We start from the raw sequence: 256,635 nt of genomic DNA on the forward strand, positions 1-256,635 counted from the left end.
ACTTTTTGTGTACATGCTATAGACTTGATATATTCAGGATATATTCCAATCACTGTGGAAACATTACGGCCTTTATGCATATATGCCCTGGCCATTCATTATATATCTGGAAATCCAGTAGATCACAATCTAAATGGGCAAAGTTAAAGGTTAAAAACAGAAGTCTATTGCCAAAATTCTTATGACTGGCAGATTTTTTCCTTCTTTTGTATTTACTCTTCACGGACATGACTGGTTTTGTGTGCTTCTTTTCAAACATGCATCTGCGCATATTAGTTCTGTGAAGTGACTCTTAACATGAGCTTTCCCACCTGGATCACAGAATCACAGAATCACGGAATGTTAGGGATCGGAAGGGACCTCAAAAGATCATCCAGTCCAATCCCCCCACTGGAAGAGGAGGAACACCTAGATGACAGACGATTGTATCTCCAGCTTTAAGCTGTATCTTTCTGAATCATAACCACAATTTTATTAGCTGCTGTTTATCTTGCTATGTCTCCCATAGCAAAGCAATACCATTCATATTTAAAATGGACATTTAAAATGACCCAGGTGTTTTAAATGTATTTTACATAAAATTTATTTGCTTTACTGCTTAGCATACCATCCCTTTTATAACTATCTGGAAAGATGCGATGAAATATTTGATGAAGCAAGCTTTTATAAATAAGGCATTTTTACACAGCAAGGCTAAAGATTAGGTATATGAATTGACGATGAACATTTATGACTTCCACAGATTAAATAAAAATCTAAATGTCTTTTAAGATCTAAGCAATCATTTAGACGTCTTAATAAAATGTGTCATCAGGCTCAAATTAGATTACATATAATAGGAAGCTACAGTTATGGTATTTTCCTTATATATCCAAAGAAGATATGAACAGAAGTGAAACAGCTGGAGAGAAAAATGAAATGTGTATTTTCTCTCGAGTGAAGGAATATATAAGAGGGTTCCATTTATCTATCTGTATTTTTATCACATAGAAATATTAGTGCCTCCAGAGATACAGATGGAGCCTTTTTCCTGGGAGAAAGGAATATATTTTCAACCTCATAGACAGAATTTCCTTACAAATATACAGAAACATTCATAATAATTAAATTTTCAGAAAGTATGTAAAGACTTGGAATACAATATCCCATTTTCAGTAGATTTAAAAACCACAAAAAACACAGTAGTATTTTGGGTTTGGAACATTTTGAGACTAAAGGTAGAACTAATTGAGGCAGCAAAAGGTGCTTTTATTTCACATATATAGTTCAAGCTATTAGTCCAGCAAAATGCTCATAATAAATGTCTGAATAATCTCATTATGATCAGTTAAACTATTCATGTGCCTAAAATGAAGCATATACCAATGAGTCATGGAACTTGACCTGTAATCCAATGTATCCCCAAACATTTAAGAAACACAGCATTCATGAAAGAGCATCCATTCTGATGTCTGTTTTCAGTTCATTTTCAATAGCATCTATGGCCACAGGCAATTCAGTATTCTTTTTTATTTACAAGACAGAAAAACACACCAATTCTATATTAAGAAGCAATGTTGTTGATCTTAATGTGTACTTTTAAACAATTATAAATTTGTAGCACTAACAATTACACTGTTAAGAGAACCACAACGTATGTGTGTGTGTCTTCTCACTTGTTTCTGATAGGGTTCTGCTACGGTGTTACAATTGTTTGGTTTGTTCTTTTCTCCACAGTTGCAGGGAGACAAGCCTTTCTTCTCAGTACTAAGTACTAAGGAAAGAGAAATGGCATCCACAAATTTCTTAAGTCTTACATGATATCTTTTGCTAAATTTTTTGCATGTTTTTCCTTTTAAAATAATAAGGCAGGAACATCCTACTTGGTTGATCTGACTGTAAAAAGTAAGCAAACAAAATAAACTACTTAAAAGCCATAAAATCACGAAGTAGCATACAGTTAACAAATAAATGAGTACACAGAGAAATGTTACCAGATTGGCATACAAGATTGTTTTGTCTGTTTCAAGTGTTGCAGAGAGTCACTGAGGGAACAGATACTAACTTAGCATTAGACACATTAAGGTGTCATACTCCTTCAGAAATCAACCAGAAATAAAATTAAAATGCAGATCTTAGATGCCTTCACCATATTTTTAATGAGGATAAACTCCAGAAATTCTGTCATTCTCTCAGTGGCACAGATTTCTTGCTGTGCTGTCATGCCACCAAAGAAAGGAATGTGTAAGATCATATTTTGAATCACAAAAGCTCTAGTTGACTGGGAGACCAATGAGGTTGTCTGATTGTTGTCACATAGAAAATTGAATGTAATGTCAGTAATGTCCATTCTTGCTATCGTCTTGGATATTTCCTGACACACAGCTCTACCTAGAAATGCTTATAGAAATGAAAAAAATGCCCTAAACCCCTGTTAAATTAATACAGGAAGGAGAGCTACTGTTCAGACTCATTCTCATCACCTTCATCATCCTGACATAGTAAAGATGTCTTCCAAAAGCATTGGTCACCAGTAATTTGTCACGAAATGCCCTAGTAGGTGCCATTGCCAGGTACAAGGTTACAGAAAACCTTTAAACACCCAATTAATATTTTTCTAGCTGATTCTGCTCCCAAAGTCATGGCCCTAATGTTATATCTTATTCTACCAAAGACAAGATCCACCCAAGCTCATCTCTGATTTCAAATACATAAACTTGGGTACCGGGATTTTTTTTTTCCTTCTTCTGGAAGAGGAAGAATAAACTTCCTTTTATTAATGCACTTCTGATAGCCAGAAATACAGCTGAAAACTATCATATTTGCTAGTCACAAGCTTTCCTGCAAACAGGGACCTGTCAGGATCGTGAATTACCTGTGACTCCCAGCTTGCCATACTCAGCCTCATTCAGTTTTGTCCTATGGCAATGAAACATTGAGATGAAAATGGAAACAGATAACCTGATCAGAAAAGCATTGATCCATAAACCTGTAACTTAACACATTGAAACTGAAGGAATGAGCTGGCAGGAACAGGACTAAATGTGACACTTTGTAAGATACGTCCCAGATCTTGATCATGACCAAATCAAATTAATAATGTACCACAGCTGTGTGCTATTTGTATTGTTTAACAAATAGTAAATTACTGAGGGAACAAAAATGATAAATCGTCCTACATTCATCTGGCCCTTTTCAGCTGTGAAACTGATAGAGAAGACTCATGATTCTTGGGTTGATAACTTCTGAACACACCAAGAACTTTCCTGTGGTCCTAATCTTCTAGAATGGGGGAGAGTGTGTTAGGGGTCCTAACACCTTATGGGTTTATATATGGATTGAAGGTCCTGTCTGGTAGGACATTGCTTCCTACACAACCTGCTGGATACACCAACAGCCATCTATTGACAAGCATGCGGTAGACTGTAATAAGGTTAATCACAGGTTCATGTGTTTAATTTTCATGCTGGGTCTGCATTCCATGCATCTCAGATCTAGAGTTTTCTTTTAATATATTTTTACAAAAATTACATCATTTTTTCCGTTTTCCAACGAAATACATCATATGAATTAAAAAGACCAATAACTATTACATGACTGATAAAGAAGAATGATAACTAATTTATGGGAGGAGCTGGTGCCTACGTGCCCTGGGATGTGCCTGATTCTTACTCCTCTCCTTTCTTCTCTCACACAATTGCTACCTTTCCTTCTAATGATGTACTGGAGGTCCCAAACCAGAGCTAGGTTTAAGTATTTAAGACTTTCCTAGAACACCAGTTTGCCTCAAGAGGTTTCAGACTCTGCTTCTTTGACTAAAGTAGCAAAACAGCCCATTGATCTCTGCCTTCTATCTGCACATTCAGATAATGTCAACATGGCTGTTCCTCAGCCTCTGAAGCTGAAATAATCATAAAACATCTCTTCTAGTCCTTTAATAGTAGAAAGAGAAATCACTGTTCTTTCTGTTTCTCATCCTATCTCATAGCCTCAGATGTATAGTTTTATCTTTAGTGTTAGAGAACTAAAACACTGCTGAGAAGTCTTGAGCTGTCTCTGAATCACTTCTGCCAACCTCTCTGAATTCTGTTCAGTATGTCCCCACTGACAGTAAGCCTATTTTTTAGAAGCATTACCAACCCCAGAGTAGGAAGATGAAACTGTGATGATGATGTGATGCATTTAAAATAAAATTCCTTTGCTCCTTCAGTCTTCCTAACTTCTTTCCTAACTTTTCCTTTTATCACAGAGGCAAGAGGAAATGTCTGGAAGTCTGAATTGCTCATCAGCACCGCCTCCAGTCCCTGGGCTGCAGAAAGGTTGCTGCTGGGTTACAGCTGCTCCTACCTACAGTAAGCAAACCAGGGAACATAAAGAATTCAATCCTAGTCTCAAGGGACTAGTAGAAAACTGTTCTCACATTCTGGGTTGGTGCCACATCATGCGATGCTTGGTGCCACATCATGCGATGCTTGGTAACCAGCAAGTGAGCTCCTGCATCCCAAGAGAAAACCACACATCAGGCCTGCAGTTTCTACAAGGAGTTAACAATCTCTTTCAGCATGTCATCTGATCCACTCCTATGCTCCCTGGTGAGGTCCTACCCCAGCTTCTGTGTTGAGTCAGCTGAGTACCCTTCCTATGTGGTGACCTCCCATTTAGTGACACCACTTAATACCTGTCTTCTTGTTGACATGGTCACTCTTACCTGATCTAAATCTGGACTGAATTCTGGCTCAGAAACTTTACTGTTGACTTCTTTAAGACAAAAGATGGCCCAGGGTTATCAGGGAGGTAGAGCTGAGGTAGCACGTCTAGGACACTTCAAGCTTTATGTCTTTGCCTGTGTCCAGCCAAACCCTGTAACTAACTACAACGGGACACGGGAATTATCCATTGGTCATAAAGTTTTCAGGACAAGGAGAAGAGACAACTCCATAATTTTTCCATAAAGCATAGCTGAAAAAATAACTAGAAGAATAAAAAAGAAAAAAAAAATGCTCCTCTGATTTTCTTTATATCACATACAGCAGAATATACATATATGCTCTGAAATACAGAAAAGTTGAAACAAATAAAAGTACACAATTCTCTTTCCTTTAACTGGTCATCTATAAACTATCATTTTATTTTTAATCCTCCTCTGTTTAAACAGCAGACCTATTTTTATGTAGTACTTCTGTTGGCAATTTTCCTGCAAGTGCTTTGAATATGCTCATAATAAGAGTGTTGGTTTAGTGATTGCTGCACTAACGTGATGTAAGGAATGAAAAGAATGATTCATTTCTTATTCTAAAGCTTTAAATACAAATTAACACAAAAAAAGCCCCACTAATCTTCTTTTGGGGGGATTTAGATGTTACAGTATTACACAGACTACTTAAAAGCAATAAAAGAAATAACCTTAGAAAATTAAGCAAAAAGAATTTTCAATTAGTTTCAGAAACAGCGACAAATGCATTTTGAAAGGAAAGAGTAAAATGCAACTTTGTTCAGTATAAATTGAAATTGCCTTTTGTGCTTAATATAGTTCACTTATAATTAGCTGAAGATTTTGTTCTGGTTTGAAACAAAGTTCCATCTTGAGATTACTATGTACTGTGTACACAGAACTTTTATCAAGAAAGGCTGGTGCTGCAGGGTTTGCTTTGACAGCCTTTATCATAGCTTTATAGAAATGAAAAGTGAAAGAACACAGCTGGTTTGAACAATGGGGCATGTTCAACATTAGACCAAAACACATTAGATATTGAAAAATATTGCACATTGTATTTATAGCTACATAGAAGTTTTTGAAATTCATGCTGATACTGCTCTAATCCAGCTTCTTAGAACAATCTGTCTCCTAATGATGGAATTAGATTTCACTTTGAGAAAGTGCTTTTTGAATCAGTGGCAGAGGGTCGGATTCAGAGCACTGATAGCAAAATAATGAATTTAAGCATATTCTAAAAACACTTTGTGGTGCAATTTGAAGGTCTCTCTCAGACTCTGAAATGACATTTGCAGTGCTCTTTTTGTCATTGTGCTTTATTGTTTTGGAAAATGCCTTTATGAGAACTTCCTGGCATTCAGCCATGAGGTCCTTTGAATTATGCTTATAGTAAAAACATCTAGGATTAGATTCCCCAAATATATTGAAACAGTAGGTCCAACACCTAAGCATCACTGAAAGCTTCAGAAACCTCACTCATTGTTTCATCATCCTTGAATAATATAAATTTCATAAATTCTGCTGAACATACACAAGGTCATGTAAATCTTGAGGTCACCAACCAGTGTAACATCTAAACCTTTGTAAATAGATTAATCAGTCGGGCATTTTTGTTTTGTTTTGAAGCCCTTTTTTAGCTACTCAGAGCACACCACACAAAAGATAGGAGAAAAGAGATAGCATTCTTTTTTTTTGCTAGCAAACTGCTGGTTGCAGCCTTCACCAAATGTATGAGAAACTGAATCTCTAATTTCACCTCTCCCAGTTTAGGAGGCAATTTCAACACAGATGGAACCATTCTATGGAACCATTCTTAATATAATAAAAATCAGAGAATGGCTCATAAAAGAAAACGATTGTATGGCATTAAATGAGAAGCTTTGAAGTAGGTCAGTGCATGTACTGGTTTAGGAAATAGTCCATAAATCACTGAATTCAGTGAAAGACTCAAATTTAAAAGATTCCAATCTTTATTTTATAAACACCCTTGGTTTACGTATTTATAAGACTGTAAGGCTGAAGTAAAAACTAAAGACTACACCCTTGCCAGTGAGAAGGGCCATTTCCATTTTAGTATGATTTTGTCCCCTAAGCACTCTTGGACAATGGAAATGATGGAAGTGACAGATCTAGAAGATATTACAGCCTCAGAGAATAATACCATTTTATTTCTGTCCTCTGTGCTTCCCATCCTTTCAAAGAACTTTTGCAAAGCTGTTAACTCTAGTGTTTTGGGACTGCATTAGACCTGTGACAAGGAATTGCCACTATCATAACATTAATGGCAGTCTCAAAGGTTGGCATACCCCAATAGAAAAACTTTTCTCAGGCCCCTGGAGGAAATTTAAAATGATAAGGAACAGGCTTTCAGCTGGTCAGTCAGAGAAACATGCTACATTGTACTACCTTATGTGTAGATGTGTAGCATTCAGTACCGGAAAATCACAGATCAAGTTAAAGAGAAAAAGCCTTACAATATTTTATTTCTTATGTTCTAGATGAGTTAACTGCATGCAACATTAAAAAAAAATCCATTAGAAATGCCTCTGTTCTTGAAGGTGTGGTTCAGTTTGGTCATATATGCTCCTAATGATTCTCCATCATCTTCAGTGGCAAGATGCGTGTGGCTAATGTCTGCAGAGGCAGCAAAACTCTCCTCTCACTGCACAAGGAGAGCTGATCTCTCCTGATGCCCCTACAGAAGTCTCCTGAGAACAGGTCTGAGCCCATGACACCCCGTGCACTGCACCTGCTCCTGGCAAGGTGAATGCCAGCTGACCCAGGCCAGCAATACCCCAAACAGTTAAACAATGTGGATGATCGCACAACAGTGCGAGAACTGCAGCCCTGAATAGTTTAGTTAATTAGTATAGATTTGGCCATTGCTTACGTAAGAGATTATAGATAGGGCTGCTCCTGATTTACTATAGAATCAAAAGCATATTGATACCTAATGTGGAACAGGTTGCTCTTTATGATGTTTGGAAGAGATTGCAATCTGCTGCTGCAAAGTCAAACTCATTCCACATTGACTCTTTTGATCTCATTGTACGTGATAAAAAAAAATCAGTGAAAATAAGTTTCAGTAAAAAATTGAGATAATACTCCTTTTTTCAGTATTTTTGCTTATATTTGTAGTCAAGCTTTGAATCCATTATTGCAAGCTTGACAATAAACAACAGCTGAGACGGAAATAACAAGATTAATATTTATAAATGCTATCAAATATCTTTGTCTGCTCAGTGGTATACTGAATGTAATTTCAATATCAGAAGGCGATTCTATGTCATTAAGAATAAAATTATTGCTATTTGCTATAAGCAATGAATACATTCCATTGCTGGGCTGTGGAACACAATCTTCATGTGCTCTAGTTTGTTTCTCCTGATGTTAGCAACTGAGATGACCTGGCAGGCAGTCTGGTGATCCACTGTGTAAGTTCAGTCTCTTTACAAGTATGAGTATCAGAATTCTGCTGATACAATTGGCTTGACAAAGGATTTTTAATAATAAATTATTATATAAATATTTTAACCTATTTAACATTAGCACCAGTACTTGTACTCAAGAAGTACAAACGCTGGGCGTAAAGTTATCTGGTAGACTGTGAAGGCATAAATAATTGATATTTAAAACACTGCAGTTTTCAAATCAGAAATTGCTACTATTAAGATAGTCAGGATACAGCTTTGGTAACATGAAATTGTCAAGCATGTTTTTTTGGGTTTTTTTTAATTTCATGTTAGTGGAATTACTGCACTAATGGTGGCATATGAAAGCCTGGAAAGTGTAAATCTTGCACTTTCCATGACCATAATTACTAGATCAATTTTGTAAATTGTGGGCAGAAGTATGATTTTGGTGTACGCTAACTCAGATACGGGAAGTTGAGTGTCAATAATAAAAAACATGAACAGGCATGAAAGCTGCATAGTGAGTATAGCCAAGCTTCCCCGTTCATATCTACAATCAGTCTCCCTTCTATAATTTGTGGCTGATCTGTGTTTCTAGAACTGCCTGGTAAAAATGGTAATTTGCTTATTCCATGCACTGTGTGGAGTTCATTTACTCTGTAATATGTTATTTCTGCACAGAGTAATATCTAGCTGTATGAATGATATGATGCATCTTTCATTGCATTAGTTAATCATGTGTTATTAAAGTTCAGAAGGAGGAAATGTGTTTACATTTCTGTTGCTTTTTGTTTTCTAAAGACCTGTTTTGTCTTGGCAGAGACATGGTGAAGTCTATCTAATAATAACACTTCATTTAGGTGTAGCATTTATGGATGCAAAATCAGAGCTCTAGACATCTTCAGGATTGACTTGGCAGTAACAGTGTTGTTGTTCTGCATAAGAATAATCACCTACTCACTGGATATGGAAACAAAAGCATTTATTTTCTCCATTTTTTGTTGCATGTTTTTGTCTTAACTTGCTGAACAAAACATATAGTGTAGTAAACTAGGCTGATGATAAAACTCCAAATGAATGTATGTTGCAAATAAATTATTATATGACCATTTTCTGTCTTAGTCATACACATAAAACATTGCATTGCTAGTCATATTCCTTAACTATTTTTTCTAGGTTAAGCATTTATGAAGATGAAAGCAAACCATGATGTGAAAATACAGTTAATGGCTCTAATATCAAGGTTCTACTTAACAGAATACAAGAAATATAGATGCCACACATTGCCTGATACGGACAGACATAAATCTCATGAAGGCAAGTGTAGCATTTTTATAATAATCTTGGTTGGATTGGGATTTTACCCAAAGTTCTGTCCCCCTACTTTAGAGATAACAGTTCATCTGAAATGTTTGGTGTCTGGATAATGACATTCTATCCTAATCAAGAAAAAAAAAATGGTTTTTGAAGTGTGACTGTGGTAGAATACAGCAGCACAGTAACAGCAATTAAAAAGATTAACACGTGGAGAAATTGCAGCAACCTTTATCATACATGAGAAAGCATTCCTACATATTTCCTATCACAGAAAAAGAGGGGTATATGAGTTCTTCTGGTTTCCTAACAACTGTGTCTGCAAGTGTGGCTCATGATCCTGAATGTGAAGACGCGTCCACCAACAAAGGTTGCAAAACATTGTTTTGATTCAGCATACTTGTCAGGTGTATGATATTGTCATTTAATGATACAAGAGCATATGAACTTTGAAGTCAAAACATCAGAGAGTTACAAGTATACACAAAAGATCTGAAATGCTACTGCATACATAATCTAACTCTCAAAATAGCATTATTTTTATGCAAAGTGTTGCATTATACAATTCATATGGGATAATGTGAAATATCAATTTACTGCAAATATAAACACAGAAGCATTAAGATAGAACAAGCTCGTGATCTGAAGATTTTTTTAAATCAATGCTACAAACGAAACAAGAAATTTAAGAAGCTGACCCATGAATCATACTCCTTTATATTAAAATATTAGGTACACTAAGAACAATTTTACCGAAACAACTATTGTTATAGTTTTCTGGAGATTTTTGAAATATGTAATATTTCAAAACAGATAACCACGTATTGTTTGACAGTTACGGGTATATAGAATTTACCACTATGAGATGATGCCATTGATCCGTTTGCTGAAAGGACTGAATTATAATTTACATTACTGAATATTCAAGTCTATAAATGAAGTAAATAATGCATTGCAAATGCATACCTGAACTCAATAAGCCATGAACTTCTTGCTAATGTTCAATCTGTCAAACTTGAATGAATAAATAAATAAATAGACGAACTTTGAAGTGAGCTTTATTAAACTGAGACAGGAGGTCTACAATTCACTAAGCTACTGTGGTGGGTTGATGCTGTCTGGATGCCACCAAAGTTGCCCCATCACTCCTCTCCTGAGCTGGACATGGGAGAGAAAATATAACAAAAGGCTCGTAAGTTGAGATAATGGCCATGAGGGATCACTCAGCAATTACCATAACGAGCAAAACAGACTTGACCTGGGGAAATAAATTTAATACATTTCCAATCAAATCAGAGCAGTGTGATGAGAAATAAAACCAAATCTTAAAACACCTTTTCCCCCCCGGCCCTTCTTCCCAGGCTCAGCTTCACTCCCGATTTTCTCTACCTGCTCCTCCTGAGTGGCACAGGGGCTGGGGAATGGGTTTTGCAGTTGATTCATCACATGTTTTTTCTGCCACTCTTTCCTCCTCAGCTGGAGGACTCCTCACACTCTTACGTTGCTCCAGCATGAGGGTCACTCCCAGAGGAAACAGTTCTTCATTAACTTCTCCAACATGGGTCCTTCCTGTGGGCTGCAGTTCTTCACAAACTGCTCCAGCATGGGTCCCTTCCATGGGGTGCAGTCCTTCAGGAGCAAACTGCTCCAGTGTGGTTTCCCCACAGGGTCACAGGTCCTGCCAGGAGCTTGCTCCAGCACAGGCTTTCCATGGGGCCACAGCTTCCTTTTGGTATCCACCTGTTCCAGCATGGGGTTCTCTCTGGGCTGCAGGTGTCTCTCTGCTCCACTGTGGACCTCCACAGGCTGCAGGTGAGAGTCTGCCTCACCAAGGTCTTCATCATGGACTACAGGGGAATCTCTGCTCCAGCACCTGAAGCATTTCCTCCTTCTTCACCAACCTTGGTGTCTGCAGAGTTGTTTTTCTCGCGTATTCTCGCTCCTCTCTCTGGCTGGAGTCGCACAGGTTTTTTTCCCCATTGTTAACTATGTGATCCCAGAGGCACTACCACCATTGTTGATGGACTCGGTCTTGGCCAGTGGCAGGTCTGTCTTGGAGTCGGCTGGCATTGGCTCTGTTGGACATACGGGAAGCTTCTAGCAGCTTGTCACAAAAGCCAACCCTGTTACACCCCCAGCTACCAAAACATTGCCATGCAAACCCAGTACAGGTACACATCCAAGACATGTCCTGCTGGGGTTGGACTAGTAAGTCTGGCCATCTGGAGCAGTATTGTGTCTCCAACAACAGCAATAGGAGGTGATATTTAGTGAAAGTAAGTGAGCCTGGCCAATTTCTGCTGTCCATCCCCTTCCTGCCTCCCAGCATCCACAGTTGTTTTAGAAGTGCTAGGGGGTACATCCCTCCCTGCTTGCATTAGCATTTGTTTATGGACCTTTGTCTGTGAATTTACTTAATTCCTTTTTGGACTAGACTTCTGTGTTTAGAAAAGATCTAAGTTGTTCTCAAGGAGTCACTTCACATTTACACTAAGTTCCTCAGTTGACCTTAATTTCCGTCAGTAGAAAGAACAAAGAGAAAAGCAGTCACCTAACATAGCCAAGTCAAGACCAATTATTGAGTAACTTAGCAAATAAATTATTAGATCGTACCTGAAAACAAATAGAAAACGAGTGCACTTAACACATCAGCAAAGGTGTGTGTTGCCACATCAGTAGACACTAAATGTGTACCGATGCAGAAATGAGAGGATGCTAGACTGTTACACTTCGCGGTCTATGAAGGAAGTTGTATACAGACACTGAGGATTACATGCAACCTTATACTAAATACTCATTAAAAAACACTTAAGTGCTTATGCACAGAAATTAAAACAACAACAACAACAATGCTATTATCTCCTTGAGTGAATATACTGAATGTGAAAGTCAGTTTAATGAAAAACATTAGTATAGATGACAAAGTAGGTAGGTTAAAAATGCAGGCTAAATTTATTCCACATCCCACAGTTTCAGTTTTGAAAATTGTGCTGCTTAGCAAAACAAACTGGTATAATCAATAAATACCTTCCAGTTAGCTGTAGAAAAGTGCTGATGAATGTAGAGGTTGTTTAAATATGTTATTTTCTCTGTGGCATCTGTTAGATATGACTTTAAGGAAGAGCATACATGTGTGAAAGAGACTAAGATCCTTTTCTGCTGTTGGAACAGAACCTGTTTTTTCCACAATTTTGTGTCAACTGTCTTCAGGAAAGCAAAACTATTGAATTAACTCAAAATAGTAAAATTAATGTTGATTCTACCATCAGCACTTGATGTAGAACTAGTTATTTTCTACTTTGGGGTATGCTGGTATGCCTGTAATGCTAAGAGTTTTGAAGGTGGTTAGTTGTCATGTTTTTGTAAACATTGCATAAGTTGATGTCTTTGTTAATACTATATATTTATATTATCTGTATATCTATATAATCGTATATGTTATTTTGTTACAGTGTGTACTATATATTTATATATTGGTAATACTAAAACAAGACTTACTCATGAGAATTAGGAAAATGTTTCCTACATTTATAATCTTCCCATAAAACATATGAAATAGAAAAAACATGTTCAATTAATGAGTCAGGTCTGCACAGGAGCAATTTTGTATAAGTGATTTGGTGAAAGCAAGACATCTACTGTTTCACCATTAGAATACCAAATACAGTAAAGACTTATAACAGTAAATGATAAGAAAAGTTGTGATCCTAGTTCATTTTTTTTTGTTTGTTTCCTTTCATTATCTAAGAGATTAATCTTACAACAGCTTTGTGGGATAGGAAGACAAATTAGTATTAACATACAACCATAAATGTACATGTAGGTATGATGTAGGACAAAGCTGGATTCAGAAACGAAAACTCATTATGACTTTAGATAAAAATGATTAGGTACTTTCATAGCATATTTCATCCCATTACTTGAAAAGGATTGCTTCACCATCTTTAAAATATTGTGAGCTATTCATTTTCAGAGAATGCACTAAGAAAAAAAAATATTTTTAACCTTTTTGCTTATGTTTGTTATTCTCCTCCTAGAAACTGTAATCTTACAGTCTTGCATTTTCTATTCCTGTGATTTCTTTTCACTTTTGCAGCACAATCTTTATGTAGACAAAACCTCCCTAAAGTCTAGACTAAATCAGTCAATTACTAATTACAGAATAAGTTTTATGGTATTTCAAATATATCTCTTTGGTTCCATTCTGTGAGGCTCACTGGTGAAACACACATAATAAAACACTTTGTTAAGAACTGTATGACGTATTTCTTAATTTCTTTCTCTTCTGCCTTTTTTTCACTTTGCTGATAAAAATAATGAAATCCAACTTTGCAAATTGTAATAGCTTGTTTTCCAATCATAATTCATTCTTCCCAGTTCTAATGTATCTTGTACTATTTGTGAAAGCATCAGATGGATGGCCTTGAAATATGACCTTTTCCATGACCAGAAGATGGGCGGTAGTGGTAAGAGGGGGAATTTGAAATTATCCACCTTCTCTTACAAGTGTTAAATCGCAATGCATTGACAAACAGTGCTTTAAAGAACAAGCTCACAGCCTCTGATTCTTGGCAATCTGTTGTTTATAAGACCACTGAATTTTGCTTAAAGCCCTGAAACATGAAATAGAGAAACTGAACAATGTATTGCATAGCAGATTCTTGGTTAAGTAGTACTGCCCATATGTGCCTGAAAGTTCAGAACCTGTGGAAAAGATGCTGGAAGGAAACTGTACAGATTATTTCAGTGTTGGTTTTTCCATTCAAAATGTCTTGGCTATCTATCTGTCTCCAAAACTTCATAATTCATTAATGGCAAATTAGAGGACATACAGAACAGGAAATGTTTTTGTTTTGTTTTGTTTTTCTATTAAATATCAGAAAGTCTTCCCTGCAAACAACAGCATGTCTGTTATTAACTGTCCTTTGTACCACTGAAATTTATTGTATTAAAGGATTAAGCAGCATTTATGGCCTTGATTCACCTTTCTACAGTAGATTTTCAGACTAGTGTCAATTTACTCTAGCATGGAGTTCTGCGAAAAAGAGTTCTAAGGCTGTCCTTTTACATGTGTGTCCAGCCCTACAGAACATATTCATTCTCTGTACAGAAAGGCTGAGGTGTATGATTATTCTATATGCTAGAATGTATAGGCCATTTTTATTAGGTACTGTTAATAATAAACCATTAGTATAATGGAGAGATACTCAGTCTTCAAAAGTTCTCAAACTTTTTTAAGTCAGTTGGGAAAATTTGATGTTTGGGTATTTTGTTGTCTGTAGACAATTTTGTACCTATTGTCACAAAGGTTGTACGATATCGCTAACCCCATTAGTAGCCTGGATGGTGTCTATGGAGATACTTTTAACAAACCCAAATCAGTAAGCAAGGGATAGTGAATGCCAAGTCTGTGAATATTTTGGTTTAAGGAGAGTTGGGTAAATTGTCCTCACTTCTCACCCCAGGTTTCTCATTTGTTTGGGAGTTTTTGGTGTTTGCTTTTGTTGTTGTTGTTGTTTTCTGTTTGGTTTCTTTTGTTTGTTTGTTTTAACGTCTAGGTTCTTTTTCTAGTGTATGTACATTAAAGATAGGGTCGAGTGGGGAAGACTAGGGGAGGAAGTAATTGTCTGTATAATCCTTGTTATTATATTGAAAGTGATAGTTGAGGGCTAGGAGCTGAAACAATATTTTATGAAAGTATCATGTTGAAGTTTTTGCAGGTTTCAAAATATTTAAATATGTAAATTTCAATGAAGAGACTTCAGATTTTTTGATAGCCTAATGATTTTAAGCATCTCATTTCTAGTCAAACACTGACAAAAGATGTTCAGATTGCAGTGAGATGGTTTCTATGGTTACAGTTGTTTCCTAGCATTTTAGTGACATCTTTTGTGAGCATTGGCTGCTTCACTTATTTGTCACTAATGTATGTGTAGAACTATAGTTAATAGCCTTGGGCGGACAATTTTTTTTTTTCTCTGAATGGTGGTATTGTTTTTTAGCAGCATTTTTCAATAAGGTGACAATGCACTAGAATACTAATGGTATGTATGGTATTTTAAGATGTCAAGTTTTCAATAAAATGGTAATGAAAATTTTGCATTTCATTTAATAGCTAAATATTCATGAATTTTTTACAGTGTGATCAAGTGAGCAAAAAAATAAAGAAACTGTAAAAAGTGCAATACTAAACATAATAAATTTAACTTCTTTTTATAGAATCTATTTAAGGCTCTTTAATAAGTACCTCTTATTATACCAGTAATTGTAATAAACGTACATAAATCTGAGACTTTAAATTAATTTAAAATATCTTTATATCTCTTGTTTATATTGTAGTGTGAATGAAACATACGTTTTGAATAATATATTATATGTGCAGAACTGTTATAACCAAAGACTGAGCACTTATGTGTAATAAATGAGGGTAAACAATTATATATTCAGATGCAAAGACTACTCTAAGAGACTATTTTGTTAAAAATATTTGTATTTGAATTAATTTAATCACAGTGTTAAAGTGTGAATTGTGATCAGCTAAGAAGAAATGGGTGCAGCATTATAATTTGTAGAGGACAGTGCTATCAGTTCCTCAGCATATTAAGAGTTCTTTTTCTATGTTAGATGGTAGGAATTCTGCTGTTCTCTTTAACAGAAGCAGAATTAGGTTACCAGGTGAGTTAATTCCCTATATATTGCCAGTGCCAGTGACCATATGTACAGTGATTTATCATGATTTTCCCCTTTAGCCTGTACTTACAAACTGTGTTTTTGCTAAAAGGTAGCCATTATATACTGGGCATTTTTTTTCAGCCAAGTCAGTATTTTAAATGTAGATTTTTAAAATGCATTATTCAGCAGTAACCCAGTAAAGGAATATTGGACTAAAGGTTGTTTCTCCTCTTCATATGAGGGAGCTTCCTATGGATTCAGTTCCAAATCATGAGAACCTATAGCATCAACTCTGTCACTGTTGTATGATTGCAAGGCATATTTTTTCTATAATTTATTTATTTTATTTTTTTTTAAGGCTGGTGTGCTCTTTCAACTTATCCATTCTACATATCTTTCCCTGCAAAAACAATACAAGTAAGTATACATACAGCATCATATGTCTCAAAAGACATGCTTAGAATACAGGCATGCTCTAGAGCAGTGGAATGTGTAGTCAGTTTGCTCCATTACCAACCTGTTGTGTTGAATTCAAGACCTACAGCAAAATACATGAAGTAAACGGCTAGAACAACTTAAACAAAATAAAAGCAGGGCACAGATGAACTATAGCATAACATCTGAATGAAGCAGTCATTGGTGCCAGCCAGCACAGGTTCACAATGGGAAAGTCCTGCTTAATAAACTCAGTTTCTTTCTGTGACAAGGCTACCCATTTAGTTGACCAAGAGAAACCTGTCGATGTGATCTTTTTGGATTTCAGTAAAGCCTTCGATACTATCTCTCACAGTGTCCTCCTGGACAAGATGTCCAGCATACAGCTGGGTAAAAACACAGCTCAGCGGGTGAGCAATTGGCTGATGGGCCAGGCTCAAAGGGTTCTAGTAAATGGGGTTATGTCGGGCTGGCAATCAGTCACTAGCGGGGTTCCACAGGAATCCATCTTAGGGTCAACACTCTTCAATGTCTTTATAAATGACTCAGACACAGGACTTGAGGGAATACTAAGTTCATCAATGACACAAAATTGGGAGGAGCTGTCGACACTGTCGAGGGCAGAGAGGCCCTGCAGAGGGATCTGGACAAATTGGAGAACTGGGCAACCATCAACTGCATGAGGTTCAACAAGGGCACGTGCCGAATTTTGCACCTGGGACACGGCAAACCTGGCTGTACATACAGACTGGGGGATGAGATGCTGGAGAGCAGCCTCACGGAGAGGGACCTGGGCAAGTTGAACATGAGCCAACAGTGTGCCCTGGCAGCCAAGAGGGCCAACCGTGCCCTGGGGTGGGTCCAGCACAGCATTACCAGCCGGGAGAGGGAGGTGATTGTCCCGCTCTGCTCTGCACCGGTGTGGCCTCTTCTGGAGCACTGTGTGCAGTTCTGGGCACCGCAGGATAAAAAGAATATAAAGCTACTGGAGTGTCCAGAAGAGAGCTACAAAGTTGGTGAAGAATTTAGAGCAGAAGCTGTATGAGGCACAGCTAAAGTCACTTGGTTCATTCAGCCTGGAGGAGACTGAGGGGAGACCTCATCACAGCTACAGTTTCCTCAAAATGGGAGAAGGAAAGGTAGGCACCGATCTCTTCTCTTTGGTGACAAATGACAGAAACCGAGGGAATGTCAGGAAGATGTGCCAGGGGAGGTTTAGGTTGGGCATTAGGAAAAGGTTCTTCACCCAGAGGGTGACAGTATTGAAAAAGCGATTGGACAATGCCCTCAGACACACAGTATGAACTGTGGGGTTGGCACATGAAGGTACAGGAGTTGGACTCGAGGATCCTTAAGGGTCCCTTCCAACTCAGGACATTCTATGATTCTACAATTCTATGATTCTACATATGCATGTAGGTGATAGAGTACTGTGCATTCTCTGTGTAGGGAAGCACTAATGCCATGAAGAAGTCATCCATCCCCGTATAGGGCTTCCAATCTCATGCTCATAACATAGTTAAGGCAGCTAAAGGGCTACAAAAAGCCAAAAGCCTCTGGTTACCTGGCGATTACTTCTGACCAAACTGTTTGCTTTAAGCTACCCTCCAGCATCATCATTACACACAGCTGAACCGAATTCTTTACACAGATATGGTCTGTGAACACAATGAAAAAAACCAGCATTTTAACATTATTTTATTTTTGTTTTAATATGCCTGAATAAAGACATGGATAGAAAAATCAAACCTTTAATCTAATTTACATCCTGGCTTCCTTCCTGACCTTTATGAAATTGTTAAATTTTTAATCTTACAGGTTTTTCTGCATATTTGTTTAGTCTCTTTTTCCTGTCTCTTTTTAGGGAACTGTTATTTATTGAGATAGCTAATTGACTGAGACCTTGATTTGAGTGGTAGAATTATCCAAAGGTCTCTTGCTAATTTGCTCCTAATAGCAACTATTTCATATTTAGCAGTAAGACAATTAGATCACATTCCTATCAAATATGTCTACTTGAGTGACTCAGAAATTCTAAACAGAGGAATCAAATTCAGTACTCAAGATAGGACTGGCTATATATGTCTTCTTCCTTATGATTTATGCATCAGTATGCCAGCTTAAGTCACAGCAGTGGCTTATGCCAATTTAAAAGGAGGGCTAATGTATTGAGGTTTTGTTATGTAATCCTCATCTGATACCTACACCTTCTAATTTCTAACAAAAATGGAGTAAGAATGTCTCTTAATGATTATACATGCAAGAGAAGAAAGCTCACTTCCTGCATGCTGTAAGATCTTAATGATTTATAATCTAATACTGCATGTATGCATGCCATTTTGATTTTCTGTTTTGCATACCAAAGGAATTGACTAAACACCATAGAATAAATACCAAAAAAAACCCTGGACTTCACAGTATTATTGGATGACTGATTTTGGATTTGATACACATTTCTCATTAACCTCTTCATTCAAAGATCATTTTGTTTTTCAACAAGCTCTCTTCTTAAGTTTTGTCTTGGACTGGAAGTATGATGCTCCATTATTCTTAAAACAGGTCAGTTCACTTTTAACTAGTCAGTACCTTGGATAATGAGAGCCATAGGAGGAAACTTAAAATCTAGGAATGAATGTAACGTAACTGGAAGGGTAGTACATTGTGCTTGCATATGAAATTTATGCACTATCACTGGTAGAAGCTTAACTATAATCTGTCAACTGTGTCACTAAAGTTATTTTAAAAGAAAAAGGTTTGACTTTTAAGAGTAATTTTAAAAGTGTATAAACCTAAAATGAAAAATCTACCTTCCAGCAGAGGCAGCACTGTTGGCTTTTTCACATGTAACACAGCAAGTGCTGTAATGAGATCTAAGTTTCTACCTGCAGTTCAAAGCATCTTAGAAAACAAGATATAATGGCCCATTATTGTATTGAGCATACTGCATTGTATCACTGAGCACAAAAGTAGTATTAGGTTTTTGAATGTGTAATCATTCATCAAGAGCCATGTTGTCAAAATGTCCCTGCAAGAATATCCTCTGTAGGAGGATATGCATATTGATGAAGTCTATGCTGACAATATATTATTTGTGGACCTGAGAATAAATTTAAACAAGTATATAACCTTTTATTTTCTACAGTGCCGGAAGTTATCTCAGCTATTTATCTATTGCAACAGTAGTTCATAGGATATCCAGGTTGCCACTCCCAACTTAAAAAATGTTGAGTATGAGCAGAGATACACTGTTAAGTCTTGAAATTATTTTTTTTTTTTTTAATGTCTTGAAGCACAGCCTGATCCTAAGCTGGTGCACTTTGTATGTTCTGTAGACATAGCCTGCCACATGCCACAACACAACTCTTTCTTTAAGGTGTTTTTCTTCAAGGTATTCTTCCTGGGAATACAGTAAAAGTTTAAGTGTAATTAAACTGAAGACAAGCTTCTGTTAAAACTTAAGAACATTGCCTCCTGCAAGCTGGTCTTTGGAGAGAGAGAAATTGTTCTTGAGAATTTATATTAAAGCTTCACATGAGACGAAGTTTTTGTCTCTGGGAAGATCAGCCAGCTGCTGCCAGTGGTGTGTGGTGGTTCCCAAAGATCAGCGAATCCTGGAACTGCTGAAGCTGCATTTTTTAAGGACTTTAAAAAACAGGGCTTCTTTGCTGTCCATTTTCTATGTCTTCAGAGGTGTATCTTAGGTGTCACCACAAGAGAGGCTGTCAGGGAGCAGCAAGGGCTCCCTGTGGGACAGGCAGCAGAGCAGAGGCACATGGAGGCAAGGCCAGTGCCTCACCAGCCAATGCCCAGCCCCATGGTACTGGGGCGGGGAAAATAGGGCAGAACCACAAGGGCAGACAGAGTCCAGATTATCAGATGAACACGGACTGGCAAAGCAGGCCAAAGGTCAAGCCAGAAAACCAAGCCATGCGTCAGGATCAAGGCTGGTGAGGGCACCTTCATGCAGACACAACCCAGCACTACCAGGGCAGGCCCAGCAGCCCACAACACAAAGCAAGGAGGCAGGACACAGGCCTGAGCTTCAGCAGAGGTGCTGGGCTCATGGACAGAGGCCCCAGGTGAGTCTGGTCAGGGCCATTAGGGCCTGCCACAGGGCACTTGGGCCCTGTCAGAGGCTTCTCCTCTTACCTGTACTGGGTGAGCATACAGAAGGGTGTGGTGTCACATGCTGGTCCCTATGTACAATGAGAATTCAGACAGCTGTTTTTAGGATACTCTAAATAACCCTCAAATTACACATGCCCTCAGTAGAAAAAAGGAAATGTGATGCACTCAGTGTGAGATTGAACATTTGGGTGGTCTACATAGTTGAATTCCCACATGCTCCATGTCACGAAATGCCTTGCAACCCCAGCAATATAATACCAGTCACAGCAGTGTCAAGCATAAATGCTAAGCTATAAAAAATAAAGTAAAAAGTATATTTAAAATGTCTTCCAAAATATTTTTGTTCTACACTTTTACTCACAGTACCTGAACTTTTGTCCTAGAATAAGTTTACAAATCTGTATTTCTTTATATATACTGGCTTTTATAAGAACAACACTAGCTCTTTTTATCTGAAGCAGTGCCCTTTCTTAATCAGCGATACTATATTGTATTTTATAAATGTTTAATGACAATAGCTATTGTACTACTGAAGCCGCTGGTAGACAGCCTCTAAAATTTTTTAAGATGCAAGTGATAACTGACATCATGGTCAGTGCTTAAAAAAGATTGGAGATTAGTAAAAAAATATTGGAATAAACTATAGAAAATCATGAAACCTTTCTAGAAAGTTGCCTTTCTCAAATGTGCTGCAAGTCTTGCTTCTGCCAAGGATTATTTTTACAAGACAGCTCTCTACTAATGGAGAGGCCCTCCATGATGCTGTGTCTGCCACTGACTGCTAAAGAGCTTGTTTTTTTTTTTTCCTATTCACTATTCATACTAGATTTTGAGCTGGTTTTGTGCCCATGAAACTGAAGACTAACAGTCTCTGGAGCCAAGCATAGTCTCTTTGTTGGGTAGAAATAAAGCCTACAGGAGAGGATGGATGTGCTCAGTGTCCCAGCAAGTGGCTTGAGACGAAGTGATATTGGCAGGATTCAGACTGAAATTATTACAAAACATGAATGCCACGTGTGCAACTGCTGCCTGGCTGTTTCTGTGCTTCTCTCCTTTTGTTAAAAAGTGCTATCTTAAAAAAAAAAAAAAAAAAAAACAACAAACAAAAAGTAATAACCTTGATCTTGTGCCATTGCTATCTGAAAATTGCAGGGTCTTATAGATCCTAGAATGAAGGATCAAGGGGGAAAATGATTGTTCTGCCAAACATGGAGCTTTTGTAATGACAGTATTGTGTATTACTTCCACAGAATAAGCCTCCCATTTAGCTTAGCTTGTAAACTAGCCTTACCTAGAAGTTTGGTGACATGCTGTCTCCTTCCCAAAACAATCTGAGAGAACTATTAGCAATGGTTATTATCCAGGTCTGGCAGTTATTAATAGTAGATTGGCATATATTCAGTTTTATTCATTTGGGTTGCACTAAAACCAAGCTATATGGGATTTCCTTTAGGTTAGATAATCACATTAGATTTTGAGGTATTAAACTGAAGAACAGCAGTATCTCGAGCCAATTGCAGGCAAGCTCCCTCAATGCTGCCAATACTTCACAATCCCAGTTGTGCTATCCCCTTTAGTCAGTCCTGCATTTGTCAACAAGAAATCATGCCAGCTGAGTAGTGGTTTTGCCATACGAACAGTTGTACATTAGTATGAGATAATTTTCAGCTTAGAAAGAGTTTGAATCTAGTTTCAAAAATGAAAACCTGGTACTTACATGATTGTCTCTTGTTCCCCTTTTGTGAAATAATGTTGGGGTCTTCTACCTCAATCTTCATTATTCTCAGTGTCATATGCCACTATTTTTGTTAATATAAGAATAAGACCATTACAAGCACGTTAATCTCAGAGCTATGAAATCTAAATTAAATTCTTGACTTTGCTGGAAGTGTTGTAGTAGTGGTACAGATGAGACATGAAAATATCTTGGTAAACATCCTATGATCTGAAATTAGAAGCAAGAACATTACTGAAGCCAAGTTTTGTTCCTTGATCCAATGAACTGGCTTAATTACTGAACTGTCATCACCACTTGCATTCCTTAATCCTTGATTTCCTTAATCCAGATTTCTCTACAGGAGAAATATTAGCTACAATTATTTCTTTGGTAATGTCTTCATTTTGGAATTACTGTCCATGCATCCTTACAAAATCTCAACTATGATCACACACTCAGGCATGACCCTCTAATAAATCACTGTTCTAGGACAAATTCAGTAACTCTTCTAGAAAATGAATTTTCTTGACATTGCTCCAGAAAACCAGGCATTTGGAACCTGGCCTCTCAGCCCAACCTCTTTAATGTCCTACTCCTTCTAAGTCTTCAATATCATTCAACAAATCATGACAAACATAAGCACTGAAACTCTTCTATTACTGAATTAGATTTTAGGTTCAGTTTCTCCACTATATTGTGTTCTTAATCTTGCTTAGTCTTTTATCTCTGAAGATGGCTTCTCTCCTAGCATACCCTTTTTTAAGTTGTGCCTTCCTCATAAGTACAGATGGAATCATTTTGGTAGCCAGATTCCCTTTAATATTTCTTTCCATTTCTTGTCTTATGTGAAATATAGTTAGTCTCAGTCTTTAGTGTAATCCCACACAGGTTCTGTACTCAGCTACTGTCTAGCAATTATTAACAGAATCTGAAGAAGCTAAATTTCTGTAGTTTTGTCCCTTCATATATTTGCTTAACCAATATAACTGTATATTGCCTCGATACTGAAGCACCACAATTCAGGATTAATTGTGGTATGTTAATTTTCAAATGCTACAAAATCTTCAAGCGAATGCAAAATGCTTGGGTTTTTAGCCTGTCATTTAGGGGGAAAGCTAAGGACAGGATTACTGACATTACCACCTGAAAATCTAGGGTAGCATTTTTCACCTTTATTCTTGTGTAGTACTGAGAATATATTTTCAGATTTTTAAAATTCTGTCCTTAGACCAATGTGTAATCATACTGGCACATGAATAGGGTACTTACTAAATGAATTAATTTAACTTTTATGCAGTATAAAGAACTAAGAATAATGTTTTATCTTTTTTTCTCTGAAACTTACTGGGGCTTTAGAAGCACATACTGGAAACAAAAGTAATAACACTGTTGGCTTTCCAGCTACTGTTTCATGATCATCTTAATTTTTCTTCATCTTTGAAGACTGTGGTCAATCTAAAGAAGTTTACATAGGTTTGTTGGAGGTTTATAGTCTTCTTCATGCTTTAGTCCTGTTTTGGATTAATCTTGTTTGCTTATTTCTAAAAGCTATTTTTAAAGGAAAATTTTATTCATAGTTTTCTATTATGGATTTTTTTTTTTTTAGTAAGAACTTTTTTATCTTTCTTTTCCTCTAACACATTAATTTAAAATCACTTTTTTATGATTTTACTGTTTTAAGAATCATAATATGGAAGATACTGGATTCTGTTACTGCTTTGGATTCTAATGGTAACCATGCATCCAGGCTTCGAGTTGTTTCCACCTGATTCTAAGTTTTGGCCATAGTTATAAACTTAGAGTTTCATCTGACTCATTTACCTGTGCTATAATAGGATATTTTACTTCTAATATTGCAGTATTTCTAGGAGTAGCTCCTATTTCTTTATAGCTCCTGCTAGATTTTATGTTCATGACTTTGCTTCATTTGCCTCAATTTTACCTCTACTGATGATACAGAAATGACTCGGGGTCCATCACCAACATATTTTAAATTGAAACCAAAAATAATTTACATAATTGCCAGTACTAGCATAATGCATTTTTAAATTGTTCTGTGTTTTGTATATAGTGTAAGTGCAGGCATGCTATAGAAAATCACGTGCTAAGGCAGAAATTTTAAATTTATTTTCTTAGAGTTTCTGATTTACGTATACAATATACAGCATTACTGGAACAGGGTTGTGATCTGAAAGGCCACTTTGGTATTTCTCCTGCAGCACTGGAGCAATGCAGATGCATAGTTTTGGGGCTGAAGAGGAAAATCTCTACATCTATTTAGTACATGAAAGAATTTGCAGTTGTAATTTTAAGTGAGAAGGACGGCTACAGGGACATTTGTAGCAAATACAAAGAAAACAATAAATACTGACTTTCATTTCTGTAGCCTTTTCAAAGTATTTGTATTGAGTAGCATTCAAATTTTTTTTGCAAGTTATAAGAAGAAATGTTTATTACAGTAGCACGTATTTTAGATTGGTTTTTTCTAGGGGGAGGAGCTTATATAGTTCATTTTACAAAGGGCCTCTTTGATGATTATATGATGTTGATTTCCATATAGTAGAGAAATTCTCTGTAGAATAGAGAATACAGAATTTTAAAAGACAGAATTTGAAATATTGAATTCTGTGCATTTCTAAGAGCCTCTAATTTCATTTCAAATGCCCCACACAGACAATTTACTAAAGGACAGTTATTGCTGATATGATGTAGCTTAAAAGGTACATATTCAATCTTAATTTCTATTTTGGGTTTGCAAAACTATTTTTTTAGTATATTTTACGTATCATGATAGATTTCTAACATAATAACTTGTGAGAAAATTAATTTTAAGTCCACAGAGAGCTGCCCATCATCAGAGCACTCTTTCTTTTTTCTCTCTGCTCAATGAGCTGAGAAGGTGAACATACTTCAGATTGCTAAACACTACTTTTCATGCAAGCAGCTGCTAGCTGCCACATCAGGATTATGGGAATGTGGATGCAGAGTTGCCAGAGATATTGTGGCATGTCCATGCTTGCATATGTTAAAACTGGATATATAGCTTAGAAGTTAGATCTGACTTCTGAGGTGTTCCTCCTTTTAACAGAGGATTGGAATAGATGACCTCCAGAGACCCCTTCTAACCTGGATTATTTTATGATTCTGATAAATGCATGATTACTATGGAATGTGATATCTTCTCAAAAAAGTAATCTCAAAGTAGTCTCAAATTTCTTGTTCAAATTTTCTAATTCTACAAATTCCAGTTCTGTGCTAAGAATTTGGGTGATACTTAATAACCGTACAAACCATAATGCTCAGTAGTACACATAAACTTCTTATGATTAATGTGTCAGGTCTGCATTACAATGCACTTAATTTCAGAAACCTTTTTTTCTTATCTTCTGACCAAGTTTAAGATTTTATAATCTTGTAATCCTATAAGGGGAAGATCAAAGTTTTTGCTGGTTTCTGTCTTGTGTAATTGATTATATAGTGGCTTTATGATGAGGTTCCTTTCAGACATAAGCTTTGCCAAGAAGGTTTTATCTGGAGAACCTTGAATATCTATGTATATGCAGAAAATACGTCCAATAAGAAAGCAAATGTAGATAAACCAAATTCATGTCTAAATGTGGGTAAATATTCCCAGGCACATATCTTCTGCTTATTCCATTTGTGTAAAAGAAGAGTTGCCTTAATATTCCCAGCAAGATGTCAATTCTAGGTCTTGATAGTAGAAGTAATGTAGATGAGTGGTTATCATAAGGATAGTGTTTTATCAGATGTAGGGGTAAAACCAGCTCAATTATACTGGACCATTTATTTCTTTTTAGCTAACACTTCCCTATAGGACACATTGCTGAATTCTATAGTAAGGCAACTGACTGATAGTTTGACTTAAAAAAAATACACAAATTGTACAAAGTATTTTTTTGTTTGTTTTCTTTAAGAAGTTCTTATGGTTTTGCCCTAACAGCATTCAAATTCAAGAGATGTTACTGACATCTTTTCAAACAGTGAGCATGGATTTTATTTTTTTGAGGAATATGATTCATTTTCTGACAGCCTCAGATTACAAGTCCATATTTTCTCAGAAACTGCAGTCTATTTGTATATTGTACACAGTGGCCATGGTTCTTCAAAACAGTTAGAAATCCAGAATTAGTCCATGGTGGAGTTCAGTACAGTTCCCTCCAAATTTAGGCTAGAGGTTGAACTGGTATCTGTAAAGCTTTTCTTACAGGGACGAAAGGTCTGTGAAAGCTAATGCCTACATTACCGCACATTTTTCTTGGCAGAGAAAGATCTGTTGTCTTTTACTCCATAACAGCCCCTCTGGAATTTATCAAAATTTTGAGTTTAACTTTCTTCTCTATCTTCATAGAATGAATTTTTTCAGCAAAATTTCGTGGTTTGAATATATAGCTCACTTAGTTGAGCAACCTCCAGCCTAGGTTATTGAAACAGTTCTTCAACTTGGATAGTGTGTCCATGTGTTCTACCAATCAACTTTCAAAAAGGACAAAGTTTGTTTTGTGTTTGTTTTCTTTTTAAACCAAATCATAGCAGGTCTCAGAACCTGATAGTCCCGGGGATGGGAACTGTGGTAAGAACTGTGCCACTATGTATTGTAGAAAATCCTCTTCTGATTTCATTTAATTTTTGCCATTGTATTTCAGTGCAGCATCTTCAGGTGGCGTTGTCATAGGAATGTCTTTAGGAAGCAACTAGTCTCCTTTTTAAAAATCTGATTTGCTGAAATAGCTGAGTATATGAAAGCTCTGTAATTGTAATATTTTTGTCCACTTAGTGGAAGTCTCTAAAAAGTCTGACATTTTCTGTAGTATATTATTATTCTTCGTCATGTAGATTCAGTAAATTTGTTTTTACAAGACTAGTCCAGAATTCATTGATAATGCTGGTAATGCTTCTTTCTCTGAAGAGAGAAAAGAGCAGTTAACCATGTATTTAAAGAAACCCTTCAATAAATAATTTCATGGTCTGTAAAAGCACCTTATTAAGGGGACAAAAAAAAAAAAATAATAAAAATCAACCAATTTGAAAGTTTTTCCATGAAAGTTGGCACCTGTTTCTGGGAGTGTTCGGTAATTCTGATTGTTAATATTGCAGAGAGTTGTGCCTAGAAAATCAGGATGAGTTACCATTTTTCATATTAAAAAGTAATAGTTTTTTGTATGCATAAGTAATTCTTTATCATATGTTTATGCAGATCAGTTTATTCTTGCAATTTTTATTATCCTCCACCATCAGAAGGTGAAAATGCTTTTGCCAAGTGGTGATCAGTTTACTTCATGGGATCTTTTTCTTCAGTCATTTCCAAATATCACACAGAAGAATAGGTTCTTAAAGTATTGATGGTTGATTAAAGTATTTTTGCATATCCTTTTTATTTTTTGACTCATCAATATAATTTTTTTCAGTTCTCCACAGTGATGTCACACAATCAATGTCACAATTTTTCAGCAATAATGTTAAAAGTAAAAGATGGTTGAAGTCACCCACTCCAGGCCAGTCAGTAAGAAGAAACAAGGTAAACTCTATTACCTCCACTTACTGTCTACTATATGGATGTTACTTACTCAAAGGTTAACCTAATCTGTTATACCTCACAATCATTCAAATAAAAATATTGCAAAATACAGAAATCTGTAAATGAAATAGTTAACAGACTGTAACACTACTAGTTTTATTCTGAATACTTTCTGATTCTTCACTGATTTCTCCTTCCACTATCATTAACTATTTTTCTGTTCATTCTTTAAAAACAAAGTACTTCACAGAAGACTTTATTGATGTCATTTTACCCATGTTTACACAGCATTGTTCTCAGAGAAATGAAAATTACATAGCAATCTGAGTGTTACAGATGCTTAGGCAGTTTTGTTACTGTTTCCCAACTTGAACAGCAGTAACTCCTGCAGATCCAGTTATAAGATCTGGTCACAAAACATGATGCTAATAATGTAGGAGAAGTATCCTGACATAATTTTTCCCGTTCAATATCTATGCTTTTTCTTTTTGCATTGAGTTAAAAAATCGTTGAGATAAAGCTCTGTAATTTTATCTTTTGCTTTCATTTTTCCCGCTGATCAAGAAAACCATTTATTTAAAATCCTTTATAATAAATATGTTTTGAAAAGTAAATATATATTTTAGTCCTCAATGGGCAGTTTTGCAAAGTCTGAAATAGATGTGAATAAGCAACTTGGCTGTTTCAAAGATTAAATATGTTCAGAAAATGCTTGAGGCTTCAGTGATGAGTTTAACTGCAGAAAAAAAAAAACAAACTTTGGAAGCAAAGAGCTTCAGATGAAGATGATTATGTATATAAGATTATACCAGAGACTAGCACCAAATAAGAAACATCACATTTTCAGCCCTGCAACTCAGCCCAGCAGGCTTCCTAGAAAGTGATATTGCTATTACGGACTGGCAGAAATGCATTAAATACTTTTTTCAAAGTTCAAGTAGCATGGATATTGCACTTTTGAGTCTGTTTTCGCATAAAGAGGTGTCTGGAAGAAAGGATAGTGTTTCAAGGGTACTCTGTCTTGCACTGTGAAAATAGTACTGGAAGTATTTCCTTTATTGTGTCATTATAACAGATGAGCCTTATTGCAGTCTGAAGACACACATGGTCACATAAAACTGTTCTTTGTATTTTTGTTTGAGAAAACTATTCATGATTTGTGTATTGATGGTCATAAACTGTATGTTTTTAATTGATACATTTGAAAGATTTTTAGAAATGTGGATCTGAAATTGGATTTTTCAGGTATTTAGTTTTGAAGACTTTTTGCATTATATTTTGCATATTTAGCTGATAATGTAAAAACTAACAATACTTACTAGTTCATTTTTATTTTAAAAACATTTTGAAATGCCACAATGTTCCATAGTAGGAAATATGTAAAAATGTAATAAGTAAGACCAGAGATACTGGTAGGAATTATATGACTGGTTCCCAATAGGGGAAGAAGCAGCCCTAACATGAATGGAAAAGGAAGGGGTAAAAGAACTCATGGTTTGTGGAAGAAGTGCGCCAACCACGGTACACTGTGACTGACAAAGGGATGGATTACAGCTCTTTTAGTTCTTCTATCTGTCCTAGTATAAGAAATATCGACTTCCATTTGTAAAAAGATGTTGAAAATTTGTATCTTGGCTTTTTTGAGACTAAAACCAAAGTTAAGATGAAATATCAATTCATTTTAAGAGGAGATTATTTGTGATCTCAATAGTGAATCTCCATTATTTCTTGGCTACTAATTTGCATGTTTCAAGTCATATTGGCTGTGTAAACTAGTGATATAAGGAAGACTAAAGTAATGTCTCCAGAGTTGCCACAGACAAATCTGTTTTCTGAAGGCTCACTTGAAAGTCACGTGGCCATCTACCAGCTTTGGCATCAATTGATGAAAAGGGCTGCTGTCCTTTTTCAAATGCTTGTGAAAGCAATGCAGTCAAGTGACAAAGTATGAAAAATTAATTATTTGAAAATTCTAATTTAAGGTCTAGAAATATCTGCAAAGACACTATTACAAACTTTAAGTCTTTCTAGTAGCATACTAAGAAACATGGGAAAATCTGTGCCTTGATTTGGTTTGCAATGGCAAATACTGTAATGCCATAATGATAGTTATTTGGGCCAAGCTGCTTGCTGTCAGAGTCCCTAAATGCAATTTGGAAGTACATCTTTGTAATAATTTCACACATGACTGAGACTTACAAACTCCTAAACTTAACTTAGATTGAAGATAAAGACAAACTGTGGTATATAAGAGGAGTGGCCAACATAAAAGAGATAGTATTTAGGACAATCATGTAAATATTTGTAAGAGTCTGATTTATTAAGAAATTTGAGAATAGCCTATTGAGTATTATTACAAAAATTTGAAGTATGATTCTTTCTTTCATTTAAGGTCTTTTACCTGAGCAAACTGTATTTTTTCTTAATCATCATACAGTCTTGTTCTCTTTGGTACTGATAATCTGAAATACCAAGAAATCAGTATGTTTCCAGTACAGTTATCATGAATGCTTGAATAGGAAAAATGGGGAGGACACAGTATTTAAAAAAATATATATATATTTGTTTTGGCTGCAACTTGAATAAACTTGGAAATATTTTAACCTTGCATCAGCAAAATATACTAATAAAATTACTTATTTATTAGGCTATATGTATTTAACATTGATAATATGGGTTTCACATCTACATTAGATTCACTAGTCTACTAATTTTATGGTTCTATTTTATCTGAACTTCATCTCTCTATCGCTCTCTAATGAACAGAATAGCCTTTTGGATTCTTGATGCTGTTTTACAGCAGTGTCAAGTCCTAGACTGAGGTTGCACGGTTTTCCTCTGTGTCTGAAGTCCTTTGATTTTAAGGATTTACAGTATTCAAAAAGCAAATTAATTTGAACATAAGTGAAATGGGGTTTAATAAAAAGCCTGACTTTTGCAAAATGTTGAACGTATTTTTCTTTCTATGACAGTCAGCACAGACAGTGGGACTAAACGTTGGTGAATAGGATCCTGTTACAACCATAAACTTCAGTTTTGCTATTTTTAAGTGCCATGGGCTATACTACATCAGATAAATCTAATGCTAACTGCATCAGATAAAACTAAAGTAGTCCAACTTTGTGGTATTAGCTATGTTTCATATTTAATAGCACAGTAGATCTAGTTAATCAAAAAGCATCACTTATTTAAAAAAATAAACATGACATGAGAATATGTAACTTAAATAAATCCTAGAGGTCATGTATTCAGAATAATTAAATGTATATTTGTATATAGCATGGTGACTGTGTAAGCACCATATTTCCATACAAATGGAATTATGGCTGTTTTTCTGAAGATGTCTTTTTTTTTTTTTTTGGTTCCTACAGATGAATTTATTTCTTAGACTTCCTCTTTACTTGAGAAGTGAGAAAACTTAGCAGAAATTCTAAAGCAGCTGAAACTTTTAACAATATATCGTCAGAGTCTAAGAATCAGAAATTACAGGAAAAGACTGTTTTCTAACACCTGCTTTTGCAGCATGTGAATAATTCTCACAACGGCTCCTAAATTCACTGTCTGGGGGGTTGGCCTGGGATTTTACATGCCCTTCATTCAATCTGTATGCACAATATCATATAGTGGGCCTTGAAATTTTTGGAGTCTTATCATATAATAAATGAGGTTAGCTGAGGCTCTGTCCCCTAGCTGTTTTCATTAAACAGTTTCAAATATGGCCATTCTTGAATAGCAATACAGAATGTAGTAGCAATTGCCTCATTTTGATTTTAAGTCATGAGGAGTCAGAATGCTTTGACCTATTTATATTAGAAAAGAGAAATTACTTGATAGAGTGGGTTCATTTACAAAGAATTTACAAAATCTTCTTTCTATGAACACAGCAGGAATCGAGTAACTGCAGACAATTTGTCTTCTCACATTTCTCAGCATTTTCCAAGGATTCCTCTCCTCAGAGACGTTTCTACTCTTTCTTTTGCCTCAAGGGCATTTTACTTTTATGTCTCTATGGCATTTTGACTGTTTCTGTGACTTTGTCTTTTCCTAGGTGATTTGTACACAGATACACCCACCTCCACTTACTAGCACCAAAGCAGCTCCTTATTCTTCAGTGTCTAAGCAGCCTTACATTTCAGTGAGGTATCAATGTTTTTGTTTCTTGTTCAAAAAAGTAGTAACAGCTTGCTACATCTATCCTGAATAAAGAATGACTGTCAGCTTTATCATACTAATTTTCTACCCAAATACAGCCTTATGTGTTGTCTGGGGATGAACTGTTTACACATTTATTTTAGAAACTGTTGAGACGATAAAACACATTTCACATAGAATTCCTAGCCAAAATGAAACATGTACCCAAAGGTCTTAAAGAAGTACAGTGCTTACGTCATTTTGATCCTCCACTGATGAGCTGTGCGAAGAATTTTAACCCATAGTCAAGGTCTATATCAGCTTTTGAAGGAGTTTTATTCATGTTCCACCTCCTCCTTTTTTGTTTCTTGGGCTGGCAGGAAGGGTCTAACAGAAAAGGATCACCAATAATGCATTGTAGTTGCCAACAGGTCCCAGAAGAGTCTGTTTAACAAACATCACAGTAAGAAGGACAAGGGAGAATGGACATAACAAAGTGCCTTCCATTTACAGGGATCATAACCTGTAATATACGCTGAGAAGGACTTCAGAATTTCTGATGCTTTAGCAAATACTTTGAATTATTCCAAGGGTTTGAGATCTCTTTGAACCATTAATCACTGATTAACAAGGAAAATTTATTATTTTCCCAGAAATATTCCTGCAAATTGGTATGTTATCTGTCAGCGTCTTGTTTAGAACAGTGAAATTCACAACTGTTAAGATCCCTTAACAGAGTAGATAACAAAGGGCAGAAAAAAAAACATTTTTCATTCACTCTTTGTGTCCTAACTAAATTTCAGACATAATCCAGTGAATACCAGTTATTTACAAGAAATTTTGTTCGGAGAAATTGAATCAGAGAGAAAGAAAACAAAGTTAATTAGCAGAAATAAAGATGAAGGAAATTATTTGTATAATTTGTGAGTCACTATGCTGTACCAGCCATTGTGAAAACCATATCACATACCATATAATTAACAATCTTCTCTGTCTAGCCACCAAGACAGGCCGACATGTAACAGGCTGACCAATTTATTATAACGGGTCTTTTAGACTAGACTGATTGCAGAAAAGACTGATTGCAGTAAAAATTATGGAGAATGTTCCAGATGACGTTAAAATATAGATGCTACATACGCTAGCATTTTTCCAAATCTTTATTCATTCTGAATATTACATATCTCTCAGTACAGAGGACCCCACATGCAGCCACAGAAGAGGACTGAACAGGCTGTCAGAGTTTTTCAGATAACACATGGATAGACCATGGCAGTTAATTTTGCCCAGTTCTGCATGTGTCATTTTCAGGCTGCCAAAGGCATGTGTAAACTGGCTTGCAGTGCCATTATTCATCCTCTTGCTGATCAAGAAAGAACCCACATTTTATTATTATGCTATACATGGACTCATTCCTCAATAGACTAGTTTTGATGTGTTCCCAGCAGATCATTCCTGCTTGCTCACTGAAGTAGCTGTAACTCTCCCTGTTTGATACTGTATCTGAGAGTATTACAGTCATGAACTGAGCCTCGTTTCTTGTGTTGCTGAGAAATAGAGATGCCGAACAGTATCTGTTGGAGCAGGAACTAGACCTACTGAGTCATACATAGTTCAGAACAGTATCAGTCAGAACTTTCCTCTTTCTGTACATGTTGAAGCTTTTTTCTCTCAGTTAGTGATCCACAAAATCTGCCTAAACATGAATGCAGAGGTTTTACAGATCTGTGAAGAGAATTCACAATCTTATATGGTATTTATTATACAATATATGGTACTCTTTCTTTTGGTTGCTTATAGGTGTACATTCTTGCTTTGGTGTCAGTTACTGAAATACTAGACATGCCAAATCGTGAATGATATTTAGAAAACTCTTAAGTCATTAAGTGTCCCATGATTTTTTTACAAGAGCATCAATTTTGGATGAAGGTCAGCTGGAATTTTGCCTGCCTCACACTTCTTTTGTATTTTAAATTATTGTCGTAATGTTCAGTCTTAAATTGTCATGTAGTTTATTCAGCACTTCTTGAAACTGCTATATTTCACACTGGTATGTGTAACATAACAGGTGAACTGATCCCTGTTATGTTTTATGAGAATGCTACCTTTCTCAGCTTTTCAAAATTATAAATTCCTTCATTTCTAAAATAATGGCTGTGGGGTTCTTCTGCTAAAATATTACTGTATGGTTTTAAGTCTATTTTGAATTATACTCTAGATCATTTAATCTGCATTCTGATCTTGTTTATATGAGTTCATATGCTCATGCCCTTTAGAAAGGGGACATTGTGCACACTTTTAAATGTGTGACGTGTGTGAGAAGGGACAGAAGCCAAGTAACAATGAGGTAAAATGAAGAGAATAGGCTTCTTAGCATTGCAAGTACCATCTGTTCTGTAGAAACGCATCCTCTGTGTTGGCATTGCCACAGTGGTATGACATGTGTTATTACTTTTAATCATACTTTGTGCTGAAGAAAAGTCTGGTAACATGACAGATTCAGAGGTTGCAGACTCCCTCAGAGTTAGTGCCTAGAAATCTAAGATTGCTTAGAATGTTCAATATTTTTGTTTCTGAAATACAATGGCCTGTGTAAAATTATGCCACTGGGAATCAAGCTACTAGGGCACATATAATTACTTTTGTATATGAGATGAGGAAAGCAGATAGTATTTAGATTAAAAGATGACAATTTCATAAGATTCTGGAAAATTGTATGCTGAAGAGTTTGTCATTTTCATAGGGTATAATGGTGGGGTATTACAGGATAATACTAGATAGAAGAAATGACAGAAGGTTTTCTGTCCTGACTCAGACCTTTTTTCCAGATTTACTAATAATAACAATTCTTTGTTTATCAAAACAAGGAAACAGTTCAAAGCCATTACGTAAACCAGTCCTTACTGAGACACCTATTGTGAGGTCCTTGCACATGTCAAAACGAAAAACTTACTGACCTAAACAATGTTCTTTATGCATCGTATAATACACAAAAACAAGGGCCTAATTCTTGTCTTATTGCTAGCCACTGTCAGCTAAAGTAGATGCAAGACATTGTCCTTATGTTTTAATAGAGACACAATCCATAAGTGATACGGATTGTCTTTTTTACAGTTACTGAAATATTAATAACCACCAATTCTGGAATCACACGTCATAGTTTTGTTCTCAATGACAACCAAATGATGTCATATTTCTCTCAATTAGACCTCACTTGTCTGTCATCAGTGACAGTGACCTTTCAAACACAGACAGGCAGAGGTATGTAACTTCTGGCTGTGTGTTGTCAGGAGGCTCTTACTAATATCTGGACCCCAAGGTTTTCTGAAACAGGAGGAATAGCCTTTTGGTCTTATGTTAGATTCAAACAGCATGGCATCTAACTCATGTCATATGGCTATGATGGCCAAAACTACAGAAGCTTGGCAATTCATTTAGGAACTTGAGTACTTTTTGAATTAAAATTGAATAATAGAGAACTAATTTATTGAATAAAACATTTAAATAATCATTGCTGGTTTGAATATGTTCCCAAAATATCTTTTCCATGTCTATTTTTCTACATAATATTGTTTGATGAAAATCTGTGCAATATTTCAGCTTATTTTTTTATTTGTTTTTAGTGGGGTTTGTTGTTGTTTTTTATTAAACATTCTAATTTGACTTGTCAAAAATCTTCTCAGTAGATGCCTTCAGTGTATTCTTTGAAATTCTTCAGTGTCCTTTAATATTCTAAACCATGTAGAGTTAATCATTACATACAATTGTAGTTTTATAATGTTGATTTCACATGATCAATAAAAGAAAATTAGATTTTCAGTTTTGGTAATAATTTTCAATTGTTACTAGGGTAACCTAATAAAACTGCTCAGAATACATACTTTCATAGTCTTCACGAGTCACCTGGGAAAGGACATTGTTGGTTAACATTTGCATTTAGGATATTGTCTTGCATTTTATTAAATCTGTAAAAAATTGGTTTGTAATATATTCTGTTGTAGCTCAGTCTTTTAAGGGGTGGATATTAGAAATGCTGTAGTTTCCATGCATATTGGAGCAGATGTCAATGAACTTGTACCACTAAAAAGGCTACATGAAATGTGCAAATCAAAATGTATTTGTCACAATCAATCAGTATAACTGCAGATATAGCATATGCCAAGACCCATTAAACATGCATGGGGGGGGGCGGAATTCTGCATTATTTTAATACTGTTTTCATCATTCCCTTTGAAATCCCTGAAAGTTTTACCCTGAAGGATACAATAACATAAGTGATAACACACTATTATCCACATGACTAGTCACATCATTCTAGTCTTTGGGAGACATAAGAGGCAAGCATTCAAATCTACTGATTGTTAAACATCAAATAGATTTATTTCTCTCACTTAGGATTCTCAAAAAGTAACAACTAATACAGCAGTATTAAACATCTATTAATAGATAAATAAATAAATAAAATGTAATTTTCTATCATTGTATTTCCCAAACTATCTTTAACACATCCACTGAGTTTTTAGTCCTATACAAATATCAGAAAATGGTAACAGAGAGAATGGTATGTCACAATTTTGAGAAAAACATGGACCAAGTCTTCTGTCACAATACTAGCTTTAATTCTGAACTGAACAGGAGATGTAAAGTTCAACTTAGGATTATCCTTTCTAAACACAGAGATCTTCAACTGGTTCAGGACCCTCTCATTTTTATTGTCTTTCAAATAAATTCTTACAAAGCTTAGTAGCTGCAGTTGAAATTTACTGGAAAATAAGTTAAATATTGCAAGCTATGGACATATATGAACACATCTTAACCTTTTTGATGGTGGTTAAATCACTGGACTTCAATAAGTGATTTTGATTTTGAAGAAATTGTCTTTTATCTAGTTGTAGAGATTCATGCTTTTGGAGGGTGCAGAAGCAGGTTCTAGACTTTCTTAGTTATGTACAATTTAAGTCCTACTTAACTCCAAAGTGTGAAATTTGATATTGGAGTGGCAAAAAAAAATTATTTCTGAATGCTTATGGAGTTCCCTCACCAGTTTAGTCTACCATAACAATCTACTGATTAAGAAAAACATACAGTCCATGAAACTCTGATGGACATTCATAGGAAAAAGATTCCTAGGCTTTTATTCCTACACAAAATGAATGGCTGCTCATCTTGGTATTGGAAGCTCCAGATACTGGCAATGGGAAACAGGACATCTCATTCCTCATGGTAGCTTAATAGTACATCAGAAAGGAAACACCTGGTTAAACAGTCCATACCTCTGCACTTCTGCTTGCTCTTTTAGCTGAAAGCTTTGCACAGAGTTCAAATATGAGATGCCCGGCTTGGCCTGCAACCTTCTCTGAAGTCAAGCCACTGCATTATGCCCTAGCTTTAGCTTTGGTGTGCTCCTCATAGGCTTTCCCAAAATGCATGTATTACAATTATTCAGTCCAGAGGCTGCACATCTCCCTGTGCTGTCTGTTTCCTCCAGCAGTGCCTGAAAATGTGCTATTATTGAAAGAGTTAAAAAAAATCCCCTTGGAAAAGCTAATTATTGCATGCAGATACTTCTTTGTGTGATCAAGGAGGGGACAATTTAATAGGCTCTGTAATACAACCAAGAACAAAATTGCTTTAAAGGAAGTCTCTTGTTGAGTGACAACTCTGTTGCCTGAGCCAATTAGGTCCCAATAAAGAGTGTTGAATTGGCTCCTGCTTTCTCATTAATTATGTTCTGTCACAGACATGGGGCTTGATTTAGCAATTTTGTATTACATTAAGATACTGAAAGGAATGGAACAAATGGCTCACTCTGATAATAGGCATTCTATACACGGTGTGACATTTACTATCCAGCTGTCCATAAGGCAGCCTAGCACTTCAGTTCAGGGGTTTATTTGTCATTGCTTCAAAGGGACACTCAGCTTTTCACAAAAAAGAAACAGAGAGGCTAATAGATAGGACAAAATGTACTGCTGATATGCTTTATTAGAGATAGGATGCTAGGGTTTTGCTAACAAGCTCATCCGTTGGGACTAAGCCGAGTTTGCTGTCAATCATCCTACACACAAAAGCACACTAGTTAACAAGGAGAAATGAATTACAGACACTTATTCCTGCCTGTGGGATCACAAATACACCAATCTGTGAAAGAGGCACAAACTCAGAAGACAAACTACATATTTGTCAATAACCTCCTAGAAAGAACCCTAGTAATTCTTTGAAGACCTTTGATTTAGCTTCTCTCTAAAATACATGTATAGGAAATGTTTTAGTTACCATGACATTTTTCCTTTGTTACTTGTACAATTTTTCATCACATTAAAAACACAAAACTGAGGAGGTCTGCAAATGTTGTGCTAGGTATATACACTGCTTTTTATACCAAACCACAGGGGGCAGCTGCTGTTGTAATATTCATTAATAGCAACAGAAAATTAAATCTTACAAAGTTTAGGTTCAGGCTATCTTGCACCAATGTGTAGAGCATAATCTAAATCCCAATTTATGTCTTATATAATAATCAAAGTAGCAGGATTTTTTTTTTTAGGCTCTGCTTAGTTTTTTGCCTTCCATTGTATATTTTCATTAGGAGTTTTGATCTATTGCTTGCATTGCATTTGTAAGTTCAGATGCAATGTGTATAAGTAAATATGTTTATATATGTAAGTAATTATTATTAATATATACATACAAGTGCAAGTGTAAATTTAGATATAACTCTTTGGCCCTGATTTCATCTTCTTGTCAAAGCACTGCCATTTGTAATGTAACACATCCAGTGAAACTGACATTTATATAGAAAAAAGAATCCTTAGGAAGTTGGGGATTTATTTTGCAAAAGGTTAGTTTTATTTGGGAAAAAAGAAAAAAATTAAAAAATTAAAAATCCAGGAACAAACTCTAGATACAAAAGAGCAAAGAGGAAAACAAAATGAATGTGTGTTATTGCAAAAAGAAAGTAAAGGTTCGTTTTCCAGATGGAAGGATGTAGTCAATAAAGGCTTCACTGGTGTGTGTGTATAATCCTTGCCATCAAAGTTTTGTCTAAAGTTAAGCAATGATTTCCGTAGTTTTCCATGTTTGGAGGATTTTCTGCTATAAGATCTGTTGTTTCAGATGTAGGGAATAGTATTCTTGAGACTCCTACTAGCCAGTGACATTATCTATTTGGAAATACCCTATTTTACCCTATTTTGATATAGGTACCCTGCAGATAAGTGCTTCACCACCTCTTCTGATGCACATTTATCACCCCTAGAGATGAAAAGGGGTGAAGTAGGTGGGGATGTTCATTCCAGGACATTGAGTACAGTCCCAGACACTGCAGATCTGCAACCACAGGGAAAAGCCAACAACATCTTCTCAGAACTGTCAGGGTTTAGTGCTCTTCCACCAAAATAAAAAAAGCTCCATTGAGCTTCCTTCTTCCTTTGTACTTGCTAACTCTTCAGGCTGGCAGCTTCTCTAAGAAGCTGCCAGAAGTGAAACTAAGGTGGGCTGTTTGTTCTTGAACAGTTGAGGAAAGACTATATGGACTTTTCCCAGTGACCCACTCAGGCCTGGGTTACTGTAAATGAACCGGTTTGCTGACAATGCTGGCAGAAGAACACAGGGAGGCTTTTCCACCTGAAAAACCTGGATAACAGCCTTGTTAATTGAAGAAGAACAGTTCATAACCCTTAACAGAAGTATTAGTGTACTAGATAGAGGAAGGAGGGTTTCGTAGTTAGACAGGTAAGACAATATGCATGTCATGAGTTAGGTAGAAAGTTCTCAAGTGAGCTAAACTACGAGTTAATTAAACCACTTTTTCTGAAGTGTAACTTCTGAATGTTGAAGGCTGTGAGTCCCTGCACTGCAGCCCCCCAACAAGCATCTCCCAAGGAACTCCCAATATTTTTTTTACATTTTGCTTCTCCTCTACAGCCTTTCAAAATAATCTGGGAAGTTAATATGATAATTACCTACTGCAATAAATAAATACAAGCTAAAGAAACAAACTCCTAATCAGTTAGTTGCCTAATGCTACTTCTTACCCAAAAAGGGAAATCTGAACCTTGTTATTGTTTTGTAGCTTTGTTATCCTTCTGTCTTACTTTCACACTCATTAATTAAGTACTTTGCTATTTCTGTGATGATTTTACAAACTTAGAAAGGAAAGTAAACATGGTACAAAACATGCATCAGTATTACTGTTATCAACCTCACCATCCATATCTCCTGTATAGTTGGTAAGAATCATCTATTCCCATTATCTTGTCAGGTCTCGTGCTTGCCTTAATTTCAAAATGACTGCATCTCTTCCAGGTTATAGATATTTTTAGTAAAAAATTCCATTTATTCCTTTTATTGCCATAATTGTCTCCAATTTCCTTTTCTAAATAAAAATGAAGCATTAGAAATGCGTAACTTGGAAAAAGAACAGATCCAGAGCCATAGTCAATTGAGATGCAGTAGCTTCAAAGGCAACTGTATTCAAAAAGGCTTAGCCATGTACAACTAGAGAGCTTCTGTGCAAAATAACTTGACCCAGACAGTAATTTAGGTCATACTGAATTATTTTTTAAACATTAACAAAAAATGAAGAGTTCTTACCTTTGTTTCCTAGATCTTGAATAAGTTTTCCCTCTACAAATACAGATTCATTTTGACATAAAAGTCCTAATTCTCCAGTCCAGTGAACACGGGCTGTGAAGTGTTAGAGGGATCACATAGAAATTGACTTTTTTCTGAAAAAGAGTAACAGCTCCGGGTCCAGACAACACTACTCTGGCATGGGTCACAAATTAGGCTTGAGATTGCTTTTCCTTGCACCTGGAGGTAATAAGCCCCTGAAGAGCAGTTACAGCAGTAGTGGTGTCCCATCTATGCTCTCCAAGTGAAATATAAGTGTGAGACAAACACCCTCTTCCAAGACGTGGCTTCAGATAAGAGTGAAAGAAGCCAATTATTAGAAATCATCACTTGCCTGAGATTTCCCCACAACATACCGCTAAGGGACTTACTTATCTAGAGGAGGGCAAGTGGGCTATATAATCTAATGTCCTCCTACTTTAGGAGGATAGTTTCCATATGTTCTATACATAGTGAACATAGGAGAGATTCTTTCAGAAGATAACTCAGAGGACCGTTAGGAATTCTCAAAGGGGCCAAGCTCTCTCCATTGACTGTGCCAGGAAACTGATAAACACTGGCTTCTTGGTTTAGATGATTTGAGGTACAAATTGTGGCCATCTATTCATCTTCCAGTGTAGATTTAATAATTTCAATTATTTTCCAGGATACAGTATCAGAATCGTGGATTCTGATTTGAAGAAAAAGCAGTGATTCTTTGAGGTTTGATGGAAATTGCTGAAAGAATCTATGTTTCCAGTCATCTGTAAAACATAGGGTCACTGACAAAATTATTTAAAATCTGTTCCTCAAAAAGAGACTATGAAAAAGTTACATTATTGGGCTAGGGTGGCAGACAAAACCTAAAAGGTGTTGCTGTGTGATGCCATATGTAAAACTGACAGAATGTCCAAGCTGAAACTGTGAAATATCCAAGAAATACTAGGATTATGTTTTACCATGGACTACTTGTATATCATTTGGGGAGGTTTATTGTAACTGGTACTAATGAGATAATTTACATACTGCCATTCTTGGATAAAATCTTTTTTGTCTCGGAGGAAGATTGCTTTTTGGATGACAATAAGTTCAAGGATGATTTTGATGATTCTAGTATTTTGTCACTGGACAAAAGCAGGATAAGCTTTCGAGATTCTTTTTGGAACTGATGAACCACTTCTTCTAACATGAAGATGTTGAATCAGCTTCAGCCAGGATAGCTCAAAGCCATGCTATTTAAATATATAACTAGCCACCAGTTTAGAACATATTCCTGATTGATTAATTACACTTCTGGTCAACTTTTTTTTTACATTTGTGGCTCTGCTTCACTGTCCTGTACCATAGCTCAAATAAAAAGTTACATTACCCCGGAGCTTTCTACTTGGTCTTTCATATCAGGAAACAAAAATCCTGTGCAGTGTGCAACTTCTGTGCAATGACAAGTGAAATCTTCCTTCTTGCATATGAACCTAATTTATTTCAGTATTGCACAAGGAAACAAATTTGTAATGAGGATGAGCATTAAACACCAAGCTTTGAGTTTACCTTAATATTTCCTTAATCCTTTTCTCTCAAGTCAGCTTACAGTTTTGAGTCCTCCTCAGCAGCTGTTGGCATTTTCCTTTGCCCATTTCCCTCATTGGTTATAAGTAATTTAATAAGATTTCTTTTTTAATTAAATGTATTTTTTATTTTAATTGGATGCAGATTCAGCATTTTTCTTCTTGTCTGTAATGTCCATTTCTACTAATATCTAAGCTTGCAAAATGTCATCTTAAAACCTTATTGGAAAAAAAATAAGAAAAAGAGTCTCCAATTTTACTTTTATTGCAATCAACCTGATGCATGATGTTGTCTTTCATCTGGGAAATACTGAAAGGCACTCATAAGAAACAATTAGCATGCATCTTGGGAGTCTGAAGGATCAGAGTAAGATCTCAGAAGTTTGTCTGTGAGGTTACCAAGACCATCTGCAGTACTGTCATTGAGCACAGGCACAAGACCAGGAAATCCAGATATTTGCAAGATGAAATACTTAGGCACTTAGGATAAAAAACCTAATTATTTTCTGTCTTCATAAGCCATAGTCACAAAAGATGACATGTCGGGAACAGTTTAATATCCACAGATGCCCAGTGACAGGTAGTATTCTAATCTGAAATAGCTTTCCAATTATACTACATTTTTTGACAAATACTGGTTTTTGCTTTACAGAAGTTCAAACAAATCTTGTTCAATGTTCCTGATGCTTCTGTGGTCTAAAAGCAGTTGAACTTTGGCCTCAGCAGTAGCATAGTAAGTCTCACTGACACATCAGTGTTCCCATGACATTTTTTAAATAAAAATTTTTCCTTTTCCTTGGAAATAAATGTGATATTCAGCTTGATTTCAGATGGTATCACTTTTGTACACTGTTATGAACCTTCTTTTCAAAATCCAAATTATTTTACATGTAACTGCCTTTTATTTTTTTTTTTCCCTATGCTGGTTCCTGTGCTGATTCTTTTGTGACTATTTCAAAACTCTTCTTAGATCAGGAAATTTTAGATGAGGGCTGAAAGCCTTTCATAGTTTTTCTCTAAAGGTCTGGAAAACTTAATGTAATTATGATATAATCTATGAATGTTAATAAATTATCCCTGAAATCTCCCAAGCCTTACTGCTTTCCTATTGAACTTAGGGATTCTAGAGGAAAGGAAATATCTTGCAGTCTCCACTGACTTCAAGGAGGATGTGGCCAAGCATTGTAAGGTGTGCTAAAACTAATACATTAATGTAAATGTCTGAAAACAGTCAGGCTGGAATTATTTACCATCATCTGCTGTTAATTCACATGGAATCCAATTATGAACAAATGCTTACAGTTAACCTACTTTAGAGCAGTATTCTAATGACTAATTAAAGTATCCACAAAAAGTAAGTTGATTTTCTTTTTTTCTTTTTTTTTTTTTTATTCTTCAATACAAGCATTGAGTCTGGGAAAATCAAATGGTTCTGTCTTGCTTAGTTTCACTATTTTCAGGTTCTAAACTCAGGCAATTTATTTTAAGTGGAACTAGCAAGAATAAGCTAGAAAAGGTATCTTTTCTTATACATCCAAGTAATTACAAATCTATTAAGACACGAAACCTACATTTTGTGCAAATGTTTAAGTAGACAGTGTTGGAATGAAATACATGGAAAATGAAAGGTGTGCCCCAACTGCAGCATAGCATTTCAGATCTGATATCTGTTTGGCAGCATTCTTAGGCTGGCTTGGCTATATTATAGAGTCTCAAGGAAAATAATAATGATGCATAGGAAATAGTAGATAATTACAGCCTTTGTTTATGAACCAATTCAGTGAAACACATTAGATTTTATACCTTCTTTACAACTATATTATGCTAATTAGCTAATAACACATCTTTCAAATTATTTTTAAATAGCTCTGTTTAGATTCTGACTCATACAAGTAGCAAGCTGTTACTTTTTTTTTGCATGGGCTACAGCGAGTGATTAAAAATTACGTGCATGACTCAAAAAGAAAAGTTCAGGTTTTATATAATCATAAAAACTGCTTAGGCAGTCCACTTGAAATAGAAAATGTGAAAGGGTAGTCTTTATTGAAGAAGTGGACAAAATCAGGTTTATATTCTTCCTGTTTAAGTATGTGAAAACAGTTTTAGCTTGATGCATACTCGAGAAAAAATAATACACATAATAAAATACATATTATTGTTTTATAGTTAGTATAATCTATAAAAGGGCAAAAAAATAAGGATGCATTTCTGTAACTGTTTTAAGTCAGAATTATCACTTGGAATTTTCTGGTTTACACCCCACCCATGCATATGATACAAGTTACCCAAGAACTGTCTGAATGTGTTCAGATTGCTAGTGTAAGACCATGAAAAAACTTCAATAAGTAGAGATGAAAGCAAAACATCTTGGGAAAAACAAAACAAAAAAAAACAAACCAAAACAAAACAAACAAAAAAATAATATTACATGTCATAGAACTTATAGAGCTTTAGCCTCTTCAAACAGTTTGTTAGAAAATAGCCCAGTTGTTTAAATCAGTTAAGAAGATATCAGAAGGAAACCAATGAAGAGTTTTGTATATTAATTTTTTGTTTAAAAGCATTCTTGTCACTATAGGTTATAAAATAAAAAAGATTCAGCTTTTTCCAAACGTTGCCTGAGAATGTGAGACATAGTAGGAACAGAGATCTAGAAGAACTCAAAGTACTCAAAGAACTAGAAATAATGCCAATATATTATGCATTAGAATTAGTGCTTTAAATACTCAATATTGAATTCCAGTCATTAATACACAAATCACTTTTAGTGTGACAATGTGCTTATGAACGTTTCTCAAAATCAGCCTACATAGAAATGGAAACATTCTAACCTGTAATGAATTTCACATTATACCCTCATTTTGCAAATTTGTTACTGAAGGAAGGCAAAGGGATCACAAGTGCTTGCACAGTTAACAAGGAGGTTCACTTTCATTTTCTTCAGTCATCTAGGAGTTTTTTGAATCAATATTCTTTTGGCATCCTTCTGAGGTCATAATTTTCATGTCTTCAACATTTCACCTCTACGGTAATACCCATATCAGAAAAAAAAAAAAATCAATATTGTGTCTTCTAAATAAATCTACATTTAGAGATATTTCTGATAAATTTATGATTAGAAATTCTAATTTCTCAGTCTTAAGTATTTACGTGATTTTATGGGCACACATGCAGCACACTTATTGTACTACCCTTCTCCACATAGAATTCTCCTTTAGAGCAGACTTAGCTGAGGAACTCTTTCTAAATCTCATATGGCTGGGTTAAGCTCAGAAATTCTCTTGGTTTACTTTTACTATCTGGATTGAGCAAATACAGGCAATAAACAGTTTGGATGCGATACTACAGTATTATTTAGTAAAATTATCTCATCTTCATTCTGTGTTTTCTTTCTGTCTACATGGAAAGAGTGAGACAGAAAAAGATAACAATAGATGACCCCCTCTATGAAGTGTCCTTCCAAGCCTCTTGGAAGTGCTTCATTTTTTTCAAGAATTATTAAGAGTATTCTAAAACTCCAAGCAAAAATTCCGTCAAAGAACTGACCATTTTATGGCTTTATATTTCCGTAGTCGACATTGAATTTCAAATTCCAAGACAGTAGAAAATATGTGGATATGCTTTTAGTAAATGCTAAAATATATAACTTTTTTGAATTCTGTTGATACCCAATACTAAATTAATCTTTTTCATGGTGAGCACACTAATGTTGAAACTTCAGTTCACATTTAACAACTAATTTAAGTAGTCTGCTAACTTCCCATTCCTCCATACATTTCACTTAATGACAGATTCATAGAAATACATGGAGCTAACTGTAGTTGCCAGAATCCAAAATTCCTTCTTCCCACACAAGCACATCACTGTCCACACTTCTATTTCCATGCTCTTCTAGATCCATTTAATCTTGTATTATTTCCTGTATGGCAGCACAACTTTAGGAATGTTGGAAAATATTTGCTAATAGGTCTGATCAAAAGCTAAGCTATCGTGGACTTCTGTTGCAGAGCTTTTAACATTGGTGTCCTTTCATATTTAGGAGCCAGTGGTACACTGTTTCCACATTAGCTGTACAACTTCAGCTCATGTTCTGACATTCTGCTCTACGTAGACAAATCTGCTCTGAGCATCTTAGCAGAACTTGTGGAAGCATATTTCTGGGGGAGTGCCAAAGACTTTCTGGCAGCTCAAGGAAGTTATGGATAGAAAGAGGAACTTTCCATAATTCTTTGGAAAACCTCTTCAGAAATGAACATACTGACAACACATGCTAGGCCTTTTCTCAAGAAGGAAACTACAGAAATGCTCTGATGTGAGCTCTTGCTCCAAACTCAGAGTCTGAAAAGCAGCAGTAACAACACAACTGCAGTATGTCAGCAGAGGCAACCCTGGCAATGAGCATGAGGAAGCAGAGATGAAAGCTGGAGCTGGTAGGAACTATTGCCATTGCAGTTCCCCATCTGTGGTAGGCGCTATGTGGTACTTCACAATGGTGTCACCTAAATGGAACATCTTTTTTAGACCTAAACATTGCTCACAGACTGGTGGATCAGAGTCAGATTTGCATTCTGGCATGTGTCTCTTCTAGATACATAAATTCAAACTGAAGGAAAAAAAGCTTGAATACCTTTTGGCTCAGTGACCTGTAATACTTCAGTGTATTGTAATCACAGGAATAATACTGTCGCCTGCAAGTGTGACTGTCGAGCTGTAAAATATAGATATTTCTGGAAATGTGAGAGCTACTGTTGATCATTCTGACATGTTTCACCTTCAATAAGCCTAAGTGAGCTTCTGCCTTCCAGAATGTGTAATAGCAGGAAGAGGTAGTTGTTGGTATTTATCCATCTTTCTTTTGTCTAAGTCTGGCAAACCTGCAGTCTACATTTATTTTCTTTCCAGGCAAATGGTGTAATGCCAGAACCTTAAAGGCCACACATAATAGGAATTATTTTCTTGGTTTACTAATGCTCAGGTTCCCAAGGGATTGCTGTTATCAACCACTGTAAAATGAGCAAGTGGAATCATCATCCTAAGACGCTCTCCTTATCAATAATAATAACTACAATTATTGGTTAAACAAATTTTCCCTATTTCAGCTGATCACAGTGAATATATTTGGTTTAAACTCACATCAATGGTTAATTTTCATGAGTACAGCAGTGTCAATTGAGCTAAAAATACATCTTGCACTGGATATCAAAAGATAATCATGATTGGGGTGTCTGAAAATATGAAACATTGAAAACCAAGTAATTCTGTATGTCAGGAGGTGTGATTATTGCATGAGAACCATACTGTTAGGTTGTCCTTTTTAAAAAACATGACATACCAAATTGCTGAAAACTGGTGTTTACCACTGTAGCATTTCATTCTTACTAGTCATGTTAAATCTTGTCACTTTTTGTTATGTTGTTTCTCATCATATCACAGTTGGATGTGACACATTCAGTTACATGACATGACTCATTGCAACCTGAGAAATCATAGACTGGTTGGAAAAATATGTTACTATAGAGGAAGAAGCTTTTAAGAAGCCTCCTTGGTGGAATATATGTTAGTAATGTTCCTTTTCTTCTCTCATAAATGAATAACCTTTTAAGTACCTTATACTTCATTCTGAACCCCTACACTTGCCTATCCATTGTCAGAAGTTATTTGTGTTTTGTGCCTTTAAAAAATCTACACAGAAGTCATATATAGTTATACTTTACACCTCTAGAATACATATAAAGTGAACATTATCTTTTGACTAGGTCACAACATCGTGTTACTCCAGTACCTTTCTGACATGGATCTAGGTTGACCTAGTTTTGCAAAAACGTAATCTTAAATTCTTGGAAGCAGAAGTTAGGTATACTTGAGTTCTTGCTAGCAAATGTTTGTTGAAGCTGTTTCTGAAGTAAATTGAATGTATACTCAGACAACATAGTAGGCAGATTGTAGCAATTAAGCTGACAGGTCACAGAATCACAGAATCACATAATGGTTGAGGTTGGAATGGACCTCTGGAGGTCATCTGGTCTAACTGCCCCGCTCAAGCAGGGCCACCTAGAGCAGGATGCCCAGGACCATGTCCAAACAGCTTTTGAATATCTCCACAAACAGAGAATCCTCAACATCAATGGGCAACCTGTGCCAGTGCTCAGTCACCCTCCCAGTAAAAAAAAAAAAAAAGTATTTTGTTGTGTTCATATGGAAACTCCTGTGTTTCAGTTTGCACCCATTGCCCTGTCACTGAGCATGGTTGAAAAGAGCATTGCTCCATCCTCTTTACATATGCCCTTCAGGTGTTTACTAAGTTCTACATCAGTAAGATTCCCCCAAGCCTTCTCTTCTCTAGGCATAACTGTTCCAGCGCTCTCAGTCACTCCTCGTGGGAGATATGCTCCAGTCTCTTAATCTTCTTAGTGGCTCCTAACTGGACTCCCTCCAGTAGCTCCATGTGTGCCTTGTGTTGGGGAGCCCAGAACTGGACACAGTACTCCAGAGGAGGCCTCAACAGTGTCGAATAAAGTGGGAGGATCACCTCCTCGACCTACTGGCAACACTCCTCCTTATGCAGTTCAGGACATCACTAATGATCTTTGCCGCAAGGGCACATTCCTGGCTCATGTTCAACTTGTCCACTGGGACCCCCAAGTCTTGTTCTGCAAAGCTGTTTTCCAGTTGTTTGGCCCCCAGCATAATACTGGCGCATGGGGTTGTTCTTTCCCAGGTGCAGGACTTTGCACTGTGCACTTCCCTTTGTTGAACAGCATAAAGTTTGTGACTTCCTGTCAGCCCAGCCCATTTCTCCAGCCTGTCAAGGTCCTTCTGAATGGTAGTATGACCCTCTGGTACATCAGTCACTCCTCCCAGTTTTGTGTAATCAGCAAACTTGCTGAGTGTACACCCTGCCCCGTCATCCAGCTCATTAATGAAGATGTTGGAAAGAATCAGACCCAGTATTGACCCCTGAGGTAAACCACTAGTTGCTGGCCTTCAGCTGGACTCTGTACCCCTGACTGCCACACTCTGGGCCCATCTGTTTAGAGACAGTTTTCAATCCACCTCACTGTCTGCTCATCCAACCCATACGTCATCAGCTTCTGTATGAGGATCTTACGGGAGACAGTGTCAAAAGCCTTAATGAAGCCCATTGCTTTCACCTCATCTACCAAGCTAGTCATATGCAACTTCTTGAGTGCATGGAACTTGAAAGTTGCAAAAAATTAAAAGTGATAAGACTTACGGCATTGTTTCCTCATCAGCAAGAGCCTATATGAGTTCACTAGAGCTTCTCCTGTGAAGGAAGCTGTATAGTAACTTCCTATGATCGAAGCTAGTCACGTAGAAGGCATTACTTATTTCCAAAATCTAAGGTCTCTGCTCCCAATCAGAACTTCCGAGGTTTTTATGTTACCACCATACCATTGGCAGAAAAGACATGACATGGCTATGTTGAGCCCACAAAAGTACACGTGCTAGCATCTGAATCTTTTTATGAGTCAGAAGAGCTCCCTATTTTTTTCGTGGATCTCCTGACACAGCACTCAAAATACAGCCTAAAAATCTGAGCTAGAACTAAAACACTGAAAGTTTCTGCTAAAATTATTAAATACATTTTACTTGCATTTTGCTTGCCAAGAATATTGTAGAGAAAATTGTTTTCTGGTTTCAATGGGAACACTCTTGTAGATGTACAGGGATTCAAAATGTAAAGAAGTTGGTGAAAAACTTCTGAAAATAAAATGCGTTTGCAGTTTTTCTTCCTTGATAAATGTATGAAGAATGAAAACCTTTGACAAGAAAGGAGTGAGAGCATATGATTTTCTAGACATATGGGAAACGTGTGCAAACTCAAGAGGCATGAATTATTCCTCTTGAGCAAAAAGAGGCTTAGCAGATGTTAGTGTGCAAGGACCATGTAAACATTCTGGGGGCTTAAAGGAGGGTAATTTTAAAAATTCATCAATAGGAAGAAAGACACATGAAACTGAAAAACAAATACTTTTATAAAATTCACAGGTAATAAGTGTTTCACTACTTTTCTCTGTTTTGTTTGGGCACGTGCCAGTAGTTTCCCATGAGAGGTACTGGTCAGCAGGAATATGGGATATACTCTAGAAAATGTTGTCATTCTTGATCCTTACAACTTACAAAGATTTTACTGTTTTAAGTACATTAATCTGAGGATCAGCCCCAGATGTTCAGGGGACAGGACAGGCTGTCAGCTGTAATAGCGTCACATGATGAGAAGCATATATGCCCCATTGAGCACTCTGGGTGGAGAGATGGAGAATTAACCCTTCCAGCACATCCTCACCTGCCTTACCTAGTTGGCTAAAATTTGTCTAAGTAGTGAAGTAACTAGGAGGCATTTTGCTCAAAAAGAACAATATGCACATGATAAATTAGACTATACAGGAGGGAGTAAAGATGTCATTAATCTAAATGGAGATAAAATCCAAATACTACTTGTGACATATACATTTTCACTTATATTTAAGATGTTTCAGCTTCTCTCAAGTATTTTGAAGAAAATTTAGATTTTAAGAATGAGAAACAGATCTCTGACAGAGCTAAAAAACGTTAATAAATGTTTTATCTGCAGTTTATAAAGAAATATTCTGTTGAATAGAATATTTTCCAGAACTTTTAGTTTGTCCAATTAGCTTCCTGCTTTACTGACCTTTCAATTTGAGGCACGTCTGTTTCAAAATAAATAAAAGGCTCTCATTGGGTTCACAAGTTCATCAGTGGTTGGAACATGGCATGAAGTTATCGTAGTAACATTATGGGTGTTCCATTTCAGCACCTTCTTCACCTGTTAATTGCTTGAGCTTTTTTTCTCTAGATAAGTTATATATTGACAAAAGCTTGCCTCTGATGTAATACCAATACAGTATGATAACTCAAAAATATGAGGACTCTGTCAATTAAAGCAATATGAGAACCCACTCATGCATGAATTAATGGAGTAAGAATGAGAAAAAGTAATTAACTGACAGTTTTCAGGCTTCCCATAAACAACACATCTCAGAAGCAGACATTACAGACAGACATTACATTACCCTTAAAAGTGAAGTGTATGTTGCATGTATGAATAATAGTATTCTGCTCAATGTAATACAAAAATTCAACCTGGTATATCAGCATTAGATTGAGTGCTGTGCACAACACTGACATGACTGGAAAGACTCCCTAAGGTTAAATTGGGCTCCTGCACTGAAATCCTAATTAGAAATATGAGTGCTCCAACTCTGTGTAAGTGCATGTGTGTTTAATTATTTTTCCTTTTTACCTTACATCTTTCATTATTCTGTAGTCCTTTTCTTCCTCCTTTCTTGCTGTTTTCAAGCAACCCAATCTCCTCACTTAATCTAAGTGTAGGACCTTTCTTTAAGTTGGCATTAATTGACAAGCAGTGTTTAATTATTATTTTTCATCTCTGAAGAGACCTGATATTAACTCACCAAGGGCCCTAGACAGCATCTCAGCCCTTTGACTCATGTGGCACAGCTCTGCCATCTTCTGACATACCTATTCTCTTGTCAGCAAGGCAATCATTTCCCTTGGTGTAATGTCAACAATATTTTGTCTATATTTTGTCTTTAGGAATTTCCTCCCTATCTAATAGAAGACACAGCAACATTATTAATGGAGGATAGTGTGAGTTAGTCTGTATCTGGGAGATGTGTTTAAACTGTGTAGGATGGTTTGTTTCTTCGTCACACTAAATTACACTTAAGAAACCATAGTTTCACAAATACGAGTACACTACCTAAGCTATCACAAGAACATTCTGTGTGGCATTATTTTCTACCACTATATCTCACTCTTTAAAGACTATATTCATTTCTTAAATTAGTCATGTCTAGTATTAGTTTGTTTCATTTAATAAATAAATGTAATGAACTAAATATGATTTTGTGTTGAGTAAGGCCAGTGTAAATTCACTGTCTGTAATAAAATGTTTTCTACCCTAAAAGTTGTGAATTGTGATGGAGGAGACACAGTGTATAAATTCTATTCTTGATAGATCAAAATTGCTTATGAGAACTGCTGGAAATTTACAATTTTCCTCACATAATATCAAATTAGTTCATTTTAAATCAGGAATCTCCCCAATATTCTTAATGAACTTAGAAAAGTTTTCAAACAGTTCTCAGTAGGTACGGATTTGTTAGTGAAAATTAAATTACCAATGTGAGTCAATTGGTATCAGAATGAAATACTAAAAATTGGATTAGTTTTTAAATAGTATTGAGGTTAATTTTAACGTGCATTGAAAACATATTGAAGTGCAAATATATTGAAGTGGAACAGACAAAAACATGTACATGAGTCCTGGAGTAACTAATTTCCTTTCCTGTGCAAAGATAAATTATAAGTTTTAAAAACTCCATTTAATTGCTGAATGGTACTTTTGTCAAACCTTTGCTTTCTTCATCATTGATGCACCCTAAGCTTATTCAAAAGTTTACCTATAGGGTAATTTTTAGGGCTACCATTTCTTAGGACAGAGCTCCAAATGGAACACAGGCACAGCCTTTCTCTATTTCTCTGTTTCTTGTCAGTCCCAATAAAAGAGGAGAAAGACAAGAGAATGTCTCCAGCCGCAGGAAAGTCATAACCCCAATGATCCTTTGGTAAAAGGTCCCTCATTGCTTTCTCTTAACCTATTCCTGGTCTATTCTGTAAGGGGAACCATGACATGGGTAAACAAGAATTTGAAAATATTCTGCAAACCTGTTTGAAAATATGTGAATACTAGACAGTGCCGTGATCAATGCATACTCTACTCTTAAACATTTTTAGAATATAACGCTATGCCGCTAAAAAAAAAAAAAAAAAGAACAAAAACAAACACACAGCTCCCATACCATATTTAGCTCAAGGAGTTTAATTAAAACAGCATAGGTCCCAACTAAACAGTGTCCTGGAGAAGTCCACAAGTACACAAGTATTTCATCTCAAAAACTGCAGATGGAATACCAAATAAAACCACAATTTTCCTTCAGCCTAGAGATGTGGAAGCTGGGTAGTTCATAGTGCCTGGAAGTAAATCCAAAAGCATCCTTCACAAATATAATTTCTGTTAAAATACTGTGGTGCATCAGCTAGATTTAAACCAGTTTGCAACAGATCTATTCTTTTTTTTTGTTTTTTTCCCCAAGTGTGACCATGAACTCCATATTCAGTGGCCTTACATGCAAGTTTATTGCTGAAATCAGAAAATTGCTTAGGTGTGGGTAATCCACATACAAGTTCTCTGTGATGTAAGTGGTTATTTTTAGAAGTTATAGAGCAGACTGGTGGTTGATGATAATTATTGAAACCTGACTCTGGTTACATTACCATTTACTTTTAGAGTTTGTGAACTTTTGGAATAATATTTTTGTAAGTGCAATAAGATCTTCTAGTGTGTGAATAATGTTGTGCTGATGGAGTTGATTGCACTCAGCCCTTGGCTTCATTCACAGCAACACATTAGTTGTGAATTAGTGTGCAATAATTCATACCCTGTTGTGTCTTAGACCTAAATATAACATTTATTCAGGTTTAGAGATACAACCTTATGGCACTAATATTTTCAAATCAAGAAGCCACCCTTAGTATTTTCATTTCAAGTATGTTGTTCTAGCTGCCATATGTTACAATAATAACACATACACATTCCTTCTGTACAAATGCTTTTTATACCCAAGACATCAGGATCCAGTGACATGAAAGGGGATCTAAGAGTCTCTGAATTGAAACAGTCATAGTGTATTTTCAGTCTACCTTTTTTGCTTTATTTTTGCTGTAATTATGTTTCAAGGGGTACTTCATAAAAAGAAAACAAAATTATTTGGAAAAAAATATCTGCATTATTTTTCAGATGGAAAACACAATGAACAGGGAGAGCTAAATATTAGTTGCCAGGAGTCTTTAGGCATCTAAACCTTACATATAGGTTCCTAGGATTCTTACATCATCCTCAAAGTCTTCATCATTAAAGTCTCTTATAAGCAAGCACGGCAAGAAGAAACTCGGGATTTTCTCACAGGTTTGGCTAAAATTCAAGAGAAGGCTGAAGTTTTTCACATCTTTGTAGCACTAGCTTCTGTCCTAATAAAGATTTCATCACTCACATGGAATTAATTAGAACTGGCAACACTGAATTCTGCAGAGTGGCACAGTGCCTAAGGCTGGTCTGAAAGCCTCTATTGAATTTAGGTCTGACACACAGGCAGTCTCTAGCAGTGTAGAACATTGAATCCCGGTGTGTCAGAGGCTGACAGATGTACTGCCCGTTGGACTATTTTGTGTGGGTTTTTTAGTAGAGTACAATTGATTAAAAAGCTTAAGAAAGTAGGAGCAGCTAAAGAACCTATGTAGACAGTGAAGTCAGAAAATCAAAGAGAATTCATGCACAGCATCTGAACAGCAGAGTTACAGATCAAGCCTTGCAGGAATACACGTGGAGTGAGCTATCTAATTTCATTTCTGAAGCTACCCAACAAGTTGGCTTAACAGACAACAGGAGCTCATCTGGTAAGCAGTACAGTAACTCTGATGACTCAGTGGAAGCATTTCCTAAAGTTTCCTATACTCAACATGCCAGTGCTCGGTCCTTTTGGAAATGTTCGAAAATGAAAATATTACACCATTCTACTTCCAGCACCTGTTCAGTTCCAATTCTAAGAATGCTCTCACATATACACTGAGCAACAGAATAGATGTAACAGACTAATCTGCCCTTACAGTAAAACCTGTGTAGGTACTTAGTCCAAAATCCTGTGATGCCTCTTTGCACTGTTTGGTTGTATGAATTTTCTCTTTGCATGTTTCATAACTATGAGGTCTGAATGGCTGTCACAGTTCATTTTTTCTGAATATCACTCTCCTATAAGATGAGCAAAACTGACTCAATAGAAAAACATGGTTGCACTTGCTCTAGTAGTAGCAGCAAGTATTCTGGATTGGACTGCACTACTAAAAAGCCATAGACTTACTACTTACAAATACACAAAAAAGTGAACATAGTGCCATCATACAGGTGATCGTAATTTGTGCTAGTTTCATCTAATTGGCATAGACAACAAAGAGGAAAGAGGGTATTCTAGCATGCACTATAGATTTCCAGAGACTTCTTGTATGGCAGCCAGATTGTGATAAGGGCCTCCCTGGTGTACCTGGCACTCCCTACTGTTATTATCCATCCTAGCTTAGAGTAAAGTGACTGTAGTTGGGCCCATCTGTGCTACTTTACCATTGCATTTTGTTCTGTAACTATTCTGTCCAAAGCAAGGTTTGGTGCTTTACTAATGTGACTGATCATAGTGTGTATCTCAACAAATTTCACTGTTATCAGTTTAATTGACAGTAAAAACAAAACAAAACCCACACTTGCTAGAATTCTGAAGCCTGTGTTTCTCTTCCCTCCACTTCCTTTCCATGTCATATTCTTCTCCCTTCCCTTCTCCCTTCTCCTTTATCCTTCCTTTTCCCCCTTCCACTTCCCCCTTCCCTCTTCCTTTCCTCACTCCCTTCCCTTTTCAGTTTTTCATTTAGAGGTACTGTCCAAAGCGGAATCTGAATCATGCAGCTTGCTTAATTTCTGTGAATATCTGCTGAACTTTATTATATAAATAATGAAACTTGTCAACAGAGTTCTGCAACCAAAATGCATGAAAATAATTTTGGCTTAGGTCTCATATTATCTACTGATGCTTGTGAAAGCATTTACAGCATGTCATTGTGTGTACAGAAGACATTATGATTGCCAAGAGCATGGAAATTTTATAAATATAATAGGAAACAAAAAAAGAACAATTGAGTATATATAAAGCAATTTATTCATCTGGAGAGATTATTTCAAAAATATTGAACATGGAGATCAAATGGTTTTAACAGAAAGTCTAGTGTGAATTTTCAGTCAATGCTATTTTATCTGGTGCATGCAAAACCTAGGAGGCGATAGCGCTAATTAAGGAGCTAAATTCAGTAATGACACAAGGCAGATTATAGAGTACATTGTGTGCAGGTATCAATTCTATATTTAGAGCAGAGGTAGTTGGGTGATAGGTGCACTCTAAATGCTAATAAGAAAGGAAAGATTAGATAGGAGGAACATACTTATTTAATTGGTTGCAATTATGGCAGATAACAGAAGGGCATTTATCTTGATGGTTTTTCCCATCTAACTCATATTATTCATGGAAATGCTTTTCACATGTGAACTGAGAAATTGGGTGTTGTTTGCCTCATTGAACAATGTGTTAAGGACACAATCTTCTTTGCCTTATACAACAGGAATAGACCCACCCCAATTGTCTTTAGGCCAGTTATAAATTCCAAAAGTGGTGCATGGCTTTTCTCTAGTTTGCAGTGTCTGGGTGGGATTGAGTCAAGATTCCAAGAGAAGCTGTAGTAGGGCTGGAATAAGATTATCTGTTTTGAAACTGATTTGGGGACTCCTATCCTATAAATAATAGTTACAGGCTTTGAAGAACAAGGTAGGGTTGGCTATTATATGGCGTGGGAGGGAAAACAGAAGGATGGAGTTTAGAGGAGCAAGTTAATTCTGTAGGAATACTCATGCTTTACTACCCTTGAATTTTAAAAACAATTCAACTATTCTAGTAACTTCAGGTTCAGAGTATTTGCTTTAATACTTTGCCTTGACTTTGACTTAGAAGTCTACATCTAAGGAAGCTGGCAGGCTTGTGTGTCTTAATGAGTTTCATCTACTATCAAAAGAGCAAAAAGCTCTTTAAAATATAAGAGTTTTTTCTTGGCTCCTAGATAATCTATTGCTATATTAGTTGCTCTGCAAGCACTAGGCCCAAAGAATGCTATCCTCAGCATCAGCACTATTCAAAAATGTGTGCGCTTCCATATAGAGCAGCACACAGTTTTATCCTGTGTTACTTGTGTGGAAACAAAGAGGGAAGTCATGATCTCCCTGAGATAATTGAAGGAGTCTGTGATTAGAACTGAGATGCAATTCCTTGCTTCAAGGCCTATATCCAGACCATGAGACCATTTATTTTACATCTTTCCCTTTAACCTGTCAAACTGAGATAATTCTCATGGTAGTTGTTTTGATACTAAGCTGACACATTCAGATATCACTTTCTATGTGTGAAATCTTACTCAGTGTTTTGCAGTAATAGTGACAACATCAATATTTAAAAATAAACAACTTGTTTAGTTTTATGTTTGTTAAATAAAAGCTTGTCCTAGAAAAAACAGCTCTTAAAATTCATTACATTCCATGAATGAATGTCTCATTAAGTACAAAATGTGATTTAAATTGGAAAACAATTACCTCCCACATTGTTAGTTACTGCTACAAACCAAGCAATTTCAACAAATCCTTTCTCAGTGCACTAATCCTGCAAAAATATTTTTTTTTCTCTCACTGCTCTCACTGCCTTGCTCATCACTGACAACTTCTTGCCCCATTCTGGCATGCATTGTGGCAGTCGAGGAATATTGAAGGTCAGAATATAGCCTGGAGCTTAAAGTTGAAGTGCGCCTTTTTATGTGAGGGATGTCTAATTAAAAAAAGTATAAAAATTTTAAAAAGCTAAATTTTAACTCCCAGCTGTAGTGAGTCTGGTTGGGATTGAGTTAACTTTCTTCAGAGTAGACCTTTTGGTGCTGTGTTTTGGATTTGTGGCTAAAGTAATGTTCATAACACACCAACATTTTGGCTATTGCTGGACAGTGCTGCACTCTGCTTCCCTCAGTGAGGAGGGTGAGCATGAACAAGAAGTTGGCAGGAGACACAGCTGAGACAGCTGACCCAGATTGGCCAAAGGGATATATTCCATACCGTATAACTACAGGCTCAGCAATAAAAACTGGAGATCGAGGAAGAAGGAGAGGCATTTTGTCTCCTAAGGGGGCCATTGCTCAGACACCAGCTGGGCATTAGTCTGATTGTGGGAGGTGCTGAGTAACTGCTTTTGCATCAATTGATTTTTCTTTTCCATTTATTAAGCTGTCTTTATCTCAACCCACGGGTTTTCTCAGTTTTGCTCTTTCTATTCTCACCCCCATCCTGCTGAGGGTTGTAGTGAGTGAGCGGCTGTGTGGGTGCTTGGCTGCTGGCTGGGCCAACCCTCCACAACTGCTGACATTTCCTTGGGTTCATGCAGCACGGACTCTGTCAACCCATCAGGATATCTTGGATGAGAGCAGGCAGAATAGCCTTAAATCTCTCTCATTAGAAACAAACACATTGTTAAGCATGAGAGTCCTTAGGCTTTCCAGTATATGGGTAACCAATGACAAACTTGGAAGTACTGTATGAAGATTTAGTGGATTTATAAAAATAACACCTGATTTTTTCTGATGTATCATTTTTCTCTGATGTATAATTTTGCTTTTCCTCCAAAGACTAAGGAGGATGTTCTTTAAACAAGAAATATAATTAGTATACTTAAGATCTTCTACTTCATATGCAGCAAACTCCACAGGATTATGTCTCGCTGAAAAAAAAAAATAGTACTGTATGAAGAAAAGAAGGCCATATTGGTCAAGACCACTGTTAACCCCCTAATTTCATAAAAATATTACAGTAGCTTTAGAAATAGAATTGCAAATATATGGAAAAAATTGGTAAGTTGCTCAAACAAAGCTAGTTATGCCCACAGCCATGGTAATTACATGCCTAATTTGAGACTTCCGTATCTTGGATTAAGTGCAATCTTGAAGCCCTCAGGAGTATTTTCAAGATAGAAGGGCTTTGAGTAACATCAGAGATGTTGGTTAAGCACAGCTGGCGACCCCGAAGTCAGTTAAGTGACAACAGCATAAAGGGAAAATAATGAAAGCACTAAGTAGGTTTGAGTAGCCTTAAGGAGCACATATAAACATTTCAAATTCAATAAAAATAATCTACACCATTTATTATTACGCCAATTCATTAATGTATAGTCTTAAAAATGTTTGTTTTTTAGTATTTTCTTAGAGAATATTGCACTTTTTTAGCTCCTATTTTACTGATGATAATGCTGAACCCTCTATAGGAAATACCAGGTATATATTAATACTAGATAAATTTAATGCTATATCTGTACATAGCAAATTCAACGTACAGGTCGTTACTGTACACAAATTATCAATGTGTTCCCTGAATTGCATCTCCTCTGGCTATTATGGCTCTACTTCTATTGTTCTTTATCTTTAATTTCAAATGTAGAACACCACTTCTAGTTTTTATTAATGGAGATTTCATGTATACCTCAGTATTTAGCTGTTATTTTTCCTAAGGTAGTTGGTAATCTGCAGGCATATGATTCTTGCTCCAATAAAGTTTTATCTATTTTTTATCTCAGAAATATATTGTGTTTTCCCTGAGCTTTTCCAACCATCATGATTTTGGTTGGTTTTTGATTTGGGGTTGGTTGGGTTTTTTTGCTTGTTTGTTTGTTTTTCTTCCTGAAAGTCTTTTCTTTTTAATACAGGTCATCACTTCTTCTCTGTTGTGCTGATTTCTACTGGGTGGGTATGAGACCTGAAAGGCTCACATTCATATCCATTACCATTCACTTACTTAACATCTAAGTGTTGCTACCAGAGCATAATATTACCAAGATTTGGGGATTTTTGTTTCTTTGAGGACTGGGAATAAGAATATAGTATGGCAAAAAATAAACAGAAGAAAGAAATTCCTTCACCATAGAAAGTAGTACATAGCTCGGTAAACATTTGCAAGCAAAAGTATTTCTCAAGGCTCAGTGCATGCCAGTGAACAGTTCAGTCATTTCTGCTGTGCTGGTTTTTTACACGAGTAACCACAGTCCAAAGCAATTTCCGTATGACTTAGGATCTGAGGTCACAGTTCTTTGCAGCATTGCCAGCTTTATTCAATGAGTGGGATGATTTCTGGCAGTTAAATTTAAACTCAAATGTCAATTAAAGGACACCAGAGGAAGTCTGCACATGAACTAAATCCATATTTTATTGAGGATAAGAGGAGTAGACCCACTTATATTGTGACTATGCAGTCTTGTACAACACAGGAAGTGTTTATCGCTGTTATATATCACTTTACTTGACAGGAAGTGACAATACACAAAAAATGTTATTTTTTTCAAAATATCTTCAAGTTCACTTTTTCATCATTATAATCCATGATCAGACAGGGTGTGATGCAATTACCAGTTATCAAAAAACCTGTCAAATAGAATATTCAGAGCGATCAATCCAAAATGCTGTGCAAAATGTAGATGTCACCATTTCCATGGAATATAACTATACCTAACGTATTTCTTTTCATTATGACGAGCCTACCATTTTTACTCTCAAAAAACAAACAAACAAAAAAATTCTTTTGACTGCTTCTAAAATTTGAGTGAAATTGTATTATAAAAAGAGCATCTGTTTCTTTAAGAAATAGTAAGGTAAAGCTGTTAGAAATTCTTTTTATTGATATCATAAATCTGTAATGATTGTTTTAATCTAATTAGCCTGAATTATTTTCAGAGATTGGCTTCTGGGATAGGTCTTTTTAAAGTAAAGAATAACACTCATTCAGCTAGTTCTACTTGAAATACGCTTCATAGTATTAAGCTGCTGAAATACCATGGTTTAAAAACTAAACCCAGCCTTTAATTCTCAAGTATGTCTATATTTTCTGTCTCAGAAGTTCAAACAGTTTGTTTCTCTACCTTTGAACTTTTCTTAACATCCAGAATTTTCTCATTCTTCATGCCTAATGGCTATGATGGGGAGAGAGAAAGAAAAATGGGCATGATAAGGCCCCCAGTATCACAGTGGTTCTTCTTTCCTGCTTGTCGTACGATCAAAGAATTGACTGGGACTAGGGCAGTATCAGGAGATTGACTGGGAAAGAAAGCTACCCAAACAGCTGAGCAGTGTTCAGAGAACTGGTGAGACAAAAGGGTAAGGCAGCCATTTCCTGTGTGCAACACAAGACTCTGCAGTCTCTTCCCCTTGTCTCTCTTGAGCTCAGAGGTTTAATTGTCTGTGTTCAAGGTCATCTTTGATTCAGTGCTGCTGTATCATCTTGGATCAGGCTGCAAGAAAAAGAGCAGTAAGAGAAAGAGCTGTGAGAAGCCTCATCCTGCCACTTTACCTGAGAGCTTCATTTAAGCTGAGGCCTTCACCCTTGCACCCTTGCATGGTGCAGGTATGCCTGTTCCCAACTGGTTTGAGTTTTTGGCTTGACATCATACCCACCTCATCATTATTGGCTTGTTTGACAGTGACTCAACTCTTGGCAGATCCTGGTTAACATCACCAGACCTGCTCTGCTCTTTTTGTTCAGGTCCTGAAGGAACCACAGTCCTTGTGGGTGAAGTCACAGCTCCGTATCTGCCTTGCTGCCAACCTCAGCTCACTGTCCTTGCAGAGCAGCTTCCTCTTGCTGCTTCCTGACCTGAAAAAAAAAAAAAAAAAAAGTCAATTTATATAGTGTCCATACAGTGTCCAGGCAGTTATACATGTAAAAAAGTATTAAGTTTTGGAGGAAAAATTAATATAAGACCCTGTCTTATTTTCAGGAAATGAGTATAGAATAAAAACTGTGAACTGTTGTGGATACTTAGAACTGATTTTATCATGGAAAGTTTATTTCATCTTGAAAATTGAGGTCTTACTTTGTATTAGTGCTGCACTGATGCAATAATGTCTTACAGTAAATGCCATGAGGTATAATTTATACTGAGAAAATGGTAAATCTCAGGCAAATGAACTTAATCATAACTTGCATTTCTAGGGAAACATACCATTGCAAGATTTCTGTCTGTAAACATTAACTTAATTCCAATAATCATTTAAGTGTATTAGACACATTGAAGAATATAGTGATATCCACAAAAGATGGGTAAAACGTGCATTATCAGGTTTATATTAACTTAGTTGAATCCTTTAAAGATGCCAGGATGACTGCCACAATAAGAAAAAGGAATGTTTGCAGAAATACGTGCTTATACACCAGTATCTGCCAGACTCATTTAAACTATTGTTTTTCTTAATATCGTTTTGAAATTCAAGTTAATAGGATAAAATAGTTAGTTAGGAGGTATGGAGAACTGGCGTTCAAGCAGACGTTAACAGTGTTCATCAGCAGAAACTTGCTAATGGCAAGTTTCATTGTGGTTTTCATATCAAGCTTAGGGTTCCCTTGACTGAAATTTGCAGGTATAAAAGCGTTGCTTTTACTTGTCAGAAGTGCTGGACATTGACTTCACACCTTTCATATTTGGGTCACTAACATTCTTGTTTCACCAAATTTTCTGCAGTTATGTGAATTTTATCTCAATGTTGAGGCCTTTTGCTGTCAAGTCTCACTGGGATCAAGTCTTTCACCAGTCCTGCCAACACCCTGGTGTAGGCAGGAGGTATGAGACTGACATGAAAATAACATACAGCTCTACTTGCCCACCACCACATCATGCATACACCTTGACCCCACTGTGATCCAGCGTTCAAACAAAACAGAACACATAGCTGAAGCTGAACACAAGCAAGTCAAGGCTAATACTATGGTCAGATTAAAAAGTCTCTGTTGAATTTGTAACTACATTTTTGTCTGCTTCATCAGATTTAAGCCTACAGTTCAAGACTGTTTTTTTATTAATGTGTTTAGATATGTTTTGCAGATAGATCAAAGTTTACTGTGCTCTGAGCCTGGATGACTCAGCATAGGACAGTGCTGAAGAAAATACACTTTGCTTTCAATCTGAGTTTATTGTGTTAAAAATAAGCTGGAGCCAATGTGGGTGAATGATTTTTGCTAGCAACAGGCTCACATCTGGCTAGAGCTCTGTGGATGGAGTAACCTCTGGCATGACTGCAAAAGATGGCCCATCTGTAAATACATAGATATTGGTTATAGATTAGACTTTCTTCTGTGTCCGGTTGTCAAGGAGATTCTGTCCATTCCAGGAAAATGCTGATTAGCCTTCAGTTGTATTTAGCATGAGTCTCGTTTCTCTGGATTCCACTTACACTTTGCATTACATTTTCAGTAGCCAGGAAAGTCCATATCAGGGAGCAGCAAGAGCATGCTGCCCTGCAAGGGCAGAGGATCCAGAAGCTGAGCATGACAACAAGGCAAGCAGAGGTCTCACTGACAAGGGTCCCACAGCACCTAAGCAAGGTGAGCAGAGCAGGTCTGGTGAGAGTAATCAGTTGCAGCCAAGGGTCAAAAGCACTAGTCAAGTTCTTGGCGATGAGACAGGTCCAGCTGAATCAGCAATTCAGGGGTGTGATCAGAACCAAAGACAGGACCTGGGTCAGATGCAGGGTCAGTGTCTCCAGCTAAGTCCACAGAGTGCAGAGGTCAAGTCAGGAAGTCAGACCACAGGTCACGGTTAGATTTTGGATTAATGGGGTACCTGGCCAGGTATAGGCATAGGCATGGCTGCAGCCCCAAAGCAGCATAGGATAAGCACAAACCAACAGTGAGCGCCTCAGCAAAAAAGCAGAGGGCCTTGCTGAGGCTTCTTAGAAGTCTTTTAGGGAGACCCTCAGCAGAGGCTCTTTCCAGCTGCTTCTTCATAACATCAAGCTGGCCTTGAATGCAGAAAGATGAACTCCTCAAAGAGAAGGCATGCAGTTAGGATCCTAACAGTCCAATTTGTATGAGACACCACAATTCATCTTCAAAGTAATATGCACGTTTATACTTTTTCTTTTAATGAATCTCATATTTTAAGATCACTCTTGCTCAGTAATTTGGGCCTCAAATGAGCCAGATCTCACTTCAAGATATATATGGAGTAAAGCTCACTTCTGCAGAAGTTTCCTCAAAAACATTTCAAGACTGTGGAAACAAAAGTTACATTTTAATCTAGGTTGTTATTTCTTTAGAACAGGCATTTTTAAGAAATTTTTTTTTTTTACTTCCTTTTGTGATAGAGGTATAATTAATCTGCCAACCAGCAGAGTACTAAAAAAAAAAAAAAGCTACTCCACATTTTTTATTCATTTAATTATTTTTATTCTGGTTGTCTTTAGAATTGTCCCTCTGCCTTCTTTCTCTTCTTGATGGGTATATACTTATGTATTTAAATAAGATTTAATTATTTTTTGCTATATACATTTGGTTTTTCTGAGCAAATTTGTGCTGCTGTACTTACTTTAAGTGTTGGTATTGCATCAGATACCAAATCCCTCAAAACAGACTGATGGTCCATCTGGTTTAGTATCCGGTTTCCTGTAATGGCTAGTAACAGATGCTTGACAGGAGATTGCAAGAAATGCCATACAGCCCAATTTTGGTACATTTATTCATTAGGGTTTATTTTCTGAGTTACAGGTGGACTTTGTAGTGTTAATATGCTTTTATTTTTAAAAAGGTATCTTACCATATAGCAGTGTTTGTTCTTTATTCACATATATCTTCAATCCTTTCAAATATGTGATTAGTCCTTTTACAAATCATACTAAGTGATCAGAGTCATCACATAACTCACAAAACATAACTGTCTTGTCCAGTCAAAATTAAAATTGTAATTATTCAATCTCCTGGATTTCAAATTATTTATTCAGGTCGTTAGTGGATCAAATATCTGTTTGTGGCATAATTTTTATAAAGAATAATGGTACGAACAGTTAGAGTATACATTCAAGATTAAGCAAGCATATTTGCACAAATTAAAACATAACTAACATCTGGAGCACCTGGAATTTATTTAAATCAAAGACCTGTTATTCAGAAAGTATTTGAAATCTTTTTCTTCTGTGTACAACCAGTAATAGCACCAATATCACTGGAATATGTAAATGAGTAATTTTCTCCATTATAATTTTAAACACTGCTAAATTATCACATTCTAGTCATTGTGTTAACAATAAAAGTAAGCAGCTAATACTGCATGTAATATTCCAGTTGCGTTATAATTGCATCTAGGTAGAGGGTTTTCATTCTTTTCACATCCCTGTGCTATGGTCAGGTGCAGTGCATCTGCAGTAGTGTACACCTTATAAGTGCCAAGTAACGTGAATGCTGAACAGATGGTTTTGTGCAGACCATTGCTATTTCCTGCCCTACTCTACAGCTCTGTTTCAAAGCAAGACCTGAGACTAATTTCTTTTCTTGACATTTCTTTTGTGTTTGTGATTATATTAGAGTTAGAGCTTTTAATTATTTTGTGGGACTTGAAGAGTTGCAAGTCATGGAAAGTTCCCAAAAGTAGGTCAGGTATCACATGTGTTGGCAGTTTAAAAGAGAGCACAAAGATGAGTTGCAATAGATGCTCAAGAAATTAAGCTGAAAGTAGCCACAGAGTGTGTGATTTTCTTGGCACTCTAAAGCTCCCTAAAGCACAGAAACTTTAGAAAAAACGATCTTTTAGTTCTGATGCTTGCCAATCTTACTTAACCTAACAGTATACAAACAACAGACTATGTTTACAATTATACAAAAAAATGTATTCTATGTTGAAATAGAAGCCTGCTATTTAAGGCAACTTTCCATTGTATATTGTCTTGTAAATGAATACCCCTTTACGTTAAGCTATAAAAAATATTTTAAAATAATGAAGATTCAAACTTGGGCAGTCCAAACTTTCAATATGGCTGATTTAAAGGGGCCTGCAGAAACTTAATTCTTCGGCATCATTCCCCTCACATGCCATTGTAATACTTTGCTCAATTAAAGTATCACAAACACTGGTTTTCACAGGACCCTTGTCACATTCCCTGCAGAGGATGGACAATACTTTCTTAACAAGCATTTATTCAGAGTTTTGTTTTCTGCTCATTGTTCAGTGTGTGGTCCCATGCCTTTTTCACTGTGTGTTATTCAAACTTTACTTAGAAGACAGAATTCTTTAACATCTTTTCTGTGGCATTCATTACTATGCTATTTCATTGCAACATTTAATTTATATTCATTTGGTCCTTAAGACAATGAGGATGAACTCCTCATTTCACAGATAGGAAATTGAAACAGAGAATAAAGGGAAATGTATATCTGAAATTAAGAATCTGAGATTCAAAACCCATCTTCAGTTCTCATATATAGAATAATTTATAGCACAACTACTTCTATTGCAAATGTGAGTAATTACTGTTCAAGCAAAACAGACCTCCAGGAATCAAGCTGAATCTCTAATTTGAGATCCCCTGCAAAGTTCTTGGTTACCTAAACTGCTGGAGTAACTGAAATACTTACATACTCTGTAGGGAGTGATGGTATGCAAGGCACAGCCAACTTGTGAATTTCATCAGTGCTTCATAGGAGAGTAATACTGGATTTCATTGAACACACTGAAAAGGGTATTTGCTTTACATTTCTGGCCAAATCCTCCAGACCTTACTCCTTCCCTGCTCCACAGTTACTAGACCATTACATAATGCTGTTAGAATGATATTCTATGGCGTACTCTACTTTGTTATATTATTCTTTTTTCTCAGTTTTTGTTCACTGTCAAATAGTACAATTCTTAGACGTCTTTATAGTCTCTAACCTCAGTCTCCTTATTTACTTACTTTCACTTCCCCTAGCTGATTTAAGCCACTTCAGCATCAGCTCCCAGGTTTCTTGTCAAGTACTTTGTCTGACCTTTATCTCTACATCTTTCTTATCCATGTAGTTTGGGAAATTCACTGAAGCACAAATGAAATAATGTCTATATTGTACCAGAGCTTAATCCCATTCCTCCATTAAGCAATTAGTAACAGCAATTGCAGCAAAAGCTCAACAGCATACTCCCAATATGGTGCATGTTCAGTGAATATCAATTGTAAACTATTACAAATTTAGTTCTAATAACATTCCAGTCAACATGCAAGTTTATTTAGGTCTTATACAACAGTGTCACATTTGGGCAGATTTTTGAAGGAGCAGCAGAAGGAGCATTACTCAACAAATGCCATCGCCTAAATGAGGAGCTCTAAAATACAACAGCTACATATAATAGATGTGGATTTTTCTTTAACCTTTTTCTTACAAGAAGCTCTATTGTTCTGGCTGAAACTTTAAAATAAAACAAACTAAAATATCCCAAGACAAATAACATTCATGTAAAATTTTGGCTCAAATAAATAAACAGTTTCAGAGTGATTAGGCATGGAGAAATGGTATTATAATGTGAAGTTTCAGCTACTTTGGTCAATAGGCAAGCCTGCCACTTAGAATTCAATCTTACAGGAATTCATAAAAATATACCTGACATCCTGACAATAAATTGAAAAATCTATAAACTACTGAAAATGAAACAAATAAATGAAATTATAAAGACAACTGATATGATCATAAATAAAGACTAAGAATAAAAGAAATAAGTTACCGTTTTGTGTTTAGAAGACAGAATACACCAGAACAATGAATTCTACACAGATCCACTGGGATGTAGAGAGCCAGAAAAGCCATTGTTCTCTGAAAAGAAAAACAGAATAATTAAATTATTAAATTATTTTTCTTGGAAGTGACATCTGAAGGTCAATCCTATGTTCCAGGTATGGTCTGCTTTGGGTAACTTTTCCAATGTTTGACCACCTCTCTAAACTGGACACCAGATTTCTCTCAGCCTCTACTCATCCATCAAGCACTTCATATCCCCTGTTACCTTGTTGGCCATCCACTGGATTCATTTCAGTATGCCACTGTATTTCTTGTACTGGAGAACCCTAAACTGGACACAGTATTCCAGATGCAGTTGCATGAGGGCTGAATAGAGAAGAATAATTATTTCCCTCTACCTGCTTGGTACACTCCTGCTGATGCAGCCTAATCCATAGTTGACTTTCTTTGCTTCAAGGCACACTGATGGATTGCATTCAATTTGTTGTCTACCATGACCCTCAGCTCTTTTTCTATTAAGCTGCCTTTTATCCATTCAGCCCCAGTCTGTATAGTTGCATGGACCTATTTCATCTCAGACACCAGACTCTGTATTTGCCTGTATTAAACTTTAAGAGTTTCCTGCCAGACCATTTCTCCAGCTGATCAAGGGCTCTCTGAATACTGGTCTTCTTTCCAAAATATCAATCGCTTCTCCCCAGCTTGCTGAGCCTCTGTTCTATCTTCTTACCCATTCCATTAATAAAGACATAAAACAGTATTTTTCCTGACACTGATCCTTGAGGGATACCACTGTTAACCAGCCATATGCTGGGCTTCTTTCTGACAATCACAGCCTTTAACCGTGAAGAGTCTGAAACATCCTATTTCAATCTGTGGCTGACATATGAGGTAATGAAGAAAAGAAGCAGAAATATGAGTGATTAGAGGTTAAAACCTGGGCTGAGATTAGCTAGTGAGCCAATCTCTTATGGCCAAGGAGCCTGAAAGAAAGAAAAAAAAAAAAAAGAAAAAAAAAAAACACAAAAAACACAACACGTTAGTTTAAAGGAGAATTTAAAAGAAATTAGGTACTCCACTGTGTCTATTAGCCATCAGACTGGCATTTGCTGTTGTATTTGTATCAATAATTAGCAATCCTCTTATCGAGGATTCATTAAGTCTGACCATGTCTGTGTTTCCCTTGGACTTGGCATTTGACAGACATCTTCACTTATTTTTGAAGAGCCACACAGTTGAGGAATCTCCAGTTTCTTCATCTCTTGTTAAAGACTTTTATCTTTTTCCCACTGGACATCCTTGCACAACATAAGACTGGGATTAGTTATTTGGACACCCAGTTTATGAACAAATATGCTACACAGTCCACACTCTTGGTAATACAGGAGACTTCATTGATCCAAAGCAGAACAAATCATCTCAACCGTTGATTGCACTTCCTGCTGGTTCATGCTGGATAAACCAGTGAGAGTCCTGGACATCGGTGTTGCTAGAGAAGTACTCTATCCCCGGACGTTATGCATTATGTGACATTATGCCCACATGGTAATTGTCAGATACATGATATCATAACTCTGGTTGGAGCTAGCTCATACGGCTATTCTTGCACCCAGCAGGTGATATAACTGCTTTCACACGGAAGACTCCACCTATCATCAGAGCAAGGACTGATCATTTTCAACCCAGTTCTTGTAGTATGGTGTGCAAGTAAATTAAAGTGCTTGTAGGTGTTGTATATGTAAGGAATTACCTCTTAGTAGAGAAGATTACTGTCTACACTGTGTAGGATCCACACCTTGATCTCTCTCTTATTTAAAAAAAAATAATCTGTTAATTAGGTTTAACAGAGATGTCATAAATATCAGAGGTTGAATAATAACTACCATTAATTCACTTTAAATTTTAGAAAATATTACACATATCTCTGGGAAAAAAATTCTCAGCAACTTTTTATCCATGTGTTGATTTAGCTTTTGCAGGCTCATGGAAAGGCCATGTACTTCTCTGTCAGTAAATGCACGCTAGACTGAACCATCAGAACATTTCTGGAAAAGATGTGATTATGGGATCACAAAGTGAATGTAGAATCCCAAAACTCTGAGCTAATATCTTTGTTCCACTATGGATTCATTCTGTGATCTTGGAGAGACAGGGGTTTTTTGAAGATTAATAGACTTGTCCTAAAGTGAATTTAGGAACTTATGACACAATAGAACCTCTTCTTTTATCAGTTAGTCCTACTATACACATTGCTATTGTTTCATACTGCGTATTCATGAAAAATATGCACTGTTTATGCACTGTAAATCAGCAGGTAGGCTGTTGGTTCTTTTTTATCAGCTGTTACAGCATAAAAGCATACATATAAACAGTCATTTCTTCTCTGTTTACTATATTATATGTATTTATAGGCACTTGTTCATTATGGCTGTCAAGAATTTTAAAACATTAGAAAGTCCTTGCATACCTACATGATAAAATACTGCAATCTTCCTATTTCTCTCCAAATTTGATGTGTGCTTTGTCTTACTAACCACAACCTCTATTTAAAACATAGATTCTAATGTGAGATTATGCAAACAAAGTAAATATTCTTTCTAACTGTATCTTGCAACATGAAAAGTGAAAGATGCTCTTCTAATACTGTGAATTGATTCCACTTTTAGATTTGATACTGGTTTTATAGAGCAAAAATGAAATTCGTTATTTGAAAAGTAATTACAGTCTGCCACCCACTGACCCAACTACAAGAACATTGGTAGACAGATATCGAGGTCATGGCACTACTCATTCTGAGCAATATTTCAAAGAAAGCCATTTTTCTGGCTGCTAAAATCTACAACTTACCAGGTGGGTGGCATGCAGTCAGTGTGACAGCATTGAGTGTCATTTTATTTTCCATCATTAATTTAGTTGGAATAAAAATATTTTCTTAACAGTTTGTCTACCAGAAAATATTTTGGAGTCTGCATCTAAACTCGGTGTTAAAATAGATTCGTATACTCTCATTTACACAGTTCTGAAAATAATCACTTACTTTCTTCAACCTGTATTTAACTCCACTGTCAAACTGTACTGCCATTAATGGTCACTAGTCTGTAGTTCCAAATAGAAATTTTTAAGATCTTTTCAGGATATTTAAAGTTTCTCATCTCTCTTTATGAGGATGGCAAGTTGTTGGGTTTTTTTTCCTGTTGATCTGATTTTTTTTATTCCTGTGTTAGATTCTTCTGTATGGTGACTGACCAGCACATTAAGATATCGTGTTGTTTGTCTACATTCTTACTCAAGAAGGAAAACAGTCCTTTGGTCATGTTAGGTTGAGCATCAAAGCCCTACAGTACAAATTCATTTTAAAGAGGAGCTGAAAAGTTAATAGATTTGTGTAGATTCAAAGAATATAATAAATAAAACAGAAAAAAAATATTTCTGCTGAAAACAGGAACAAAAACCATGACCAACAGAAGAAAGACTCAGCTACCACATGGAGGAACATGAAACCCAGAAATAGCTACCTAGGCACAGCAACATTTCCATAAGTTAGTACAGAACATTTTCAGAAAATTTTACATCAACTATTCCTCTACTGTGAAAAATTTTAAGCACATTGAACATAAAATGTCCAAATTTACTCAGGCAGAAAATGAGAGAAGAGAGTGAAACATTTGGCACACACAAAACAGATTTATTGTTGTTGAAAGATAAAGACATGAAAAGCAGCATGAAGATCTCATTGGGCTGACTGAATAAGGGTCAGTCCTAAATACTAATATAGAGAAGATATCTTGTGAAAATATGTTTTGTCAACAAAGTTAAAAACCCTAAACAAACAGGATAAGAAATACATACTCACCCATTAAGAAACATTTTTCCAACATAAAATATTTTAAAATACAAAAAATAGTAAAAAGGATGTGTAGAAGTATGTATTGAGCTCTGCAAATACAATAATTTTATGTTCTTTTTAAGAATATGCATACCACATAAAGTTCCTGTGGGAAATTCCTACTCAGAAAATCTAAATTACATATATGAGACTCTTAAAATACATAATTTTATTTGGTTACTTTCAGCAAATCATCAAACTATTTCTGTTACAGCCATCATGTCACCTGTGAGTTTTATTTTACCACCCCCATTCTTTCTTGCTGACGTTCTTGACAGAGAGCAAAGTATTCTGAAATTCTATCTAGCATCCTGCCAAGCTCATTTGTTTGACAAATCCTGGGAGTAACATCACCTTGTGTGCATCAGGACACATGTCATCAGACCTGCAACACCTATGAATTGTTGCACAGTTATATTGAATTAACTTGAAATTAAGCTCAACGGGTCAGTTTCAAGAACCTGATTCTCTACTTTTCTTTTTTCTTATATTTCTGTAACAAAGCTGTTTGGATTTTATATAAAATGCTCCAACAGAAAATCCTGATATTTCCAACTAAATAATTTTCACAATTTGTGGTCCTTGACATATCACAAAATCTGGTTCTTCAAGCTTATATGCATGTGAGAGGGAGATATAATCTATATTATAGTCCACTGGTTAGAAAATATAATTCAAAACAATACGAATTCTGAAAATTTCAGAAGTATAAATACATGATGGATTTACTTGGTAATGAAACCAAGTCTGTGTTTTTTCAATAGTAATTACTTACTTCATAATACCGAGGTTGCTGTGATAAAAATAATGAAGTAAGAGTTGGGCTTTAGTGGTCAGTCTTCTTGGACTTGTGTAGCAAATTACCAGATATATTTTACCTACAACAGGTTCAATGACACCATTATGCATGGTGTATCCGTGCTTTCCTGGAGATGGCTGAATACCTGCCTGCCGATGGGAAGTAGTGAATGAATTCCTTGTTTTCCTTTGCTTGCATACTTGACTTTTGCTTTACTTATTAAACTGTCTTTATCTCAACCCCCGAGTTTTTGCACTTTTATTCTTCTGATTCTTTCCCCCATCCCACTGTGAGGGGACTGAGCAAGCAGCTGCGTGGGGCTTAGTTCCTGGCTGGGCTGAAATCATGACCGACATACAGACAACCCTAAAAGCATCTAAAACCAAGGGGGTTTGTATACGTAACAATGAAAGCAGAAGAAATATCAGTATAGGCCTTGGCATACCCCTGGATGACCCAAATTTAAAGAGTCTGAGACAGTTACATCCTTTTCCATACCAGTTTATTTCGTAGCATTTAATGAAACATTCAAGAAAAACTGGATTTTTTTAAGAAAACATGAGATCTAATTGATAATCTGTGTGACCATTCTTTTCCAGCAAACTGCATGGAAAAGATCTTCACTAGATAGCAGTATTTCTCTTTGTTATCTTCTGACACAGGCTGGATTTCAACCTGAGATTGGTAGTTTCTAGTCCTGGAAGAAGCAATCCATGCCTAGGTTTCCTGTATTTTGCTACCTTAAAAGTGGTTAGCTATCTTTTGGTTTTGGGTTGACTATGGGAGGAGGTTCTGCTCTGCTTTTTGTTTTGTTGATTTTCGGGTTTTTTTTTCTAAAAGCAAATGGAAGATAAAACTGGATTATTTGCTATACGTGGAGGAAGGTTTGACCTTTACAGTTTAGATAACATTTCTATAATGTTGAAGTTTTTTACTTAAAAAAACTTTGTATTTTTACTTTTTCTGTTGCTAAAGCACTAATATTTTGGGAGGAAGTCTACAACCTTCATGCAAATTCAACAGCACTTGCTTCAGCGAGTGTTCTTGGTGATGCTCTCCATGTGGGTGAATGGTATGCACTGTTGCAATCTGCACAGAATTATATGCATTGTGAAAGGACCTTTTTAGAGTTCTTACTTTTTGGTTATGCAAAAGGAAACCTGAAACAAAAGAGGAAACACAGATAGCAAATTGAATTAAACAACAATTTCGAGATCTGAAGCTGTGAACACTTCTTAAACACAGAACAAGTCATCTACATATATATTTGGTTTCGTTTTGTTTTGTTTTAATTGAATATCAGGCCAAAATAGGGAATACTTTATGGCATAGCTTACTTTAACATATTTGACTATGATTGTACCGACATAGTTGACTGTTAAATCTAATTTTTGGTGTATACAAGTAGTTACCATAGAGATGTTATTTACAATGAGATTCACTGTGAGACATTCACAAATAGTTTTAATTTTCCAGCATATTTGAGGTCACATTAATATTTAATCAATGAACAGTCTGCACAGTGGAGAGTCATGGCTTAACTGGTCGTCAGTGATGAAGTGATAATATTTTCTTCATAATCTGAGAAAGTACTATTGAAAAGATAGCATCACTTGTTAAAGACTGGGACTATTTCAGTCAAAAATAAAAGTGTTTTCTTGCTTGCATTTTCTTCATCCCCTGGAGGAAGAAGAAAGCTTTTGTATCAGTAGAAGTGGATAATACTTATTCAACAGTGTAATTATTTAATATGGACTTCCTACACAGAGCTCAGCCAAAGAATTTCAGTTCAGATTCAGATTATTTAATTAACACTCAGTGATAGCGGGGTATGGTTGTGATATCCTATGTGTAGCCTTACTATCTTACATATTTTTGAATAATGAATGTACAATGATCACATGCAAATTTTGTTTTTTAATAACTGCTATAATCATGTCACATAATTTGGACCACTTTTGTGTACCAAATTCTAGGAATGAAAAATTGCACTTTGGTTCCACCTCTAGTCTTATCAAAAGATAAGGTAAAAGGCCAGTGGTACAATAGTCTGAACTTCATAGACTTTATAGCTGAGATTCTTACGCATGACTGCCTGGAAATGAACCATAAATACCCATGGCTTGGTGAGCTAAAAACAGCACTATACAATATCAAGCAAAATCCTATATCTGAATCCCTTGTCTCATCTCTCATTAATAGTATAGACAAAGAATTGGACATGCAAAGGAGAGGGAGATACTAATTTTTCTGTATGCCAAAGTAATTTTACATTGGGTAATTTACTGCTGGTCAAGAGGTGATTTTGAGATATTAACTCAAAACTTGCTTGGAAGATAAGGTACAGAGCCCAGCAGTCTTAAATATCACAGAAGAAATAATGAAATCTAATAATAAGTATGTTTAGCATTTCATGCTAAAGTCTTTATTTTATGGATTTACTATACTAGGGTTGTAGCTAATCCTAACAAAAATAGATTGAGAGGCTGTAATAAATTATTTGTGTACAATTCAATTAAGCACTTGTGATTATATGAATTTGTAATGTTGTGTAATGTTTTGAATATTTATTGCATGTCTATTTTATGTTGAGCAGATTTTTATACGCTGTAGGACATTTTGCAGAAGGCATTTTGTTTGAAGTGTTATTTCCTGAAGGAACAAGCAGAAGTATAATTCTTCTCTATTACTTCAACATGCAATAGTACTCTCTCTGCTACAAAGATGTTATCTAGCTAACCTTTTGTCCAATTAAAATCAAACTGATATCAGGCGTGAGTGTAGCAACTCGAGACAGTGATGGTCTAACCACGTACTTCCTTCATACTTAAATTGTTTCCTTAAACTTGCAGTCATTATTGCGCAACCTTAAAATTGCATCCCAGAATATGATTTTATGTTGATTAAATCTGAATCTGAACCCAAAAGAATAGACTTGTAGGTCACATTTGCCTCATAGAGACTGTAAAACAGAGCTATTTATATTCATTTAGCTTACCATATACAAAATATTCTACACTATGCGGGAATATTTAACCTTCAACTTCTTGGGCAAACTGCAGTCTAGTGACTATCCATCAATGAATCTTCATCAAATCTAACAAAATATCCTAAAGGATATCTGTCATGGCATGATCACACAGAAAAAAAAAAAAATAATCAATGACATATTTCTTCTTCTCTAACCTAAATGCACAGCACCCTGGAAATTTGTACAAGAAAGCAAATATATCCAACCAAAAAATCCATCCAAAAATATCTTAGCACAACAATACCAAAAAGTAACCAATCAATCTTACAAAAATGAGGTGCCAACTGTATGTCCTTTCTTTCAGGTGAACAAAAATCCATTTATCTGTAACAGATGTTATTCCTGTCACTTAGTGCACTCCTGTGAGCTGTTCAGATGTGATTATGATAAGTACAGGGTGCAAATACATATAGTGCAGAATAAAAATATTTATGAAATGAGATATATCAGCCAGTAAGATGAACAGTACTGACACTCCAAGAAAATCAAGTGTCTGTTACAACACTTTCTATTATTTTTGTACATGAAAAGAATTGGCTTTGTCATTTCTAGAATAACTCACAAAAACATAACATAAAATACAAAAAAGTAAGTCTCTAATACAACATTATAAATGCTTTTTTACTTTTTGGGGGATGTAGGAGCAGTTACAGTAAGCACCACAAAAAAAAAAAAAAAAAAAAAAAAACTTTCTCAAAAAAAACAGAAATCACGTAACTCGTTTTAATCTTGAATTTGTTTGAATAAATACCTGCCTTCCCTTCTGTATTCAAATAAATAAATAAATAAATAAATAAATAAAATTCCTTCATTATCTTGAGTTTCCTTTTGGTGTGAGAAGTACCTGTGAAGTTATCTGTCATCTTCCAGTCTCTCATCATGGGTCTTCCACAGGGTACTCAGTGCCTTCTGAGGTATCGGATTGCTTCTGACTAAATCTTGCATGCCCCTGAGTAAGGCAAGCTGAAAAGCATTTGCTTCTGGCAGCTACTATCAGCAGTTTTGCTTTTTTATTCTACAAACATAGAATAATGGTTAAAGCAATTGTTTAACCCAGCTTTCGGCTCCCTCCTAACTCCATAATTGGCATGCTGCCAAGCACATGAAAGATCTAGAAAGGCAGCCATAGACACCATCAATGGTCGTTGGCCACTGAGGCCCAGCAGCATATTTAGAATCAGTGAGGGGTTTTTTATTTCCCAGATGAAGACACTAGTCTTAGGCTAAAGATTGGTTTGGTCTTTGTAATGGCTATTAAAAAGGTTCCAACCTGTTTGCTGACAAAGATTTCAATTATCCTAATAAAATTGGTTCTGCATCACAGACATGTGCTAAGATGTTGAACTGCCCTTTCTTTGCTATGAAGTTGTTCTTTAGTACTAGTATCATTTCCACACCAGACTCACACCCACACTCCTAGATTAACTCCTAAATATTGACAACAGCTGTAACGACTATGAAAACTTATATTCATTTGCATGACCAAAAATGTGTATGTCCTCCTGTAAGGACAGGTGAGGTGGCTTCCTCCTTTAATTACCATTACTTTGGTCTACCACTTTCACAGCATCACTCCTTCAAACCTTTCTCCTTAAACTCACTCAGTTACACTCAAGTTTTTGCAATAAAGTTATTCAGAGTTATTTTTTTGGTGCTTAGCTCTTGCTAACTTCAACAAGGTTGAATATTCTTGAAATTATGTGTCTTCCTAAGCATCAGGAGAGAAACTTCTCTTTTGAAGACACATTAATTAAATAAAAACACTGCCTTCTTTTTCATATTTTACTCTAACAAACATACCATTTTCTCTTTCTTCCCTAAAGTGTACCAGTTGTCTCATTAGAAATACTAACCAGTGGGGAATGGCTGGTAGCAATATTATGGGATATAGCAAGTTAAGAAATCAGTGCATGTCATTTTCCCAGGCAGTAAAAACACATTAGAGGTTTTCTCTGAAAAGTCAAAGATTGTAGCTTTTAAATTATAATTTTAGCAAATTTCACTATGCAAAAATGGTAATTTATCTACCCTTTTAATGCCTATTTTGAGTAGAAGTGTTTGCATATCAGATGTTTAAAGTGAAATAAGTCTGTTCTTAAGGTTGGTGCAAGGACCACTAAGAGTCATGGGAGCTACAAATTGACTACACAAAAGCCACAAAATGGAAAGGAACTTTTTCAACTCACACAATGCAATTCTCCAGTAAGGAGTTGTCTACTCACCATCTTGACCTACACAACCTTGCATTAAAAGTACATGCTATATTCATTCATCAATAGGAAATGGCCTGGGGAGGGCAAGGAGATAAGAAAAAGGAATATTTTTCCAGTTTTGAATTCATCCTGGTCTTCCTTTTACCATTACTCAAAGCCAACGTTACCTTTTGATGTATCAAACATGTCATTTTACATATGGAGGGAGGAATCTGGGATTCGGCAGGCAAGTAGCTGCAGCATTGTTCAAACCCTTCTCCTCTTGACTCAATAACCCATACAATTTGTATTTCACACCCATAGTACAAACACTATGATGGCTGACTTTATGTCACTCTGGATGACTGTAGAATACACATGGGTGTACATCACAGAGAACAGGAATGATGCTATCACGTTAAAATTGTGCAGTCAAAATCTAGCCCAGTGATTCTTTAGTTCAGTGATATATTTATTGTTGGGGTTTCTTTATCCTGTCACACCCAGGTATAATTTACTGAAAGAAAATGCTAATACTGTGGCTTGCATAGGTAGCATTTTATGCCTTTAACCTTTAAAGTTTACATGAATTTGTAACCGAGTGGGTCTTTCCTAATATTTTTTCTTGTTTGTAAGAGTTTGCGTGCTGTTTTTATAATGTTTTCATTGATGTCAAGACCTTAGTATAAAAACAAGACTAGCACAGTACTAATTTACCCCATGGTCTCCTGTGTCTTCCATTGCCTCTCTCCTTGAGCAACGGGCATAGCTGCAGGACTGTTTACTCCACGGCTTATTTCCCCTTTATCTTTGATGTCCCAGTATGTCAAAGGCTGTGAATTTAATATTGATTTCATAAAGTACTTTTACTGTAACATGTCAGTTAGCATTAGCCTCAACCTCGAGGAAGCTCAGGCACTGAGCTGGATTTGCACGCAATGTGGCTCTCCAGTTCTCAGACTCTTTTCCCGAACGAATGCTTTATTTATAAGAGTGACAGTGTGCTGTGAAAGCAGGGACAGCACACAGCCCCCAGCTATCTCCGTGTCTTGTATACACAACGTCAGTGCCCTGTGTATACATTAGGCTTGAAAATGTAAGTGGATCAGAGAGACGTATCATTTGCTGGTATGTAAACAGACAGATGAGTTTATAGATCGCATTAAACCCCAGTGGCTGGAACTAGTGGAAGAGTCTTCCTGGAGTCCCATCCCCCATCTCACTCCTCCTGTTCCTCCCTATACCATCAACACCAACACCATGAGCTGGACTCACCTCCTTTAGAGAGCAAACAGAGGCATCTTTCCAAAGGAGGAATCATAGAAGAATATTCTTGCCTTGATCTTGTCACCTTAACCTTTTATTGCTCCTTTGAAATTGCAGATGCTGCTGACAGGATGTATTAATCCACAGATTAATCTGCAAAGTCCTTTCATAACTCAGTATTGATCCTTCACTCAGTCCAAACAAAGGTGAAAAGTTTGCCTTGATCTCTCTTTTTTCCCCTCTCTTTTTTCCTCCTTCTTTTACTTCATAATTTTGGGAAATTTTAAAAAATCGCAGTTGCAGTATTTTGTGTCTAAAACAGTGAGGTAAGGTTCCTCCAAAGACTGAAGCTTGGAATTACACTCTCAGGGGGGCAGTCACCAGTTTTCCTGTGTGTTGAGCAAATCGTGCCAACTGATTACACACTGTTAATGAAAGATTAACTATTTAATGCATTAGCTTTTTGTGGGCACATAGAACAGCTGTGCACTTGGGCTATGTCTGCCCCATTCATAGCATGTTTGATTTCTCATAGCTCCCCAGTTGCTCTGAACTTGTCTTCCTCCTCAGCTGGGACTTGAGCTAGCTTAGGTCTTCTGAGCATGTTGAAAATATTTCTTGTTTGGTTCATTAATTATTCCATAAGCTTTTACTTTTAAGCCTATGTACACTTATGGTCATGCATTAATAATAAAGAAGTAATTATTATTTATATACAACATATATTGCTGGTTATAAAACATCATTCATGCAGCTGCATTATCATTCTTTTTAACGTATTATGTTGCTCTGCCTAGGCATATATGACAATTCGAGTTTTGTTTTAAGGCATTTCCATAAAATATAAGACATTCCGGTGTAAAACCTGCAGGAGCTCATAAAGAATTTTGCTGAGCTTCAGTAATTGAAGAAGGAATGACAAAATTTATCTTATTTCCCTGTTTCATATAGCATGACAAAAAAAAAGAAACTACAGAGCAACATTTATTATTTCAGTTGTTGCAGGGAACAAATCCAAAGCATAAAACTGAAGACGACTTTCACACGCATACAGATAGGTACACATATATGCTTAGTGCTTCCTATTTATGCTGGAAATGAGACAGCATTTTTGGTGAAATCTGGCAAACATGACTTCAGGTGATAAAGACAAGGTCACAAAAATTTTTGCATAAATCTGCATAAACTGGTAACAGACTCAAAATCTGCAAATCAATCTCCAAAAATAGTATTTCAAAACTTAATGTCAGTAAGATTTTCCTCCCATGTCCACTCTCCCACTTCTGACCCATGAGACAGACACTGAGTGGAAATAGCCCCAGACAATCTTTTATGTATTTCTCTCCAGGATAAAAGACAAGAGTATTCCTAATGTTATGTTAAAGTGAAAATTTCCACTCTGGATATTAGTGCATAGAATTTTGGACATACGTCAACTAAATAACCAAATGAAGTCTCTAAAGCATTTTGAGTGCAGACTGTCAATACTGTTAATGTTACAATAAACCCATAAATATTTGATATGACTAAGAACACCACCTCTTCTGTTTCCTTTGCATTAGTACACAATGTATCAACTCTGTTTTTTGTGGAACTCAAATGTTATTTTCTGTCTGTCTGCATAATATGACGTGCTAATTTTTCAGACAATATATTTAGTAAGAAAATTACCTTCAGAGATTTCTGGCTATATTTAATAGATTATGTCCTGAAGAAACAAGGATTACATGTCAATCTCTTGGGGAAAAAAAAAAAAAAAAAAAAAAAAAAAAAAACACAGTTGGCTAAATTTTTATTCCATTTTTATAGAATTCATGCATACAAGCTACGTTGAAATATCAGTGAGGATTTGCTTTAAAACTCAATAAAAACAACAACATTCCAAACTTTGCAATTAATTTCTGTATTACTAAAACTAAAGCAAATGTTTAGTATACAGTATACAAATTCAATATGCTTTGACTGACAGTTCTGTAACCAAATAAACGTCCAAATGAAAAAACTGTTCAAATTATACAATTACATTTTTCAGACTTTGCACACATTTCATAATATTAAAGTTCTGTGACATCCAAGTTTTCCCTGAGCAGTGTGTTAACTGCTACAGATCAGAAAACTGGACTTTGGAGAATGCCTCACCCAATGCATTTGTGCAAATTATCCATGCAGAAGTGCAAAGACTGACAAAACTGTTAGTGGACTTCTGAGACTTTATGCACAAAGTTTCATAAAAATCATTAAATTCATTTCATAGCACATTTATGAAGTATAGAAATGTTACTGCTGCTTCTTCATACAGCGTCAGGAGGCACATAAAGTTTAATACTTCCTAATATCATTCAAAGACTCTGTGGTGCAGTCAAGAATTGAATGAAGGTCTCCTCAGTCCCTGTTCACAGCAAACTGCTTTGCTTTCATCCAGTAATCCCTGACTATCAAAGGCTATGGCAGGGCAGCCTAAACTAAAGGAACCCTGAAGTAGTGTTAATTTGTGCCATAAGGTCAAAGCAGTCTCTATTAACCCAAGAGCTTTGTTAGTACAATGGTGTTGGAGTCACTTTTGCTGTTTTTTTCCTGTTGCTCAGCTGAGCACAGCCTAGCCATTGTATGATACATTTGTTCTCAGTGGGAATTTGCCTTTCTTGCTAGAAAGACAATACAATATTTCAATGTATTTTAACTTCACGTCCATTTAAGGTTTTGCACAAAACATCTCACTAGGACTGATGCTTTAGTCAGGATGGAACTTGCACTCGTCTCAGGCCACAGTGGAGCAAACAGCTGTGTTGTTCACTATAATGATTGTTGGTGGAAGGCAATCTCATACAGATACGTCAAAAGTGAGGACACTTATTTTAATAAAGCAAGGAACGTTTTGGGAAACTGGGTTACATTTGAAGTTCAAACATATAAACTGTGCATCCTGTGTTGGTGGAGAGACAACTGTACTGAACTGCAACCACAGTCAACAGAATTCAACTGGCCAACAACTTTAGGGAATTCCCTTTCAGCACAAAGTCAGATATCAAAATACTGTTTATGTGTGCCCCTTACTGCCTAAGATTCTGAATTAGTTTATAACACGATTTTGTTAACACTGTTTATACAAAAGCAGAGGACAGAGGATGCTTTTTGCTCTTTTCAATGTTTATTCCCCCATTTCTTGATCCTTCCATCCCTTGCTACTACCACATCTTATTTTGCCCCATAGACGTTCCTTTTTCCTAAATGCAGTAGCAGTGAGATGCTTTAAATTTGCATGTTCCCACTGGGGTCCACTTCAGGGGGATTCTCAGAATGTCCTGCCTTCCCAAGGACAGGAAAAAAACACATTTTCATAGAAGACAAAAATTCAGGCTAAAATCTGTATAAGTAGGAAGACAGGAATGATATCAAAACACCCCTGAAAATGTTGATAGGGCATTATTTTCAGATCCCATTGATTTCTCAAGTGTTTTCTAGCCAAGTCTTGTTTGGCTATTCCACTCTTCTTGGCTTTGTATACCATGCTAAAATTAGCTACATCCTTGAAAGTCATAGTAAATGTCATTGGATATATTCAAGCATTTACATGTTTTTGGTGTTTTGCTTTGTTTTGAGTAGTGTAACTTAATCAGCAGTCACATAGCAACATTCAAGACAAGTACAATAATAGCCTTGTGTTCTATTTTTCATTAATTGAGATGGAGCTTGCACTGCCTTCCATTGCACTTGTATAAATTTCTCTCTTTTTTTTTTCTATAAACAAGCACAGAAGTGTATTTTTTAATTAGCAATGAAATAACGTGTGGAGGGGTTGCTGTTAGATGGGGATTTGTTACTGAACCAGCCAGGAATTTCAAGGCTGGGAACAGGACCTGCCATGGGAGAGAAGCATCTCCGAAATAACAAGGCCCCAATGTGGTATAAATCAATGGACCTATCAGCAGTGAGACTTCAGTGCGTGGACAGCTCATGAACATAGATGATATCCAATTAGCGAATGCATGCTTGGAGCGTGGACGCATGATCAGAGAATAGTTGCATATATAAGGAGGCTTGTTTCTGTAATAAGTGGCTTTGTGTGATTCACATTGAATCGGAATGCTGAGTCCTTTATCGTTCCAACAATACTGTGTATAATAATATCAAGCCGCTTTCAGCAAACCCCACCTGATGATGACAACCATTGATATTATACTGTTTGGAGTCACAGAATCACAGAATGCTAGGAATTGGAAGGGACCTCAAAAGATCATTTAGTCCAATCCCCCTGCAGGAGCAGGATCACCTAGATGAGGCTACACAGGAAGCTGTCCAAGCGGGTTTTGAATGTCTCCAGAGAAGGAGACTCCACAACGCCCTTGGGCAGCCTGCTCCAGTGTTCTGATACCCTCACTGAGAAGAAGTTTCTTCTCAAATTTAAGTGGAACCTCTGGTGTTCCAGTTTGAACCCATTACCCCTTGTCCTACCATTGGTTGTCAATGAGAAGAGCCTGCCTCCATCCTCATGACACTCACTCTTTATATAATTGTAAACATTAATAAGGTCACCCATCAGTCTCCACTTCTCCAAGCTAAAGAGACCCAGCCCCCTCGGCCTTTCCTCATAAGGAAGATGCTCCACTCCCATGATCATCTTTGTTGCCCTGTCCTTATTGAACTGAGGGGCCCAGAACTGGACACAATATTCCAGATGTGGTCTCACCAGGGCAGAGTAGAGGGGGAGGAGAACCTCCCTCGACCTACTAACCACCCCCTTCTAATACACCCCAGGATGCCATTGGCCTTCTTGGCCACAAGGGCACAGTGCTGGTTCATGGTCATCCTGCTGTCCACCAGGATCCCCAGGTCCCTTCCCCCTACACTGCTCTCTAATTGGTCATTCCCCAGTTTATATTGGAACTACCAGACCTACCAACAAAGTGCTGACAGATAAATCTATGGCACAGTTTCTTCAAGTACTTACAGTCCAGTGCTTAAACACGCTTATATGAAACTTTTTGCACTACTTTTTAAATACCAGATAACTATGTAATTTATAAACCACTTTACCTAAGTGTTCATGCTCTAAAGAAAGACAAACTTTGTCTTTCCAAACTATCTGGTTTTGTTTGTCAGGCTGGAATTTCTTCTAATCCTCAATAAAAATGGTTCTCAATTTCAGCCACGGAGGTATTTTAAACCATTTTAATGAAAAAAATTGTAATCCTACATAATAAGACTGTAAATGTTCTCTCTCTCTTCATAGGTAAAACAGTATAAAATTTTCATGCAATCTTCTGCCTGGTTATATTAAAAATATTTGGCCAGGTTTAGATCTGATTAGTGTAACTGTTACAGATAACAGCGAAATCACTTATGATTGTAGATAGTCATAGCAACACGATATTAATATTAATAGTCCACACTGAAGTAACTGTGATTCTTAAGTGGACAGACACAACAATTCATTGGAATAAAGAAATTAAAATAGGCTTATCAATTCTCTGCTGTTAATTATACTTCATGTTGAGAAGATCATACACAAATATACTTTCAAGCAACGCATTGTAAATATACCAAGCTACAGTTCCATTTAGAGATGCACAACATGCCAAAAGTATCTGTCATCAGTATTTCCAGAAATGGACAATGGGCACAGAAGTAAAAAAAAAGAAAGAAAAAGAAAAAAATTCTGTGAAGAACACAGCTGTCATCAAAGAGGAAAAATCTCTCTATATGACAGTGTTTAGTAATAATTGGAAGAGGCTTGTTTTGTTGAGGGGGTTTTTTGTGTTGTTTTTTGGGTTTTTGGTTTGTTTTTTTTTAGATAATAGTAGTTCTCAGAGTGCCGAAGTATTTCATCTAATGATTAGAAGAAGGATAATAATACTGATGTACCAAGAAGTAGCTGGGCTTACAGAAGTTGTGCAGGCTTTTGTTGAAGTATCAATTCATTATTCCTCTTCTTCCTGACACAAGTCCCTTTTGATATGCAGCAGAGCAAATAAAAATTCTCTGTTGTGCCAGTTCACTCCTTCAAATCTCTGCTGTTAATCACACTTTACAAAAAAATGGCTAGATATTTTTATGTATTAGAATAATTTAGAGAGGTAGCAAATATGGGGGTTTTTTTCCAAAAGCATAAACAGAATACTTTCAGATGAAATGCAGAGAGCTGACTTGAAGCTCATTCCTGTGTCCCCACTTCAGGAAAGCTGACTAGTCTGTTTACTTGGCTGAAGGACTAAATATGAGCAGGAAACGTGCAGGAAGGAAGAGTTGGAACAAATTGATTCATGTAGGGAATTAAAGCAAATGTGTAATGTAATTATCAATACTAGACTCATATTAATTTCATGCATGTTTTAACTTTTGAGTAATTTCTTCTCTCAACATTTATTTATATATTACACATAAAATGTGGATACTAACCAAAGCCTAATGACTGCACTTTATCTTAATTTTTCTGAGTATTAAAGCTTTACATTTGAAAGGACAGACTAATAATTTATCCTAAAGAAAAAGTTTTATAATATAAGTGAAAATGAAGCAGGAGGACAAATATGAGCTGAAGTAACTGGTATTTTGTACTGTAACTGCAAGAGATGAAACAGTTTTGCTGTTTTGTAATACTCTTGTAACTATCAATTTTAAATATTATCCTAAATTCAGGTATAGCTATGAGAAAGCCTCATACCTATATAGTTAAATTTCATTAAAATATAGTTAAGCAGCTCATCGACTGTAAAATACTATGATTATGCAAATAAACAACATGGATGAAATATGAATTTGCAAAATGCTAGTGCGTACAAGATCTGCAAGTTGTAGATGTAAATAAAACATTTAGTACAACACTGGTAATTAGTGCAATTCCGTGAGCAGAAATGATAGCACTGGAATAGAAATGGAACAGAATAGAAAATGATATTATGCTTCACAGCAGTATCTTTCTTAGCCTTATGAGCACCATAACTGTAGGACAAAACTAGAACCACCACTTTCCTCTGTACAAAGCAGAGGCAGAAGCTGGGCTGACATCCAGCCTCCAGAGTGCACGACAGCACAGAGGAGTGAGTGGTGGCAGAAAGCCTGGCTAGAACTAAAACTCAAGTCCAAGTTAGATTTGTGAAAAACTCAGTCAGGGTTCCAAATCAGCTGATCTGTGTTTTAGCAGTGGATCTGAAATATGGGATTACAGAGTTGGAATTCAGTTAAATTTCAATAAAGTACAAATATGAATGATCCACATCTTTTTTACCAGGTAGGTAACGAGTTATTACATAACCCTGAGTTTTTAGAAGATCATGGGATATTCACTTTTGGCGGTGATTTCTGAGCCTCACAATGGAGGGATGGCTGAGATACAGTCTTTAATTTATCCTATGATAATATGTAAACGGATAGTGAGCATAGGGTTAACCAGTCTCCCGTGAGTCAAACAGGTAAAGCAGCTGCCTGCCCTCAGTGTGAGGCCTGCCAGGGATGCCAGCCCTGCAAGAAGAAAGAAATACAGCTTGGCTCAGATGGTGAGTTACTTGCTCTGAAAGGGATCATAACAGGAGTGATCTCTAAAAAGCCTTTCAGGATGGCACACAGTCAGACTTGGTTTATGACTACAAGAAATCTTAAGCGCAAGAGGCACTTCTGCTGTTTACCATGTGTCTCTTGATATATAGACCCTCTCTTCACCTGCAACGCCTAAAAAAAACCTGCTGAAAACACCACGTCTACAGACAAGTTTTTGTGTTAATTTATCACAGCTACAGACAGGAATTATTTTTCATGAAGGATCCTAGCATCTTAAATCCCTTCATGTAATCGCTACCTATATATTTTATTGTAGAAAAAAAGCTACACTTTCAACATCAGTATTTGATCAGGGATCAATCACAAATGCATCTAAAATAACATAGATGGATTATGTTCCATTAACCATGAGCATTATCCTACTATTTTTTATTATTTCCACTCATTGGATACTATGTGTATTCTTGCAAACATTTTGAGAAGGCAAAAACACATTCAGTGTGTTCTTGGAAAGTTATAAGGTGGCAATGTGCATAGTATTAAACCTAGAAAGTGATACTTTTCAAGTATCACTTTCTGTTCTTTGCAGTGAATTCCTAGAAGGCTCTGTTTTACATTCCTTAATTACCATCTCAGGGAGATATATTGAGGTCAGTACAGTTTCTATGGCATATCAGCTAGCTGGTTTCAAGAATTTGCTAAGTTCACAGTCTGAAGTTGGGGGTGAATTCTGCCCTTGGGCAAGTGCATGCAATTCTCTTTGAATTCAATGGGAATCCTATGTGGATGACTCAGGGTGGGAAACAGCCTTTAAAAGGGACTGGCTCGCCTTTCGATAATTCACTGACGGCAAACAGAGGCTGTAATTAGTCTCCAGAATGATTTGCTGTTCAAGCATAATAGCAAACCTCTGAAATTAAGTTGGGAGAGAAGATGATTCATCTTCAATATAAACTGGAAGAGACACTGTAAGGGCAAACTGAAGCTCTTTCCTGTGCCATGTCCCCTGCTGGAGACAATCATCGCCTGAAGAGGTTCAGGCAATGAGGCCGCGCTCCATGTACAGCAGTAGGATGGGAGCAGCCTGGGCTGGCAAAGGCCTCAACACATACTCCAGCTGCTGCGTAACTGCCTTGGGATTCTTTTCCAGGGAGGCTGGAAATGGAGACAAACAGCTAATGGACTCCCCATCTCAAAACTTCCACTGTAAATTCATGCTTAAAACAAGACAACAAAAATGTCCTATGAAGAGGAGAGTCCACCAGTATCACTGGTCCAGTTTTTCAACCATAGCACTTTCTTGTTTCCCTGAAGTGTCCTCCTGTGATTAGAGCTGCTCCAGACATTATTTTGTCACTTAGAAATGAAGACTGAAAGACATAACCCTATTTGTATATCTCATAAAATTCTTTCCTTAGCTTATTTTTCTACTTTATGTTTTCCAACTTCCTGTTTTCGTTATGTTAGATGGTCCAAAACTGGTGTAAGGTGAAAATTAAACCATCCTCCTCCTACCTGTTTATTGCCTTGGTGTCAGAGGTTGTATAAAGTATTTGTAAGGGGAAAAAAAAAAAAAAGACACTCACTTCTCCAGGGTCTGCTGGTTCCTTTGTGATATTCTGGTATTACTCGGAATGACAAAAACTAAGGTGAGAAAAATATCTAAGAGGAAAGGAGGTGGTAGATCTTTATCCTTTATTCTTTATTCTATGTAACTGCTAAGCACAACCTGTTAAAAATAAAAGTTACTTCAGTCCAGAACATTCTGGTGTCTTAAGAGGGATCATTCATTCTCAAACCAAGAAGTAAAGGGAGACCTAAATTCCAACTATGTTCTCAGCAGCCTCAAGTGATATTGCAGGTATTCAGAACTAGTATAGTAGAAAACCAAAGGAGATTACAACTTAGATGGGGTTTTTGTTTATTAACAACAGAGAAAAATTTAGTCTTTCTTCATAATCTTTTATTACATCACAAACAAAATATTTTGAAAAAGCACTGTAAAAACAAAATATCTGTTATCAATCAGAGATGGATGTAGTTTATTTTCAATATCAGTTTTAGACTTCCAGCTCCAAACAAAACTCCAGTTCTTTTATTTTAAAGGTCTCATCAAAAGTTCACAATTAAAATACTTGATATGTAGCTTGGAAGCTTTTAGTTTCATTATGAGATGAAAAACATAAGCTGCCTAGTCATCTGGTTTCCATTATATTGACAAATAAAGTGGTAGTTATTAATAATTTTGTGTATCTTTGTGGTTACATGTCATTCTTTTGCTTCTGAGGGAAGGTGCAGAGCTGCCTCAAAAAGGAGAAACTCCGGGAATGAATTTTTATATCAGACACACTTCTTTCAGGATTAGTGACAGATTTTCTAAAGGACTATGCTCCAAAAATCTATAATCAAACAATGTGGACTGCAAGCAGGCTGGATTTCTTTGGGATACAGAGTATATCACAGAATCACAGAATAACAGAATGTTAGGGAATGGAAGGAACCTTGAAAGATCATGTAGTCCAATCCCCCTGCCAGAGCAGGAACACCTAGATGAGGTTACACAGGAAGGCGTCCAGGCGGGTTTTGGATGTCTCCAGAGTAGGAGACTCCACAACCTCCCTGGGCAGCCTGTTCCGGTGTTCTGTCACTCTCACTGAGAAGCAGTTTCTTCTCAAATTTAAGCGGAACCTCTGGTGTTCCAGTTTGTACCCATTGCCCCTTGTCCTATCGTAGGTTGTCACCAAGAAGAGCCTGGCTCCATCCTCCTGACACTCACCCTTTACATATTTATAAACACGATGTGGTGCTTAAAAATTTCTAAATCCTCAAAAATCAGCAGCTAACATGATACATAATCTTCTACATACTATGTGATTTGGTTGTGATCATTCAGAGCTCCATCCCTTTCTGTCAACTCTCCTAGTTAACATTTGGGGCCAAAGAGGCCAGAAACATGGCATTACCTTATCCACACTTTTTGCACTCATTCAGTCCAGGGGGAAGCCAATGAACCTCTGTGCTGCCTTGTTTTCTTAAATATGTAGACAAATTGCAAAACCCTATTCTGGTAAGACGACTATCAGGCAATAGCTAATGAATCATGAACACAGCAGCTGGAGACAATTAGTAAAAAAAATTCATTAAAATTTGTTTTAATGGCAAAGAAAGAAATTCTGTATCCAAAAACTTTGTAACTGAACATTCATTTGCTTCTTACTTACTTACCTGAACTTCACATTTCATGCAAGTTGTCTGTGGTGAGAACTGTATTTTTATATTTGTTTTTAAAGTACATGACAGTAAGATACCTGGTGCATTGGTTTAATAAATACTTAATGATGTTAGTACTAAAAATTGTAATGGAAGTTCAGCCATTAAAAATTTATCTTTGAATGATGTTTTGGGGAAGCATATAATGCTTTCCCCTGTCCTGTATTAGTTCACATAAAGACTTATTCAATTAATTGACTAAAACAAGTTTTAGATGGATCAATTTGTAAAAGCATGCTTTTTAGATTTTTTTTAAAATTCAATTTACTGGTTGTTCCAAGAGAATGGTCTTCCATTTCTTCCATCACTCATGTCACTCTCCATAGCTTAGTAAAATATCCTTCTTATTTTTATCCCTTTCTAGCCTGTTACTCCTCTCTGTAACACACTAAACACTCCTCAAACCATTTTTATAACCACTTTTTGTAAAATGAACTGCCCACTGTTAATCACCTCCTAGCTTTTTAATGTCTTATTGTAGGCCAAGTTCTACAACATTCCAGTGTTCTAATTCCTCATATCCTTCCAGTTTCTTGTGCCTGTCATGGCGTTGAGTCTGCAAAACACAAAGGTGTCAAGGTTTTCTACAGAAAAACCCTGGAAAAATAGAGAAAATTCATATTTTTATTATTATGTAAGGACTCTCAGTTTCATCCATTTCCTGATGTCAGTTTGTACGTGTGCTCTCTCACTGCAAGAAAGGTTTTGTTACATTTAGCATAAAAAGGATTATCTACATTCTAAAAAGAGAAGTGCATTCAGTAGCTTTAAGATAAAATCCTTATGCGTGATTTACACAGTACAACACTGTGGTAATTCTAAGTCACATATAAAACTTTGCTTATGAATGTCATTTCTGAAGCTGTTTTATGGTCTTGTGCTTTAAGTTCCTGAAAAGTTCTCAGAAAAAAGTGAAAGAGAAGATTTTAGTCAAAAGGAAATATTACACATTATAACTCTAAGTAAGTGAAAAGGCAACAAGTAAATTAGCGTTTTGCTTTTGCATCTATTCTATAGAAAATTCCCATGACAAGAATATATCAAAAAGAGGCTTTTACCCCCTTACTGGAAGTTGCTTTTGGAGTGAGATGAGTATACTGAATGGGTTAAGAAGGAAAAAAAGAACTGCCTTATAATACCTGCCATCTATGATTATTATAATCTTGCAGACAAATATAATTACAGTGTGTGATGTCTGTTTATGTCTGTGAAAGCTTTGATTGTGTAGTCTTGTCTGTATTACACTGCAAAACAGCATAAACAATTATATTGTATAGTAACTTTAATCCAGTGCTAATGCCCTGAGCTATGGGTGTCACTTCAAATTGCAAGGATTTATGTGATACTTATATCTGCCTTTTTCAGTTAAACTTCACCACAATGCACTTAGTGTTATACTGATTTGTAGAGTTTGGAAGCTGATTAATAGACTGCAGAGAGGACTGGAATTGCTTAAACAAGAATACATATAATAAAATCATAATTACTCTAGAGTTTCATTATCTGATACAGAAATGAAAAGAGGCTGTAGTAACTTTGTAATGATTAAAATATTGAGATAGGACCTCTCAAATTTTAGAGGCAGAGTTGTTTTTACAGAGTAGGTTATATTCAAATTCATCATAACATGCTACCAATGTGCATGTTTCATTCAAAATAAAAGCTCTTAGGTTGCACAGAGCACACCTTTAGTTGATTCTTGAAAAATTCTGAGCCCTGGAAGGCAACAACCAGAAACAAATAAATCACACTGTGTTTTATTATTTTTTGTAATACTTTTTATTTATATGAGCATTAGGAAAGAAATAGACTGACAGAACAGAACACAGATTTTGTGTGCAATTAATGCCATCTCTCGAGAAGAAATCAAACCTCTGATCTAGTGGTAGCCTGTTGAGTAGCCAAAGGTTTCCAGACAGATGATAAGAAGATTTTAGAATATGTTCTTGCATTATGTGATACACATGTACAGCCCATATAAAGTGTTGGATTCTATTTGATACATATGTTGGGTCACTATGGGAAATAACAATACAGCATGAATGCTCACTCTTGTGAGGGTGACAAGTCACTGTCTTAGTAGTGCCCAAATCGTAAGAGATCTTTGGTTTCCCACTTCCCAGCTGCAATCAGGGTATGAGAAAGGATTAAGCAGAGGATGTTGGTGTCAGAATCCCCTCTCAGGGTTTTGGCTGCCTGGGCTCAGGGCCAGCACTGACAGTGTGGCTATGCGGCCTTGAGTCAGAGAGCTGTTGGAGGAAGGGCTGTAAGAAGCCTTAGCATCGTCTGTTCCCTTTTGTCCACTTTCACTTAGGAGCTGCATAAAGCTGGGCAATCACTGTTGGTCCCTGCCTGGGCTGTGCTGCAGCTATGCAGGTGCCTGGCCATGTACCTCACTGGTCTGGACCTACCCCACTGATCTGGACCTCCTGGCTTGGTCTTGGACCTGCCTTACTGCTTATGGACTTGGCTGCTGGTTGACATATTGGCCATATGTCCCTGGACCTGCTCTGCTCTTCTTGCTCAGGGACTGTGGGACGTCACTGCTGGTCAGTGGGGCCATTGCCCCCGCTGCCTTGCTGCTGACCTCACCACCCCAGCAAAGCAGCCTGCTCTTGCTGCTGCTTCTCTGGGGGAGCCCAATGTGACCCCAGTTTCACCACTGCTAGGAGGAAGAAAGCATCCAAAGAGGATAATTTCTATGTTTTAGTTCACCTTGTTTAGGCTTACCTTTCAACCTCTGTGGAATACAGGGAATTTTTTTTATGTACCTTTCTTTCATGTCATTAAGATTTTGCAGGTCTATGGATGGTAATTGGTACTTTTAATGAGAATAAGATAAAACACTAACCATTTTGACATCACAGTCATGCATAATGTTTTTACTTTCATTTAAGTGTATTTATTTGGAAGTAAGTACGTAAGATCAAGCCTCTGAGTGCCCATAATACAATAATGTTTCTAGAACACTGTAGTAGCAGTAAAGATGCATTCTTTACATCATCATAAATGTAAATCAGAGCAGGTAATATTGACATAGCATGCACAGTGTCTTGATTCTTTCTATATAAACTTGGTGTACAGTCACAGAACTACAGTAAGGCAAAATGAACATCCTCATTCATACGGTTTGTGCTCCAGTTTGCTCCATGTGTGTAGAAATAAATGGAGACATTTAAATTAAAGCAAGATTTGGCACAAATATTCAAGCACACTCTATAAGTGTATGATTTTTTTGCTTCTCATGATTTAGAATCCAATAGCTATGAATGTTTTAAGACAGAGGAAATTCCTTATATAAAAGTGAGAATATCATTTTGCCAAGACTGGTGCTTAATTTATCTGTGCAGTATTTATGTGTTTGCAATTTGTTAATTTCCTCTTTGTCTAAAATTAAACTGAAGTTTCATGAATGGCCTGTCCATTTTTGTATGCCTATCATAATAAAAAGCTGAAAACAAAACTCAGACACGGACACTACAACTAGTATAATGAAACACAATTCAAAAAAAAAAAAAAAAAAAATTCCTCTTTACCTGTTATGGGACCGACTGTCATTCTCCAGGACCCTGCAAATTTCTGACAAATACAGTAGATAGTATTTATACTCATATTGGTTTGTTCATTTGTGGGCTTTGGAAATCAGTTGTATTTATCAGTTAGATACCATATAAACTTTCTAAGTGAGATGCTGAAACATGAAAGACTCATTGAGAACTGTCTCATACTGAAAAAAGCCCAGTTTGCATTTTACCTGCAGAAGTTCAATCAGTCAGTGAAACTGAAGTGCAAAAAAACCTTTTTTTTTTTTAAAGTGAGGATTACCGAATTCAGGATGATACATTGTTATAATGTGGTTTTTTTAAATGTTGTCATGTTTTAACCCCAGCTGGCAACTAAGCACTGCACAGCTGCTCGCTCGCTCACTCACCGCTCCCCTTGCCCACCGCTGATGGGATTGGGGAGAGAGAGAATCAGAAGAGTGAAAGTGAGGAAACTCATGGTTTGAGATAAAGACAGTTCAATAAGTAAAGTAAAAGCTTGGTTTAGCTTGTAGCCATAAGAGTGTAATTTTCTACAAAACCTAGAAACACATTCTAGTATGTGAGTGCTCACTTTATCCATAATGCTTGTTAAAAAGTTTTGCTGTGACTCTTCTGCCTAACATAAGTAGGTCAGGTTTGAGTAAGATCCAATTAGTAACGGGTATCAGTATAAGTTCCATTTAAACATTTACCAACAATATTTCATTTTTAAATCATATGCAGTAGTGTGAACCTTTGACCACGAAAAAACATGTAGGGCTGCTTCTTGACTGTAAAGATATGTAGCAACATAGGTAATACTTTCTCCATAACTGGAATTATAAATTCTTTTCTACTGTTACCTTATGATACTTATAAAAAGATACACATTGATATTAAAGTTACCGCCATTGGTGCTTGACCATGAAATCATACAAAAGCTCACCACTCTACAAATCTTAAAGAGAAGCTGTCTCCGCCTGAATGTCAAAGGTGAAATATTTTATTTTAATTAAAAGAAAAGAAGGTTGATTTTCCTTTATTATTATGTTAAAGTCACCAACAGAACAACAAATAAATGAAGATAGATCAATAAGCAGTACACAAAATTAAAACTTCATTCATGATGAAGAAAAAAACCCACATTTCAAATAAAAGTTCTGGCTTTTTAATATGAAGCTGATCTAGCACTTTTATTCCTGAGTCACACACAGAAATGTTGTTGTGCAGTGGACCATAGCAGCATGGAAGTCTGACCATTTTACAGATTTATGGAATCCCAGAGGGATTTTCTTTCTAAATATAAACTGTGTGCTATACTCACAGGTAGTCTTAAAACAACATTAATGCTCTGATATCAGTGTTGCCAGGAAAACATTGATACTTTGAACCACTGCTGTTACTAGGCAAATCTGTCATTTCAAACTTGATTGAAATCCAAGACTCTCAACACAGATGTGTTTCAAACATTTTGAAAATAACCCACAAAAAATGTTGTAAATGAATATGTAATTTTTAAAGTTATTCAAAACAGTCTGACTTCTTAACAAGTCTTTTAATCACCCTAATTACGCTCACCCTAAGAATGACTGAATATGCAAAGTGCATAAAGGGAAAGCTATTTGCTTGCAGACAACCTTGAACATAAAGGCGATACTGTAACTGGCTACAGGCTTAGCTTTTCCATCATCACCCTCACACATGGAGGTCTTCAATGTCTGTCAAAACAACAACCACTCTACTGACAGTTCACTGGATCTTCAGGTTACTGTAACTTTGCAGTAACTGTTGTGAAGAAAAAATACATTAACTGAAGTATGAGCAAACTATAGATTATATATAGGATATAGTTGATAACATGTCTGTAAAGTCCTTTTATTTATTATATGTTAAATTTTGGCAGAACTGCATCTGGCTTCCATTTGTGAGGTAAGGGCACTAACCTGAGATTTGAAATTAGACTCATGCAGAACACTTTATTTTGTCAGCTTTGTAGTGGAGAGACATAAAATTACTTTTTAAGTGAAATTTTCATTGTCTATGACTGGGGTGGTGGAGCCAGAAGAGGGCACAGTGGAACACTTTAGGAGAAGAGCCTCCACCAGTGATGACACTTCACACCAAAAGATTTGTACGTTCTGAGAGGGAAAATGTGGCTGAATCCAAATGCCTGAAAGCAGTGAAGCCCTCAGTAGCCAACCCCCCATGAGACACACAAACACCAGCAGCTCTCACCTCTAGAGACCCTCCCCAAGACCCCATGATCTTTCAGCTCTTTCTCTAGAGCTGGCTGGGCCTCCCTGGGTCCCTCCAGCAGTCATCTCCTCCCATGTTCTCACCCTTAGACATACACACAGAGACATGAACACACGGCTCCCTGGCCACTTCATCCACTCACTAACGCATCTGGTTTGATCTTTGTTAGTGTTTACACACTCACGTGTCTGCATATGCTCCAGTCCCTGGCACCACAGACACACAGACCCTCCAACCCACTGTCTGACTCCAGCTGATGAACTCAGACCCCCATACACACACATGCACAGAGAGTAGAGAGACCCTCACCCAAGAAAGAGCTGGGAAGGAATTTAATAAGAAGACAGAACAGACTGCACTGATCAGGCACAAGGTGTGGCCACACAAGCATACCCATCAACAAACTATTTACATGTGACAGGCCCTTTTTATCCGCTTATTTCTCTATTTTTCCCACACTTGTTCACACCAAATCACCTAAATTCCTCCCTTTTCCATCCTTTAGTTCTTCCACTAAACCTTCCACAGTAATTCCTGTGCAATCCCAAAATCTTCTCCTGCATCTCATAATGTCCCACACCACTAGGCAGCAACCCCCATCAGTCCAAAAAGGCTCCAGCATTGATTCATCTCAATGGGTTTCACACCTGGACAGTGGGGCTCAGATTCTCCTGGAACAGGTCTGATAGGCTGTCCTGTCTTTTCAGTCCTTAATTTGCATTTCTTGACTGCTTTTGTGCTCCAGTGCCCTCTGGTCACCTTGAGATGGGCCTTTTATGGGCTGATGGCTCCTGTGATGGGCCTGAAAGAAAGCTGCCCCCCTGCCATTGTATCTCTTTGCTCCTTTGTGGATGTGCAGATGAGCATAACATAACACATTCTGCAGGTATGCTGTATTAGAAAGGATTCAGCAGACAAAACCTCTTCAAAACACATCATGCTCAAAACAACACAAGTTGCTGGACCTCCACTATGGGTTTGTGTAGTAACATATGTTATTACAGATATCACAGAATCACAGAATGTCCTGATTTGGAGCAGACCCACAATGAACATCAAGTCCACAGAATCACAGAATGTTAGGGATTGGAAGGAACCTCAAAATATCATTTAGTCCAATCCCCCTGCCGGAGGAGGAGCATGTAGATGAGGTTACACAGGAATGTGTCTAGGTGGGTTTTGAATGTCTTCAAAGAAGGAGACTCCACAACCCCCTGGGCAGCCTGTTTTAGTGTTCTGATACCCTCACAGAGAAGAAGTTTCTTCTCAAATTTAAGTGGAACCTCTGGTGTTCCAGTTTGCACAAATTACCCCTTGTTTTACCATTAGCTGTCACTGAGAAGAGCCTGGCTCCATCCTCGTGACACTCATCCTTTACATATTTGTAAACATTAATAAGGTCACCCCTCAGTCTCCTCCAAACTAAAGAGACCCAGCTCCCTCAGCCTTTCCTCATAAGGAAGATGCTCCACTCCCTTGAGCATCTTTGTTGCTATGTGCTGGACTCTCTCAAGCAGTTCCCTGTCCTTCTTGAACTGAGGGCCCCAGAACTGGACACAATATTCCAGACGTGGTCTCACCAGGGCAGAGTAGAGGGGGAGGAGAACCTCCCTCGACCTACCAACCACCCTCTTCTAATACACCCCAGAATGCCATTGGCCTTCCTGGCCACAAGGGCACAGTGCTGGCTCATGGGCATCCTGCTGTCCACCAGGATCCCCAGGTCCCTTTCCCCTACACTGCTCTCTAATTGGTCATTCCCCAGTTTATACTGGAACCTGGGGTTGTTCCTACCCAGATGCAACACTCTACACTTTCCCTTGTTATATTTCATTAAATTTTTCCCTGCCCAACTCTCCAGCCTGTCCAGGTCCCGCTGGATGGCAGCACAGCCTTCTGGCGTGTCAGCCACTCCTCCCATCTTGGTGTCATCAGCAAACTTGCTGATAGTACACTCTATTCCCTCATCCAAATCATTGATGAATATATTGAATAAAACTGGCCCCAGTACTGACCCTTGAGGCACTCCACTAGATACAGGCCTCCAGCTAGACTCTGCCCCACTGACCATGACTCTCTGGCTTCTTTCCTTCAGCCAATTCACAGTCCACCTCACTACCCAATCACCCAGACTGCACTCCCTCAGTTTAGCTGTAAGGATGCTCTGGGAGACTGTGTCAAATGCTTTACTGAAGTCAAGGTAGACCACATCCATCGGTCTGCCATCATCCATCCACCTCATTATGTCCTTATAAAAGGTTATGAGGTTGCTCAAGCACGACTTCCCCTTGGCGAAGCCATGTTAACTGCCCCTAATACCCTCTTATCCTTGATATGCCTTGAGATGGCACCAATGTTAAGTTGTTCCATCACTTTCCCAGGGATGGAGGTGAGGCTGACCAGTCTATAGTTACCCACATCCTCCTTCTTGCCCTTTTTGAAGATTGGAGGGACACTTGCTTTCCTCCAGTCCTCAGGCACCTCTCCCATTTCCTAAGACTTGGCAAAGATGATGGAGAGTGTTCTAGCAATGACTTCAGCCAGCTCCCTAAGCACCCGTGCATGCATCCCATCTGGACATATGGATTTATGGACGTCCAGATTGCCTAATTGCTCCCTAACCCAGTCCTCATCAGCCCAGGCAGACTCCTCCATTGTCCTGTCTTCCTCTGGGGCCTCAGCGGTACGGGGCTCCTCAGGACGGCTTCTGGCAGAGTAGACAGATACAAAGAAGGCATTCAGTAACTTTGCCTTCTCTCTATCTTCTGTCACCAGGGCACCCACCTTATTAATCAGTGGACCTACATTGCATCTGGTGTTAGTTTTATCTGCCACATATTTGAAAAAGCTCCTTCTGTTGTCCTTTACCCCTCTCGACAGGTTTAATTCTAAGGAGGCCTTAGCTTTCCTAGTTGCCTCTCTACACCCTCTGACAACAGCTTTATATTCTTCCCAAGTGGTCAGCCCCTCCTTCCATGATCTGTAAACTCTCCTCTTCCACTTGAGATTACCCAGCAGTTCCCTATTTAACCACACAGGTCTCCTGGCTCCCTTCCTTGACTATGTGTCTAGGATCCTATGTGTCAGGATGCTCTGGTCTCGTGCCCAGTAGAAACAGTCCCTGAACACTAACCAACTATCTTGGGCCCCTCTACCTCCAAGCAGCCTTGCCCACGGGATTTTCCCTAGCAATTGTTTGAAAATGCCAAAGTTCGGCCTGCTGAAGTCCAGGGTTGCAATTCTGCTTGCTGTTCTGTTCCTGCCACACAAGATCCTGAGCTCCACCATTTCATGGTCGCTGCAACCAAGGCAGCCCTCCACCTCTACTGCTTCAGCCAGATCCTCCATGTTAGTGAGGAAGAGATCCAGCAGTGCTCCTCTCCTAGTCAGCTTCTCCACCATTTGTATCAGCAAGTTATCAGCAATGCACTGGAGGAACCTCCTGGACCATGGCTGGCTGGCTGAGTAGTCCTTCCAGCAGACATCAGGGAAGTTAAAATCACCCATGACAACCAGGGCCTGTGACTGTGAGGCTGCTCTCAGCTGTCTGTAGAAGGCCTCATCAACTTCCTCACCCTGATCTGGTGACCTGTAATAGACACCCAAAACAGTATCACCCCTACCAGCCTGCCCCTTAATTCTCACCCACAGACTCTCAACTCTTTCCTCATCTGCCTCTGGACAGTACTCAATACATTGTAGTTGCTCTCTCACTTAAAGAGCAACTCCACCACTACGCCTGGCTGGCCTGTCTTTTCTGAAAAGGACATAGCCATCCATGACCACATTCCAGTCATGTGAGCTGTCCCACCATGTCTCTGCAATTGCCACCAGGTCATAATCACCTGACCAAACACAAGTTTCTAACTCCTCCTGCTTATTCCCCATGCTGCACACATTGGTGTACAGGCATTTCAGAGAGCAAGCTGAGCACACCCTGGGGGCATGGGAGGCCTCCCAGTCTTTATCAGTTCTAGAGTGCTGCTCCACTGGTGCAAGCCCAGCTACAACCCAAGCCCAACGCCAGTCCCTGCATAGGACAACCCCAAAATTCTGGTAATGCCTATGATTAGAACAGCATCAGCTACAGTAAATGATTCCTAAAACTGTTACCCACTGTCACAAATAGGAGCAGAAGTTTTCTCACATTTACCTGTGTAGTGCATATTGAGCCTAAGGAAGCAGGAGAGAACACTGTCGTCCCAGGTAATTTGCCTGCGAAGTGAAAGTTTTGTTGGCCATTACGCACTATGACTGAGTTGGGAACCAGAGGCATGTTGGTTTCTGTGGAGTTCCAGCTGGCAGGGTATAGACCTTCCAGGCCTAGTGAACACTTAGGACAGAGGTGTCCAAAGTATGCCTTGCCATCGCTGATAATTTTACAACAATTATATCAAATCTATTGTTCATGTTCATGTGGTTTCCATGTTTCTGTACTGTTGAAATTTCAATCTGCTGTTGTTTATTTTCGTACCAGTTTGGAACTTTTGTATCAATAGGCAGGGTTCTCATTTTTCATCTTTGGTAGCAGAATGAGAGCAAATGAACTTTTCAGATTAAATTTTTAGTGATTTTGTGGATGGTAAAACCATATGTTTGAAAAAGAATGCAAGAGAGTATTGTGGAAGAGAACCCTCAACCAAGGGCAATGCTATTCCTGAAGGGGACTTTCATATGTAACACATACCAAGTATTAGAAAGGACTCAGAATTCCCCATTTCAATTACTTTTATGGAATGTCTGGAAGGATTTTAGAAAACAATTTTGTATATAGTTTAAGACAAGACACAGATCCCACCTGAATGAATATAACATTTAATAAGGTAAGCTAAAGAATATCACAACTCCCTATTAGTCTAACAAATGAATTTACATCCACTGCTGCTGAGATAAAATCTACAAGCTTCTAGATTTCCACAGATATTACACATTCAATAACTGGCACAGGGAAGTATTTTAATATCGTCCCATTAAATCAATAGAAAACACAGATTTTACATTAAAATGGTGTTAGACATCTGCTAGCATGAGTGAAGCAAGTATTTGGCATAGGGGGTTAAAATGAGATGACCTGGGAAAATAAAAAAAAAAGAATTTAGAAATCCTGGATCGAATTAATTTCTGTAATACTTCCATTAAAATTGAACTACATGTTTGGAGTAGGTTTCATTTTATGTAAATCAACTATGAAAATACAGAGTTCATTGTAAATAAAGAGGAATAAATAATATTGAATGTATATAAATTAGTAATATGCTCTCCCGTTAAATTGATTTCAGTCCTGGTCATCTTATCTCAAAAAAGGTTACATCAATAATAGAAAGCATTTCAAAAAACATTACCAGAGAAATGTAAATGGCTTGGCATATTGAGTAATGTGAAAGATCAGCAGTTTCATAAAGTGAAGAAGGAAAGAGGAAAATACACAGAACAAGCTGAATGACTACGTCATAGATATTCCACCTAGGGAACACATTGCTGTGGGATACTACTAATGTCTAATAGATTTCAGATTTGGAAGTTGTATAAATTTTCATGTTAACGAACATAAATCAGCACAGAGAAAGTTAAGAAAAAGTACTTTTCCTCTAGGTAGATTGTTTCAGGTGTGTTTACTGTGGAGCCCTTTGTGACTTCCCTTGATAATATGCATGACTGTGTTTTATTAAGTAAAGCTCAGAATATTCTTCTGAAGTATAGCTAAGTACAAGCTTGATTTTTGCACCAGTATATTTCTTCCTTTCCATTTGTGATCTCTCTGCCTTTGGAATCATGAAAGCAAGAAATTTGCTGGGTTTTCCTGCTTGTTTTTTGGTTTTGCTTTTGTTTTGTTTTTTTCCTGTTTAGGTATTCCTTTTGTGTGTTCATTGTAACACACAGAGTAATAATAATATCTTCTTATTGAAAAACAGGAGGAAATGCATTGCAAAATACTCTAATATTTCTCTTAAGGTCCTTCATATTGGGCTTCCACCACTCTCAACCCTTCCATATTTACCATGTCTTAAATAGAGAAGTAATTTATTGTCACCAGAAACAGTATTCTTAGTAAGGCACCATGAACAATTGCTGTCACCATTCAGAGATGTATCTCATATTCTGAGAACTAGTTCTAACAAAAACATCCTTTGTTCTCAAGAAAGCACACATAAGATCAAAGTATTAGCAAGGCTACCGTAGCTCATCTCAGCTATAACATATTCTGTATGTCTAAAATGATTATGATATTTTATTTATGTAAACACCATTTTAAAACTTCCAGATGAGTGTTAATCAGTTATTATAGTGTTTCACAAGATCTTCTTAGCAGAGAAACCTCTCTCTGCTGTTAGATAAAGCAAGATTTTTCAAATATATTTATTCCTCAGTGATAGTGGTGCGTTCCAAAGGAGCAGTTATCCCAAAAATCACTGACAAATCACAATCTTGGGGTAAGTTGTATGGTACTATTGGGATATTTGAAATTCATCACACTCCCTTTTAGGTTTACTAACGTTGATGTTAATCCATGAGTAGGATGTCCTTCAGTGAATGAAATCTATTTTTACAGCTGTTTTAAAATTGATTGGATTGCAGGCACGCCTACTGAAATCACTCAACCAACTGAAGAAACAGAATGAGATTTGGATTATAGGGTTTCAGATAATACCAAGTCCCTTCTGAAAGGTATGTTATTTCTTCTCTTTGTTCTGCTTTTGGAAAAGTATAGCTGTGGGTTGGTGTTTTTTCTCAACTGTATAGGTCACAGGAATTACAAAGATTTCCAAAGCAAAATCACAGTCTGTGTTCCAAATAAAGCTAATCCAAGGCAGACTGTTTTGCAAAGGTATTTAGTATGTTATGTTATGTTATGTTATGTTATGTTATGTTATGTTATGTTATGTTATGTTATGTTATGTTATGTTATGTTATGTTATGTTATGTTATATATGATCATCATTAGTGTTCTTTCATGGACACAGGAAGGTGTCCTCTAGTTATCTGTTTAAAACAATTCAAATATTTCAATTTTGATTATTATTTAACCATACGATTGGTTAGCAAAGTTCTTACAATGTATCTCACTACACAATATATTACACAACCATTAAGGGTAGAAACCATTTTTGTCAAAGCGACAACCAAACCTGGTTCCTTACAGCAGGTATTGAAAGGCTGCTGCCCTGCTAACCAAATTCTTTTAAGTCAGTCAGTCCTAGGAAAAGCCACTAATTCAAAGGATTTCAGCATGCACATCTTCATAAGCTGAAGGTGTAGAAAATAGCGATGCCATAGAGAAAACTAGCTGTCTACAGCTGTGAAGTCTACTTAAAAACCTGTCATTTTTCTTTTAGAAACCTTGAGATCTACTCCTTGGTTACCTATGAACTGTTAAGATACTTATGTTGATTTCATTGAAGATTTTCATACACTCACCTTTCCAGGGAAGCCTTTTTTTTTTGCAGGAAAAGCTGCATGAACAAGCTGAAAAGAGTACATTTCTAGTATCAACAAATATATGACTTTAACTGCATTTTTCTACTAAAATAATGCTCATTCATTTGAAATAATTGCATTCATTTACATTCTGTAACTTTTGTATGTTAAAATATATTGACTGAATATATCCATAGTAATGCTGAAAAAAAAATGTAAACTTTTTGTATGTAAATATAATAAGAGAGGTAATTTATCTTGACCTCATCAGGCTCTTAGCACTGTCCACCATAAAAAGAAAATAAAGGTACAGTGACAGAGTTACAACAAGCAAACTCAAAACCCTTCCACATTATCTAACTAGAATGATACTTCAGTACAGGTTTCACAATGATCTCTCCTGTGTTTGGTTCAGTGTTCTTATTATTGATTTGTATCATGGAATAGAAAACAAACATGACATTTGAAGATGACACAACTTAGGAGAAATTGCAAGTATATTGAAAACTGCATTAAACTGTATTAAAAAGTTCTTAATAAACTGGAAAGGTGATGCTGAAAAGAGACTACTGCTCAGTAGGGACAAGTGTCAAAGTTCAGCTATACAGACACAGCATGGGCAGTAACAGGTGAGGGGGGAGTTCTGCAGCACACAATCTGAAACAACAAGTCTCACACCTTGTTGTTCAAGGCATGTTGAATTTTCTTTTGGTCCACTTGATGTCAGCTGGACAACTTCATCCAGTCTTGGAAAATGCTACTTACAAAAAGTTGTGCACATCTGGACAGAGTCCAGAAAAAGGAACTAAAACAGACAAAGATCTGGAAAACATGACATATTATTACAGGTTGGAAGAAAGTAGCTAAAAAAAGCTGAGAGAAGGCAGCAAGGAAGGGAATATGCTATTAACCTGCCCTGTGCTGGATATGACGAGAAATAATAGCCTAAAATTGCAGGAAACAAGTTTTAAACTATACATTACAAGCGACCATGTAAATAGAATGCATAATAACATACAGGCATAGATAAATTCAGCAGATTGTAGAATTGCCACTAGATACATGAACCTTAAAGACAGGTTGGGTGGCTTTGTGCACCCTAAGCTCAGCGTCTCCCTGAAGTCAGTTTGTTATCACCCAGTCTTAATTGGAAAACAATGAAGAGACAAAATCTTAATCAAAAGCAAGCATTAATCCTATTTGAATATGTTTGATTGTCAATTTACACATTTACATGAAATGTAACGTACAATTTATCTTGATAAATATGAAGATATCAATGACTAAGCATGGCTTTAGTATGTAGGAAAGAGAATTTTCCTTTTTGGTTTGTCAATGATTCACCTCTGACCAGCACAGAGTATTTCAGCAGGTTATAAAGGCATCTAAACATGCCCAGAAGACCTTGGCATTTTCAAAGCTGGGAAGATAAGGCAATGGAGTGATGAAAGGAAACTTTTCACCACTGAATTAATATTAACAAAAACAGAAAGAGTGGGAGGGAGGGGGATTTTGAATATGAATAGCTCTCAAAGATAGCCTTCTATAAAAATAAGTATGACTCCACGCTGACAGATTCCTTTCCACTAGTACAACTTGAAGATGCAGGGTTGTACATCAGCCAGAAACCATGAAGTATGTCTTAGCTTGACAGCAAGATACAAATAGGGTGAGAAAAACTTTTGGAACTTATTAATTACCAGATAGAGTTATAGTCAGCTTTCCATTTCTGTACTATTGTCTTAATACTTGTATTATAGTAGTTGTTTATTTTTATTTTGTAAATGAATACATTCATTTCACCATCGTCTCAAGCCAGGTGAATTTAGTTATTCTATGACAAAAGATTTATTCCATTCTGAAGTATGCACTGAACCTGCAGACAGGCATATCAAGCACTCTAGAATTTCCCAGCCCATTATTAGAAGCTGACATTGTCTCTGCTCAAACTTGAGAACCTATAATGTGGGGATTTACAATTAAAAGATTTTCGATGTCAACGAAACAAATTGTTTGGAATGTGTTGGACCATCTTTAAATCCAATTCTAAAGCCTTTTGGGACCAGATTTCATAAGATACATCAGGAATAACTGAGATACAGTTCATTCTGTTTTGCAAGGGAGGGTAGATTACATGATTTCTCATGGTCCATTATTTTCCACAAAAGGGACATGGACCTGTTGGAATAAGTCCACAGGAGGCCATGAAGACAATCAGAGGACTGGGGCACCTCTTCTATGAAGATCAGCTGAGAGAGTCCAGGTTTTTTCATCCTGGAGAAGAGAAGGCTCAAGGGAGACCTTATAGTAGCCTTCTAGTACCTAAGAGGGCCTACAAGAATGCTGGAGACTTTTTACAAAGCCGTGTAGTCAAATGACAAGGGGTAATGGCTTTAAACTGAAAGAGGGTAGATTTAGATTAGATATAAGGGAGAAATCCTTCACCCATGAGGATGGTGAGGTGTTATAAGAGTTTGCCCAGGGAAGTTTTGGATGCCTTATCCCTGGAAGTGTTCAAGACCAGGTTAGATTGGGCTTTGAGCAACCTGGTCTAGTGGAAAGTGTCCCTGCCCATGGCAGGAGGGTTGGAACCAGAGCTTTAAGGTCCCTTCCACCCAAAGCATTCTATGATTCTATGACAGAGATTACCTTTAATCCAGTTAACATAGGCAGTAAGAGCAATGAAGACCTCACAGTCTTTTTAGAGATGTACAGGGTTTCTGGCATGCAGGATGCATGATCTCAGGCTCCATTATTTTAATGTGCCATTTCCTGATCTTCTGCCTCTATCATGCTTTTTTTTCTCTGAAGTCCACAACATTTAACACATGAACCTCAATGGAAACCTTTCTACTATTTTCCATCACATATATTTGAAGATCCTTACTATGTGCCTGATACAGCCCAAATTCAACCGAATTATCGCATATTAGTAAATTTGCATGATTAGCTGAACTGTGATTGCTGTCTCTGTGGATGTCCCTAATCTGCAGAAAGTGAAAGAAAATATGACATAGCTTAAGTTGAAATGAGAAATGAGAAAAAGTAACAAAACATTTCCAGGAGAACAAAAAAAAAAAAAAAAAAAAGAAAAGAAAAAAAGAAAAAAAAAAGAGAAAAAGATTGCTGGGAAAATAATGGGTATTGCACTTTATAACCACTCTTTGTATGTTTTGGTCTTTGTTTTTATTTTCTGAACTATTTCATAAAGATAACTGAGAAACTAATTGATATCCTTGTAAAAGATTTAGAAATCTGTGTAAGAAAATACAGACATTGAAAAGAATTTAAGTAGAGTCTTTTTATTAATAGCACACTCAGTTACCATAGCTCAGCTGGCATACTTTTACTTCTACTGTGGTCTCTTTATTTTTAGTCCAAGGCTTTAGTATCTTAAGCCAGACCTTGCAGTACTGAACGAAACAACTCAATAAAACTAATTTGGATACAATACCCAGAACTGTACAATACCCAGAACTGGTACTTAGTGCAATATCCAGTGTTGGTGACAGGCTGTCTGGAGCCCTGCCAATGCTGATTTAGCAGTAAATGCCAACTCAGTGAGTCAGAAACAGTTTTTAGATGTGCTATCTCAATTGTGCAAGGTTGCTCAGAAAACCCTTTCAATTTCCAGGCAAAATAATTGCTGTGTTTCCAATCTACTTTCCTTAGAAGAAAGGAACAAAGGAAAAGAGAAGCATCAATAGAATGGCTTTTACTATCAAATTTGTGACCTGCTTTGGAAGGTCACCACTTTGAAAATATTCCACTCTAAGTGAATATTTAGGTCATGTGATAGTGGGTGCAGCTTTCTGTCATTCAAGTATGCAAGAGAAAAATAGTAATGGAAAAGAATAAGTGCTATGAAACAGAAGGAATAAAGGTTAAAAAAAGTCACTTGCTTAGGAAAAAAATAGTTTAGCAAAGATTCAGGAATGCACGTGTGTGGTTCTATATAAATTTAGCCCACATAACATATGTGAAAGCAAAAGAGAAAGACAGAACACAGGTATGATCTTTTTAAACATGTCTTTAATGAAATTATCTGGTACCAGTTTAGTTGTTGGGATAATACTTTCCCTCGAGTATAGAACGGGTTTGTAGAAAATGCCAGTTTCAGACCAATTCCTGTAGAGTTTCTCTGTTCAGCTCACTATGAAAAATGAAAATGGCATTTTTATAAAAACAAGCCAAAATAGTTATTTGTCATTTGCCTAGAACAGCATCATTATTGACTGGCTGAATAAACAGCAAATGGAAACCAGAAACCAACTGGAATAGGCTTATCTTACTTGATTTTTTAAAAAATGTAATAAAACTGGATAAGATAAAATGTATGTTATAACAGTTACTGAAATCAGTAATCATCACTTACTGAGTACCTGTGACAAGACTGGTACAGCATAAAAGAAAGAAAACTTGCCATCTATTCAGATGTCAATATGAGGAAATTACAAGCCCAGTAAGACAAACAACAACACTCAAACTCATGTTCCCTACCCCAAAATCTAGTCACAATAGCTGCAATAAGTGATTGGAAAAATAAATTCTCCATTCCTAGGCATTGAATGAATGACCATCCTGCTTAGCAACACTATTTATTCCCAATGGGTGAAGGACCTCCTTGTATTGCCACCTGTTCTTCTCATGTGACAAATGACCCTTTGTTCCAACGGCTTTAAGAGTCATGTAACTTTCTGCTAATTTTAACCTCTGTAAAATCCCTCTCTGAATTTTTGGACCAGTCTTTTTCTTTCCTACTTCCCCCACAAAGCTGGCTGACCTTCCCATCAGAATTCCTTCTTGATGAGTTTACTTTTGCTGTTTTCTTTTATTTTGTGTCTCACCTTTGGATAATAACAAGCAGGCCTCTGTAGCTAAAGCCTAACTTATGCCATTCTAATCACTTGAAACACTGAAGAACAGTTTCCTTTATTTGCTTCGAGACACTATTTGCCTTCCATGCTACTCCAAAAGGAAATACTCAAGAGTTCTTAAAAGCTGATGAGGTGCTTATGATAAACACTTACATGATAAAATTAAAAGGAAAAAAATAAAGAGGTTTGGTTTTTATTTCGGTTTTTTTTAATACTGACCTCACTTCCTCCTTAAATATGGTGCACTATAAAAACTGAAGTAAACAAATGCAAGGGGAACTTTTTTTTTAGGTTTAAAATTATTTCATCACTGTTAATGGAAACAAGCCATTTTAACAAAATCATAGATTTAAATTAAATTTCAATATATTTTAAATCCAAAGCAATGTCAATGCAAGTAGGCACTGTTAAAGGCTTAAGCCTCTCCTTTAAAATACCTGTATTGAAAGACACATGCAAAAACTGTAAGTCCAAAAAATGTTAAAAATCATGAAATTAAATATATCTTCAAGTTGAAAAACTTGACTTAAAAGCTGAATTTGCAAGTGTCCATGTAATCTGTTGACTACAGGCTTGATGTTTGTAAACCACAATCCCATGTTGAAAAAATTAGCTCATGATAGACCCTAAACTCCTCTGAGAGAAATGTAGCCATCTGAGAAATGTGGCAGGTGTCATTGCAAAACGTTGCATCATAGAATTAAATTGTAAGTGTCACAGTGACAGATTTGTGGTCTGGCGTTCTGTACAGATCATCTACTGAGCTGTGGAAATATATAATGGGACAGAGAGTACTATGACCTCTCTGCAGGATGGAAAGCAGTTTCCTCTTGGCAGGGCAAAAACTTTGGAACAAAAGAGATGAACAATTGAGACTTCATTTCAGAATTATATGTGTCTTCACCCAAGGATATATCTGGTCAGTTGGTCAGTTGGGGGCAGCTGTCCTGGCTGTGTCCCCTCCCAGCTTCTTGTGTACCCGCAGCCTCCTTGCTGGTGACGTGGCGTGAGAAGCTGAAAAGTCCTTGACTTAATGTAAGAACTGCTCAGCAATAACAACAAAAACCTTGTGTTATCAACACACTGTCCATCACAAAACAAAAAAAACAGCATTATACCAACTACTGGGAAGAAAATTAACTCTATCCTTGTCAAAACCTGGGCAACAATTAAAAAAAAAAAAAAAAGAGAACATGGGATTTTGATAGTGATGGATCACTGAATTCCCAAGAGATAGTATAGCTGGTATTCTCAAGAAATCCCGACATAAACATGCAACATTCATATAGCTATTGCCATGCCTTAATCTCTTCCTGCAGTAAAACTAGTGAAGAGTGGAGTAAGTTCAGTAAATTAACTTGGAGGACATAAAACCGTTATCCAGCAAATTTAATATTATTCAAAAAACTAAGGGGTGTAAGGCAAGGTGGCCATTGGCTTGTAGAAAGAACAGATATAGATAGAATAAGTGAGTTAATGTGCAATTATTAGAGTGTGGGGGACAGTCCAGTCCGGTCATTTTCCCTGCACATCTTAAACTGTTTCTAGATGCAGTGCTGATTTTTGTTCTTTAGAGGACAATAAACTGGAGTATATTGGAAATCAGAGAGGGAGAGAAGCTTTTCTTCTCTTGTTGAGAAGAACTGGAGATGGAACCTAGCCGTGATAGGACAAATAAAATCAGATTCCAGAATCTGGCTGGGAAAGAGCACCGTGTTCAAGGGATCTGATAGCACTGTATCTGTAAAGCTTTTGCTGTTTCTCCTCTGTATGATATCTTCTGACTGATACATGTTGTATCACACTTCAAAGAGAAGAGCACTGAGTTTGTGAGAGACCAACTTCTTGGGGCAACTCTCAGTATATATTTTGGGGTATACTAATTCAGGTATATATTTATTTTCTCTTTTTCTCATAATTATGCATTATACCTACCTGACACTCTAATATCTAATAACCAGTGTTCAGACAAAATTTACTAGAAAAGACAAAAATGTGTAAATTGCCGTATGTAGGATTGTTAGTATTTGGATACAGAAATGCTCTCAGAAGACTTTTACTTCAGTCTTGATTCTGCCTCTGTTTTGCTATAAAATGCCAAACACAAGGTTCTTCCCAAATTTTCCAGTAAGAGCACTTTGGTTCTTTTCTTTCTGTTGAGTCTGTTTTAAGATGCTGGAGCATGTTCTCTGCCTTTTCCCCTACTACTCAGAAGGCAAGATCTTGTTTCTACTGATTACACTAATATAGTATATTCCCACAGACCAGAACAGAACAAGATCTGCTTGAGAGCTTTTGCTGTCAACAAAAGATGAGGCTTCCAGCTGTTTGTAGGCTTGCCCTGTCAGTTTGAGCAACAGTGAAACTTCAGCACTGAATATCATTATTCAGTAGCGACAGCCAAAAAATGGGCAGATTACTTAGCATTTATAAATATACAACATCCCTCAGAAGTTTCTTAGATTTTCTGTAGAGTAGTTTCATGCTTTCAGTTCAGCAGTTCATCCTTTTTACTTCATACCAGCCTTATGAAGCTCCATGGAAACCATTCATTCCCCTCATTCCACAATATTTTACAAGATACCTCCTATTAATAATTTGCTCTGCAGTGAATCCAGAGGAATAAACCAGATTCTCATCTACAGATCAATTAATTATAGGATTATATGACAGGAAACAACACTTGAAGGCTAATGTTTTCTTATTGCTCAGATGTCATGAGATTAGTGCACCAGGGCATCCCTGTTGCTACTTAGGTGAAGTAAATTTCAGTACAGTAAGTTAATTACATCTGGAAGTTCTTGGCTGGAAAAATATGCAATAGATTGAGTGTATGAATGGTAAGATACCTTTGAGCTGGTTTATGACAGTAGCAAATAAGCACTCATTTATTTATGCATAGCGAAATCTGTTTATGCTGATACACTTATCTACAGATCTAGAGAGCAATGCTCCTGACAAATCTAAACTTCATGGTTTAATTTTACAGTTTAAATTTGAAACTATTGAAATTAATATGTTTGAAGGAGTTATTAGAATGGAGAAAAACGACACTGAATACAAGGAATCATCAAGCAGGATACCATCTTAATTATTTAAATGAAGAATATATAGAGTTATATCATAATCAGAGTTTTATATGTTCAACGGAAATGTGTCGACCTACATGGGCAAAAATGTATAAGTTTTTCATTAAATTGATAAAAACTTTCCAAATTTGCCCTCTATATATTTTCTTTTATAGATGCATATCTGTCAAGCTCATGATTACTAACTGGAGTTCTGTCACATTAAAAAAATGTATCTGTGACAAAGGTGAGATGACAAGGCCAGTGACACTGAGCTACAGCAGGACAGAATAAAGCAGAAGGTTTGATAATGAGAGATTGCACTTTCCAACTATTCTTGGGGACCAGAGGGAGGGAATTATTTGGTTTATGCTGGCAGCAATTTCCCTAAGCCATGTGAGATGGCATACCTCAAGCTGTTGCAAATGTAGGCAGAACAACCACAGGCCATGGCTCTTGGTTAGATCTAGATTCCCTGGGGTATAAAATATATTGAAAAGGCTCCTAAATAGGGGCTGATCACTTAATTTGACTGTTTGAATGGAAGTCCCACATATTCTTCAATCACTAACACTTGTTCACAGCTCCCTTGAAGCTTAATAATCACTTCTGCTTTTTTTTTAAATTAGATTAGCTGCTTGTGGTTACAGTTTTACAACTGTAACATATCAAATGTGTTAACCAGTACTTAGGCACTGTCCCCTTTTCTAGGTTCTGTAAAGCTGCAATGAACAAAGGTTATTAAGATCCTGCTGTGTTTAAGTTTCCTAAGGATCAGTTTTAATAAACTGTTTGTTTCTTCAGAAATGTACAGTGGTCACATTAATCCCCAGTTCTTGAAAACTTAAAACTTAAACCAAGCTTTCCCAAAGAATATTTGAAAAGAAAAATATATCAGTCTTCATTTGTGGATATTTAAATATCTCACGATTTATCCTTTTTCTGTAAGGAAATTGTGGTTAACTGCAATGGTTAAAGATCATATTTTGCATTTTTCTGAAGTGACAATACTTGTAGCCTTTTGTCCTTTCTAAGGTCACTGCAAGAAAAAAATCATTAAAGGTTTTCCATTTTAGCAAACAAGAAACACCTTTATCAAAACACACCAAAAAATCTATTCTTATGCAAATTCTTTGTCAGACATATAAATGACCCTTTTGGTCACTCCTCTACAGGAGGTGACTTATTCATGCTACAAGTCTAAAATATATATACTAACCAAAACACTAAGAAAAATTTATTTTCATAATGTCAGGTAATGTAAACTTTATTATAAAATACTTCACAATTGCATATATTGTATTTTAATTTAAATCCAGTCAGGTGTTCTTTAAGGATAATATGCCTTAGGCTGAAGCAAGACACACTAAAAATGTACTTTATCCACCTAATTATGCTTAGATAGGTGAGAACAAAAATGTGTGTATGTGTGTCTGCTTGTGTGTATATTGTACAGACCATTTGTAAATTGCCATAAAGATTAGTCACCTAATTAGTTGCTACTGTATATAATTTTTAAAAGATCCAGATAGAGGATACATTGGCAAATGTTCAGACCATCTTTATGTTATTACATCTAATTGTAAACATCAACACATTTAATTATCATGCAAGTATGAACAATTATGTCATTACTTCATAAACATACATGAAAGGTTATGCATCACTGCCATATATTATAAAATATTAGTAATATCATGAATACAACTGTACCAAACTTCTTCCCTAGCCTTTGGTTTACACATCCTTTGAGAAAGTCACAATAACAAGGTTATTAAAACAGAAGATTGTTTTTCTGAGGGAGAACATGTATCTGTTCTATCTGAAACACTGAGAGGTATCTGCATTGTCTTTCCTTTAATATCTTGTTGGAGTTACTAAAACAAGTTTATACATCCCTGGCGATATTTAGTCACATACATTCCGCAAAAAAACCAGAAGCAAACATCCATTTACCTTCTGAAGAGGCCTAATGAAAACTAATTTACAGATCTTTAAAGAGGAAATAATCTAGGACCATGGAAGCTGTATTGTGCTTTTTAATTTGTTTGAAAGCAGATAACGAGTAGGCTAACAAAAAAGTAGTAATTTTATATTATCATTTTTACACATGGTCCTTTGCACAAAAGACACTCATTTTAGAAAATGTCTAGACTTATTGTTGTCTAACACTTTAGCATTTTAATATTCAATTTTGACTTACACTTAAATTTGCTAAATTTTCAAGCTCTGGACTCAAATTCTCATGTCAGGTGTTGGATTCTGAATATTTTTCAAATATTTGCTATATATTATAAAAGCCTTTCATAAGGAATTCTTAGCCCATGCATGCTTTGGAGCAGAAACCTCGATGTTGTCCAGCCATATACAGCCAAGTTAGGAACTTTTAGATATTACAGTTCATCTTGCGCTAAGGAATATCACATATTAGATCTTAGTAAGAAACTTTGAGAATTGCACAACATACTTTCCCGAACACCAAGCATGCTTAACTCAACAGTGCATGACAGTATGTGCACTAGGCATCCTTCAACTCTACCCAGCAGTCAACAGGTCCATACAGTCCAATGTACTCCTGTGCAAAGAGACTATATAAGTCCAAAAGTGGATTAGGTATTTCAGCATCAAACTGCATCCATTCTAACAAACCTACAAAGACCCCAGGCTCTTTAGCTACAGGGAAGCAATCTGCCAACACAACTATACTATTTTCCAATTAATTGCTCCAGGATTTTTCTGCTGTAAGAAAAATACCTGTGAAGCATGCTGGGAAAATGATGTAACATCAGCTAAAAGACAGTAGCCTACTACTTAACAGCTATTTACCAAGATATACTACTAAAGTTCTGTGCTGGTGATTATATACAAGATGCAATATGGTTACTATGCTGCTAATTTTTTCTATTTGTTTAGTGGAAAAAAATAAAAAATTGTATCTGTTGCTGTGCAAGAATGCTCATTTTCTAAGTTAGAAACTCAAAACAGGAAGCCCAGAAACTGAGGTTAAGTCGGTAATATCAGTTCAGCCTTCACAAGTATGTTTGAGGCTGTAGTCCTTATTTATCTGTTCTTGCAATATTTTTTTCACATTTTGCCTAATTGAATAGACTACACTGTGTTCTGGAAGCGAATCAAGGATAAATTGTGAGGGAGAATAATGACCAAAAAAACCCTGATTCATCTATCATGTAACTAGGAAAGTCTGTAGGAGCAGAGTATGTCTGGAAATGGTAAGCAAAGGATGAGGGATTTGAATTGTGACAGTAAGAACTGAAACTATCACAAAGTTCTAATGTGATGGTAATCAAGACACTTAAACCAAAATTTTCACATATGGTTGCTAATGGTTGCTAAAGATGGCCACATTTTCTGGGTACCTATTTGAGTCATCCTTGGCAGATACATAGAAGTGCCAAGTGATCACAGCTGTGACTAAAATGAGCTGGATCTGTGCTTGTTATTTAAAGTGCTCTGAAAAATCAGGCCCAAACTCTTTCAAATTAGCTAAATATTAGTGAAAACTTGATTATTTGAATTTGTTTCAAAACTTGGATTTCTTGTACAGACTTCCTTAATACTGACGGAGTAATTTTGCAAGTTCTTGAGCTTCTAATCATCTTACAGTTTTAATACAGAATTTGTAGTTATTTTGATGTAGCTTACACAGGTAGACCTAAAGGCCCAGACTCAAATGACCTATATTCCACCAAAGTATTTATGGCTAAGTCAAATTTAGAAATTACATTAATGCTTGCAATACTGTTTTCACTTGCAATAAGCCAATTTAGCCTCTGAATGAATTTAGCACTGTAATGTTAGACTGACTGTTATCCTTAGCTGGTTGAATGAAGTTTCAGATGGGCATAGAGATGCTGTTTCCATCGCATTATCCAGGAAGTTTACTTCTTTGCTTGTTTTCACTGTTCCCACACCCACTGGAAATGCGGAGCGCCTTCATCATTTTCAGAAACTTGTAGACAGCATCATGCAAGGACGTGTTGAAAACTGAAATAATCAAGCATACCTCAAAGATTTCAGTTTCTGACCTCTGGGCTACTTCCAGAGTAGCTTTCATCTGAGAGGTAATTTTATTTTTTTTTATTAATTAAATTAACTGACAGCTTATTTCCTGATGGTAACAAGATCACTTCTATAAACAGGATATATCTTGTATAGCCTATTCTACAAGAGAATTCTAGTATGAAAACTTGGCTTTTTCTAGCTAGTAGAAGAATTTAGCCTAGGAGGATCATAAAATGACAGATGATTGAGGTTGGAAGGGACCTCTGGAGATCATTAATCCCATGCCTCACTCAGGCAGGGTGAGCTAAAGCAGGTGGCTCAGGACCATGTCCAGTCAGGTGTTGATCACCTCCACAGACAGAGACTCCACAGCCTCACCATACTAACACGCCTGTATTCAAGTTAGCTTATGTTTATTTCTACATTTTATTTCCTTCTTGAATTGCCTAAAAGTCCTCTCCGCTAAATGGTTATACCATTATAACATAGCAGGGATGAATATTCATCAGTTTTCAACAACCTCTAACCTATTTCTAGGACAACTTCTTTCTTAAATCAAACGTAAATTAAACACAGTACCTTCCCAATCTGAGAGCCCTATCAAATAATAGAAGAATTATAGAATTGTCCTGGTTTTGTTAGAAACAAGACCAGTTCTCTTTTAGTGATTTTTCTTTCAGCTAAGGTGGCTGTACTTTTCTGAGTTTTAGCCTGCATATTTTTCTTGGATGCTGTACTCGGTGCTGATAAGGAGACCAACGGAATGCTGAAGAAGCTCATGTTTAGATTGATTACTGTGGTAGCCAAGAAAGATTGATAAGTTTTCCCACGTTCCATTGTGAGAGGGGCATGTTTGAGGAGGGGTGGATGGAACAGGTGACTAAAACTGAACAACTGAAGTATTCCATCCCATAATCGTCATACCCCCTATATAAGAGGGTGATCACAAGGGTCAAGCTTGTTTCGACCATGGCCGGCATCTAGAGAGAACCCTGTCTATCTGCCTCTGGTCTACAGGCCTCAGGCCCTGCATCCCTGCAACCAGGTTCAGGTTTGCTGTGAAGTCCCGCCCATGACTTCTGGGTGCCTGCCCTACAGCTACTGGAGCCACGCCAGCTCCGCCCACCCAGCTCCTGCTGCTGGAGTGACACCAACTCCACATCAAGCACTCAAGATTGGTTTTGTATATTTTGTATATATTCTCTATTTATTAATAGCGTTAGTAAAACTCTTTAAAACTCTCCAACTTGAAGTCTAAGTCTCTCCTCCTTCTCTTTTATCTTCCCTACCAACTTTCCGATCTAAAGGAAAAAGGGTGGTGGGAGGTAAGAGGATGACAGGGAGTGTCTGTCACGGTTTATTGCCACCTTGCCTTAAACCCTGACAAGAATAAAAGTCACAATGATTTTGACCTAATACAGTCCCTGTTTTTACAGTGTTTCATCTACTCTAGAGATTTAAACTGCATAGTGTGCCTTTTCTACTCAGGCCTTGAGCCTGTAAATATGTAACACATACCTAAATTTAGTGGATTTTATCCCCATTGAATTCCAAAGCATTAAAGTTTTCCATGTTATAAAGTTTCCATGTTTCACATGGTTGCTCTGCCATTGTAGCAGAGCTGGTGTTTGTGGTCTGAGAATTAACATTTTCTCCAGTTTTGTTTAATATCATCTCTTCTTTTTGAAAATCAAACTTTTGAACTCTTATAATGTATGACCACTTATAAAGTGATAGTATTCTTGTTACTGTGATTTGTTGCCAGTTACTTTCTTTCTAAAGTCTAATATATTTTCCAGGTTATTATCAGGGAAGCTGTTTGGCATTTGCCTTCCATTATTGCTCTAGGCAGGTTTCCTGGAGGATTATCCTTTTGTTAATGCTTACTGTCTTCTGCTCAAGAACACACTGAAATTTAGTAATAAAGTGTATGTCCTTCTTCGTATAAATCTGAGAATTTTTAATTCTGATGAAATATTGTGAAAGATATTAAATAGTTCGGCAGAGGGCTGGGAAGCATAGAGAGCTAGCAAAGTCTGTTTGTAAGTAACATGGGTAACCTCTGTGCATACAAAAGTCATTATTGCCTTTATAGGTATATACTTAGATTTTTCGGTCAGTAAGAGGTAGTGCAGGATAGGTGGTACACGTGTGAGGTGTAGGTGTATGGTCAGGTATGGATTTGATAATAAAGGAAGGTGAGTTTCCAATCAAATGAAAAGCTTTTGAAGGGAGTGTAGAAAAGGAAAAGAGTAGTACCCTGAGCCTCAAAGTGGAAGTTGATGGAAGTTTCTGAAGTGTTGTTTGTGAATGTAAAATGATCAAACAGGAGGAACAGGAAATAACACTAAATGGGTGGGTATTTCTGAAGAGAGAGTTTAAGTTCTCTTAGAGATCTTAAGTTAATGACTGGAAAACTATGGGAGGCACTGAGCTTAGAATGGTTGAGTTACATTGTCAAAACTGACTGTAGAAGAAGCAAAATAAGTAATGTATAGAATTGGTGGTGTACATGTTGACATTAGAGAGAAGGCTCAAGCTAGATTTGAATGAATGAAATTGAGAGTGGAGATAGGCAAGAGGTGACACAGTGATAAAAATTTATTCCAAACTGTCCTTACTACAAAGTGTCCCAGTTTTCTATTTTAGTACTGAAAGCAAGAGGAAGAGTGCCCCCTTTTTATTTTTTTTTCCTGAATTCCTGGCCAGCTTCCCTTTCCCTGTCCCAGAATGTTTCCTTGAGAACCCTTGAACACAACACCCCAGTTTTTCACTTTAAAAATATGATCGGTCTGCAAGGAGTTAGAAAGAATCTGCAGATTGCTACTGACTTACCAGTTATTTTGGCATCTTTTTCCACATGACCTATCTTGGGAGATATTTTAACTCACATTGTGAGGGATGTTTCTAAATGCAAACCTCAATCTTTAATGGTTGATTCTGTAGCATGAGCCAGCCTCATAATTTTGATCTGGATTGTACAAGTAAGATCTTGGTCCGATGCTTTTCATATTTGCTCTCTTTGCTTTCAGCTACACGAATGTAAATACACTAGTATTCAAGTTAAGTGTCTCAGTCTACTGAAGTACAATTTATTCTGAATTTTGGTCTGTTTTCATTCTGAAATTTGGTCTACCATATCATGAGGGACAACAGAGGTTCAAAAATACACACCAACTTTCTAGAATGTGGTTAGCCTTTTGGTAACCATGTGTCTTCATTAGTTGAATGAATATTTAGTATACCTACCTGACAATTAATTACTGATCTTCAGGCAAAGTGATTCTGTGATGATATCTGTCATCACAGCTGCACATCTAGAATCGAGCCAAAAGTCTCTGGATGTAAATATGGATTTGATGTTTTAAGGTTAGATGAGTTTGGTCAGAAAGGGAAATCAAACCATCAAGTTTTGACAGAAAATACAAAATAAATTCTGACTTCCTCATCCCTACTTATCTGGGATGACTTGGGAATTCCCTTTCAGCTAAAGTCCAGTCTGAATGCTCCTAGATTCTCAAACATTTGCCATCCTACTGGCATGGCAGTGCTTCTCTCTCTTTTTGGCAGCAGTGGAAAAGGGAAAGAACTTTCCTCATCCATTTATGTCAGAGAATACTTTCCACTACCATTTAAAAGGCAGTTTTCCCCCATCATGATTAAGCCGTAGTATTTAGCTTCTGAATACAGCCTCTGGATGGAAGTGCAATGTGTTCCAATACAGTTTGCTTTCACATGTGCAATTTGTTTGTGACTCATGAATCCCCATCAATATGCCTTCTGTAGAAGACATTAAAATGCCATCAATCCTTTATTTGTATTTGAATCACATGTATAAGGCACTGAGATTTCATAAGATACCAAGCAGATTTTAAGAGGTCAGCAGTTTTCAGCTCCAGAACAAAAAAAATACCATCTATGTGCAAGATTTTAGTGAAAAGTCAATGTGAAAGAGCAACAGAAATTTCTGACAAAGCCTCCCCCCCCTTCAATCCCTCCCACTGCCTCTCTGTTGTCATCCTTCTTAAGTATCACCTCTCCTTTCCATCAGGACTGGCACTCAAAGATACCAGATGGCAGCCTCAAGATTGTAGCACCCTTTAATGTCTGCCCTTTACTGTCTGGCAAAAGTGTTGACATTTCTGCCTTGAATGAGAACTGAAAACATTTAAAAATACATTCAACATGAACAGTCAGTGTCTAAGATGTTGTTTACACACTGCTAATGGGCTTTGACTTTAATAGAATGATCCTTAGGTTTGCAGAACCCACAGTCAGGTGTGAACTGGATATTTTCTTCTGTTATATCCATTACACTAGAGAAATAACCAGCTTTTCTGCCCATGGACTTTAGAGCTGCACATACTATTTCTGTCAGCAAATATGAAGGCACTGTTGCAGCTTTTCTTGCAAGCATCAGCCAAGCTATGAGAGTACAGTCTCCTAGAACAGCCCCCAGGAAGCTCTTCCTCCTCCTCTGGGAGGAGTTCTTACATGGGTAGCATCAGGAAGACATCAGGTTCCTAATTTTAAGGGCCAGAAATAAGAAGTTCCTGTGCTATTAAATGTTTGATTCTCGAGCCGTTACTGAATTTTAATACTCCCCATCACAGGTTTTTGTCTTTAGTCATGCACTGATGTCCAGGAGGTAAATTGTACAAATGCCTCTTTGTTGCTGAAAGTAAAATTAATTTATTTGGTTGGATGGACTGAGTGCAGAAATAATGGAGTGAAGTCTCCATTTCTGAGAGTAAGCTTCAGGGAAATCACTGGAATTCTTTCTTTTCTGAAGGACTCAAAATAGGTGCCTGAATCCGTAAGAAGACAGGTGTTTTCTATAAAATGATAAACAGTTTCAACGTGCAGTAGAGCAGGGTTACAAGCAGTTCTTAGTATGTCACGTTATTGGGCGCTGACTGAATGCACTCCTGATGCTTGTGAAGTGAGCACTGGTAGCTGCTCTCTACTCCTGGGACTCATTCATAGCACAGTGTTATTTCTGATGGACATTTAAAAACCCTGTTTTTCTCCTCTTCATCATAAACTATTAGACAGCTCTTACTATAAAGGTTTTGAGACCACATTTTATGTTTTACATGTTTGCAGAGTTTTCTTTTTTGTTGTTACTAATTTGTCTCTAAATATCCCCAGTTGTTAACAGGCAGAAATTTCCCATTAACAATATATGCAGCCCTTTAATCCTCAAATATGTGGAACAATTCAAGACATATGGGTGACAAAATATAGGACATAATTTACCAACAAATCCCGCAGATTAATGTATACTGCTTAAAGATTTAGTGCAGAAGGCCTACATGTCTGGGAAATTAATGCTACTTTCTGCTTGCAAACCCTGTATTTTGACAGGCCATATTGTCTTGAGAGAGAACATCAGAAAAAGAATGAATAATTAAATCAGAAATAGATGAGACAAATAGTATAAGGGACAGTACATGGATTTCCTTCTTAAAAGCTGAATTCTACCCACACTTCACATGATCAGCCAACCATTCCACACTAAATGGTGACTTGACTGGACACAGGTTTCTTCTTGTTAGTTTCTAAACTAAATAGATAAAACATTCAGATTGTTAGCAGATGCAGTGAGTTGTTCTATGGATTTACGAAGGCATGTAGCCTTCAGTGCCTTTATTAAAAGTCTGTGAGGTCATCTTAAGATTAAGCCTGCTACCTTGTTCATCTAAATTTAATCAGTGTTTTATTCAACAAAACATTGAAAACAGCAAGGTTAATTTTTCTAAAACTAGTACATAGATTTACTTTTTGGATCCAAGCTTTTATTTGGAATAATATTCCATATGATTCATCTGAAAAAAAAAATTGGATATCATTGTACTTTATTAGATACCTCCCTTCTCCTCCTCAGCTGCATGAAGACTGTAGGACAGAGTTATTTTTAGATGGAGTGAGCAGAATGAGAAACTCCATGTCCTGTATTAAGAACTAAATATGAGTGGTCTCTTTTGTTCAAAAGAGGTGGAATAAGAATGTGGGACACAAATGGCTTATGTCAAGGCATGCTGTTCCTGCACTACCTTATTATTCTTTCATATTTTAAATGCTGTTTTATATCTTCACATTAGAACACCCTGAGTGATAGGGTTAGAAAGATCTAGTGTTTTTTAATTTGCATGTCTAAACCCTCTTTATTGGTATTTTGATGACATCTAGTGGTGACAAAGCTGTTAGCCAATTTTATGTGCTATGCTGATGTAGCAGGACCATCACATGCAGAATGCTTCTAACTGTGGGTGCGAGGCTGGCATTTCATAAACTGAAGAAGAAAAGGCTCAGCAATAGTTTTCTTCTTTCACTGCCTAATAATTTCTGCTACTTTCAGATACAAAGAAACTGATATTCTTGTAGGTTATTTTGAGATTTCAAAGTCAGGTCCCACTGATATTATCAGGAGTGATAGCAAAATAGATCGGTACCTGGGTCAGATGATGCAATAGTGAGACTTCAATAGCCAGCCTGTTCTTCAGCCTCCACCCACTGCTAACAAGATAAAAACATTGTGTACAAATTGTAAGTGCTTACATGTGATAAAGCAATACCTGGTGGTGACAGAAAGCCGCAGAAAACATGGCAGTTTACATGTTTCTTAATGAAAGAGAACGAATCTCAGCTGCTCTGGTTGTGAATATCAAACCAGTTTTACATATGTTAGACAGTTGCCTTTGTTAAAATTCACATCCATATCTGTGAAATCAGTCTCAGGCCCAGTGTATGCAATAAAGCAAAAAGAGAAATCAAGCTGTGAGAATTCTCTTTTCTCTCCCTCAGAGAATTAGCGTTGAATAGAGATACTGTGGTTGAACACCACTATTTTCTACAACACAAATATTTTATTTTTAATAAATATTTATGAGGAGTTGGCAAAGGAGGAAGAGGTTATATTTTGTTGATTAGAAAAAACAGTGATTCAATAAATGACATTAAGCTACTGGCTTTTCTGCTTTTGTTTCAATAGCATGAATATGTAGTGAGAGAGTGTGAGAGAGAGTCTGTGTGTGTGTGTGTGTGTGTTTGAAAGAGAGAAATAGTGTGTGTGAGACAGGTGGCAGTGGGGTTGCTATAGCAATTACTTGTCACTAATGATAGGAGGGTAATTACTGCAGCAAATTCCCACATAGCTATTCAGCACACAAGTTAGACTATTTCCCATCCTAAAATATTCTTTCTGTATTTACAAGATTACCTTTTTCACCAGATGGCTACAGGCTACATTTCTAAAATTTACAATAGTGTAAAAGGAGAAGTTCATTAATTATGGTGTCCCCGGAATCAGAATTTAGTCACCCTATCAGTTTTGAACAAGACAGTGAAGTTCTGTCTTTTGGGGTCTACTTTTTTCGAGACACAATACAAAATTTTATTTTTCAGAATGCTTTTGGTAAGTTCAATGTCAAAAAACATATTGAGGTCACCTTCAGTGTTGCATTCAAGTAATCGAGATTAGTACGTGATTGAGTCTGACTCATCACTTAATTGCACGAGATGTAAATCAGGTTTTTCTGCAGTGAACTAATAAAATTAAACTATTAATAACTGTGCAAACAACTACAGATCAGGCTATGTTGGAAGGAAAATAGACTCAGGCATTGAGAGAGTCATTGAGAGAGTTTCATTGCAACATGTTCATTAGTATATTTTTCGCTCCCTCTCTTTCCATTATTTGTAGCTTAACACCGGCTTAGCCTCTCATACCAATCAGAAAAAAAATATACACTGCACTTCATCTTTAGGCTGGTTCATTCTGCAGGGCTTAAAAATTTCTAAAGGAATAAATGTAGATACAACTTCTTTGCTAATATATATAATGAACATTTGTGTTTTGTGTAGAGCAATCACCACTAATAAAATGATCTCAAAAGGTGTGTATCTCATTTCCACAAAAACATGATGTTACCTTGGCTACAGTATCTCTTAATGATTCCCTTTTCCTTAATGATTCTCTTTATCCTTTTACCTGCCTTTTAGTAATGAAAATATGGATTACGGACATTACCTTTTAATTAACTGGTGGCAAATATGTGGAATTACAAGATGCTTTAGAGAGTTCATTTTTTCACCCCAGCTGGCTGGACTGTGATGATTTGAGGAACTACACAATAATTTCTGTCTTTTCAAGAAGATGAAGTAATGGATTTCATAACTACAGGCTGGAAAGACAGCACCTAGGCTTCCTAGGTGTATGAGATTGTCTCTTGTGCCATAACTAAAAAATGTTTGATGCACTCCAACTTCAGTGTATTTCTTTCTGACTTGTTATAAAATTCAAAACTGTGCACCTGTCTGGTTACTGCTATTAAAAATAGCGCAAAACTGCTTACCTAGTCTTATTTCACTTTCCATTCTTCAGACTGTTTACTGATAAATTAATTTTTCCCACTTTTGTTTCTCCAACATTGCATTTTATTAATGAAAAAAAAAAAAAGATAGTTGTTATTTGGTGTACTAATACTACTAAAAGAAACTCTTACAAAATGCAACTGTTCAGAGTTATTTTTTTAGTACAATTGAGTTATTTCAATTTATAGATAATAACAGGTTAATACACTGGAAATTAAAATCCACTTGCCAGCTGGTGACCTTGTATAGTAATTAAAATAATACTTGCTATAACAACATGAATAATTGTATGTTTAAATAAGGATTTTCACGATTTCCTTTCCTTTGTTTATGCCTCAGGTAAACATTTCATAAATGGGAAGGCTGATTTATAATCTGATTCTGATGTGTGAATCAGTAAATCTTATGAATCAGTTTCTCTTCAAAGGCAGCACTTGAATTCCCAAGGATTTCATGAAAAGCACTTCCCATTTTTCTCACTAAAAATATATAGCTTGATGCCAATTAAAATTCAGTGCACAGTGTATCCAGTAACCCTGATAATCAGTAAAAACATGTCAGAGAGCAAGATGGTTTCTGCAACTGAATGGAAATTTCAACAAGCAGTTAACCTACAATAGGAAGAAACTCATTACTGGGATAGCTTGCTGCCTTACAGTACTTGAAAAGCTGATTAAAGAAATAATGATGTGAAACTATACAAAATCCCAGCAAAAGCAGTAGGAATGGTAATGACAGATGTTTCACTTTGCACCAATACTTATTTTGGCTCAGAACAACAGAAAAAAAAAAAAATCTATTGGACATTTACATGTCACATTAACATACAAGAACGACAATTTCTTCCCCAAAATCCCACATTGTTTTTATTGTTTCAGCTCTTTGACTCTTGATGACTTGAGCTCAAGTCCCAAACGGACTTCTGATCAGCAGGATAGCTGACTGCAGAATAAAGAGCGAGAAAATGTGTAAACTTGGTGAAGTGTTCCACAAGCTCCAGCTTGCAAACCTCACAGAGACTGCAGCCCATCCAGCTCACAAACTCTCACCTAATACAGCATGCTGTAAGTTGTGAAGAAATGTGTTTAAGTATAAATAGACTGCACTGGCTTCAGGAAGTAAAACTGTTCCCTTAGTTTAGTCAACACATTGCTTGCTGGGGAAGCTGAGAGGCCAATGTCCCAGACTCACCAGTGATTTCTCCCAGTAAAATGAAAGTTAGCAATAATTGTGTGTATAATATTGTCTATTAGGTGGTGCATAAAGGCTTGCATTGTATGTACATACTGTAGTTGTATAGAAAACATTACCGAGTGAACCTGCTTTTAGCTTGATGCCTCATACAGTGGTAATTAAGGAGAACAGTCTTTTGATTTGCTACTATTTGCAGTTCTGCAGGAAAAACTGAGTTTAGGCTATCTTGTGCTGTGCATTGTTGCCATGTTTAATCTTCTGATTCGCTAGGAACAATTACAGACGACACCTATGGGGAATTTAATTGCTTAGCTCCTGCCTCTACAGCAATTGTAATTATGGTGCAGCACTATTTGGAAGGAAAAAAAAAAAAAAAAGGAGAGAGAAGGAAAAAAAAGCGTGGTGTTTTTTAGAACATAGCACTGAATAATACCAAAGTTAGACTTATACAACAGCATAGCTCCAAGAATTACCTTCCAGAATTAACCCTGTGTTTCTTTTGATGAGAGGCCAGACAAAATAAAGCATTGGTTATTGTAAATATCCTCATGTAAAGCTTTTCATTTAAGCCTATCGAATGCATTTATCCTCCCAATATATGTGGGAGTTGGCACAGCTTCTTTTTTTTCCCTCTTTCTCCAGCTGAGGAAACTAAGGCACAGAAATGTGCTGCCTGGTTTGTCTTTATGAAAAATCCAAAGGAGAGAAAATTAGTATGTGAGAAATTTTGAATTTCTAGCATTTCCAAGCTCCCTTTACCTCTCATGGATGAAGCTTTGAAAGAAACATAATGGGCAAAAGATGTGCCTTTTTAAGCTATAAGACCTTAAAAAAAATCTGTAAAATGGAACACAATAAATAAATGAATAAATGTTGCTGTGCACTATTCTGCTGATAATTCCTGTTGAGCAGAACTGAAGATGTCATTGTCTGAATCATTCTGAACAATCCCAAGCAAAGGAAGCTGTAGACAGGATTATCCTATTGCGTTCTGAAAGGAAATTTAAAGAGAATCCAAAAAGCACTACTGTATTAGAATGTATTTTATTTCTTATAGAAAAAGAATGATCACTGCTTCGTTTGCAGTAAGGAATTCTTATTTCTTTCATCATGTGGATGATTTTCAGAACTGATCTTGATGGCAATTCAGTTAGAAATTAAACTCTCATCAGGAAGTCCTCCAGTGACTTCATGAGTTAACGTTCTTTTAGATGTTCTATACAGATCCAAATCAGGACCAATACTCCACAGAACAGAGCCTGTTCTGGCTAAAGAACTCAAGACATTTAATAATAATGCTGAGGTTTATTTGTCTCAAATAAACACTAATCATACAGAAGTGAAATTCACTCACAATCTTCTGTAAGTTACCTGTTCACCTTCAACATCCACTGTTGTCCCCTTTAAATGATATACAACATGGCCAAACATGTGACCTATAGATAGCAAAAAGGCAACCCACTCCTTTAGTATAATTATACTGTACAAGAAATATATGTTGAAGATAACTACTAGGTTTTTGTCTTTGCAGCCTATCAAACATAAGTTTAGTCATGCCAGAGAAGGTAAAATGCTATAATTGCCTGTATGAATCTTGGTAGCATTTAGACAATGTGCTGCAAAAGTGAAGGTGCACAGTACATGCCCCTGCAGATCTGCTGCTGTGATTAACCTGAGAAATTATGTATGAGAAAGAGAGTAACCAAGAGAAACGTGTTTTCTTCAGGTAATTATTAACTTCTTTTGATACTGACATCAACAGAACTGACAAGATCTCTTTGAAAGTCAAGATTACCTTTCTGTAAGTTTTGCATCCTTTGTCATTAAAAGAAAAAATACCTACATTGACATTTTAAGCTTTTCCCAAGTTTCATATTAAAAAAAGCGAGGGAATTACTGAACGATTCTATGAAGGCCAAAGGGCCTCTCATACAAGGGCCACTATAATTTTTTCCACACAGTATATCCTTTTTTTTTTTTCTTCCAGTGAGTGATGACAATAGCTGGTCATTTCACTAAATAAGCAGTTCCATGTGAGAACTATCCATATGTGTTCTCCTCACCTTTTATTCTGTTGCAAAAGACTTCTTCTGGACTGGTACAAGACTGGTCAGGTCTTCTACTCATAACATAATCTCTTTGTTCAAAGCCAATGTGATGATTTCCCTGAGAAGTCAGCACACAGGAACTGTCATTTGAAGACCTGTATTTTTCCACCATCTGGCCAAACAATGTTGGAAAAGTCACTTGAAGACTTTGTTCTTCAAATTTCTCACTTGTAAAGTAAAGATATAAACCAACATTTGCAAATTTCTTTGTGCTTCTGTTGTAGGTTTAAAGTGATTTTTGTCTTTAATGTACCTTAAAACCACGTTCTGACTTTGTCTTCTCCAAATTTACATATCTAACCCTCAAACAAACTCAAACTGTGTCCCCTGTTTTGTAATACGAACGGTGCAGGCATAGAACAGATGAGAACAGACTCCAAACAGTGAATCTGAATGCACTTCTAAACATGCTTTTCCATTGCAGATATTTGCAAATGAAACCCTGTGATGTAGCATTCAATTCCCACGAGAAGTGCTATTCTCATTATATCTTCTGTCTGTATACAAGCTTCTGCTCTGTTACTTGTATTGCCATTTTCAGCAGGGACTCAGAAGAGAGAAAAGATAGAAACTCAGACTGAATTACTAAACTGTAACACAAAGATAATGAACTTGAGTGCAAGAGGACAGCAAATTAAAAGACTGGGAAGTTGTTAACCCATGTAAAAATAGGAAGAAAAAGAGCTTTATTCCATACTTTTGAAGCATTCTTCAAAGCTCAGAGAGCCTACTAAACGAAGCAGTCCAGTTAATCTGCCTAGAGCTCCTCAGTTCAGCTCTCTTTACAAAAGAAATCAAACCAGACATTTTTAAGAGCAATTATTTTTTTATGAAAAGGAAATAACCAAGACCTAGAAAGGCACATTAGGGGCTAGAAGACACACCAATCAGGAAATGGTTTAAGATCCCCATTCAGCTCAATTTGTTTTAAAGTATTTCAAACCCCCTGAATACAGCAAATTCTACAAATAGCCAAGTGGCTGGGAGACACAGTGCATATTGCCAAACAGATTTAAATGCAAAACCAAGACTCTTGTTTCCCAAAGCTGTGGAGGGTGATTATAACACTGTCTAGTCTTAAGGCAAAGATACTCTCTGCTGGTTTTATGTATTTTCTACCAGAGCCCTAATGTTCGCCCTCTGTGCAAATACACCCACAGAAGAATAAACCCATTCAGAAATTTTGTAGTTCCAAAAATGGCAAGGATTTGGCCAAATCATGCCGTGGTTCACAACATTATCAGCCACAAATACTCCAGCATCATAAAATACTCCCTGTCCTTTGCTTTGAGACCAAAATTACAGTAATTTACAAATATGTATTTATTAATACATTTTCGAATTTTATTACTTTTCATTTTGAAAACTCTTGTGAAAGTGTATATCATATGTTAATTTTTTTGAGAAACATAAATTCTAGGAATTTCTATTTTTTATTCAAATTGAATCCTCAGATTCCACTCTATCCAAATAATTTTAGCAGCTGAAACATACAGAAATGCACCACGCATCACAAGACCATGATAAAATCTGAAAGATTGCAATGTTCGATCCAAGGGTTGCAGCTTAGTTTTATTGCTTCAGAAGTTTATGGGTACTGTCACATGAAAGGGTACAAACCTATTGTAATTCTGACCTTTTCAAGTAACTGGCATTCTGCAAATGTTCTGACACTACTAATTTATGGGATTGGGTGAATTTTCCTTTTTTTCCTTGAAAAAATAAGCCATCTGAATCTCTTAGTCTCGATAGGAACCTGAGAATTGAAAGAAATGAAAGCAATATTTCCAGGTTTTTTTTTTTTAAAAAAAAGCATTACCACTCAGGAAATCAGATATTCAGCTGTGTCTGCAGGTTATAGAAAGCTATGACATAATCTTTCAGCAGAATGAGGGAGATTTGCAAAGTCCTTTGCAAGGCTTGCAAGACAGAATAATTCAGAATATTTCTAACAAGACTATTGATTGCAAAAGCACATTTTCTCTCCACTTACCCACAGTTCTGATTTTAAAGGCCTGCACAATAATGGCGAGGGATATGGAGCTGAAAACCTGGTAAAAGCTGCACACAGAATCCCTGATAGCTGATCAAAGACAAACTATTTGAGACATTTCATAAGCAACTGCAACTATTTGAAGGATAAATTAAATCCATCTACTGAGAAATAATATGTGAAATAATGCCTATTAAATAAAAATTAATAAATAGGCATTAAAACAGAATATTAATATAGTCCAATAAGAAAGACCAGATTTCTTCCCAAGACACATGGAAACAATTCCACAGATTTTCAGCAAAGCAGCACTGGGTCAGACATGCGTTGAAAGCAGTCACTTTCCGCACAAGTTGCACCCCAAAACGCAAAGAAAAGCAGAAGTGGATTAGTATACTCTTGACTTGAAGACAAAGCTGTAGTGTTGCCCACGATCACGCAGAAAAAGATTCTTTCTTGGATCTCATAAAAATGCACAAAAGTTTTTTCAGATTACATATTTGTGATATCGGAAAAAAATTAATGTTAAAGAAGGATTAGGAACTATGACGATCTGAAGGAAAAAGTATGAATTCTGCCTCTTTTATGTGTAGGTGCATGTTGCAAATTCACGATGGCATATTTCTAGAATAATTGCCATTCTTCAGATTGTGAGACAAAAGTTTCCAAATGCAAAATCCAAAGGTGGGTTTTCATTATCTGAAGAAAACGGTCTCCTTAACTAACAATGGCATCCAAAAGTTATTATATGTCATAGATAAAACAGTGAAAATGCTGCAAAACACCTGTATTACACGTAAGATCTCATAACCATGCAGACTAAGTAAAAGCTGACCATGCTTGAATACTCCACCGTGTGACTGCAATATCAGTGTTTACCACAATAAAGCAAAACTATGTAAGAAGTATTATAGAATAAGAGCTTTAAGTAGGTGAACATGATTCCTCTCACCAAAAGTGTTGCTATTAAAGATAACAGAATAAATCCCCAGTTGCAAGACACTGGTGTGAAAACAAAACTACAGCAAGAATGACAACTGCATGTAGAAGAAATGTGACTTCAACCTTTCAAAGTAATGGTTAAGTGATTCGCTCCATGGTCATGATAGCTATTCTTGCAAATCAATCTGGTCACACTCATTCCTGAGGATCAGTCCTGCAAAAAGCACCAAAGCTAAAGAAAACTAAAGCTATTAGAGTTTCCCAGTTCTTTCAGGATACTCAAAATAATACCACCTGTATTTCTTCACCAACAAATTCTTACCTAATCACTAATAGTGAAAGTCATTGAATGCACAGCAAAAAAGGGCTATGATAGAGGCCTAGCTGGATGAATTGTTCGGATAATAAAGGCCTGAGATTCGGTATTTAAACCCTATGAACAAATGTCCTGTAATTTCCCTGTCTCACAGAGTGCCCCTAAGTGAATTTATTTGGTATTTGTTGCTATTTTTATTTAGCATTATGTTTTGTTTTCATTTGCATTAAATGGCTATCAAAATGAAGTTTAATCTTCAATGTTGAATTAGTTTTAAGCATTAAAATAATCGATGGTTTCTTGAGCCAGATTTTGTATTCTTTTAGTCATTATCTTTTCCTACCCTTCAAAGAATGTTTCAAGAAAAATGTTTATAAAAACCTCCTTTTTGTTCTGCTAACCCTGCAAACTAAACATGTTCCATTTATTTTTAAATAAAGTGAAAATTAGCCAGGTGTGATAGATAAGCTTTCTATACACAGGTCTAAATATTGACAAAAGGAGACGTGTCACTGGAAAAATCATCAGTCTAGCAATTATCACGTTAGCATGTTAAGTGGAAAAAGATGTGAAACTTCCAAATGTGTCAATACAGATTATTTCATTTCCACCAGCTATCAGCTATACTGTGAACATCAGTGCCTTAATGTATATGCAGCAGCAGGTTGGCTTTTGCAAGCAAATACCTTCATTGTGGCATCCAGAATTGCCAGACCTATGGCAAAATCCTGTCTATCCCTGTGCTGCCAAGCAAATATTAGACATTTTGAGAAGGCCAGACAACACGGAGATAGAGCCAGAGGACAGGGCAGAAACACTCAGTCAGCAAGAAGTGTCTTTCTACCAGATATGGCAGCAACTTTCAGGTCTTCACCCAGGTGGGAAGAGAAGAGAGGACAAGGAGCTGGTCACCATTTCCCCAGGGAGAAAGTAGCAGCAGAGAACAAAATGTGCTAAAACCCTTTTTAATAGTAGATCCAGGAACCAGTTGTGATTTTTAACAGCTGGTTCTGCCAGACTAAATCCAATGTCCTTCAGTACAGTCCTAATCCTTTTACAATTCCCTGCCGAAAACTTAAAAATGGGATTGGTAGCTGAAAAAGAAAGCCTTTTCATCACTTCCTTCCAACCTCTGCTACTCATTTCACATCCCTACATATTAATAATTTCTCAGATAAGGAATGTACTTGCCATTTTCATAATCTAGCCAATAGCACATTACTTGCAAGTCAGCTTAACCATTTCTATTGTTGCTGCCCATCAAAGAGTTTTTGAAGAAGTTAGATTAAGTTACCTTCATTAATGAGCAGACAAAGGGAGGAAGACAGAATAATGATCCATGTAGTTGAACAGGGAGCATTTAAAACATACTTTTCTTTATAATGTAAATAATTTAATGTATTCCAAGAGCCCTGAGTGGATCGGTGCCTACACTAGGTTTGAAGTTGAACCTCTTTCTCAGGTGAATAATAGCACCGGCAATTTTGAGGCAGCTTGTGAGAGCTGGAATCACAGGATAATAGCTCTCAGGATACATTATTTTGGTGAGAGAACTTAAAGAAAGTTCTCACCTCTGTGCGACCAAACAGCATGAGATAAATACTCTTGAGACCAGTTAAACTTTCTCTCGAGAATCTCATATAATCTAAGAATTTTTAATATAATTTTAAAAAATACTTTTTAAAAGTCAGTGTTTTATGATGTGTGCTCAAAACATGAGATATTTTTGGTAATGATTACTTTGATGTATATCAGTATAAAGTAAGCAGCATGGACAGTGCCTCAAACAAAGCCTGGGGATCTCTATAGAAAGAATCCCACCAATTTCAGTGACTTTGGATCAGACCATTACTGAATGACTCCAGGCCGCATTGTGCGATTTGTATGGCTAGTTTTATTAAGAGCTACAGTACAGTACACAATTACCATATCCTGGCTAAATTAGGCCCCACCTTTGCAGACTCCTCTAGGAGGCACTGGCCAAGGCATGAGGGCAAGTTAGAATTTATGATACAGCTTCATCACAGAAATCCAGGTACTGAGGTGCCAAATTTCTTTATAACAGTATTCATTGTGCCATGGTCTAACAGACCTTTTTAGTTAAGATGAACAAAATCCTCCTAATTTTACTTGCACTGATATTTCCTTAGAAGCATCCTTATTTGATATTTTAAGCCTCTTTTGCCTCAGAAGTGCATTACACAGGCTGTTGGTGGGATACCGCAAACATTATTTGAAGTTTGAAACTACTTTTCCATAGAAACAAATCTGCATATGCTAATTTTTAATAAGTACTGGCAACTGTTAAGGTGTATTACCTTCCTATCTATTTCCTTCAAGTATTTTAGTATTCTTTGACTTCCAGGCAAGAACTCTCAAGCACATAAAACAGTGACAAAAAGATGACATTCAGAAAAATATCACAAGACAAAATTCCAAAAGTTAACAAGAAAGATATTTTAAGATCTCCTTTATGTCTTTTTTTACTCTCCCTTGGTGCTCAGCATCGTGCAAGATTTGGCCCCAAGTCATGGAGATTTTAGGCAATAGTTTCCCTATGCTTAAATTTTAAAAGTAGTTGCCATGACAACTGCCAGACACGGCATATGGTGTGTCTGTTACCTCCAAGATAACAGAGCAATTTTTAAAGAATTTTCTTTACAATATGTTATGAACCTTTGTACTTTTCACAATTTTTCAGAGTGCAGTCTAAGGTACTGTTGTTCCCTGACATTCTTTTCAAGTTGAATGCTCATTTTGTAACTCTCTCATATTAGGCAAATATTTCCCTTTCTTTCTTGTCTTTTTATTCTCCCAATATTCAGCAAAACATGAAAGAATAAAGCAGGGGAAAAGAGATGTCTATTAAGATTTGTGTACAGATTTTGCTTAGTTTTGCTACAGTATTACCTTTCCTTCACAGTGACAATTCAAATGCCAAAAATACAGAAAAAGACAGAATACAGAAGAAGAAATCTTATTAAGACATCTTTAATATATTGCTGCTGGGCAGACATGATGCAGAACTATATTCAGCCTTCAACCCTTTGACTCCCATATTTGCCCAGCTTCTGATCTCCAATGAAGAGTTAATGTCTGTGTGAAGTGGCCTCAAAAAAGAGGGGCTCAGAAACATGCCAGTCACCTCATGTTTGGGAGGCAGTATATTCTTCTTGCACAGCAAAGACCTGTGTTGCAGACCCTCGTCCAAAATAGCTTGGCTCCTGAAAAGAAATCCGACAGGACAGCTTGCCGGTGGGATGACACTACCGACCTCCCTCCACACACCCCAGAAGATCCCACAGTCCAACAGAGCTCCCATCAGTTACACATTTCAGTGCTTGCCTGGCTTTGCAGAACCATACGCAGCAGCCTTTATTCCCCCTTCTGCCCCTGAGATAGGATTGAAAGAATAGTTACTAGGATACATAATAATGTTCTGCTCTGTAATTCTCTGTCCCCCGAGCCCTTCATTCTGACAACTTTCTGCAGTTAAGGCACCTTCTGCATAAATCTTCTAAAAAATGAAAAAATAAAACTCCACCGAAACAGGATGTATGAGTGCACATTTAATTCTCCCCCTGAGGAGAAGCTAAGCAAGAGAATGAACCACTCATTAAACACTTAGCTTAATGCACAACTACAAGGTGCTGACACCACCCTGATGAAGACAGAAGAAAGTGTGACAACAGAATAAAATATTTTAAAGGGGACTTTGCATGTTTGATTTTTTTTCCTTTATTTACTCTTCGTTTACCACAGTTACTTCTCAGGTAGTCATTCTGTAATTGGAATTGCATGTGATTACCTTCAAGAAATACTTGGCCAAATGTTTTGCAAATAAATGCTTATATTTAATTAACAAGTTGCATGGTTCATGGTAGCAATTTATAGTGTAGTTCGGTGGGGTTTTTTTTAAATCCTCTATTGCTGTCTGGCCAAGGTGAGAAAAAGACCAAAAAGCATAGCAGCAGGTACTATTTCTGGGCAAGTGCAGCTTTCAGCAAAGGGTGAATGACGGTGCTGTGGGAAAAACAGGAGAAATTTTTGCTGCTAAAAAGAGACCAGTGACAGCATTTTTTTCCTAGTAATAGCAGTTGAAGTTAGCTAATAACCATAGTTACAGGAAAAGCAATGGCAGTAACTTCAGGTTTTAGCTGCTAAGTGCCATGTAATAGGAAAAGAAGGAGGGTGATGTGTGAGTTTCACCTTAGTCATGCATTATCAATTTATTAGCCTGGAGCATTTAGGAGAAAAAAATTACTTATGGTACCCTGACTGATTGAAGGATGATGAGAAAATAGGATAACTATGCTAAATTAATAAAAAAATATTATATTTATTGTATATAATATATAAGTTGAGAAAAAATGAGAATTCTAAAATGTAGGAAGATACAGTTGTCATACACCATGCCTCACTTTCATTTATGCTGCAGATAATATCATAGTACACAGGTAGATGATGAGTTAAGGCCACTTCAGTACCCATGAATGTAATGTTTCTCTGAAATTGTAACTGCATAGGTTCTTATGGCTTAATTTTCCTTGCCAGCTCACGGATGGCACTGTCTGTCGCATTAGACTACGCTCGATGTTAAGGTCTTTGCAAGTCCCTAAAGGAACGCTTGATCTCTCTCCTACTTAGTCATTTCCTTTTTCTGAAACAACCTCTTTCCACTTAATCCTGATATTTCTAGTTCTGCTCTTAGCAATCAACCACAATCTCCATGGACACTGGCTGGCTGTTCCAGGCCAAGAAGGTGCTGAAAGAAGTGGGTTTGTTAGTCTTAAGAAGAATGAGGAAAGGAGAGATCTTATTGCTGCCATCAACTGCCTACTAGGAGGGTGTGGAAGAGCAGAGCAAAACTCCTTCTAGGGTGCACAATGATGAGAGGTGATGGACACAAATTGCAAAATGGGAAATTCCAATCAGATGTTAGGAAAAATATTTTCACCAAACAGTGGAACACGTTTCCCAGAGAAGTTGTGGCATTGCCACCACTCAAAACTCAATCACAAAAGGTACTGAGCAACCTATTTAAGTTGGTGTTGCTGTAAGTGTGGCCAGATGTCCTCAAAGGTCTCTTCAAACCTAAATTATGTGGTTATTCTGTCATCTAGTCAATGCCAGTTCAGGAGAGCTCAGCAGGCAGTGTTTGTCGCTGAAGAAACCACTCTAATTGAAAATCTGAGTATGCCTGAGAGAAGAGGTCCCTCTTATAATTGAAAGGGTGTGATTTATCCAAAAGTAGTTTGTGCCACAGAGAGAGAGGTTGGTGTTGTTTTCTTTTGCATGTATTTTTTCTGTGCTGGCATAGGTGTTCCTGATGAAAATATAAATAGCACAGAATCAACTCCTAAACATGAATGCACCAAAAATAAAATATCTGATAAGTTTCCTTTCAGTATGGCTTATTCTATTTCAGGAAATGTAGAACCTAATAAGTTATATTCAAAGCCCCCCTATAATTAAGTGTAAGTGAAGTATATTGCTATGGTGTATTAGTGACTCCATGTAAACATATTTTCCTCCTGAATGGTTATAAACAAGCACACCATAACCTCATTTTTAGCTTTTTTCCACATTATAAATTCATTTTTCTCTTTGCAAAATGTCACTTTCTTTCCAGCAGGTTAATCCCAGGAGGTCTGGTAACTACAATTACTCCATTTAAATATTCCACATATCTGTCAAGACTCAAAAGAATTCTGTAGTGTCAGTTTAAATATAAATATATATAATTCTAGTTAATAATCATCACTTCATGTCTGTTATGAAAACTGTATTACTCATTCTGAGTGTGCGTGATGCTGTGTACATATGCAGTGTTTGTTGCAGCATTTTCATTGATTTATTGGTTAAAAAAATGACAATACTAGCTGCAACACATAAATGATCTCATGCAGAAAACAATGCTCTTTAAAGGTAAACTTGTCTATAAATTTTAATTCTAATTACTTAAGGAAAAAGCATCAGAAATTTCCTAGCTTTTACACAGAGAAATCTGAAAATGTATATAATACTGTAAAAGCAAATTGTAGCAAAACATATTTGATGCTTTTCATTTCTACGTCATTTCCATGCGAAGCAAAGCTTTCCATTTACCAGTGACCAGAACTTTCTTCTTGGTAGGGGGTTGGAAGGTTTGGGAGAGTTGACAACTTTCTGCCATCTTATAAATAGCCTGAAATACGACACAGTGAAAAGACAAACATCTTAATGGCTTTGAAACTAAAATTGTAATTTTGATCAAAAATCGATCACAGTTTATTTTCCTTAAGTTGAATGTTCTCATCAGATCTTTATTTATAACTTAGCCTGCTAGAATAGCCTTTGTGACCCAGGTAGAAGTGTAACTGTTTTTACAATGAAAGTTTCAAAGCAGCAGAATGAATATCCTCATGCCCAATAAACACAACTAATACCAATGAATAGCATTTCAAAGCTTTTAATCTCCATGACAACCCACCTCAGATTCTTCAATAAAATGCCACTTGACATGCACATAAACATACTCATTTATGCACACCTACCATGTGCTCAGAAATATCACCAGTCCTGTACATCTTAAAATCATATATAATACCATTGATGTCTTTCTCTTGGAAAACTAATTAGTCAGCACTCTGGCTAAAAACTTTGTATCCTTCTGCTTGTATTAACTGTTGAATAAACAGTAGGCAAGGAGACACATACAAAATATGGTTGAAGCATACAAGGACATACCTTGCGTTTTGGCAAGCATCAGGAGAAATAACTGATACATAAACAAATCTAAATAATTACTTCAAAGACCTACACAACAGAAATTGCATAGCAGAATTATTCACATGATTTTTTCTGTCTCAGAAAGAAAACAGTTGACAAATATTGTAAGCAGAGGGCTCACTAAGCAATGTGAGTAAGTATCTAATTATTGATATGAGTCATGTACTGATGTAAACGTGGCTCACACCTTATACTGGAAAAATCACGACAAATGTTTAAAAAACTGTCCCAAGACCAAAGTTCAACTTAAGCCACTCCAGGAAATTGAACGTAACAGAGATCTGTCCGCATAAAGGAAACAGATACCCATTGCCACTTGCCAGCTTGTAAGATTGCATCCACAAAATTCACTAATTACAGTCATTTTTCTTGCCTGGTTGGTGTTTTTAGGACTGGTTCCCTGGACTACCTGCCCTGCCACAGCTGTAACACACCTTGCCAACATTGCTAAATAACCTGTTTTAACCATCTCTCATATCTAACACCCCTACCCAATCACAACACCCTTTATTAGTCAGGGTTAATTGCACATGTTTCAAGTACACTTTGTACCTATTAAGCTACTCTGCAAGGTAAGAGCTGATGAACCGAGCAGATCTTTTTCCTGCCTTCTCCCATGGTGTATCAAAGGGTAGCCTGGCCATCAGCATCAATTTTGGGAAAAGCACTTTTCTCTGCACACACACAGAAAGAGAAGAAAAAGTCAGAAGCGGATTTCAGCTGTGGCAACAGCCTTCTCTGTGGCATTCCAGGCCATCCCTCACTTTCTTGTGAGTCTGCTCATCACAAGACCTTTTATGCCAATTAGTATGGTCAGTGCACAGCAGATGACATAAAATTCCTGTGAATCTCACTGGCAGCCTGGAAGCACAAGTGAGAACCTTGGCAGAGAGAACTCTGAAATACCACCAGGTATCTTTTGTGACATACAGAAACAGAAATTCTCAGCATTCTCCTTCTTGTCCATTCCTTTCCACCATCCCTACGTTGACCTCTACTATAGAACAACACTACACACATGAGTTTAGAGAAGAACAAAGGCCACTTCAGCATCCCTGAAGGTATGCAAGGTATGTCACAGGACCTTAAAGGTTTAGGAAGGGCTCCAGGGCATGCTGAAGACCTTTAGTGTGCATGTGAAGGGCTTGGCCCTTAACAGAGTCTCAGAAGGTATCATGGATGCAGGCCAGTTGGCTCATATGCATTGCTAAAATACACATAACAGAACCTGTTTCAGAAAATGTGAGGGGGCAGGGCAGGGGGGCATTTTGCAGTCTTGGAGCAACCAGTGCTGCACAACCTGGCCACTCTGCAGACATCATTGACCAGTAATCTATCAGATATATTAACTCTGCCTATTCACTTAAGATTAGCTGTGAACTCTGTAATAAATGTGCCATTTTAAATATCAGAACTAACTTTTGCTGTTGCCTTAGGTGTCCAGACAAAAAGAAAAAGCTTCCTGCAATCCAAGTACACCTCCCATAATGTATCAATACTAATAAAGCTGTCTGTCCCAAAAGCCTCCAGTGTGGCCACTCCCCTTCCTATGACTCTATCCATAGTGAAGACAGACCATGCATTCTAAAATGGCATTGCATATACTATAAAATAAAGGTAACTTGTGTAAGTTTTGTGGTTAAATGCAAAATTGAGTTTATTTTCAAACTGCAGTACATAAGGTCTGCAGTTAACTTCACTGCAAGTCAATAGAATGAGCCTGTCAAGATGTATTCCTAAAAATGTCCTGTTCTGCCCTGTAATGTCTTCATGTAATACTTTTCCCACTTGAGAAACTTCAATATGAATCATTATCGAGACAGAAACTCATCTGCCTTTTCTTAGATGTTTATATTCCTTCTAAATCTGGCAAAAGGGCAGGAAGTCTGAAAGACCAAAATTGAATTATTTCCTTCAAGAAGACTTAATATATTTTCTCATAGTAAAAAAGTGGAGTTCCAGGGTGACAGAGGCATATACAGGATTTTACAAGGCAAAATTAAACTTTCCTGAAAAAAATGCCTTGAGGTGCTTCATCTTGCAGCATTTTTTCATTGATGGCCAGTTGCATCACTTCTAAGTTTTCATTATCCTCCCTCCATTAAAAAGACCACCTAAGTTAACAAAAGGCAATTTAGAATTTGCATAATCTCCTTTCATGCATGTTGAATGCCACATGCATCTTCAATATACTAATGCTTGATTGTACTGTCTAGACTGAACATCAAAATTGCATACCTAGAGCTTCCCTGAAATGTTTTGTTTCATAGGCTGGTGGTGCCAAAAAGATCTTCGCTACATTATTTAGCTACTTCTTACTCAAACACAACAAAAGGTCAGAGTAACCTTCTATCTGCATTTCTAAGATGCAGAAAGCCCAAGGTTGGCCTGTGCACCTCTACAGTACAAATCATTGTAGAACATAAAACTGTAGAGATTCAGCTTATTGTTTCTGCTTCTTTAACGCACGGTTGAAATAAAATTAAAAAGATAGTGAACCAGACTTTTTATGGAGCCCAGATATACTTCAGAGTAGATTGAGAAAGTCACAAGTTCAGAGATACTGATTGTTATTAATCACAGTGATATTTTTACACTATAGCTACCACAATGGTAACAACTTAATTTTAGATAAAGAACCCCGTGAACAGGTAGCAAAAATCTTTCATTGCCACTTGGGTTTCTAATAGAAATCTTACATAGAAACCACAGGTTTTACATGAGTTAGCAGAGCTTTTGAGCTGTCAAGACCCAGCGCAAGTTATTAGAAGATCTAGCCATGCAACTCATGGTAAGGATAAGCACTTTCTTCCTACTGAATGAGTTTAGGTGTTAAACCAATGCTCCACTTTAAAAAAAAATGTTTTATATGTTCATTTTATAAATACTGCATCATGCAGTTAATTCTCAAGTCAAAATACTGTTTGTCTAGAATCCTAATGACATTTACAGGGCTTACAATTAAATAAGCGATACTTTACCACGTCTCAGTGTCTTGTCCCCATACAAATTACATACTGTACTTCTACAGAAATGTATCTTTTCTTCTGTTTGGCTTATTATCTATGGAGAAAAAGTTTTAGGTATCTTTTTATGTCGTGTAGCTGTAGTTTCTAAACTATATGTAATTACTTTCAATGCAAAAAGAAAACTATAATGGGAATAGCTTTATTGTCATACTTTTACAAGTGGGTGTGAGAAGTGATTTAACTTACAGGTACTGATTATTTAATTGTATTGATATAGAGCATACAGCCTACCATGACTAGTGAATCATTCAGACTGACAAGAGGAGGTGTAAGAACACTTCTTGCTTCTATTCTGCCACATCCTTCCAGTTTTACAAAGGAAAAAGCTTTATTCATAGGTGGGGGTTAGTAAGCCATTAAAGTTCTTGATAACAGCTATGAATGCATAAAGTGAACACGTCAAATCCATACAGTATAATTCTGAAATTAATTGGATAGTGAAACAAACTATTCCAAGAGATGACTATATCATCAGATACACAATATAGCTGACTCTGAGCCTACATATGGTTTAAAAATAATCTTTGTAAACTTTACAAAATCAAGCTTATACATAAATGGCTTGTACTAATGTGTTCCATTTCATTTGTTAGTGTGTGACCTTTATTCAACACAATTGTTGCATAAACCCATTTACTTGTTTAGATGTGAAAAGACACCACAAACTATTAAAGTCTTAGCTACATCATTATGCATGAAAGTAATTGTACTGTGTATTTTTAAACCTATGGCCCGGTAGCAGTAGTTGATAAAAAGAACATTAATCTAGCCTGTAACATAATTGTGCTCTGGACAATACCTGACCAAAAATAATTAGTAGAATTTAGATAAATTCTCACTCTGGCTTTCAGCAACCTGTATAGAAAAAGTTAGGCTTGAATATGACTATTTGAGTTCTACAGCAATGTTATACAGAAATAATAGGGCTCAGATTTTAGATATACAACGAAGCAAAGGCTCTTGGCTCAACAAAGTCTGTTTCTCTTTTCTTCCTCATCAGTTTTGTTTGTTTTTCACTAAGCACAACATGATGAGAAGCAAGCAAGTAAGGGATTCACATAAATCTCTTAATTTCTTTTCAGTATCACTTTTTGATGAGGATAATTAAAAATAAGATGCAAGTCATCTGCTTTCTTTAAATAGTTATAATTTTGTATAGTTACAGTTAACAGTAAATTTTAAAGTTATATTTTTCTCACTGTTTTTCCTACAGTATATAAATAATATATATGTTTCTGTTTGTGTGATTTTTTTCACAGTATACATAACCAAAATGGTTATCTTCTATTTTCAATATCATTAATAATTCCTTTGTTAGTGTAAACAAATATTCTAAGAATCTGGGTAAAAGTAGTATCCTCAAAGCATTAACTAATTTGCCTAGTTACAAAAACATTAAATGTGATATGAGATTTTTCTTTTTATTACTTTTTTCCTCATTATTAACAGAAGGAACAAAATAAGAGCTGTGTTAGAAGAGATCCAGCACTGGTAAAAGAGTTCTGAACTAGTGATTATATTCACTAAATCGTGACAGAGTTCCTTTTAAGTACTGCCACGTGCTTGTTTTGCCAGAAATGAAGTGGTTTTCTTCAACAAATTACTAAAAGTCTGCCTGGTACTTGTAGCCCAAGAAGAGCAATGTTGTTGAAGGGAAATCTTTTCTCCCTTTTTTGTTTGGTACAAAAGACAACCCCAACGGGCCTACCCGCAGGGCAAAAATCTCAGAAAACGAGTGGCTGAATATCCTGCACAACTTCACAACTGACATGTTAGTAATGGCCCATGGGAAGAAAGCTGGCACTTCTGGACTACTCTTTGGTGAAAACAAGTTACATTTTATGGAATACAAACAAATGAAATCTCTGGCTGGCTAGCTATCTTCAGATGAGGAAGCTAGACTATTCTAAGTAATGCATCACGAAAAAAAAAAATTACAGATTCACTTGGAAGACACCTGAAATGAAAATAATCCTGGTCTAAGGCGAAGCTTGCGGATCCTGACAGAAGAATCTTTGTGCTGGTATATTTAGCACAGCTTATTTCTAACACCTGGGATTTCATGATTGGTGATGGTTTCCAAGTTGCTTTTCCAAACAGTGCATAATGGGGTTTTTATTTAAACATGAGCTAAAAGTTATAAGTATGGCAATTCACCCTATTTATCCGTTTATAATTAATAAAATGATGAAACCACTACAATTGAACTTACCCTTTGAAACGATAGGATTTAAGAGACTCATAACAACAACTTAGAGACCTAAATGTGGAATGTGAGCATTGATACAAAATGTTATAAGTCTACTAAAGAATTCTATTAAAATATTGTTGTTCAGCATTAAATTGTAAAAAATGTTTTCAGATGAGGTGAAAAATCATAGAATTGTGAAGTTTAAAGAACAGGTAGTGTAATTATAACAAGATACAGGTGAGCTACTTAAATTATCATATTCCACTTAACAACTCAGTGATCATAATCATTTTGCAACTCTATTATATCCAAAGTAATGAAGAATAATTTAGAAAATCATTGACTCCATCTAGTGGTGATTTTCTGTAATTTTCACATGCAACTCCGCTTCAGTAGGGAGCTCTATTCCAAGGTTTGATTCTAAAACAAGAGATAACAACAGCGATCCACTTGATTGATATATTAAATGCTTTTAGACTTTTTATAGTATTGAAGTAAATCTGTTTCAAAACCTACGCTGAAGTGTTTCAATTTTAATCTTAGGAAAATCAGGTGGTAGTAACTCCCATATCTCTTCAAAGAACGGTGCTCAAAATGTCTTGCAAAGAAAGCCAACATCATTTTTCATATACTTGTGATAGGGTATGTATCTCCGCTTGGGGAGCTGAGACAGGGAGAAATGAGACAATTCCCACCAGTGCCAGAAGGTAGGAAAGAACCTGAGTCTCCCCAGCCACGTGGCTCAGGGCTCCCCCACAGAGAACCAGGATGAGGGAGGCAGAGTCCTTCCCCTTGGAGGTTTCTGGCTTAGATCAAGGACAAACTGGTGCTGACTGGCACTCCATGTTGACATATGAAATGAATTTTTTTTTTCACTTTATAGCTTAAAGGAGGGAGCCATTTCACTGCAGCCGCGACATTAACTATACAATGAAGTACGTTTGCAGCCTGCTGAGATGATATAAACTCATTAGACTTCACAACCTGATCTACTTACACAGTTCCCACTAGTGTACAATGGAATCAAAGTGGCAGCATGGTAGGAAGGAATTTACACTGCCACTCCCCAATGATCTACTCCATTCTATAGAAAAAAACCAATGCCAAGTCCCCAGGGCAGCAACTGACATTTTTCAAAAGCATTTAATCCAGATGAAGTCATTTTGGATATTCTTGTTAATATAACAAGTACAATGCAAGTCTGCTTGCAAAGTCTGAAAGGCTTAGAAAGCAGTTTACACCAGGCTGCCACATTTATTCAGAGTTGATGAAGTCCATAGTGATCAGAATCAAAGGAAGTAGAGACAAAAGTGATTTTAACATTGTGAAGATTTGGGGCTTTGGGGAAGTGTGGACATCAAACAAGGTTAATTTTTATTTCTATTTTTACAACAGTACTGTTCAAGCAATATGGTGGACCTCAGGAAGGAGGCCCAGTATTCATCTCCCGTTACCATGACAGGGCAACATAAATGTCCAAAGTACTGTTCTGTAAAGTCAAATACATAACACTTCCCAATTAATAATTTGCAAAGCTCTCAATAAACTGTGAACTGGTCCAGAGCTATTAGAAAAATATCAATTACTGATATAAATAAACATAATTCCATAAGCAGGATGACTGGGGTTCAACTCTAGCTTGATCTGACTAGAACCACTTTGTCAAACATGGCTTACAATAACACCTTGGACACCAAGCAAAGGATTTGCAATACAGTGAACTGTACTTTCAGAGCTAAAAAAAAAAAAGCATACACTGGTGAAATTATCCAAAGATTATTTTGAGCACATAAACTTGGGAAACAAGGCGCTCTTCCAGCAGCAATATAAACAGACCATGTCAATGAAGAAGCTCACTTGCCCTCTGCTCGTTTTAAGCAACCACAGTTGATTCACAGCATTTGTCCAGCCAAGGCCTCTCCCACTCAAACCTCTCTTCCCTTGACAAGAGTACTAATGAAAATTCACTGGTTCTTAGCTACTAGCATGCATTTTCACAAGACATCACTTGCGTTCAGTATGCTGCTTCCAGGACAAAGTTGTATTTTACAGCTGTCCTTGTCAACACCTGTGTATGAATAGAGGATCTTTAAGTAATTCTCTAGACAACTGAGAGTGGCCTGGTAGCTAAACAGTTTAAAATGCTGGAATTTCATAGGACTCTTATCTCTCAGGCATGATCAACTAAATAAAAAACAAAAAACAAACAACAGAGGAAAAGCCCTTTTCCAGTTTTCAAGTGATGGAGATTCAGGATGACTTCAGGTCTTCATCTATGAGCCAACTGCAGCCTGGTGTGAGACCTGTCATTTAGGATGTATTACATCTTCTACAGCATCTAACTAATAATTTAGTATGAGTGGTTGGATGTGAGTAACAGTTCTCTTCTGACTATTCATAAATAAGATGCAGATCAACACAATAAATGGAGGACTTGAAACAAATACAGTACTATATTTTTCATGGTAAGTGATGCAGCAAACAGTTGTAAGAAACACAGCTTTATTAATGTATTAAAAAGACCGACATCAGATACTAGCCCTTTTCTATTTGTCTTCTAATTTACACCCCACAGCTGGTCCCCAGTGCACAGTTCTAATACTATGGTCTTATAGCTGTATGCGCCTCCTCCTATTACACTCATACCTTAGAAAAAGCAAAAATGCCTAAACAGAAGAACAGACTTTTAAATAAGAATAACTTTCAGATCTTGGCCAATTTGCAGACTGTGAAAATTCTGAATAATCATGGATTGTGGTAGTTAGTTTCAGCTCTAAATTTCTGCAGTGAGATAACACTCATGAGATAACATCTCAACCAAACTTGTGTTCTTCAAAGAAGATCTCCTTTGTAGAATGGAAATTAAACACAGAATGCTTATGTAAGGGTAGCACAGCTGAATTCAGGTGCAGAGTATCTCATAATCATTAAAACAATCAAGACTTCAGGTTGCCATTTTGGAGCTGAGAATTTAACCTGATCTCAGCACTTGAGAAGAAATAATGAAGAGGTTTAGGATCAAATTTCCTATCTTTGAAAATACAAAAGAAATCATCAGTAACAAATACAAAAATTAAGACTCATACTCATTTGTCACCAGTGAATAATGCTTCCTTGTCTGGTGCTGGCTCATCTGGTATTTTCACTCCACCTGCCCATGAACTTCATGAGAGTACTTGCATAGGCCCTTCCTCCCAGACTTTTCATTGAAGCAAAAAAATGTAGATATTGTAACCCACTGAAACCTTCCTGCCTTTTACTGACGTGAAGTATGGTCAGCAGAGAGTTAACTGAGTCCATCACCATTTTTCTTCTGCTTTTGTCAGACTCCAGCACTACTCTTTCACAGTGAAATTCCTATATTAGCATCTCAATCTTCTGAAAAGAGATTTAGTGTTACAAAGCAACAAAATTGAAACAGTGTTCTGGATCTCAAAGCTGGAATCTTCATTCATATGTAATTCAGAGGCATTGGTGCAGCACAGGGCCATTACGTGCTCCCTCAGGGTACATCACGGGTTTCACATGGGAGTGGAGCTGTGTTTCTGTCTTGTCTGGGTCTGATGAAAACAAAGGGTCTGCAGGGTGCAATGAAGGATGATCTACCATTGTCTGAGAAGTCAAAATTAGCATCTTAATTATCACTGTTAAATCCAAAGTTCTTTCAAAAACGTGCATTTAACTTTTTTTTTTTTTTTTTTTTTTTTTTGTCAGGGCAGTTTGCTTTTCCGTGTGTGAAGTTGTGTCTCTGTATCGGTAAAAACTATAAGGGTCTTATCCATCTTAGTTGTAAATTATATTCAGAATACCAATACTGAAGGAAAAGAAAATATGATTGTGTATTAGGTGAAAGGAATGTAAAGTCAACTCTAAATGATGGTCAACTCTCATTGACAACTCACATTGACAATGTGTTTCCCTTGCTTCCAAAATCTGAGGTTCTTCCTGGCATCCTCATTAAAGATCAGGAAAACAATAAGTCCTGTTTTATTAAGAAGAACTAGGACTCATCACCTCTCCAGCAGGGTTCTCCATGAGCTTTTAGCAGAAGTAACATGCTAAGCAGGGAAGAGACAGAAACCTTCTTCAAGTAAAAAGTCATAATCTGATGTACGCTTTTGGTTCATTTCGAGATGCTTGAGAAATTCCTGTTTAGGCATCCATTGACTGCTTCCTCATCTGAGTCTTCTCCATAACCTGTTTCACTGTGTGTGGACTCGGTTATTACTCGATGAGTAAGCTGACTGCAGTCTATCTGACTGAAGCACTTTGGTTTAAATTATTTCAGTTAGGTTTGCCTACTTCTGCTTATTTATAAAAGCATTAAGATTTCCACAGTAAACTAAACAGAAAACGGCAGCCCTTAAAGGAACAACTCCTGCTCACCTTTAAAATAAGATAGAAAAAAAATACAGAAAGGCTTCGACCTTCAAAGAACTAAGTAGCAGTAGAATACCAAAACATTTTCCCAGCTACCCATTTTCCTTAAAGCTACATACTGTACAAAAATCATACCATTTTCTTTTGGAATGTTTAGAAGACTCTAAAACAAAAGTATTTTTCTTTGCAAAAATGAATTCAGGGTACTAAAGAAGCCGTATAAGACCTGGCAGTGTTCTCCTGACCTTTAGAAAACAGGATGTACCTTACCCTTTAAAGATATTATGACTGGTTGTTTGCATCTTAATCAAATACCTCACGAAGTATCATCAGCATCACCCACAATCTGCAATTAACGACTCTACAAAATGCTTTCTGCAAGGCAAGTATTAACTGACATTTAAATATAACTTTCAAACATAAAACAAAACATAAACTATTCAAGCAAAACATCACATTTACACCTACAGGCTAGAGTTTGTTCATTGGGACTGGGAGATGATAAGTGGAAGTTTTCCTGCCTCGCATTTACAGGATGAAAAAGAAAAAAATTTTTTAAGTTTTTTAATGAATCTAAAAATCTTTATAAACAAACAAGTAAATAAAACATAGATACATGAACTACAACTGGTCATCACATGCAGAAAGGTAATTTTAAGTGCTTTCTCAACTTCAGAAAGGGCAACAGACACAATGTGTGTAATCACTTTCACCTCAAATATCTGGGTTGTTCCCCCAGGGTTCATCTACCCAAGGCAATTGCCTTGCCCTCAGCAGAGAGCTGATCGTAGATCACAGTGTTCACATACAGCAAAAGAGAAGCACCGTTTAAACTTTTAGCTCGGGAGGGAAGAATTATAAGCAATTTAGAGTATGTCCTGTCTGAAAGGACAAGGAGTGGAACAGAGTGGTACTGCACTTTAATATAGACGCATTAAGCTCCTGACCCAGAATGAGCACAGCAACGGTGGCAGCACACTAGCTCGGCAGGGTGAAGCCGCTGCGTCTCGCAGCAGGAGAAATATCACCCCTAACCGCTGCTCCTCACGTACCTGCTTATTATCTGAGCAACCCGGTACCAGGAGACCTGAAATTGCTGTTTTGTGAGGAAATTCCTGCTGCCAAGAGGTGGTATGTTTGAGTTCAAAAGACACTGAGAACAGTCAGAAGTGGTTTCAGATCAAAACATTCAAACAAAGACCAGCAAAGACAACATGGGAGAACCGGGGGGGGGGGGGGGGGGCACGGGACGACAAAAAACAAACATTTGTTTTGTACTAAACAGTGAACTAGTACTTTTCAAGGGGTTATGTGAAAACAAAAGAACTGGGAGAGCCCATGATTTAAAAAAAAAGTTTTAAAAGGTAAGCTAGCCACCTTTCTCCTGATAGAGACTAAGAACCAATTAGTTGGTCTTTACATTTTATTAATATTAACCATGCAAACTGAGTATAAAATGCTGCCATCATGGTTAGGTCCTAAAACCTTAACAAGCTATGCCATGACTGCACATCTCCGGAAGTGATCTGGAGTTCTAGGCAGCTCACTGTACGTCAGATGTTTAGAGGAGGATGCTATTGATTGTCAGAGTTTACCTAAATATAGAAAAATGTTTGGGGATATACCATTAAAAAAAAAAAAATCATAAAGAACAGCAGGACACACAGATGTTTTCAAATATTAATTCTTCCTTTAGAACTTTTTCTTCCTTCTGAGTAGGGCTACCTGAATGACAAAGACTGAAAGAAAACTAAAATGTTTAGGCTTTTTCTGACTGATAATAACATTAAAAAAAAAATATATATACTGTTTTTAGAAATTATCAGCATATGTAGATTATTACTTGGGACACTTATCAAGAATGTGTCAGACTGGGTTTTAACCCCTGGCTCTCAAAAGACAACATTAAAGCATCTCATTCCCATTGGCAGTGTGACAGCTCCTTTTACATATTAGAATAGTCAGCAAACCATAGAGGGTATAGTCAGGAATTACATGCTACACTTATTGAAAATACAGAGTGAAACCCACATAGAAGGATGGAAATCCACATAGGAGATGGAATCTATTCTGGGTTTTTCATATAGCAGGTAAGTGCTCAGTTATTGGATAAAAGGGGACATCCATCATACTGAGGCACATTTAGGAAAACCAATGTAATTTCTTAAAAATCACTTATTTTAGCAAAACAATAATTACCTATCATTGTCTATCTCTGCCTTTTGCCCTGTTTCAAATCTGGAGACATCCTTCTTCTTTTTCAAAAGTACACACTGTAAGGATATGGGGAATAGTAATTTTTTTTCTGAGGATATCTGATTAACAGCTGCTTAAGTAAGTAAGTCCCAGATACACGAACCCTGGAGATAATGGACACAATACCAAAGACCGGAAATCTCAGGCCACTGATGGGCCATTGAAGGAACGGCTCAAAAGTCTTCAGGAGATTCAACTGGAACTGTCTAAATGGTGAGGGGGATGGCAGATTATCACAAGTCCCTCAGGAATGAACAAATTAATCATGGGATATTTTAGGGTGCCTGTATGACTGTGCAAAATGCGTTATGGGACTTTTAGGGGAAAGGCAGAAGATGGGGAGAGAGTGCGGTGAAGGTATCTTGAGGACAGAGCTCACTGACAGCCCCAAACCCACCGGACTGAGCCTCCTTTTGAGTCAGCAGTGTCCAGATGGCAAAACATTGCGTGAACATCAAATACACAGCTTTAGTGGAGAAACTATACTGCAGTAAATATCATTTTCCCATGCCCATCAGCCATGGGAAAAACAGGTCAGCGCCTGGCAGCAGAATCGCTTAGGGCCCTAAGGGCCCTTCAGAGTAAGCTGCAAAAGATAGTAATTTAAAAACAAACAAAGCGGATTTCTCAGGAAAGGAAAAAAAAAAAAGTCTTGTTTCCTTAGGTAAGTGCTCAAAAAACAGGCTTTCTGGAACGGACCGCCCGGTATTACAAAGTTTGCAAGGGCTGAGAGTCGACAGTTTGTGCAGACGCGGTACTTCGTGAGGGCAGAGATGCCGAAGGCAGCCCAGGCTGCCGCAGCCCCTGTTGCGGGGCTTTGCTTCTGCGCGGCAGCGGCGCCAGGAGACGGGCGGCCCATGAAACCCCAGTGGCGGGAGCGCTGCCCGCGGCGGGAGGGAAGAGAAGGCGAGTGGCGGCCCCGGGCGCTCCCGCCCGCTGAGCCGGGCCACACAGCGCGGGCAGCGGCCCCTCCTGTCAATCACCGAGCTCCGCTACTGCCCGTCTCCCCGCGCCGATGCAATGCACGGCGGAGCGGGGTGAGGGCGCTGGCTCTCCGCTTCCGGAGCGGCGGCGGATGTTGGGGTTTGAATCGTCTGTCAGTTAGCACGGGCTGGTGGCGGGGCTGCCTTCGGTGAGTAACGCCTCAAGGGGGCTGAGGCTTTTTTCCCGGCCACCTCTGGCCTTGGGGTTGGCTGAGCCTGGGGATGAAGGGGCGAGCACAGCCTTGCTGCGGGCGAGGAGAGGCGGGTGGGGCGCTGGGCTGTGGAAGGGGCACTTTGAGCTGCCGTGGCGAGGGGAGCGGGAGGCCCGTGGTTCTTCTGAGGGAAGCCGGGCGGGGCAGTAATCTGCAACAGTTTCCCGGCCTGTTACGGGCAGGAGATCGCGGAATAACAAATTACGAGGAAATCTTCCCTCTTCCTGTCGCGCTTCTGGGAGAAAAGTTGCGGGAGGTCGGGGAGCGTCTCCGGGAGACTCGCCCGGTCCGGCCGCGGGAGGGAGGCGGGACGGGCTCTCTGGGTGGCGCTTCCCACGAAAGCTGTTACGGCCGCCGTGTCCTTTTAAAAGACGGCGGTCGGGTTTCGTGGCTGAACCCGTGTAAAACTCGGACAGTAAGTGGCCACCTGAACCTTAATCGGTTGGGGTTCCTCGGAACGTGGCGGGAGTTTTCCCGCTCCCGCCGGGGGGGCTGCTGAGGAGGGGTTTTCTCTCAGGACACGGCGACCTGTTATAACCCGTGAGGTGAACCGGAGACTTTGTCAAACGTAAGCTCAGGACACGCAGCACTAACGGGTGGGATCTGGAAAGGTTCCGCGAAGCCTTTGTTGGTGTGCTAGAGAAAACGTGCACCTGAAACCTTGCCTTTTAGGGTTGTTTGGTGGGGTTTTTTTGTTTGGTTGGTTTTGGGGTGTTTTTTGGGTATGTGTTTTTTTCCCCATCCTATAATTAAAAAACTCTTAAAAAGCACCTTATGTTCTAGAGCAGTAAAGAGTGATAGAACTTATAAAACTAAATATTCACTCCGAGCGTCTTTTTAGCTTCTTTAGGCAAAGTAGATAGATTTTATTTACACTTCGTTTTTTATAAACACTGCGGGATAATGTGTTCCTGTCCTGCAAATAGAGGGATCCAGAATCGCTTTGTTCCTGTAGAAAGCCCAGTAGGACTTACGCATGGAGCCTCAGTGGTTGTTCTCTATATCTTTTAACTTGAAAATTTGAGCTCCGGGCCATTTTCATGAAAGAGTTTGAGGAAAAATAGAAGGACTTGGGGAGGCAGTGTGTTTTTCCGGAGCCAGGGAAAGGTAGGAAGATGCTTTTCCTGTTTCTGTTCTTTCTCCACCTGGTAGGTGGTTATATGTATAGATTGTTTCTTTGTTGTGATACCCTGGTAGATCCAGAACTGTGAAGCTGACTGTGACCATTCTCGGGAGATCTCGAAGAGAAGGGAACATATGTGACCTGTGCACTTGTCTTGCTCCCCCTGTACCTGATTAAGCATATTTACTTTTTTGTAATTTTGAAAGAGGGAAGTGTATTTCTCGGCAAACTGAGATCTGGTACTAATTATTTCATCTGACTGTCGGTGCAGTGTGTGTTCTTAAGAGCCTCTTGACCTAGTTTGGTTGTGGCATTGTTTATTATTTGTTTGTTTTCCCTTTAGACCCTTTACTGGCAAAGGTCTTTTGCGTCCAGCTACTCTGGTTCTGAAACAAGGTGCAATGGCGTACAGCAGTTGCCTTATGCCTGAGACTTCTGCCTCCGTTTTGTTTTCTTTCTCTGTGCAACTCCTTTCCTAAAACTCCAGTAAAAGGGACTGCAGAACATAATTTGCAATAGTTTGCATTAGCCTGAGGTTTGTTCTTGAAGCCTGAACCTGGTAGCCATCTAAACTGTAAATACCAAAACTCCAGTAGCTTGGAGTCTGTCAGGCTTCTGGTTTAGATGTTGGATTTGTTACTGGCTGCCTCCCTACTCACTTTGGCCTGTGTGAGAGAAGTTGTCCACCTGCCTGTGAGGTCAAGCATGGATCTGCAAGCAACCACCCGTGATTCTTGTCTTGCGAAATTTCTCTAATGCTTTCCTCTGCCTCCTAGGAGAAGGCAAGTCAAATGTCTACAGATAGATTCCTAAAAGCATCCTACCTTGCACTGGAGGAAGAATAATCATCTGCTGCAGTGAAGAAACATGTCTTTTTAAATTTTTTTCCAAGGTGGGCTAGATTGCGTGGTTTGGCACAAAGTAAAGACTAGCTCCCAGTATATCCATGTTAATGTATCTTGGGGATCTAATTTTTAGGGGCATGTGGTGTTTAAAAGAAGTGTGGTTTAGATAAGTGTTTCTAAATTAATTCCCCTGTATGCATGTCCCATGTCCTTGCTTTGGATTCCTCACTGTTGTTTGGGGTTTTTTTGGTGGGTGGTTGATTGGTGGGGTTTTTTTGTTCTGTTTTTGTGTGTCTTAGATCAGGATTTCTTGGACTAGGCCAGGATCGTGCATTTTCTCCAAACAGTAGAGACTGTCTTCATAGTTATGTCACTAATCCTACCCAGTTAATTTTTTTCTTCCAGGTCCCTCATGCTGATACAATCTTTCTATGAGCAGGAGTAACTGCCACTTCCTTGGTTGTCCTTGGATCAGTATTTTTGATGCTTAAAATAACTACAAACTCTTCTGTACAATTAAGTCTATACATAACTAGCTGTTGCATTGGACTTCTTTATTTTCTCTTTCAAAAATCAAACATCTTGTTTGATAATTTGGGGAAATAGTTATAAGTTGCTACATGTTTCATTGGTCTGAAATTATTTTTTCTGAACACTTGGATCCTGCTTTTTGAACCCCTGTCTCTCAAAATAACAGTTTGATTATAATATTCTTTTGTTCTTGATCCCATTCTTACTGAATTTGGGTGGGTTTTTTCCGATTTAAAATAAAATGTAAAAGCAGAATATAATGGTCATTGTTAATGCACTATGTGTATTTAACACCTCATTTCTTTTTCATGACAGACAGCCAGAGGAACTCAGGATGAGTAAAACCAATAATTTTGGCATTCCAAGTCCATGTAAGTAAGGTTTTTATTAAATAGTTATAGAAATCTTTAGTCTGCATATACAATGCCAATTACAACTAGCTGTATTTGGACTCAAAGAACAGGTGAACTTTCAGTAATCAAGTTGTGTTGGAACCACTCCCTCAGGGAATGAAAAAGAAATAAAGTCTAAACTTCCTTGAATTTGCAAACTGGCTTAAAGAGAGAAGCCAGAGAGTGGTGGTCAATGGTACAGAATCTAGTTGGAGGCCAGTATCTAGTGGAGTGCCTCAGGGGTCAGTACTGGGGCCAATATTATTCAATATATTCATTAATGATTTGGACAAGGGAATTGAGTGTACTATCAGCAAGTTTGCTGATGACACTAAGCTGGGAGGAGTGGCTGACACGCCAGAAGGCTGTGCTGCCATCCAGTGGGACCTGGACAGGCTGGAGAGTTGGGCGGGGAATAACCTGATGAAATTTAACAAGGGAAAGTGTAGAGTCCTGCATCTGGGCAGGAACAACCCCAGGTTCCAGTATAGGTTGGGAAATTACATATTAGAGAGCAGTGTAGGGGAAAGGGACCTGGGGGTCCTGGTGGACAACAGGGTGACCATAAGCCAGCACTGTGCCCTTGTGGCTGGCCAGGAAGGCCAATGGCATCCTCAGGTGTATTACAAGGGGGGTGGTCAGTAGATTGAGAGGTCCTCCTTCCCCTCTACTCCGCCCTGGTGAGACCCCGTCTGGAATATTGTATCCAGTTCTGGGCCCCTCAGTTCAAGAAGGACAGGAAACTGCTGGAGAGGGTCCAGCGTAAGGCAACAAAGATGATTAAGGGAGTGGAGCACCTCCCTTCTGAAGAAAGGCTGAGGGAGCTGGGTCTCTTTAGTTTGGAGAAGAGGAGACTGAGGGGTGACCTTATTAATGTTTATAAATATATAAAGGGTGAGTGTCATGAGGATGGAGCCAGGCTCTTCTCAGTGGCAAACAATGATAGGACAAGGAGTAATGGGATCAAGCTGGAACACAAGAGGTTCCACTTAAATTTGAGAAAAAACTTCTTCTCAGGGAGGGTGACAGAGCACTGGAACAGGCTGCCCAGGGAGGTTGTGGAGTCTCCTTCCCTGGAGACATTCAAGGCCCGCCTGGACATGTTCCTGTGCGACCTCACCTAGCTGTTCCTGCTCCAGCAGGGGGATTGGACTAGATGATCTTTTGAGGTCCCTTCCAATCCCAAACATACTGTGATACTGTGAATTTGTTTGCTGTAATTTGAATATTTAAAAGTAGTCTTTTCTGCAGATGTTTTAAGAACGTAACCTTGGGAATTCAGCTGCTACGATCACACACAGCTGCGTCATTCAATACTTACATGTACGTTAGTGGACTAATAACTGCGAAAATGGGGAAATCCTCAAGGTTTTAGTTGACTCCAGTGTTGTCTCAAATCCTTGAATGTTTTGAAACTAGCATATGTTTTAAAAGCCCTGGTAGCTTATGGCTTGATGCAGTCAGGATACCATACATATACTTTTCACAAAGGTTATCACACCGGTGTACAAAGAAACAGTTGTTTCAAGGATTCTAATATAGCAATGTCTTAATGTACAATACTAAAAATTAGATTACATTTCACATGCATCTGGACATTGCTGGCCATTTGATAATTACCTGTGGGTGACTTGGGAAGAACATTTCAGCTGGGAGCACAAGCTGCTTGTGAATTTAGCTTGGGTGGTAGCCCTCTCCTGAATTAGCAGGCAGGTTAGGAACTAGACAAGGAACAAGTAGTACCCTCTTCTGTATTTACTATGGAATGCATTAAGCGGAGAGAGGTCTCTACTGTCCTTTAGCCAGCAATCTACTTCAAGATACATGTGATTAAAATATATGAAAGTTACTGCTTTACAGCTGATCCATAGTAATTCAGTACATTTGCTGTGATTATAAATATGATTCTATATTTTAGTCTGTGTTCTCTGTGGACGGACAGACGACTGCCCTGAAAAGTATGGAGAAAAAAAGACCTATGTGGAACACAATCTCACTGTTCACTATTACTGTTTGGTAAGTATATAGTATTGATCTTGGAGTTTGTCTGTTTTAACTGGGGAAAAAAAAAAAAAAGCACCAATTATTAAATAGGAATTACATGTCCAAACAGTTGTTGTAATAGTTTTGTTGTTGTAAAACTTGAACTGTCAGCTTTAACTTGTAGCCTTGAAGGCTTGTACTTGTCAGGTGCAGCAGATGAAATAAATAAATTCCAACAAGCCTTTATTCAAAGCTAAATTCTGCTCATGACCCATTTAAATGAATGAGTTAGTTCTCCCAACCTATCATAGCAATGAAAGTACATTCTAAGAGAAAGATAACAGATTGCACCTACATATTCACTTCTATAAGAAAGTGTAGTTTCAAAATTTGGAATGTAAAAATTCCACCCCTTGTGGAAAAAGTTGAGAAAAGTTGTCTTTTTTTTTTTTTTTTTTTTTTTTTTCCCTAATTTCTCACTAGTTCTTGCTTGGATATGAGTTATTATGTAGGACATTCTAACACTGAAGAAATAGTCCTACTTTTCAGTTCAGTAATATGTACCCTACTGATCATATAAAGCTACAGTAATCACTGTTTAGTAAAAGCTTGTAATTTGAACAAAGCTATGGACATAAACTACAGTTGAGTATCTTGTTATCACACTTGATATTTTACTAGATTCATATTCTTAAAGGTATACTTAAACTACCTTTCAAACTCTAAATTTTTGCAGGTCTTTACAGTAATATGAATACTTCAAAACATTGTTTGTTAATGAATACAGTTTGAACTTTTTTTTGCCAAGTTTAAAAAAAAAACAGTCTCAAGAACAATTGGGAATGTTTGTTTTCTCAACCAGTTATTAAAAGATTGTGTTGATTGCAGATGGCTTAATAGGTTGGATATTGAATCCTTTGAAGACTAGGCAGAGTGGCGATTTCCTGAACTTATATAAAGATAGAATTTTTTTTTTCTTAAATAACTTCTAAGCAGCTGAAAGGAAATTTAAGTGTGTTCATGATAATTTTATCTCAAACAGAAGGCTAAATGAAATGATAGAAAAAAGACCTTTCCTGATGGAGCAGAACAGCTAGGAAAGGGCATGCTTGCAAAACTGCGCCTTGTGATTTATAAGATGTTTTACTGTGATGAGCTTCCTGCAGTTGTCTTCTAGGTTTTGGTTTCTGCTTCTTTTTAAAAACAAACAAACAAAATGCTGTGGTTTTGCTTAATTATAGTGAATATTATATAAGAAAATAGTTCAGCTATAAAGAGGCCAGTTAGTGGTGCAGTTTCATTTTTCTTTACTAAATGTCTTATATTTTGGAAAAAAATATATATTTGGTTTTAGTATAAAATTTTACATTTATTCTACCAAAATATTGATCCAGCGCTATAGTTAGAAAATGGTGCGGTGTTGAAACTGTAAAATGAGTTTATAAAGAATATAGGAGGCATGAAGTTGTGAAACTAGTTATTTCAAGTCTGTGATGTACCTGCCTTACTAAGTAACTTTAATCTAAATTATCATCAGGCTCTTCTGACTTGCCTGGTTGATTCTGTTTTTATTTAATTTTCCTCTAAAGTGGTTGCACTTCAGTACAGATACTTCCTACTGTGTGTCATTATCTTCACAGCACAATTGTTACCTAAACTAATGTAATTTTACTTCCTCTGAAGCTTTATACGCTGAAAATAATTGCTTGACAATTATCTGAATAGTCTGTATACTCCAAAAAGAAGGTAAAATATACCATCTAGGACTCTACAACATTACATAAGACTGATGTTATGAAATATTTATTTTCATGTTACGGGTTACTATTCCCTATTGTGTCATATCAGATGAAAACATATAGATGTTTTGGATCAGTGTTTTTAATCATCAAAATGTTTGTGCACAAGCTTTGTTAGACTAAACTTCTCTCTTGCTTGACAAACGCAATGTAAGTAATTTTAAATCTTTAGGTGATTTTTTTTTTTTAAATGCTTAATTTGTTTTCATAGTTGATGTCAAGTGGCATTTGGCAGAGAGGGGAAGAAGATGAAGGTGTAGATGGATTCTTAATCACAGATATTAGAAAAGAAGTAAATAGAGCTGCAAAACTGGTAAGAATGAAGTCTTTGGTATTTACAAGGGGAAAACAAAGTAAATTTAAATATACTTAGTATTGGCTGTGGGGTTTGTTTTCTTTTCCTTCTGCAATAGGCAGTGTTCTGAACCCATTCAAGCATCTGAATTTTACATTTAAGTAGCAATTATAATGGATGATAAAACCTGCAGAATTTTGCTAACGTTTTTATTTCCTGGGTGTGTTGCAAATAAATTAAAAAGAGCAAATTACATGTGCATAATATCTCATGACATTATGCCAAACCTCAAGCTGACATTATATAATTTTACAAATGCAACTAAACTGTAGGTACTGTTAGTTTAATTCCTGTAATTTGACTTGGACTTTAGATGTTAATATTCTGTTATTTCTAAAACAAATTATTCCTAGACATGTAACATCTGTAAGAAAAAGGGTGCTTCAATTGGATGTGTAGCTCCCAAATGCAAACGAAGTTACCATTTTCCTTGTGGGATACAAAAAGAATGTATTTTCCAGTTCATGGAAGACTTCAGGTAAGTTCTGGGACTTTTGTTGCTTTTAGATTTTCAATTAACTTTATACAGGAGGTGATTTGTTTTTTTCCATGGCTTGTCATTTATAATTAACAGTCTATTCAGTTACACCTGGGTATCTAAGAAAAAATATCTGAGATGGACTACTGGAGAAATTGGTTTAATATCAAATGTCTAAAAAATGTTTTATTTTCTTTTACTATCACCTGTCCAGCATCTTGGCTGTAGGCAAAAACTCTTGAGTACATTTGATAATGGCTTTTTTCTGCCTACTACAAGCTGAGTTTGCAGGGTGGATAGACTTGCAGGCACTTTTACTTCTTAAATAAATTAATCATATTAAGTCAAGCACATGTAAAAATAATGCATTTTCATAAAGGTTTCTTGTAGAGCTGCATTTCTTGAGCTGCATTCCTTTGAGTTTGTACTAAATTAGAAAATTTATCACGCTACCTAGACTCTGCATAATCAATGTGCAAACTCAAAATTACTCCTTTAACATCACGGTGACATTGAAATATAGGAACATCTTGAGGTGCTGAGTAGACAGGAAACCCATTATTTGGACCAAAGGAAGTTTTGAGAGAAAGGAAGTATCTGCAATTTACAGAGCATCAGTTGGCAACACACTTCTTCCTTTCTGTTGTTCTATTGACTTGCTCTGTTGGGTACCTAATTTGTTAACATGTGTGTTGTGGTTTAACCCTGATAGGCAGCAGAGTACCACACAGCTGCTTGCTCACTACCCCTAGTGGGATGGCGGAGAAAATCAGAAGGGTAAAAGTGAGGAAACTCATGGGTTGAGATAAAGACAATTTAATAGGGAAAGCAACAACTGCATACCCAAGCAAAGCAAAATAAGGAGTTAATTCACTGCTTCTCGTTGGCAGGCAGATTCTTAGGTATTTCCGGGGAAGCAGGGTTCCATCATGTGTAGCAGTCACTTGGGAAGACAAATACCATAACTCCAAATATCTCCCTATCCTCCTCCTTTCCCTCAGCTTTATTGCTGAGCATGATGTCATATGGTGTGAAATGTCCCTTTGGTCAGCTGGGGTCATCTGTCCAAGCTGTGTCCCCCTCCCAGCTCCTTGTGCACCCCCAGCCTATTTGCTGGTGGGGTGATGTGAGGAGCAGAAAAGGCCTTGACACTGTGCAAGTACTGCTTAGCAATAAGTAAGACATCCTTGTGTTACCAACGCGGTTTTCATCAGAGATCCAAAACACAGCCCCATGCAAGCTTCTGTGAAGAAAATAACGTCTGTCCCAGCTAAAACCAGTACTTGTCTGCCTTTCTAGCTTGCTGTACAGCATTTATTAATGAAAAACAGCTATAATACGGAATTCATTTTGGTATCTTCAAATTTTATGAGGAAGCTTCTTAAAACCTTGTTTTGATAAGGGAACCTCAAATTACTTTTTCTAGATCTTACTGTTGGGAACATAAACCAGTCCAAAAGATTTCAGATGAAGAATCTAGAGGAACTTCACAGTGTACAATATGTCTGGATTTGGTTGAACAGGTTCCAATGTACACTGTATTGAAAAGTCCTTGCTGTAAAAATGCTTGGTTTCATCGAGAATGCTTGCAGGTAACACAGGTTCTTTTTCCCTTTGCCTTTTCCTCTTCTGGGGAGATCACATTTCTTTTGTGTTTAAAAATAATGGAAGAGTTGCTTAAAATTGTATAAAATTGTTTAGGATTAATGTAGGCAGTAGGTATGGAAATATACTAGGTTATATACTAGGTTTGAAGGACAATATGCAATTTGTGTTTTGGAGACCAGTGTCTTACAAGAAGACTTCTTCCACACACACACACACACACCCCCCCCCTAATCATTCCCGTTCCCCCTGTTACTGCATATGTGATATACTTGAACACTCTTAAGTTATTTTGGGGAACTGAAGTCCAGCCTAGGTGGTTGCCTTCATGCAAGACATGTGGAGAATCTAAATGCTAAAAGTGTCAGTTATCCATCATGGGTTCTCTTTGCTTATGTCTAGAGCTGGAAAAAGTTGTAAGGTTCTTTTTGTAAGCTCACTCTAGCTCTGGAGAGGTTGAATGAAAAGGATTGACCTTTTCTTTATGAACCTGATTCTAGCATGGGAACTCTTGTCCTCTAAGAGAAAATGCTCACCATTTGCTTCAATATCAAGTGACATCATGATTGATGTCAGCTTTAACATCCGTGTCATGACAATATGCATGAATGTAATGGTTATAGATATTAAGGCATTATTTATTGGCATCCTAAGGATGGTAGTAATTCAATAATTGGTTTTGTGGCTGGTTTTCTGTTTGTTTTTTTTTTTCTTTTGACACAGTATCAAGCTTTGAGTGCTGGGATATATTTCTTTAGATGTACAGTATGTAATAACAAGGACAAATTTCAGAAAGAAATGCTGAGAATGGGTATACACATTCCAGAAAAGTAAGTAATTTTGTAAATAATCACTCTACTATAAAAACTTTATAGGTGTTAAAGCCATGTTTTATTTATTCTATAGGACTGCATCTTTTAATATGTGACAACATAGTCCTATTTTCAATGGTAGGATTGTTTGGTTTGGTAAGGAGTAGCCTGTTCTCTTTTAGTATATGCATAAAAATTGTCAAAGGCCAGATTAGTCATCTCAAACATAAAGCAGGAAGATCTGAAAAGTGATTTTTAATACCATGATTCGATCAAGGACCTATTTAAAAGATCAAAACAGTTCTTAAACGCAATAGTTTCTCATTAACACAGAGGTTACCGAGAAGTATATTTTCTGTGCCCAAGTTTTTAAATTATTTTAATTTCTTTCCAGATAGTATTATAATCGACTGGTTACTTGGCCATACAGCTTCCATCTTCTCTCAAGAGATTGTTAAGGATATGTTTAGTATAACAACTGCTTCTAAAATTCTGACCTGCTTTTTATAAGTGCCCACCATTTGATGGGGCTCAAAATAAGACAGAAAGTGATCAGAATGTTTCTTTGTTAGAAGTATTATTCATTAATAATTATTAATCTCTTCGGAGACTACCATTAATTCCCTCCAGAGACAGAAGCTCATGATTTTAGATAGGAAGAAGAGTCAAAGTACTTGATGAACTTTGCTGTACTGGCCTGGAGAATTCTGAGTTACCTTTCATGGATAACATGAGCAGACTGCTGAAACAAATATCCATGTCTGCTGCAAGAGAGAAAGCAGAATGATACAAACCAGAGCAAACATGCACTGAGGTCATAGGAAAAATACTAAATACTTCAATCAAAATAACTGTACACAAAAGTCCGGATGTATATTTTATAGTATTATTTTGTTGTTCCTAGACTCTTTTCTTCCCCCTCTCAGTTGTCTAGCTGTTGCCTAGAATATTATGATTGGTTATTCATGTGGTTATTACATGCTTCTTTTCTAAAGACAGTAACCTATTTAAACAACCGGAAATACAGTTGTAATAATAGATCTTCTGCCTTGTTTATAGGGACGCATCTTGGGAACTTGAAGAAAATGCGTATCAAGACCTACTGCAATGTTATCAACGCTGTGACATTAGAAGATGCCGCTGCAAGAAAGGAAGAGACTATAATGAACCTGATAGGTACGACACTTTTGCAGGAAGGTATAACCTAGGTTGGCGTAGTTCTTTGGTGTCATGGTTTGTTGGTTTGGTGTGCTTTTGTGTTGGTGTGTTTAGTTTTTGTTGTTGTTTTCCTTGGTTTTGTGGTTTTGTTTGTTTTGGTAAATTTTTTTAAGTGTTCTAAAACCTGATGCTTAAAAGTATTAATGTCAAGCCAAGACACAAATGTCCAAATAAAAAAATTGTTGTACTCCGTATAATCATATTTCAGTCATAATTTTCTTTAATCAGATTATAAAAACCAAGAAAACCAAACCAATCAATTATCAGTTATCTTGTCCTTGATCTCATTCGATACAGAGCTGAAGGAGAATTTGCACATCCATATAACATGTAGAAAACCATGTGCTTAAATTAACATTGTGTATCTTTCATCCAAAATTTAATTCAACAGTTTAATAATAGAATATTAATACTTGAAACCTTTAACAGGAATTGGACTTAGCTGAACACTAGCTGTGTAAAATCGGTCTAAAACCGATGTACCTCTGCATGCAAATGGCAGCTAGAATATTACTGATAGCTTAGGGAGGTTTGAGTGATCATGTAAAAGGTTTTATTCTGCTCTACCACTTGCTTAGTTTTTGATTAACAAGTTCATTTTCTGCCTTCTCTCTTGTTTCATTTGTGTGCTTCTGAAATGTGTACCTTCCATTGGCTTTGTACAAACTTGACCAAGCATTGCTTGGTTCATTCATGGCATGGGTACACCTCAGTATTTACTTTGCCTTTAAGAGTTGTACCAATAAGCTTCCAATATTTGAATTAATATCAGTCACATTGTTGTTCCATTGTATGTTTAAGCAACATTGAAGTAATCTGGACAAAAAACTAACATACTTAAACACTGTCACTAATTAAGAGTCTTATTGAGAATGTGTAAGAATAATCAGATATGCTGCTTTAAAAAATTTATCATTTGGAAAAGTTGTATGGTGCATACCCATAAAACACAGAGGAAGTTGCTGGCTAGCAACATGAGGAGAAAATATTAGCTGTAAGCTTCAAGGCACACTATAACTCATAGCTTCTTTCAATACAAGATGCCGGAACATGGGTGGCTTTTTTTAACTATTGTTGCCAGGAATTGCAAGTACATATTTTCTGAAGAAAGTTCGCCTTGATTATGTACAGTTCTACCAGATTGATAAAATCATGCTTTGTTAGTTTAGCGTCTGGGTTACGCTTACTGTTAAACATTCTTTGTTTTAACTAGCTTCATTATTCTAAATACGTAAGTTTTTAATTTTAGCAAATGGGAAATAAAGCGTTGCCAGTATTGTGGTTCCCGTGGAACTCATTTGGCCTGTTCATCTATGAAGTCATGGGAGCAAAACTGGGAATGCACGGAATGCAGAAGTATCCTTGCAAAATCAGGTAAAGTTATGGATGTGACAGTGACTTCTTAAAATGATAAATTTTAATACCATGTATTTTACAACTAGCAAATTCACTAAATTAGTATAATTTAATCCTATAGGGAACTATAGCAAACAGAAGAAGCGTTCTTTGGCTACCTCGGAAAAGACAGGTGGAACAACTTGTTTGCTGGAAGAGCCATCTCCAAAGTGCCCTCGACAGTCACCTGGGTCTCAACGCAATTTTCTTCTCCAGTGTGTAATTTTCTGTTTTTAATCAGAAACTGTAACATAAAATAGTATTTAAACATGAGGCGGTGAATGGCTTATTCTGTAGCAGAAACTGCTTACACTAAATTGCAAATTGAATAAAATTGGAGTAGAGTTTAGTGACTTAAGTTTTCTCAGTAAGCCATGATCTCTGTAAATTTGCTATAGTTATTCACGTTCTGTAGCATGTAAACCAGTTTTTACTTTGATAAAATTAGATCCTTGTAGAAGGAATCTTAACGATTTAGATATAACTTCAAATGTACAAATGGCAAAACTTCAAGCTGAAGTTGCTTATCAGTATTTTCTCCATGTCGTTAGTGTGCTAGAAATCTATCTTAGAGAAATATATATATAAAGAACATTTTCCTCTGCTATAATAAAAACTTTTCAAGTCTGTGGAAACTAAAATTTTTAGGTTTTATTTTATTGTCTCTGGAAGGATTTCCATCTCATATACGGGATACAACTGAAAACGGGTCCTAAACCCACCACATAATACTGAATTATTTTTGAAATTGTAGTTCAGGCACTGATGGGCTTTATGTAAATGAACATACAAATGAGATTCGGTACTGAAATAGGGGGTAGTTATGTTGCTACCTTTAAATAAGAAGTGTTTATCCATTCTTCAATTGTATCTCTTCTTAAAATACTGTTTTGGCTTATAGATCACCAAAGATCATGTGCCAGAACAACTTGTCAGCCTGCTCGCACCTAGAACTTCCAGCATCCAACAGAGTGATGATGTCCTTATCTCCACTGATGTCAAACAGAAACTGGTCCCTGAGGAAAAAGTATTTTCTTCTGGTTTTCTTACATTGAAGAGTAATCTAGCACATGACTTTATACCATATTTCCTAGAGAAAATGGTGGGGGGGGTGTCTGCATATATGTATGTGTGTGTTTGTGTATATAGTGGCTATATATATTTGTGTGTATATATAGTCACTGCAAAAAATGGAATAGTACACTGAAGAGCTAAAGACATAACTTAAAAAAGGCTTCTGTTTCTAAATGCTAGAGAGTGGTGAGGAGAGAAGAATGACACCTATTGAGAATTTTTAGGTTAGGTAATAAAGGGATCAAAACCCGGAAACGAGTATTTGTCCTTACTGAAGCATGGTAGCCATTCTTTAGAAAAGGGGGAATAAAAAGAATCCTCTAATTACTTTATTCAAATTAGACATGTCCTGAATTTTCAATGTTTTTGCATTTGTACCATAGGAATAGTTCAGGATTATACTAAAATCAGTGGTTAAAAACATGTTTTAATATAGACTATTCAGTTTAAGAATGCAAAATTCATTGTCTTCTGAGTTATTAATTTATTAGTCCTACCTATAACATGTGCTAAAATTTTGATGAGGGAATTAGTTACTTCTAGTAGGTAGAGTATTTGCAATAGTTTTGATTGCAAGTTAGAAAACAAGGAAGGGGTCTTATTTAGACTGGTGTATTATGTTTTAAATGAGAACTGCAACATATCAGCCAAAGTATTTAAAGAGGCCTTATTCTTAAAAGGTTTTAGAATATTTCTTGTATAACTTGCTAATTATGAATCATAATTTCATCTGAAAATACCTACAATTTTCTTGTAGGCATTTAAGACAGCAAAGAAGAGAAGTTTCTAATATACTGAAGGAGTTAAAGCTACAAGTTAATACAAAAACTACAAGGCTTAACATCAATGCAGAAAACATCTGGAACAGTGCTTTAAAAGGATTTAAACAGCGCAACTTCAATCCTATGAAGACCATTGAAATAAAATTCACAAATGGCAAAAACAGATCCAAGACAGATGCTTCTGCTCCTTCAAAACACCGTTTCTTCCAGTTATTAATGCATCACCTTCAGAACTCATCATTGTTTGAGGGCTCTTCTGCAAAGAACTTGGCCCTTGATTTTCAAGGTAATTAAATACTTTGTTCAAAAATACATGAAGAACTATGTAACTTGAAAGGCTTTTAAATCTTCAGCCAGTATGACTGTCAGTTCACAGTTACAGGCCTGATGGATAGATATTGATTTTTGATTTTTTTTGCCTTTCGATTCTAAAGGGAGGTGGGGTGTGGATTTGTAATAACAAAAAAAACCCTTGGTTTAGTTGAAAAAGTTGATGAAAACCAAGAAAATACAGCATATAATTAGACTTAGGACTTTTTAATTAACTATAAGTGAATTTCTTGCTTCCTGACTCACTTTCTCTGTTACTTACTTTCCTTTCCTCAAATTTCAACACCATTATCTCTGATAGCATGTTCCCTAAACACCCAGTTAGCTTCTTTGAGTTCTTATACTTTGTGCCTTGATCATAAAGTGGAAGAGGAAGCTACATTTCCTCCCAAACCTTGACAGTGGCTGAAGAGTTGGAGTAAAAGAATATGGTACTCCTATGGTCTCACTGTTTAAACAAGCAGGAGATGGCAAACCTCATTTGTTGCATCTCCTAAATTGGGAAGGAATTGCATTATGAGATTTTTCTACTAAAAGATTGAGGATCACAAATTATTTTTATGCATAATATAGTAATTTTTTTTTCATTTGCAGCTGTAGAAGAGAATCTTTATTTTGAAGCTGGTAAAATGATTGCAGTTTCTCTGGTTCATGGTGGCCCGTCTCCTGGTTTCTTTTCCAAAACACTGTTTGATTGTCTTGTCTATGGTCCAGAGAAAGTGAAGCCAGCTTTAGAAGATGTTGCTGACGTTGATGTAGCACAAACAATAAAAATGGTAAATAAAACTAAACTTATTGGGAAATTCTTGTTCAACACTATATTTGGAGATAAAGGCTGATGGAATATAACGCTGATTCAAATTTAAAAACATATATATATATTTAAATACACATGCATATAGTAAACATTCCTAACTTTTATCTTCTGATACAGATAAAATATGCAGATAGTCTGGCCGAACTACAGTCTACAATACATGACTGTTATGAATTCCTTGCTGCTGCTGGATGTTTAAGACCTATAACATCTTTGTGTGATAAGAAGATGCTGGTGAATGACATATTGATCCATCATGTCATCAAGAGAATTATTTCACCCTTAGAAAGGTTTGGTTTGTTTTGGTTTGCAAACTTCCTGGGTGTTTTCCTCACTGAAATACTAAATACCAAACAGCTTTTGAGTATCTCTGTGGATAGGGACTGTACAGCCTCACTGGGCAACCTGTGCTGGTTCTCTGTCACCCTCACAGTAAAAAAGTATTTCCTGATGTTCAGATGGAACCTCTGGTCCTGGCACTGGGCACTGCTGCCTGCTTCCAACTTCTTCGCACACTCCCTTAGATACTTACACACATTGAGGTTCCACCTGAGCCTTCTCCTGGCTGAACAGTCCCGGCTCTCAGCCTTTCCTCACAGGGTTATGCTCCAGTCCCTTAAGCATCCTACTGGCCCTCTGCTGGGCTCTCTCCAGTATGTGGGGCCCCCAGAGCTGGACACAGTGCTCTCAGTGAGGCTTTACCACAGTGCTAAGCAGAAGCATCAGCTCATTTAACCTGCTGGCATCGCAATTCCTAATGCAGCCCAGGATACCATTATCTGCATTTGCCACAGGGAGAAATAATGGCATGTAAACATATGGAGACTGCAGAAGCTAAGTGAAGGCTTTTAGAACACCTCATTTTACCTAAGGACAATTAATTTAAACTGTTTTTATAGGGATATTTGTAAGAAAGAAATTCAGTATGTATTAAAAGTAAATTATGTTCATACAGTAAAATACCAGGAAATGAAGTTAATTTCTGCATATCACTGATATGTTCCACAGAAACAGTTTGTTAAAATGAGAATTAAATCCATTTACAAGATTTAAAAGAATGAGACTACTATGTACACCTTATTGACAAGACTTGGGGACTGCAGAAGGGGAAACTTTACTATGTCCAGTGTTACAGCTTTATAAAATGCAATATATAATTAGTTACCTACTGGATTTCTGACATGTGCTCACTTTTTCCCCCCTCCCGCCTCCTAGTTTTAGGCAAGGTTTGAAAACTCTTGGTGTACTAGAGAAAATGCAAATGCATCCAGAAGCATTCTCTAGCATATTGTGCCACAAACCTGAAAGACTTTCAGCAGAAACCATTTGTGATCTCTTTAAAATCCATTCCTCATCAGATGTAGATAAGGTTCAAGGTGCTGACTTTTGGATGGGTTATTTGCAAGATGTGGAAAGTAAGTAATTTTTTTCTTTTTTTTTTCCCCCCTTCCCTGTTGAGGGTATTTAGCTGCTGGGGGGTTGTTTTTTTAATGTTCAGTGGGGTAAATAAGTAAAGATTTTGAGGTCACTGTCAGTTCCTAATTGTTGCTTCTTCCACTAACTTTTGAAACTGTTTTCCAGTCATAACCAAACTTAGAAGAGGTAAATATCTGTGACTAAAAAAAAGGGGGCAAGCAAAAAACCAAACAAACCCAACGACTTCAGTGGTACAGAAAAATCCTTTAATCCCCTTCCCTCAGCTTTGCTGTGAACTTACTCTTATTACAGTGTTTGTGTCAAAAATAGAGAACAGTGGTCTCTTTTTGCAGAAGAGTTATTTTTCTGTTTGCCTAACATTCTTCAGAACTAACCGAAGTGGGCTTTTCTTGCTAAAATTTTTCTTATTTGGCCATGCAGCATGCGTATTCATGCAGCATATTGGTCTGGGGTTTCCTGGTTTTGGTTTTTTTTTTTTTTTTCCTCTAGCATTTAACATGCAGCATAATGGTCTCTGAGTAACAGCCAATGAATGATACAACCTAATCTTGTTTTTTCAGGTGGTGAGTCTGTAGTGACATTGGAGGATATTTTGTTCTTCGTAACAGGCTCTTATTCTGTACCACCCATTGGTTTTGATCCTGAACCTACTGTTAAGTTTTTGCATAGAAGGTATCCCATTGGAAACAGATTCCTTAATTGCTTAGAGCTCCCTATAACAACAACATATGAGCAGTTTAAAAATAAAATGGATTTGACAATCAGAAACACACTAACAGTCGAAAGAGAATTTAGCTTCTGAACTGGATGCTGGAAACTTCAGTTTTCTGCAGGAACGTCTGTTTGCAAATTGCTACTGTATTTTTAGACAGCATGCTCTCAGCCTCTTCTCACTTCTCTTCCAAAGATATGCTAAAAGTAGTAATCTTGTAAGTTGGAAAATTATTTTCAAATGAAAATACACTTCATCTTTTGAATCATCTTGTTTGTAGTTGGCTTTAAGAGTCAGCAATCTCTTGCAGAAGTACTTTAAATGTCTGCTTTTGCTGTAGACACCTATGAAATGTTACAAAACTCTCTAACATTCTAGTTAATTCCCACAGGTAAGTATGTTGAGTGTATAACATCAGTAACTTATTTATCGAAGTCAAGTCAGGTACATTTTGAAGATAACTGCTGCAGAGCTTTGTCTCAGGTAAAAGGTTGATGCTATTTTTCATTTGTTCCGTGTATATTTTTTCAGTAATTGTTTTTATATTGATGATTCATTTACATTTTGATGATTCATACAAATGTATGAATGTTAAGAAACTTGGAGTTTTAAGTCATTGTGGTTAGTACATTCAAATAGAATTCAGGTCTGGAGAAAGCCCAGGCAAAATAATAAGGCACAAGAACAAAATGTGGTGAAACTCCAGTTTCTCTTGTTAAACAAAACCTTTGGCATTTGCAGATGTTTCTGCATTCTGCTGTTACACATTAGTTTTTAATTATACATGTAGCCAAAATAGTAAAGACTAGAAGTAAATCTTGAATATGCAACAATAAGTGGTCTTCCAAAATGAAATGAGTTAAACTTAATGCTATTGAGTATGAAAATACAGGAATTTGTTGCTCATTAAAACATGTTACTTTGTCTTTAATGTCAGTATTTTCATAGGAATATGCACTAAAACCATTAAACTAAAGGTAGTCTACCATCAAACTTGTCAGTGCCTGACACTTTTCTAGCTTTTAGTCTAAACTCTTCCTGTTTAATTGTAGGTGCATTCTGAGCAACCTCAACTGTACAAAATATATTTCAGTTCTTCAGTATTTGTATAAATACCATTAAGCCATATAAAAGATAAGAAGTGAAACCCCTAAACTGTAACACTTTATTGTTAGTAATACTAAAACCATGAGACTAAAAGGACATTTAAGTACAGTTTTTAAAAAATGTAAGCAGATCTCTCTTTTGAAATTACTATTTCCACCCTTTAAGTTTGACCACCTATACTACACCCTAAACATAGATTGTGTTATACATGTACATAGATAGATATACATATCTAGATACGCCCACATTCTTCAAAATACTGAAAAGTAGTCATACACTTTGTTTAATTAATATAGCTTGGTTTTAATTGAAAATACAAGGAGGATTGCTTTACTTTTTTTTAATGCCTTGACAAGAAATTACACCCACAGGAAATTACAAATGGATAGGTGCTTCTAGTAAAAAAATAATCCCAACTAACCTGGTTTCTGGTTCATTGCAAATATTCCTCTAATTGACAGATTGCTTTACTAGACGCTAATTGCACAGCAGTGTACTGCAACTCGGGAACTATGGAAGTGGCAGTCAAGACTCACTAAATTTGAGAACATGCTGCAAAGGGTTAAAGACAAAGAGGCAGATGGGTATTTAAATTGTACAGTTCGTTTAACAATAAGAAGCTATTATGAAATCTTTCCTCAACTGCTATAGCTCCTCTTTCTTTCTTGATCTTGGGAGAGATGCTAATCTTTTGTTAGACAGACCTGTTTCTGTCACTGGGTAACAAAAGTGACCGTGCTTCCTTTTTTTTTTTTTTTTTAAATTTCAATGTTTCTGAGTGAATTATTGCAAGGCTTAGATCAAGCATTTCTCACTAATTTCAAATAGCTAAAACAATCTAATCTCATCAAAGTCCTGTCATTAAAAATTTAAGAATATTTGAAATTAAGGAAGAGCTAGTGGTATTTTTCTGGTTCTTAGTCAAAAGCATATTAAAGTTTCCTTTAAAATCAGTGTATGTCATTTGGCTTGTTAATATACTAAGTGTTTTCTCATTCTCTTCTGATATTTTTTTCTCCAATAATATTCCATGTTTGTCATCTCTGCATAATTTTTGAATGTCATACTGCAAATAACCTCTTTGTATCCTTACCCTTCAGAATGGTCTGTTACCATTATAAGGAAGGTGGTTTGTTGCAAATGTATTTGCATAGTAAGGATTCATGTTGTCTGTTCATATTTTTAAAATATAGCAATGAGTCTCCTGCAGATAGAGTATAATACTTTAGAAATGAGTGGTGTACCCAGTGCAGTGTTCCTTTTTCTTACCTACTTGACGACAAATGTATTCTGTAATATTATTTTTCCGTAAGGAAAGTACAGAACTTAAAGAAGTAGCAAGCAGAGTGTGGATGACTTTAAAGGACAATTCTTGGACTTTTGGTACCTGCAATGGCAAGGGAAATTACTTAGAACTTGGAATAAACTGCATTTTAAAACATTTCATGGAGAAGGAAATACAATGTAATGTTAATAGAAGGCTTTAAAAAGTATCTAAGACAAAAATAGGGTTCACACCTTTTATTGTTTTAGTTTTGAATTCAGAAGTTGATAGGTTAGTTCTACCTTTATATAAAACCTATCTATCAGCTGTAAGAGAAATCTTAATTAAACTTTAAAACTATCTGCTATACAATGCTATATCAAAACATGGAATTTGTAAAATCCTGTAGTTACTGATATTGCTTGAAAAGATTTTGCTAATGCAGAACTTTTTCTTGTCTTCTAATATTGATGTTTATACATGCAGGACAAGCTGTCTTTCCTTTCTTGTCAGTTTGATAAGTTCCATCTAGACATTGTAAAATAATATGTGATCTATTCAAGTTAAATTACTAACTCCTGCTACGGAGAGGAACCTCCTCTCTTTTCGTCATTTTCAGCTTTCAGTTATATAGACCAATCTTACATTTCCTCTGTTTCTTAAAATTTCTGTTGAACAAGCTGATGTCCAATCCATCAAAACACAGAAAGGCCTCTTTTTGTCTGGATACCGTAAGAGCAATTTCCATAGCTATAATGACCATCAGGTTTTAATTGCTATGGCAGGTCACTGAAGTGCAATATTATTGGGTAGTTTTCATTTTACATAAACTTTAATCTGAGGCACCTCTGGAAATCAGGGAAGTTGTGTACTTTGAGTATTTCTGTATATGCATTAGCTGTTGTATTAAATATGTTTTTATAGCAGTTACATCTTTGTCAGGGCCACAAGAGAACTATTGCACTCCTCTTTGGGTTTAGCCAAAGAACTTCACCCCACAGCTTCTGCATCAAACCCTAAGCTTCCATCTGCAATTAGCACATCAAATAAGCTATTTATTTTCTAGAGTGATCATTTCCTAGTAAACAATAATAGATTAGTATTAGTGGTTTAGTATGGCCTCCTTAAGAAGCACATATAATTTCAAAAAAAAAAAAAAAAAGGCACAAAACAAACCCTCAAGTATTTTAGATCTATGTCTGAAAAACCGAGGGATAAGAAACTTCTGTGACTTGCTTTCACCCATGCAAGGGATGCTTACTGAAAATACTGATAATATTTTTAGCTTGTTTATGAGTGAAATATAGTCAAAATAAGTTAATATCAGTTCATATTTATAGAGTCTAAATCATTGTGTGCTGCAGCTTTGACTTTTTTCATTAAGATGTTCAGCCTTGGGATTGGAAGACTTGCAGATTTTGAGAGCAAAGTATTAGTCATTATTAACACTCACATTCTGCATGTGCATTTTGAAAACAGTATCAAAAAATTCTCATTCAAATAGAAGGAAATGCAGCTCTGGAGGCTACAAAATATGTCTTAAAGTTTATTTTCATTTTGTATTATATGGGGAAAGCATTTTAATGCTTAATCTTCTTTTTTTTTACTTAAGGGAATTGCTGGTTGGGTAAAAAAAAATGAAATGCAAGAACTTCTACAATGTCAAATGATGTGTACAAATAATCATTGTCAAAATACTAACGTTTGTAAAAAAACAATGCAACCCTCTGATTTTTGTATTGCATATACAATGTTCTTTTAAAACTTACGCTAATTAGAATATTATGTAAGAAAGCATAGTTTTGTAAATACTTCTAGCTCTAACTTGAACTGCAGAATCAGTGCTTGAAGTGTTGCATCTTCAAGCCATGTTATACTTGACAGGTGTAGCATCAGTGTTGAAATAATTGGTAATTGTGGGAAATAACTATCTGTTCGAAGTGCAATAAAGCCTTAAATTTCTGTTGGAGTAAATATGTAACTTCCGTGATTTTACTTCAGTGCTTTGATGGGTTTTAGCTCTAGAAGTGTCATCACTATTTTCTGTAGTTTTGTTTGTGTACCTATAGACACCTTTCTGTTGGGGTGGGCGGGACTGTTCCCTTGTGGGATGTGTTAGTGCGCAGCTGTAAAGCAGAGCCGAGGTGGATGCTGCCTGAGGCTGAGACAAGCAAAGCACGTGTTTTACTTCTTGATAACTCACTAAAGCTTCATTACTCTATCCTTAGCTGGCTGCCTGGTTTTGAAACAGTCCTCAGAGCTGCCCTGATGTATTTAAGGGGTTTTCTAGGAAGCATTTCAGTTCTCCCCAAAAGTTAATGCGAGTTTTTTCTCAAAAAAAAAAAAAAAAAGGTGAGAAATAGCACCACCCTGCTCTCTGAACCATCTCAACCTGTTTTTCGCAGCTGGGGAAAAGCACCGGCCCAAATTTTAACTGAAAAAGTGCAGTTTCTTAATTACAGCTCCCTCAAGAACGAGGGCTTGTTCTAGAGCTGTTGGCTGCCGTGAGGCACCACGGCCTCCCGGGGCGGGGAAAGCGGGGAGAGCACGGAGCTGTGCCGCAGCTGCTGCCGGGGAAGCGGCTCGGGTGGGGAGGACAGCGCTCCTGTGGTGCCGGGACAGGGCGAGGAGTCGCCGCCGGACTGCAGGGCCCGCCTATCGCCGCCCTCCGGGCCGCCACGTCGTCCGGCGGCTGCGTACGCGGCGGTGGGCGGGGCGCCGCGCCGAGGCCGGGCTGGCGGCGCAGGAAGATGGCGGCTGGTATCCGGGAGAAGCAAACAGGTGAGCGGCTTCCCGCGGTCCCCGTAGCGCAGCGCGACAGCTGCCGTTCTCGGGGATCGGGGTGGGGAGGGAGCACGCTCAGTTTCACGGTGCTCCCGGAGGCTTTCGTCTGCCTCGCCCTTTTCCGCGGCGGAGCTCCGGGACGGGACGTGGGCGTCTCCGCCGCCTTGCCGCCGCCTTGCCACCGCCGGGGGATTCGCGCCTTCTCACCCGGCTTGGGTCTCCCGGCAACGGGACGGCGGCCTACTCCTTGCTCGGAGCCCGCGGCTGCTGGAGCGGAGAGATGGGGCGCCGCTCAGCTGCCTCCGCAGCGACGGGCCCGGGGGAGCGGGGCTCCAGGGTCTCTGGCCGAAGCTTCTGCCGAGGGGCTCGGCCCCGCTGCGGGCACAGGGCCGTGTGTGTGCCCTGCCGGGCAGCGCCGGGCACGGGCCCCGGGGGCATGCCCGCGGGTGCCGCCGTGGTGTGGAAATCGTCCCCGGGAAGGGACATGAGCGGTGCTGCTTTCTCCCGTGGCCGTGGGAGCGGGTTGTACGCTCCCTCCGTTTAGGTTTCCTTTCTGCCTGTGGTAAGGATCAACAGGAAAGAAACAGCGTTTAGTGGTGCAAAAATAAAGCTTCTGTGATGATGCTTCTGTTAAGGCAATGCAGGGGCTTTGTAGTGTGTACCGACCCTCAGGTAATTGAGAATACGAGATTAACAACTACAACTAATTATGCAGGAGGTTTGCTATAGTTAAAGGATTAGTTATTCAGCCTTTCCTTATGCAGTACTACAGCTTTGTGACTGACGCTTTTTTCTCTGTCTTGACACTGCTTTGTGGAGCCTTGTGCCACCCAGAAGCTCATGTCAGCTCCATAGTCCTCTACTTCTGTTGCTTGCCAAAGTTTTTGTCAGTAGTTTGAGCTGTAATCTTGTCACCGTCTCATTGACAACTGCAGTATCTTTCTGGTGGTATAGAGGATTCTGGGTTCATTTATTTAACATGAAATGTCTAAAATCATCTGCCTGAAATTTTCAGTCTGAGTCTCTGTGTGGACTTTAAATATTTACTAGTATTATTCATCTTCTTTTCGTACCAGCAGCCTACTTCTGTATCTCATTCCGGTGGCCATCTGCTATTCATAGTGCTATTTGATGTTCCTTTGCAGGCCTTTACCTCTCTTTGCTACTTTTCTGACAAAACCCACTGTCATTGAGCCCTTATTCCATACAGCTTTGTTTTTTTCTACTCTGCTTTGCCTTGTTACTTATTTCAGTCAACCTTTACCCCTGAACCCATGTTGTCTTCCATTGGTGATGTCATTTCCAAGGAACTAGATTGAACAACTAAAAGACACTCAGAAAAAGGAAAGGGTTTATTATCATTTAGTGTTTGCGTACCACATCTGTGCAACATCTGTTGTGACCTTTGTCCTGGTTCACAACCACGCAAAACATATAATTGTGCAAGCACAACAAAACTTGATCCTTGATCGCAGATAGTATTCAGCCGAAATATAAATGAAGTGGCAATATAAATACAAAAAAAAAAAAAGAAACCCAGAGATCTGCTGAGCGTTTGTTGTGATTGTCACAGCATGTCACTGGTCTTATTGCTGTCTTCTGTAGAGAGCTTATGCCAAGTTTAAATTTAAATGGTCAACTCTACAAAGCAGCTGCTTCAGATCCAGTAGCACCAAAATACAAACCCTTGCAGCTTTATACAAAAATATGAATAAGGAAAAATGTTATAACATTGCTAAATGGAGCCAGTCATGTAGTGGTGATGGACACAGGTAAGAGTGAGATACCCAATGCCTTCTTTGCCTCAGACTTCACCAACAAATTCTCCCCGGCTTTTGTGTCACTCTGGAGTCAATCACGGAGTGAACCCTCTTGGCAAAGACTGACCACCCTGACTGCCTTCAGTGATAAAATGACTGGATTTGTGGGTGACAGCAGAACAGACTTATGTCATTCACCTTGATTCCAGCAAGGCTCTTGACATTGTCTTCTTGTATCCCGGTTAGGAAGTTATGAGCTGGAGGGATGGACAACTGGATAAGTAAAAAAAAAAAGCGTTGAGTGGTTCAGGTTCAGGGGGTTGTGATTAATCATAGTATACCTGGAGGCTGCTGACACTTGGGGTGCCACATGGGTCTGTCCTGTGACCCGTCTGTTTTAAAAATCTCTTATCAGTGACCTGGAAGGGATGTCAAAGTGCACTCTCATTACTTGTACTGGTGACAGCAAACTAGGTGAATCGGTTAATATGTTCAAGGGCAGAGCTGCCACTCCGAAGGACCTCAGTGGGCAAGAGGAATGGGCCAACAAATACCTTATGAAATTCAACAATGACAAATGTAAATTCCTGCACCTGGAAGGGAAGAACCCTTTGCAACATACAGCTGACAGTGCAGGATGCTGGCAGGCTGGAGAGCATCTCTGCCCAAAAGGCACATGAGGATTCTTGGTGGACAGTAAGCTAAGCACCAGCCTGCATTATTCCCCAGCATAGCAGCATCCTCAGCCGTATCCACAGGGGGGCAGCCAGATTGAGGCCAGTGATTGTCCCCCTGCTACTCAGCCCCAGGAGACCACATCTAGGTACTGTGTCCAGTTTGCAGCTACCAGTACAGGCAAGGTGTTTATCAGGTGAAGAGAGTTCAGCAAAGGACCTCTAAGGTGGTCAGAGGCTGGAGCACTTACCCTGTGAGCTGAGGCTGCAGGACTGGGGCTTGTTCGGCCTGGAGAAAAGTTGGCTTGGAGGGGAGGACCTAACAGCAGGTCCCCAATACCTATGGGGAGGGCATTGAGAAGGTGGAACCAGGCTCCCTGGGGTGGTGTGTGGCAGTAGGTTGAGGAACAACAGGCAGAAGTCGAAATGATATACTCAAACCTGATATAAGGAAGAACTTTTTCACCATGAGTACAGCTGGTGCTACAGGTTGCACAAGGTGGTTTGTGGCATCTCCATCCCCGAAGATTTTTCAAAACTTGATTGGGTAAATCCCTGAGTAGCTTGGCCTGGCCTCACAGCTGACCCTGTTTGAGCAGGAGGTTGGACTACAGATCTCCTGAGGTCCTTTCCAGCCTGAGCGGTCCTGTGATACTGTAAACTCCAGGGGAAATGCACTGAGAATGCTCACAAGTCTCGTTCAGATAAAGAATTAGAAGTTAACCATTTCTACTGATCTCCATTTATGAGCAATGTGGTGTATGTTGCCCTAATTTCTGAAATTTTTTCCTCTTTGCAAAGCTTTGTGATGATTTTGTTTTTGAGTTTGAACAGAATAGCCACTAACTTATGTTGATACAGATAGTCTTTGGCTTGTATTCAAAGATGAGAGAACAGCGCATAGTGTATATTGTTGAGTCAGATAAATGAAGAAAGACTGCTTACTTAATAGATTTATAAGTCAGAGGTAGGTGAAGGAATCTGCTTTGGTTTTTGTTTTGGATGGGAAGTTAAATGAAAACTCATTCATGTTTCAAAGAGTTTTCTTGCTGCAAAGTAGTATTTTTGTACCCCTTAAAGCAGCAATTTCTTCCTGTAAGTTCTCAAAATGTTTCAAAATGTGTGTCAGTTTTAGTTAGGTGAAAAGGTATTTTTTGCTTGTGTGTATGCTGTTTTTCCTGTGAGGTAGGAAAAGCTTATCAGGGGAATAACGCAGACTAGTACCTACCGCACAGAATGCATCTTCAGGAAGATACTGGCATTATTCCTAAGGCAAACTGTGACAGAATGCAGCCTGTATAGGTAAGGAGAGAGATTCTTTCTTTCTGTTTTGGGACTTGCTTTTTCTCCATTTAGTGTGTCTTTGGGAACCCATAAATTCTAGCTGATACGTGCCACTTGTCAGTCAGAGCTACATAAAAATAATGAAAATGTGATTTGTTGCATTTATATTTTATGATGGTTTTCCTCTTAAATGAAACATGTGATAAAACCTTGGTAATGTGTTTGGTCTCTATAGTTGAAATGTGAAGAGAGTAAAGCATTTTTCTGTTTTATTTTCCAGTGGCCTTGAAACGTATGCTGAACTTCAATGTTCCTCCTGTTAAAAACAGCACAGGAGAACCAGTATGGAAGGTAGGAACTGTTTCAGTGGGAATAGGAGAATCTTATAGTGTTCAAAAAAACTCAGATTTTCAAATTTTAGCTAATTCCAGTATCTTATCTATGTTCTTAACTTGTACAAAATATTTTTTCCTGTGTGTTATGAATGTGCAGAGTTAAATATCAGCATTGCTGAGAAAAATACATATTAGAAATATTAACTGCTTCAGGACCCAGTGACTGCTTCTTTAGACAATATTTTAATGAGCAACTGAGGAGAATATGTTTGAAATATACTCAGGTCTCATTGATACCTGTTGGCAGAAACCTACGGAATACCTTACAGATGAACTCACAGTCAGGAACAACTATTGGTAGCCTTAAATTTAGGACAACTGAGCTCAAGCTACTTTTATTAGATTTAAAGAGTAAGTAATTTGTGAGATTTTTTTTGCTACTGCAAAGCATATATTATGTCTCTTCATCCATTCTGTTGTCTCTTTTATTGCTAGTTCCTTTTTTTCTTCTCCGCTTCTCCTTTTGTTTCCTCCCAAATGCAGCAGAGAAATTCTGCACTCAAAATAACAAATTTCTGAGAGCACATTCCTGTTGACATCTCCTGACACTTTTCAGGAGATGGAAGTGATGAATTTGTTTCCCTTTATCATTGAGAAATGGAAATCTATGACTAATGATTTATTATAAATTGGTAAATGTTTAGCACTTTTCAGGTTAGGATGGTAGTTCTTAAACTTGAATTCCTGTATCCACTGTATCCTGTATTCTAATATATCCAGTTTGTAAAAAGATGTGTATCTATTTCAGGTTCTCATTTATGACAGATTTGGCCAAGATATAATCTCACCTTTGCTGTCAGTGAAAGAGCTGAGAGATATGGGGATCACTTTGCATCTGTAAGTAAAAAAAAACAGATTTTTTTTTTTTTCCTAAAAATAACTTTTGTTTATATTCACCCAAAATCACAAACAAAGCATTGAAAATCGTTTGATGAATGACTGCTAAAATAAAGATCATACCCTGATTTCTTTCTAACGTCAGATGGTATTATTCAGAATCAGCAAGTAGAAAGGTCATTTCAAACACTGTTCAGTAAGATTTCTTACGAAGTAGAAGAGCTCCCTGCTCCAAAGAATTACCCAATAAGTCTTTTGAGGAATCTGTCTGTACAATTCCTTCTGTATTCATCTGTCTTAAGATTATTTTGGCGCAAACTGTTTCACGGGACTGTACGTACACTCTGCTTGTCTTTATGCACATAGATTGTAATTCCCTCTTGTTTAAAGATATGGAATCTTTAAGTACTATTTTAAGAGATTTCCCATTTCTCTTTCTCCAGATTATGTTTATTTAGCTCATTGTCATTCCTTAGCTGTGGTAAGAGTCACGGATGATCTTTGAAGATACATTTATTTTTTAAAAGTTTTTCAATTTTTACTAAGTGAAGTCTAGAAATGGAAGCACAGTTTAACGTTTTGACGTATCAGCAGAAATGTGAGAGAAACGTGTAAGCACCTTGCCTGTCTTTGTTTTAATGAGCAGGAAAGGCAAGTTTAATAGTGTGAGATTTGGGGTTTTTTGTTATCCTGACAACAATTAATAATTGGTATATGAACTTTGCAGATGTAGTATTTTACTTTTCTCTGGATGGATTAACCTCCTTTTGAAGATTTGCAAAGCCTTTTCTCAAGCTTTGGATAAACTTTGGAGAGCTCTATTAATACATTAGGCTAGAAATTTTACAAATACGATTTTGCTATTTTCCATGTCTTGTTCTTGCTAAAATCTAGCTAAATATAGGAAGAAATTGCACAAAATTAAATATGTCTGTATGAGTAAATAATTTCTTTAACTCTTCTAATTTTACACAAATCAGAGGAGCAACTCATTCAAGATGTATTTTTTTCTTCCTTTCAGGCTTTTGCATTCAGATCGGGATGCTATTCCAGATGTTCCAGCTGTTTACTTTGTAATGCCAACAGAAGAAAATATTGACAGAATGTGCCAGGTAACTTGCGTGCTCAATGTTCCGAATGAGTGGATGCAGCAGAGGTAGAGTGTGTGAAGCACTCCTGCACTCATCAGAGTGTGACCGTTCTACATCTAGTTCTTGTGCCTGCCTGTGCTTGCGTTTTTTATGTATTAGCAAGTATTTGTCATAAAAATATTACCCAAAATTTTTACATGCAAATGTTTCAGTTTCAAAGAAGATAGAAAGGTGGTCTTTGTTTTGGAGAGAGACCTTTGGGAATGAAAAGACAAGAGGCATAAAGTGGGCATAAACCAAAATATAGGCAGTTCCATTTAAACGTAAGAAAAAGCTGGCTTAATGAGGGTGACCAAGTGCTGGAAGAGATTGCCTGGAGCATTTGTGGAGTCTCCGTCCTTGTGGATGTTCAGCACTCGGCTGGAGTCGCCTGCTCTATTTGACTCTCCTTTGGGCAGCGGGGTTGGACTGGGCTAACCACAGTTTTTCACATTCTCTGGGAGGAATTGATGGAAGGTTGACATCCTCAACAAAGGACAGAAGAGCAAAGGGTACTTTTGGTCAGTGGTAAAGTGGGGAGTAATAGTTGCTATCTGGTAGCTTAAATTTCCTTTTTTTTTTTTTGCAGTTCTGTGTTAGGTTGGTTAATCGATTTATGTAGTCAAACCACTGCATACAGGGCTGTATGAACAGACAGCTAAGCACTTCCAAAAATGTAGTTTGTCTGTGGATAATGGGAACATCACATAATAAAAGTAAGAATGTTTTTTAATTAGTTAGAAATATATTAGTACTTCTTCAGAAAAAAATATTTTGGTTTTCCTCCTTTTTAGGATCTTCGAAATCAGCTTTATGAATCTTATTATTTAAACTTTATTTCTGCCATTTCGAGAAGTAAACTGGAAGATATTGCAAATGCTGCCATAGGTGCTAATGCAGTAACTCAGGTGGCCAAGGTAAGAAAATCTCACAGTCTAATGTTAAAGATACTACCATTACGGGTGTTATTGCATTCTTACGTGGCCGCTTCAGTGCCATCCACAGCTTTTCTGACTGAATCATGAACAAAATAAATGTTCGGCTAGATTCACTGTCAGGCATAGATTTACTGGGGAAAAAAAAAGGGAATCTCAGTCATCTCAGTAATGCAGCTTAGTACTACACTTCAGCTTAGTTAAAGGTGCTGGAAGACCCTTGTGCTAAATGATAAGAGGGGAAATATAGTGGTTTCAGAGTATTGCCAACCTCATCAGCTCATTACGTGCATCCAGTGCATATGTAATATTTCGTGTTACCACTCAATCATCACACAGTTTTTTTAAATTCACACATTATATTTGCATTTCTTTCTTTTAATAGGTAGCTCTGTAAAAGGTTCAAAAAGAAGTAGCAATAAATCACAAACATATTTTTTTTTTTATGTTTCACTCTGGACTGTTCTGACCGTTATTCCTTGATTTCTAGGTGTTTGATCAATATCTTAATTTTATTACTCTAGAAGATGACATGTTTATATTGTGTAACCAAAACAAAGAACTTGTTTCATATCGTGGTAAGTAAAATTTGTATAAAAATTATACCAGAATGTCTAAAGTTTAAATTTACTTTTGAAGTTGTAGCTAATACCAAGCAAAGATTTTGTTTTGCTTTGATCTGCTCAGAATTCAGGATAATCTGTTAGATGTGTAGTTTAAAGTCATGAAGGAAGCAGTTCTTAGATATTAATTTCAGCATTTTTACTACACAGCTATTGTAATATTGAAAAATAATTATGTATTTTTAAATAACAAATTTAATAAAGCAAAACTGCAGCATCACCGTATATGGATAGTACAGCTTTTTAGATGTGGAATAATATGGGAAAAATTTGATATTATCTACAAATGTAGATAAACACTGTGGGTAGCTGCTGTGTGGAGGCACCACTGTTTTGTCGTCATCCCTTCTGCAGTTCTTAAGGAATTAAGAACTGATAAGGGTTTCTTGTATCTTCTGGAGAGTGACCGTTCAGTACCTGCTTTTCTTATTCAAGACATGAAAACGTGGGGGTATGTAAGGGAGGTGATTAGAATCAGGGGCTGGAGTAGCACAGGGAAGAATCTGGGAAAGGACATTCTAGAAAGTAAGAAATGCTGATTGCTTCTGCAAACACGTGAACCAAGCATGCCAGCTTCTTTGTAAAGTCTTGGAGTTGCAAGTCAAGTCAGTCTCATGGAACTCTTTTTTTTTTTTTTTTTTTTTTTTGTCCTTTTCTTGGGACTTGTGTTGGACTTTTTTTGGGAACCAAGCAGGAAAACCAAGTGGCTGCCTTAGGTCAGTGACCTATGGTGTTAATAGCAGCTCAAGTCAACATATATACTACTATACTCAGTGCTTTAGTGTAGTCACAGTGTCTACAGACAGCTTCACATAGTTAATTCCTGGTTTATTTGGATGCACTGAATACTCAGTAGTGACCTGGTAGAGATGAGAAGTCTGTATGCCTGACATGTAGCAGTGAGAATTTTCTTCTCTCTTGCCCGATTTCTGAAGTCAGTACCTTTCTGTAAAACTGAATCCATAATACTGAGTTCTGCCTCATGCTGGGGATTGATTCCATTGTCAAAATGAAGGGCATTTTTGTTTGAAAAGCAGACTTTGATTTTTGAAATTTTTTTACTAAAATTGGAGTTTTAGTAATACTTGGGGGTTTTATGTGTTTGTGTGTATGATAGCTAACATGGAATTTGAATTAAAATGACTGAAAATGTTTTGAACCTGTCAGTTTCTGCGTGATTTGTTTTCTTCTCTTGGGCCTCTGAAATTTGCCACACAACCAGTGATTTCACACTGTATTTAAAGCAATCTAGAAGTGGGCTGTTTCCAAAAGCTGATAGAACACAAATCTAATCTCCCATAGAGAGTGATTAGTTTTCCAGTAGTCACTGAGCTGATCCGTCATGCTGTGTGAGTTCTAGATCTGACACAGGCAGGTAGTAGGAGTGCAGGGGTGAAAGAGAAGAGTCTTTTTTGTCTTTGGAGAGCAACCCTAGCAGGAAACTGCCAGTTTTTTGTATTTTTGTAATCCACATACAGTGTAAACCTGACAGTGATGAAAGACAGCTGCTGTTCTTGCAGCAGCACTGCCATGTGTGGCCATGCATGGAGCTGAATGGGTGAACTAACAACAAATACAACAAAAAGGGTTAATTTTCAGTTTCTTGATTTCCTGGCTGTATGACTGCATTTGTAGAGAGATAACGTCAGAACAAATAAGCGTGATAACGTTCTTCAGTCATGTAAAAGGTTTTCACAGACAGAAAGGTGATAACACATTCCCTCTATCCATGTAGTAATGGACAAGGAGTGATGAGCTTAAATTGCAACAAGAATCTGGTCAGATATCAGGAGCACTTTCTAACATGAAAGGCAGCGAAATATTATAATAGATTACCTATAAATATTAGGGCATTTTCATGAATGGGAGGCTTTTGGAATTGGTTTAGACACAGAAATGACGTAGGTTTACCTCATCTAGATAATGCCTCAGGCTCCCTTTGGTTCTGTTTTTCTATGACTGAGTAGAAGAAAGAGTAAATGGGTAATATTGGCATAAAGTCAATGTTCCTGGCATCCTGTTTGATGCTATTTGAATGCTTTTTTACCAAATTTGGATCAATTTTGTAAACCAAGAAAATGTAGGAGACCTAAGCTTTCTTTTCTGTAATAGATACATCACCAATAAGCTTGTTACAGCGAAGAGGAGTGTATATATAAAACATGATAGAACATATTACTGAAAGATTATTAATGGAGTTTGTCAAAGGTTGACCTAAAGAGCAGGAATATTGAATATTTGTGTTGATTGCTATGATACAAAAAATAAAAAAAGGAAAAAAAGGAATATGCTCGTAAAATGTGCATGTTACCCAAAATTTGAAAGCATTGACACTATGCAGTTTACTAGAACATCATAAATGAGTACCTTAAACATAATAATAGGGAGGGAGTTAAATTCTAAAATTGAGAAAGGCAAGGAAGTAAAAATAAGATTATTTTCGGCCTGTAAACTGGGAGCCCATTAGTTGGAGAGAACTAGAGAATGATAGCCTCAGTTAACTTCAGAACATTACAGGAAAATACAGATATAGGAACAGTCTGGCTTTCTTGGTGCTGGTATTTCAGAAACTTGAACTCAGAATAAAAAAAGTGCTGAAGGGAGCACTTCTATTGCTACTGTCATCCTGGAAGCCTAGTAGAAAGTGTGGCTTACTAAGTATAGCTACTGATAGAAATTGCTGATGTAATCCATCTCTCTCAAGTTCCTAGAGGACAAAAGCTCAGGAACAAAAGTACCTTTAAAGTAAGAGAATTATTATGGCTGGCCATTCATAAATTTGGAATGGAAGGCCTATTAATGTTCAAAGCTTTAAAGTTCATTTTTGAAGAAAGAATGTAAGACAGATAATTATTTGAGAAATTTTTAGAGGTAAAATAAAACAAAGGGGTATAGGATTTATGACATGAGTCCTGAGGTACTGCTTGACTTGAGACCTATGATAAGATTAGGTTTGATGTTTCCTGTTGGTTATTACATTCTTGTCAGTATTAATTATTTATTAGAAATGTTGCTTTATGTCTTTTGTTCTGACCTAAATATGTGAGGGAAATCTTTCTATCTGCAGTGTGAAATATTTTAGAACTTGGGAATTATCCCTAACCGGGGGACTGACATTAAATTTATTTTAAAAAGTAAAAAAAAAAAAAAGGTAAAACAAAAGGAATGTCTATTACAAGAGGTGGGATTTAGAGAATTTAAATATACATAACTGCATACTGTGATTTTCTTTAAATTACACAAGTAATTCTTGAGGATTTTATATCTGAAAAATGGTTTCCAAGTGGACAACCATTTCTGTTCTGTAACATGGTTTTATGGGAGGTTTTTAACAATGTGATACTAACACAATCCAGAAGTTACAGTATGCATTGTCAGAGACAATTGGAAAAGATTGTGCAGTGTTTGACTTTATACAGTGACCAATAATTAACTTCTCCCATATTTTTGCTCAAAAAAAGAAGAAAAAGGGGGAGGAGGAAAAGCCAATGGATGTGCTAGCAGGGGGAAATTCATGATTTGATCTCTTTGCAACAAAAGCTGTTGGCTATTAGCAACCATTAGGTAAGAAGAGGATGGATTTCTCAGTGTTAAAGTGGCACAAACTTCTTCAACCCTATTCTTAACTCTTTTCCGCACTGTTCTAGCCATTAACCGACCAGATATAACGGACACAGAAATGGAAACTATAATGGACACTATTGTTGATAGTCTCTTCTGTTTTTTTGTTACACTTGGTAAGTTTTCAAATACTAGCATATTTTCCATATGTTTTCCTTTTAGAAAAGATTCATATTCAATGAGATGCCTAGAATTTTAGTGATTTCATATAGGAAATTAAAGGCAGAATTAGATCTGTGACAGAAATAGTTCGTGGAGTGGGTTTCTCAAATCATTGATATATATCACTGCAAAAGGCAGTAAAGACTGCCCTACATGGGAGTTGAATCTCTGTCTTCAGTATCAATGGGAAAATAATGCTGAAGTGCAAAGGTTTGGATTCACTGTTTTTACAAAATCCTAGTTTGCAATGAAGAGCAATAGTGCTTTGAGTTTGGATTTGTAGCTCTCAAAAAGTAAACAAACAAAAGCAAACAAATAAAACGCCCCACACAAACAACAAAAAAAAAAAGCAAAACAGAAAAAGAAGAAAAAATAATCCCTCACACAAACCCTGTAAAGATCTACCTGAAATACAGGATAGGAAGATGTATTAAATTTACTTATTGTATTGTGAGTTTTCATGACGTTTAATCTACATTCTCACTGGACTTATCTCAGTCAGAGATAGTGATTCCCAGCTTCCCTTGTAGGAATGCTACAGGGCAGTCTGTTCAAGCGAGATTCCCTTGGACCTGTTGATTTCTTTCAAATGTTACCATGTTACAAAATAAGCCTCCTTTATTCAGTCACTTAAACTCTATGGTATTTGAATTTTCATATTTATATAGATAAGTGAGAAACAGTAGCTAAAGGTTTTGACACCTGAAAGCCAATGAAAAATGCGCTTTTGAAAATAACGTTACCCTGCAGTGAGTTGTAATTGATATATTGTGGTAGTGGTGTTATAGTACTTGTTGTTGTTTTTAAGGGATTTCTCACCTTTTGAAACTACGTTTTAATGCTTCTATGTGAGACAATGTCCCCTCCACAGTACAATAGCTATCTTTCTCATAAACTGCTGTATGAGGTGTTCACCTACTTTTGTAAAACCTTATTTGATATTTCTATATAGTATCTTTTGTTTCGTAAATGAAGACCACAAGACAAATTTAGTATGTTTGTATTGTCCACTTGAAAAATTTCATCTCAGAATGTTGCTAAAAATTTGTTTTATGAAAAGTGCACTAACTTATAATCTGAAAATTATAATGCAAGTAGCAGTCAATATATCTTTTATTAGGAGCTATTCCTATAATCAGATGCTCAAGAGGAACTGCAGCTGAAATGGTGGCAGTGGTAAGAAACTGTTTTCTAAGCAAGTATCATTTTAAAACTTGTGTCTTAGTAAGAAATTTTTATTTATCTTAGTGGAAAAGCCCGTAAGTGCAAGACATTTTCACTATGTTGAACCAGCTCACATTGAGCTTGATCATCAAGTAGGGATGAAATTACCAAACTAAATCACAATTTAAAATATCTGCAGCACTGTCTTCATTAGGAGTCACTGTGTTTTGTTTCTTCTGTCTTCCTCACGTGTTTCTTTGTCAGTGAAGTCTTAATACTGATTAGACCTGAGCATTCAGTGTGCATGCATTCATGTTGAGGGTCATCTCATTTTTATGCAACACAACGTGGCAGCATCTGACTGCCCAGTTTACTCCTTCTGCTGTGGTTCCCTCTTGGTGCCTCCTACTGGTATTTTCTATTCACATGTTTGTGGAAGGCGTGCTAAGTGTCAGGAAGGAGATTAGTGGACATAAAGGAAGCATCTTCTATGTAGTCCTGGATACAGCTATGTGCTGGTTTGACTGAAAATGGGTTGATTGTCTTTGTGCAGTTAGAAACCTTTTCATAGCACATATGCTCATTATTTGGACATAGTTTGAGAACAAGCAGGTAACACCCTGGCACAGAACTAATGTTTTTGATTGCTCTGGTGTAAGAGCCAAGGGCATTCTGAGTGGTCTGCTAACAGGTGTGAGGCATCAAGATAGGCAGGGCAGAGCTTGAATGACATCCAGATTGATCAATAAGAGTATTCCACCCCATTAGTGTCATGCTAATGATTTAAGGAGAGTTACTCTTCCGGGTTGTTTAGCTTTTTCTCTTGCACTTCCGCTGTCTTTTGCTAATGAGGTGGGGGAGTTTCAGTCGGGACATTTAGCGTGGCCTTTTGCCGTCCTGCAGAGGCCTCTGGGCTTTTCTGCCTTTTTCTTCTCTTTTCTCTCTCTGGGATCAGCTGTTTGGACCAGGTGTGGCTTGCTGGGACTGGCTGCTCAGTTGTGGACAGAGTTCATGAGGAATTGCCTTGAGTATCTTTTATTTCTATTATATATATATTTACTAGCAGGGTATTGGTATTTTGTTATTTTATTAAACTCTGTTTGTCTCAATCCAAGTTTCTCCCTTCCCTTTTTATTCTCTCCCCTGTTGGGCGGGGGGTAGGGGGTAAGTGAGCAGCTCTCGTGATTGTATTGCTAGCTCGGGTTAAACCACAAGCAGCTATAAATGCTGGAGGGAGAAAATAGAAAGAAGAGATTTCATTCTTTCACATGTGCAGTGGATCTAGACTTCCTGCAGCTAAGACATCTGTGAATTACCATAACAACACATCTTTAAATGTTCACCTTACAAAGGGGTTAGGAAACAGCTGGTTTATTATTTGTTAAAAGCTGTTTTGTTTCTTTCCTCCCTCCCCCCCAGAAATTAGATAAGAAGCTCAGAGAGAATCTAAGAGATGCCAGAAACAGTCTTTTTACAGGTGACGCACTTGGAACTGGCCAGTTCAGGTACGGTGTTAGTAATAACTATGTGTTTTTGTTTTTCATATTTCAGTTGCCTGAAATATTAGCATAAGTCACCGCTGTAGTGAAAATTGTATTTACAAGAATTTGATTCAAAATCTGTATTAAAAGAATTTATATACTCCTGAGCGAGTTTTCCAGTCTCTTAGCATAAGTGGTTTGAAAACTTTTATAGCTAATAAGTGTGCATTCCTAGGTCAGTGAGACAGGAACTACTTAACAAACTGGGTAGTTTTGTTCAACCTTTAAACCCAGCAAGAACCAAGCTCCTGCAAAACCACACAGTTGAGAGAACCACAATATGCAGCTGGCTGTCTGAACATACCTGTGAGCAACCTTTAGTCCATTTTCTCACTTGTGAGCACTGTTATCGGTTGTAGTTATGTCTAAAGCAAGTATTTCTCAGCCAACCCCTAAATTCTACCAGAGGAGGATTGCTTAAGGACTACCACTTGGACAATTAGATTGTTAAGCACTATTAAGTCATGACCATTTGAATCCTTCGAGGAGAGAGGTGAGAAGAGACATTGTGGGTGCTCGCATGTATCTGACAGTGTGTTCTCTGTAACCTCCTGTGTATACCATTGCCCCCAGATAGCTGAATACTTCAGAGACTGCCTTAGGAAAGTGTATTACAGGAGTTTACACTGTACTGGAAAGGTGAGGAGATGTACTGAGAATACTGTAGGAAACAGTTATGATCTCCTAACTGGATATAAAATAGTAATTGTATTTGTGTCACAAATTAAGATCAGGACTTGGATAAAAGACAAAAAACGTCAAGGGTTGCAAAATGGAATGAGCTCAAAAAGTATTAGGAAAGAATAGCTGTAAAATACCAGTTCCCTCATTTTCATGGGAAGTGAATTGTAACCACTGGCTTGTTTTCCTGATAGTGTAGCATCATTGCTCTCAGAAAATCAAAATGCAGGGAAAGGGAAACATGGGAACCAGCTAAATGGCTTCAGATGTTTAGTTTGGTTTTCAGAATCAGGTGACTAAGGCTCTTGAGATTATATATCTACTTGAAAATACTTACTGCATGGACATCCAGAGCATGGAATTAACATGCTTTTACTCTGCTCAAATACACTGTAATTTGGCCATCACATTTACTGTAGGGTTAATGTGCTTAAAGGAAAAGGTTGCAATAATGTTCTGTCAATTCACAGCATTCCTATCTTCACTATAAATGTTTCATGTAATCATAACCCAACACATTAAGGCATGTCTGCATACTTTTTCCACTAAATTGAGTGTTGATGGAATTAACACAATGGACCTCAGAAGTTCATATTTTTTTCTTTATGGATTTCATATACAAAGAGAAAAATGAAATTAAAAACCTTTGAGAGAGAGATTTTATATTTGAGGTTCATGATGGCTATAAAGCTCAAATATTACCCACTCAGACAGTTGCTTGGAACTCAGATGTGTACCCACAGGAGGAGTTATTAGTTAATACCTAAAATGCTAGTTACTGTTCAGTGTTCTGACTTCTGCTCAACATTTATGCATTGTTAATTTCACTTAGTAATGATAAAAAGATGATTTTATTTTGTACTAAGACAGCATTTCATGGAATTTCTGGCAGTGATCAGCCCCAGATGCTTTGGGGAAGGCTGGAGGAACTCTGCAGTAGGCAATTTGGCTTTTAACTTGAAATATGATGTAGAAGGTGGTTGATATCACTCAGGATGTTACTGAGGCGTTCTAAACATGTTTAAAGAAGTACTAATACAGTGTCATCTTTTCAGCTTCCAAAGGCCCCTTTTAGTCCTTGTTGACAGAAACATAGATTTAGCAACTCCTCTACATCACACATGGACATACCAAGCTTTAGTGCATGATGTTCTGGTAAGAATAAATCTGATCTTGTTACTGAAACTATTTCTTCACTCAGTTTTTTATAAAATTTAATACCATATTCTCTCTTAATCCAAAATCTCTTTTTTCTGCTTTATGTGAAACTTGTTTAGTAAAAAACTATTTGGAAGATTTTTCCCTAGAAGGTTTATTTAGCAATAACTTCTAAAATCGTTAAAACGTAGAAATCTTGATATTATCAAAAGATAGGTAATTCAGCAATCCTAGCGTTTTCTTCAGTAGTTCATGATCTTTTATGTAAACTCCAAATGCCATCAAGTGCCATTCAGTTTTGAAAAATAAATGCTTTAAATGGGTTTTTAAACCGATTTAGTGTTAGTTTGAATTTCTAAAAAGACCTATTTCCGTTTTTCTCCACAAGGTGGTGTAGGTGTTCAGTATAGAGCTACCAAGTGGTATAATGACCCTACTGTGAGGAATCGAAAATAGAATTTTTAAATAATTTTTTGGAAATTCAGATATCCACAAACCACTTCTATTTCCTCAAGTTTACTGTATCAAATCAGTAGTAGAAATGCACTTGAATGAAAGCAAATACTATTTACCTAAGATTTATGCATTTTGTATATAGTTATCGTTGAAATAATAGAAAATAATATGAGTAAGAATAGTTACTGTCTGGAGGCTTTTTTATATGGTAGGGTTACACATGCAAGTCATTTCAGTATCTAGCTTTGAGGAATATTTTGGTTTTATTATTGAGACTATTAGAGGAATAGGTAAAATGCGCACATGTACATATGTGTTTGTATACAAAGTTGGTTGTGAACTGTATAGTTCTACATAAATAGTCATACATACAGTGTTATCCAGAAACTTGCATTGCTATGATGGAAATATTTTAGCACTAATGGGATGCTTTAGGACACTTTAAAATTCTATTTTATGTAATTCACTTTTCATAAAATGTCCCTTCATCTTAAATTTAAGGGTGCTTTTTACAAATAGACAATTGTTGGCCTGGTTTCTTTAGGAGAGGCGTATATGAAAAAAAAAACCACAATTTGCAATGTGCTTTCTTTAATAGTGATTGAACTGGCCAGACACTTGCAAATAGAAGTACCACATTTCTGCAGGTTTCTTTTGAAAAATCAGTGAAAGAGTAGGGGATGGAAACCCAAACAAGAATTTTTACAGCTGTAAATGCTATTGCACAAGGTCTACACTTCAGTTTGTTACCTGCCAATCACTTAATCAGCAAATAGTCACTTAATAGCTAGTGAATCCATGCAGCGCTCGAGGTATTTACCTCCTGCCTAGCTGCTGGGTAGAGAAGGCAGGGTTGGGTGGCCTCAGACACGTGTTGAGGTAGGGCTTTGGTGCATCAGGGTGCAGAGGGATCAGAGATGCAGTGGAAGCTGAGGAGAACTAGGACTGCAAGTGTGGAGGGGTACTAGAATAACACTAAAAGAATGATTTGAAGATCCTTAGTCATTTGTGCTGCATCAGGCTTCAGTTGTTTCTCTGGAACAAACGGTTAAATGTTGCATGTTGCTTCTCAGTTTTGACTGAGTTGATAGGATGATGAATTTGTATAGTGAAATTGTAACCAAGTGGCCTGTGATTCCATGTCAAAGAGAATAGTTTAATTTCAAAACCAGTCCAGTTACTCATCTTCAAGGCAAGCATGCCAGGTTCTTCATGTACTGAGCATAATGTTTCATGAAATAACCACAGTAGCCTTTTAAAATGCCATAAATTTTAACCGTGAAAATGTTACCAAGGCGATGATTATGTAAACTGTACTTTCAAATAAATTGTTTTCCGTTTAAGTTCTCAGTTACAATGGTCCAGGAATTTTGTGGGGTGTTGAACTAAATGCTAATCCAGCCACAAAGTTGTGTGCTACATCTGTTTAGATTATAATGATGGTGTTTCTACACATAAACAGGCTTGTATTAAGAGATTCCCATTTCGGAATAGAAAACCATTTTAGGAGTAGATACAGGAAAATTGGAGACCTGGATAGAAAGCTTTATGAAGACAAAATGGGGAGGCAAAAGGAGGAAGATGCTAGTCAATAAGAATCATTTTGGTAAAACTTGTAAATGCCGAAACTAACTTGGAAACTAACTTGGTCACTGGTGAGTTAGACTGAGACAAAACATAGATCTCCATCAAAAATCACAGCTGAATTTGCAATCAAATGATATTTTTTTTCCTTTAAGTTTTCATCGAACATATGTACTTGAAATATACTCTTTTTTTGATGAAGCATTAAATAAGTCTTGTGAGATGAGATTTTTGCTCACTGGCTGCATGTGCTTCCATTGAATATCTACTTGGTTTTGTTTCTGTTCTGGCATGGATCATTTATAGTATTTCATTTTAAGTGTGAACTCTGCCAAGGGATAACTAGAAACATTTTTAAATTTTATTTGACAAATTTATTACAGTGATCTAGTTCTGTGTACTGTAAGGAACATAATAAAGTGGAGTTTTATTTCTGGAAAAATATCTATTTTAAAAGATTTGCCACAGATTCTCTATAGTTGAAGATTTGCCTCTTCTTATTGTTATTTGCCAAGCAAAGAGCACCTCTGAAATTTTAAGCATTCTTGAAAAGGGTTAGAATAAAGTCAGCAAGTGGAATACTCATTAATCTTTGTTGAAAACCAGAGGGAATCTGTATGCAGCAGAAAACAAAGAGCTGTCCTTAGCAAAAGTAGTGGGGGAAAGAACCAGAAGACGCGCAGGGAGCAGCGCGCTAACACAATCGTGTGAGCATAACTGTCATCTAGGAAAAAAATGTGGTTTCTAGGTTCATGTGCCTATGGAAGAAGAAAAACTATATGGAGAAATAGCAGCTTTCTTGAAAGCTGTTGCTTTATCATGCACTCACTATTTCACCAGTGTTTAGAAAAATAGGAAAAGAGCTGTGAAGGTGCAGTGAAATAGTCCTCACAGTGGAGATTCCTGTTGCTGATTTCATGAGCTTTGCAGCTTTGATACATTTGCTGTAGCTGTGTAAGCAAAATTTAGCCTCAAACATTTTTTTGTCTGCAAAACAAACTCTTGTTACCTTAAAGTTTTGGTCAGTCGTTAGAGCTCAATTATTGCTAAGTAATTTATTTTCTGTACAGAAAACAGTGTTCAGAGACCAGTGTCAGAAGATTGCCTGCGTGTGAGACAATCAGATGTCTTTGCTGAGCATTAGTTTCTTTGTTAGGCATTTTTTCATTAAATGTGAGTAATTTTGGAGTTCTGACATTACTGTTGTTATTATCTAGTTGGTAAACTGTTTCCTGTCCTTTTAAGAAATTCTTATAAGCATCTGTGTTAATATTTTTAGAAAGTATTCTAGGAGATAATTTGTTGACTGTAGAAGACATTAAATAATTTAAACCTGTTAAATATTTACACGAGATTTGTCCTTTTTTAGGATTTCCATTTGAATCGAGTTAACTTGGAAGAATCAACAGGAACAGAAAGTTCTCCAGCAGGTGCTAGACCTAAGAAAAAAAATAAGAAGTCCTATGATTTAACTGCATCTGATAAATTCTGGCAAAAGCATAAGGGCAGGTAAGCTATAAAGGTACAGATTTTATATTTAGTCAATAAAATTCCAAGTATTCTTCATATTACAGTAGTTCTATTTTTAAGCTTCTTTGAAAATATTTTTGAAGTTTGTTTTTTTAAGGAATGATCTTTGTCAGTATTCATTTGCCTTATTAATTGTATATCAGCTTTTTGTTACAGAGCACAAAATTGTTCTTATCAAAATTATATAAAAATATTGAAAGCGGTGAATATTTCTTAGAAAGTTTAAGTAAACAGTGAGATGTTATTATCTTCACTGATTTGATACTGTTGCATGATTTGGGTTTTGATATTTCTGAAAACGTTTTCATGATCATCTTGATCATGCAACCTCTCTGGTTCTAGTATTTCAGTTTGTTGATTTAACTGAGGAGCCTAATGCAGAGTGTCACATTAGTCCTTTTCCAGAGGTAGCTGAGTCTGTTCAGCAAGAACTGGAATCCTACAGGGCCCAAGAAGATGAAGTCAAAAGACTTAAAAGTATCATGGTAAGTTTTATCACCTATATGTGCTTTATGTAAAGCATAACAGGACTTGTAGAGATGCTTAGTCCATTCTGTCACCACACACACAAAACTTGTCAGGACATACTGAATTTTAGGCATAATACAATATTAAAAATGGAGGAGGTTCAATGTCTTGCATTTATTGGCATTACACGTATAACTTCCATAATAATTGTAAAACATGATCCAGACTTTAATACCTTTATGAGAAAATAGTTTTTAAATGCACTGACTATATTTGCATGTGTGATCTTGCTGTTTATTATGACAACTTTTATTCCTCTTTCCAAACCCTTCCTCAAAACCCAGGGTATAGAAGGGGAGGATGAAGGAGCAATAAGTATGCTTTCTGACAATACAGCCAAGCTAACTTCAGCTGTCAGGTAAGTAATCAACAATGCATGATTATTTAATTAATTGGGAAGCATTTCTAATTCCTTCTGTCATTTTGCATTTAATATCTTTAAAATTAACTAGCTTTAAAAGTAGGCTATTCAGCTCAATAATAGATTTTAAATACTTTATAATTATAGTGAAGTTTAATGCAGTGTCCTAGACAAGTACTTGCCCATGTGACTTCCACAGCGTGTGTGTGAGCCCTGTACACATGACTTTGGAGTGCTTCCCCAGAAAAGCAAATAACCTTACGCACATCATAGCTTTGCTGACACTTCCACCAGAAAAACTTCCTACCTCTGCATTCCTTCCTTAAAAAGAACTGTTAGTGAAACATGTGGATAACGTCATTCTGTTATGAGAATCATTACATCTATCCTTTGTAATTTTTTAGTTCCAATCCTACTGTATTCTATAATTTTAAATTTTAATAATATCTAAGGGTCCCTTCCAACCTAAACTCTTCTATGATTCTGTGAATTTACACAATACACAATTCATCGAACTGTGCAACTCAGCAGGTTAGTTTGTATTTAATCCCTTCAGCTCTCTTCCAGAACTTCTGGAAAAGAAGAGGCTCATTGATCTTCATACAAATGTTGCAACAGCTGTTTTGGAGCATATAAAGGTACGATTGCTCTCCAGCTTCAGTTTTCAATCAGTAGTGCTCCTTACCTTGAAAAACACATTTGAGCAGGTGAAGTAGGATAAGAAAGTGGACCTTCTTAACTGTGCTACCTTTTACAGAAATCAGTGTGTAACTATTTACTGTTGAAGGGTGAAAGGGAATGAATTTTGAATACCTCTGTGTGGAAAGTGAAGTGAACGTATAATTTCTTCCTTATCAGAATTTACTGGTATGCTCTCATTTTTTTATGATGGCATAACCTTTAGTGTGGGTTGAAGTCTTTCCAAAATCAGTTTATGATGGAAGAGTCTTGTTTGCTTTGGAGATGTGTCATGACAAGTTACGACTTTAGTCTAAGCAATTTTCCATTCTGTATGTGTTTATCAGAAGGATACTGTTTACTGTTCATCAACAAAAATGATACGTAGAAGTGTGGCAATAATGATGCAAGTTACTAAACTGATCTTTCCCACTGGGTCCATATTAGATGTCCTGTGCATAATTTAAGCACTTCAGAAGGATGCCTGTCCTCTTTTCTGTTTAAGTCTGCTGCTCTTGTATCAGCGAACTTGCAGATGGTTTCAGGATCAAATAAAGACCTTGGTTACTACTAGGATAACTAGGAAGATGGATCGGTTTTCAAAATATGAGAACAGAAATCATAGATGAGGCTTTCAGAAACACTGAAGTTCTGGTTTTGAAAGTGATTCAAGCACCAAGTCTCACTGAAGATAAATAGTTAGAAAATTTTACCCAATGCTATTTATAACTCATAGAAGGCAATGTGTTTTGAAGCTGACTTTAACATTTGTCAAGTGCATAAAATCTGTCCTCACATATTACTGCTACTTAATTCTTTAAAACTAAGCACTGTAAATGCACAAAGGATTCATTTTGAATTTTAATGAATAAATTAATTTTACATATTTATAAAGCTGGCAAAGAGATGTAAGTGTGTCTCTGTGGCTCATGACTGTAGGGGTTAACTTATGTGCCTTTGCAGTATTGGGCATTTCAGTTCTCATATCTGGCAACTTGAAAGCAGTACATTAATACCATTGAAAAAAATAAGTAGAAGTCGACAATGTCGATATTTACCGTAGGGTCCCTCAACTGCAGCACTCTGCTGACCTGCAGGGCCTCTCCTCAGACTGGGAGCCTGTTCTCACAGAGCTCCCAGGGAACAGGGACCCACTTCTCCAAAAATGACCCTTGATTCTGGTACTGTGAAGTGCTCGGGCTCTGAACCTCCTGATTCTATAGCTGTCAAAGATGATTGTGAGACAAATGAGCATGCAGCTTCTTCAGTATGTTGATGATATGTGCATTTGTATCGTCTCTTACTTTAGAAAGGATCACTTCCTTCATCTCCAGATATTTAGGAAACTATCTTAAACTCAAACTGATGCAAAAGCGCATGGTTTTTTCTGTGGAATTTACCTACATTAAGCCATATCACTGAATGAATATAAAGTGTCTTCCAACTGCTTTTTCTGTCCATTTTCTCCTCTCTTTTCACTCTCTAGTGTTATAGCATTACAAAAAGTATCTCGAGGTATGGAATTTTAATGTGCAGGATGATATGCTACCTAATGGATTCTTGAAAAATACTCTTAAAAAGGACGCTATCTCAGCCAGTACTTCTTAAAGAAATTCTGATGGCACTGTGGGGCTATGGTTATTAGGTTTTATATACAGTTAAATAACTTCATCAGGTTATGATAAGAGAGAATTTTTTGGCAAGTGCCCGGTTATGAGGAGCTAGTATGGCATCATGCTTTTCCCCAGCTTACTGTATTTTCAGTCTTAAAATAATCTGAAAGCGCATTCATACTTTAAAATAAATTGTTTGCATTGTCTCTCATGGTTTTTTGCTACATAAAGTATTTGAGCATTTTTCTTCAGTAAATATATCAGTGCAAAGAATGCTACAGGACCTACTTTAGATATACTAAGTGAATTTAATTTTTCTTGTGGTCAAATTTTAGTGTTCAGTTTACAGCTGCTTTCCACATTCTCTTGGATCATTTTCTAAGACACAGCAAGAGGAAACCAGGAATTAATCACATACTCAGGGGTCTTGGCAGTTTTCTGGCACAGCTTAGTGTTTAGTGAAATAATGGAAAGAATGCATCACTTTCTTCGTAAAGTGAACTATCAAGTATTTATTGTCAGTGCTTAGAACAGATGCATCCTTGTTTGCATTGATTGTGGGTTGTTTTTTTTTTTTTCCCTCTGAAGAAGGTGGTGACTGAAGGACTGTACCCAACAGATAACAAACTTAGGACTAGAATTATGGGAATCTTTCTAGCTGCTTTAGAGTTCAGGTGATGCTTATCTTTGCCTGTCATTTTAATGTGAATACTAGGATTAGTGATGTATGTTAAATAGGGACATATAAGAAGGTGTACATGTACATTTTTCCAATATTACTAATTGAAGAAGGGGTAGATTACATAACATCTTGCTAGAATTCTATGCATGTGAATTTAAGTGGCATATTTTTATGTGAATTGTTGTAGGTCTTAGATTACTTACTTTTCTTTGGTTTAGGGGTTTGGTTTTTTTTTTTAATTCCTACAGAATTTTCTTATCATGTATCTCTAATTTTGCTTGATCTCCAGGCCTGATACTTTGAGTGGCTCCATTATCTGGTTGCCCACTAACCTTTCAAATTGTCAAATTCATATTTTGTAAAGGAATTCCACCATTTTAACTGTTGTGTTTTAAATGAAGTTACATTTTTGTCTTACCATGTGAACGGACATGATATGTGTTTGTGAAGTATACATGTCACAGTGGTCGAGGCTGTTTTTCTGTAGTTCAGAACTAATAATTGAGTAACTTTCCAGTGGACAACAGCTTTTTCAGAGTTCAGTTGCAGTGACCTTTCCAGCATCATTCTGTGCAGTTCAGTCGAAGGGAACCGGCTGTAGCTGCCACTTTGAGTCTTTTCCCAGAGCTTCTCTTCCTCCTGACAGGAGCACACTGTAATTACCTGACCCACCCCACTTATTCTAGGGGCTTTTATTTCTGGTTGTTTTCCGTCAGTATCTTTGAGATAGTAATTTCTTAGAAAAGTTCTTCTGCATGTTCTCTCTCTAAGAGGAAGAACCTTTGTCCTTTAAAGACAAAAGGAGATTCTCCAACGTGTCCTTACAAAAGTGACTCTCTAAGAGATTTCAATGGGTCCTGCTTCCACTTTGATGCTTAAAAGAGAAGGAATTTTATATTCATTTGGAAGTACGGTTCTCAGGTAGAGATGCCCTTGCACTTCAGTAATTTACCCTGAAGTAAGTTTTGCCCTACAAACAGCCTTTTTCTAAAGATGCCACGTTGAAAGCTTTCACAAATATATTTACCAAAAAAAAAAAAAGTCAAAACAAGCTGAAGCGTAGCGCTTCAACTGCAATGCAAATCCTGTCCCTGAACTGGCAGCCAGAAAGGTCTCCTGAATGAGGGGGGTGTGGAACAAGATGTCATAGCAGGAAATCAACAGCAGGAGACAGAAAGGCAGAAACTGTACATGTAAACAGATCTTTATTTTATTATTGGGTTTTATTATTATTGTTCTTCACTCTGCTTGCCAGTTTGGCACCTATCAGAACCTTTTCTTTGCTGTCTCTCTATTTAATCTACAGGATTGTTTTGCTCCTATTCCCCAGCTTTTCCTCTTGGCGTGTCTGAGTTTGCCATTGAGTGAGCAAAACTGTACTTAATTAAATTAAATGGGACATCTGCTTCTTATCAACACGTCTTAGACAAATTGTCTTTTCGGGAAGTAAGTGTCTCATTGATGTGGCATATCTGGGAAATCTGTCAAAAGGTAACCAGTAGTGTTTAGGGCTATTCAGTAATCCATATATTTGTTGAGGTGACCATCTAATTCCTGGTGAACCGGTATAAGAAAAATACTGCCCTAGTTAGCATCTTTGACAGTAACCTTTGTTAGTTACCTAGTGAAGAAGCAGCTGAATAGACTCACCATATTGATCCATAACTTTAGTTCGTGCTTTCGTCGCATCAAAGAGAGAGTCTCAAAACTTTTGTGTTGCTGCTTACTTCCAATGTCCCTGTTGTGGATGGAAATTAAGGAGCTGAAGTTTTAGGACGTTGAGTGAGTTTGTTTGTTTTCCCTGAAGAGTACTAAGTTCACACTTCAAAAGTAATTGTCCAAAATTTTTGAAGAGAGTGAGTGTACATGTACCACTTATGTTTCAGTTTAGGTTCAAAGTGTAGCAAATATATACAACCATTGAGTTTTCTTTGCTGCAGTTAGTCTGTTTTGTTCAGCAATCTTGGTCAATCGTAAGGTTGCACATGATTGAGGAGAATTTTACCTAGTTTATGCCTCAGGTAAGTTAACAACTGTAAATTTGTTGTTACAATTGAAAGTATTGAATGTTTGAATTACATTATTTTATTTAAAAGTTGATATGTAAACTAATATAGTGAATTAGTGTTTGGGTTTTTTTTATGTTGTACATTTTTACATGCCATCTGAATAAATTTGTTTTGAACAGGTCACCAGCTAAGATAATAAGGGCGTTGCCAAATTCAACAATAATATGTTTATCTTAATAAGATTAAATTTCCACATTTCAAGACAATCCTTTGTTTGTTGGATTTTGCCCTTTTGTCTGGGAAAAATATTTTAAAATTAAAAACATTAAATCTAGCTCCCTGTAAGGAGATACAAATGTAGCTAAAACACAAAAAGCAAGTGAATCTAATGGAAAAACTGTAAAAATCATAGTGATTTCTTTGCAATTATTTTATCTCACTAGAGAGAGTTAAAGAAACTATAAAGCTGACAGTCTCCAAGATGCCGTAGAACTGAAGTCACAGAACGTGTCTGACGTGCTGAATGCCAAATTGCATCTGAAATAAGGACTTGCAAAAAGGCTGGTAGTTCAGTTCTATTCGGACTTTAGTATAACATAATTACTCGTAATCACTTTAATTTGGCCTAAATACAGGTTTTACGGTAGTGTAACTACCAAAATTTGTCTGTGACTGCTCTTCTAACATGAGCTCAAGGAAAATAGAGCTTGAAACAAAATCTAGCTCTTTTTTGTCACTTTGTACACATTAAATGTAGTTGTCACTATGACAAACAGAAGACACCCTTCTGCCCCTAGAAGTAGCAAGTGATCCTTTTTTGAGCACTCTTCCTGGTAATTTACTTTAATTACAAGCTTCCACAAAGGCTTTAGATTAAGTTACTGTTCTGCAAGTAACTGCTCTTCTCAATGAGTCCAGTAGATAGTGAGTGAGATATAGAAGTGTTATATAGCTACCTGTATCATTAGCTGATTGTCGAAGGCTTTCAGTATTAAAATATTATTGTGACTTACCTCTTCTTTTTTTTTGTATTCTCATTTCCAACTCTTTTTTTATGAACTTAAAATACTCAGAAGGTGAGATATCCTAAAATCCTTAGCTAGAGAAGTACAGGGTTTTTCTTTTTTTTTTTTTTTTTGCGGGGCCGGGGTGTGAAATAATGATTTTTAAAGATTCCACTTCCTTATTTGTGATCTCAGGCACAATTTTAGTAGAATTCAAAAACATGTGAAAACCAGTCTTGTGAAGTTTTTCTGTTGCTGTCATTACAACAACCAGTGCCCTGGGTTAGAAGGTGCCATAACAGTTGTATGTTATCAGGCAAAATTTCCTGAATCTCTTAACCCAAGGAAAGCCCCAGTGACTCTTGCCTCATGCTGGCAATATAATTTTGGTCTCCCAATGGGTATGTTATGGAGTCAAAACACTTCCAAGGCAACAAGATCCGTTCTGCCCATCTCCTCTTTGAGCCAATGTGTGGCTGGATGTGTCCAGACACCAAGATTTACTTAGTTATGGGATATTAAGGTTTTCTAAGCAGAGTAGTTATAACATTTGTTCTGATGCTACAGTTCAATGTTCAAGCGCTCATAGTGATCTGTGATGTCATGGAAGTTTTGAAAATAAGTTTTGGAATGCATTTTGCTATGTTTACGTTGTACGTTCATGATACAATGGTCAAGAAGTGCAAAGCTTGGCAGTTTGTGCAGATGTATTGCAGTGCAGTCACTAGTTGCATGCATGGCCATGCCATGGCTTCCATAAAGCTGTTGCCTTGTTAATTTTGTGCAGTCCCTATGCCATCCTCCTGAAAAAAATGATTTTTCACAATTTAGTCTGCATGTGTCACTGTCTAATGAGAGACTCCTTTTCTGGTATTAGCAAGATAATCTAATTATTAAGTCCTCCATCTTTGGTGTGTATGAATTATTGCAAGCCTTCAATCTGTGATGATGCCTTAACATATTCAGGAATTTTACATGTTCATCTTGGTTGAGTAACTGCCTTGTTGACTGAGGGACTTGAGGTTCAACATAAATTTGATATAATATTCACTACAATATTTTTTGCTATTACAGCATAACACTACATATGACAGCATGTAGTTTTCAGCTATGGCAAAACCATAGTTGAAAACAAAGCTTCTCTGCCAGTTTAGTATTTGCATGTCAGACATCCCTTGCTTAACTTGTTTTTTCCTTTTAATATGAAATTTAAATAAGTGTCAATCTTCTTAGAGTCAGTAAAAGCACATTGTTGTGCAAGCGTTAGTTATTTTTACTGATAATTTATTTTTAAAATAAATTTTTAAAAACAATCTTGCTAACAGAAACTATGTAGGGTTTTAAAGAGGAAATACATATCCTTTCACGGAGTTATGATGTTAACCATAACAGTTACTCTTAAACAGAGTCGAAAGCTGGATGTGTATTTTGAATACGAGGAAAAAATAATGAGTAAATCCACTCTGGATAAATCTCTTCTGGACATGATTTCTGACCCAGATGGTGAGTACTTTAAATCTGAACTTGGCATAAAATTTAAGATGTACAAGAAATCTGTACCTGCTGGGACTTCAGGTTTGGTAAAGAGCTTATATGTAAACTGTGCAAAACTGGTAAAGAAAACAGCTTTTTCTTGATTTTTAATAGCAGTCTAGGGAGTTTAGTATTTTGGTTGAGTAATATCAAAAATATTGGCAACTTTTGCAGCTCCACTAAAATGCTTTCTGAACTACTTGATTCTGAACATCAAAATATTTTCACTTCTGTGCTTCTCTAGTGTTTATTAGTGTAGCTTGAAATTGTGTGGTCTGAACAATACTGCTGCTTTAAAATCCTATTGCATGTTTTATGACACCTACATACCTCATAAACAGAATGGAAAAGGGCATTTCATAAAATTTTATTAGATCATGGAGTTGTAATGTAGGTACTTCTTACTTGTGTGAAGAAAGAGGGATGGGAGAAGGTGGAGAGAAGGGAAATGAGAGGTAAATTGGCCAGTTCACTGAGTCGCCTCAAGTTCTGCACTCCTTGACTCAACTGTGGCATGTCTGTTTTCATCAGCCAAGAGCAGAGCAATGCATCCCAGCCTCTATTTCATATGCGGTTCATACATAACAAATCTTTACACACTGGGTGACATTCAGGTTCTTTATTACCAGGAGTCACTAGGGGTCTTTCTGTAGAAGCTTGAGAGCAGAATGGGTTCTCAGCTTTTCACAGCATCTCCTCTCATTTCAACCTCTCACAACCTGAGGTACATCACAGCCCCCTGATAGATTTCAGTATCATCTGATACCAGTTGACTGGAACAAAATAACCCACAGAGCAAGATTGTAAAACTTACGACCACTGGCCTTTCTGCATATTGGCAAACCTCGAGCATTGCAGAGACCCGGGGTTCCTGCTCTTTTCCCAGTATTCTCTTAAAGAAGATGTTTTGTTACTGCACGATTGTGTGCATAGTCTTGTAGCTACACGCTGGACATAATGTCTGCTTGGAGTTTGTATAAAGATTCATATTTATGCAAAGAGTATATATAAATCCTGCTGACTGTTTAGAAGAATCTTTTATTAGTGTCTGTGCTATAGAATCAAAAGGCAGTAGAAGAAATAGTACATGATTGGTAGAAATCTGAGCTAAAATTTTACAGATCTCATATTGGATCAAGTCTAGAAACTAACAGACTTTCAGAAAATCTAATGCCAGGCATCAATCTGTTGTAATTCAGTAGAGACATTCATTGCTAACATGAAGCTAGTAAAAATATATATAACCTGTATTTTCATTAAGGATCAATGCAAACTAGTCCTTTTCCATGTTCAGAATTAACTGTTCATGTACTGTTTTGAGTTCAGCTTTTATGCTCACTTGAACTTAGTTATAGAACCAGAAATTATTACACTTGCTAGTATTTCCTACTGGACCAATTACTTTTTAGCTGAATCCACATTTTTTTATGTGTTTTCAGATTGCAGTATAAAGCAAATTGTTTTCCAAGCCTGATGTATCATATCAATAGTCCTGCCTGTTAAGTTCCTGGTTTTTATGCAGGAGAAAGATGAGATTTCCAAGCTGGAGTTTTCCTTCGTAACCTAAGCGTTCAGGTGTTCACAGCAGCACATTAGCATCTCATATGCATTGCCTAGGTTTACAATAAGTTTATATAGCAAAAGGATTTAAGTTAAATCACGATTATTATATCTGGGCACGCCATCTTGTAAAACTGGCCAGCTTCCTATCACACGATTCACTGAGAAATACCAGCAGAAAGTATTTTGAAGGAGTGGTGCATCTAGTCTTCCAGTGCTTTCCATGGTGAGCCACTTGTTTGCATGATCTGTGGGGATGCCTGTCCCATGGACGATGACACCTCCAGAGCTCTTCACAAAAGCACTCAGACTTGACCACCAAACAGCTTCAGGCTTCAGCCTCTGTTTGTCACTGTGTTGTGCTGATCTGCTGCTCAGGGCTGTCAGCTGCCTCCAGGGCAGTGGATGTTGTTAGATCCTGGAGTGATAAAATGGGAGCTGCTGCTTTGCTTTGCTGTAGTAGTTAATCAGTAGCCCTAAAGGCTGCAGGCTGGGATTTGAGTGGAAAATAAAATTGTTCTGTTCTAGATTTACCGAGTTAAGTTTTCTTCAGAACATTTAGCACTCCCCCTCTCTATGTTGTCGCGGACCATAGCCTAGAAGAATATAGTGAACATTTGACAGGCAACTGACCCAGGTCTTACTGCTGTTTCTCACAGCTATGATTTACATCAGTAGTATGGTGTAGTACTTTTGCCAAACAAAGTGATTTTTCTTAAGATTTAGTGAAGTGTGCACGATACTATCACAGATGTTTTTTAAAGTTTATTATCTTTTAGTAAGACAAATTATCACACCTCTGCAAGCAGAAACCTTCTGGGAGTTTCGAAGACACGGTGTATAGGCCCAGCAAAGGACATGCTGCTGAGTGCCAGGGGATTCCAGTTGAAACTGAAACTTAGTGATCAGCAAAGTGCTGGAACAAGCTAGAAACGAAGCTTCCAAGTCCGTGGCAGAAACCAAAGTCAGTTACCCTGTATATGTGGAATGTTCAAGGGCTTTTTTTAAGCAAGTGAACTCCCAAGTGGATGTCTACCTTGAAAGCTGGCTTTTGGTTTAGATAATACAAAGTTTCTTCAGTTCTTGATATTCTGGCTTACTGGTATTTGGTAAAGGTTAATAGAACTTCTTTCCCAGAAAAAATTGTACTAAGTCATAAATGTTCATTATGACAGCTCTTACTCTTAACTTCTGCCAAACTAAATATATGCTCACATATAAACAAAAGTTGCAGATTAGATTAAACGATCCCCTGCTGACATGATCCACATTCCATAGAGGCGGGGGGAAAACACAAAACAAAACAAAAACTGAAAAAAAAATTGTTTTTCTTACAAGTACAAAAAGTGCATTTTAATAAGATATTGTACTATATCTAAAGGTATCAAGCTTTTTTAATTAAGCATTGGATTACAAATTTGAAATATTTATTTTTAGAAATTGTACTTCTGAAATCTTTGTCTGTACTAATAGTGATTTTCTTCTAGAAAAAAGTTGATGGTGTTCAAAATTTACTGTAGGAGGTTATAGTTTCAGTAATACAGGGATGGCCTTCCATCCTTTTCATCTGTCAGAGATTAATTTTGATTGATAATGCTTCCCAAGAATTTGTAGCAGTGTTTTTCTCCAGTGTGACAAAAGATGATTCAGGAGGTGAAATCCTTCCTGAAGGCAAGTTGGAAGGTCAGGATTTTTTTCCTGACCGGAAGTTTGTATAAGTGCCTTTGCAGCCCTCAAGTTTTTCAGTACAGTAAACCATAGAGCTGCATAAACAAATTGTAGAGCTAAAATGTAAGATGCTGTGGGGTTTATTTTTATGATTTTTCTTTAGTCCCTCTTTCATTGATCTACTCCCTGATAATGCTTGCAGCCCCCACATAAAATAAGACATCATGCCACTACACAACTGATTTAGTATGTTATTTGAAGAATAATATTTGCTACAAGCAAAGGGGGGGAAATGTAAGTAAACTTTCAGAAACAGTGAGCCAGTCTAACCCAACTTTTAATAAAATTTCTAGATGTCTTTCTACCATTTCATACACTGAACGAGGCTATGGCTATATAATAGATAATGATTAATGTCATTACTGGAGGTCTGAATGTATGTGTGTGTATATATATATATATATATATATAATTACTGAAGAGCAATTAACATAGCAGCATAGTTACAATTGATTTTTTTTTTTTTTTTCCACTGCAGCGGGAACTCCAGAAGACAAAATGCGATTATTTCTTATCTATTACATAAGCTCAGCTCAGGCACCTTCAGAGGTATGTGTGTTCTTTATAGCTGCCAGCACCAAATTGTACCACACAGGATTTTTCTGTATCATTTCAGCACTAAAAAGATAGTTCTGATTCTCTGTGAAGTATGAAATGCCCAGGAAATACTAAACTTTTAAATAAATTGTGTAGTATTATTGGAGAATCTGCTCACAAAGCTCAGCCATCATTTCAAAGGATGTGAAAGGATATGAATGAGTAGTAAGAAGGAAGATTATCTTTTGAAATACTTAGTTCAGAGTTACTGCAAGACACAGCTTGACATGCTTTCTATTATTCTGCTCCGCTGCTCAGTAGAAGTAGATAAACCAAGACGTTAAGGTGACTCTTTTCATTCCATCCTTGTATATTCAAGAATAATTTGGTCAGTTGACTAGTAGATGAATAAAGTTGAAGTGCTTCTTGTGTCAATGTCTGAATAATTCGGGAAACAATTTCTTAGTATTTCTTTTGAACTTCTGATGATTTTTATTGTAGAAATATTATGTGGTAGAAAAAATATGTTGGGTTAGGCAAAGAGAAAGTATTCTTGCAGATGTATATTAACTCCTCTTAATTTTTATTATTTGCTGTTGTGACATTTTACAGAAACCAGTATTCTGTCAGGCTTTTAAAAGATGCTAATATGAAAGACTTCCCATATCTGAAAGTGCACAGAATTTTATTCCATGAATATTGTTAAGTTTATTTAAAAAAATCATTTTCAGTTATATTTTCATACTTGGTAGATGGGATTAAGACTCATAATTACTTTTAGACTTTGGTTAATGCTATAACTTATTTAATATAAGGATATCTTGTCTTTCAACATAAAGAGAGTTAAGAGTAGTTTCAACCTGTTGCAATTCTCTACTTCATAATTTCAGATTGATTTGGAACAGTATAAAAAAGCGTTGATGGATGCAGGTTGTAATCTTGCTCCTTTGAACTACATAAAACAGTGGAAGTAAGTGATTTCTCTCCTACATGAGGATATAACTGGGTAATTTTACAGAACTCAGCCTTGTTGTCAAAGAATTATGTGTTATTTCTTATACATCCTAAATCATACTGAAACATTCATTCTGCAATAATTTTTTGCTGTCATAGTTATGGTAATATATGCAAATCTTATTTTCAAACTAAACTCCAGTTTAGAACACTATTGAACATGACACATAGAAATGTATTTAATGATCCAAGACAGAAACAACTTACTGAATTAAAGAAAAGTTATGCACGTTCTGATTCCCAAGTGTTTTTGGTTCATGCCAAAGGACCATGCTGCTTGTCATTTACTCCAGTTTTGTATGGTATCAAAATAAGACTTTGTCTTTTAAGTATAAAATGTAATTCCTTTCAGTTCCTAAACTGTTGTATTCCTAGACAAGAGGGATATATGTAATACATAGTTACTTCCTGAGAGTTTGAGAAGCGGAAGTTCTTCTTACTTTCAGATGACCAGAATGAAACATTCTATAGCAGTGTGTGCCATGACGTGAACGTTTGGTTTTTGTCCCTGCTTTCACAGGGCTTTCACTAAGATGGCTTCGGCTCCAGCCAGCTATGGAAACACTACGCCTAAACCTTTAGGGTATGCTTGGTTAATTTTCTCTAAGTCTTTGGGTTCTTTTAGCTTATTTTAGTAGTACTGAAAGTGTGATTAGTGCTGTACAAGGCTTAGAATAAAACATTTCCCTGTTTGTAAAAAGTTTCAAGTTACAGACAATTCCAAGCACTCATCTCCCCTTAACAGTGCATAGGACTTACACACAGGAAAATAAAATGATCTGTGACTAAATACATAAAGTAACCTAATACAGTGACATCTGCACCTGCAGATAGGAGAATTCGGCAGCAGGAAACGGATCTATGACAGCCATCATTTTGAGCTTTATTTAGTCAATGGAAGAAGATGAGAACAGCCCTGTGTATTCAAAACTGGTTCCCTCCAGGGCCTGGATACTGTCAGGGATGCAAGAACATGCTGCTCTTTCATTAGCTTGCCTAGACTGGATGTCTGTCTGCTTGTTGAAAGGTGCAGTTATTTATTTCAGGACATGAAAAGATAATGGCTGAGCTAAGCATACATATATCCCATACAGGTTATGGGACTTGGATCTTTTCATGCTTGAAAGGATTTGAATCCTCATTACCAACTTCACTTACAGGAATGCACTGTCACTGTTATAAGGAAACTGTGGTGCAGTGTGTTTAGAGAGAATTCCAGTGCTGTCTCTTGTGGAAAAATTGCTGTTTAGTTGGGTGTAGACACTGAGCATCTCTGTTAACTCTGGTGCTTAGGACACCCGCTTAAAAGGAGCACTCAAATCTTCACATTACTGAACTTGCAAAAATAAACGGTTCAATGGATTAAAGACTAGAACTCAGGACTCCTGTTGATAGGTGAATATCTAACTGCTGCATTATAGGTGGCTTCCCCTACGCTTGGTTGCCATGTGGTTTGAAGAATATGTTTCATGACAAGTTGAATGATTTGCTACTTAAGTCTTATCAACTTTAGTGGGAACTGGATGTCAGCATAAAGCTTTGGAATGCAAATGAAAAAAATAAGGTCTTACACATCACGGGTTTTTTTTTGGTTTTCAGTCTGTTTTCACGTGTTATGAATACAGGATCACAGTATGTAATGGAAGGAGTGAAGAACTTGGTATTGAAGCAGCAAGTAAGTTTATAAAAAACAATTTTTTAAAAAGTCTATCACATGAGGATTGTGAAGATTTAGAAAAACAACTTTCAGTACCTCTGTTATATTAATAAAATTAGTTGTACTGTAAAAACAAACAAACATCAACCTCTGCTGATGGATAGCTGCATCACTTTGTACCTTCCAGTTTTTAGATAAGTAATTAATAAATGTTCAAACTTTCTTTGAATGCCTCTGTTTGTGAGGAATTAGATTCCAGTATGTGTGATTAAGACTGATTTTTAGCACTATAAAAAGAGCAGCTGTGGAATACTCAAAATAGACTAGACCTTCATAAACACCAAGAACACCCCTCCATGTCTTTATTTAGAACAGCATGTATTAAATGCATCTATTCCAGAGTGACTGAAAGGCTGAGTGTGTTCATTCTCTGTTCAATTAAAATTCAAGCATTTCTAGTTTTCCCACATAACTAATGTACAGCAACCATAATCATGAAATGTGCTTGAAAATCAAAAAGTGTGTTTATAATGACATGGCTACCTTCAAATATTCACTTAACTTTAGAAAATATTTCTGAGCATGACTTGCATACAAATTTCAATGTACACACCTGAAAAGAAAACAGACAACAAAGAGAAAGACACTGGTTGTGTAACTTGTTGTAGCTGAAATTTTGAATTGTGGTTCCTAGAAGCTTGCTTCCCTGTAGAGGACACAGTAATTTCTCCAATGTGCGCTTTTGTCGGATAGCAATAAATATTTACAGTTAACAATGTTAATTCTGTAATATTTTGGCATCAAGATTTCTAAGAAAAACATTGTTCGCCGCAGTATAATTCTTACTGTAAGAATCAGAATTTATTTTAGAAATGCAGCACATCAAAACTAAATAAAATTAAATCTCATCTCTAATTAAATATGCATCTTTTTGACATCATTAATCTGTAACTGTTGTTTGTTTTAGTCATCCTGTTATACACATAATTTATGCATGACATGTATCAGCTATCACATGAAAAAAAAATTAAAAATTGGTTTTGTGTGAATTTCACTATGACTAGATATGGTAAGCTACATTGCATGGTTACAAGCCAGCAGTATGTCATGAAATTTGGTTGAGGAAACCTTTTACTATGCAGCTTGCCTCTATGTATTGTGTATTTTCTATGTGTATTTTCTAGAGATCTTCATGTAAACTATTACTTGTAACAGTAGATAATAATTATATTCCGTTTCTTCTTGTGTTAAACATTTTGTCTTTTAATATGTGTAGCTTTAAAAATTCAGTATTATTCTTGACAAAATAACTTGCTTTGTTTTGAGTTCTGAGTAAGAAGCCACAATATTTTCAGGATTTTTTTTTTGGTGACTTTAAATTCCTTCTCCAGCTGTTTTGGCGTAGCCAGATAAAATATTCTTCTTCCTCATAGTTTTAAGCTTGAGGTAGGTCTGTGGTGTTTCTGTTAAAGTTAACTTTTTATTTCTTGTTCGATCGTTCACGGATTTACACTGGTTTTTACTAGTTGTTTTTCAGTGTTATTTGTAGGTCATCCTTTGGAATGTCCTTTTTTGATATATTCTGTCAACAAGACACATTTCCAATGCCGTTCCTATGTAACCTGTCCCTCAGTTTATTATAACTAAAGTGGTTTGACTGTTTAATACTTCAAATCTTTTGTCCAAGCTGACATTTTCCATCTTAAATAATGAAAAGTCATCTCGAATCTCACCTCAGTTTATTCCTTTCCAGTTCAATGAAACATTTTTGCCAAGGATTGCTTTTTTTACTCATTTCTTTCACAGCAGTAGTTCTTTTTTAGAATCACATTACATTCTCATCTTTAGCATTAAAATTCTTTTGTTAAATTGTGCAGTATTTTTTTAATAAGAACTCGAATATCATCACATATCTGCATATATTGGTAATACCTAAATACAACTCTTGATCCCATCTTCACACTTTTTTTGCACTTTCTGTTCATCCGCTAGCTAGATGCTTCTCAGACAGTGGCATTTTCTGTACAGAAAGCTGATTTAGGTGATGATAAAAATGCTCAACCTTTAAAAAAAGTTACTGTTTAAAGTAGTATTTCAAATGTAAACTATTCCTTAGTTAATGTATACCTGTGAATAATTCTTAGTAAGCATTTCAGCATTCCATTAATTTTGCGTTATGTTTTACAGAATTTACCAGTCACACGTATTTTGGACAACCTTATGGAGATGAAGTCAAACCCTGTGAGTATAAGTGCCTTCATGTGGAAAGAGGCAGAACAAATGAACTCTTGAGGCTGTGATATGTGGTATGGCTACTTTTTTCATGATAATGCAGTTACATCTAATCACAAAGTATCTCAAGAATAGAACCATTTTCGTAACTATTTCATAAGATTTTTTTTGCATAAAAGTAGCTTCTTAACAATGACAATTTACTGTGTCTCATTGGAACTGATGTTTTTGAGGTTTTCCTTATTCTAAGTTTCTGTAAACCTTGTGCAGTACTGAGTTTCTGTTGCCCCTAAATTTAAATTTAGACTGTGGGCTGAAATTTTCTTTGCATCAAGGTGATTTTTTTTTTTTAAATAAGAGCGCAATTTCAGAATTAAAGTAGTTCCAGAGAGGTATGTAAGAGAAAATTGTTTCCTTCATCTTTAAGGCTATGTTGTTTAGAGGAAAATATTTAGTACTCTTGCAGTCTTTCAGTTTGCAAGCGGACTTGGTTTTGTGTCAGAGAAGTCCTCTTTTCCCCTTGTTTCTGTCAACATTTGTTCAGACTTACGTAAGTTACAAACTTTTGAAACACTTAAATGTTGGCTAAATAGTCAAGACGTTTGCTAGACTTGCAGCTAAAAATAGCCCTAAGTCTTTTACACACAGTGTATAGTCAAAGCAGGCTTTTTTTCCTTTCTATGTATTTCATTCTGTCAGAACTCTCATGTAAAACTGTCCTTTGCACAAACTTGTTCTGGAAAAAATCACCTGTTAAAAGTAATTTAGCAAGCTTTAATGTGTTTGCCACATCGTATCATTCTTCCTGTTTTAATGGCCTCAGCTTCAGACAGAGATACAGTTCTAATATCTCACAGTGGTTAGTAGATTCAAAATGTTCTTCTTACTCCACTTTCACGTGTTAACTGTATGTAAAGAGAGACAAATAATGGTTAAATATGAAAATTATCAACATGCAAGTAATCCTGTCGTTTCCTAAACTGTACATCATAGCTAATATATGTCATGATGGTTAGCAAAAAAATTGCTTTCTCTTAACGAACAAAGAAATGGACACTACTTTCAGTGGCCGTGGATTGTTGTCCTTATTTTCAAGACTTGGAAAGCTGTACAGGGCTAATTTTGTCTAGTCAACCAGTAGAGGTCACTCAGAATACTTAAGGCAGAACGCTGGAATTAAAAACTACAGATAACTTACATGTAGGTCAAAAGTGAAACAATTTTTTTAAAAATAAACACTAGTTCCCTCAGGCTACAAGTTCAGGAATTGATTTGGAAAAGTTTACAAGTTGTATGGGGCTTTTTTTCTGACTAGATGCTGTCACATTTCACTTAGCAGAAAACTGCCACAATCACTTTGATAATTTAGAGAAAACATTGATCTTCTCAGTTGAAAATGCAGAGATTGAGCCAGTCTGTCAGATGGAGGCTTCATGTTTCACTGCCAGGTTAGAGACTGGAATTCGTGGCCCAGAACAGGGAATCCTGCTTTTCAAGTCATCGGGAGTCCAGGCAAGCCCTAAAGAATGATTCTCCTAAACCTGTAGGAAAACTGACAGTGACTTTTTGAGTAAGTTCCAGCTAACAAGCAAGCCAGAGAGTCATTGTGGAGTAAGTTTGGACTTGCTGTACCATCAGCAGAAGTGAAATTGTATCTGGAAAACAGCAATGTATAAAATACACCACTGTGGCCTCTGTTCATCTTCTGATATTTGACATCCTTTTCTATTCCCCAGAATAGAAAACTGTTGCACTGCAGGCAAAATACAAGGTGGCAGTAGAGAGGGGGGAAGTTTAAGATTTTTATACTTCATTGAACTGTACTGACCACCGTGATCAGTTTATGAAATGTACACGCAGATAGAAGTCATAATGCAAAATTAGATTACTGAGAAGTCAAACAATTATTACAGTGAATGTAAATAATTTAAATCATTTTCTAAATATAAAATGCGAGAAGGTAAATATATGAAAAGTACAGCTTGTACCACCAACATTCGCAAATACGATTGTCAATTGAAATGAAATTTTAAATTTGTTCAGAATGATATGCTGTGCAAAACTCTTGTCTGTAAATCACTTTGGGTGTTAGTTGTGCCTGCTGCTGCTTGTCTCACAGGCAGGGCTACCCAGGAAGGACAAGTGAGTCCCCACCGGCACTTTCCAAGTCCTTCAGAAGCAGGAACAGATGGAACAGTTCTTATGGGCAATAATACTGTCCTGTAATTTTTAAAATTTGTCTAGATTGTTTAACTATAGTTAAACTTTTTCTTGAAGTATTTATTCAGAAACTTTCATTAGTGACCATAAAGTAATCCATTACTTGTTCATTTGGTTTGTTGGGTTTTTTTTAATAGTAACATTTATTGGTTGAATCATGTTTTTAGGCAATATATTTTGGCATTGTGTTTTCATAACGAAATGTTCTCTTCATAAATCTAATAACATGCTTGCTTCATTTTGGTATCACTAAATAGAGATTGATTAAAACCTTAAATCTTCGTAACACAAAAAGATAATGTTGTCAAGTATACACAAATTTTAACCCATTGATATGAAATTGAGCACCACTTACTGTAGAATTATAGAGATTCTTTTAAGTGTCTTCCACAAAATGGCTTGATTCTTGAGTAAGGACAATCTTTGATAAGTAAACCTTTAATATTTTTATGACAAAGTTCCAAAGGGCTTTAGCCTCTGTCACTACAGTTTGTGTGTCTGTGTTGACTTAAGAGTAGGTAAATCTTATTTGTGATGTATATGAATGGAAATGTATTTTAGTCAATATCGTCCCTTTCAGTAAATACGGTGTTTTTCAGGCTAAGGATCTACATTACCTTTCATACATTGCCTTTCATGCATTACAATGACAAATTATAAAAAAGAGGCATTTCCTTAGTCCAACTAGTCATGTTAGATCCTGCACAAAAACAAATACAGGCTGAAAATCAAGGATATGACCACGGGTCTTTTTGCATTTTAATTTGAAATCTTGAAAATTAAGTTTACAATTTCAAAAGAATTAATTTTATTCTTGAATAGCTTAGTGAATTCACAAATTTAGTTGTATGTAAGGAAACCGCCATACAGTTGTTTTTATTGGCAGACTAGCTATTTCTTAAAGCAAATAAAATCTAGGAGGATTTCTTTCCCTGAACCCTCAGAACTGATTTCAGCAGGAATGGTGTATTTAAACAACAGAAAAAATGAACTATTTTATCACATTTCTACTACTTTACCACTTCTCGCATGCCTACTTACACAAGCCCACAGTGAAAGAAACAACGGCAGTAATATGTTCAGTAATATTGGGGTTTTTAACTCTAATGTTAGTTCTGGCATTAATCTGTAATTCTTTCTGACAAGTGGGGACGTTGCATCTCTTTGTCAGAATTAAAGGTTTCTCAAATACCTTTCAGTTTTAGTGTAGCAATATCTGTCCATTCCCAGCGCTCTCATTGCTTCAAAGTCGCAACACCAGCTTTCTGTACGAGGCTGCCAAAATCAGGAATGCTGGCAGACTTTACAAATTCAGTTGAAATTCCCAGTGGAGCATATAAAAGCATTTTACAGAGATTCAGTGTGAAATGAGATCTACGTTATTTTTTTTTTTATTGAAAGCCAATCCTGAGGATAAGAGACTTGTTTTATCTAATTACATGAAAGTCTTTAATATCAAATAGATTTATTTTCTGTGTGTGTAACCACCACATATACTGAATATTTTGTAGTATTTGCTTTGTGAGCTCTAATAAATTCCTCAGGTAATCTGTGTACTACCTAAAAAGAATTACTTCTGCTCTACAGAATCATCAAAGCACAGAGATCTTGTATGCAAGCACCCAGATGAAATCTGCTGTGGTCCTGCATGCAGTTTATCCACAAACTAAACTTCACAGTACCTGGGTGAAAATGTAGTTCTATAGAAAGAGAAGAAAGCCAAGTAGTTGTCAGAAGGAGTTACTAAGAAGTTTTGTTTTTCATCTGTAATAATTGGCAAAAATCCTGCTTGTTGCCAATAAAAATATTGGAAGTGCCTCAGTGTTTTGTGTGAAGAAAGAAATTTTTCATATAGTTTAGACAGTCAGACTTTTCAAATTCTTGTGGAACTCCTTTCTTCTTCACGAACTTAATTTTAGTTTAATAATAGTCATAAATCATAAAATGAAAAGGGTAAGTTATGTAACAGTAGCAGAGTTTGATCTGTCTTGTATTTAGCATTCATTGCCATAGAAGTGGTTTGGTTTATAATATTAAATCCGTAGCAGATCTCTGTAATCTGGAAAATCTTAACATTTATAACTAACTGTGTGATGTTCCTCTTAAGCTGTTAACACCTGAATTTTTGTTTCTGCATGCTGCCTTTCTGTTGGGATTTATTATACAACCTGTGTATTTTGTGGAGAGTTTGTAATAGTCAATTTTAGATGAACCAGAAGCAAAAAGCTCAATAGCACACTTCAAAGCTCCTCACAGTTGTTTCTTCTGCACTGGTTCAGTTATGTACAAATGCTACTGATATTAGCGGACACCGCAATTAATTTTGAATGATGTGACTGCTAAATGGGAAGTGTTGCTTTGAATGGTGCTAATGTAGTAGATAGAAGCAGAAATCCATAAGCCAAAATTCTGATCTTTTGAGATAAATATGTACTTCTTAACAGGAGACAGATGATTACCGGTATTTTGACCCCAAGATGCTACGAGGCAGTGACAGGTGAGTTTGCTGTGCGTTTTGCTTCTTTCCTTGTACCCTATGAAAAGACTAGCTTAAGAAATCCAGTTTTCTTTTACTTGCTGACTACAAGTAATTTATTTTAATCATCAGTTCTAAGTTGATGTTGAAAGAATTCACAACGGGAACTTGGATTAACCAGATAAATTTTTATAGCACTGCAAAAAATAATCTTTTGTTCCAGTGACTGAACATGCCTGCTAACAAGTACGTTGATTGAGTCACAGGAGTGTGTACTCATTTTAGCAATAATAAATGTTAGAATTCTTTATAGTTGTACCGCTTGCTTTCTTTGAATCTTTGTGGTGTTTCACTGTTAAATTAAAATGTCACTGGATACTACACCAAAATTTCTTCATCACTTTTTAAACAGCTAAAATTTTACTTGAAATACAGCCCTTCTTTAGTAATTTGTTAATAAGTTTGCAAAAAAGTAGTTAAAAATTGACTGCATTTGCTATTGTGTAGGCAGGCGCACATATTATATTGATGTACATATGAACGGAGAGTTGGACATAGTTTATTTTGCCAGAAATTACACTCAAATTTTATAAATTTGTATCTTTTGCTTTATGTCTTTTACCAGTAACTGCGGCAGATAATCTCACCTCTAATATCCTAGAAACAAAGAAAACACTTAATTTTAACTACCTTCTAAAAATAATTCTCATCTGCGCTGTGGGAAAGCAGTCAGCCCATGTAGTTGCCTGACTTTATTACAGGACAAATATGGATAAAGTAGGTCCAGACTTGGTTTTAGTTATTTGCATTAAAATCGGTCCCTGATTCCTCTGTTCTTGAAACATGGAAAGTATATTTCTGAAAGCATAAGTAGTAATAGGAAAACAATTTCAGATAATATATGTTCTACTGGAAAGCGTTATCACAGACTATACAATTTCAAATATAAGCAGATTTTGTGTTTCATTTTAATTGCAACTTTCATTGTTTTGTTAGGCTTTTGTAGCATTTTTTGAGGATTTGATGCAAAAGTGCGAAGATTTGTTTTATTAAAGCCAAAGGGGTTTTCTCATGTCAGTGTGTTGTTTTTACCCACTCCACATATTTGTTATGTTGCTTTAAACAATGTGAAGGTATGTATTTAGAGCAGTTGGTAAATGTGCCATTCTGTGAAGCTGAATAATCATAAGAGGGAAAAATTTTAAATTTCTGGTTTGGGGTTTGTTTGGGCTTTTTACAGAAACTCAAGTCACATTCCTTAAATCATATTTGAGCACGACAACAAAACGCTAGGGTAGTCACGTAGGGGTTTGTCTTAATTCTCCCTTCAACTGATGATCAAAAACCAAAATATTATTAATTTAAAAAAACAATATCAAATAGTATAATCAATGAAAGGATATTAAAAAGCGACTAAACTTTTTTTTTTCCTAACCTACTCCTGTTTTAAGAAATATTGGCATTTCTACCTATTATTTTTAAAGAGCAGGGACTGTAATTCAGTCTTGGCAAACCAATATCTTCATACCCTGTGTCAAGTATAAACAGGTCTTGCCTTCTGACAGTCAGGCGAACAGTTCTGCATATGGGGAGTCTCTAGTATTCATGACAGATCAGAACAACGTATTAGGGACAGCCATTCCCTCTTAGAAACTGCTTTTCTGATACCCTGGAATATGTTTGGAGTGAACTGTCGTTGGTCACTCAGAGATCTGGGAAAACTTCTTGCAGTAAGGGAAAAGATGAGTTGAGGGGAAAAATTCAATGCTTTTAACCTGTGCTGGAACGCAGGATGGATTAGACGGCCTGGGGCAGCAGGTGCTGTGTGCAAGGGAAAGGACGGGCAGCCTGGCCTGGCACAGTTTTCCCTGTGCTTTTCCCATCCTCCTGAAGGCACAAAGTGGTGCAGGACCCATCTCCCCGCTGCATGCCTGGCTGTTCCAGTGGAGAGGAAGAGTCTGTACCACCCAAACTCTGACTTACCTCTTCTTCCTCAAACGATTTTAATCCCAGCGTTGTTGCTGTGACACCAGCCATCAGGATACCTACCTGCTGCCTATGGTAGTTTTTGAGGTTTTGAGCATCACTTACTGCAGGTGCTGCAAACGGACTGGCTGCCCTTGTTACAGTTCCAGTAGGCAGGATTTGGAAGTTACGAACCATGCTAATGCTGATGAGTCGGGGTTTTTTTAACTCACCGTTTTTGTTCCCAGCTAGCAGCACTGTAGTTAGATATTTTAAGCTCTAAATGAAGTGTTGTCATGAAGCTTATCATTTAAACAGCAACCTTTAAACTGATGAAGTAAATCTCCTAGTTACTCGTGTATTCATTCTTTCCTGTTGAATGAATTATTTTTCTATAACAAATCATTTAAATGAAATATTCAAAGAATGAATGCAGAAAGGCCATTATTATTCTATTTTATATTTTTGTTTAATATTATGTATTGTTCTATAAACATGATGTGTACGTTATACTTATTTTGCATATTTATATGAATCTCCAGTAAAATTTAAGTTGAAGTTTGTTTGTGGGTTTTTTATAGCTCAGTTCCAAGAAACAAAAATCCATTCCAGGAGGTAAGTCACATAGAAATTATTTTTTTAGTGTTCATGTTTAAAAAAAAAAAAAAAAGGTCCTGAAGTACCAGTCATTTGTGGTGATCGTGATTAAGAAAATGAGAGGTCTTGTTTGCAAAAGCCACTTAGGCTAACTACATCTAGTGTTAATTATAATTAGCTGTTATTCTGAAGAAATCTTTTCATCTTCAAAGGACTGTGTAAGCATTAACTAATACTGGAGAAAAAAAATCTAGACAATTCTTCTAGAGGTAATTACAGGGATTTGTTAATATCGTAATTGGCCACTCAGCAATTTAAAACCCCCATTTTTGTACTCGATCTTTAGAATGCTCTCTAGATTTAATCCTTTGTCTGGCCTTAAACAGCAGTGTTGGCCACTGATTTAAGTGACAGTGTTTTAAACAGTGTCTGCAATTAAAAGAAAAAAGCAAAACCGCAAGTTCTGTAATTTCCTACAAATACCAGTAACTTTCAGTGTTTTTCAACATAAATATTTGCAAATAGTAAAAGTATTACTCTTCTGATCTTACTACCAAGTTTCACAGGAAAAGTCTTTGCTTTGGCAATGTACAATGTCTCAGATTTCTCTTTAAATGTCCTCATCATCCTCCTGAACAAAAGAAATACCATGTAGTGTCATATATATGGCTGGCAGATGGTATTGCAAAAATGTCACTAATAACAAAGTCTATATAAAATTCATATAGTGTAGTCAGTTTGGGGTACTGAATGTTAAAAAATTAGGCAACTCTTAACTCTCCTTCTTCTATTAATTAATCGTTCTCTTTTAAATATAACCCAGAAAATACTGATGGCTTTTACCTGTAATATTCTAGATTATTAATAGAAGTAAGTGGAAGGGGGAAAAATAATGAAAAAGTGTATTCCTTTATAACAGAAGTGTTTTATTTGTGTCCCAAATTAATTCTTAAGCATCCATGGAAGTTATTTAACTGTTCCTGTGGACACTGGAGACATCTCCACACAAAAAAAACTAACATGTTGAAACTGCAGATGTTTCAGATATTTCTTAATAGCAGCCAGTGATATGTTAAAAGCTCTCTGCTTGCTATTCTGCATCCCACTGAAATTCTTCTGTTACCGTGTTTCAGGCAGGAAGTTAGTAGTTCTGTATCACGTTCTTTTTAGACTGAAGTGTGGTTAGGATGATTTTTGCTGTAGGCTTCATGATTTCATATATATTTTACTACTGAAATGTAAATATTTGAATGCATATTCTGATTATGTGTGTGTTACCTTTTAGGCAATAGTGTTTGTAGTTGGAGGAGGCAACTATATTGAGTATCAGAATCTTATTGACTACATAAAGGTATGTGCACTTCCGTTGGTTGTAGTCTATAAGTTAACTGATAGAAACCAGTTTTATCAGGTTTTCTGTAACATTTAATATTCAGAAGATGAAGTCTATGAAATTAGCCATAACATCCTTACTATATTCACAGTCTGGGAAAAAACTATGTAAGAAATCAGTAGAAAATGGGGGTTATTAATTCAGACCAATAGGGAGCTACTGTTTGTAGTATTTTTGTTCACATTTCACTTTTGAATTGAGTAAATAAACTACATTCTGCTTTGTTTTGTCTTTCATAATTTACACACTTAAGTGGTTGAAAGCAGTCAGCAGAAGTAGCTGACTGAATTAACCTGTCTTCTGTACTGGTACATCAAATGTCAAGTTGGCTTTTCAAATTGTTTTAGAGTCCTGTTTCCAGCTTTCGTTTACTGGTGTCAGCTAAAGCAGCTGTAGCATATCATAGCCTCAAAAGTAAGAAACTGCTCAAAATGATCTAGTTTTCATAAACCTTGCAAAATAAACACTCTAATGCTTTTTCATATGCAGCTCTGCAATTTGAAGTCTGTTGAAAAAAAGGCCTACAGATAGCTACCTTATTTCACAACAATCTTACTTTAGTATGATATCATTTCACAAGCCAACATAATGCAAACACTATGCTATCTGTCAAAGCAAAGATCAGGTTGGCATCAATATCTGAGCATTTATTATTTACCCACATTTAGAAGTTTTTGTTAATGAGTTAATGACAGGTAATTCCTGATATGCTGGATCATTTGATTCTATACAGAAATCGTAAGAGGTCTCATATGCACAAAGAGGAGAAAAATATAACCAACTATGTAATGGTGCTCTAACAGCTTTAATTTCTCTGGTTCCAGCTGGCCAGCCTAGCAGAACACATGTATACCAAAAATCAGTGGATGAAGTAACTACATCATGGGCCTGTAAGGAACAGGGAGTTGGACTCGGTGGGTCCCTTCCAACTTGAGATATTCTAGGATTACAGTTCTTGAGTGGCAGGAGCTGAGATCCAAACACTTTCCAACAATAAACAATATACAAAAGAATCTGGATGAATTTTTGAAGTAGGTAATAAATTATTTAAGAGCAGCAGCATACCATTCTTCCTACCAGATCTTACCTTCTTCATGGTACACTTGTCCTGTCCTGTGGCAGACTCGATTGAGGCTTTTCCCACAAAAGAAGAAATAATTGAGCGTTAGTCACTGAAAAACACTTCTTCCACAAAACAAGCACTTGAGAGTTTTATGTCTGGTAAATCTTGAAGAATGGGTAGTCAGAATGTGTGTGCTGGGTTGTTTTCCTCCTCTAACAGGCAGCCATTTAGGAACAGAGCTGGTCTGGATAGGGGAAAAGAGAGGAAGAGGAATGCAAGTTAAGTGCTTAGCTGAACCTAAACGATTTCTTTAAAATATTCTTAATAACTAGTTATAGCATTCAGTGGGGCATCTGTGTGTACCAGAGTATTGTCAAACTTTTGGCTTCCTTAGTTTACCCAAAGCCACTTCAGGTGTCATATTAATTCAAAAGATGCCCAGCAGCGTGTATTTGTGATGTGCATGCATTACTTCCTACTAAAATAAAACTCTGAATCCCCTAGAGGCTAATACACTTCTCTGAGATGTTGCTGCATAGCGACAGAGCTGAGGTTTGCTGTGTATGCCTGTATGTCTATATGTGTGTATGCAGAGCATTTGTGTGATGACAAGGTAAACACTCAGCGCTTCATACAAAGTGGCAGGAAGCTGAAGTTTCTGAGAAATAAGAGGCCAAACAGGAGGTCAGTTGGTAAAGAAATGGAGAGGACAGAAGGAACTGTAAACTATAGGAATGGTAACATTAGATCTTCTGGAGAGCCTGAAGTTGGATGTAGTTTTAATTCTTCTGGAACCCATAGACAGAGGTTTCTTCATCGTCAGTTGTCACAGGTAAAGGGTGTTTCTCCAGTCAGGCTGCATACATGGCCAGGGGGAGATGCCCTCCCAAGAGAGAAGACTTCCTCACCTCTTTTCCACTTGGCCATTTGCTCTTGAGAAAACAAAAAAGGTTAATGAAGCCTTAATTCCATCTCCCACCCCCCAGAGACTTGTCTGCCTCTCTCACAGGCCTCTCCAAATTGCTTTTCCATGTGTTACGCTTCCAGCATCTGTTGTTTCACCAGATGTAGCTTACTAATTATTCTAATATTCAATCAGTATTCCTCCAGAATAAAAAGAGAAAAATCAACAGCTCTGTTCCTGGAAGCAGATACCACAAAGATTTTATTCATGGCTTCGTTTTTCTAAGCACTGTTTTGCCAGTTTGCCTCTGAAAGCACAGAGAAAGTATTTTAAAACTTTATAAAACAGAAAGCAATGTTCATTCAGCTTTGGCATTCTGGAGTTTTTGTAGGAGAACTAAGAGGAACCCTCAAATCCAATTATTTGCAGTTTTGTGCTAGAACGGGCTATTTCACAAATGTCAAAAAGCAAATATTTATAATGGCAGATTGTGCCTTTAAATAGATAAATTGGCCAAGTTCAGTTCAACATGCTGAAAACGTGTCATCAAAATTGCAAGCCTCTGAGAGGAGACTTGCATATTGTTTTGTACAAAAAGAACTTTGTGTGTCCCTTAATTTGCTTTAGTAGATGGCTTGATAATCTGTTGTAATTCACCTGTGATAGACATTATCATTTATCTCAAGAAATGTAAATCCAGCATAGTTTTTCAGTCATTAAAAAATATGGGACTTTGAAGAGTACTGAGGTGTTTTGTTTGGTTGTTTTGACTTGGCTCCAACAATTGTTTGGAGATACAGCTCTTTGTTTGAATGGACTAATGAACCTTTAAAATATGTATGCTTTTATTTAAATTACACTTTTAGAAGAACATATATGAGAGATTGGAAGTGTATATTAATGTAATGTATTTCAGATGTGTCTGAAAAGCAACAGACTCATTTCACAATGATCTGTATGGTTTAAAATATTTTTGGTACTAGGCAGAAACAAATGCTGTTTGGTCGTACTCCCGAAAGTGGAATCTGTCAAAATACCACTTTAGATCAAAACCAGACCTGGTCAGGCGTCAAGATAAAAAAAAAAAAAAAAGGCCTGAAACGTGGGAAGATGCAAACTCAAGATCCTGCTCAGTGACAAGAATAGCTTATTACCACAAACCACTCAAAATTAATAAGGATGAGGACTTGAACGAGGATTACCATCTCCCCAGTTAGCATGTGACCACCAGCTAAGGACTGTTTGAATCTGTTTGTGTTTCTTTCTGCTGAAGTGGCACAATTGGTAATATGTATGAAACAAAATCATTTTGTCAAGGCTTAAGTTCCTATATTGCTCTTTAATAAGTAAGTTTTACCTATTTGATATAGAAAAAGCAATATAATTTAAAAGTGAAACTAGTTTCTCAAGCCTGTGCTTTAACTTTGAGGAACCATGGGATTATTAGCCCAACGATGAAAGAAACTGAAACTATGTATTACTTAAACTAATTTTCACTTCCAAAATGCTAACATAGCACTTTGGCAGCCTTACTGGCAAGTGAAAACTGTTCGCTGCAAACTAGATTTATTATACATCTGATTGAAATAAACATTTTGTTTCAGAATCCCTTTACAAAAGTGTGCTGGTTTTAATATCGTCATCATATGGTAAAGAATTGCAGATTGAAGTTTTCAGGTTGTAACACAACAGAAACAGTAAATATGTTGTTACTATTCTTAGAGCAGTGCCCAGGTATTTTAGGGGGCAGAGTTTGCTCGAGTAAGGTTATTACCTTCCCCAAGCCATTCATAGATACATCAGAGAACCTGGCATTCTTCTGAGTTTAAATGTGTAAAATGCCCCATTTTTTTGCTTACTTTCTGCCTCTGGTCTCTCATTTTCCACTTCAATTTAATTACAGGTTTTTTTCCTCTGGTGGAACAACTTCCCTTTTTTCAGCCAAAAGTGTAGGACTTCAGTATCATCCAAAGTTATTTTGTGTTGTGTTTGGTTGGTTTTGTTTATACACAATTAGTTTAAGCCACTTCTGCTGCTCTCTTAAACACTTGATTTCTTCCTGTCTTTCTTTTATAGGGTAAACAAGGCAAACATGTCCTGTATGGCTGCAGTGAACTTTTTAATGCTACACAGTTTATAAAACAGGTAGGAATATTTGATAACTTCTGTAATATTTGTTACTTCTGTAACTGTGTGTTGATTCATTTACCTTTACATCTCTCCATTGATTAAAAAAACCCACCACACTCATTTGTGAAACGTTAACACCTTTTCTTGTTATCTCTTTTCACTTGATTGAAATGGAAGTTTGGAGTAATTATTTTTAATTAACTTTTGGAGGCCTGTATTGTCAGTGTGGGTTCACAGGTAAGGCAGGTGAACAAGTTCAAAATAATCAGCCTTAACATAAAACCTCATCAAAAACAGGACTCAGTTCTTGATAGTTTCACAAATATCACGTCTTCCGAGGCTATTCTAGCAACATTTATGAGTTAAAAACTGCTATTCAATGGTGATCTTTAAACTTTGTCCTATTTATAAATACTGGCCTAGTGGTGCCCTAGTGATGTCCATACCTATGTTAAAATCAATTTTTTAGTGCTGTTAAAAACATTTTCATTACCATTAGTTCTCTGTGCCTCATTTCAATACAAATGCAAGATAAAAATTATTCACGGTGGGCAGCAGAGAGCAGCCCTTCAGTCACCACCTATGGTTTTGTTTCCTACTAAGATGGGAATGAATTGTTATTCAAAACTACATTTTGAAGAATGAATTTAAATTCTCGTTGCACTTGAGGAAGAGCAATGGAACTTATGAGCTTGTAGCTCTTCGTCAGCTGAGTTAACTTTTATGTTGACTTCAGAGTGTACACTGCACCTTTACCTCTGAGATTTATTCAAATCTTACGATTTGAAGCTCAGATCCTTTCCTGTGAGGATATGCATGAAGCATTCGATTACCAGCATACTTTCCATTGTAAGAGACAACCAAAGCTTATAGGATGGAAATATATATTGTATTAAGTGGATATTAGTTTGACTGAAAGCATAAGGTTAGAATCCTAATGGTTTTCTGTGTCTTCATGTTTAGCTGTCCCAACTTGGCCAGAAATAAGACTGGAACACCATTACCTGGATGGCAACGTGACAACAAAGCACTGTTATAACGTTCAGATGTCTTCATAATTATGTTTTTGCCATTATATTAAAACTTAAACTCATTTTCATTAATATAACTTCAAAAAAATCTGTAATTAATACAGTGTATATCAGCATTTCAGAAATAAACCTTAAAACCTGCTATATTTTGGTAGGGGTCAGTTTCACATTTTAAATGTAATATTAGCTGGTACAGTATATGATATGGTATATGACAGAGCTGGCTGAAAAGCATAGCATTTTCAAGTTCTTATATATAGTTTCTGTTACAGTAAAGAAAGCAATAGCTTGAAGGAAGGATCGAATCTGTCTTTAGAAGATGTGTTCTTCTTGAAAGCCAGACTGTCTTTATTTAACCAAATTGAAAAGGTCAAAACTGCCTTTTAGGATCGCAGACAACCAGCCTTAGTGCAAGAGAACTACTTCTTACCCTTTTATTTTCCTAAGGTTATTGTACTTAGATTTATGCAGTCTTTGTTTGATGGTCCAAAGATGTACTTGAAGATACCTTCAGTACAAGTTTCTGATACAGTAATTCAGTTTTCCTCTTAAGGTTAAGAGAAAATTGCTTGCCTACACAGTCACAGTTTCAAACTGTGAAATCTTTAATAGTTTTCTTTTCCACTTTTTATTGTAACTGCTTTGACTGTTATGTATGGGAATAAACCAAGTCCTACTCACAGAACAGCTCTTAAACTGTTTTATAAGCACAAGTTTAAAATACAGTTTTTAATGATTGCATGAGGTAGGGGGTACTTAGTAGTTCAAAGAACCTCTTGATATAATTTTTTGCCAGTAATGATAGCTCTGGAGATTGAGAGAAGGTAACGTAATTTTTTCATAGATGCAGGTCTCTACCTCTAGAATTGTTCCCTCTGGAAACAGCACTGCTGGTGGTGATGAAGCAAGAACTGTCTTCAAAATGACATCTAACAAACATACTCAAAAAGTGAAAAGAAAACATTTGTTGTGGGTTTATTAAGCAACTGAGATCACAAGAATTACTGGCTTACTGTGATTTTTTCAGAAGTGTTTTTTTTGCTCTGTTCTTCAATACTGAATGTTAATTTTGCTCAAAAGGGAATATTTTTTTCCCCCAGCTGGATTTTTCAGAACATCTGTAAAAGCAGTTTATCTATTTCTTAAAAGTATCACAATTAAAAAAAAAGCATAATCTAGATGACGTTAGCAAAAAGTAGTAATGTCATGTCATTTAATTACCTGAGCTCAGTGTTGTAAGCTACTCCACACTACCACTATAAAATTCTAACTTTGCCAAGTCAATAAATAATGTCATGTTAATGATAGTTGTTCTATGTGAGCACTCTCCCATATAGCAATCAGCAAGGATTCACTGTGTCAAATGCAGTTCATTATTCTAATTCCCTATATATACACTATATTTGTTAGTAAAAAACAAGGTCAAAATGCATGTAGAAAATGAAAATTACATTTAAGGTATTTATTGCTTCCTGTGGGAGTTTATTCTGGGAGCTTGAAATAATCCATCCCCAAGAAAGCTGTGCTTCCTCTGCAGAGAGTTTTAACTATGTAGCTGACAACCAGCTTCTGAAAAATATGACCTTTTGTCCAGCTCTTGTGATAGGATGAGCCCTGCTTGTTTAAACCAGGAGCAGTCCTAAATCTCAGCTTAACAGAGTTTGCTGGTTGCTGTGTTCAAAAACCTAATTTGCAGTCTTTACGCTGCCTCTGGAGACAGGTTTGATTTGTGCCAGCTTCATAGCTGGATCTTCAGGTCTGTTATGTGAGCATGTGCTGGTCAGTTTGGGTTTTGTTGGTTTGTTGTCTTTTTTTGTTTTGCTTTGTTTGTTTGTTTGGTTTTTTAAAATACAATTTTAGTACTTCAAACATTCTTCTCTTTCCTCTCCAAACTAGATTTCTGGTTTTGCTGTATTAGCAGTCTTAAAGTTCTCTGTTACCATTAAAATCTCAGATTTACTACTTTGTAGAAGGTCACTCATCGTGTTTCTCACAACCCAAGATACAGCGTGCTGTTTTTTCTTACTTGGCCCTTTTCCATAAATACCTCCTGTGGAATTAGGAGTGTAGAAGGATGTACAAGAAATCTCAAGGTTAAAAGTAAGCTGGCTCTTGGCCAAGCTTTTTCAATTTATAGCCAGTCACTATGCCCTTCACATCTTGAAAGGTGCCTCAAAGGCCTGTGCCTAAAGAAGAGGTTGTACCTGGCTCAGTGACTCTTAGATAAAACAGTACCAGCAGCATTCATGGTGCTATTAAATATTTTAAGTGGCTGCATGTAGGACCAGGGAATTTTGGAACTTTTGTAGGCTCTTCCGTATTAGAAAAGCTCAGGCAGGGCAGCGCCGACAGCAGCACCGGCCTCCGGTACAGCGGGTCCCGTGTCTCGGGACTGGGAATTCTTCACTGCGATCTACCTTCCCGCTTAGGTAAGTAAAAGAAGCACAAGGCTGTACTTGTTCTTAGGAATAAGATAAGCATTCTGGTCTTCAGCTGTGGAAAATTGGCACATCTGTCTTTCAGGAGGTATAGCAAACCTTACAAATGGTTACATATGAATATCATTTAAGAATTAATTCACAATTTGAAACAATAAGCTTTTGCTTGCTTTCATATTTTAATTTAAAGGTTTTAGAATATTTACATGAATATTTTGTGAATTATTAATTTAGTGCTTTTGTTTTTCAGAATTAGACACTGATACAAATCAGTATTTCTTTCCTATGTTAGAAGCAAATTTTGCCAACATTGATGGTGTTTACGTCAGTCTGAATGGCACATAGAACAGCGGCTCTTTCCCAAAGCCCATTAGTTCTATAGAAGACAGGAAATGCTGCTGCCATTCACGGTTACAGAGCCAACACAGCTGTGCACATGAGTTCCATGACCAGAGTTGAAAAAAGTGCAGCTTAATGGTTGGTCCAGTGTGTTGACTGGAGCAATCCTAAGAATAAAAGGTTTATGAGTAGGTACATAAGAACTAGCTTCAAAACTATCATAAATTCTTCAGATCTGAACTAAAAGGTGTTGGGCTGAAACAACCTCCTGGCCCTTGTTTACCGAGAGTCAGTGGAGAGACCTACTCGCTCTCATCGGTTGGATGATTCCTCAGTCGTTACTTGTTGCTGGCAGAGGGCTCTGCCTCATAGAAGGTCAAGCGTGGTCCATGTTCTAGTGTTACGGAAAAACTAGCCACAGTGACAATGATTTCTCTGTAACTTTAGAGATCACAGAAAATGTTAATAATTTTCTTGCAGTGAATCAGTAGATGATTTAACCCACTGTTTTGTTTGGAAATGGTTTGGTGACTCTGCTCCATGTAGGAATCTGTCATTTTCAGCAACATTCAGATATATTCTGCTCCTTAATGTGGTCTCATGTCACTAAGACACGCATGCCCTCCTTCAAAGGCATACAAAAATCAGCATATTTAATCAACACATCATGATTTTTCTTGTAAAATTATAAACCCTTAGTTCAATTGCCACAATAATTTCAAATTCTAGTTATAAATTAGAATTATAAACTTAGCTTTCCCTTTATCTGCCAGTGTCTTTCCCCATCTGAAAACCAAGCAGGGCCAACTTTTACATTTTTAAAATGTTATATTGAACCTATCTTGGCTCCTTCTCATAATTGTATAGGTTGGCTTTCTTGGTTTGGCAATGGAGGTGTCATCTTTGTCCTGTGACACCAGACACAGCCCCAAAAGCCTCAGGACTATTCAGTCATGAGTCCCACTTCAGTCTTACAATCTCATGTGTGTACACTCGTATTTTTGGCAATCTAAGGGGTAGATCATATGTGTAATGCTTTTAAATAAAATTGCTTTTTAGCACCTCAGCACGGATGTGCAATTTAGCTATTATTTACTGCTCCAAATTCTTGCTTGTATTGTGTATGTATCATGAAAATAAACAGATTAAAATTAATCTAGATGAAGTGCCAGACAGCTGTGTGGCTTCCCTTACCAAGAACTGATGTGGATTCTTTCCATATTCGCTGGGAGGTTTTGTTTTGGATTTAGTAGTAATGACCTGATATTAATACAATTCTCCATAGTGTTTCCTGTAACTGAAACCATTTCCCTTACCTTTCTTTCCCTCCCCCAAATAAATTTATGGTCTCTTCCCTCTACATACAGACCTTCAAAGGTTTTGAAATTATACTAAAGATTTAGTTTTAACAAATAATGGGATTACTACTACTTCATTTTGGGAAGTAAAATTGCACGATCAGCTCAGTCTTTTTGTGGCGAACTTAAATAAGCTGTTTAATTTACTCCCTGAAATGAGCCAGGACCATTTGTACATTCAGCCACAATGGCAAAATTTTCTCAGTTCTTACAGCATCTCTAACACAGACAATAACAGCAACCTTTCATGTGCCAAATTTGGCACCTTATACATGAATGACGTCAAGAGCTCTGCTGCAAAATGTTTGTTTCAATGTACATATAGCATTAAATTGATTTTAAAATAGAATCCAAGCACTGAATCTGATAAATGCCTCTCAAAACACTTTTTAAACCATAAATCAACATGTACAGTTTTTATGTTTCAAAAGCATGTAATTACGTCTATACGCTTTTTCTAGACCACAAATATGCACCATATTAAATAGACTGAATAAGGGCTACTTTTTCTTCCATCTATAAATCCTGTATGATTGACATCTTCCACTGTGGCTTGTTCATTCTTTTATGCATTGGTGTTTTCTGTTACGTGTCCATAACAGAGGCTATCAGATCAGGTCACAAAACCATATGAGGGAGAGAGAGATACCAGCCAAAGACGACAGATTATGACACAAAATGTTTCACAGGCAAGCACACAGTATTTTTTGTAGAGCTTGTATAATAGCAGAGCTAATTGTCATATTGCCAGTTTTGCTAATGCTGAAATAATCCTTCCCTTTTCATACGTGAATGAAGTGAAACTCTGCTGGTGCAATATTTTCTTCAGATTTCCTTACCAGTATGTTCCAGTCCTCCAGGAGTATCTTTTTTGCTTCATTTTCCTGGGATTGTTGACAGCCAAACTACGAGCTCCAGCTGGGATATGAATTCACCCTTCAAGTAGAACATCAATTCATTTCCCATAGATTGTAAATCAGCCACAGGCCGCCTTCATTCAGATAAAATACTAGTTTGAATTGGTAACTCACAGGGAAAGACACCTACTCCTAAATGCCATAGTCTGTCCAGCTGCAGTACTGAGGACGTTTTTTCTCTTCCCAGTGGAAAAGCTTTGCCTAGCCAGCCTTCCCTCTCTGTAACCATGCTCTGACTAGTTCTCTGAAAGCAAAGAACATTAAGATGAGCACTACTACACAGGGAAGGAAACTATACAAATCTACCTTCTGTGGGGTTTTTATGAGTCTGGAAGTCACCTTTATCATATGAGGGAAGTAACCTTTATCATATGAGGGTAGTTTGAAGGGGAAGAGGGAAGAAAAACAAACAACCAACTAGAAGTCCTCTAGAAGTAAGCAAAGAACACAGGCATACTTGCTCTGTAGACCCTCGCTGTACGCGGTGGGCTTGTTCTGCAGCTCTTATTGGGACTTTGTACAAGTTTTCGCTAGGCACATCACCAGCTTTGTGATGGTTCTGCAGACCACATTTCTCCCCAGGGAAGTAACCTGGCCCATTAACCTTGCACAGGACGAGAAAAAGCAGTGTTATTATCAGCCCAGGGCTCTCAGGGAGAAGAGCACTCATGTCTTTAGCCACACTCACGCCTCACTGGAAAAGCTGAACTTCTGCAGGCTTGGGCCCAGCATGAAAACAGGTGAACCAAACTGAGGCCACCCTCTGCAAAACAAGTTCATTTTTTTTTTAATGATAATATCTCTCATTTATTAGTCAGAATTAAGTTTCTGTCTGTTTTTCCTTACCTCTCCCCCTCAATTCACTGCAATACCAATGATCAAAAGCACAGTTCCTATACTTTAGGATAGGATCCAGGTTAGTCAAAAAGTCAGGGAAAACCTGATGAAAACTGATGTAGTTTTATAACTGTGGCAGTCAAACCACGAACACCAAAGCTGTGATGTTTTCCAAATTCTTTTTCCTCCTTTAGGTATCATTAGTAATTTGTTCCGCTATTCTCCTGGCCTGGCCTCCCTACATGCAGTCTCTATCTGGTCAGGATCTGGGCTTCAAGTGCCAAGCTCACCAGTAACCCAGCCAGGCTTTCTACAAAGCCTGACAGTTTCTGAAGTTCATTCATCAACACTGGCATGGGCCCTAAATAAGGGCCTTAGAAATCTGTTCCAGTGTCCCAGCAGAGACAAGGATTTAGCCCCAAAATGCTCATATCCTTTGATACCTCAAAGGAAACAACTAGTTGCCTTCCCAAACCCACAGAAATATTTGTACATCTAAAGTTCCTGAAGCAAAAACACACCAGATTTAGAAGAATCTTTTGGCACAAGATTACCTTGCTTTCTGTTACCTATTTCTTATAAATTTTCATTTCGGGAATGAAAACAGTGCTAAGAAAATACATGCAACTCTAGCTGACTTAGATCTAGAACAGACTGCATTCTTTGGAAATTTTCACAGTAAGAAATCAAGGACAAACGTCTATCATTTAGTTAATATGTCACATTTTGTTACTGTTCAGATATATATTTTTTCACAATGACAATAGAAAAGCTAAATGAACTCAAAGGGTGTTCACTGAAAGTCAGTCTTACTCTAGTCTCCTTCTTTCTTTTGCTTAAAATTATTACATTAGAGATATTCCCTTTTGTTCAAGTGTTTTTACTGATCCCCTAAGATTTACCTATTCTGTACACAGTATTTCAATTTTTTTTGATCATGCATAGTGCTCTTAAGTGTAAGAAGATTTCCACTTCTGCAGCTGCACCCTGAAGAAGTCTGTAAGGGAGCAGCCACTGTGTCCAAGTCCACTTCCTCAAACAGTTTGTTGGTTTGGGGTTTTTTCCACCCCCCTCACAATGGAGGTAAAACTGGAGAGGGATGGCAGAACTGATTGCAATTTGCAGATGTGTCATGATTACCATCTTAGTTTCCCTTGCTCATTGAGAACAAATTTTGCTGTGTCTGCAACCTGGTGACTGCCAGAGCCTGAGCGCAGCCCGGCCTGGAGCTCAGCTCTGCAGCACATGGATTGTCTGTGATAAGGGCTCCACAGCTGCTCAAACTCCAGAGCATCTGAAGCTTGAGGAGCAGCATTCCATCAGGCCCAGTGGCATGGCCTAAGCCAGACTGCACAAGAAGTCTTGCTGCCTGGACAGGGAACTTGGCTGGGGTCACTAAGGGCCAGGAGGGACTATGAAAGAGGTAGGCCCAGATGAGCCATCCTTCTGCTCCCAAATGAAGGCCCAGATCAGAAGATGTTGGGATGACACAAGCAGGAGAAAAGGTGCATGGGACTGGCAGGGTCAAACTTATTTGGTTTACGTAAAGCTCTGGAGCAGCCAAATATTAAATGGCTCATTGTTCAATGTGGCCACAGGCAAGGACTGGTAACCAGAGGGCTTCAGCCTGTCTTAAAAGGGGAAAATGGAGAATTAGGCGCTCCCCAAGGCATCAAGGTGTACAGGTCACTCAGGCAGCAGAGTGGGAAGGAGGAGGGATCATAAAAGGACTCTAGCAAAAGTTCAAGAGGCAGATTGTCCCCTAAAATGAAAGGCAAGGGCAGAAAGTAATGCTATCCATCAGCAAGCCTACAGTACACAGGCTCCCCATAGTCTTTCCACAGTGGTCACGAGTAAATGATCTGGCAGTAACAGTGGGTCCCATCCCAGGGGATGGTCTGAGGATAAAGGCCACCTCTCTCCCTCCTTCTCTCTCCTTCCCAGGAGGATGGCCAGGAGAAGACCACATATGGTCAGTAGCATCCACTACCAAACAGAGCTGGGACGGAGACTCCAGCATCCAAAAATCACATCCTGCTGAGTCAGAGATGAGACTGGGGACACACTGGAATTCTTCACTAAAAGAAACAGCTACCAAGGAACTAATGAATAAATTCACATATTTAGGCACAGAACTGAATACCAGGAAAAATTAATGCTACCTACCCAAAATTATGTGAATAGAAGCTAGAAGCACAAAGTAAACACAGTTGAAATGACTACAGGTGGCTCCAAGATCTTGCATGTTGTGCCACTGCTACAGTTCCAGTGTATAAACCTTTGTGGGTATACAAAAGATTTAGTGGCTTGGCAATAAACCACCAAAAAAAAAAAAAAAAAAAAAAGGTAGAGATTTAAAACATAAGGTTGATCCTGTTGTTCTTTTATTGGAAAGTCTGGATTGGAAAGGAAACAAAATCTTAACCAGGTCTATGTATCAGACAGAAGTTGGCTATAAACTAAAATAATCTCTTGCTACAAATACCAGTACAGCTATTTTGACAGGGAGCACAGAAAACATGAGTTTGTGCCAGAGGGCTGCCTTGTGGTGCATACAATCAGGTTTCCAAGGCTTTTGGAGAGATTGGTACTCCTGCAAGAATATGCAACTATATGTGAGTCAGATTCTTGAAAAAAATAATGAAAGCCCAACAGTCAAGGAATGTCTACCTGCAGTATCTTATGCTGGTTTATGTGTTCTTTTGTTCATCCTGAAATTCATTAAAACTCACCAGAAATGTCAGTGCTTTATCTACTGCAATGGCAGACATGTAATAAATATTTCCACACACGTAAGGGCAGAAGCAAATTTTATTATTAAACACAAAACATGGTTTTAGGAGTCTTAACCTTTTCCACATCACCGTTACAATTAGATGAATGTGTTAACTTCCTTATGCAAGTATTTTTATTGTATTTGATATTTGAAAGGTCTGAACATGTCTAAATTTAAGAAGTCAGTAGGTCTGTAGTTTTGAAATGAGGAAAGAGTTGACATGATATGAATTAAAATAACATTATTTCTAATCAAATGATATCAAGTAAGTTATTTTACTTGCTATTTACATTAAACCTGACTGGTAAGTAGGTATTACGAGCCATACTTAAAATGGAATGCAACCAACTTGAAAGGATATTTTTTTATTTTAATAAAAGTGTTTTTCGTAACTCAGTGTTCCTTTTTCCTTTCCCCACTGTGATCAGAATTTAACTGTCTGAAAGTTCATCTGGCAGCGGAAATGTTATTTCCAGTTTGCCTACAGATACAGTCATTTCTCAGGAGCTGGCTCATAGCAGATGCTTTTGTAGATAGTCTTTAAACTTTGCCATTTCAGAGACAAACACTCTTGATCAAAGGATGAATAAAAAGAAAAGCCTCAGGAGATTCCTTCTCGCTGACTACCTCCAAAGGGTCCTCTCAAGTTACGAGCTCTCTGAATCTCAAAGCTACCTTTAGGTTCTATTTTTATCTTCTAAGTTTCTAGACTCGTAGACCTAAAAGCAACTACAAAGCTTCCTTGTAGAACAGGCGTGCTTCACCTTATTTCACTGGGTTAAAGAGAGGGGGACGGGGAGCTGTGGATGGAAGCCAATGCCACAGCGTAAGCACCCGATTCATCTGGTCATCTCCTCCACAGGACAGTGCTGTTGCTCCATGGACTGCAGAAGAGGGCATGTTTGTAGGAGAAATACATGGTACTTTGCTTTGAGGGCTGCAGATGAAGAACAGAACCTAGAGAGCAGCAGACATTCAGAGTGAAGGCACAAAAAGTGAAGGGATAATACATCACAGCCACGCATGTGAACACTGTCCTTTTTCAGAGAGCAAGGGAAGAGCATCGGTGCAGCTGAAGGAATGGGAAGGAAGTAGGGAGCCATCTCCACGGTGGGAATGAAATGGCTAAGAGGGGTAAACAGACACCACTTGAGTTAGATTAGCTCTTGATTGGAGTCTCTTTAAAGAAAAGATGTAAAAGAAAGTAGAGGCACGCACGCACGCATAGAGAATTACCCTTGTAGGAGGAAAGTTTTTCCTATTGCAAGAGAAAAGGGCCCTATTCTACTGAAATGAAATACTGGCTATTCAACAAGACTTACGAAAAAAAGAAAAAAAGATCATCTGAGAACAATGTATCTATTATAGCCTTGTTTTCCAGCAGATGTTTTGAGGTGACACAGAACAGTTTAGTAGCTGGGTGTTCTGTTTTAAAGACCATGCTGTGAGTTGTTCCGGAACAGAGCTATTTTGGCTATACAAGGCTTTTAAATTACCATTTTTAAAGTGTACTTAAGCTGGTAAGCTATGAGTAGCTAAAGACTTCTGTTTGAGGAAGAAGGGCAAGAGGCCAAGAAAGGTACCTCCAAAAGGAAAATGGGCTTTTTTAAAATCAGAGTGCATAAACAGTACTAATCTTATCTGTTTTTCATACATCGCTCTGCAGCCTTAATAAAATAATGTATTTCACTTGAATTCAAAACTAACATTTCTAGCACGTAGAAGAAGAGCTTTTACTTTGCAAAAATATTTTTACAACAATCAGGCATCTGAATGCAGTTCCCAAAGAATGAGCGTGCGGTGAATAATGGTGCTATAAACTCCGTTTGACCCTTAAACAGCTTTCATTTTGAAACAGGCCTTCGTTGAAGGTGCTATTCATAATGAAAAATTAAGCAGAGTTGTTCAGCATGAACTTAGTTTCCAGAAGTCTGAATAAATAAACCTCTGTGTAAGTAGCAAGAAGCTCAATAGTTTCCCCCATCTCATTAATTCTTCGTGTCTGACAAAGGCCTGGGAGCAGCCGTGTGGCCGATGTGCAGGTACCTCAGCAGCGCTCAGTGCCCTCCCTGTACCCAGGGCTTGTGCAGGTTTGTGGGCAGCAAAACACATGATTATTTTACTCACACCCTACCACAAATGCATTGCTGCCAAGCCTCTGTGCTTGACCAGCACCTTTCACATAAACACAATCAGACTATTTACAGTGCTTGTCTTGCCCATCACCACCTGAAAAACCCTTGCCCAAAAATCCCTCATCCTAATGCAAATCTACCATCAATGTTTTTATAGGATGAAATTAAAATAACGTAACTTCAAATCTCTCTTCAGCACCGGCAAAATATTCAAATACGTATTCTATAATTTAAAATGCAGATACGTTTTATGAATAAAATTGCTTGTGCATAGCAATATTTACTGTCCTGCTGTTACTTCTGCCCATAGTAAACACTTTGAAATGAGCACTTTCCTTCTGAGGTTGAACACACACAAAGCTGTGTCATGTTCAAGCAGTGCTCTTACAGAAAAACACCCATCCAGAAGTTTTAGCGCTGCTGCTGAAGATGCTTAGTTTATCTGGACTTCTGAATTTAATACCATGAGATCTGGAATGAAATATGCTTCTAGTAAAAAGTCCAAACATTTGAGAATAAGCACCTGAACTAAACCCACTTAAAATCCAACAAATTACAACCATGACAGAAGTCACGAGAGACAGCTTTCTATAGTTCCAGCCTGGAGGGGGAAGTGGTCCTGACACGACTGGACATCGCCCGGCTGCGTGTCCACCCGCGGTGCCCTTGCTCCTGAGGAGACCCCACTTCCATCACCTCTTTGGTAGCACTTGTGAACGACCTGCAACAAGCTGGCATGCACAAAGCCACTGGGTTCTGCCGTTCAGTTGTCCAGAAACTACACAAGTGCATAAATTGCTGCAGCTATTAAAACCTTTGATGATCAGTTTAATTATTTCCATTGATAATGAAGAAATCACAGACACTGCCAAAAAAAAACCCTTGAACTATTGGTATTTTTATGAATAGTTCACTAAGAAAATTTTAACAACCTTACACGTTTCATAATAGCATAGGGCACTTTAAATTGTTTTCAACCAGGCCTGTTGCATATTTGTCTTCCTTGTCACCAGGTATCATGTGCTCTAAAGGCTTGTAAGTTGAGGTCAGATTTAGACATTTGCAAATTTCTTTGGCTTTACTAAACCATGCACATGCTTTATGTAAAAACCGATAGATTTTTCAAAAGTGCTCCTTATTATCTTAATTCTGCTGCAACTGAAGTAAGCAAAACACAGCAAACAGCAACAGGCAATCCATCCAGCCTGGCACCCCCAGCAGTGTCAATACCAGCAGCTTCAGAGACAAAACAATTCTGCAGCCCAGAACTTGATTCTAATACAGATTTCCATTCGCTATTGTTTGGTGACAACATATTAGTCCAAGCTATCAATACTTCGTAAGCCATAACCATAAACCCTGTCATTACAATTACTGTATTTGAGCATTTGATCTTATTAACACTTTGCAGATGCGACATCTGTGTCCTAGTTTCTTAGATTTTTTCTAAGCACAAGTTTATTGGTAACAGCCCAGCTTGAGCAGTTCTTGAAAATTCCTAATATACACATATAAAACACACAAACGTTTTCGCCAAGTAAAACCACAATGCCAGCTGTGAGTTCAGAGTTAGGTATTTGCAAACACGGAGGACAGTACAATATATATATAATCTCTGCCCATGAGACAAGGCAGTGGGAGATTGATACAACAAAATCCCAATCACCTCTCTTGCTTCCTCACAGTTGAACAAAAGAGCAGAAATAATATCAGTCTTCTAAAAAACAAACACTTCAACACTTGTGGGAAACCAATCCAAAATTTAAAGGGATGGCTGCCACTGCTCACCACCATGACAGACAGAAAATGTATGTGATTTAAATGCAAGTAAATATCTAGTGTCTTTTTATTTCTTTAAAGTGCAAACTGCATATGCTTGTTAATCCTAAGTGTGGCTTTTATCATTTTAGCATTTACTATGCTACTTCTAGGAAACCAAGGAGACATACTTAAATTATTTCACTGTTAATGTTAATTGCATCAACAGTTGCCGACTTGCTCATTTTCTCCTGACGAATGACTCTAGTCTTTTCTGCTCTCGTTTCTTTTCTCAGTGTGCTCCCCAGACATTGTTAACACAGAGGTTTTCTTTCTCACTTACAAATCTCCACTTGGCATTTACTAAAATATTACAGGACATAAAAGCCAGCAGGCTAAAATCCATTTAAACCAACTTGATAGAAAAGAAAGGACCTGGAGGGGTGGGGGAAGGCACTGAACTGTTCTCTACTGACCTAATGGCAGGTCTCTGGCCCCGAGAAGTCATACAGATCTCAGGTAGAAAATCGTCCCCCCACCCTCCAAAAATCAGCCTCCACATATGGGAATATTTGTATTTAAATCTCTGCTAGAATCTTAATTCAATCACATGAAACAGGAACCATGAGACATGACAATATTAAAATACACCCTCTGCCTTCAAATACATCTCGCAAGCAAGCAGAGGAAACAATGCATTTTGCTGCACCTATTCTTTGTACAGTCATTGAAAGAGATACCTCATCTGCTGTCAGACAAAGGGACTAGTCTATGCCACACCAAAATAATGTGTTTCAATGAAATTTTCATGAAGGTTAAAGGACAACTGGTTTGAGACCACTTACGTTTGAAGTGTGTTAAGTGCCAGGATGGCAAGGATTTTTGCACTTTCTGGAGCCTGAAAATTAGTAATGTAATGAAGCTATAAATGGGGACAGGCAAAGGGAATACTTGATTTTTTTTTTTCTCCTCACACCACTTAAATATTGAAACGGCCAAGTGATTCACTTTGAAGTTACACTTTAAAACCTTCCACATAAGAAAGCAGCCAAAGGTAAAATTACAGTGGTAAAAACTGTTTCATTTCTTACTGACCCTCACATAATCCTGCTCCTTGCACTCAGTCAATAAAGCTCTCTGGGCTTTACAAACTGCACCCCTGGCACTCCACAGCTGTGATGTTGCGTCCAAATTAATCTTTATCCAATATGTTGATAGCCCTGTCTGTCTGCTTTTTGTGCAAAAGTTTATGGAACATCTGAAAAAAATAATGTACAGGTAATATTCACAAATTCAAAATTAGAAGAAAGATGATTCACAGTCTAGATTGAAAACTAATAACTAAAAACCACACCGAAACAAAATGATTTGACATTTCTGTAGAATTTCCAGAATTTCTATATTGTGCCACAAAACTGAGAGTCATATAACTGTTACTACCTATGGCTTTGTTTATGAGCCTTTCGGAGTCTTTGACATACATGGAAACTGTTCTAAGAACAAAGTAATTTCAATCACAACTCCTTAACCATTATCAGCAAGAAGAAAGTCCACTCAACATTACTAGTAGTTGCCAAAGCTAACAGATTAAGTCAATGATGTACTCATCTAGAAAGTTCTATACTGAGCTATTTTGGAGATACGATGAGCCAAGAGACTTCAGAAAGCATTCAAGCAGTGAGTTAATCTTATTTTTCTGAAGCAGGAAAATTTCCTAAATGCTTTTTCCAATTTGTCTCCATTTTCCTAAAACAAAAGAAAATGGAACCCTGTTGAAAGATTACAGATGTACCAGATTAATTATTTTGGTCATGGTGAGATCAGTGAATATGAAAAGTGAAAAGCCAGTTTTAAACATGGAGGTTTGAGGACTAATACTGGGAATGAAATTCTTACTTGATGTTGAGCAAGCTAAATAACATTCCTAAATTTCATTTGAAAATAGAGTAAATATTTCTCACAATAAAGGAAAGGATTTTGTTAAGGTTCTGCTAAAGAGCCAGTTACTATTGAGACTGGCAGGTGGGAAGTATTCTTCACAACTTGTTTGAATAGGATAGAGTTTATCAGTAATTTAATAACAATAATAATCTTTGACTTTTTAAATTACATTGGTCCAACAAACCACCAGGGAGAAATGAGACAAAAATCAAATAAACAGTGCAATGAAATAAGGATGGAGGGCCACCTACTTTTTTCCTGAAACATGATGTTTTTTCAATGTCCAATTTCTTTTTCTGGCTGCCCATGAATTTTGAGTTATCCACATCTTAAAAATGCTCTGTTTTCTATTAAAGATTAGTAAGCATAACAATAAGTTTTTAATAAACATGCACACTGAACATCGCATCCATGAACAGTCAGTAAAGTTACTTGCCATCATGAGAGTGATTAAAAACAGAATATAAAAAAATAACTTTATTTGAACAAACTGATTTTCTTCAATTTTTTTTTTCATGAGATAGTTATGAGGTTGATGAACGTATGGGAGATACGAGAAGAAAGGGGTATCGACACAACAACAGTTCAGCTGTTGTCAGAAGACAGTTTTGGGATTACTACATGGCAAAATCTAATATTTTCATATAATTTCTGTTTCCAGACAAGCCCTATTGCTGCTGTTCTTCAACACATCATGCATGCTGTCCCTTTCTCTCCAGTCCATTTGTTGTTTCTCTCCTGTCTGATTTAGCATTAAAACCACCCAAAGCATATGTACTTCCAGCTACTGTGAAGGATTTGCCCTTTGCTGCATTTTACACTGGTTCTCTATTCTCTCACTGCTACAGCTGAAAGCTACTCAGAAGATGGCTGAAGCCAACCAGGACTTCTATCCCACAAAGAACTTTATGGGAGGAATAAAAAAATTTAAAATAAAAAAATTAAAAAATAAAAGCCAGATCTGAGCTGAATTATGCAGGGCCAGGACATCTCTCTGCAGTGTCTAGAGCTGAGGAGTGAGCAGTCATCCTTCACATCCAGGCCATCAATCTCTTTGCTCTACAAAACATCAGCAGCTCTGAGGGATGCCCTGTCATGCAATTCACACCGTGATGGCCAGCTGCAACAACAGCTGGATGTAGCAAATGCGAAGAGTCTGGAAAACTATGAGGCTGAAACCCTGATGCCACACTGCTGTGGTCACAGGGCACAAAAGAGGTAGGAAAGCAAACACCAGACAAGGCTTTGGTGTTAAGACATGGAGTTATGGGATCACTTGTGCACTGAGGAGTGCTTCCATCAGCACTAAAAGACTTTCCAATAAGGGTATAAGCTAATCCAAAGCATTTCAGAAACTGGAGCATTCTTCAGAGCACATACAAGAACGGTAATTCACTTTCAAGATGACCCTCTTTCTTCCCCTTGACACTGTAGAAGACAGGGCACTGCTTTCAGTGAGGGATGAGGGGAGAAAGCATTTCCAGTGCTTCCTCAAGCACAGTCACAGCACACCCAGGCCACACAGAAAATGCAAGATACTCCTTTCCCTTTCCCAAGACTCACTCCTCTCCACAGTATACAGCTGATTAAAAGAGATTCCCCCCGACAACACACTTACTACTGCTTATTTTTGACTAGCACCTCCCCTGCACTTGAAAACCTGCCGCTGAAACTCTCCATTTACTTTATAAGCCTGGGAAACATAATAAAAAGAATAGAAGACTGCATGCGAGGTAAATTTTCCAAAATTCGTACAGTTCTAATAAAATCCTTTTAATCCTTTAATCTTCAAAATAACCCAAGAATGTGTCTTGGATCCTACCCCAGCTTCTATACAAAAAAATGAAATGGCTCCATTTACACTCTCTTCTTATTTATAAGTACCCATTTCTCCACAATGTTATTGACTCCCATCTTCCCAGGTATCACAACTTAAGGCTTTTTCTTCACATAGAAGACCATAGTCAATAATTCCTGCTACTACTTAGCTGAAGTGCTAAATTGTAACTTGATGCAAAGCTGTATATAAGAGAATATTTCACAGAAAACTACATTACCACTTTTATAACTGAAATCAGCGAAACTAGTGACTGGAGTAGCCCTAAGCTTTGATCTCATAACTTTTCCTGCTCCTCTTTTCTCCCAGTCCTCCTTCTTACGCTGCCTCCCCTGCCAAGTTACTCCTTCTCAACTCTTTTTCTAAAATATGTAGAAGTACGTTTTCCAAACATATTTTCTCTGGAGAATTTTGGGGGAATTGGATTAGCTATGGAAGTTTTTAAGCAGCTGAGGACACGGAAACTCAGATCCATGAGAGTCGTGAACGTTAGTTTCCCAAATTGGAATATTTATTTTTTTACCCAAGCTTACAGCTGTTGCAGAATTTCCATTTGAACAATGATATTTTTTTTTATATTGTATCTACCAAAATTATTCTAAGAATATTATGTGATTAAAACAAAAATAGCATGAAAGAATACTACAGCTTGTCACTGCACAGCCCAAGGGAGAAGGAGAAAAAAATTATAAATCAACTTCATCACTTTGATTTATTCTAGGTATACTGTTTCACTGAAATACACCCAAATACATAAGAAGTTTTCATGACTGACTACAAGTTTTATACTTTCCAAATGCATAAATTGTGCATTTGGAACAACTAGATGTCAACAGATTTAATGCAATATGATATAAAACAAGTAAAACAGACATTGACTTACTGTGAGGTGTTCACATCCCAATCTTCAGAATGTTCTTAGATACAGCAATTATTTCAACAGAAATTTAGCAGAAAAAATGGTAGCTGAGCTACAAGAATTTAGATGGAGACTGGAGATTTTCACTTAGGTGAAAAGAAGAAGAAACTAATTAGCCAAACTATAGAAAGGTTTATGGAACAAACTAGCAGGCAAATGGGACCCTCAGCTGAAGGAGATTGCTAGAACTTAATTTATGTCAACCTATACCAGCTGAGGCTGTATGCCCTGAGATCATGCAGACTGCAGCCCCTTCTGCTGGGTAAGGATCAGCTACCATGACTGCACACTGGAGTGCTTAAACTGAAGGAAAAATAAATGGGGAATGAATTCAAGTTCAGTAGAAGCAAAGAGGTGAGGCAAGTCACTGCCATGATACAGTTCTTGCTGGCTGTATCTGTAAGATGGGGCAGTTATGTTCCACAGTGCAACTCTTAGTCCTGGTCTTGGGTGCACAGTGTAGGGGCCACAGCCCAGCATTAGAGCAAGGGTTGGCACAGTCCTGGTTCACTGAATACGCAGGGAAATCAATTAGCCTGGATTTTGTCTTCCTCCATGCTGACATGCTTCCAGTTCCTTCTGTAGTAAAACAGAGTGTGCGATAGGATAACATGCACACTCACAATTTGCCTGAGGCACAGACAGGACACACCAGAGATCAAACCTTCAAAGAGTAACTCCTCTGCACTACAGATGCAGTCATTTTTTTCCCCTGCAAAGCAGGAACTATTTATGTTAGTATTCAAAAAGGTGGACTGTATCACAGCTCTGCATGCCACCCCATTTCAGGCACTGACCTTTCATTTGATAACCTATTTTCAGACTGGGTCGTCTACATCTCAATTAATTCTTATGCTACCACACTAACATTTTGCATTTCTATAGTCTTTCCATCAGACTATCTCAATGCAGCATGAAGGTCTGTTTGCACTTTATTTCTGTTTGTCTTGTACCCAGACTTACTACAAGTCTGATTTATTTGGAGTAGGAAGCAAAATATATTTTCTAGTACTTGTTTGTTTGGCATAGTTACATAAAAATTGTTAAAATGAAGTTAACAGTACCCAGCCCACAATTATTAGAAGGAATCTGAGAACTGGCACACAATCTGCCAGGAGGTAGCACTGCTGTGGACAAGGTGGAGTAGACCGGCACCCAAGCAGTGCCACCAGTTGGTAACACATCCCTCAACAAGCCAGAACAGAAGCGAATCCATGAAAGGCGAAAATTCTTTGGAGCAGACAGATCTTGACCCATGGAAAAGCATATATATAAACATCAGTGATACACTGTGGACCTTGGGAAACCTTAAATCTTCCCTCAGGGAAGGGCTCTTGAGCCCAGCAATCTCTGTCTTAAAGGGAAGAACCACCAGTGCCCATCAGAGCCAGTGATGTGGCATTAGACTTGCATCATCATATACATAAGGACTAATAAATTGATTGATGTCTGGGTTTTAGTAGTTAACAGAAAAATTACCTATTATCTAAGCATAAAGAAATGTTTGAAGTTTTGAGGTTTCACCTGGTCTCCAAGTCTCTCAGAGTACTCCCACCATGCTGGTCCCAAACTCACAAACAATAACCGCAGCAACATGTACAAGCACTGATGTCTTACAGCAATCTCACCAAACAGAGAATTATTATCCCTATTGTAGATGTGAAGAAGCTGAGGTACAGAGAGGTTAACTGACTTTTTTCCAAAACGAGCGAAGCAGTAACACAGCCCCGATCTCCCAAGAGCAGGCTGCGCAGCTCAGCAGAGAGGACTGATGCAATCTTTGCAAGACATCAAGGCCAACAAGACTGGAGATGTCTACACTGCTGACAAGGAACTGTGCTGCCAGTCCAGACCGCAGCTCCATCTGGCCCTGTCAGAAATCATAGTTTGTCCTGATGATCAGAAAACCACAGAAACTAGTCATTTTCAGTGTTCTTGCAAACAAATTGTTTCATCTCTTACTTTGTACCTCACATTGATACATGAGACATGTAACTGTTGACCTATTGTGCTCTAATATTTTGTGAATTATTTCTAATTTATTTGGCAGAATATATCTACATTATAATTTAAGAGTTTCCTAGTAACATTTCATAAACTTTCAGGCATCACTTTTTTCCAGACCGCAGAGTAACATGATGGCAAACATTCTGTAAACCTATAAATATGTGTGTGTGTTTGTGTAGGTATGTCTTGCTCTGCCAAGCCTTTTAGCTGTTGGGTGAAACTCTGGCAGTTTGGCAGACACAGACTCCAGGATTAGTTACAAGAAGACATTTGCATATAAATCTGTCTCTATTTATGAAACCTAAGAAGAGAAGTGTCACTGGATTTTACTCTTGAAAACAAAGTATTAAAATCTTCTTATAAACTGAGAAAGTTAAACCTTTTTCTCTGAAGTTAAAAGTCTCTGTGAGGTTTGACTTACATTTCTAGACACATAGACTATGTCCGTATTTTTAAAGACCTTTGTTCATGTAGGTGTTCTGATTGCTTCTATGGACAGGAACACAGCCCTGAATTTGTGAAGTCTGAAATTGAGCCAGACCCATTCTGTTCCCCTGCTCCCCTTTCTCCCTTTTCCCCTGACAGATTTTCACTGCTTACTGATCCAGCTGGCTTGCTTCAGGCTGTAAGTCATCTTGTGTGTAGTGGGTAGTTTGGATTTGACTGCAAGCATCTAGATACACTTATAGTCACCTCTCATTGCATGTATAGTCACCTTTTTCCAGGAAAGAAACTGGGCAAGAGAGGCACATGCAACTAAGGAAGATGGGCCACAGATTTCAGTAAAGTGAAGCATGGTGTTGAAATTCAGAGTATAACTAATCATGACAATGACCATACTGGGCTACATTAAAGTCAGTTTGCCTTATGAGGCCAGACACTCCACACCTCTGCTGAACCACCCCTGCGTTACTGCAGAGTTTCCCTCTGAGATGCTCTTGGGAATCAGAAATGTCACTTGTCATTAAAAAAAAAACCTCAAAACATTTAAAACTGATATTCAGTATCATCTCCTACCATTACAGTGAATTGTTTTAGAACTCAAAAACCTTTCCTGATCACTAGCACTCCTTTCTTAAATTTAAAAGCTAAATTCGAAGTTTCTTCCAAGTAATTCTCTGTATCAGAATCAATCTCAGATGAGCTTAGTCTCTGCTGCTGTTTTGAATTAACAGATCAGTGTCAGAAATGTGGGTTTAGAAGCAGTGTTTTATAACTGTGATTGTTGTCATCTTGCTATTGTTTTTTGTGAGTCCCTTTCAACAGTCTATTTTCACAAAAATTACTGGCACTGTAATGGCCCCATCAAAATGGCAACATGATAGACCTCTTTCTTCAACAATATTTGTAAGATGCTTAACTTTCCACTTTGGACCCATTATCATCCTTTAAAACAAAACAAAACAAAACAAAACAAAAACAAAAAAACAAAACAAAACAAAACAAAACATGATCCTTCTATTAATATATACTGAAAGGTCTACAGAAATTTAACTGCCTATATCTCTGCTCCCTCCATGAAATAGCATGTGCACTAAGAAAAGCAGCAAACTCTCCCACCACTGAAGCTATATATATTCTAGTACCAATAATGACAAACAGCGAAATTAACTCCATTTTTACTGGAGTGTCAGTTAACATTTTTCCAAGTATAATAAAATCCACAAACTGCAACTTTAATATTTCTGCCAGCAGTTTTTTGCTCAAATTTATTTTAGTATAGCTTTAAAATAGTTTTCTGATTAAACACTGCTGAAATACAACGGAAGCACCTTAGAAAATATTTTTACACCCACACTGATATCCAGTCACTTTCGCAGCATATGCATCAAATTTTCTATCAACATCTCAGCTTTTCTGCACACAGCTTTACAGACTGGTAACAGTTTGCATGGGGAACCTCACATCTGACAACCTATTTTGCAAATTGGTCCCATTATTCCTGGGCCAGATCCCATAAGGTTTGTTAACTCCCACAACACTTGATGGCAATGACAGGTGGTCAGAGGGTTGGAAATCCATCCGTGTGTAGGTTGGCACCTATTAAACACAAGGCCTACTGGTTTTTAATCCCCAGGATCAGTTTCTGCCTGCTCTATACATATCATTAGGAGGATACAGCTGTTGCAGATCCGACAGAGCAAACATAAGCAACCTGATGCCAAGGAAAGACAAGGGAATTCCCCTCTCCATGGAGAAGAGGCTGCTGTGCAAAAAATGTGAAACAGGTCAACATGGAGGAGACAGCTGGTGAGACCACAAGGAGGAAATGTCACGTCCTTGGATCCAGGTGCTGGATGTGCCTGTGAACGAACACACTCATCCACAACAGCAGATGAAGGGCAGAGAGTAGATGAAGGGGTGTGATGACACCAAAGTGATTCAGGACAGTTTTATGAATCGAAGCTCAAGAATGAATCCAGTTGGGGTCCAGATGAGAACGTGTAACCAGACCTTGTAATCACAAGACTATGAGACAAAGAAGAGTTGGAAGTTATCACAGTTCTTAATTTGTAACAAGATTAACACAAGCACTATTTTCATAGTAAATAAATGAGCAGGCAAAAATTAAAATACTATATCTTTTTTAATAATTGTATTTAAACGAGATAGATCTCTCTGCTTCTTTTTCTTTGGGCCCAAAGCTTTTTATTTGTACAGTGGTTTTAAATCTTTCCATCTGGTCAGGTTGGAGGGCAGCCATTGCTTACTGAGGACCCACTCAAACTGGGTGAATTCATGTTTCCTGTTCTTGCACACATTCACGGGCTTTCTATTCCCAGCCAAGTGGACTATACATAAATACTTCTAATTTTAATATTATAAAAATACTCTGTCATCTAAGTGGTGTGCAAGACAAAAGAGTCCCAGCTCAAGACAGTAAACCTTTTAAAAAAACAGATTCAGTTAATGTAAAAGTGACTGAATGAATATTCCCAAAAGCCCCGTTTTCAAAATTTAAATATTGTAAATTAAAATTATTTTTTAAAGTAATTTTATAAATGCTTTTTATACAGTCAATTTTGGAATTCAGGAACAGAAAAAAAAAAACAACTGTTGACATAGAAAACCCATTCAGCTGAGATTTCAAATATCTTATACATCTAAAAACTTCTGTTAGATTTAAAGGTATCTGCTTTAGTTATGCAGTCGAATCAGAAGGGAATTTTGTCTTGATTTATGTCAGAATATTCTCAGTTGCTAATTTTTGATCACAGATTTCTAATTTTACACGTGAATATGCAACCAACACAAACAATGCAATACGCAAATAGGGAAAAGAGGGGTTCACATAGGACAGTTGTAGAGCTATTAATTAGGAGAGATACAGCAACGAATTCTCAGAGACAAAAATCCAACAACAAATGACCCTTGCAGTTTTAGTGAGGTGAGGTGAGGTGAGGTGAGGTGAGGTGAGGTGAGGTGAGGTGAGGTGAGGTGAGGTGAGGTGAGGTGAGGTGAGGAGAAGACCACCTCCTTCATGACCCCGGTTAACACCAGTGGAAAGCAGCCTGCTGTTTTCAGCAAGAACAGGATCAAACCCATAGCTGCAGAGGTGTGAGTGGCAGGACGGTCCATCCTGCCCTTGGGACGGCGCCGGGCCACACAACATTGGCATCAGCTGCTCCTTCCCACCTCGGACTGCGTGGTCCTGCTCTTCCGCTGCAGCTCCCCCCTCCAGCTATGCCGCAGCAACCGGTTGTGGGAGCACAGGCTAAACTGTATTGCTGAAAATAACCCTTCTGGAGAGTTATTTTGAACCTGAGTCCCTTCAGATCATGTCAGCGTGGCCTCACAAGCCCTTGTGCGTGTGGGGGTGTGTAACAGTACAGGATGACAGGCTGCCAACAGCATGGGGTGGGGGGACACAGAGAACCCTTTAATCTGGTTTTGCCCCTAAAGGCAGAGTACTGTGAAACTACACCTGTGTTTAACAGTTCTGTGTGTGATATATGCAGCAGAGAGGTAACAGGTCTTTCTGTCATACCCATGACAGAACAATGAAGTTTGAAAATGCTTAAAGCCCATTTCTTTTTGTGTCCCCGTAGTTAAATAGACACACAGAGAAGATCTCTTGCGATACTAAACTATGTCTCTTGCTTTCTCTATCCTCTCAGTGTTAGTCACTGAAGTAGGCCTCTTCTGAACAACTCCATCGAAGCCAAGTCACAGGGTGCCAGAGACATTCACAAAAGAAATCTCTTCCAACAACCTGAGTGGCAGCCGTCCATGGCAGAAGCACTGACCTCCGGCACTAGTAACACAGCACCTCCTAGACCACTTTTCTAATGATGGTGTCACTCAGTGATAGTACCTCAATTAGAGCAAGGAAATAGTAGTACCTTTCAGATAAAAGTAAAATTATGTGCACACCAAAAAAGAGAAGCCACTTTCCATCAGGAATGAAGAGGGGGACCGCTCTGAAAAACAGGATAGTAGAGCTGTTCTTGAGGTTCATTCTTACCGACAGAGACCAAAGAGGAATCTCTGTACTTGTGCAATAAACACTGAATAAACTCTGGAAGGAGGGAGATAAAACTTTTTCCTAAGAAGCTCTCCCCTTTGTTTGTTGATAGATGAGTCCTAACCTTCTTTCTCAGAAGCAATTCTCTTCTCCAGGCTTCTTGGAACTAGCTGCTATGAGGAACTTTTTGAATAAAGATGAAGTTTCCTGGCTCAGCGAGCAGCAGCAAGGGAAAAGCCCACATCCTCAGACTGGCACTTGTTTCAGCTCTTCCATCATTTTTCAATAGTTGTTTGGCCCCTGGCTGCCTGTTTGAAGAAGGCCTGACTGCAAAAACAAGCTGTAAGAACAAGCAGTTTAAAATGGTGCTTCTGTACCTAAACAGGACATCAGTATTAGCTATTTTAATCTCTATTTTTATATTATTTTTAATTCTTTCACAGATCTCACTCTCTGAGACTGAGCTGGGATTGACATTGCAGCCAGAGAGGATTTGGGATATTATTTAATTCTGATTCTTTGCCATGTAGCTTTTGCCTTGTTATTAATACTATACTCCAGTTGAGTCAATAAATAATCGCCATGTCTGCCTACTCCTTCTTGTAACTCCCAGTTAGACAAAAGCCTCAAAGCATTTGAGGAGCATAGAATGTGATCCTTGTTTCAAATGATATACAGGCAAAAGAAACAACAAATACAGCCTATCCAGCCTGTTCTCTTTTCTCTGCCTTTTCTCTCCTTCTGTATTCCACTTGTCATCTTTTTTTCAACACCTCATTCTCTGCCTCTTCTTTTTTCTGTGCTTTCCTCACTTGGTCTCACCCCTGTTGCCAACAGCTCACTGCTTCTCTCTCCAAACTCCAGGTGACATCCTGTTGCCATAGCAATATCAGACATAAAAAAATTACATCTGCAACCAACAGTTGTTCCAGCAAAAGTTTGTAGCAATAGGCCTCAACTACAATGCTAATACTTTCAAAAATTCTTTTGCCCCTAAAATTTTCCCTGCTAACATTTTCACTGCATGCTATTTGCTCTGTTATCCTTAAAATTAACAAGCAGGAAGCCTTCTGCCAGCCCACTATATTTATCCTTGTAGTTTCCAGATTCTACAAATACATGTCTATATATGACGTGTAGATATACATTCATATAAAGTAAATACATACATCAGTTTTTTAAACACCCCCACAAGAGTCAGTCCATGTATATACACTGACATGCACAGACTAGTTCCTCCAATCTGTTGTTATGTATATAACACCGGAAGATTCATCTCTAGCTTTCCTGACTGCTCCTATCACCAGTGTATGAAAACTGTCATCTAGCTGATGCTATACCAACACCCTGATCTCTGCTTTCAATGCAAAGTCTTCTCACACGCTCAACTGCCTTTTCTATAATTTGCATCCACATTGGTGTGTGGAAGTTGTCTTTACACACAATGGAAATCCATGCTTTGCTTCCTATTGATTGCAGCGAGAGGGTATTCATGACCGGTCAGCATCCCTGGGACATCCCAGTATGGCGGGAAACAACCAGGAGTCACAGGCAAAAGACCAGTAAAGACACTTATGGAAGAGGAGACTGGCATCCTAAATCACCATATTCTATGGGAGATCAGCCACACTAGCAAGGGGTTCCCAAATTAAGGGAAAGCTAGGCTCCCTTGGTTCCCCCTGGTTTCAGCGAAGCACATCTGAATGATACTCCTTCTCTCACATTGTCTTCTGCATTACCTGCAGAGAAAGCCAAAAGTGCTTAACTTCTAAATTATCGAATAAACCTGCAGTCCAAAATAAGGTGGTAATGAATACTTCCCAGAGAATAATAGCCAACACACTCACTTTAATCGTTATGGCTTCTACCAGTCAATGGCACCCATGTGTGTCACGTCTAACTTGGCCTGATTTCACTAGGGGGTCATCCTGTTTTGTACATCATTGTATTTGAACTATGTAGCAAAACTCACACTATGAAATGCACAATATATATCCTATTTTCTTAAAAAATACCTGCAAAATGATGTCTTATCACTGTGGTTCCTAATGAGAAAATTAACTTCACTAACTCAGTGTTACATATGTCTCCATGAAATTATCCCAATTTGGACTTCAAATTTCTTATGGCAGTTGAATTGCAAGATTACAAATTAAAAACTTAAAATTGAGTAGAGAATTTTAAATAAACTAATCGTTGGCCATTATGAAAAATACCTGAAAATATGTATCAAAGAATTATTCAAAATGAAAAGAAAGCATTATCTCCAACAACAAAGGACAGAACAGGAAAACTCGTCAAGGGAGGGGCAGCTGCAGCACAATATATTTTTTGTAGCTAGGGTTGTGAGGGGAGGTTGTTTGTTTGGGCTTTTTGCATTTGGACTTTTTTCTCCTGGAAGCAAGGAAAAAAACGGTTAGATGTGGCTTTGCATATGCCAGATGCGACAATGAGATCAAATCCCTTTCTGGGGAAAGAATTGCTTCACAGAGTGTTTGATTTTGAAAGAGCAAGGACTCATTGTCTCTGAATTTTTCTGGATACCAATAAATGCTGGCATTAGTGTGACATTTCCCTTTGAAAGCTGGAGTACAGAACTAATCCTGATAAACAGTGCAAATCTGCAACCCTTGCTAAGGCAGAACAGAGCTCACTGTCACGGACTTTGGAACATCTCACATGAACATGACTACGGGTTACAGCCCCCAGGTCTTTTACTAACAACACTTTCATTTTCTACCTACCAGATGGAAGTGGGATTTTCTTATATTTGGGCTTTCTTGCAAGCACCTAATGCATTATTAAAATCTACAGATGAAGTACAGCATTCATAGTGGTAGCTGACACATATTTAATCAGTCAGCTTAGCAAACGTTTATAGCATTTGCTAAATGATTGAACATTTCTTCAGAGATGTACTACAAAGTAACATCATAAATTTAGACATGTATTTCTTGTGTTCTAACAACTGCTTCACTTACGAAAACATCTTATTTAAAAAATGTGCAAGTTTTTCTCCATATGCCATAGTAGTTTATTTTTCACATCTGTCAGACTGAACGTGGCAGTAAAACACCAGTTTCTCTCCTGCTGTATGAGAAAATGACAATCTGCAAGTAAAATTGTCTAAACATCTCTGCAGTGTTTCTCCTTCAGACACAAGGAAGAGATGTTACTGTGTGATCTGTTTGTTGGTGGTCATCTTCAAGCTGTTTTCCCTAGATTTTTCATACACATACGTTTCATAGATGCATTTATATGGGCCTTAAGTTCTGCACATGTAACAGCCAACTGCTTCTTGGTCTACACTGGCCTTATCCCAGGTCTTGTGGGCCTCAGTGAGGCAAAAAAAATGTTTATAAAAGTGAAGAATAGACCTTCTAATAATTTTCTTTTAAGAAATTGTCAGCATTTGGATCAGAAACATGAAAAAAGGCTATTTAAACATTCCTTTAGCATCATTTCCTGGAAGACATTCTTATTTGAATTTAACAAATTAATGGAAATTAAATGCCTACAGTACCAAAAAAAAAAAAAAAAAGGCAAGAGAAAGTAGTCATCTTCCCCTGTAAAAGTCTAAAAGACCCGTATTCGCAAAAAATAAAAATAAACTTTCTCAGCAAGAAGCACTTTCAATAAATCAGCTTCTGAGGCATGTATCAGCTCTTTGTGTGATATTGTGTGACCTAAACAGAAAGTCTGAACATGAAGTACCCTTCCTGGGAAGAAAGTTGACAAAGCTGTAATGTGGTCACCTCATTACGGGAAGATCAACTGCTACTAATAAAAGCAGATACCTTGGACAGCCAAATCCATGGGGAAAATATGTGAGCCTGCCACACCTGCCACTGGCAGCTGAAAAACAAAAAATACTTGGCTTTATATCCCACAAGTGTTAACTACAGATTAACCTATTTGTATTGATCATTGTTTTGCCCACTAAGTAAGCATCCAACCTTACTTGTCCCCTGGGCTTCAGGTCTGGCCTCCTCAAGTAACCAGGGTTTTAGAGAACGACGCTCCTAATACCTGCCTAGAAGACAATGCTCTCCATTCACCTTTTCAAACACAGCCAACTAAAAATTGTATTTCCAGGCCCATTTTCCAGTGGAGAAACAAAGCGGTTTCTCGAACACAGGTTTAGCAATGTCCTCCCTGGCAGATCAAGCACCCTCCAAAAAGTCCCCGTCCCCACCAGCAGCCTGAGCTGCCCATCGGGGTTGGGCTGTGGAGTGTCTGGGGATGGGCGACCCTCTGCGGGACACACAGCTACCCCAGCAAACATCCAGCCCTTTATATTTCATCCACGTTTTCCTTTCCATCACATATTTTTCTCTCTTTACCTTCAATAGCCACAAGACCCTTAAAACATAAATTAAGCTTTTGATAATTTTTATGATCCTGTTCATTACTTCTCCACAGTTTTAAAAAACAAAATTTTCCTTAATGATCTAATTTTTCCATCTTGACTGATACTGACTGTTTCATACACACTGAATTTAAAAATCCAGCATGCCTGTTTTACTTCGTGCATTAGAACTACCTACTATATCAACTGATGTTTGTAAACATTTCTTACTAAACTTCTTTCAAAGACATAAGTAAATGCATAAAACTGCAAAAACAGCTGAGGAACTTTATTTTTTATGAAGAGTCAATTTTTGAGAGAGCAGAGCTGCAGGGAGATGTTCTATAATGCAAGATTAAATCTGGATAAAAGATTCAGATTTTCTATCATCTTTAACTAGTAATAATATTAGACTATGTCAAAATCAGATCTTTCCTTTCAGAAAAGCAGAGGTTTTTATTGGTGCTTTAAAAATAAAACTGGTCACATTTTCAAATCCAAATTCCATTTATTTGGGATAAAATTGAATTAAAATTAGTCAAATTTTGGTTCAGATACGAATAAAACCCCTACTATTTACTTTTCTTACAATAATCAATTTGTGTCATAATTGTTACTACGAGAAGAAATTATATAAGTCACAGTAGCAGAAGCCATGATATATACAAATAAATGCTTAACTCATGGACAGTGAATGCTGATAATAGCTGAGGTAACAAAATAACTTCAAATCCCATGCCACACTCACATATTAAGAATTAACTGGTCCCCCTGCCAAGTTGGAAGATACAAGAAAATACTTCCTCTCTTTTGATATCATGATCTGAGTAAGATTTTAAGAGCCAACACAGACAACAGTGTCAAAAGAAGGGAAATAAATATCAGTAAAACCAGAAGGAATTAAAACAAAAATCTGAGAACAAAGCCTACGAGTTTAAGGTCTTTAAATCCTTTATGGGGTGTGAGTTTCGGAGACATCAAAGTAAACATTGTCATCCTAAACAGTTCCAACAATTCTATCATAACCTACATTACTCTTAATGTTTTTCCAAGCAGTTCTGAACTTAGCAGTTCAGAGAGATCCTAGTCCTACAAAAATATACCAATTATATGTGAATAAAGTATCTCAAATTTCCATTGCAAAGGGTTAGAGCAACACCTCTTTTAAAAAATTCTCACCTTGGAAAAAAAAAATGCACAGCCACTAATTTCTGCACTGCCTCTTATTTCAAAATATTTTGTGTCTCTTTCAAACTATCGATAGCTGACAGGAAAACAAAGTTTTCACCAAACTAAAAATCAGTATTCATCATTCATGCCTTTTTTGAAATAAAAGCAGCATTGTCTTTTCTCTTCTAGTCTCTGCTGTTTTGGAGCGGAAAATATTTCCTCTCTTTTGATTTCATGATCTGAATAAGTTTTTAAGACCCATTTAACCAAGACAGAATACAGTGTTAAGAGAAAAGGGGGAAAAAAAAAAAATCAATAAAAACCGAAGGGCCTGACCCAGAAATCTGGTGGCTCAAAACTACCATTCACTCAAACAAGTTTTAAAGAAATTAATTCTTCACTCCAACACTGTGCTGAATACTCTTATTATAAATAAATCATCTCTCTGAATTGACTGGAGCTGGAAGAGCTAAAGGGCAATACACTGTTTGCTTTCTCCTCTCGAACTGGTGACCTTTCCAAAGCAGCCAGGCCTGTCTGTCCTCACACCCGCGCACAGGCTGACACCTGACAAAGAGCAGCTCACCAAAGGCAAACCCAGCGTGCCACCAGACAGACTGGTGGTAGAGCATAAAGCGTGGAAGGCCTGCAGTACTTCCTTTGAGAACCTTAAAAACCTCTACCCTTTACATCAAACAGTCCTCTGAAATGCAATGTTTCACCGCCAAAGATAAGCACATATTTCACCAACAGAAGTGGCCTGTGGCTGTACACATCTACTCAGCCTGAGACCATTACATTGCACAGAAACCATCATTTGACACGTCCATGTGCAGGTGGCTGCTTTGCATTTGCCCTCCCGACACCTGAGTGATGGACACAGCTAAGGACGGGTTTCTGAATCATCCTAGTTTTAAACGATCCTTTTCACTGCAAAGGATGTGCACATGGAAAGGTCTTGGGTTTGGCTGATTCAAGCAGAGTCACGCAGTCTTACCAGTCACCCTTCCAGACTCACACAAAACCAGACACCAGACAGACCAGGGCATGCTCAAGCATCCTTCCCTCATAGCACAAACTGTCCGCAGCTCCTTCCCTCTGCAGGAGGAGCAAAGGTTGGCACTTGCCGTTGCCTTTGGAAGAGTAGAAATGTAAGCAATTTACTTTCAGCTCTGCCCCTTGCCCACCTTTTCCATATCTGAGGTGCAGTTACTGAACTTGAGTTTTTATCAATGCATAGCCTGGAGTTATGGTAAATCAGTGATGTGGTAGATATTTCCCACAGTAAGAAAATGTATTCAAGTAACTACTGAAGGGAAAACACGAACAAAATGAAGGACTAATCAAGCGTGAGAGAAGTAGTTGCAGTTCCCTCTTTTGCTGGAGATGAGTAGTAATTAAAAAAAAAAAAGCAGAGGCCAAGTCTACCAGCAACTGGTGTAGGTTTTGCCTGAGACCCCAAAGGAGATGAATTTTGGAGTGTAAATCAAATTCCAAAAGTAAAAAATAATCATTCAACAACATAAATGGTTAGACTTTTTTTTTAAATCAGCAAAATGCAAACATAGATATATGTATAAAATATTAAAAAAACACACGAATGTCCATTATAAAACCCGAAGTGAAATTGGAAATTGAATTTCATTACTTGAAGTGATAGACAATAGTGTCCTTGATTTAAAAAAAGAGACACTTAATCTCTAGAAACTACAAGCTGTCCTGGAACAACTATTATTCTTCTTCAAGTCTATCTTGCACTGAACATAATAGGAACCCAATTATTTCTGAAACCTCTGAGTGTTACCAGAATCTCAGTATTAAATATAGATATGAAGAAACATAAATTGATATCATAAACCTGTTTACTTAGCTGCTATTAAAATTCTGCTAAAAATATTATAAACACAAAGTTCTAATAGGATGTGTTTTAATGACTGTACTTTCTACATGATTCAATAATACTCTGGAAAACCCTGTTTTTTTCTTTCAGTGAATAAACTATAGCTAGGTTAGACTGTCATTAGCTGATGATACTCAAAATCCTGATGAAATATAAGAGAGTTACAAAGGGTTTTGCATGAATCCGATTTTGAGCAATCCATCACTGACACATTTCTGCTTGTCAAAACGGCCAGACACTGATTAGTTTTGGTAACAAGTACTTTTCTGGAATAACAACAAATGTGTGACACAGAGGGTCTTTGCATGCCATGCATCTTTACAAATATTTATTACTTATTTCTTTTTTCTTTATGCATCACAGCAATCAAGAGAAAAGGTACCAGTTCAAATTCTAACCCAGAGATATTTTTTTCCTATTCTGCTCCAAATAGAAGGGGTTAAACTGGTTTAATGGAATTCACAGTACCTTCATTTTATGAAGGTAATAGAAAATGTCTTTTCCATTTCTGAAACCTTGCAAATATTGTGTGCAAACGTGAGTGTGCATGAAGAAAAGACAAATAATTCATTTTTTTAAGAGTGGCTACAGTGTGTGTGTGTGGTGCTCTGGATTACCCTCAAAATGTGCAGATGACCACTACCAAAGGAAGTGGAAGGAACAGCATGTTCACCAACTGCAGTGCCAGGAATAACAGAAGCCACACGTTCAACAACAGCCATATGACTACAGGCAGGCTCTGACCAGCACTTCCCTTTCAGCATTAGCATAATGTTTATACGAAGCATAAAAATGCACCTCGCCTACCCAAAGCTACGTATTTCTCTAAGAAATATACGTCCCTGAAATACAAAGCAGTACCTCTGGCCTTGTGACTGAAGAGAGGGATGAGCCTTCAGACTACAAGTGGTAGCTGCAGAAACAGGATTTGAAATGATCAGGAGTCATCGTCTTTTTGGAGAAAGCATGCCTCGGGTTTCATCCCAAAGATCAGCATCCCCAGTTCTCAGTACAAAAAAAACAGATGTTCTGACTGGCAGTTTGCTCCTGTGCACAATATCATTGCTGCTCAAAGTGAAACAGAAGAGTGAATGGGCAGTGGGGCCCCATCCTTGTCCTCAGTGTTTGCATACACGAAAACATTTTCAAAATGCTAATAAAAATATACCTCTTGGCTAATCGAGATTGCATGATATCCCAAGCTAAGCATCCAAGACTGAATCCAGAGTCATTAACCACTTCTGAAATAATTGTTGCGGGTGTATATATGGTTTTAAAACTCATATGTAAAGTAAATTTAATTTCTTCGCTCTTGCGTTTATTATTTTGTCCCGAGGCTTCATTTTTATCCTGTTAGAGAAACATGTAAGATAATTACTTAAATGAATACAGTAATACGAACCACAGTAACAAGTGTACTTTTCATTTTATCTTAAAAAAGGCAGACTTCTCAGAGATCATCATAAGAAGCAGGCTCCAGGTTACTCTGGAAAGTACACAATAGGATAGGGCAGAGGTGAGCTCAGTACTGAGCACAGGTGAGAGGCAGCTGGTCCTCTGACCCTTCACAGGCAAAGCCCTGACAGCAGAGGAGACAGACTCACATCTGGTTGCTCCTCATACAACTTTTCCATTACTGTATGAGATTAATTCCTAAGCTAAAACTTATTAGCTGTGGTTAGACTGGGGTCTGCTGCCCACCAGGAGCCGTTTGCCAGAACTTGTGCTTGACCTCTTAAAGGGAGACACCTGCGTGTAGCTACTTGTCTTCCTCACTGCTCAAGCTACTAGTCTCGCATGCTGAGGATGGCTCAGCACTGCTTCTGGCCATGGTTAGAAGCCCTCTCTGCACGAAACCTTTCCTGGGGAGGACTCCATCTCATGCAATGGAAGATGAGGTGCCCGCTGCCTCTGCAGCCCCTGCTGAGGTGCCCCAGTGGACCTTGGCCAGGCACCTGTCTATTTGTGTGAGCACTCTCTGCCTCCAAAAGAAGGAGGGAACATAGTTCTAGGCAGGAGTAACCCCTGTGCTGAGCCCTGGCTGGGAGCCTGGTGGGTGATGGGGGCCAACGGGCTGCCAGGGAACGTTCTGACAGCGGAACGGGAGCAGTGGCAGAGCTCCAGTGCTGCGGCCTCTGCTCTGGTGCTGCTTAACACTGTATGCAAGTATGCGTACATGTATGTACATACACGCTAATAAGCATTTCCCCTGCCAGACATCATGGCAAGGCTGTAGCAGACCAGCTCAAGGAGTGTCAAAATGTCCAGTGTTACACAATCTTTGCTTTACGCATTGCTTCGACCATTCATTTGCTTACTCCTGGCTTACACTTTTCTGTATTTATTCTATGTGTTTTTCCTAAGTGGGTATGTTTCTGTTTGGTTTACTAACAGCCTAGTAATTTAAGGAAGGAAGGAAGGAAGGAAGGAAGGAAGGAAGGAAGGAAGGAAGGAAGGAAGGAAGGAAGGAAGGGGCTGTGCCCACAGGGACTGTAACATTTGCCATGTCCCATTTAAGGTCCATTCAAATCACCCTTCTCTACTAAGGCACCAAGCACTCTGGCTATAGGTGGCTGCCCAGAGCGAGGTACACACTTTTGCTCCACTAGCCTGGCCCAGTTTACCTGTCTTGTACCAGTGTTCGTGGCAGCACCTTCATGTCCTTCCCAAGACAGCATAGTTTCAAACAAAAAAAAATAAAGCACCCCTCAGTACATCTTAAGCATAAAACTAAATGGGAAGTGCAAAAGTCAATGTAAAACAGTTTGGAGGACAAATTAAGTAGCCTTTGCGAAGAAAGTGTATAGAAAAGTATCTTAGGTCTGAAAGGAATGCAGGAACAAGACAAAAACAAAAAAACTCCAGA

At 37.2% G+C, this 256,635-nt stretch overlaps 2 protein-coding genes and 1 long non-coding RNA gene across 7 annotated transcripts; all 3 read left to right on the forward strand.

The window, feature by feature from the left end:
* The first annotated feature begins 27,821 nt into the window (after positions 1-27,821).
* On the forward strand, positions 27,822-125,283 carry LOC139828009 (uncharacterized). Its single transcript, XR_011739169.1, has 3 exons — positions 27,822-27,908; positions 101,773-101,862; positions 123,835-125,283. It is a non-coding gene; the product is annotated as an uncharacterized lncRNA (long non-coding RNA).
* A 23,868-nt stretch (positions 125,284-149,151) lies between these two features.
* Positions 149,152-171,364, forward strand: G2E3 (G2/M-phase specific E3 ubiquitin protein ligase). 4 transcript variants are annotated; one of them, XM_065838600.2, is made up of 17 exons: positions 149,152-149,268; positions 151,231-151,346; positions 152,146-152,201; positions 154,141-154,238; positions 156,216-156,317; positions 156,713-156,837; positions 158,264-158,429; positions 159,166-159,272; positions 160,314-160,430; positions 161,722-161,846; positions 161,950-162,082; positions 162,769-162,894; positions 163,699-164,009; positions 164,648-164,829; positions 164,988-165,160; positions 166,086-166,285; positions 166,868-171,364. In XM_065838600.2, exons 3-17 carry the CDS (start codon positions 152,165-152,167, stop codon positions 167,107-167,109), a joined length of 2,244 nt encoding a protein of 747 aa, XP_065694672.1. In that variant the 5' UTR covers positions 149,152-149,268; positions 151,231-151,346; positions 152,146-152,164; the 3' UTR covers positions 167,110-171,364. The 4 variants fall into 4 exon arrangements, with proteins under 4 accessions (XP_065694672.1, XP_071665470.1, XP_071665471.1 ...); XM_071809370.1 differs by lacking the exon at positions 149,152-149,268 and adding an exon at positions 149,404-149,899; XM_071809371.1 differs by lacking the exon at positions 149,152-149,268 and adding an exon at positions 149,913-150,438.
* A 723-nt stretch (positions 171,365-172,087) lies between these two features.
* On the forward strand, positions 172,088-222,768 carry SCFD1 (sec1 family domain containing 1). Of its 2 annotated transcripts, XM_065838781.2 has the most exons (25): positions 172,088-172,171; positions 176,173-176,243; positions 177,036-177,124; positions 178,146-178,236; positions 179,049-179,171; positions 179,680-179,767; positions 183,460-183,549; positions 184,716-184,771; positions 186,179-186,264; positions 188,037-188,136; positions 191,549-191,688; positions 192,104-192,194; positions 192,522-192,595; positions 193,155-193,236; positions 199,991-200,087; positions 203,884-203,954; positions 204,833-204,912; positions 205,477-205,539; positions 206,556-206,631; positions 208,801-208,854; positions 213,510-213,562; positions 216,088-216,121; positions 217,389-217,454; positions 221,540-221,608; positions 222,557-222,768. In XM_065838781.2, the coding sequence occupies exons 1-25, from the start codon at positions 172,141-172,143 to the stop codon at positions 222,578-222,580; spliced, it is 1,899 nt and encodes a 632-aa protein (XP_065694853.1). In that variant the 5' UTR covers positions 172,088-172,140; the 3' UTR covers positions 222,581-222,768. The 2 variants fall into 2 exon arrangements, with proteins under 2 accessions (XP_065694853.1, XP_071665473.1); XM_071809372.1 differs by lacking the exons at positions 216,088-216,121; positions 217,389-217,454; positions 221,540-221,608; positions 222,557-222,768 and adding an exon at positions 214,167-216,061.
* Positions 222,769-256,635: the final 33,867 nt, after the last annotated feature.

This window comes from Patagioenas fasciata, chromosome 5 (genome assembly GCF_037038585.1).
Source record: "Patagioenas fasciata isolate bPatFas1 chromosome 5, bPatFas1.hap1, whole genome shotgun sequence".
Lineage (NCBI taxonomy): Eukaryota > Metazoa > Chordata > Aves > Columbiformes > Columbidae > Patagioenas > Patagioenas fasciata.

Coding starts and splice junctions, on each gene's coding strand:
- G2E3 (XM_065838600.2), top strand. CDS start 152,165: ATGAGTAAAACCAATAATTTTGGCATTCCAAGTCCAT. Junction 154,239..156,215: donor CTGTTCACTATTACTGTTTG/GTAAGTATATAG, acceptor TTGTTTTCATAG/TTGATGTCAAGTGGCATTTG. Junction 166,286..166,867: donor TTATTTGCAAGATGTGGAAA/GTAAGTAATTTT, acceptor TTGTTTTTTCAG/GTGGTGAGTCTGTAGTGACA.
- SCFD1 (XM_065838781.2), top strand. CDS start 172,141: ATGGCGGCTGGTATCCGGGAGAAGCAAACAG. Junction 172,172..176,172: donor TATCCGGGAGAAGCAAACAG/GTGAGCGGCTTC, acceptor TTTATTTTCCAG/TGGCCTTGAAACGTATGCTG. Junction 188,137..191,548: donor CTTTAGTGCATGATGTTCTG/GTAAGAATAAAT, acceptor GTCCTTTTTTAG/GATTTCCATTTGAATCGAGT.